The sequence below is a fragment of the Camelus bactrianus genome, chromosome 11, assembly GCF_048773025.1.
Source record: "Camelus bactrianus isolate YW-2024 breed Bactrian camel chromosome 11, ASM4877302v1, whole genome shotgun sequence".
NCBI classification, from domain to species: Eukaryota; Metazoa; Chordata; class Mammalia; order Artiodactyla; family Camelidae; genus Camelus; species Camelus bactrianus.
The window spans coordinates 76452507-76740864 of NC_133549.1; the positions used below are offsets into that span (position 1 = coordinate 76452507).

Below are 288358 nucleotides of genomic sequence, written 5' to 3' on the forward strand. Positions count from 1 at the left end.
GAGTGTTTGAGAAGACTCCAGCCCCTGGACAGCACAATCAGGGGACAAAGGGGAAGTGGAGGCTTCAGTCGGGGGCCATGAGAGCACCAAAAATTATCGGATATTTTGAGTTTCTCCTGAGGGCAACGGAGAGCCAGAGCTCATAGGTGAGCAGCAGAGAACACAGGAAAGGCCATTAGGAGGGGATGGAATGAGCTGGAACTAAGGCAGGACAGCGGGTGAGGCACAGTGGGGAAGGAGTTAACGGGTTTCTGAACAGCAGCGGACTGGCCTTGTGACTCAGTAGCAGGGTGCGCTGCGGGGGCAAGTCCACGATGAACGTTCCGGTGCTGTGTGGGACTCCTACCAGGAAACCTCTTGCAGGGTGGACCCCTCACCTACCAGCAATACGAGAGCCAGCCGTTCCAGATCCATGTCCCTCACCTGTCTCCTCTCCTCTCTGCCACCGCCACCCCGCCCAAGAGAAGGTAAACACACACAAAACTAAACAGGTGTACGGAGCGTCAACCAGGGGAAATGATTCAAAGGCCACGTGTCCGGCCCCTGAACTGAGCCCCACCTTGTGCTCAGGAATGCACAAGCCCCAGGAGCCTCGGCTTCTCTGAGGGTGCGGTAAGGACATCATTTAAGGTACACAGATCAAAGGAAGACAGCCATGCCCCGGGGGAAAGGAGGCTGCCCCTGAGGGGCAGGGATGCATTCTCGCAGCTCTAAGCCACTGGCCTGAGGGAGACGGTGCCAGAAAGAGACCCGCCTCCCGCCAGATGGGCAGTGACCCAAAGGGGCCTTCCCGATATACCAGCTCTCAGAGCAGCCCTGGCCAAAGGTGGAGGGCACAGAAGGGAGCTGAGGATGCTGCCCCTGCCCGCCCACCCTGCCCCACCTATTCTTCCTCTGAGGAGGGTGGGAAAGCCTGAGATCGGTTCCCAAGCAAACAGAAGTGCCCTAGGCAGAGCTGGACACTGGCCCAATGCCAGACACTCTCCTCCCTGCTCCACCAGGAGGGTGCCACCTCCAGAACTTGTGACATGGGACTCTAAACTTGATGGAAGAACTTCGCCTTCAAAGGGTACTGAGTCGACAGGGAAAAATCCTATAAATAAGGCTATTCAAGGCTATGGGGGACCCTAAGAGGACACAAAGAAAACCCAAACATCTGGGAACAACTTTACATTATAAAACTGGAATTCTTCTGTTGCCTTGACTGACTCCTTGAAGAATCTAAATACAAGGGCAGGTTATAGCAGTGTCATTAGAGAAGGTGTGTGGTCTCCATGGCAACCAAAGGGGCCCACACTCCTGACCCCTGGTGCAGCTGATGGAGCACAGCTGTCCCAGACAGACCTGGGCTCAAATAATGGCTCTGTAGTGTGCCCACTGTGTGACATCAGGGAGGTCAGATGACCTCGCAGAGCCTCAGCTTCCCCATCGGGAAAATGAGGCTGTGACTGCCTATCACAGAGGGCTGTCGGGGAGAGAGAGTGAGGACATGAGAAATGCCTGGCTCTAAAAGAGAAACCCAGTGGTCATCACAGATTCACTTCCACCAAACTAAACAGATCCAGGCCTCTCCCCTTCCCCACCTCTGTTCAAGACAAGGTCCTCTGGGACCAATTTCATCCCCAGACATCATAGAACTTCCTGTTGGGTACCACACGCACTTTACAGTCCTGCGCGCCCCCCACTCTGCTGATGCATCTCCAAGCTTATCTCTGGGCAGACTGTCCAGGGTAGAACACTTTCTGGAGCCCTGCAGAGGCCACGTCATGGCTGGTTAATGTTCAGGCAGGACTCCACACGTGACTCGCCCAGGGGAATCCATCCGCAGCCACTTGCCCTGCTGTGAAAGCATCATAAAACTTTTAATATCTGGGTGTGTCCAGGTATCTAGCCTGGTGTCCCAAGTGTTGGCTGGACCTTGCCTGTTTACAAGCAGCCTGGTAACATGTGGCCAGTTCCCGAGGCAGCTGGCAGGCTTGTTATCAGCAGCTCCATCTCTGGAAGAGGTCTTTGGCTCATCTGCTGTTTAATCCATCAGACTGCCTTGCCCCTCAGAACTTGCAAAGTATGAACCAGAGGGTGGGAGGTGTCAAATTACAAGTGTCAGAACTGAAAAGGTCCTTTTTGCATATAAAAAGGCAACCCTTTTGCTTGTTCAACTCAGTGTTTAAATACTTGGTGGATATGAGGCTCAAACGTATGAAGCAGTCCCCACCACTCCCTATTGCCTGTTCCTCAGCGGTTTCACACATTTCCACGGCTTGTCTGGCTCAGCAGGCATTTCGGTGTGCACCCCTTGGCTACTCCAGTCTACCAGCTTCTGGATGGTTGGAGCAGAAGGGAGCATGTCAAAGGCCCGCAGAGGGTCCGTAGTTGACTAGCACCAGCAACCAAGATTTATGACCTTGTCAGGTGCCTCTTCATTCATTCATTTATTCAGTCATTTATTCAGCCCCAGTCAACAACTGCCCATTGAGAACTGACTCCGGGACAGGTCCCGTGAGGATACTGAACAACCTATGTACAAAACATGGTCTCTCCCCTTAATGGTTCACGGCACTCTGGGGAAAACACCAAAGCAGACAGATTACAGCACTCAGTTCTTTTGAGAGCCCTGTCAAGGTCCCAGTGAGGGATCACTTTTGTCTAGTGGCAGAAGCATGCCGGAAAAAAAAAAAAAACAACTTTCTAGAGGAGAAGACATTCTGTGGAACGCACCTGCTCCAGGCCCAGCTACGTGGCCGGCTGAGAAAGCAAAGGAGACGGCTAGACGGGGCAAACAGGCCGCATCAGAGCTGGGGCTTCTGCCCACTTGTGTGATGCCGCCAAGACCAAGAGCCAGCAGTGCAACACAGGAGTCCCAGCCAGTGGGCACCGGTTCCAGCTAGACGGGGACTGGGGGAAGAGGTGGCAGCCCCAGACTCCTGCAGAGTCTCTCCGTTAGGGGAACAGGTCAGGCCTTAGACAGATAAAAGGAGGAATCCCATCTCCATGTCAGAGGAAACTGAGGCAGCCACCCTGTACTTGGCTTGGACACAGCGAGGGGAGGTCACATTTCAGAATAGATTGTGTCCAGGGCTCCCAGCCCCGCAGAGCCCATAGCTGAGCTGCTAACCCCAGACCATACTGCTGTGGGGAGGGACCCCCAAATTCCAGCCAGGGGGGTACACCTGGCCTAGACCTGCAGAGGACAGTCCTCAGGACCTCACCTGGGCTGGGATAGGTGAGGCCTCACAGTCATGTCCAGAGAGGGTACAGACCCTGACCCTCCACCTTCATGCTCAGTACCAAATCCCACCCATCGCTTACCTGTCATGAGCAGTCATTTTGTTGGAACTTGGCAACTGGACAGGACATCTCAGGATGCCAGGTACCAGAGCAGATGTTAGTCGGCCAGAAAGTCTCATCCCAGACAGCTGGGGCTGAAGCAGGGTGCTGGAGACCTTCCCTTTCTCCCTCCTAGGTCAGTGTCATTAGGAAGATGAGCCGGAAAGCAGGCCCCTGCTGCTCACCACATCCTCAGCACCAGAAGGAGCCTGGAGAGCTCCTTGCCCAACCTCTCCTGGTGCAGGTGTGCGTGCATGTCCTGGGCATGCGTGTTTACATGAGGACATGCGAGTGATCCACTGGTGTATGGGTGTGCACGCATGTGTATACAAGCAGGTTTGCCAATGGGACTAACTCATGTGTGTTCGGGCAGCTGTGTCAATGTTTGTGTGTGCGCGCGCAAGGCACTGTGGGTTAGCACACTCAGGTAGATCAGATATGAGCAAAGAAGTCATAAAAGCTTGGGCTGGCATGCTGGCAGATGGAGCTAGAACACACATGCGTGCCCAGGCTGGCAGCTGACACTCGAATTCCCACTTACTAACGGCTGGACCAGCTGTTGTACATCCACCTGAGGAAGAGCTGTCAGACCCTGACCTTGAGATGAGATGACCCGACCTGGTGTTTCACAGCAGCTGCCATGGCGAGGAGGCCCAGGGGAGATGCAGCTCATCACCCTGCAGGGGTGACAGGCACACGGAGGACAAGATCACAGGTGCACCCGAGACTGCCCAGGGTCCTTGGGTGAGGGCCAAGCCCCAGGTATCAGGGCAGGTGGGACCCTCCTTCCCAGCTATGACAAACCAAGCCTTCCAGGCAGCTTCCAGACCTTCAGTAACACAAGGTCAAGATCAGGGTCCACCGTGAGAACCTTCATGAAGAGCTGCTGTTTCCCTAGGTTCTCAGCTACTTTGAGGACAGGGGCCAGTCGACGGGGGCCAACTCATTCCCGCTCACCCCAAACCTGACTGGTTTTAGCACTGAAATTCCCATATCCCTGGAAATCCCCCCAGTCCCAGGCAAACCAGGCCACTAGTCACTATAGCAGATTGACGGGGGACTCTTTAAGAAAAATAATACAAACTATGAATACAAAATAAGGGCTATGGAAAGATGTGTTGAGTCAGGGGCTCGGGAGCTGAAGCTTCCAGAGTTTTATGGTCATCTTCCTCCGCCACAGAAAGAGTTTCAACTGTTTTTGCAGCCAGGCCAAACTGGGCATGAATCCGGCTCTGTCCCTCACTGGCTGTGTGAGCCTGGGCAAGTGACTTACCCTCTCTGGGCTTTAACATCTTCCTTTTAAAGCAGGACAATCACACACAGGGTACATGGGGTACTCCTTCTCTATCCCTCTCCAGGACAAGTCTGTCAAATGAGTAAACTGAGGATAAAAAAGGCAAAGGATGAGGAGCTGCGCAGACAGGACACAGGGAGAGCTGGCTTTTCTCAGCACACTGACACTTGCCCCAGGAAAGCCTGGCTCTGCCTCCAGCTCACTAAGTGATCTACAGCAAGCCTCAGTCGCCTCATCTCTATACAGCACTTGTGGAATGCTTGCCCTGGCTTTGTCTCTGCATTTCGTGACACAAAAGATGCAGAAATATCTGTGTAATTTAAAGTACATCTTTCCAGCAGACACACATATAGACAGAAAAAACTAGTGGTAACCAGAGGGGAGAGGGAAGGTGGGAGGGGCAATATAGGGGTGGGGGAGAAATAGGTACAAGCTATTAGGTAGAAAATAAGCTTCAAGGATGTACTGTACAACATGGGAAATACAGCCAATATTTTATAATAACTCTAAACGGAGTATAATCTTTAAAATTGTGAATCACTGTATCATATACCTGCGACTTATGTAATATGTACATCAACTACACTTCAATAAATGAAATAAAAAATAAAAATAACTGTTACAACTTTTCAATAAATGAATAAAGTGCATCTTTCTAGCCAAAGGGCCAAGCCTGCGGGGGTTCAACAAGACAGGTTTTGGCTAACTGGGCCTGAAAATTGCCAAACACTCTGGAACTGCTGGTTCATCTTCTCCTTGGCCTAAAACCCTAACTCTTGCCAACAGCAGATGGAGGAGGGCCGGCTGGGGGGATGGGGGTGCTCTGATTCTGTGAAGGCCCTGAGGGAGGAAATATTGGGACGCTAGCCAGGGAGGTCTCTCCAGGGAGCACACAAAGGGGTCTTCTCTGCCTGTGGACACACCCTCCCAAGGGCTTTAAGGGGAGTGACCAAGCTTGGGCCTCAAGTGTCCGCCTTGTGAATATCAGGGGGACGGGCTGCTGCTTCCACCAGGACCAGAGCAGGAAAATGACGGTCCAGCTGAGGGAAACTTGCACAACCAGGAAGGCTCCTGAGCTTAGGTTCTTCCAGTTGTCAGCACTCAGGGCCCCCATAGCAGTGCCTGGCTTTGCTTAAGCATCCTCCAGGGATGGGGAGCTCACCCCTCTTAGGACAGTCCACACCTGTGCTGGCCAGCTCTGTTAGCAAGTCTGTCCCAGCATGGGGCTTGAATTCGCCTTCAAATCATTCCTTGCAAGGCTTGAGTGGGTCTGCTGCTTCTCCAGGGTCACAACGGGGCACTGGGATGGGGAGGGAGCCCAGCCTGCTGCATGGTAATTTCTGCCTCCCTCCTTAGTAGAGACTTGAAGGCTCTCTCTGCTGCCCATCACATATGTGGTGCCCCACTAGTGATCAGACTTGGAATTGGACCCTCTGGGAGAGCTGGCCTGGCAAGAGGGGAGGAGAGGGGTACAGGAATGGATTGACATCCCAAAGAGGTGATCGTGGTAACCCCTCACCATCTGCCACTTTCCCTACCACAACCCTCCTCTTTGTCTTTTGATCTCACTTCCAAATCCTTCCGGGACACTCTCCCTGGAAACTATTTTTAAGACCATACCCTCCCCAAAGCCAATCCACCCCGTTTCCTCCCTGCCCTCATTTCTCTTAGAGACTGAAGGGAGGGATCTTTCTCTGCTGAGGCTGGGCTGTTTCCCTGCTGCTGTTTTACAGTCAGCCGGGCTCAGAGAGAGAGTGTGGTACACTCCCTGAAAGTCACCGGGAAAGTTCATAAAAAGGGAAAGAAAACACCAGCGAAGCCTAGTTCTGCCAGGACGTGGGGGCCCGGAGAAGCCCCAGTTTTCCAGTGCCCTGTGGACCTGCACCCCAGACCTGCTCCATGGGGCAGGGGGCGCGGTAGCAGAGAGGAGTGTCCTCGTCCCCTCCTCCCGCCACCCACCCCCAGCCCCCACCCCCGCCCACTGCGGGGAGCCGGTCCCCTCAGCTCCGCATCCACTAATTGTTCTCATCAGGCGGCGGGCGGGAGCGCTCCAGAGGCGCGGATCAGAGCCTTGTCATCCGCTTAGCGCCCTCGCACCACCCAGCGCTCGCGCCCCGCGCCCCCTCCCGCCGCCGCCGCCGCCGCCCCCGCTGTCAGCTCTGCACCCGTCGCCGGCCTGGGGCAGGCTTGGCGCTCCGGCGCCCGGCCTCGGCGGCGGCGAGCGACGCTACCTGCCCGCGGAGACATGAGGCGCGGCCCGCGCGCCGTCCTGGCCCTGGGGCTGCTGTTCTTCCGCTTGGGTGAGTGGCCACTCGGCCCCGCGGGCCCCGATGGGGACAAGCAGTGGGCACCGGCGCCACCTGGGTGGACCCAGAGACCGTTTTAGGCCGCTTACTTTCTGAGTGGAGCTCAGGAAGGGGACGGGGACTGCGGCGGGCGTGGGGCGGGCTCCGGGAGCGGGGAGGGAGGCGATTCTTCGAGCCGCCTGTCTCGGCCGGGAGAGGGGCGCCTCCGGAGGACTTGCCCAGGGGCGGTTACTCTGGAGACCCGAGACTGGGGGCCAGGACCCTCGCTGCCTTCTGCTGCTTCAGAAGCTGGGTGGGCAGTTTGGGGGTTGCTCTGATGGCCGTGTGAGGGTGTCTCCACTTCCCCTGTGACCTTGGCCTGAGCACTGGCCCTCTTTGGGCGTGGTTTCCCAGGCTGTCCATCGATGGGGCTGAGATTGGCCCCTGCCCTGGGTTCCAAACACCCCAGATGGTGTGTGTCCCTGACAAGTCCAGCCGGAGCCCACAGGAGGTGGTGGCCGAGGGACCTGATCGGCACTCTGGGGTCGGGGAGGGGAGTGCTTCAGGTGGGGTCAGATGCATGACCTCGCTGGTGCAAAGCTGTCCCTCAGTGTTTCCTGGTGTCCTCTGTCCTGTGTTCTCTTCCTAGCCCAGGCCAATTTCGCCCCCCACTTCTTTGACAACGGGGTGGGCAGCACCAACGGAAACATGGCCCTGTTCAGCCTCCCAGAAGACACCCCTGTAGGTGAGTAGCCCTGGCACCTGCCTGGCACCGGCCTCCCAGAGGGGCATCCCACGTTCCCTGGACACAGGGACCAAATCCGTGACTCCTCCAAGCCTACCAAGACGCTGAACTGCAGGCTGCGGGTGCTCCTGAGGTGCCCTGTTTGCGCTCTGAATTCCCCTGGGCAATTGCAGAAAAGGAGGGCACAGCCCCTGGTGGTGAAGACCTAAACCCCTAAACCGGGCTGGTCCTGAACGCCAAGCCCCGAGTTCCAAGACAGGGCGGCCCCAGGAGGCAGGCGACAGTCCCCATCACATGCCCCTTACCCACCCGAGTGACCTTAAGCAGCTGTACTTACCTCCCAGAGCCTCAGGGCTCTAGGCTTTAAAATGGCCCAAGAACAATCGACTGGCTGGGATATGCAGAGACAGGGGAAGGAGGAGAAGAGAGATTTGAGCTTCCTCACCCTCACCTGGTCTGGGAGCCCTGAGCCAAAGGATTTGCAGTGTAAAAGCACCTGCTCAGAATTCCCTGAAGAACTAATCCAGGCCTGGGCAACAGTGCTGCATGTGGATCACCCCCTCACCTTAATGACTCCTCCCTTTTCCCGCATCCCCCATCCCCAAGGAGCCCCCTGTCTTGGCTCCTGGGACAGGAGTCATTATCAGGCAGAGACCCTAGAGTTAGGCCCGGCAGACTTGAAGCCCTCTGTAATCTGTATTTATAGATTACAGTCTGTAAAGTGACAGATACTAACATCTGACCAATAGTCGAGAAGGATACAGAAAAAGAGTGGGAAGCAGCCAGCTGGGGCGAGGCCAGCAGCGGGTGCTCAACTCAGAGCCGGAGCTTTGATACCAATTGAATATTGACTGTATAAGGAGTTGAATCCTTGGTCTTGAGCAGCTGCCACTTTTAGGAACAGTTGGATCCTAGATTCTAAGTCTCTCCTCTGTCTCCTTCCAGGCTCTCATGTGTACACCCTGAATGGGACAGACCCTGAGGGAGACCCTGTCTCCTACCACATCAGCTTTGACCCCAGCGCTAGAAATATCTTTTCCGTTGACCCCAATTTTGGAAGCATCACCCTGGTTGAAGAGCTGGACAGAGAGGTATGGCCACATGCGAGTAGCATCATGCCAGGTGTGCAGACAAACCTCTGTGGGCTGCAAGGGCCCCAGAGAGCATCCTTGGAGAGGTCCTCTATGTCACAGACAACTCAGCCAGCAGATCAGGCCTGGAAAGACTGGTTTAGTTTGGGAAAACTGCCCCCTACCCTCTGTGCCCTCTGAACAGGCAGGTGACAAGGGTGTGGTCTATGTTTCCCTTGTGAGAGTCCACACCAGGCTGGTGGGCCCTGTTCCCAGACCTCAGCCTGTGGGGCTGCTGCCAGTTCTGGTCCGATAGCAGACCCCACCCAACACCCTTCCTCACTGAGGTCCCACCGTGTCCTGGGAAGGGCTTGAGACACTGCAGAGCCGGACCTCTGCAGAGCCATAGAATACAGAGAGGCTTGGGAGAGATAAGGGGGAGAAAAAGGAAAATTAAAAAAAAAAAACAGAGATCCCTCTTCCTGGGTCCTCCGGCACATGTGTTAGCATCTCTCCTCTTCCTAGCAGGGCCTCATTTTCTGTTGGCACCTCAACCCTCTAGGTTTATGAGAACCCCTGCCGGGCCAAGCCCCAAAGCTAAGTCTCAAGCTTGGCTAGAGGCTGCTTTGGGCCCCCCTGCCCTGCTGCAGGGCTCCCTGGAAATGCCCAGGCCTCCTCTGACATGCTCAGGGGGCTACAGAGAGCTCGCCCCCAGCCTCAGGGGTCGACTGCTGGACACTCACTCCGTCCTTGTGCTTCACAGAGGGAAGATGAGATTGAAGCCATTATCAGCATTTCCGACGGCCTGAATCTGGTGAGCACACACTCCAGCCAGCCCTGGGCAGCACACAGCTCCCGGGGCCTGAGCAGAGTTCCCTGCTCCAGGAGGGTTGGGGGTGGGGGACTCCCTGGCAAACCCAAGCAGAGGCCCAGCAAGATCTGCTCCAACATGCCCCCAGGAGAGAGGGGAAGGAAGGGAGGGAGAAGGAACAGAGAGCAAGACCTGTGGGCTGCACTTGGACGGAGCACACCCGCATTCCCCAAGCAGCGTCTCCTCCAGCCTGCTTGCCCATCCCTCTCTGACCTGGCTTTCGGCTCTGCCCCATTACCAGAGCAGAACAGCAGAACATCTGAGTACCTAGACCCCTCCTCACTTGCTTCCTCCCCCACAGCCCCCACATTGGCCCAGCCCTCATCAGTGCCTCCCGAATAATCACGGGGCTCCCCTCCCTCCAAGGCTCCCCAAATCCGACACATGTCAGAAGCCATCACTGTGGAACATAGACCTGGCCACACCCGGCTCAAAACATGCTAACAGCTGGCCCCACTGCCCCGAGGATGGACTGATATTCAGGACTTCCCCGGCAGGCACCACCGGCCTTGCCCGCCTTTTCTCCCGCATTCACCCTACCAGCCATCTAGCCCCAAATCTGCTCGTGTTCTCTGCAGTCACCACGCATTTCACTCTTCTGTGCCTTTGCACACGTCGCTCCTTTTCTCCTGACACTCCTTCCCCCTCTCACCTACAAACTACCGCAGACCTTACCCCTCAGGCCTCCCTGCAGGCTGGATCTGATGCCTCTGCTCCGGGCCTCTGGATGCAGCCACCTAAACGGATGCTTTTACCTAGGCCAGGGGCGCACGTGGGGCCCCTGGAGTCGTGGGGTCAGGTCCCTGCCCTCTGTGCACAGCACATCGCTGCTGTCGCCCTGAATGAGATCACCACCATTCTCTTCTGTGCTGATCTTTGCCCAACATTCCATCCTGCAAAACTCACACCATCAGACTGGAGGATGGAACACAGTGCTTGGCATTAAGCAGTTAATAATATGGGTTGTATGAATGAATAAAAGAGGAAAGGAAGGAGGGAAGGAAGGATGGAGAGAGGGACAGAGGGAGAGAGGGAGGGAGGGAAAGAGAGAGAGGGAAGGAGGGAGGGAGCGGAAGGCGGGGGAGGAAGGGGGCAGAGACATACACCTGGAGTGTTAGAGGACATTGTCCCTTTACCACCTAGAAGATCTCATTGCCCCCGTTACTATCCCTTTTGCCCCTTTGCAGGTGGCAGAAAAAGTCACAATCCTGGTGACTGATGCCAATGATGAGGCTCCCAGATTCATCCAGGAGCCCTACGTTGTCCAAGTTCCCGAGGTCAGCAAGGGGCCCCCGGGGCAGGGCCAATGCACTCCCACCCCAGGCCAGAGGACTGCCCTCTGGGCTGCCCTGTGACCGCACCAAGGGGACCGGGCACTGGAGCGGAGGCCCCCCTCCATCACTCACCACCCTCTGGAGGGCCCTCCCCTCCATGTCCTCCCCCCACCTCCATTGCCATCCCCTCCCACATTCCTTTTTATTCCAAAGGGATGTTCATTTACCATTTCCCATTATAACCATAACGTACTCTTCTTGTGGAAATACAAAGAAAATAGGAAAGTGGGGGTGGGGGGAGAGAGTCAAAAATTACCCTCAATCCTTCCAGCTTGAGACAACATTGTTCAATGTTCGCCTATTTCTTTCTAGTCATTTTCCTTATTACAGGTTCTTGTTTCCTGTGTGTTTTATAGAGTTGTGACTACAGTAAACATATGCTTTCTGTATACTATTTTTCACTGAATTAATGACATAAGCATTTTCCTCAACAGTTATAAAGTTTGAGTAACTAACATTTTGATAGCTTTTCTTGAGTGCATATTCCAGCATTTCCTGAGCTGATCCTTTAAATTTAAAGACACTTTAAATCTGTACTGTCATAAGAAACATCAAACTCTGAACATTAAAGTTCCTTTTCTCTAATTGAAATGGTTTCCTTAAGAGACAGTCCCAGATTTGAAGTGACTGGGTCAAACGTGGGTGCCTGTGAAGTGCTGCCAAATTGATTTCCCCAAACGGCACCTCTTGCCCTTCTCCTAGGATGTGGGAGAGGGTTTGACTTCCAGCTCCTGGCTAACACAGGAAGTTCTCAGAGTTTTACCTGTTTGCTAATTCGGGAGGAGAAAGATACTCATCCTGTCTCGAAACGGCACACGTGGGATCCCCGGTGATGCTGAATGCATCTGTGTTTATTAATGGCTTATAGTGGTTTCATATTTAAATCCTTTGTCTATTTGGAGTCTCAGATTCTTCTTGGCTCTCTCCCTAAAGCTATTTTCAGGAGGAGGATGTCTGTTCCTCCTTCCCTCTGCCCTTTCCTGCCCTTGCTCTGACTCCAGAGTGTCTCCTTGGTCGAGGCCCCCTCTTTCTGTTGGATGCTTGCTGGGTCAATCACCACCTTCTCGCCTCTTTTTAGCTCCTCACTCCCCTGGCCCCACCTCTCCATGCTCCCACACCCCAGCCCCCTGAGAATTCTGTCACTGCCCCTGGGACTGACTTTTCATGGCTGTGACCCTTCAGGACACACCTGCCGGGAGCAGTATCACCAAGGTCCGTGCAGTGGACAGGGACACGGGTTCTGGAGGGAGTGTCACCTACTTTCTGAAGGTAAGAAGGGGAACACAGGGCATAATCAGAGGCCTGGGCTAGAGGGGACACCTGGACAGCCTCCATCTCCATCACCAAGGCCCTTAGGCCAGTGCCTCCACTAGTCCCAAAGTTTATCAGAGATGGTGCATCAGACCCCGGTAAAGTCCCAGTAAATGCAGGTGTGGGACGGACAGGTGGGGACATGAGACAGGCCTGAGCAGAAGCCATCGTCCCCTGACTGGCCCATCCTGGCTCCCTCCAAGCTGGCCTGCCTCCCTCTCCCCAGATCTCAGGACCCTCAGCTCTCCACCCACCAACCCCTTCCCCAAGAGAAGGCCTGGGCGTTTGCACCCCCTTGGGCAGAGAACTGGGGGAAGAAACCTGTCTGGGCCTAGTATTGTCAATAGGAAAAAAGGCAGAAGGGGCAACTCGCAGAAGGAACAGAGCTATGACACCCCTGCCCGCCCCTGCCCATCCATCCCACCCCGTCGAAGGCAGAGACCCCTCCCCGCACCTCCTGCCTCTCCCCTGGCTCCTCTGCAACCTGCTGCCCTCCTTCCCACGGCTGCTGTGTCCACAGCATCTCCTCTTCTCTCCACATTTGATCACCTGCTCTCGCAGTTTTCAAGGCAGTGCAGCTCAGTGGCTCAAATCACAGGCTCTGGAGAAACCCCCTGGGTACCACGGGTTCTGGACAGATCCCAGCACTTCCCACTCGTGGGGCCTTAAATCGTTATGTCACTTTCCCAGCTGTTTCCTCCTGGGTAACATGGGAAAGAAGGAAGCACATCCTCATTGGACGGTTACGAGGATTAAATACATGTAAAGTCCCAACAACGGCTCCTGACACACGGTGACCCTTCTTCAGATGGAGGATAGTCTCCTGTCCCCACCCGACCTCCCCCCACCCAGATGCTGCCTGGGACTGGCCCGCAGTCCCCTTCTTGGTGGGGCTGGACGATCCTGAAGTTTCTCTCTGTCACTCTGGCTTTTCAGCCCAGACCTCCTCTAAGTTAGAGCATTCAGCTAACATTTCTACCTGCTGGAAATGCCAGGCCAGAGCGCCGCCCAGAGCTGGGCCCAGCGGTTTTCCAGCTGAGCAGAGAGAAGAGCTGAGGCCCTCCTGGAAGGGAACTTCTTGGTTGGACTGAGGGAAGGGGAGGGGAAGCCCAGAGCCCCAGGAAAGGGGAACCCTGGGAGCCAGAAAGGCTGAGTGCCCTGAAGTTTGAACTGAAGCCTGGAGTTCCTAGGATGAAGGATGATGGAGACCCCCTTTCAGTAAGCAGAGTGGGCATTCCTGGGGCCGGCCTGAGTCCCTCCCTGAGGCCCAGCCTGCTGCTCACTCTTACAGAATCCACATGCCTCCAAATTTGCCGTGGACCGCCACAGCGGTGTGCTGCGCCTCCAGGCTGGGGCTACCCTGGACTACGAGAAGGCCCGGGCCCATTTCATCACCGTGGTCGCCAAGGTAACAGAGAGGAAGAGGCAGGAGCAGCCAGTCTCTCCTCAGCCTCTGTCCGGGGAAGCTGCCCTTGGGCTGGAACAGTTAGGTTCCAGGATGGAGTGGAGGCAGTTTGGGGGCAGAAGGTATGATGGGGCAGGGGTGGGGTATAGCTGCTCAGAATGTCTGATGAGGGGACCCTGCCCTGACAGGGACATACTCTCCAGGGAGGCTGCTGTCTGTGGGCCGGAGAGGACATACTCCTTCCTGGGAAAGGGCGTATGCACCCCAAGACTGACAGGCCAGACGCCCATGCCTGCAGACTCCCACCCCTCACATCCCACACAAACTGGCCTTTGAGCGCCTCCCTTTCCCTGCCTGGGCCTGCCCACCCTCCTCTTCCTCTCTGTGTGACCAGTTACCCTCTCTGAGCCTCCATTTCCTCAACTGCCCATCCTGAGGCTTAAATCAATTCCTCATATTTCTAACGTGCATGGTGGGGTATCGGGAACTCAGCAGGTGCTCAGACAAAGTGGCTGCTCTTCCTCCTGAGGGCAGGAAACCCCGGCCGTCCCTCTAGGCCCCCTGCATTTGCTTTTCCAGGAAGGCCTTCGCTGGTCAGATGTTGGCTACAGGGCCTCCCCTCGGCCTGCACCAGGGGGCTCAAGCCAGCCCTGCCTGCCGGTTACCCCGTGAGGGCGGGGCTTGCTGGGCGCACACTTCTGTTACACACGCTCTTAGTAGGCCCTTCCTGGGGAGTGTTGGAGGCTTGGTTCCTGGCTGGGGGGGTGGATTTGGCCCTGGTCCCCTCCTGCTCTGCCACTCATCAGACCTGACTTCCCTGGAGGGAGAACCAACCTTCTTTTCAAAGGAATGCTTTTGAGCGCCTACTGCATACCAGGCACTAACTGAAGACCTTCACGCATCATCTCATTTAATTTTCCTCACATTCTTATGAGAGGAACGTTATCTCCAGGTGACACAGACGCAAACAGAAGTCAGGGAGGGCAGCTGGCCTCGAGGCCAGTGAGTGGCAGGAGCCAGATGCCACCAGCGTCTGCTCGATTTCACAGCCCGTCCTCTCTTCCCTGTCTGATTCTTCCCCAGGATGGCGGAGGGAGGCTGCGAGGGGCAGACGTGGTGTTCTCGGCCACCACCACGGTCACGGTCAATGTGGAGGACGTGCAGGACATGGCCCCTGTCTTCGTGGGCACGCCCTACTACGGCTACGTGTACGAGGACACCCTTCCGGTGGGTGGCTGCGCCCCTCAGCCCAGGTCACCAACAGACGCCTCCTGCCCCATCCTTTGGGTCCTGCTGCTGGAGACGGCTGGGCTCAGCCCGGGGTGACCCCTTCGCAGGGAGGCCGGCTCTGGACTACTCAGGCTCAGGCCACAAACAGGTCATTTTGCATCAGGAAGTATAAAGGGGAAGAAGCAGGTGCTTGTGTGAGGAGCAAGCCTTACCCCAGCCCAGCTGCAAATGTCAGCCCTTCAGAAGGGCTTTAGTGCAGTCTCTGCCCGCCGTGTTTTGGCCCCTCAGGGAACCTTCCACTCCTGGGCCTGGCATCTGAGGACAACCTCCCCTCCACCTGTGAGCCCGCACCATCCTCTCCTCAGCCTGGCCCGTCTCACCACTCAGTCTGGCCCGTGCCCAGCGGCCTCACGCCCTGGCCCTGCTCGGTTCAGCCCAGGCTCCACTTTCCCCGACATTTCTGTGTGATGTCCACCCCCATGCTACACAGGTCCCTCTGTGAGCGTGCCCCTGCATGGGGTGCAGCCTTGTATTTGGAGGCCCCCCTCAGACAGACCCAGTGGCCAGAGCCAGACCTCACACGGCCACAGCTCCAGAACTCTCTGAGGAACTGAATTGCCTTCTCAATTTCCACTTCCCCACTTTCCAGAAGCTGGCAGTCAACCAGTGGAGAACAGCACAGAGCAAGGGAGAGAGGAAGGCTGGGCTGCCCCCGTGGGGGCTGCAGGGCAGGGCAGGGGGAGGCCCAGACTGTCTTGCTGAGGAGCTAAGGGGTGGACGGAGGTGCTGGGGGGAGAGGAGGCAGCACTCGGTCAGTCAGGAAGTGGCCATGAGGATGGATGGGCCTCCGGGGAGAAGGCCTGAGTAGGGAGGTCAGGAGAGGGCAGCAGGCCATGGTCAAGCAGGGCTTGTCAGGTTGTGGCAGCCTCCCAAGCCCGTTGAATGTCCCCCCAGGGCCACGGGATAAAATTCTAGTTCCTGGACTTGGTTTTGGGCCCCTCTGCTGGCCCCTCTGCCACCTCTCCCCTCCAGCACCTCTGAAGCTCAAAGATGGATGAGGCAGCAGGGGTGATGCTGGAGGACGGGGACAGGGAGGTGACAGCTGAGAGTGATATGCAGCGGGGGAGGCAGGGTAGGATGTGTGAGGAGGAGGCCCATGCAGGAGGCCTGAGTGTCCCTGGACAGCCCACGTGCCAACCCACCGGAGGGGACAAAGAGCTGGGCTCCGGCTGTCCCTCCAGCCCTGCGAGGCCCAGCGGCTACGAGCTCTCTGTAACAGTAGGGATGGGGCCACAGAGAGGCCTGGCCCTTTTTTTGAGTGGGGGCAGCACCTCCCCTCGGTGATGGGGGCAGTGTCTGGGGAGGGGTGAGCCCCAGCCTCACCCACCTGCCTCAGGCAGCTGCTCCTGTTCCCCCAAGGGCTCAGAGGTTCTGACGGTGGTCGCCATGGATGGAGATCGGGGCAAACCCAACCGCATTCTCTACAGCCTTGTGAATGGTGAGTCTGGGGCTCATTGCTGGGTGACCAGAGTGAGATTCTCCAACCTCTCTGAGTCCCAGATTCCTCATCTGTGAGGCTGGAAATACAAGATGCATGGAGAGGAGAGGCTGGGTCCCTCCAGGAAGCAGCACGTCTCCTTGGGCATCTGCTTTGGCCCCTGTTTGTCATCAGGTCCAGTAACAGGGAGAGACGTTGGGCGGGGTGGGGGGGGCAGTACTGAGAGCAGCACAGAGGTGGTGCCAATTCATGGTTCCCTACGCTCATGGGCTCCTTGATGGGGAGAGGTGGCAAGATTTCTTATAATCTTTATATTGCTGTGGGTTTTTTTTCTCATTCTTTTAAATGCTTTGGCCTAGAGCATCCAGTTAAATTAAATGAATTAAATGCAGTGGTGATTCGGCATGTCCCTAGTACCAACCCTGTATACAGATGAGAAAACTGAGGCTCAGAGAAGCTGAAACATCCCAAGTTCCCATTGGGTTTGAACCTGTCTCCTGGCTCCGAGTCTGCTCTTTCCATAACTGAGCAGGAGGAGCAGCCCTGGGGAGGGCTCTGCAGCGCTCAATAGCTGGTCCCCATGGGCCAGGCCCCCCCGGGGGGCCATCATGCCTGGTGCCTGGTCCCAGACATGCACATGTTTCTAAGCTCTCACTCAGACACCGTCACCTCCTCCAACCCTGTCCCTGGGATGTGCCTGGTGCACACGCCCCTTCCAGCAGCTCACGCACGCACAGATGTGCCCACCATCACACACAGACCTCTCCCCAGACACGCAGACCCCTGACTGCCTTCCCTCCCCTCCAACACTGTGGTCCTTTACACAGCCACCAAGAACCCAGCCCATCCCTTCTCTCCGGTCTTACCTCTCCCTCTCCTCCTGCTCCAGTCTTTTCTCTTTCCCTCTCTCCTTTCTTCTTTCCCTCCTTTTCTCTCCTTCTTTCTTTCCCCTTCCTTATTTCCCTCCCTCTATATTTCTTTCTTTCTCCCTTTCTCTTTGCAGCGCGCACACACACACACACACACACAAAACGCATGAGAGAAGAAAAATATTATAGAATCTGGGAGCCAGAAAGTAATGCGTTTAAGTTCCAGCTCTGCACTCACTGTGTAACCTTAGACAAGGCACATAACCCCTCTGGGACTCAGTTTCCTCATTGGCAAGACATAGATGACAGAATTGCATCCTGCAGAGGAGACTTGAATGAGATAACACATGAGGAGCGCAAGGCACCCTGCCTGGCACGACTCCTCTGCGCCACCGTGTGGCCCTGTTCTGAACTGCAGGGCACATCTCTCCTCTGTGACAGGGAGTGATGAGGCCTTTGAAATTAATGAGACGTCTGGAGCCATCTCCGTCATGCAGAGCCCTGCCCAGCTCCGGAGAGAAGTGTATGAGCTGCACGTACAGGTACCCTGCCTCGAGCTTGGCCACCCCCACCCTCTGGCCGTGGAAGGTTCCAAGGGTGATGAGACCCAGGCCACCCCCCCCACCACCACCAGGGCTCACAGTCTGGGAAAGGATCTAGATGGTGCTGCAGGAAGTGCCTGCAAGAGGCAGCCCCTGGCAAGGGGAGACACGAATTTACAAGCAGAGAGCTGTAACGTGGCAGGAAGAGGTGACTGAAGCAGCGATGCCTTGAACATGGGTAGGACCCAGCAGGTGGAGACTGGGGGAGTGGCGGCACTGCAAACTAGGAAAACCCACTGAGCCGAGGCTGGAGGTGATAGCACATGATGTACCACGGGGACAACAGGAGTCAAGTGGGACTGGAGCCAGATGTCCACAGGCAGCATGTACAGCAGAAATGCTTGGGCCCCAGGTGGGGGCCAGAGGAGCAGAGGCTCTGAACACAGGGTATGGGTTTTCCCTGCAACGGGGCCAGCTTTGTGGGCATGCGACCCATGCAGTTACACGGGGACTGCGATTAGAGGGGTCCCACGCTGGGCTTAATGCTCTGCTCTTGCTATCTTGAAAATCTTAGAAACTTTTTAACAAGGGGCCCCATATTTTCATGTTTCACCGAGCCTGCAAACTATGTAACTAGTCCCAACCAAGAGCAGTGAAGGGCCATGGAAAGGCTTTGAGCAAGATTAGTGTCTTGTGAAAAGCTCACTCTGACTGCTCAGTAGATCAAATTCAGAGAGCTTAGCAAACGAAGATTTCTAGGATCCACTCTTGAGGGTGGGAATTTAGTGTGTCTAGAGGAAACCCAGGACTCTGCATGCTTTGAGCTTCCAGGTGATTCTGGCCCCAATCCCAGCCCAGCCCAGCATATTGAGAACACTGGTCCCAACTCGGGTTTGGAGAGCACTGGATGAGAGGCAGGGAGGCAGATCCATCAGCCCAGGGGGTAGATGAAGAGGGTCCAAAGGGACGAGGTGGGGGCAAATGGTCAAAACAGACAGATTGCAAACTATGAAGTGGGCAGACTCCACAGAACGTGACTGTGAGGGGTAGGGGAATGGAGAGGGAGGAATGGAGCCCAGGGTGGTACCACGCCATCAGAAACACAGGAGAGGAGGCAAGCTGAGTAGGACCGGCATGATGAGTTTTGATGCCTTGGGGACATTCAAGTTGAAACATCCAAACTTGAGCATTGGATGTCAGGGGAGACAGTATCAACATACAGGTAGCTGTGAAAGGATGAGAGGGGATAAGACACCCAGAGGAGGGCTGTGGGGAGAGAGGAGCCACTAGCCAAGACCACCTGTGAGAGCATCCCAGGCTGAGTGAGGAAGAGGGGAGGAGCCGGTGAAGGAGAGATGGGGGGGTCAAGGCCAACCTGTGAAGCGGAGTCACATTAGCTGACAGGACAGAGCCCTCGGGAAGGTGAGGGACAGTGTGTGAAGCGTCTGAGTTGGGGGCGGGCTGAGAATTGAGTGGGAGGTAGGAAAAGAAGACAGAGGGTGTAAGCGTCTGAGAAAGGAGGGCTAGGAGGCAGCTAGTGTGTGACAGAGTGGGGGCCAGGAGGGTAATTTTGGGGGAGCTAAGATCACAGCATGCCTACAGAAAAGGGCAAGGAAGCCCTCGCAGGGCCTCATGTGATACTTGCCACCCGGTTCCTTGGTGCCCGTGGGCGCTTGGCCGTGGCTTTGCAGCCTGCATGAATCATTTACTGCTGCATCTCCACACCTGCCCTCCCTGCAGCCTCCCCCTGGCCAAATGGACACGGGGCAGGACGCGGTAAATCCAGGGTCTGAACCCACGACTGGCTGCACGGAGAGGGCAGTGCAGCGAGGTGGGGAGACCACTGCCTAAGATCAGACCCACCTGACTTCCCTGTTCCAGCTCTGCCACTCATGAGCTGTGTGACCTGGGCGACTGCCTCCCCTCACCGCCTCATTTGTGAAATAGGACTAGTGATAGTGCTTTTTTCATTTCCTGTGACTATTGTAACATAGTGCCACAAACTTAGTGTCTTCAAGAAACACACATTTATATCTTGCAGTTTCTGTGGGTCAGGAGCCCAGGGTCAGCTTAGGTGAGCTTCCAAGGTGAGCTCCAAGGTGAGCTTCCAGGGTGAGCTGCCGAGCTTATATGGTTACTGGCAGAATTTAGTTCCTTGTGGGCTGTTGGACTCAGAGCCTCAGTTCCTTGCCAGCTGTTGGCTAGAGATCGCCATTAGTTCCCTGAAACACAGGTCTCTCCAAGCCAGCAAAAGAGAGTCTGCTAGAAGGCAGAAGTCATGATTTCTTGTGATCTAATCACAAAATGATAGCTCATAATCTCTGCCATATTCTGTCAGTTTGAAGTGGGTCACTAGACCAGGCCACACTTAAAAAGGTGAGGTTACCAGGAGGTAGGATCATTGGGGCCACCTTGGAGTCAGCCTGTAACACCGCCGTAGCCACCTGTCCCCACCCCAGGTGACTGAGGTCAGCTCTGCGGGGACCCCAGCTGCCCAGGCCATGGTCCCAGTCATCATCAGGATCGTGGACCTGAACAACCACCCACCGACGTTCTATGGGGAAAGCGGACCCCAGAACAGATTTGAGCTGTCCATGTACGAGCACCCGCCCCAGGGGGAGATCCTGCGTGGCCTCAAGATCACCGTCAATGACTCAGACCAGGTGTGTGGTCCTGCCCTCCACCCTGTCTGCCTGCAGACCACTCACGACCAAGTCCCAGAGCTGAGTCAGCATCAGCCTTTCCTGCTGATGTCACAGGGGCCTGGCGGGTCACAGAATGAATGAAACAAGAGTAGATAACCAAGAGAGAGGAAGGAAGGTAGATAATCAAAGATTAGCTGCTTGGCCTGAAGACATTCACAGTCATTTAAAAAGAAAAAGCCAGTCAAATAAAAGCACCCTTGCGTCTGACCCTCCAGAAATTGTGAATGTGTCCTGCTGGCTCCTGTGCCCAGCCCAGGGCTAGGCCTTCTGTGTTTCTTTCATTTCTTAGCCCTCATAGTCTGCTCAGTCTTTCTGATTCTTCATCACCTCCCGTATAGAAAGAAGTAATAACACTCACCTCCCAGGGTCCAGGGCATGTGAAGCCTCCTTGCATAGCACAACAGTACAATGAGTTTCTATTCTCAGTCATCTTCCCTGTTTCCTCTCTCCAAACACTTTGCCCAGGGAGCCAACGCCAAATTCAACCTGCGGCTGGTGGGACCTGGGGGCATCTTCCGAGTGGTCCCGCAGACCGTCCTGAATGAAGCCCAAGTCACGATCATTGTAGAGAACTCAGCTGCCATTGACTTTGAAAAGTTCAAAGTGTTAACCTTCAAGGTAGGTGATGCTTTGCACAGCCCAGAATGGGAGGGTCACAACAGCACCTGGATTCATTCCTGTGGGGTCCCTTGGCTTCCCCAGCAACTCCTGGCCCTTTTCTTTTCCTCTTGGTTTCTCTGCCCTTCCTGCTGATTTGGGGAGCAAGTGGGAGGGAAGAAGAAAATAGTGGTATGAGAACCTGTTCCTACTGCTCAACCAGCCTCTCTGAGCTCCCGCTTCTAAACTGCTACCATCCCCAGGAGTGCAAGGAGGGGTCCAAGGAAAAACTACCATCATGATGTGGCATGTTAATAGACTGAGAGAAAAAGAAACTATTTGATTTTGGGGAGAGACGTTTTCTCATATGCATTTGACATCTGTCATCTATTCGGTTAAAAACTTTAGCAGAAGATTGAAAAAAAATACTCCTTTGTGTTTGTAATTATTTAAAGTGATAAACATTTATAAATAATTCATAGTATACATAAATACATAAATAATTTATATTAATAAAAAAGAAAAACAATCTGTTGATATTATTTTAATTGTTATAATTATACATACATACACACCAATAGGCAGCGTCATGCTTAAAAGTGAAATTCTAAAAGCTTTCTATGAAGTCAGGAACAAAATGTGGATACCTGCTCTCACCACTGTTCTCTCACTATTTCTGGAATAATGTCATTCCTGGATAAAGAAGGAAAACATAAAAGGTACAGACATTAGAAAGGAAGAGAGAAAATTATCATTATTTACAGATGGTGTGATTGCTTGCTTAGAAAAGTAATAAAAAATCAAAATACTGTTAGACACAGCAAAGTTGCTAACATGAATGATTACAAAGTTAATATGCAAAATCCAATAGTATTCTATGTACAAAAAATAGAAATGAGAATTATGGAATAAGAGATTCACTTTTATAATAACAGCTAATGGATAAAATTCCTAGGAACTGCCATAACAATAAATATGCAGCCTCTAAATGACAAAAAAAAAATGCACAAATGTAATAAAAAGATATAAAGGAGACAAGAAATATAAAGACACACCCTGTATAAAAATGCAAATTCTTATGGAGTTAATAAAGAATCCAGTGCCACCTCAATTAACTCTTACCTAGAATTTCCTTAAGGGAGGAGGTAGGGAGCTTAATATAATTACACTAGTTTTTATTTGGAGAAATAAACCTATAAGAATAATGCAGGAAAAAAGAATATGAGGCAGGAACTTACTCTAACAGGTATTAAATTATGTTATGAAACAAAATAAAGTTTTAAATTGGAAGTAAAAAAAAAAGGGAATATGCAGATCCGTGGAGCAAAAGCAATTGGCCTCAGTACAAAAGGAAACTATAAATGGACATTGCAGTCAGTGGGGGAAATGATTGCCTTCCAGGGGCCAGTGCAGGTGGAGGCGGGAACAGCTGTCTGGCAGCTGAGACTGAGAACCCGAGACAAGGCGGGTGGGTGCGGGGATGGTACTGAGACAGGATGTGGCACGCTGTCTGCAGGGCGCCCGCCACCCAGACAAGTCCTTCCTCGTTTTCTTTCCTTCCCCAGCTCCTGGCCATTGAAGTGAACACCCCAGAGAAGTTCAGCTCCACAGCGGATGTCGTGATCCAGCTCCTGGACACCAACGACAATGTCCCCAAGTTCACCTCCCACTACTACATTGCCAGGATCCCCGAGAATGCCCCAGGGGGCTCCAACGTGGTGGCTGTCACAGTGGGTTGGGGACTAGCCCCGGGGACTGGGGGTAGGGTGGGGGGGCCTTCTGAAGTCAGACAAATCTGGGCTCTAGTTTGAATCTCAAAGCCCACACTCCTTAGCTGTGTCCTTGGACAAGCTACCCGCCCTCTCTGAGCCTCAGTTTCTTCTGTACAGTGGGCATAACAGCACCGCACAGGACTCTGATGAGCTCATGTAATGAAAAATACACTTCTGGTTCCTCCAACACTTGAGACCTCCTGGGGGGGTCTGAGACTCCAGAGCAGGCTTCCAGATCAGTTTTCCACATCTGGGCAACCCCCGACCAAAGCCTTGTTTTTTGCCATTGAAAGCAAGAGCTGCCACTGTGCCCTGACAAAGGGGCAGGGGCCACTGGGAGCTTTCTCTCTTCCAGGCTGTGGATCCAGACACAGGTCCTTGGGGTGAAGTCAAATACTCCATCTATGGGTCCGGGGCAGATCTGTGAGTAGATCCAGAATCCCAGATAGGGCCTCAGGGAAGGGATTTGGGAGGGGCTGAAGGTCTGTGCCAAAGGTGGGAGGAGCCTGGAAAGAACAGGACCTGGGCAGGGGAGGCGAGCATGGGGGCAAGGAGTGGAGGGTAGGGGTGCAGAGCCCCAGTCAGGGGTGTGGAGACACACACAGGTGACATAAGTCTGAGAGAGGGGTCATCGTCACACCCTGGAGCTGGGGCTCATGGCCTTGGGGGCCAGGTAAGTGGTGCTAGGCTGGAGGGGTGGGAGGCCAGGGGAGGGGAGGGAAGGGCTATGACTCAGGTTAAGTTCAACACTGATAGACGGGCAAGGAGTTGGGTGGTCCTGCCTCCCATCCTGAGTCAGACGGCAAGGATGGAGAGGAGCAGATGGAAGCTTGGAGCTTCTTGGAGAAGCTGCCTGATGCATTACTGCTCCTTCCTGGGGGCAGCTCATTACTGCAGGCACACGTGCACTTCTGTGTGTGTGGGGGTGCGTACATACCTGTGTGTGCTTGTGTGCACACACCTGTGCTCTCCCCGCCCGGCAGCTTCCAGATCCACCCATCCTCTGGGATCATCTGCACCCAGCCCTGGGCCAGCCTGGATGCCGAGGCCACTGCCAGGTACCACTTCTATGTGAAGGCAGAAGACATGGAGGGCAGGTACAGCCTGGCCGAGGTGTTCGTCACGCTGCTGGATGTTAACGACCACTACCCCCAGTTTGGAAAGAGCGTCCAGGAGACGACAATGGTGCTGGGGACCCCGGTGAAAATTGAGGTGGGCTTCAAAGGTAGCTGAGCTCCCCTGAAAGCCTTGTTCCAGCATCTGCCAGCAGCACATGGCATATATTTTTAAAATAAAAAATATTGGATTCCTGCAGTAGGCAAGGGTTGTTAAAGTACTTTGTATACATACCCCCATCCCCACCTCAACCCAGAAATAACCTCCAAGAAAGAAGATATTATTGCTACACATAAAAAAATGGAAGCTCTGGCGGGTTGCAGGTGTGGCTTGCCTGAGTTCACACAGCCGGTCGGCCTGCTCTAACAGCAATGCCTTTCCCCCTGCACTGTCTTCCCAATACAGAAAAAGCATGAGCCCTGAAACCCAACAGACTTGACTCTGAATCCCAGCTCCCCTCCTCCACCTCTCTATCCTTAGACAAGTCACTCAGCCTCCAAGCTTTTGGTTTTTTTAATCACACTGACTCCCTACGCTCGTTCTGATTATGGATGGATACAACATATGTAGAGGGTCAAGCACAGACCCACCCTGGCTCCTTCAGTTCCTCTCCCAGGTCCAGTCCACTCAAAATAGGATTAGGACCATTTTGCATCAACCCAGCAAACCCATATGACGTGTTGGTTTAGCCAAGATACATAAGTGTTACCCTCGAAGCCCAGCTCTGTCTGTCCCTCCCTGTTCACAGGCCACAGACCAGGATGCAGAGGAGCCCAACAACCTGGTGGACTATTCCATCACCCACGCAGAGCCGGCCAACGTGTTTGACATCGATGTGCACACGGGGGAGATCCGGCTCAAGAACTCCATCCGCTCCCTGGGTGCCCTGCACAACATCACACGTAGCGGGGACCACATGTGGTCCCTAGAGGTGCAGGCCAAGGACCGCGGCTCCCCATCCTTCAGCACCACGGCCTTACTCAAGATTGACATTGTAGACACTGAGGTGGGTACGAAGCTCGGGTCAGGGGGAGGGTCAGAGGGCCAGCTCAGGCCTCACTGCAACATGGCCGGAGGGAGGGAGACCATCTTTCCGCAGAGATACCCAAAGCTCACGAAGGCTGCCGGTGCCATCAAACACCCAGGCTTTGAAATCTGGTCGAAATCCTGATTTCAACGATGTGACTTTGGACTTTGCAAAGCCTCCACTTCCTTTCCTGTAAAATGGGACTAATGATGCCTCCTTCCCCTGGGTGTTGAAAGGCAGAAGTGAAATCATCATATGTAGTTCTCAGCTCAGTGTCGGCAGAAAGTCAGCACTTACGGGGTCCCTGATACACTTGGGCAGATGCGACCCTTGTAATCAAAGGAAAGCAGTACCAGCTAACACAGGCGTCCTTCATCCGAAAGAGGCACGGGCATCACGCTTGCTCTCTGTGCGTTTTCCTGGAGAGCCGCAAGCATCATGTTTTCTCTGTGTGCATTTTTTTCTGGAATGAAGCCCTGAGTGGTCATCAGATTCTCTAGGGATGCCTGACCCCAGAAAGTTTTAAAACCATCAGGCTTAAGGGTGTTCACAGCCCCTGCTTTGTTCTCCCGGGACCAGGCAGGAGCAGCTGAATGCATCTCTCTTCCAGATGCTGTCCCGAAGCCCCATGGCCGCCTTCCTGATGCAGACCAAAGACAACCCCATGAAGGCCGTGGGTGTGCTGGCCGGCATCATGGCCATCATTGTGGCCATAACCGTCCTCATCTCCACCGCCACCTTCTGGCGCAACAAGAAGTCCAACAAGGTCCTGCCGGTGCGGCGCGTGCTCCGTAAGCGGCCCAGCCCAGCACCCCGCGCCATCCGCATCGAGTGGCTCAAGTTCCGGAGGACCAAGGCCGCTGACAAGTTTGTGCTCAGAGAGGACCCTCCCAATGAGAACTGCAACAACAACAGCCTGGGGAGCGCGCTGCCCCCCAAAGCCCCCGCTCCCCCTCCGCCGCCCAGCGTGGCGCCCAGCGTGGGCGCGGCCCCCTGGACGGTGCCCACGGTCTCCGGCTCCCTCGCCCGCCGGCACCCCGAACGGTCACCGAAACCCAAGGCCGTTGGAAGCCCCGTCCAGTCAGCTCTGGTCTCCGAGCTCAGGCAAAAGTTTGAGAAGAATGTGCATAACAAGGCTTACTTCTAGAGTGTGTCCTGTGACCCATCTTCCCCACCTCAGTTGCCCTGCTGCTTGGACCATGTTTCCCAATTCTGCCCCTTAGGGTCACCCCTGTTTTGTACAACGGTGGAACCCCCATATCCAGGGCTCTGAACAGTGCCTCAGGCAAGAGGTTTCTCTGGTTATATGGATGCAATTGTCGAAGACTTCCTCGTCACCCAGCTCCTTGGCACTTCTGCAGAGGCTGGGAGTCGACAAGGAGCCAGCTCTACATGTCTCCTACTCCCCAGCCCCAGACCTCACAGTGTCCCTTGGGTCCTGCTGGGACTTCCGCTTCCTTAATAAGGAGCAGAGTCCTGGTCCCATGTGACAAGGCCGCCTGGAACCTGGATCCCGAGGCTCCCAGCTAAGAGTAAGAGCAGAAGGACACTCAGTGCTGACTAAGGTGGAGGGTCAGCCAACCCTCTAAGGCAAGAGAGCAAATGCAGCCGGGGAGGGCAAAGATGCACCGGAAACTCACGATCACTGTGGGACTGTGTCTAAAAACCGATGGGAAGGTGGAGGATGGTGTCCGGGCAGAGATTGTGGGGCCAAGCTATGCCCACACAGGACCAGGGACACAGAGATGTAAGATGCGTCTTGCTGGAGTGAGGGCAGGCGCCCCAGCCAGGGCTGCCCTGGGCCCAGTAATGTCCATGCTAGAGCCACGCTGTAACCCTAGACGCATCCGAAAGAGCCTCCCGGCCCCTTAGGAGCTGCCCTACCAGAAGTCCTTCAAGAAACATTGCAAGGCTGCGATCTGGAGAGACTTCTGTTTTTAACTAGCTCTGTTGCTCACGTCGTATAATCTTGGGGGAAGCTGTTTAAACTCCCTGCCCATCCTCTTCCTCATCTGGAAAATGAAGAAAGTGAGTCTGCCTCATTCACAGGTCCAGGGTGAGGATGGAAATAAATCATAGCAACAAGGAGTGCAAAGCCGCACAAATGCGAGGTGCTCCCCAGGCCAGCTCTCTGGGGCGCAGCTCTTCCACAAAGTATTAGAAGCCTCTCCACTGTTCTGCCAGGCACCCCCAGGAGGCGCTGTGCTGGGCTAGGGTGCTGCTGCCACTGGTTCAAGGCAGCCCGAGCTGGGTGATGGCGCTGCTCCCCTTGCATGTCTCCCCTCCGACCCCCATCCCCTCTGTACAATCCCCCATGCAGCCCTGGCCAGCCATCGTCAGAGGACCAGAGCCGGCAGTACATCCAGCCAAGCCTCCATTCTGCCAGGATGACCAAGATGAGCTCCTAAGAGAGGCGTGATTGCCAAAGCCACACAGCAGTTCGGTGGCAGGGACCTGGTCTGAGGGCTTCTCCTGCCTCAGTGTTTTCCTCTAGCTGGGGCACACCTCGTCAGCTCATGACCACCTCCCCCAGCAGAGACGACCTGCAAGCCCCTATGGTTAAAGCAAAGAAGTTCCGCCTGACTTCAAGAACAGAAATGGAACAGTTCTTTGCATTTCACCCCACTCACTATTAAGCCCTCTAGAATACATCCATGATTTTATTTAAACAGATTGTAGGCACATGTGGATTTCTTGACTTCTAAGTCTGTGTTTGGAGGTGTTACTCAGATGTGCCGGGGTGCAGGCTCCTTGCCGGGGTTTCTGCAGTCCACATCCCAGGGTATTAAGAGCTGGGCTTTAACAAGCCAGGAGCCCAGACTGAACCAAAAGGTACTTTGCAGCCCGTGTTTCAGGACGGGGCTGTGCTGGATCACGTTTGCCCTCCACAGGGAGTACAGCATCTGTACATTTTGCATGCAATCAACCTCTTTTGTAAATGGTAAATAAAATCTGTTAACCAAAAGCCAAGCTGACCTCTGGCTCCCTGCTTAATGCTTGTGTTGGCTGACTCACAGAGACCAGTCTTCCTGACAGCCAAACTCAGTCGGCCTCCTGACTCCTTCAGCAGGTGGATCCATCCCCCTACCCCCAGACCTGGCTCTGCGGGAGGCTGCAAAATATTGTCCAAATTGCCATGCGTGCATCTCCAACAGCAGCACGTCCGTGGGGCTTCTCTACCTGAATGTGGCCTGTCATGGCCTGGGGAGGGCTTTTCTTCTGAGCAGAACAAGTCCTGGCAGGGCTGCTTGGGGTGGGGAGTGGGCTCTGGAGCTAGAGCTAACTATCCCCCAACCCAGCCCAGTGCGGTAGGAATTGGGGGGCCTGGTGTGGGCACGAAAGCCTGGGAAGCATGTTGTCTTTGGGGCAGGGGCCCGTGGGCTGGAAGCTCAGGCCAGCATCAGGGCATAGGGACAGGGGCTTCAAGTTTCCAGGAAAAGCCCAGGGACTTGGACCAAGGCAGAGGCCATCTTGGAAAGCAGGCATGTGGGCAACTCTAGTACTGGGAAGTATGGGGCCAGTGCCTAGCTGTGAGTGTGGGCCATGCTGAGAAGGAGAAAGACAGTACAGACAACCCGAAGGGACCAGCCACTGTGGTGGCATTGGAGGGGATCCCCAGCCACGAGGGTGAGGCCAGGCCAAGGGCCACTGCATTAGGGAACAGTGGGGGCCAAGGGGCTGCCTGCACAGTCACACTGGGACAGGCACGTTAGGCTTCAAGGTAATGAGCTGGGAGACAGGGGTGACACGCCAGGCAGGCTCTCCCACTTGTGGACCCTCAGGATGGATAGGCAGCCAACAGCTGTGACTCCAAGAAGCTTGCAGAACAGTTTGTGTGTGTTTTTTTTTCCTGTGGTTGAGCTCAGATTTTCTAATTATGTGAAATAACATCCTACTTTACAATCTGACAGCTCTGAGCCTGAATCCCACTTCTGCCACCTAAGTGTGACTTAGAACAAGACACCAAGCCTCTCTAGGCCTCACTTCCCTCATTAATACGTGGTACAGAAAATCACTGCTATGAGGGTGACACGAGCTAATCTGCGTAAGCACCTGCCGCCAGCTTTGTTTCTGCTGATGCAGGATCAGAGGACAGGTGCTATTCTTGGCCATGCAAGAGGGCATTTGAGGACAGCTCCTCAAAGGAGAAGAGGATTCCAGCTCATCGTTAGCTCCAGGATGTTTCCACCCTCCGATAGGCCTGGGAGCCTTTCCTTTTTATTAGACGAAGAGAGGAGGGTGGACCAGGAGGGAGGTGGGGAGGGCAGGGCAGAGGCCAGAGCGACTGTGAGCCGTGCTGCCCTGCAGCCCACATTCAAGCATCGACGCTCCCAGGGAGTTAGGAACTGATGCGGCTGCCCCTGGAAGAACCTGTGGGAGTCTGTACTGAGCAGCTGTTCCCCAGACTCCAGCTGGCCAAGTCTGGGGAGGAGCCAGGGTCTCCTGCTCCTCTGAGGGCTTCAGGAATTCCGTTACTCTGAGGACTGGAGGCTTTGAGAAAATCCAGGGTCAGCTCACCTTGCGTGAATGTGGCATCTGTTCACAGGCAGTAACGCTTCCCTGACAGATGACAGCCTTCAAGGGTCCTGGCCACGCGAGGATGGGCAGGGAGAATGGGGAGGATGCCACATGAGGACCAAGGCTGCTGAGGACTGGCCTGTGGACGTAGGGAGGACCCCTTAGGAGATTCACAGAAATAGCTGGGTAGGGGCCGGCAGTGCTCAGAAGGGCTTAGTTTCCTGAATGAGGTGGTGATGGTTTAAACAACTGTAATTTGATCAATAGCATAAGTGGCCTTATTTTGTAGCAACAGGCTGGTGATGCTGGGCACGTTATAAAATTATACAAATATACCTATTTGTCTGAGTGAGGTCCAGCCCTTCATTTATTGATAATTTACTCAGTCATTCTTTTAATAACACAGTATCTGGGTGTATCATCTGTGCCAGGCTCTCCTCTAGGTGTTGGGTTACAGGCTCTAACAGGGAAGAAGAAAAGAGAAAAAGAACAATGTATTTCTCTCAAGTTGCTAATAGCAGAGGCCCAGGACTAGCAATTGCTTCATTCTTCTCTTTTTATGGTATGAAATCTTTATTAGAAAAATGAAGGTATCACCAAATACGTATGCTTTCATCATAATACGTATTCCTAGATGGAAGTATCGATAAGAATAGCTTCTAGTTCTAAAGCCTTTATGACGTATTTTATAACATCTGCTCTAACACCCTCTCCTGCAAAGTTAGGATTTTTTTTTTCATTCTTCAGTTTTATTAGGTAGAATTGTTACAGTTTGACTGCACATATACAATATATTACATGTAAATACATATGCAAAATACACTGCACATATTTTTCAAATTAACATATGTGTACTGCTCATTGTTTCTAAGAACATTTAGAGCTTTAGCTTTTTAAACTTACATAGTTATCAAAGGAATAAAGCCAACCACAAAATAAGAATTAATTCAAAATGATACATACACCTGGCTATTAACAGCAACATTATAATTGCCAAGATACGGAGGCTTCCTAAGGGAACATCAGTAGATGAAGGGATAAAGAAGATGCAGCATATAGACATATAATGGAATACAACTCACCCCTAAGAAAGAAGGGTGTTTTGCCATTTGTGGCTCTTCATTCACTTTTTTTTTTCACTTCAAACCCCAGAATTTTATAAAGCAATGGCTTCATTCTTAAAGCAAGTAACCCTGCTTAATAATGTCTCCTGAATCAAAGGCACTTGCCTTAAAATGACATGGTCTAAGCCCTAAACAGATAAGATTCCCAAGAGCCTGACTGAATCTAAAACTAATCTAAAACTGTAGCACCTTGTAAACATTCTTTATGCAGAATATTAAGTAAGCATTAATTAAACAGAATGTGAAGGATGTTAGCAAAGATATAATGTCATTACATGTATACACATATGTAATCGTAGTAAGATCTGATGCTCCAAATGACCAGTCTGTATGCTAAGTTACATTTTTAAAAAACACACAAAGGGACACAGATGCCTTAAATGGTGATAACATTGATTGAGGGCCTGCTATGTGCCAAGTATTGTTCTGAGAGCTTTACATGCAAAAACGTGTGTAATCATCAGGACAGCCCTACGAGGTGGGTGCTATTATTGTCCCCATTTTACACATGAGGAAATTAAGGCAGAGGGAAATAGAGTCACAAAGCCAGTAAGAAGCAAAGCCAAAGTTTAAGCCCAGGAAACTGCACTCCAGAGTCTACACTCATACTCCTACTGTCATATTACCTAATCTATCTGAGTAATGTGTGTCTTTACTCTGGGATTTAGTCTAAAGGTCTTAAATACCAGATTGCCAGAGATCCTCTCTAGATTGTGTTCCCTCTTCTTAAATTTACGTGTTCACAGACGCAGCTGAATGCTGCCCCCGCTATGATGTGTTCCCGAGCCTGCCTGCTACGCTACACTTCTCTTCCACAACCCCTTCCCAGCTCCTGTCCCTCTGTCCATGCCCGCCACCAAGCTTACTTTGCCAGAAGTGGAGTCCAGAACATCCCCTCCTGCCTCCACGGTAGCCGCAGTCACTTCATGAAGGCTGCACCCTCCAAGACCCAGGCACCGCCTTTGATCCTGTGGAGGGAGGTACACAGAGCCCTATGCTCTGACCATGTTTCTTCAAAATTTATCCTGGGACATTTCTCAGAAACAAATTCTCTGCTACATTATATATATATGTGTGTGTTGTTTATACACATATGCATATATAACTATATCTGTGTACATATAATTTTAAAATATATGTGCTTCAGTGTGACAATGGCATTGTGGTTGTGTCTTTTTGAAACTTCTTTAGCTGTTAGGGATAAAAGTAACATATTCACAGGTAAGCCGTGAAGCTTTGTGTTTGCTGTAAACACTCCAGTTAGAAAAAAAAAAATGGTGGGGTGGGGAGGATACAGATCAGTGGTACAGTGTGTGCTTAGCATGCATGAGGTACTGGGTTCAATCTGCAGTACTTCCATTTTTTAAAAAAATCACCTGATCAAAAGATATTCTTTTACCCAGTGTACCTCCTCCTAATTTGCTAATAATTTATTTTTTCATTTGTTGAAATAACAATCGTTAAATTAAAAAAAAGACTCACCTGAATGAACTTAAAAACTTTTTTTTAAATTGTGTCTCCGTGATCACTGTGTCAAGCTCAGTGCCTGAAACCAACTAGGTGCACAATATTGTTGATTACATGGGTCAGGCCAAGTTGAGCTGTCACAGAAAATCGATTCCCCTCCCTGGCCCAAGGCTGTTCAGCCACTATCGCCCTCTCCATCTTTCTCCTTGTCCCCCACCCCCTCAGCATCTCTATACCCCAGGCCGTCCTCACTGACAGCTGTGTGGTCTCTATAGGAGCCATCCCTGTGCTGCGGGACGGCACGGGGGCACCTGGGGGCTTTCGTGTGATGAGGACAGCAGCACAGGCCCCACTCCCTGCAGCTGCAGGGGGCCTGAGCTGCCCAGACGTAGGCGCCCACGGGCACTGCGAGCAGCACAGCGCACAGGACCACCGTGGTGTGCAGGAGGCGCTCCCGCCCCTCCAGCCCACCATGGTCTCTGCCAGTCACAAACACCACACACCGGCCTTGGCGTGGGGGCTGGCCCCCCAGACTAAGACATGCCTCGTATTTTGTGCCAGGGAGGAGGTCATCCACAGCGTAGGTGTTGATTCCTGGGCCGACATGGACCACCTCCTTCCTAAGGGCTTCATCTGATGCAATGTAGAGGGTGAACCACTTCTCAGGGGTGTCGGCTGCTGCAAACCACTCCAGCAGGATCCCACGTACTGTCTGCTTGACCACACGCAGGTCAACATAGGCATTGCCCTCCGAGGGGGAGAAAAGAGAATGAGGTGCCTGGGCGGGCTGGACGTGGAGGGCAATGACAAGGGTGCTCCTGCCGATGGAGCTGGAGGCCACACAGGTGTAATTGCCCCTGTCTACCAGGTGGGCAGCAGGTATGACCAGCTCTGACACAGCAGCATCTTCTGCAGTGGACGAAGTCAACACTGGGTGGAGAGAGAGCAAAACAGCTTGGGTAGACATTTCTCTCTTAGACAGACTGCTGGAGAGTGTCCAGCAATGCCAGTTTTTTGTTAAAAGGTGATGGTGACCCTTCATTAAGCATGTACTTGGTACCAACTGTTTGCCTCTCAGCAACCCTGTAAGGTACAAACCTGATTTTTACATACGGGAAGTTGAGGATTAGAGCAATTAAGCAACTTGCCCAAAATGGGAATTCTTCCAAGGCAGTGATTGATCTGGAACCTTGTTTTCCTGTCTATGAAGAACACACTCTTTTAACTTCACTAGCTGCTCCCACCAAAGTACCTTAGCCTTGCTGAGCTGACACACTGTCTCCAAGAGATCTCTTACAATAGCGTGAGTTCACAATACTGTGAGTTTCAAGAAGTGCCCTTTTACCTCCCACAGGTGGGGTGGCCCAGAGCCTGAAGCCAAATGCCTGGATTCTATCCCTTTGCTAAGTATATGGTCTTGGATGATTAGTTTAGATTCTCCTGGTCTCAATTTCCTCATTAATAAAATGAGATGATAATAGTACTCAATGAATAAGTTTGATAATAAGTGCTCAGTAAGTGTTAGCTGTTAACATTACTGAGAGAATGGATTTAACATGTGCCAAAGAGACTGGCTATAGAGCACCCCAGAAGACAACATCTGAATGCATCTCCCCATTCTCAAAGAAGTCACAACAAACCCTGTATTTCTCCTTCACTGGTATTTAACCTCAAGCCAATGAGGTGTAATCAAAATGATCGGGGAAAAAAGTCAAAATTTCAGCTAATAAGGTATTTTTTAATCATCCAGAGATTTGTGACCATGTATAACCAGTATCTGGGGGACTGATTGTATTTCTCAAGTTTTACTTAGATATTGCTAACTGTCTTCCAAATAGCTTCCAGATATTTCTAGAGAGGCCATTCTGGTTTTATGATGTGCCCCAACCCTGCAGAGTGGCATTAAAGGGGATTCCAGCTGCAGTATGAAAGCAGAGCACAGAGATCCAGGAAACAAGAGACAGGTTTGAATCCCAGCTGTGGGGCCCACAGAGGTCCTTCCCTCTCCTGGGGTCCCAGTTTTACAACTTTAACCCAGTGAGGCCTGATCAAGACAGTTGTGGGAAGCATAAAATTCAATCAATATCTGGGACTTCCCAATCTTGCCTGGTGATAAGAGTTAGCTGGGGGGTAAGGGATGGGAGAGGGAAGAAGCACTTGTTAAAATACATTCTTTCAAGCCCTCCTCTGGACTAACTAAATCAAATCTTCAGGAAGAAGCCTGGAAATCTTATTTCAAACAAGCACCCCAGGTGAGTCTGTTCAGACAAGTTTAAGAGATAACAGATAGTTTCTAGAGTCAATTCTTGTCAGAAAGTCTATGATTTAAAAATATACAGTACAGTGTTATGCATATAAAAAGCTTTCAAAAAATAGACTTGTTCATATACAATTCTATAATATTTATACAATATGTTAAGTCAATTTTCACATATATATGCATACACACACACACACACACACACACATACACACACATATTTACATCTATATGTCATATAGAGATCTGTATGCAGCCATTCAATATAATTCCAATAGTGGAACACTATCTTGGAATTTTTCCTGTTGTGGTAAATAGAATTCAGTTGTATCCCAATCTTACCTGCACTCTTCCTACATGATTGACCCAATTTAGAACTTCTATATTGAGGCTAAGGTTACTACAGACCTTCCCCCCACCCACCCCCCCCCCCAGATATTTTGAGAGGGCGCATGTAGCTTACCATCAAATTTTCTCCACATGCTCAGGGGATAAGTCCATGCAATAGCTGGTAAGGGGTTAGCTTGTGCCAAGCATTGCAGGGTCACATTCTGTCCCACCTGGATGCTGACATTGGCACTGGGAGTTGACATCTGAGGCTTCAGGCAAGTACTGAGCTCTGTTTCCTGAAAAATCTGCCCTGCCTTGGAGAGAGGACCTCGGCACATCAGGTAGGGATTCACCAGGATGAGTGGAAGGCTGATGGACTTTACAAACTGGACAAGTCCCCTTAGGCGACAGTCACATAGCCAGGGGTTGTCATGCAGCGCCAGCACCATGCTGGAGAGAATCTCAGCCCCACAGCCAGGCTGCCGGTGTTTCTGGTAGGCTGGCCAGTTCAGGAAGACACTCTTGGATACAACTGTAAGCCTATTGGAGGATAGGTCAAGGTAGGTCAGGTTGCCCAAGAACTGAAGAGCTAGTTCAGGGAGGACATCAATCCAGTTGTGTTTGAGATCTAAGACCCTTAGGAGTGGGGTGGCGTGGAACGCTGTCCATGGTACTGAACGGAGTTTGTTCCCTTCCAGTCTCAGTTCTTTCAGTTCTGACAGGTGCTCCAGGGCTCCCACGTGGATCACAGTGACATTGTTAAAATTGAGCCAAAGGTACTCCAAGGTGCTCATGTTGATGAAGGACCCTCGAGGCAGTTCAAATAAGGGTGAATTTTCAATTCTCACTTGCTTGAACTCTTCAGGAAGGTTCCTTGGAATTTTTCCCAAAGAGAACGACATGCACTGCAGAGTCCTGTACAAAAAAACAAGAACAGCTTGAGACAAACATCAGGAAGCTGGGAAGTGGGGTCAGGCTTATCCTGGCATTAGAGACATGAATTAGAAGGAAAAAAAATACTATTCACTTGAAATAGAAGAGTTAGAAACATTTTGGTAAAAGTGCACAGTTTACTCAAGTTCAGCATCAACTACAATGGGTCTCACAGAAATTTCCTGCCAAACCTTGGCCTTCTCCACTCCACATCATCCCCAAATAAAGCCCATCCCCTACAACCTTCTGGGATCTTGCGAGCACAGCACACCTGCCAAAACTCTCCTCTGAGCAGGTACATCCTGGCAGACAGGATGGCTGAGCGGCAAGTGAATCCAGAAAGACCAGAACTAGCAGGAAACAGTGAGAAACTGAAGCCATGTTCTTCTGTAAGAAACTACCTTACAAGTTTTTGAGCTAGTACAGTCCACGCTTCAGAGTGGCAAATCCTATTATTGGTAATCCATCATGATGTAGGCCAGCACTGAAGCAGTAAAGCCCTTGGATGCTCTGAGGTCTGTTATGGCACAGACCGCAAGCTCAGTAAGCATCCAGGACAGGGAGATATGTCTCTCAACTGAGGTCAGAATATTCACCCTTTTTTTCTAGTTCTTGAGTCCGGAAAGCAAACTGTAAGCCAGATGTCCAATTCAGTCCTGGTACTGCCTCCCCTCAACCTCGTACATAAAGATCTGAGACACAAGCAGGTAATGCTATTCTGATCACCATGGTTCGGGTGATTTGGCCAGAATCTGCCTAATACTTCACCAGTCACTACTGGCTCCTGAAATCTAAACTTTTCAACCATTCTCTAAAGGTGAATGCAGAAAATGGTTAACAAAGTAATTCTGCAACCGCTCCCATCAGTGGTGATTTCCCCAACCCTTCGTGTGGTGGATTCATTTTTCCACTGTTAAGACAGCTGCATCTGCTGCTTGGATGACCAGAATCAGAGAAGCATCACGGTGCAGAGGTTAAATCACAGGATTGTTTCCTGATTAAATCAAAATATGTGTTTTGTGTGCTTCTCACAACTTTCCCTGAATGCTGTGTATTTCACATGTTAAAAATGAAAGCCTACATTTTAAAGTGAGATAATATGTGATTTTTGGATAGTTGCCCGGCCACCCTTCATTCATTCAACAAATATATATTGGTCATCTGCTCTAAGCCACATCCTTTCTAGATGCAAGAATGGCCATGATGGGCAAGACTGTTATAGATCCTGTCCCGTGGGGTCTTCTCTCTGGCTTATGTTTTCTAGCCCTGAGATCTTTGGAAAGTCAGATTCTCTTGTGCAAAGTAAGGAAATTAGTAACTACTTTACGGTGCTTCTGGGATATATTAAGATTGTACAAAATTAAGTATGTAACATACAGTGGGTGCCCAGTAAAACTTAATATACCTCCCACACCAACAGACTCTTGAAGAGTAACAAGGTCTACTTTCCATTACTTGGGGTACTTTTTTTTTTTTTTTTTTTTGGAGATGGAGGTAGTTATGTTTATCTGTTTGTTTATTTTTAATAGAGGTACTGGAGGTTGAACCCAGGACCTCACACATGCTAACTAAGCACACACTCTACCACTGAGCTACACACTCCCCTCAGGGTATGTTCTGATGCCTGTTGAAAATCCATGGGTTCCCCTATGATTCATGATATACATTATACCCTATAAAAGGCCTCAGGGAAGAAAATCCGCTTAGTAGCTAACCAGTGAGGCAGGAAATGGGTCAGCAGCTAAGCTGATTACACACCAAGCCTTCCATCCAAGTCAGATGTATTTGCTGGAGTTCCCAGACAGTTGAACTCTACGATCTGGCTAGAACTCTGGAGTTCCTTTCCAGGTAAAAACCAAAACATGGAGAGTGCTATGGATACAAAGCCATGACAGACATGGAAATGTGCTGCCTTGGATGCCCTTTGAGGAATGAGTTGATGCTCAGCTCTAAGGAGTGCTTGCACTAGGTCATGCCTTCCCCAAGGCAGCCCCGTACAGAGAATGAGGATGGTGAGGGCACAAGGCCCTGGCCAGTTTGGCCTGATGAGGGACAACTCTGATTCTCACTGCAGAGTCCAATATCATGTTGGCCAAGATTTTGTCAGGCTTGCTTTGTGAGAAAATGTGATTCAATCCATGGGTGTCACAAACGTCTAGTGAATTCTTTTCTCATCTCAAAATATAAAAGCCTAAAGAGCTCCTCATCCCCCACAATTTCTTCTCTGTTATCCCATCTAACCTTCTCAAATGAATCCAGCTCAACCCATCTGTCCAGTGGTTTTTCTAGAAGCTTGAGAAGAACACCCACTGGCATGTCATCTCTGGAGTCACCAGGTGACTTCCACACTGCTCCCTCTCCTCTCCCCACTCCCTCGTCCTTGTTTGGCATTTGGGCATAAGGAGTAGCCGCGTTCTCGGTTAAAACAGGAGACTAGGACGATTAAAAGCTTGGGTCGTGTCGTTTACCTTAAATAACTAGTGCTTAAGTGGTGACCCTAAACTCAAGAGATTTAACAACAAAAGGAAGGCATCCGAGAATACTGCACCCCCATCTCCCTTCTGGTGGGATGCTTTTGGAAACTTGGCTCTTAGAAGGGGGAGGTATATCTTAAGTGGTTGAGCACACGCTTAGCGTGTGTGAGGTCCCGGGTCCGACCTCCAGTATCTCCTTTAAAAATAATAAATAAACCTAATTACCTCCCCCCACCAAAAAAAAAAATACTTGGCTCTTAGAGTTATTAGTAGAGACAAAGTCACAGGAGAGGAGTTACTCTGTGGTTTGTGATATAATTAGATTAAAAAATGGCTTCTGGGTGGAAGCTCCCTAGCTTGTCTTAGATTTCCTATCTATTCAATTGGAAAATGTCACCCCAATATCGTCGGAACTCTGGGATAGCTCAGAGAACTAGGCCACCCATCAGGAAGCAGACATGCTGTCCTTCTTCCTTCTCAAGCTGGGGCTCTTCCTTCACTCCTCCACCTGCTGTCAACCACGTCTGAAATGGTCCTTTTGGCTCCCCATGCTCTGTGGCAAGCCTGTGATAAACACACAGAAGACTACATCCCCAACCTGCCTTGAAATAGGTGGGCTGCATGACCAAAATTCGGGCTAATGAAACATTGGGAGGAAATAATGTTTTTAAAGCCCCTGTGTGATTCTCCAGGTCTTCTTTTCCCTTGTTGCAAGAATTGTTGACATTCCAGGCAGTGGAGCCTTCACCAGCCTGGACCCCTGAGCAAGTAAGAGAACAGAGCCTTCCTTCCATCCACGTTTCCCGTGCACTCAAGTAGACTCTGTGACAGCAGGAATAAATATTTCTATGTTAAGCGACTGAAATCTGGGAATTGTTAGCACAGCATAAGCCTAACCTATCCTGACTGCAACACCCCTGCAATCAAATGAAATATGCTCAAGTGCTTGTAAATTGATTTTTGTCTCTCCTGGATTATGTGATGGTTAAAACAAAAATTTCCAGCTTTATCCTCTAAACGCACTGCTCACTGAGTCCCTTGATTTTAACACCCACATCTACTTTCCAGGATAAAATTTCTGTCGTTTGCCTTTTGGTACTCTGCAAGTTTGCATGTCTACATTAAGTGGCATCAGGCATACCCTCTGCCTAAGTCAGGAGGAATATAACCACGCTGTAGCAAAAAAAAAAAAAAAAAAAAAAAAGATATGATGGAGATGTTATGATTCCAATCAACCTCCAAACAAGGCTTCCAATGACTGCATGCTGTGGGATCACCATAGTGCAGACTGGTCTTCAGCATTTGGGAAACTAGAAATCCTTCCCCCAGGACTCTAAGAAGACTTTAGGTTTTCAGGGACTGACTCATACTAACTAGACTCATATACCAAAATACCAGATATCATTTTATTTCTTACAAACCAGATATCGCTTTATTTTTTACAGTGTGAATTTTTCCAGTGATTTGAATGTTCATGAGCACAGTTTTTCCAGTGATCTGAATGTTCATGAGCACAATCCAGGATAACTCTTCTCTACAAGAGCAAACAAGGGAAGACAGAACACACAAAGAAAGGCTGACAGATGGGTATTTGGATGCTGACCATCTTGGGAGCCATTGCATCCATACCACCAAGGTACATCTTCATGAATCATTGGAAAGCTGAAACTTCTCTCTCTTTTTCTGTCTGTCTGTCTGTCTGTCTCTCTCTCTCTTTCACACACACACACACTACTAGAAAAATACTAACACATTCTTGCTTTCAAGTTCCTGATTATTCTTTAAACAAGGTTCAATAAAACTGAATGCATGTTAGTTGGGCCAATAATTATTCAATCTCGATTGGCTCAGCCAATCATTTAAAGAAAACATCGTTTATCATTTCAACAGATGGCTGCTTTCATCCACTGTACTTATGTTTATTCTGATTTGGGGAGTGCCCGTCAACCTCGTATCAATTAATCAGAGTTGAGTCTTGAGTCTCACAAGACAAAGCAGAAGTGCCTTTACACATCTAGATCAAGGGTTGGAAAACTACAGCCTGGGAGCCAAATCCAGCCTGCCACCTGTTTTGTAAATAACATTTCACTGGAACACATCCACGCCCATTAACTTACATACTATCTCTGACTGCTTTCACACTATATCAGAGGAGTTGAGTAGTAGCAACAGAGCCTAAAATATCTCCTATCTGTCCTATCTGGCTTTCTTTACAGAAAAAAGTTTGCTAACCTATGAAGTAGACCATGGCTTTGTCATCTCCCAACCAAATAATATCTCTTACCAGCAGCAATGGCCCCCAAGTTATAGACAGGTGTATCCTCCAGGTGATGGGCAGGAAGTCTCCATGTATAGAAATCCCATGTTCATGTGCACTGGTGCTCTCATGGTTCTGATTTCAGGTTACAGCAGCTCAAAAAAAAAAAATCCATTTCCATAGTAAACCTGTGTGGGTCTCACTGCAAAGATCAACACTGAATAAAGACCCTCATCCTGGCCAGAACATTACCAAAGACATGAATCCTCCAAGAAAATCCATCACTACCCTCTACAAATTATTCAGCTCTTTGGGCTTCGATTTTCTTGTCTGTAAAATCAAGTTAGCCTAGCCTCCGTAACAGAATATTGTGAAGATCAAATGAGAGCAAACAAGAAAATACGTTGTAAGGTCATCTGTTGCAAGGTCTTTTGTAAATATGAGAGGGAAATACGGTAACTTTAGAAATCACTGCATCACACTAGTTTTTACATTTAGCAAATATTCAAGACAATGTGGAGTCTCTTAGGTGATACCAGCAAAAAAAGATTCCTTGCCATCACTTGCCATCCCCAGATATCCTCAGTTGTTGCCCTTGGCACCAAACACCCTGGATATTCCCTTCATTAGGGCTCAGTCTTACAGACAAGAGAGAGCATCCACCCTTCTGCTGGGAACGCTCACCTTCTCCTGTGCAGCAGAGACAACATCTCAGATGTTTCCCAGCTTTAAGCAAACTGAACAGGAATCCTCCTTCGAAGTGGTTTACTGAGTGATCCAGAAGCCTCCGAGACACCCTCAGAAACCTAGGTAAGTTTCCGTTAGAGTCACAAAGGCTGCTCCACGGGGACAGAGATGAGCCGTGTGCCAGACATGACAGCATTGTGTGTACTGTGCCACCCGCCACAGAGGGTCTCTCAGATCCCTCCAGCCTGATGCTCTGGGAGTAAATGAGCAGTAGTCTCTTGGGCATCATCCAAACCTCTAGAATTTACTGAAAATCAGATTATTATCTCTAGGCATAATGGCACTCAGAGAAAAAAAATGTTAGAATCCGTGAGTGTACACAGTGAGGGCATGATGTGGGTCTCTCTGTGTGTATGTATGTGACTATACAATTGTGGCGAATGCATAGATTGTGTGTGAGTGCCCAAGAGTTAGGATAAATGTAATCAAGATGCAGTATAGGGAAATGGTAAGGACTATTCATCCTGGAACCAAGTGTGCTCCAAATTTTAGAGTTGCCACTAGCAATGTACTTGTGGGCAATGTAGATTAGATCACAGCTCAGCAGAATATGTCCCGCTCCACCGTCACCTACATGGGAGAACAGTCTTTTCTTGCCCTATTAAAGTTTAGTTTTGGCCATGAGACTTGCTTTGGCAGGTAGAATATGGGCAGAAATGGCAGTGTTAAGAGCTTAAGAGAAATGTTTTTGCTCATTTCTCTGATATCACCTGACATCTCCAAGAAAGAAGCCTGCCCTAGGTAGCCACTGACTGTCCATCTTGGGCCTCAAATAGGTCATATGGTAGAGAGCCATGCCAGTTAACCCACCGACCTGGGGGTTTTGTGAAAATAAGTGCTTGTTGCTGTATACTACTGCAACTTTAGCTTTATTTGTTATGCAGCAAAAACTGACTGATACAGGCAAGTTACTTACTCTCCCTATTTCTTCTCCAGGTAAATGGGGAGAACAGTGGTGCCTGCTGCAAAGGGTTGTCATAAGAATTAAATGAGCTGATGTATTTAAAGCACTTAGAACACTTCCTGGCACATAGTAAGTGCTTATGTAAGTGTTAGCTGCTGTTGTTGGTGTAAATGTATCAGTAAGCAGGTACCCAAGTGGGTAAGAGTGGGTGAGCATGGACTCAGGTGTGAGGCTGTGGAAGAAGAGGGAGAGCGAACGGGAGCAGGTGTGTAGGCATCTCTGTGCGCGGCGGGAACACGGCCCTCAGCAGAAGTACTCGTTGATCCGTCGGCCCGCCCTGGTCCCCAGAGCCTGAGAGTCCAGGCTGGAACGGGCGGAGAGGAGCCTGTCGGCCTCGCTGAGGCTCTGCTGGGACAGCTCCTCCGAGCCGTCCTCGCTGTGGCCCAGCCTCTCCAGGGTGACGTAGGCTCCTGTGGCCTCGGCGGCGCCCCCGGTGCGGCACTTGCGCCAGCGCCTCCGGAGCGCGCCGCAGCAGACGAGCAGCGTGAGGGGCAGGGCGATGACGGCGGCCACGCTGATCACCACCACGTTGATGAGCCGCTGGGTGCCCTCGGCGTCCGCCACCTCGTCGGTGGAGAAGATGACGCACTGCTCCTTCCGGGGCACCAGGCCCCGCACGCAGACGCACGCCACGTACTTGAGCTTGGGTACCAGCCCGCGGAGGGTGACGCTGGTCTTCCCAGGCTGCACGACCACCCGCCGCATGTCACGCTGCCCGAAGACCGCGTACAGGACACTGAAGGCAGTTGTGTTCCCAGCCTGGGGGGCCTTCCACACCAAGGTCACGCTCTGGTAAGTGTCTCCCACCACCTTGAGAGCGCTCACCCTCTGGGCCTCCTGGGGTCCTGCCTGCACATCCAAGTGCTCTCCTGGGGCCCCCATCTGGAAGTGCTGGAGGGTCAGTTGCTCCTTCATGTTGGGCACAGGGGGCCCAGTGGCCGGGGCAGCAGGCTCGGGGATGTGGGGGACGTGCCTGGCCACCATCTTATTGTAGGCAGCAGCTTCTGCCCCTCCACCTGTCCTTGCCCAGAGTGCCCCTGGGCTCCCGCTGTGTTCCGTGGACGTCTGGGGCTCAGTGACGACCAGGGAGATGAGAGTCTCAGAGGCTCCCAGGAAGTTCTTGGCCTGGCAGATGTAGTCTCCAGAGTCAAGGTGGGACACGGCAGGCAGGCCCAGCAGAGTCCAGCTCGTGCCGTCACCGGAGACTTCCTGGTGCACTGCGGGGAAAGAGGCATGTGTGGGAGAATGAACGGGCCCACCTGCCCCCAGTTTCCTCCCAGGGCCAAGTTCACAGCCCCAGGATTGTGCACATTCTGCCGAAGACCCTATTATCCTGAGAAAAGACTGGGTGTCATTGAACTTTTCTGAGATTAGCCAAGGGGATGGAGATCACCTGGGCTCAAATTTGGAGCCATCCAGTCTGAGGCAGAGTCGAAGAATGATCACCTCCTAAATCTGAGATGTCCCAGCTGTGCCTTTCAGGGCCCCGGAGTTCTGCAGGGCTGACCCCTCAGGAGCAGGGGGCTGGTGCTCTGGGGGTAGGGTGGGCTGGGTGAACCTGAGGCAGAGGCAGAGCTGGAGGTGCCCTGCTCACCCCTGCCCAGACCCGCTGCCACTTCAATCACAGCATCTTCAACCCTCTGGAGCTCCTCACACAATTTTGTTTGTACATTGATTTCAAACCCATGGTCCTAGAGCTACACTTGCCAACCTAACTGAGGGAGACACAGAAGAAAGTTGGGAGGTGTGGGAGGTTTCCTGGTCAGGTGCCAAGAAATTATTTCCCCTCCACCCTCTTCCTTCACGTAGGGGGGCCCATGACTCCTGCAAACCCCACTACCCAGTGCCAGGGATGAACTATCTCTATCTACACAGCAGAAAGGGCACTGACCGAGGAGTCGCCAGATTGGATGACTCCCAGCTCCTCCTTGTATGAGCTGTGCGATGTCGACCAAGCACACAGCCTCTCGGAGCCTCAGTTTACTTACACACAGAATAAGGAGGATGGTCAGGTTGTTCTTTCAAGTTCAATGACATTATGCACACAATACATTTAAGACATGAAGAGCTCAAAAGATGTTAACTCAGACCACTAACTACTCCTAGTGATACTGGCTTTTCATATTTGCAAATTGGAAACTTAACTGTAAATATTAAATATACTAAGAGAGTATCTTCTACCAGAAAGCCCACATTTTGTTCCCCTCGGAGTGGGCCCGAGTCTCTGATAGAGTGGCTGGTGGAATATGTAGGGTTGAGAGCCACTGTCACCTGAAGCCGTTGTCCCCATGCCCTGCCTCTGGGCAGAGACGGGCCAAGTCCACTCAGACAGGATGAGAGTAAAGAGCCTTGCTCAGCCTAACTCCCTCTCCCTGGCTAAGCTGACACCACCCGCCCCATTTGGGATGCTGAGTGCTCTGCCCCAGTCCGGGATCTCAGCACAGCAGTCCCTGTAGTTCACATACCTGTACCGTTGAGTGGGTGCCCGTTGGCCCTGCTCCAGCTCATCTCGGGCCCAGGGACCCCGGTGGCCCCACAACGTAGCAATACTGCGCTGCCCAAAGGGGACCTGATGCTGGCCGCCCCCGGACGGAGCTCCGGACTCTGGCACTTCCTCAGTTCCAGCTGGCTGAAGGCCACTCCGGCCAGGCTGCGCGGACTGGCACACCTCAGTCTGGCCTCTATGAAGGCCAGGTTTGGGGCCCAGCCCTCCAGGAAATGGACCAGGTCATAGAGTCGGCAGTCACACACCCAGGGGTTGTCCTGCAGCCCTGCAGGGGTGAGAGGGGAGGTGAGAAGTGAGCCCTAGACAGTCAGAACCCCAGACCCGGCTCCCCTCCCTGCTCAGGGAGCACAAGGCACACCCAGAGCTCAGAGTCAGCAGAACTGGCCGCCAGACCCAGCTCCTTGCCTCACTAGCTGCGCAACCAGAAGCCTGGTTCTTCATGCAGAATGACAGCATTACTTCCCTTTCAGGGTGGCTATAAGCATAAATAACGGTACATCACATTAAGCACTGGGTGAGCCATACAGCATGCTGACAAAATTGACAACCACTGCTGACACGCTCGGACTGAGCCTTTCAGACTCCCGGCCAGGCAGTGGGTATTTTTGCAATAAGTGCAGTATGCCCAAATCCATTCCTACAAGTGCTCCATGAGCCCTGACCCTTGACCCCTGTCTTCCCAGTGTAAGTGGCACTTTCAGCGTCACCCCAGCAAAGAGGGTGGCTGTTCGGAGCCATGGTCCCTTGGACACAGGCTCAAAAGGACAGGAGTGAAGAGGCCAGGAAATCAAATCCAATGTTATATTCCAGCCCTCTTTACTTTAAACTTGAGCATCTTTGCAGAGCTGAAAGCAGGTCACTGCACCGACCGTGTCAATGAACCTTCAACAGGTTAGGTATCGTGTGTCCTCAATTCTAAGACACAATTCCTTTTCACATGTTTGCATTTCTAAAAGACAAAATGAGTGCATGTAATGTGAAGTCCTTTCTATCCCCCACAGATGGTTATTAACTTTGATGGTGTCTAATCAGTAGCATATTATGTTACATACATGTATTTGATGTATTTGGAAGGGGAAATGTCAAGGGGAGGTGGATTCAGATCTGCTTGTATCTGTGACTCTCGGGTCCTTTCGAGCACTAGCTGGGAAGGTGCCAGTTCCTCTTCCACCCCCGCTCGCTACCCCATCCCGCTGACTGCTACCCTGTGTGACTGGTTAGATGCATTTAGTGATACATCTGCACCCCGAGAGTCATCACTGCCCAGCTCTGGTGGTGAGCTACCTGGCTTTTACCCGTTACAACAGAGTCCCCAAAGAATTAATGCAAATAGCCAAATTAAAGGACGGTGAAACTGTTACCAGTCAGACTGGCAAAAGTTAAACGTTCTGACTACTTTAATTGTTAGCTTCATGAGAGAAGAGACTTTCATCCATCTTGTTCACTGCTGTATCCACAGCACCTAGAATTGAGCCCACACATTGGCTGGCACTCAAATAAGCTTGCAGAGTGAACACATGCATGGGTGGCTTCACACACCACTGGTGGCGGGTGGCCCAGACCCTTTAAAGACTATGATTAATTTTAAAACGTCTAAGGTGCACACTCCAAGACCTAACACTTCTCAGTTCCTATCCTAGACAAACATTTGTCTGTGTGCACCAAGATGCATTGTCAAGAATGTTCCCTGTGGCTTCACAGGTGTTAAGATAATGGAAACAATCTAAAGGTCCATAAAAGGGGGAGTGGCTAAATAAACTGTAGTATAACTTATGATGGAATATCACAGCATAGTTTTAAAAAATGAAGTTGATCCATATGTAGTAACTTACAGAGATCTCCAAGACGTACTGCTGGGTGGAAAAGTTAGTGTTGGTTATTATATACAATCTGATGACATTTTATGTAAAACACGCAGCTAAAATTTCTGTGTACAAGTATGTATATGCACACGTACATAAATGTATTGCACAAGATAGGGGACATGCAAACAAACATAGAAGTGACTACCTTTTAGGAGGGGGAGAAGGAATTGGATACGGAAGACGGCATAAACAGGTCTTTAGCCTTCTCTGCAATATTTTAAATGTTTACCTATATTCATGTATGAGTTGTGTAATTAAAATTAAAATTACTTTTCCAGAATGAGTCTATGCCCCCACCTATCACCCTCAGAGACAAGCAGGTACCTTGGGTGGAAAAAGAGATTTGGCCCCCCTGGGAAGCCATTGGGTTATTAGGAACAGGGAAGAATCAAAGAAAAAAGGATCATTTGGTATAACCCATTCAACTCCGCTTTGGGAAACTGAGTCTCAGGGGGCCACCTCCTGGCTGCATGAACTGGAAGATCGCGTATACCTTATTTTCCTTATTTGTAACACTAGGTCAACATCCCTTGCCTGGGTTGCTCGACGTGGTGGTTGGAATATATAAATTTGATTTTCAAATAAGTAACCTTTTTTTTTTTTTCCATAAAAGTACTACTCTATTCAGTGCCCTTTATCAGGTGAGAATGTCTGTAGGGTGGATGGAGCTGGAATGGGGCTTGCTGTTCCCTGCCCTGCTCCCAAGAAGTGAGGCTTCTAAATATTCCCTCCTTAAGAGACTCTCCAGGGCCTCAGGGCAGGAGTTTTTCCCAAACCACTCTAAGAGTGCTCCAGAGTGAACACATGCATGGGTGGTTGCACACACCACTGGTGCGGGGGTGAGAACTGGCCCAGCCCCTTTAAAGACTATGATTAATATTAAAACGTCTAATGTGCACACTCCAAGGGGTCCCGGGGGGGCCATTTGGTCTCCTGACGGACCCCACATGAGCCACGGCATTCTCCAAGGACATTTGCCAGGACGCCTCTCTTCTTACACTACCCATTCACCCCCCACCCCCCACCCTCCACCAGTACCCCACCATGGTACCCATCCCCTCATGGGACTGGGACAGAGAACCAGCCTGTAGGACATGAGCTTTAGGCTCAGACCCACCACTTACTAACCCCCAGGTTGTGTTTGTTCATCTATGTTACAAAGGACACTGTACTTGTACCATCTACCCCTGGGATGTGGTGAGGGTCAAGTTCTCCAAGGGGGTGAGAAGGAGTTTAGTGCCACATTAATGCAGATGGCCAGGTGGGACTGACCAATTAACAAAGAGCAGGGATAACCTTCCTTCCATGGATGTGTACCTGGTGCTAAGAGGAGACTCAAGGGGGAGCGGGATTCATGTGATCTGAAGGTTGTTGAAAGCTGGGTTCCCTGAAGCAGGCTCTGAGATGAAGATTATCACGCAGGGAGACATGGAGCTGTGATGCAGGCCTGGTGTACCCCTCTGGAGCTGAAACAGCCCATCAGAACTGCCCCAAGTGGCTGGGCCTTCAGAATCCTATCTGACAGGGCTTGGTGGGGACTGTGCCCGACAGGATGTGCAGCCTTGGATGAGGCTGCTCGCATCTGAGGCTGTACCTGACAGGGCTGACAGCTGCAGGCTGCTGCCAACAGTGCCCCCAGAAACTGGGCAGCCAGGCCCACCTGGATGGGGATCTGGGTGGCACAATGGGTGTCTGCCATGTGTACCTACTGTGTGCTAAGCTCTGTCTTCTTACCCACAACTCCAACCCTTTAAGCTAGATTCATTTACCATCGTCTTTTTTTATAGAAGAGAACCAAGCACAGAGAAGCTATGTAATTTGTCCTGGGACACACAGCTAGTAAGAGGCAGAGCTGGGATTTGAACTGCAACAGTCTGGCTGGGAACTTGAGCTCTGAAGTCTACCAGTGTGTGCCTCTCACTCAGTCTTCACTCAAACCCAGAAGGCAGGTGTGATTTCTATTTTCCAGGTAAAGAATCAATCCTCAGAGAGGCTTAGTAAACTTGCCTAAGGCCCCAAGGCTCACCAAGGCGGTTCCAAGTGAAGGATGCCATCTCTTACCTAGGACCAGCCTGGCGTGGTGGCCGGGAAGGAAGGGTCCGGCCTGCAGGCGAGCCCAGGTGGCGAGCAGCTCCTGCGGGAGCCTCAGCAGCTGGTTGCTGGAGAGGTCGAGGAAGGTGAGGTTCCCCAGGAAGCGCGCAGCCTCCGGCGGCACAGCCGACAGGCAGTTGGCCTGCAGGTCCAGCAGCCGCAGCTGGGGAGCGTCCCTGAGCGCCGCCCAGGGGAAGGCGGCCAGGCGGTTCCCGGGCATGCGCAGCTCGCGCAGGCGGCGGAGGCCCCTCAGCATCAGGGCGCTGAGCTCGCTGAGGGCGTTGTAGGGCAGCCACAGCTGCTCCAGGCGGCCCAGCGGCTTGAAGGCATCCCCGGGCACCCTGCGAATGGCCGTTCGCTCCAGGCGCAGTCTGGAGGTGTCCGGAGGGACAGACGCGGGAGGCAGGGTCATGTCAGGGTCGTTGCACACCACCGTCCTGGTCACAGAAATGGGGGTATTTGAGCAAAGGTCCTGTCCGGTCGCAGATTCCCCCTTCCCCGACCTCCTTTTCAGGAGTTTGCACGGGAAAACAGGACACCAAACCCAGGCTGTGGCGATCCCTGGAGATGGGCTGGGAACAAGCAGCCTCCTGTTTTCTCTTTGGGGATTTCCTGCTTTCAGAGCGTTTCCCAGGGGTCCCGGGGGGGCCATTGGCCATTTGGTCTCTTTCACTGGTCTGACGGACCTCAAACTTGAACTGCTATGTCCCGTCACAGCCCACACCACCTACAGGGCACTAATAATGAGTAGTATTCATAAATCCTGGGACCATCTTGTGCATTATCGCATTGCATCCGTGTGTTAAAAGCGATCTTTTGTTAAATTATACCTGTCTTTGTAACCGCTTCGGCTTTTCTTTAAAAAAACAAAACAAAACATAGCAAGGGCATCAGAAAACACAGGAAGCCTCAAGCCTCTCCTGATTCTGAGGGACCATGAAATGATCAAGGCATTTAGAAGCCAGGACTTTGCAGTCCCACAGCCGGATTCACCTCTGGGCTCTTTGCTTGCTGGCTGTATATCCTTGAGTGTACTATGTATAGCTGGGGGACGTCCTAGGAAGGGGAGGAGAAGAGGATGAAACTGCTCTCAGGGCTCAGATGGGGGGATGGGGAAAGTCAAAGAAGAGGCTGAAGATGGAGGAGGACTTGCTTGCGATGGAATGGGCACTCCTGGCCTTTCTGAGAACCCATAGAAAGGGGTCGAGGCTGAGGCTCCTGGGGGTAGGGCCAGAGGAAACCCAAAGTGGGAAGAGCATGAGGAGGCAGGTGCTCCCATCACAGGCAGGGTGGTAAGAAATACCTGGGATGTGGTTGGGTACCCCTGGGAGGTGAGGCAAGAGGATGGAAGAGGCCTGGGAAAGAAGGGGCTCGGGAGATAGAGAATGGTGGAGGGCGGGGGCAGGAAGGAAGGAGAGGAAAAGAAAGAAGTAAAGGGGAGACTTTCTGTGCCCTTAAGGAGAGTACCTCTCACAGCATCCTGGAGGAGGGCTCAGAAGGATTTCCTGGAGCTGGCACATCCATGCCCAACCCCACCCCATGTATGTAGATACCTGGTTCCCCTACAGAGCCACGGCCTGCTGACTGGAGGAAAATGCATCTCAGACCAGCCCCCTAAGATCCTTGGGCCTTGAGGTCCAGGGAGATGGAGGTCTCATCTGGCCACCACCTGAAGGCCCTGCATCCAACCCATCCCAGCCCAGCTGGGCTACCCACCCCACACACCTGGTGCCATACCTGGCTTTGCTGCCATCGCCCAGGACGTGGAGGCTGCAGCTGCACTGAGAGGGGCAGGCGTCCCGGGCCAGGGGGAGCCCTCCAAGGGCCAGGAGCCAGAGCATACCCACTGCCACCCTCATGGCCCCTGGCTCCTCCATAGCCCGGGCAGGGGCCTGTCCCTGACTGCTCTGTCCTGCCGGCCCAGCGAGCCCAGCAGCTGCGCACTGGCTCATCGGCTGCCCACACCCCCACCTGAAGCCACCGGATAAACACAGACAGGCTGGGGATTAGGGAGGGGATCCCCGGCCACAGTGCTCAGCTGCTTACTGCTTCCTGGAATCACCCAGTCCTGAAGATGGGAGTGGGAGGTCCTGTTGCATAGCAACAGCCCCAAACGCAGAGAACCCAGGGTACCGCAAGGTGGGGCAGTGGGCAGCTGCCCCAGGGCAAGCAGCTGCTAGACTAGCCAGCTGCAAAGCCACCCCATGCTGGCCAGGCTGCGGCTGCATGACCCCTTGGGTGCTTGGGCTCAAAGGAGATGGAGACAGAACCTTGGTCTCTAATAAGGGCCACGGTAAATTCTCTCCAGGGACACTATCTCATAGGGAAAAATCAATGAGATGAAGGCAGTGAAGGCATTAGAAAGAGCCCAAGTTCCAGGCCAGGCCAGCTGGGTTCAAATCCTAGCTCTTCCACTTACAGGCTGTTACCTTGGGTAAGCCACATGGTCTCTCTCAGCCTCTATGTTCTCATCTGTCAAGGGGAAGTAATGGTACTCTCTCAGGATGTTTATGAAAATTAAACCACCCAAGTTTCCCAGACCTTGACAGTCTGTGGGAACATAAGCTTTCTGGGGAGTAGTAAGAATCCAGTTTTGCTGGTGCTTCCAATTACCTGGTCACAGAGAAGTTCGGAATATTCAGAAATTTGGGGGTGACCTCATGGGCTCGTGAACTCTACCAGCCTGCTGCCCAAACAGTTGCTCCCTGAACACCCTGTGGACCTCGAGTCTCAGATCACTGCCATCTGAGCTGAGCCCTTCTGGGCATTACCGCCAGTGCCAAAGGCATTGCTACCAACCCGAGTTCTTGAACCCTTGTATCAATAGAAATTGATTAGAGGCCAGGGGAGAAATTCAGTCTTTACTGGAACTCGTGCTGCAGCACAGAGGAGGAAAAACAAGTAACAGGTTCCCTTGGTCCTTTCCCGAGTCGGAGAGAGCTGGTCCCTTAAATGGGGTGAGGGTAGGGGCGGGTTGATGGGTCGGGCAGGAGGGCTGGCTTAGGTAGTCTGCCCACCCCCTGGTGGTGCTGTGTGCAGGGATCATGCCCAGTACCCTGCTTTTGCTCCAGACACCTCAAAAGTGACAGTTGGGTTTTGATCTTTTTGTATCTTGTTGTTCACAATTTGCCCCAACTGCAAATGTATGTGGTTGTTTTTAGTCTCGTATAGTTTCTTTATATTTTGTTGCTTGAGGAGATGTTTGTCCAGGTGCAAGCATTGCAGCAAAGGCACCCAGGTCCCAGGTCCCAGCCTGTGTCAGCATGAGGCGTCTCAGCCTGAGGGCAGAGTGCCCCTCTCCTCAAGCTGTCTCACTCCAAGGAGGGCCCCAGGGCAAGACCTCCCAGAGCTTTTAAAAAAGGCACGTCACTTTTCACCGATTGCCCCCATCCCCAACCTCATCCCACCATAGACAACCCGCATTCATTTTTCACATTTGACCCCAAGGCTTTGCCCGCCGGCCCAGCAGACCCTGCCTGGCTTCTTTGGCTTTTCTAGTAGGTTCCTCAGTCCCTCATGACCAAGGGCCGAGGCAAGCCTACACCGTGAGGTATGACCACAGCGGGTACCTGGGGCCCCATTGTACTCATCAAATGCCTGTTTCAGGCCTGTTTCGACAATACTGGCTTCTAGGAAATACGGGTTCCCGTTCCTCCCTCTCTTCCTACTCAGCCAATATGATTTTCCCAGTGCTTTCCTCCTGCACCTCCTCCTCCCCAAACCAAAAGGCCAGCTGCATCTCTGGCTCTTCCTCCTTCTGTTGGGCATGCCTCCGCATCTCTCACCTAGCTAAACTCTCCCTTTCATTCCCCGCCCTGTCCTGCTTTCTCTTCTCCCTTGAAGTCTTTTGTGATCTTGCAGGCATGAACAAAACCTGCCACATGTTTCCAGTTATGGTAATGCAAGATAGAAACTGGGAAGGGCAGGGAAGACTGTGGTAACTGGGTTATCACAGAAGGCTTCCAGGAGAACTGCTGGCAGTCAGGTCAGCCCTGAGGGGTGGTTAGGCTTGGACAGCAGTGGGGACCAACAAGAGGAAGGGCGCAGTAAATGGATATTTAACAGAATAAAATGAGCTGCTTGACCAGGAGTCCCCAGGGGTAGGAGATTGGGTTTCTGTTCCAGCTCTATCCAGGAATCACTGCATGACCTCTGGTCAATTGTTAACTGCTTTGACCCTCGGTTTCCTCCTGTGAAATGAAAAAGATGATGGTATCAGTTCATGGAGTTGTTGTAAGAACCATCATGAGACCATTCAGCACAGTGCCTGCCCCTTAGCAAGCACTTAGCTAGATTGCTAATGTGCTCTGGGCCTTGGTTTCTTTATCTGAAAAATCTGGGAACTAGTTACATTGTTCTGGTCTTTCTTTCTCTCTCTTTCTCTCTTTCTTTTGGTTGGTGTTTCATGATGTAAATTTCACCATGAGCCAGTGGGTAACTTGGACCAAGACCTCATCTGTAGAAGCCAAAGGTCTTAGTGGGTCATGGGCCACTTAAAAAAAAGACAGCAGCCCCTCTGTCCCAAGTCAGGGCTTTGGGAGACGTTAATGCTTGTGTAGCTTAAGTGCTTGATGAAAGACAAGAAACGCAGCCCCAAAGGCTATATCCAGGTTGTATTTTTCTGACCGAGGCTTATACAGACCAGGGGAAAGGATGCTTACATTGAGAAGGAGGCAACTGAAATGACCCCAGGGGTCCCACCCCAGGGATGTAGCTGCAGAATCAGAACCAGTCTCTAGTCCCAGATGGAGTTCTTCCATGACAACAAGTGACTCCCCAACCATCATTCTTTCCCCACCATGTGAGCACGTGAACCGACCTACACACGTGCACACACAGGCACACACGTGGTCAGCTTGCCAGTACTTATGAACATGGAAGGGCCAGGCTCCTGACCCGTTCTCAGGCACAGCTGCAGCTCAAATCCCTCATTTTGCTCCCAACCCCTCCCTTGGTTATGCAATTCTTTTCTAATTCAGCTTTCCCCTGTACACCATTTGGATTCCGGGTCGTTAATCCGATGGGGCTGAAATGAATGAGGCGGGACTCCGCGCAGGCTTCACAAAGGCTGCACTGTCTGACTGGTGAATGGATTCCTTTAGCCTGGGCCAAGAGAACAATTGGGGGGATGGGGGTGCAGCAAAAAAGGAGCTCAAGGTCTAGTCTAGCATAATAACTTGCATGTGCCAGCACGTGGAATGGCCCTTTATAATGGAGGGGCCTGGCTTTGGGGAGCCAGAGAAGAGCTGGGTCAGCTGGGAGAAAGGCAGGAATGGCAGAGTCCAGGGCCCTGCCCACCGGTTTCGGGGAGCTGGAGGTGCTGGCTGTGGGGACGGTGCTGCTGGTGGAAGGTGAGCCAAGCAGGAGCCGGGGTGGAGCAGAAACTCCGCGGGCTCCCAGAACCCAGGCCACAGCTGCGGAGTTGACAAGGAGAGGTCCCCAAGCTCTACTCCTCTGTGCCTGATCCATGGGGTCTTCTGATGGATGTACCTGTGGGATGCAGCACACAGGCTCAGAGCCAAGAGGCAGAAAGCAGGCAAGGGTCAGGGAGGCAGAGACATTGAGAGGGTGATATCTCCCCAGGACATGACCAAGAAGCAAGCCTTTTCACATCCCTCCAGCTGGAGAAAGTTAAGCCCACTCCCTGGAAGTCCTGCTAAGTGTCTCGTATAGCATCAGCCCCCTGGTAGGCTCTGGAGACATACGGCTCTGCCACCTGCTGGCTATGTGACTGTAACCAAGTCACTTGAGCTCTCTGATCCTCTGAGCCCTGACATACCAGGTGGGTGGTGGTGAAGGTTAGACGGGACCAGGATAGACAGACACCAGGGGATTTAATTTCATTCATTCCTTTCCTCTCTAGCCCCACCTGTGACCTCCACCATCTCCATCCCCTCGGCCATAAGCACTTCCACTCTAGGGGCGACCTGGGTCCATGAGGTGCGAGCTTCTACCCAGAATCCCTAAGATGCTCACTGAGGCCAGAGCTGGGATGGTAGACCCTGGAGTGGAGTGGGCCCAAGACTAGGTTGATAGGGAACATCAATCTTGTTCAAAGCAGATCTGGAGAAATAATCAACACATTTCCTCACCCAACGAGAACTGACAGTGGAGAGGGAGTGGCAGCCACTAGGCTGGCCTGGAGGGCTTTGTGATGGTGTTGGCCTGGACACCACTGTCTGGTGACCCCAGCCCCTTTTCCTCTCCATGGGCAGCCCTACCATCTAGCGTCCCTCTAGGTCCTCAACCACACCTTGAAAGTTTACAACTTTATGTTTTTGCACATGCTGTTCCCTCTTTTGAGAATGCTCTTCCACACACTGTCCTCCTAGTAAACGCTTACATTTGGAAAGCAGGGTCCTTCCCCATTCCTCCCTTTAGCTGAGAGAAGCCAAGGCTCAGAGAGCATAAGGGGCAGCAAGTGAGTGATGAAGCTGAAATTCAAGGTCGAGTCTGTCTGCCACCGGAGACAGCCTTCAAGTTCACCTCGCTGCCTCCTTGTCCTGGGAAGCTCCCAGCTCTGCACTGGCTCCTCCTCTTCAAGGCTCTCCCTGATGTTGTCCCATAGCCCCTGGAGAAGGCATTCTGGAACTTGAAAGACCTGAGTTCAAGTCCCAGCTCCACCACTTACTAGCTGTATACTCAGCGTTAGGGATCTAGCATCTCTGAGCCACAGTGTCTCAGCTGTAAATGCGGAGGAAAGCGTCCAGATGAAGACTGACTGAGAGGATTTGGCACGGGGCAAGCGCTCAGCGGCTGCCCATGTTATGACTGTTCTGCTGCACTTTGTTGGTTTTCTTCCTTGTCTGTCCTCCCATCAGACTGTGAGTTGGTGGAGCACAGGGTGTACATCTCACGGCTTGTAGTATCAGAGGGCCAGCTCGCCTCATGGTTGCTTGACGAGCTGCAGTGATGGATGCTGAGTGTGAAGGGGGAGGGTACCGAGGTTCCATCCACCCCGTGGCTCCTCATTCTGGCCCCAGGTGCGCCTCTCCAGCCCCGATGCCAGCTCTACCCTTCCTTTCAGCTCTCTCCGGTCTCAGCCTCAATAGCCTGACCATCCTCTCTTTCTGCAAGACCCCGGAGCTGCGGACTCCCAGCCACCTGCTGGTGCTGAGCTTGGCCCTGGCGGACAGCGGGATCAGCCTGAACGCCCTCATTGCAGCCACATCCAGCCTCCTCCGGTACCAGCCCCCTCCCCAGTCCCTGGGCTCTGGGACCTGACCTGGGCACTGGGTGGCAGGCCAGAGGCCGCTATAGAAAACTGTAGGGGAGAGAGTGGGCAGGCTGAACTAGGTTAAATCTGAATTCCAGACTATTCCTGTAGAACCACAGCCGATTTCTAGAACACAGGAGATGCTCGGACCTGGGCAACAGAGCTGGCTGACGGTGGGGATTAAGAACATGAGCTCTGCCACCAGACTGCCTAGCGTGGGATCCTGACTTTGTTATTTCTACCTCTCAGCTTCTTCATAAATTGGATATTATGACCTAATTCCTCCGGTGGTTAGAAGCATTGATTTATCATTTGTAAATAAAACAATGCTCGGCCCCTAAGAAGCTTTAAGTAAGTGTTTGTGAAAGCAGTCAAGATTTGGAGAAGTGTCTGAGATCTCCTTCTGTGCAAGCCAGGACCTCCCAACGTGGGTTTATGGAATTGTCTTCCTAAGCACAGGACGTTCCTGTGGAGGCCGGAGTCCACCTGGGTGTGAATGCTCAGGGCTGAGCAGCCTGGAGGGTCTGAACCAGGGAGGGCTTCTTGCCCTGGTGGCCTCCTGCTCCTGCCCAGGGTGGGGGAGGCCCCAGTTTCCTCTTTGCAAAGCCCTTTTCTGAGGATCTGAAGGTGTCTTCCAAGCTGCAGGCGTGGAGGAGGGCAGGGACGGGGTGGGGAGGGTCACTGGGGCCCCGTGTCGCCCACAGGCGCTGGCCCTACGGCTCAGAGGGCTGCCAGGCTCACGGCTTCCAGGGCTTTGTGACGGCGTTGGCCAGCATCTGCAGCAGCGCAGCCATCGCCTGGGGGCGCTATCACCACTACTGCACCCGTGAGTCTTTGGGTTCCCACCGTGGAGGGACATCCACGTACTGAGGGTCTGCTCAGTGTTTCCCAGTTCAGGGGAGTGTGTATGGGGGTAAGTGTGCATGAGTGTGGGGTGTGGATGCTCAGGAAGGGAGGGAGAGGGGGACAGTGCAAGAGAGGTGTTGAGACACGTGCTGGGAAGGCTGCCTGTGCGACTGCTGCTGCCTCAGGCAAGTCAGGGGTCCTCTCTGAACCTTAGTCTCGTCCTCTGGGAGATGATTTTTGTAACCAAACTCACAGTTTTATTTTGAAAATCAAATGAGATCATGGATACAGAAAATACCCTTGAAGACAGTCACTGTTGGGAGGCAGAGGTATGTGTGTGGGTGTGTGAGTGTGTGTGTATAACTGGGCACGTGCCTTTGCACCTCACACTTCCACAGAGCCTTTGCCATGCAAGGGTTTAATGAAAATGAGTTTGGCTCTAGATTTTCCAAGCTGTATTGTCAAATTCCATCTTCATAATTAGCTATATCAGTGTACCACCTGCGCTGTTATTTATCTGACTTTTTTTAAAAGTGACTCATTTTTAAAAATTTAAATACCTTGCTTTAGTCTTATTCTAAAAAAAATTGGGGAAATCACAACTTTAATGTCCCTATAATTTTAATGCACATTAAAATAAAAAACATGTTTACCTGTAGACCACCTAGAATCCCACTCACCACAGAGATGTGTAAACCTGCTCTGGGGGCCCGTGGCTCAGTCACCACTCACAGCAAACGCTCAGTCTGCAGACTGGGAAGAAGAGGCTCAGAGAAGTTAAGTAGCTTGTCCCAGGTCACACAGCTATAGGGGTAGGGCTGGGATTGGGCATGGCCTGGGTGCCTCCACAGGGAGTCTCTCCTTTTGTCTCCTGGGCTCTGAGTCCTGAACTGTGGACCTACCTAGCACGGAGGCGACTCTGGGGTCCAGGGCTAGCATGGCCTCAAGCCCTGAGCATCACTCCTTTGGAATCACAGATCTGTCCTTGCCACAGACACACACAGCCCCCTGCCCTCAACGAAGTCACATACTTCCTTCCAGGGCAAAAAAAAAAATGCCTTCATTCTTATCCTAACTCCTATCGGGCAGGTTAGCCCCTCCCACCCCTGGGACCTGACCTTGGACCTCCTCTCCCACCCCTGCCCCAGCCCTGTCCCCAAATCTCCCTCGCACCATCACACACGCACGTGCACGCGCACACACACACTCTCACATGTGCACACACGAATGCACACCTCCTTAGAAAACAGAAGGCTCTTTGCTTTAGTATAGAGCAGTTAATCCCTGTCCCGGGGCCTCTAGATCAAAGCCCTTCTGGGCTGGAGGGCACAGAGGGGCAGCAGGAAAAGAGGGAAAGGGGAACAGGGTGTGAGCTCATGTCCATTCGTGGGTGACCTTGGGCATGCCACCTTAGTCATCTGTTTCCAAAGCTGCAAAGACAACACATTGGTCAAGGTGGATATTCACTATTTTGCCCACAGCTGGGGGAGCAGGGGGTTGCTGTCTGCTCAGGCTGCAGAAACAAAATACCCTAGCCTGGGCAGTGTACACGACAGAAATGGGTCTCTCCAGATCTCTCACGGTGCTGGAGGCTGGAAGCCTGAGATCAGGGTGCCCGCACGGCTGGGCTCTGAGGAGGGCTCTCTTCCTGGCTTGCGTATGTGTGCTCACGTGGAGGAGAGCGAGATCATCTCTCTGTGTCTCTTCTTATAAGGGCACTAATCCCACCGTGGCGACTCCACCCTCATGACCTAATTACCTCCCCAAAGCCCCACCCCCGAATACCATGACTCCGGGATTAGGACTTCAACATATAAACGGGGGTGGGGGGGACATAAACATTCAGTCATAGCAGGGGGACACATCCAAGCAAATTCCATCTGCCCTGGGGTCTTGTCTACAAAAGAGCAGGACCAGAAAACCCCTAGACAGAGGAGGCACCTGGGAAAGGCACTGTGAAGCACTGGATGAGAAGAGCTGGATGAGGCTGTGAAGGGCATAGGTGGAAAGATCATGGAGGAGGTCGGGTCAGTGGGACTGGTCACACCAAAAGATGCTGTCGGGACCCAGCTTCTGCCGTTGGCACTGAGATGGGGCCCCAACCCCGAAGTCGAGTTCTCAGAGGGTATCTTGGAAGCAGAGACAGTGACCAGTCCCAAATTCTGCCGCCATCCCCCATTATGAGTGTTCTGAACACTCATCACCTGGACCACTGTCTACATTTCTTCCCCAATTTGGCTTTGAGAAGCACACCTGTCTCTTCTAGACGTGGTATAGAGCGTCTCTAGGAGACCTTCACCATCCATCATCTCTTTTTTTCTTCATCGCAATTGTCTGAGGCAGGGATTATCATTTCCATTTTGTGAAGGAGAACATTGAGGCTCAGAGAAATTCCTAACTTGCCTGAGGCACTGCGGTATTAAGCATCAGAGCTGGGATTTAGGGACATTCTGTGTGACCAGGGAGTCCATTTTTTTCCCTACTCTGCCAAGCTACCCCCTCCTCTCAATCAGCCTCCTCCTGTGTCCCATGCAGGCAGCCGACTGGACTGGAACACAGCCGTCTCCCTGGTGTTCTTTGTGTGGCTGTCTTCCACCTGCTGGGCAGCCCTGCCCCTCCTGGGCTGGGGCCACTATGACTATGAGCCGCTGGGGACGTGCTGCACCCTGGACTATTCCAGGGGAGACAGGTGAGGTGGGGAGAGCAGCTTTGAGGCTCCCTTCTGACAGGAATCTTGGCTTTGAGCCTGTAGGACAACAATGTCAGCTGAAAATCCAAATGGGGACATGTCCACATTTGCCAGTCTCAACTCCTTAGTCATGGTGCCCACATACAAGCTGACAGTGGGACTGAGGACAGCCTATTCTGAAGACTAGCCAAGTGATGGGAATGTTATGTAAACTGGGGTGCAGAGTTGGGCCCAAGAAGGGGTACTATTCAGGGAGCCACTGGCCTGTGTCAGTTATAACAGTGGCTGAGCCCCATGACCCTCTGTCATCTTCGGCACAGTCGGCTGTCCCATCTCTGACTCATCACCTTCTACAGGGTGCCATATCCTTGGCTGGATAGATTCAGAGAACGTTAAGGTCTTTGCATTGGGTGGGCCCTCCTTAGTGTAGAGTTCGGTCCTCTGAACTCCCTGAGTGTCTACTATGATCCAGTCCCTGGACCAAACCCTGGAGAGACCGGAGTAAATGCATGATGGCCCCGCCCAGCGTGGAGCACGTGTCCGGCTCCGAGGGGAGTTCAGCTGGGACCCGGGAGCACCCACATTCTGAACACTCATCTGATGGGGCCAGTTCCCCGAATCTGACTGTCTAGAGCTAAGTCTGATGGGCTTTCTGGGGCAGCTGATCACCTCTGAGAGGCCATCTTTCCTCGTCTCTCCCGTCTGTCCGCAGAAATTTCACCAGCTTCCTCTTCACCATGGCTTTTTTCAACTTCCTCCTGCCCGTCTTCATCACGGTCATATCCTATCGGCTCATGGAACAGAAACTCGGGAAGGCTGGCCGTCCCCCGGTAAGGACCGACTCCTAGAGCAGGAGAAATCTCTCTGTCCCTCTCAGGGACACGAGGGAACGTGAATGATGTGACAGCAATCAGGGGTTTTCTGTGTTTTCAATGATGAGAAAAAATGCAGCTTTCATAACGTGGAGACGGGGTGTTAGGGCAGGAACACTCCCTCCCGTTGCTGGGGATCACCCAGATCTCGGAGGAATGATCAGAACCGCTCAGACTTAAAATAATTAGAAATAGCAGAGTTGGATCAAACCCAGGTCTGGGACTCCAACCACCCACGTGGGCAATCATAGTGCATAAAAGAAATACTCTCTCTGCTGAGACACCTAATCTGCCACATTTTTTCCAATGAATTGGAAAAGTGCTGTGCAAATCGATTTTAGCTGGAGGCCCAGGTTCCCTTCAGTCACAGAACGAGGGAGGGGACTGTGCTGGGACTAGAATCTCATCTCGCGTCCCCCGGGTTCCGGCTCGGTGCTTCGGCAGCTCATCAGCACTGCCTTGTCGGTGGTGCTCCGCGCTGGGCCCGCCCCAAGCGCTGCCTGGGTGTTCAGAGTCGCCACATCTATTGGAGGTTCAAGCGACCAAGACACAAGGCTGGCGCACGGATTTTCTCATTTTTCCGGGTTGACTTTAAACCATCCGTTCCAGTAGCATCAGCAGAGGTCGCCACGCATTGTCGCAGGGACTTCAGCTGCGAGCTTAAGTCATCGTCTTTGTTACAGGGCGACATGGTCAATAAGGAAATAGTCACTGATTTTTAGCGTCAGAATTTTAACATCTGAGTGTGTGTGGGGAGCGGGAACCTAGCTAGCAATTTCCATCCTGAAATTAGAGCGCAAGCCCTGCGCCCTCCTGTGGCCACAGGTGGTACCACATCACCTGCTGCCTGCTTATATCTCACAAGGTGGGAAGTGGCCCCTTGGAACACAGGACAGGTTGACAGGCCAGTGGCTGCAGCTGCTGATGGCAAGCTGGTTCTGGGACGGAGCTGTGAGGACAGCTCAGCCTGGGGACACACTCAGACACACTTACAGAGCCCCAGAGCTCAGACCCGGAAGGAAGCTCATTATCCCCCCCAGTCCCTGCCTCCAGGCAAGTCAGGCATTAACAGACCACTTTACAGGCAAGGCAACTGAGGTCAAGTCAGCTAGAACGAGAGGCCTAGAGTCACACATTTTAAACAGAAGAGAGACTCATCTGGCCCCAGGTTCCTCAGCATCTTCCCACAGCCCCGCCGTGTGCCGACTTGGTCCCCAGGCCTCGTGGGGCTGCCAGCCACCGGAGCTCATTGACACCTCCCTCCTGCACCCGTGTTTCCCCAGGTGAACACCATCCTGCCGGCCAGGACGCTGCTGCTCTGCTGGGGCCCCTACGCCCTCCTGTACCTGTACGCAGCCATCGCGGACGTGACCTCCATCCCCCTCAAGCTGCAGATGGTACCCAAAGCTGAGTCTGCTCCACCTTTGTGTCTCCGTTTTGCTCATCCTTTTTTCCTGGCTTTATGGCCTCCCCGGTAGCTTCTCTCTTTCTCTTGTCTTTTGAATGCTCATAACGCACTGGGTATTTGCTTGCTCCTCTGGCCACACAGCGCCACTGTCTAGGCCTCATGTGAGATGGCAAGGACAGCCAGCCAGATGGTGACACGTACACTCTGGGGCCAGGGGCTGAGACTGGTGCCTGGGGAGGAGTGTGTCTCCACATGTCACTTGCCAGCTAGTCAGAGAAGGCTTAGAGGCTGCGGAATCAAGCCAAGGACAGATGCTTGGCGGCTGGGGGGATGTCAGGGTGGGGTTCGGGGGCTGTGACACCAGTTGGGACCAGAGAGAGGAGAGGAGGCTCTGAACTTCTCTCCTGGACTCTTCTGTCACAACAGGTGCCTGCTCTCATCGCCAAAACAGTGCCCACGATCAACGCAATCAACTACGCCCTGGGCAGTGAGATGGTGCACAGGGGAATCTGGCAGTGCCTCTCGCCGCAGAGGAGACAGCGGGACCGAGAGCAGTGAGCCTCTCCGGGGGGCTGCTCAGACCCAGGCCCACCCCGGCCACCCTGGGCTGAGCCCCACGCGTGACGCTGCCCCCAGGATCCTGCCAGCCAGGCTCCAGACACTCATCCACTATCCCGGATGGCTCGTTGAGCCTGGCCCCGGGCCGGACACAAGGGATTCAGAGAGAAACCAGGCTGCGTGGAAGGAGCTGGGGCTTTGGAGCCAGACAGTGCTGTGTGCTGGTCACAGCCCTCCACACAGAGGCTGAGAGATCTTGGGAAAGCCACGCTGTCTGAACTGAGCTTCCTGACCCCTAACATAAGGATAGTAACACAGACCTCAGGTCTGCTGTGAGGCTTGAACATGCTAACGTGTACGCACCACACACATAGACGTTGCTCATTAAAAACAGCTGTTAGGACCCAGAATCTTACATAGAAAGGGCTGAAAGGCCCGGCTTTACTTGTGGAGGCTCAGCCTAGGGGGACGGTGTTCAGACAGCCACTTATTAAATCATGGTCTCTTGCAAGCGACTTACTCTTCCTGGGTGTTGTTTGCCTACCGGTGAGGTGTGATGGCAGTAACGGTGACCTGACCATGCAGAAAGGACCAGAATGTTACCCGGTGCACGTGAAGCGCTCCCCGAGAGCTGCCACCAGCACTCTCTGGTCAAACACAGCTAGCCACTCATTGCTTAGCTGCCAACATTGAAAAATCAGGACAATCTATTTAAAACTCCAGACACCTGAAGATGAGGCCCCATCCCCACCACACGGAGGAGGTTCCAGGATTGGCTCAGGGTGGCTCTGCCCTCTGCCCGGGGCATGTGCTCTCCCGTCAGCAGCGGCTCATGCATTCCACCCAAAGCCTGTGGGCATCTGAGTTTGAGACACCAACACTGGGGTTCCCATCTCTGGACGTCCATCTGCATCTCCAGAGTCAGCGCTTCAGGGACAAGGTGTGGCAGGTGCACAGATGTGGGTGGGCCTGTTTCCTTAGCTAAAGGGAAGTGGAGATGGTTGCAGGGTGATCGAGGGCGCTACAGAAGGTCTGAGGATGAACGTGGACAGCTGCTCCCAGTACCGCGGAGGCAGGGAGCCTGAAAGCCAATCCCTTAGAGCTGAGGGGAGGAGGCGCCAAGCCCTGCGGGCTGGGGAGGGTGTTGGGAGGAGGGTGACCATGAAAACAGCATCTGGGTCCCTGCAGACCAGGACCTGGCTCTCAGCCTTGCAATGCAGGGAATCAGACCACATAAACATAGCTCACAAGGAGTCCACACAGTCAGAGGCCGGGCAGTCATTTCGCAAAACCAGGTGGGGTGGGGAGGGGAGGGGAGGCAGCCTTCGCACAACGCTGTTTCCTAGACCACGATGCCAGGTGCCTTGGAGACCAGACGCCACTTGGCCTCACTCCAGCACCCGCACAAGGTCCTTGGCTTAGGCCCTGGAGTGGGGGCCTTGAGGGGAAATCCAGGGCCTGAGCCAGGCTCACACGCAGACTGAGTGGGTGGCCAGGAAGGCGAGGGGGACCAGGGCCCAGAGATGCTGACTCTGCCCCCATGGCCCAGGGATCTTTAAATTGTCTTCATTGGGGACCCGCCTTTCACATCACCGTCAGAGACACTAAGTCCCTAAGGAGGGACGAGGCAACACAATGGGAAGAGAGGGGAGACGACCCCCAGACTCCAAGAGAGAGAAGGGCTGGAAGGTGAGAGGAGGCTGAAGACACCCAGCCAGTGTCCCCAAACAGATCACGCCCCTGGCCTGCGCTCAGAGGAGAGGAGGGGAGGCAGGGCGTGGAGGAGGACGGCGTTAAGACAAGCCCTGCATCCCCAGGTCTGCCTGGAGCAGGGAGGTTCTGCTCCAGGCTGGGCTAGGTCAGCAGGAGATGAGGGGGGCTGACAGCCCCCACCACCCCGGGGGAACGACCAGCGCCCCGCCTGAAGCTGTTTGCTCAGAAGCCCCAAGTCTACCCACACTCTCGAATCTCACTCATGGAACGGGTTTAGGGAGCCTTGTCACCTTTAGGTTTTTCTGCCTTTCAGGACCTTGAGTCCCCTGTGGACACTGTGCAGGGCCCCTCCCCTCCCTCTTTCCAAACAACCCTCCAGCACGCCATCCCGCCCTTCCAGGGAGCAGCTCAGCCTCTTCCCTGAGATCCCCACTGGGACGGTTTTCCTGGGAAGAGGAGGGGCTGTGTGCCTGTTTGATTAGCAAAAAAGAAAATATTAAATTAATAACGAGTTCATACTGTACAGCACAGGGAACTATATTCAATACCTTGTAATAACGTATGGTGAAAAAGAATATGAAAATGAATCTATGTATGTTCACGTATGGCTGAAGCATTATGCTGTACACCAGAAGGTGACACAACATTGTAAACTGACTATACTTCAATAAAAATGTATATATTTAAAAAAAGAAAATATAAATTAATTATGACCTAAAATGTCTATATTTTCTCTCAAAAATAAGGGGATTTTTCGAATTTTCCAGATTGAGAAATAAATTCAACAACGAAGCAGTATGCCTCGTTTATTTCTATCTTTCCCCTTACCACGAAATTGGAAGAATTTCTGCCATTTTCCCTGTTAAAGACACTCCTAGTTCAATTTACTCAAATACAAGTTTACTCTCCCTCCCACCAAACTGCCTCTTGTATTATTTTTCCCATTCCAGTAAATATCATTACTATCTGTACTGTCGTATAAGCTAAATGAAGAGAAAAAGAGGCGGGGAAGCAGCAATGATCTGATGTGAGCATAAATCCTTACCTGGCAGATAAGGATGGCGCAGTGCCTAGCTTCTACCACAAGGTGGCAGTGCTAACTCAATGATTCATTTATCCTGCGCGTCCAGCCCTGGGGCGGAGTCGAGGGGGCGTCGCTTTCTGAAGAGCCTGGGGGTTCCCCGACAGATCCCTGCAGGATCCTCAACAAGCTTTCTTTTCTACTGTTGCTACAGTAGCCTGACGTCTAGTTGTTTTCTACTTCACATCAGGATGTGATTTCCACATCTCTCCCCCGGAATGGAACAGAATTGCACGCCCCTTGTCCTGAAGACTCCCCGATGGCCCTGTAGGGCCCCCCTTTTCTCTGCCGACAGAACAGTCATTGAAAGTCCAGCCAGATGTAAACCTCCAAAGTCTTCCCATGCATAGGATTTGGTTAGAAATTCTGGTCTGGCTTTTGCCTCTGACTAATCGTGAGAAGTTGGGGCAGTCCCTGAATTTTTCTCACTTGGATTGTTCATCTGCACAGTGGAGGTGCCAGCACCTCATGCTGATCTGACCCATGGAAACACACTGTAAACTGTGCCGTGCAGGACAGGAGGGCATTTCGAGTTCCATGGCCGGAGAAGCAGCCTGAGCCTCTGCAGAGGTGCAGTAAATGGCATTTGGAGATGGTAACATTTCTAAGGGAAGGAGTCCGGGAAAAGCCCTGGGTGAAGGCAAAAATCACAGCCCTTCAATCTTCCCTCTCCTCTCGGTTGAGGTAACTTGTTGATCCCTTCTTAAGCTGTTCCCTGGCCCTGACCCCCCACACCTGTTCCTCCCTCCCTCTGTCTATCCGTGCAGCTGCTCCTACAATAGCCTCCATTGTCTCCCTGCAAGGCGTCCTCCGCCCAGCTGCCCTTCCCTCTGCAGCTACCAAAACACATGCAAGTCCTTGGCTTGTCTAGGTGAGAGGCAGCGTGGCAGCTTGGAAGGCACTTAGGTGTGAGTATTGGAAAGACCTGGGCGTGAGTCCAGGATTGGCCTTTTATTCAATGTGTGACCAAGTTTGAGCAAGTTTATTACCTCTGAATTTGTGCCACTCCCACCAAAATTGCCTCATTGGGGTGGCATATTTTAAAGCACAGAGTACATGATGGGTGTTCAATAAATATTAGATTTGCTCCATGGGAACCTCATAGACTATTCCTTGCTGTCCCCTGATTTTTATTATCACTCACTCAAGAAAGGGGTGTACAGGAGAATTATGATGATTGAGTGACAAATACATGCAATATGTGTCACATCTGTGACCTCGTTTAATTCTACACAACATCCTCAAAGGCATATTCTCAAACTTGTCTGCACCTTTGAATTATTTTGTGGTCTGATGAATCAAAGTGGTCCCTCGATCAGAAGCATCTGGGTGCTTGTTAGAAATGCAGAGCCCCAGGCCCCACCCCAGAGCTCTTGAATCCAAATGTGCTTTTTAAATGGCCCTCCGCCAAGGCCAGTTGTGTGCATCTCAAAGCTTGAGAAGCACAGTGAAGCTTTATGGATTACGATGTCTGGGTCCCTCCCAGAGACTCTGATGTGATTGGTCTGAAGGGCTGCCTGGGCTTGGGGCTTTTAAAAGCTCTTAGATGATTCCATTCTGAGGCCAGGAATAAGAACCATAGATTGGGGGTAAGGGCTGGGGGTTACGGACACTCATTCCATTGTTACAGCAATGTTATAGCACCCGGATCCCATCAAGAAACCAAGCGACACTCGGAGGGCTGGAGAACTCAGGTTTATTGTGCTGGCGGGCCCAGAGGAGTTAACACTCCAAGCTCTGGATCCCATCTGTAGGTTTACACAGGATTTTATAGAGTTTTAGGTTTCAATTAAGTTTGCACCATATGCAAATGAGGTGTTAGAAATGGACCAATCAGGAGTGAGCTTTGGTGAACCAGTGGAATTTTAGGGGTAAGTTTCATTTCCCTAGAAGCAGACCCTTTTACAGAAGCACAAAAGTGAGATAATGCCACCTGGCCAGGGAACCAGATGGCGCTGGCGGGAAAGTAGTGGCTCAGCCTGGGGGTCCTGCTGGTCTTTCCATGGGGCTTTCCACCTCATTATGAAGAGTGATTTAGCTGAGATTTACTCTGAGTCATCTCTGAGACCATTCTTTGCTGAATATATTATACATGAGAATATATTATACGTGGACACATTATACACACAAATATATGCATATATATATCTCTCTAGAAGTCTATTTCTTTGTTACAAACACCTACCTTGTCCTATGGCTTGCTCTCATCCATGTCTTACTAGTTGCCCCAAAATCCCAAAGACCAGAGACCCAACCATAGAGTCTCAGCGTAAGGCTTTCTGTTTTATCACCGTGATATCCTCAACAAGATAATAGGGTCAGGTCTTGTAACTGATGGAGAGACAAAGGCATAAAGATGCTGAAGATTCTCCTTAAGGCCACACAGTGCTGGGGAAGCCTGGCTCCTGACACCCCACCCAGAGATTTTCAGGCTTCAGTGATGGCAGTGCAGACGCAGATGGTGAGAGGGGTCTTCTCAAACCCTAAGGGGCACACGAATCACCTGGGATCTTGTTAAGTGCATGCTGTGATTCAGTAAGTCTGAGGTGGCACCGAGATTCTGCATTTCTAACAAGCTTCCAAGTGAAGCCCTCTGATCCCTGGTCGCAGCTAGCTGGCTTTCCCTTCCCAGCAGCTGACAGGGGTGTTCCTTGTCTCTCAACCGCCAGACGATTCAGACCTCCGTGCTGTGCCTCATCCCACCACGAGGTGGCGCTCTAGGAATAGTTCCCTACTGGATTTTCTGTGGCTAAGCTGCTCTTGGGTGTTCGTTCAGTCAACAAATAGTCAGCCTAATTATATCAGGACACAGTTTAAACAAGACATCTAGTCAAGGTCCTCACTGGCAGTTTACATTCTAAGACAATAAGCAAGTGTATGAAATAGATCATTACAAATTGTGCTGAGTAAGGAGATAAATAAGAGATAAGATAGGAAGTGACAGGGAGAGGTGGTCAGAAAAGACAGGTCTGAGGTGATGATATTTGAGCTGTGACTTAAAGGATGAGAATAAGGCAGACAGGTTGAGAGCAGGGAAAAGCATTCTAGGCAGAGGGAACAGCAGGTGGGAAAAGGAAATAAAGGTTCATGATGCTGGAGCAGATGAAGTCAAGGAGCAGCAATAGGAAATGCAGGAGCCACATCCAATAGGGCTCCAGCTTTTAGGTTTTATTTTAAGAGCTAATGAAAACCTTTGAAAGGTTTTAATCAGGAAAGTAACCAGATCTGATTTCCATTTTTAACTGATTGCTCTGGCTGCTGTGTGGAGACTACAGAAGAGGGGCCAACCGTGGAAGTAGACAAGTGAAACAGGGTTGTTACAATAGTCCAGGCTAGAGGTGCTATTGCCTAGGCCTGGGATGGTGGTGATGGTGGTGGTGATGGTGAGAAGTAAACAAATGTGGTATGTGGTTTTGGAAGCAGATGCGACAGGATTTGCTAGTAGTTTGAATAAGTTTATCACTTTGGATGCTTTTGAGTTCAGGAAACAGAAAATACAATGTTATTCGACTGTTTTCAGAATATAAGGGCAACTTACAGACTTACACAATTGAAAATTGCGACAGAGGCAGGTTTCAGGGGAGGTTTGATCAAGGCTCTAGCCTTGTTTTTCTATAATTCTTGGTCCTGCCCCATCTCTCCCCCACCCTTTATGTGTCCATTTATCTGTATGCTGACTTCAGGAGGACTTCAAGAGCAAATACATATGTGTTTGCAAGATGACTCCATTTACATGGAGGAGGAACAAGCATTATTTCCAGCAATCATAAATCAAAAATCTTGATCTTGGGATTGATTGAGCCATCTTTGAACCAACCCCTGTTGCCAGGAGAATGGATCAGATAGTTGGCTTAAAACCCCCATTATATCTCTACTGCCAATGGACTGATTAGCTTAGATGGGAGTTACTGGAAATAATCACAATGGGTAAGAGGATGAGATTACCTTAGTTGGCTTGGACCAATGAAGGTGTGGGTGCGGTCAGTCTTGACCAAATGGCATAGGTGCTACACAGTGAGGGAGAACAGTATAGATGTTGAGGAGAAAATTACAATTTCCACCATGGGAACTATGTAAGGTTTGAAGGTATCGGAGAACTCAAGGATGATGCCTAGGTTTTTGGAGGTGTCGTGTGCTAAGATGAGAAAGGCAAAGAGGTTTGAGGGAAATAAATATAGATGCTTCTTAAATACTCAGGTATCTGAATCCAGTGAGCATTTGGAAATATGAGCAGGAGCGAAAAGAAGTTGTCCTGGATGGAGTCACCCACATCACAAGGCATCATCTAGATGTGGGGACAGAGTGGCAAACTCCCAGCCTTGGCACAGTCTCTCTTGACAGCCCAGGAATCAGCACGAGGGGAAGAGTGCCCTGGGATTCTGATGAGAGGTTTAAGCCAGTGAGTCTGCAAACCAAATAAAACCATAAGCATCAGGATTCTGCTACTAGGGGAATAATACATGGAGCATCTTCATGAACATGAGGATTGGGAAAAAGTAGAATTAAAAACCGTTTTCAGGTCTTTTATTTCTGTGATCCTTAGAACAAACAAAAGAGGGAAGCAGAAAAGGGATTTGGAGCCTCTTTTTTTTTTTTTTTTTTTAATGAAAAACTGAGATTCCCACAGGATAACTGATGACACCAGCACCTGCATTTGAACCCCACCCTCTTGATTCTAAATCATGCCTCTAAACCCTGCAGATCCAAGTACCTATGGTCAGATAAACTCTTCTTGGACACGACATAGGTACATGACTCAAGGCCGCACGTGCTCAGATGTCTTTCCAGGTGCTTTGGGAGGTGACTTAACAGGGTGGTCGCAGGTAAGGTGGAAAAGAACCCTGTACTCCCAGTCGGAACAACACCTACGTTGGAGTTCCAGCTTTGCTATTTCCTTCCCGTCTGACCTTGGGTGGGTCACCGAATTGTTCTGGTCTGCATTCTCATTTAATAAGGGGTTTGGATTACATCAGTTGCTTTCAAAGTTTAAAAAAGCCCAAGATGGTTGATTTGGAGGTTTTTTGTTTGTTTGTATGTTTGTTTGTTTGTTTGAGGGGGTGGTTGTTTGGAGAAAAACTATACCAGAGAGGATATGCAAATTAGAGAGATCCCAGCATAAATTGTCCCCAGTCTTCCTGCCCTGGACCATCATCCTGAAAGGACTGAGGACCCCTCTGCTTTGCTTTCTAGGAGTCTGTAGGTTGCTTCCCTTTCTAGGTAAGTCCTGGGGTTGCCCCCTTCCCCCACCTTTAGAGCCTCCTGTGCCCCCAGGAAAGCTGCCCTCACCGTCTCTCCGCACCTGGCCAGCCCCACAAGGAGGCAGGTGTTCTCTGTTCATAGTCCTGCCAGGACATGAGTCCCACAGATGGAGCACCGTGGTTGTTCTGCCTGCCTGCATTTCAGACAATACCTTGGTAGAAGCTCAGGCATCAGAGCACTAAAGATACTATTATTCATCAGTTGCTGTTGGCAGGTGCATTTGCCAAACCCTTGCTTAAGTTAAACAGGAAATGATTAAAGGGCTCCCTGGAGTTAGGAAAGGCAGGAAGAATAAACACTTATAATTATGAGCAGCATTGTTTGACACCGCGCTCTGGGCTTTACCTGCGTCATCTCATGTAATCCTCTGAGCCACACTAGGATCACAATATTGTGATCTTAAGTATTATTATCTACTTGGCATACTGAGATTCTAAACAATTATTAAAAACTGACTTAGAACACTATTAATAAGTGACACAATTGGGGTGAAAACCCCCAGAACTATTGAGATACAAATGCAAGAATAGTTTTTCTAAAATTCTCTAGGATTAAGAAATCAAGTCGCAGCGTCACAAGAGAACACAAACTTGGCATCAGGGGTTCCCTTCTTTGGAGTTCACTTGCTCATTCCTTCAAAAACAGCCTGTTATTTATCAAGCACCTGGCTTTGTCCTGGAGGTGAAAGCAAGAAGGTGAATAAGACACAATCCTTTCCCTCTAGGAGTCCACAGCCTAGCAAGAAAATAAAGCAAGTCATACCTTATCATTTGTTACAAGTGCTATGATAAAAGTTGATTCAAAATGCGATAGGATGTCAGCAGAAACAATGGAATAATATATATCTCACCATATAGCTCAGTTTTATGGTGTGGAAATTGAAAGTGCGGCAGAGGAAAGCTAAGAGCTACAGGAGGATCCAGGAGGGCTTCCCTGAGGAGGTGATATAAGTTCTCCTCTTCCTAGCTCTCAAGTCTCTGGAATATGCTTGACTCACAGTCCTTCTCCAAAGCAATGCCTCACCAGAGCTGCAAGGTCCCACTTCACACACCGATATTCCTTCCTAGTGCCTTCCTTTCCTCTACACAGCTTTACTTCACACACAAAATCCTCCAGCCCCTGTTTGTCTGCCCTCCCTTCAGTGGAAGTTTCTCCTACAACTGAATACATTGTTTCACAGTTATTTTAAAATCAAAATCTAAGAGACAGCTTGCATGAGAATTTTCACATCTTCCCCGTGTTTGAGGCTGGATCAGGGTGGGAGAGAGTCTGCCCATGGGGATGGGGGGAGGGGGTGTGCTAGGGGCTGAATGTCAGGGTGTGAGGGGCATTATCCTGTGCCTTGTAGCGTGGCTTTGCCAAACACTGTGCTTGCACCATGGCTGTGTGCCATAAAAGCAATGCCGATGAGGACACCATGGCCCAATGCCAGGATCCATTAGGCTGTGCATTGATCTGAATGGGCACAGAGTACAGAACAACAAACAGTGCTGGAAGCATCCAAGGAGCACCACGGATGGAGGATAGATCTGGAGATGGGTTGGGAGGAGCAGAGTCCTAACATAGGTCCTGGAGGAAGGAGTGTTCATCTTTACAACAGGAATAGTCCTCACCCCTCACTGACTCTCTGAAACTTAGTATTGCTGAGGCTTGGGAAAGTCACACACTTTTAGTTGGCAGTGTTTGTGAGATGAGAAAGAAGGCATTGCTCTAAGGCCATTGGGGTTTAAGTAACAAATGAAAGGGAAGGAATGATATAAACTGAGGTTGGACAGGAGGCACTGGCCAGACCACATAGGTCAGTTAAAAGATTTTGCATTGAGTGTAGCTCAGTGGTAGAGTGCATGCTTAGCATGCCTGAGGTCCTGGGTTCAATCCCTCATACCTCCACTAAACACAACAACAACAAAAGCTAAAAAAAAAAAATTAAACTTTCGGGTGGAGGTTATAGCTCAGTTGTAGAGCACATGCTTGGCATGCATGAGGTCCTAGGTTCCACCCCTAGTGCCTCTGTTAAGAAGAGGGAAAGATTTTGAACTTTAAATGCAATTGGAAAGCATCGAAGGGAGTTAAGCATGGGCTAATATGATCTAATTTATATTTTGACATTCTGGCACAGGGTCTTAATTAGGAAGAGTGGATGCAGAGGACCAGTTAAAGGCTATTTATGGACATCCAGGGAAAATATGGTGGTAACTTGGACCATGATGGTGGCAGTGGAAATGGAGGGGAGAACTGGAAGGTGGCCGGGTTTATGGGGGAAGATTATGAGTTCAGCCTGGGATTGTTGTGGGTGAAATGCTTGTGTGATAGCCAAGTGGCGATGAAGAGAGGGTGATTGAATATAAGGGTTTGGAACTCAGAGGAGATGGGGGACGGAGATGTGCAGTCTTTCCTACAGAGTTGATAACTAAAGCTGTGGTCCTAGACGAGATTTCCCAGGGAAGGGTTATACGTGGAGAAGAGAAAAGAGTCTCAACAGAGACTTCAGAAAATCCAGTATGTTTAATGGCCTGATGGGGGAAGAAAAGTCCTGAAAGGAGACAGAATGAGTATTCAGAGTAATGGGGAAAAAACCTGGAGTGGGGGTATCCAGAAGTACAGGGAAGTGAGTATTTCAAGAAAGAAAGAATGGTTAAGTAAAGCAAGGATGGAGAGATGTATATGGGATTTGGTGGCTTGGTGGCCATTGTTGACCTGAGCAAGAACTGTTTCAGTGAAGGGAAGAGAACGGAAGCCAGATTGGAAATACAGGAGATTATTGTAGGAATTTTAACTGTGAGTAAAAAAGAGAAATAAGGTAATGTGGGAGAGAGAGGGGAGTTCTGTGTACTCTTGTTTAAGAAGGATGAGGCTTGGGCAAACGTAAGCATTAATGGGAAAGCTCTATTGAGATGGAAAAGCTGGATGCAGAGGAGAGAGAAGTAATAACTGACAGTGTAGGATTCTGAGAAGAGGAAGAAGGTAGGACCCGTGCAGGAGGAGAGAAGGTGTGCAGGGAGGGAGATCTGGATATGTCTGCGGGTATCTTGGCAGAAATTTAAGGACGTTCCCGTTCGATGACTTTAGTTTTCTTTGTGAAGGAGGAAATCTGAGATTAGCAGGGGAGGAAGTGGGAAGGTCAGAAGATTAAAAAGAATGATGAGACTAAAGAGGCTTTCAAATAAAAGTTGAATTTCACTGAAGAGGGTTACAAATAAGCACATGAGAAGATGTTCAACCTCATTAGGCATCAGGAAAATGCAAATTTAAACCACAATGAGAGAATTTCTGCTTTCAGGAAATTGGAATAGACAGACTATTCTTTGTTCTTCCTGCCAAGTGTAACTAAAAACCCAAGACATTATATATAAAATAAACATAAGAAAACAGCTAAAAGCTGGAGAGAAGGAAGACTGCCTGGAGACCTCAGGACCAAGAAATAACAGCAGTTTGTTCCCTTGGTTTGCTTTGCCTCATATATTATAGATTTGAAGCTAAAGAAGCCAGCAGCCCAGGCTCGACAATTAGTGAAGGAAAAACACAGAGCCCCAATAAAAACCTGCTCTCCCTAGCCAAATTAACAGGAAAAGTGCAGCTTAGCAAGACAGAGAACATTTAGACAGTGACTAGCTCACTTTAATTAAATACCATGGAAAAACAATTGTGGTCCCTTTCTCCACCTTCACCAGGAGAAACCATGTGGGGAGCCCAGACTCTTATGAGGCTATAACAATGCCCCCCAAAGCCTCTGAAAGTCAAGTAGGGAGCTAGAACTTTCATCCTCAACTAAATCAACCCCTAGTAATGAACCCCACCCCCAGAGTGTCAGTGGACACCATGCTGGGAACCTGCACTCTCACCTCTACTTGGCAATGACGTGTCCTTTCTTCTCTCTGCTGCAGTGGTGACAAAGAAGGCAAAGTGGAGAGTCATGACTTTCACTAGAGCCTACATGTTATGAGACCATCCCCACTATGGCCACTATGGCATCGTTGGACTTCACGCTGAGAACCTGGACATTCTCCTCCACCTGACAGCAATGTGGGGGCTTCTCCCCACTCTGGTCGTCAGCAGAGGCTGGATGGAGAACTTGACCTTCTACCTCTACCCGTAAGTAATGAGGAGGTGCCACTCCTCCCTTGCCAGAGGAAGCCAGATTAAATAGATTTAAGAAAGGTCCAGAGACACATAACAGAGTATGAAAATGTCCAGGTTTCAGTTGAAAACCATTTACAAAGGACCAGGAAGATCTCAGACTAAATGAAAAAAGGACAATCAATACATGCCAACACCAAGATGAGAAAGAGGATAGAATTATCAGGCAAGGATTTTAAATTAGCCATGATGAAAATATTTCAATAAGCAATTAGAAACATGCTTGAAACAAATGAAAATAATTGGAAAACCTCATTAAAGAAATAGAATATATTAAGGAAAAAATGGAAATTTCTGAACTCAAAAATATATAATTAAAAAAGTCAGTGGATGGGCTCAACAGAAGAATACAGGGGATGGAGGAAAAATTAATCAAAGGAAACAGGAGTGGCTCTATTAAGGTCAGATAAAGTAGATTTCAGAGCAAAGAAAATTATCAGAGAAGAATTTTATACAATGATAAAAGTGTAAATCCCCTCAAAAGACACAGCAATCCTAATGTGTATGCACCAAACAACAGAGCTTCAAATATGTGAAGTAAACATTAATAGACCTGGGGGGAGGAGATAGCTCAAGTGGTAGAGCGCATGCCTAACATGCATGAGTTCCTGGGTTCAATCCCCACTATGTCCTCTAAGAATAAATAAATACTAAGTAAACCTAATTATCTCTCCCCACCAAAAAATAAATAAAAACAATAAATAAACTTAAAAAATATTGATAGAACTGACAGGACTAGGAAAATACAGAATTGTGTTTGGAAACTTCAATACCTCATTTCAATAATTAGAGCACAGCTAGACAGAAAAGTATCCAGGATGATGAGGAACTCAACACTGTCAAAACAACGTATCTAATCAACATTTATAGAACGTCCTACCCACCAGTAGTGGAATACATTTTCTTTCTTTTCAAGTGGTCACAGAACATTTACCAAGATAGATCATACTTGGGCCATAAAACAAGATTCAACAAGTTTAAAATAATTAAAATCATACAGAGTATGTTCTCTGACCACAGTGGAATCAAATTAGAAATTGACAGCAGAAAGATAACATGAAAATCTCCAAACACTTGGAAACTAAGCGGAACACTTCTAAATAATCCATGAGTCAAAAGGGAAATCTTAAGGGAAATTTTTTAAATGCATTTAACTAAATGAAAATAAAAATACAGCATATGAAAATACATGACACACAGCTAAAACGGTCCTGAGAGGGAAATTGATAACATAAAATGCATTCATTAGAAAAGAAGAAGCGTGGAAAACAGCATGCAGTTAATAGAACTATCTGTCATATGATTGAGCAATTCCACTTCTGGGTATTTATTTGAAGGAAATAAAACATTAGTTAGAAAAGATATCTGCACCCTCATTTTCACTGCAGCATTAATTACAACAGCCAAGACATGGAAACAACTTAAGTGTCCATCTATGGATGAATAAATAAAGAAAATGTGGTATATACATATATATGGAATACAAGGGAATATTATTCAACCACATATAAAGAAGAAAATTCTGCCATTTGCTACAATGTGGATGGACTTGGAGGGCATAATGCTAAGTGAAATAAGTCAAACAAAGAAAGACAAATACTATATGATCTCACTTACATTTGGAATCTAAAACAAACAAACAAAAGGCAAAGTCATGGATACAGAGAACAGATTGGTGGTTGCCAGAGGTGGGGGTTGGAGAGTGGGAAGAATGGTTGAAGGTAGTTAAAAGGTACAGATTTCCAGTTATAAAATAAATAAGTCATGGGGATGTAACATACAGCATGGAGACTCTAGTTAATAATACTGCATTGTGTATTTGGGAGTTGTTAAGAGGGTAGATCTTAAAAGTTCTCATCACACACACAAAAACTGTAACTATGTGTGGTGATTGATGTTGACTAGACTTATTGGGGTGATCATTTTGCAATATATAGGTGTGTTAAATCATTATGTTGTAGATTTGAAATAAATTTAATATTATATGTCAATTACAATCTCAATTTTAAAAGCTCACTTATCTAAGCTCTCACCTGAAGAATCTACAGATGTGGGCAGGAGGGTATAGCTCAGTGGTAGAGTGAATGCCTAACATGCTTGAGGTCCTGGGTTTAATCCCCAGTATCTCCATTAAAAAATAAATAAATAAACAAACAAACAAACCTAATTACCCCCTCCTCACCAAAAAAACCCCAAAACCCAAACAATGACAAAAAAGAATCTACAAATGGAAGAGCAAAATAAACTGAAAAAAGCAGAAGGAAGGAAATTATAAAGATAAAAAGCAGAAATCAATGAAATTGAAGACAGAAAAATAACACAAAACATCCATAAAACAAAGAGTTTCTTTAAGGTCAGTAAAATTGACAAAAAGCTAATCAGAATGACAAAGAGTAAAAGAAAGAAGATGCAAATGACCAATATCAGGAATGAAACAAGAATGTCACTCCAGACTCTGCAGAGAGCAAAAGTGTAATACGGGAACACTATACACAACTCTACACACATGAGTTTCACAACTTGAATTTTACCAGTTCCAGAAAGCACAAACTGCTACAATGCATCCAATATGAAACACATCATTTGGCTAGGCCTACAACTATTAAGGAGATTGAATTTATAATTGAAGAATTCCCAGAAAAGAAATCTCCAGACCCAGAAGATTCTACCAAATGTTTAAAGAAGAACTGACACCAATTCTATGCAATCTCTTCTATGCAATAGAAAAGGAGGGAAGACTTCTCAATTTATTTTATAAAGCTATCAGTATCTTGACACCAAAACCAGACAAAGGCAAGACAAGAAAACTACAGACCAATATATCTCATGAATACAGATGCAAAAGCTCTTAACAGAATATCAGCGAATAGAAATCAACAATACTTAAAAACAATTATACACAAAAACATCATCAAGAGTTTACTCCCAGGGATACAAGGCTGGTTAATACAGGAAACTCCATCAATGTAATTGCAGACAAAGAATGTCACCTGCCACGTCAGCAAACAGAGAAAGTTGCCTGCTATTCCAGTAAACAACAAATGTTGTCCGCCATCAAGCCATCAGCCACTGCAGCTGCCACCTCCCCTTGGGGCACCCTGAGGGCAATTCAGGGTGAAGAAAAACATTATCCTGGCTCTAAATTGTTAAGATGCATATCCAAGGAATAATTTCAAAGAGCCCAGGCTCTTGCATCTTCCCGTACATAGAAAAGCAATAAAATTGTTAACTGGAGATGTCTGGTTTTTGTGAATAGCAGTAATCTTTTGACGTTCAACTATATGTTTTTGTTTTGTTTTATTCTGTTTCCAGCAAAACTCGTATATATCCTGGCTCCTCCCTTACCTCTTCGGAGCAGTTCCTCAGAACTATCTGAGAGGCTGTCTCCCAGGCTATAGACCTTGGTGAGGTCCCTGAATAAAACATAACTTGGAACTTGTAGGTTGTCCGTATTTCCTCAGTCAATATAATCCACAGTCTGGGCAGACTAAAGAATAAAAATCACATGATCATAGCAATCGATGTAGAAAAAGCGTTTGATAAAGCCCAACACACATTTGTAATATAAAAATTCTCAGAAAAACAGGAATAGAGGGGAACTTAGTTAACTTGACAAAGAGCATCCACAAAAACTTATAGCTAAGATTATACTTAAAGGTAATAAACTGAATGGTTTCTCCCTAAACCCAGGAGCAAAGTGAGGATGTCCACTTTCACACATCTTATTCAATACAGTGGTAGAAGTTCTAGCCAGTAAAATCAAGGCAAGAAAAGGAAATAAACAGCGTAGAGATTGGAAAGAAAGAAGTAAAACCACCTCAATTTGGAAATGACAAGATTGTCTACGTAGAAAATCCCAGCAAATATACAAATAAACTCCTAGAACCAATAAGTGAGTTCAGCAAGGTTGTAGAATAAAAGGAAAGCATGTAAAGTCAACTGTAGTTCTATATACTAGCAACTAACGTGTGGAAACAAATTAAAATACAATACCATTTACAGCTGCTAAAAGACAATAAAATACTTAGATGCGAATCTAACAAGGCATATAGGACTTGTGTGCTGAAAACTCTGCAGTGCTAATGAAAGAAATCAAAGGTCAAAATAAATGGAGAGACACTCCATGTTCATGAATTGGAAGACTCAACACAGGTAAAGATGGTAATTCTCCCCAAATTGATATGCAAGTATAATGTAATTCCTATTAAAATCCTAGCAACAATTTTTGTAGGTATAGGTTTTTCAAATTTTTATAGAAAAAGGCAAAGAAACTTAAATAGCCTAAAATTTATGAAAAGGAAGAATAAACCAGGAGGAATCCATCGATGCAATTTTGAGACTTACCATAAAGCGACAACAACCAAGACTGTGTAGTATTAGCAGAAGTTGAGTCACATAGATCAGTGGAACAGAATGGAGAACCCAGAAAAAGACCCACGCCGATATGCCCAACTGGTTTTTGAAAAGGGTGCAGGAGGAATTCAATGGAGAAAAGATGAGCTTTTCAACAAATGGTGCGATGGAAGTCCACAGGCACAAATAAACAAACAAATAAACAAACAAAAATGAACTTGACCTTAGTCTCACACTTTAATGCAAAAATTAATGCATCATGGATCATGGGCATACATAGAAAATGTAAAACTATGAAACTTTTAGAAAAAAATTTAGGAAGAAATCTACAGGCAAAGAGCCAGCTAAAGTGTGACACTAAAAAGAACGATTCATAACAGGCAAATACGATAAATTAGGCTTCATCAAAAGTAAAACTTGCTCCTCAAGAGGGCCCACTTAAGAGGCATTTTGACAAAAACACATTTAACCATTTCTAAAAGGAAGAAAGGAAAGCTCACTTCAGGTCAACAGAGATTGTCCCTTGGGACCCTTTCATAACAACCAACAACGACTCCCTCTGTGGTCTTGCCATCCAGCCCCCATGCCTCACTTCTGTCTTCATGGTAATTAGGAGGTATTCATCCGGTGCCTTGCTGAAGGCCAGCTACCGCTGTCTAAGGCACTTCTTTGATCCGCCTGTCTAGTGATCCCACCGCAAATGGCTCCGTTGAGTCTGGCATGTCCCGTGCTTGGTGTGATTGTCTCCACAGTACGCTCACTGAGGGGGACAGGACGAGTGAGCTGATTACTAAGGACAGCTGCATTCAAAGCATTTTGTCCCAGATCCGGTCATCTCCATTGGAAGGAAAATACGTTTTCTATTTGAGAATCTTTAGATTTAAGTCTTCAATTTGGAGGTTGGAGAGAATAAAAAAGGGAATTTGTGGCCGAATTTGTGGCCAAATTTGTGGCTACTTGGTCCAAATTTTTTTTGGGGGGGGGGGTCCAAATCTTTTTCGGTGGTGAAGGTTTATGAACTACTTGTTGTCTGGTGCTCTTCATGCTGAAGTGAAAAGCAGTCTGTGATGTCAAGGCGACAACATCTTCCTACCTCAGAACTCACGTGTGCCATTTATGTTATCAAGGAATCAAGTGCTAATAGTCATGAATACTTTGTTATAGAAACTGCTTTCACCTCTCCTGACTTTTTTTTTTTTTTTTTTTTTTTTTTTTGCACACTGCTCTAAAAATGTTTCAAAGACAACTGCCTTGGGAGTGGTCATGAAATCTTCTCCTTCAACCTGCTTATTAACCTACCAAGCGACAGCTTCAGGGTTATGCAGCTGTGATCAGGCCAGATGTGACAGCAGCATTATTTAGCCTGGTCTCCTCGGAGACGGAGAAACTCTGCATTGCACATCAGTTTCATTTTTTTTCCTTACTCTCTGCCCAGAGAGCCAGCCCCACCCCATGAAAAGGCTGTCTATTCAGTCAGAGAGACACAAAGTTGGCTTGTGCAAACCAGGCATGAAAGACACAAGAGCAATTTTTTCTGGTTAATAAGCTGGGAGAAAACATGTAGAGGCCAATTGTATGTGGGCACAAGAGGGATTTCTTGTCTGGCAAGTGGATAATGTTGTGGGCGACACTGTTACTTGTTTGCCTACCCAATAGCCAACCCCCTACACCTTCTTTATTGCTTAGTAAGAAATTGTTTGCTACAGATATCAGGCAGGTGGCCACTGGGATTTAGGAAAGAATGATTTGCTACCAGCCTTGATGGATGAACATATTACAATTTCTCTATACAAGTGTTGGGAGGCAGCCTTCAAGATCCTCAGATGAGTCTCACCTCCTGGTACTCACGCCCCGCCCCTGTGTCTGTCTCCTCCATTGAATAGGGCTGATGCGTGACCAACAGGATGTTGTGGAAATGGCAGGGAACACTGCCTAGCAGAGCTGAGGACCCCTAGGAACAAAAAGTCTCTGAAAACAAAGTGAAACAACACCTGAATCGGCCGGCCGAGGCCTTCTGGCCTGAGATGAGCTGCCTTTGGACCCACATACACTTTTAGCAAGGAGGGAGAAAAGAGAGTATCGATAGAATGTGTGCTCTGGGTTTATCACTGGGCTAAAGGAATTCGCGGGAGGTCACCTAACTAATCAGCGGAGGGGAAAGAATTTAATTCCAGGTCTCTCTTAGTCCGAAGCCCCAGCTCCCCACATTCTGGATGCTGGGTGCTTATTTCCAAGAAGTCAACATCACAGCAGACCCTTGGCCCATCTAAGAACTTAAGAGCATTTGGATTAGATAATGCATGTTGCTGATTACTTACTATCGGAGTTCTCTGCTCCCTCCATACCCCCTTCTCAGCCTCCAGGGCAGCTCCTCTAGGTGCTGGAAAGAGCCTGCAAATGGCTTTGCTCCTACTCAATGGGAGTAAGTGAGGCCAGCCCTGAAAACTCAGCAACGCCCTGGGACAGTGACTCAAGCCAAAGGGTGCCAATGCTTGACAGCAACCCAGGGATTTCCTGGCCTGTGGTTAGGTCCCTGTGAACAGAAGGTGCATCTGTTCACACACACCTAAGACCAGGAGCCCATCTTGAAGCTGTGCCTGAGATGTGGTCAGTTCAGCAAATGCCACACTTTGGGATAAACTTTTTATGGCAAGATAATAGCATGGTGATTAAGCACCAACTCAGGTTGTCTGTGCTCACATTAGGTTTCCACTAGCTGTGTAATTTGTGGGTGTTTACTTAACCCTGTAAGCCTCAGTTTTCCCATCTATAAAATGGGGATAATAAAGTTGATTGTATGCAATTATATATATATATATATATATATATATATAACATGCTTTGCCTACAGAAAGTGTTCAATAAACTTGAGCTATTTTTTAATTATCATTACTGTGCAGTGATGCAGGTCATGGAAGGAAAAGTGGCAGATTTTCAACAATAAAAGGGAAACACCCCTTAGCATGTCTCCGTATTCCTTGAAGCCGAACTGGAAAGATAGGCTGGACTTTGCCTCACTGCCCCAGGCCCTTCCTGTTGGAGTGTGACATTCCTCTGCAGGAGCACCCCACCCATGTCCTGAACCATCCCAGCCAGGACAGGAGGACATCACAGCCTCAACCCAGCAGCTGTACCAGAGTTGAGATGCTTCTTAGGTGACCATGGAATCCCAGGCCACCCCTTCTCTTGTTCTTGTCCATCTGACCTGGTTTCCGACTGGTTTTCTCTGCTGGACACTTGTCTGGGACTGTATCCCCACGTGGATCTTGTGGTCTCCTGCCCAGAGGTTGGGGGAAAGAGGACCCCACTCCCTAAGATGACAGCTGAGCTCAGTCCTCTGTGAACGCCGACTATCAGAAGAATGAAGGCACTATGTTTACTGTGCCAGCTGTCACTGTGACTCCCTCACCCAGATGAGCACTTGTCCCACCCTCGTGGATCACCAGCTGCTTTGTAGAGACGTTCTCCAGTCCTGTGATGATCTAATCTGGCTTCTCAGTTTTCCCCACAATGTGGTATTGCTGAGGTCCCTGTGGGTCTTGCAGATAAACTCACAAAAGACATCCTATACACAAAAGAAGCTGCTTGTCATTAAACAGTCCTGTCTTCGGTTCCTAGACCTACTTCACAACAGATTGGCAGCCAGCTGTCTGGTTTACCCGCTTAGGTCAAAGGGCTTCAGAAGCTTTCCCACCAATCAGAGCTACTACCTTCCATTCGGTACCACATGCCTTAGTGGATGCACTAAGACACAGTCTCTCCCCGCCCCCTGCTTGCTATACTCCAGGCAAGCCCAGGGCGTGTTCTTGATTTCAGTATTTCTGCTTGTTGTAGGCACATGGGAAATGGAAGCCACATGAGAAACTGAGTTTGATTCTGGAATATTATAAAACCCTTATAATAACTGGTCTTGGGCTTGGGGTTTGTATTGCTAAAGAGAAAATATTCAATAAATAGTTGTTAAAATGGCAAGACAGCGTTTACTCAAGACACCTGCCACAGGGGAGAGACCGTTTTCTCCTGCAACAGGAGAAAATGACTACACTCAACTCTGAGACAAGTGGGGGTTTATAGCCAGTGCAGGGTGAAGGAGAGGATAGAAATTTACTAAGAGGAACTTGGTTAGGGATCAAGGGCTGGGAAGAGGAGGAACTTGACCAGCCCTTGATAAAACATGGAGGAAGAGGAGCTTGATTGGAAATCAAAGGGTGGGGAGCGGGGAACTCTTCACAGGATGGCTTAGCAGGATTCTTTGGTGAAAGGAGGTTCATCAGGTCAAGGATGAGACCTAGTCAAGAAGGTCAAGGAAGGGGTCTTTGTCAGTATCAGAATTCTTCAGAGAGACAGAAACAACAGGCTATATGTACTTGGGAAGGAGTGGGAGGGAGCGAGGGAAGGAAAGAAGAAAGAAAGAGATTTATTTTAAGGAATTGACTCACGTCATTGTGGAGGCTGGCCAGTTTCAAATCCATAAAGCAGGTCAGCCAACTGGAAATTCAGACTAAATTTTGATGTTCCAGCCTTGAGGCAGAATGTCTTCTCTGGGAAAACTCAGTTTTTCGCTCTTAATGCCTTTAAGGGATAGGATGAGGCCCATCCGTATTATGGAAGGTAATCTGCTTTTCTTAAATTCAATTGATTGTAAATGTTAATCACATCTAGAAAATACTTTCACAGCAACATCTAGACGAGCATTTGACCAGACAACTGGCACCATAGTTTAGGTCACACTGACATGAAATTATCCCTCCCAACATTCATTGAATGTACATGGAAGGCCAGCTGGGCGTGTCCAGCCCCCTTTGATTTCTGACGATCCCGTTTTTTCAGAGAAGATGATACAGAGGACCCCTCCCCCCTGCAATGCTTCTCTTTATCGCCTAGAGATTAAAATGAGGCAGGAAATATTTGTGCCTCTACCTCAAGTGGACATCCTATACCCACTGGATCTGGGAACATCTGTCCCCCTCTGACTGAGCAAGGGGGTTTTGAGGTACTTCATCCAGGTGTATTGCCAAGGAGAGCGAACAAACTGTCACTTAACCCTGAAAGTGGGGTCTCAGTCCTAGAGAAGCTGAAGTTTGGCAAAAATGCCAAGAACGCCGATAAAGGCACTCCGATGTTACTTGGTGGTCAGAGCAAGGCTTAGGTCACAGACCTCGTATTCAGGGGTGACTGAAGTGAAACATCCCACTGCCCGTATGTGCCACTGCCTCCTGACTCTCAGATATGAGCTTTTAGACTTGGCAAAGTAGAGGAAAAAACACCCAGATAGGAACTGCCACCATCCTCCCCCTACAAATAAGAAATTGTCCCAGAGCATCTTACTGCTCTGCTGAATCTTCGTAGCAGTGGTCCATGGAGTGAAAGCTGAGCCACTCAGAACCAAGTTCATGCTGCCGGGGGCTGCTGCTGCTTCACTGAGCCCCTCGCTCAGCTCCACTGGGACGGCGTGGCCTTGGTTTCACCGGGAGTCCCTCCTGCCAAAGGCTGTGGGTGGGCTCCAAAGAAGCAGGGAAATGAATACAGCTTCCGTACTTTCTACAATGCATTTTCTTGGTGTGGTTATAAAGCAGGGTGTTTGTTTGTCTGTAGAAGGACAGCTCCCTCAGTTTTACTTACACATCCTGTTCCCCCAGAACGTGGACATGAAAGGCTGGGCTGAGACGAAGCTGAGAGACGCCAGGTCTGGCCTCCTTCCTGATAACCGAGTTCATGATTGGATCAGGTTTATCCTAAGGGAATTCATCCAGTCGCATTCAGTCTGGAGTGCATTTTAAAAATGTACTTTGGGTGCCTGTCACCCGTCATCAGGCACTGCTCTGGGTGCTGGGGATTCAGCAGGAACCACACAGCCTCCACCAGCCTGGGGTGCTTCCTGCAAGGAGACCTCTGATCCTATCACCCCAGGGATCGGATGTGTCCAGACAGGCCTGCTTCTAGTTCAGACTCAGGATGGGCTCTCTAACCCCTGCTGCTATATATTTAAAAAAAAATATTTTTAGTGAGTGGGGATGTAGCTCAGTGGTACAGCACACGCTTGGCACACATGAGGTCCTGGGTTTAATCCCCTGTACCTCCATTAAAAAATAATAATCATAACGTTTTTTTAAAAACTTTAAAAATTCTAGGTCTAAATAGAAAACAGACTTATCAAAAATACATTAAAACATTTGTTAAACAGCACTTTGTGGTAGATATGATACTTTAAAATAGGAAAATGCAGAAAAGTACAAAAAAGAAAAGTAAGCACTTCCACGCCCACACCCAGAGAGAACACCTGCTAACCTATTGTTATATTTTCTCCTGGTTTTTTACCCTCAGTTTATATAAAATTGTAAATATACTACACATTCTCGTAGTAGGAGGAATTGACCATTATCTCCCTTTCCTCCAGAAGGACTTGGGGGATCAAAAGCCCGTGGCTGGGAACAAAGTGACGGCATTGTTTAGAAGGGTCATTTCACACCCCTCTGGCCAAGGGAGCCTCCGATGAAGCACCACGTGGCACCTTTACTTTCCAGGCCGGCCCCAAGGAGAGGCAGGAAATAAACCAAACACGACACAGTCTAACAATGCAGCGTCCTGACTCCCAGGAAATAGGGAGGTGCCTCATAATTAAGGAGCTGTTCAGGGAAGAACACCTTCCTCATTGTGGGTTTGGACACTGTCCCTGACTAGTAGCATCGCTGTTTATCCTTGGGACACATGGGTGTTGATCTTGGATTTAACAGGTGCACAATTTGAGGAATCAGAAGAGCCCAAGGTCATGCTGGTAGGAATGTGGCAAAGGAAAGCTCCCATTCACAAGGTCCACCTGGACCATCAGTATCTGAGGGCCAAAGCCCCTCCCAATCCAGGCTATTCAGGGGACTAGGTTATGGGGTAGGAGATCCCCATCATCCTTCCAAAGCCTGGTGGAGAGGGAGGGGGTGCTGCCTGGGATGAAAGACTCAGACTTGGGAAAAGGTACTGGGGCCGTATAAAGGGGAGGGTGTGGGGAGCGAGATCCTGTTCCTCAGATAAGGGCTGTGTTACTCAAAAGTTAGACGGAGGCATCACCACCGTGGGCAGGTGCAAATTAGGACCTGGGTCATGCCCTGAGAGGCCTCCTCTGCGAGGAGCTCATCTCTTTGGTATGTTTCTCTGGATTCTGCAAAGAAATGCTAATTACCACCTTCGATGGGACAAATCCTCTTCCTCCACTACCCTAGTCAAAGCTCCTGAATGTCACCAGGGCAGCAGGCTCACATCAGAGTAGGCAGACAGATGTCACTGGGAGGAGGCTCTGTCTCCTGGGAAAAAGAAAAGGCAACTCCATACCTGATACAACGGAGGCCCTGTCTTCGCGGTTATTGTTTAACAGAAGAAAATAAAGAAGATTAGACTTCAGGAAAGAAAGACACAAAGAAAGGAAATGTACTCATGATGCACTCCCCAGCTTGACAAAGAACATTGTCAGCACAGACAAAGTAAGGTAGCCTCTGTTTATTGATTTGACCAAATTAGTAATAGAGCTATATTGGGAGCATGGAAGGAGGGGAAGGTGACGTCAGAGAGATTCATGATCTATAGGAAGGAAAGAGAGAATGTCTAAAATGAATAAATTATGATTAAAACTGCACATTGAAGAGGGGAAGGTACAGAAGGTTCGATCTCCAGGACCCCCTCTAAAAATAAATAAACTTAATTACCTCCCCCATCAAAATAAAAGTAATAAATAAGTAAATAACATATTTTTTTCAAAGTGCTCGTGGAGGAAGAGCTGGGGTGTGGTCAGAGGCGGTACAAGGTATTGCTCGCCCCTCCTCCTCCTCTGCTCCCCCCTCCGCTTCGTACTCTTAGCCATGTTTGTGCATAACTTTTACCAAAAAATTTATTTCACTTTTTGTCATTTTTGACAGGAGCTTTAATTAAGTCTACCACTTAAACATGTGTCTACTGGTCATCGTTTGTTTGAACGAGTCCATTAATTTACATTACTTTATATTTTATTTATGTAATGGTTGCTGCATTTACTAAAGAATCTACAACCTGCATGCAAGTTCTGAAGCTTGAGGATTAACCTCATACTCCTGACCTCCTTGCCCTCCCCCCAGTTTCAGAACTAGAAGCTTCAGCGTTCCTCCCTGACCCCATCCCTTCTCTCCTCGAAGGCGGCCACTCCCTGGACTTTGTCTTTCCCTTTCTTTTACTTTTTTTTTAAATCTTTTTTTTGGGGGAGGGAGGGTAATTAGATTTATTTATTTATTTTTAATGGAGGTACTGGGGATTGAACCCAGGACCTCGTGCACCCACTCACCACTGAGCTACACCCTCCCGCTCCTTTTCTTTTAAACAGCGATTTTTACCACAGGCATTGGTGCCCCTACACAATGCACTGTGTGGCTTTGCTTGGTTCTGAGTGTCATAAAGATGGTTTTTTTCTGGTGCAGAATCACCAGTGGCTCATCTTTCACACTCAGCATTATTTCTAAGATTTATCCACGTGTTTGAATTTAGCTGCAGTTCATTCATTCCATTCCCACTGCTGGATCAGGTGGACATACATGATGTATTTAATTCCAACACTTTGTCTACAGTCCGTTTTGGTTTCCTGGGTGGATAGTCAGATCATCTGTGAGTAAAGGTGAGTCTTGTCTCCTTGTCTTGCTGCACTGGCTCGGCCCTCCAGCACACTGATAAATAGGAATGATAAAGGTGGTCACCCTGTTTTGGATTTAAAGAGAGTTTTGTCAGTGTTTCATCATAAAGAATAATGTTTTCTGTACCTTTTCGGTAGATGCACTTCACCAGATTAAGGAAGTTACAAAAGTTTTTAAATCTACGAAATTATTTGGGAAATGGAAGTGTGCCTGTTTATATGGCTGGCGTAGGGAGAGAGGGTCTTGGGGACTACAAGAGGGTGGTAGAGGAGAGGGGCTTCCTGCATGACATCACCATGTCTGTGTTGTCTTAGAGGATGAGCAGCAACCAGCCATCTAGTAGGTGGTTTCTAGAGAACAGCTCTAGGGATGAGGATGCTCTGCAAGGACCCCTCCTGAGAGATACAGGTTGGACCTTCCCTCTACCTGTGTAAGTGAGAGGAAGCTGGCTTTGAATGGGGAAGTCAGGGTAGACAGTGATGTTTCACATAGCTCTGTATCTTGCTTTTTTCACTTCTCTTATGGGGATTTTTTTTTTCATGCAATATATATATATGTCCTTTGGAAATTTGGTTGAAATGGTATCTAGTCTCATTGCGTGACTATACCAAGTTAGTGGCAAATCCGAAAACAACACTGCTGGTTATGAGTGCAGGTGTACCGGTCCCATCTTCTGGGCTAGAATCCTGACTCTGCCACTCTCCAGCTGTGTGACCTTGGGGACACACAGCTTCAGTTTCCAGCTCTGTAAAATGACCTACTTCACAGGGTAGTTGTGAGATTTAAACAAATGAGCACATGCACAGTGCTGAGAATAGCGTCTGTTACATTAGGAAGCACTCAATAAATTGTAGCCAGTACTCCTTTGCATGTCTGTATTATTCTTTATTAGCACCCATTGCCAATACAACCAGGATTTTATTATTCAAATTGTGTGTATGTGGTAGAGTAAAAAGTTGGCACAGTCTACTCAGGTGCAAAAGAATATAGCTTTCAAAGTTCTCTGTAACTATCACACGGTAGTCTCTATTGTGTAGGGTAATAACGAAAACTTAGACCTGCCATTTACAAGTTTTGATATCTCGTCTGGGTTGTGTCACTTACTAGAGATAAGTTGTCTGTCCTACTTCTGAAATCTGTAGCTGGGTTGACTGGAGCACAGTGCAAGGGGATGTGAGGGGACAGGTCCCGGGGCAGAACTTCGAGCTGTCCTCTGGTCCTGAAGTCTAGCATGAAGTCTCCGGGAGCCCCACTTTGCCAACTGAGCTCCTGACCCCCGACTCCTGCAAATGCTCTGAGTCTAGACACTTTCCATCAGTCTCCTGGCCAGGCTGTCTTCACCAGTGCTTTTCAAACTTTAGCGCACAGAGCAATCACCTGGAGAGCCTGTCAAAACAGATTCCTGGGCACCACACCCAGAGATTCTGGTTAGTAGGTCTGAAGTAGGGCTGAGAGTTTGCATGTCTAGCGAGATCCCAGGTAAGGCAGGTTCAAAGACTAGACTTTGCACAGCTCTGGTCCACATCTCCACCACAGCCTCTGCTTTGGGGTCACTTTGCTCTCACTGAGGTGGTCCAATGGCGGCTCACTGGTTCTCAACTCAGCTGCCTACACCACATGTTACTGGGAATTTATGAGGATTTCTGAATTCCTTTCATTTCACGAGAGAAACTGGGGTGGAGTGTGAGGAAGTGTTTCCTCCAGCTCTCCCTTGGATGAAAATTCCATGCCGCCACCTCTCCCCTAAAATGATGTGGGAGCCCCCTGAAAGAGGCATCCTTCCAAAGTACCAAAAGGGAAGAGAAACCCAAGCTCCCTTTGCTTTAGGTTTTCCATCTGAAGGGGCAATTTTTCTCTATCACCTTCCCCCATTTTAACACTAAGGCCAAATGTGGGGAGGGGTAAACACAAGGACACTGGCATCCGACATCATTTGTATCTCTCTCTCCTCTCCTTTCCTCCCAGAACCAAAAAGGCTTTAAAATTTACTTCCCCACCTTGTCTGAAAATCACTTCTCCATCGTTAATGCCTCCTTCTTCCTGTGGTGGACATTTGGCTGCCTTCCCTGGGGCCATAATGGCAGTAGCTTCTGGGGAACATGATTTAGAGAATCTTTAAAAATACATAGTTCAGTGTTTTCAAAAGATTGTTCCCTGATACATGCAGTAATTGTGTTATCTTTCTCCTTTATTACATTTGCTAGACATTTGTCTATTTGTTTATGCTTCTTTATTTGGTTTGATTTATTAATTCTCCTGTTTTCCTATTTTCAGATGCAATAATTTTACCTTTATGACATTCTTCATTCTTAAATTTTTTTCTTTATTTTTCTTTAACATCTTGAACAGAAAGCTTGGTTTATTTGGGTCCATCCTCTTGAAAGTTAAAAATATATTTCACACACACACACACTGTAAATAGGTAATTTTACATAAATGGTGTCATGTCACCTGTGGACCCTTCCTCTGTGTCATCCCTTCACATCAGCACCACCCCTTGCCTTTCCCTTCTTCTCTGACAGAACATTTGAGGCTAGAAGTTTCTCTCTTGAAATGGTTTGGCTATATCCTGTTAGTTTAACCAGTGGCATTCTCATTGTCTTTAATTTCTATAGACATTAACATTCTGCTATAGTCTGCCCCAGAAATAATGTGAATTAGGACATAATGCAAATTTAGATCTATTGAGATCAGTGATTTGCTCCTTGACTCCACTCTGCCCTCTTCTTCCTTTTCAAATGGGGCCAGCTAAAATTTTTCATCTTCCTTAGAGGAAGGGAGATATTAGAAAACGTGAGCTCAGGCAGTAAAATGAAGACAATATGGCCACCAACTTCCTGACGTTCTCCTGGCCCATTGGCCGCAGGTTAATTGGAAAACAATCAGCTAAGAGATCCGGTCTTGGATATTTGCAACAGCCATGGAACCGAGAATCGCCCTCATGAGTATTTGATTGGGGCAGCCACCTACTAGCAGATAGCACAAGTCTCAGTTACCAAGACTTGCCCCTCCTCTTGTCATCTCATTAAACTCACAGTCGCCTAACCCTGGACATTTTACAAAATGGAATATTTTGGATCCTTCTGAGTGGATTATGGTGGGGTTTTACTGTGGGACGTGTGGACAAAGAAGAACAAAGGGCATCACTCACCACCCAGCTCTACAAGGGTTAAGTCGAAACCCACGGAGGGACTGCGGTTGCCCACCGGCAGTGCAGCCTGAGAAGAGGTCAGGATGAAAACCAGGATGAGGTCCTCTGGGCTTCGAATAAACGGGCCCCTAGACAGTTGGATGCATATCTCAGGAAGGATTTCAGTGACCCCAGATTCTTGCATCTTCCCATATACCCCCCAAAAAAACAAAAAAAACAACAACAAAAAAATTAAAATCATTAACTTGAGATGTCTGTTCTTTGTGACTAGCAGAATCTTTCACTGTGACGTATGCTTGTCTGTACTTATTTCCAAGCCAGAAAAGTCATGTATTAACTGGCTCCTCCCCTGCTTCTTGGGAGCAATTCCTCGGAGCTAACCGAGCAGCTGTTTCTTGGGTTATAGTCCTCAGTAAGACTATAATAAAATAAGTAAGACTGTAATAAGTAAGACTGAATAAAACTTAAACTCACAATGCTTCTGTTGTGTGTTTTCCCTGAAGTCGACAGACAGAATACACTTGAGTCTGCTCCATCCCCCTGCACCGTGAATACTCAGCCCCAGAGAACGGCTCCCCAATATTCCTTCACCCATTGTTCTCACTGTGGTCATGGTCCTGGCTTTTCTGCACTTCATACCCTTGGCTCCTAATCCTGTCTGCCATTTCCTCCCTCCAGCCTTCTTGTGCCAACCAATGGTTCTGCTACTTTCCTTTTTAGTTGTGTTTTCAAATTCTTCTTATTATTATCTAATTTGTATGTTTCCCCCTATCTTGAATAGATATTTTCTGCGTATGGAACAGCACTGAAAAGCCACGCCAGGGTATACAGTTAAAATAAAGTCTCCTTTCATCCCGCATCTCTTAAAGGAATCCCCTTTGCGAAAGCAGCCACTGTTAGCAGCTGCTTGAGTATCTGCTGAGAGTTGGCCTTGGAAATTACTTGGAAATATTTGTGTATGTACACCCATTTCTTTTTCCCTACACAATTCTAGCCTACCACTCTAGCATACCACATACTACTCTGCACCTGGCTTTTTCCTCTGGACATCGTGAATTAAAGGGAGCTGGATTTCAGCACACAGAGGGCTCCTGCCATTGCTGTTAATGCCACTACATTTCTTTGGCTTTGGTTTTTGGAAAATAGTCTTGGGTCATTCTGGGAACCTCCTCAAAGTTGCCCTCCAAACTGCAGCTTCCAGTAAGAGGTACCCCGCGCAGTCTGCCCCACCCTCAGGGACAGGCACCATCCCTGCCGCTCGCCCTCCCTGGCTTTCCTGCCAGTGATGGAGAGGAGAGAGGCAGTTTTAGCTACAGCATTTTATTTCTCCCACAGAACAGCTGAGCTGAAAAGGGAAATGGCTCTTTCTGGAAGGGAGTCTGTGGACCTTCAACAATGACATGCTGATGCCTGGCAAGAAGCCCAGAGTCACAAAACCTCCCCAGCCATAGCGGACAAACGGCGTTTACACGGGGAGGGCAAGGCTCAAAATTATCAAATCAGCAGCCCTTTCTGCTTCATCTGCGCGTTTATCCTGTAAGATAAACAAGAGGTCACTTTCCACAAGGAACAGTCAGCGTGCCTCTCAGGGCCCAGGGCCGCAGGGCATCTCAGTTTCTTTACTCCTCGATCATGCAGGTTACAGTATGATCACTTCCTAAAATGTTAGCCTTCTTCTCTCCAATTCAACAAATATTTTTGAATGCTTACTACATTATAGGCACCAAGAATATAACCATACAGGGAGGCATGGTCCCCTTTCTCAGTCCAGTTTTGTTTTGTTTTGTTTTGTTTTTTAATTCTCTAATCTTCCCTCATATATGCTCTAAAACCTGTTAGCCACTTCTTGTATAATGTTTTCATTGGAGAATTATTTCATGGGAAGGATAGAAAACTTTGCTCAATTTTCCTGCTTGCTTTCTCTTCCCATTCCTTCCCCCAAAGGTGTCCACGCATCAGGTGTGTCAAATAGAGCCTCCTGGCTTCCCTGCCTTGGTGTTCAGGATAATGTATAGGAGAAAACTGAAGAGAGAAGGAATCAGACACGGTCCTGAAGTCGTCTGTGGCAGGAACTGTCTCTTAAGACACATTTTCCTTTTCTTCATAGGCATAGATTTTATAGCTGGGCACAGAACTGTAGAGAGGAAAGAACACTTTTGTCAGCCTACCTCCAACTAGATGTGGCCATGAACTACATTTTGGCTGAGGAAGTGTAAGAGGAAGTGTCCTGGGGCCACTTTTGGAAACCTTCCTTTAGAGAGAGCTGGAGGTATGCCTTTTGCTCTTTCTTCATTCCTTTCTTCATCCTGATGCCTAGAACACAGTTGCTGACTTAGACCTTGAAGAGGAGAGCCACACCCTAGGAGTGACAGAGGAGCTTCAAGGGGAACTGAGGGAGCCAAGCCCCCATCCTGACCCTGGACTACCTACACCCTGACTTTTCCCTGAAGGAAAAAGAAATTTTGGTCAAGCTGAAACCTCTGCCAGGTTGAATTTTGCTGATTTTTTTTCCCCATCCCAACCTTATCCTAAGTAATAAACTACTATCCACTCAAAATTCTCAAGAGATATAATGTTTATTTTAAAATCTCTGCTGTTAGTAATGGCAATGGTTAATTTATAGGTGTTGATTCAAAAGCTATCGGCCATTCTCAGCCCCTGCCTTTCCAATCTATACAATAAATGCTTCAGCTGGAAACCTCAGCCCTAGTCAGTGGGTGAGCCTAAGAGGAAGATATGGAGTGTGTATGTGGAGCAGGGCAGGGGAGGACTGAGGAGTTTGGAATTGTTCTTTCAGGAGGTTGAATTCCAATATGCCCAAGTTACCCAGGTGAGATTCCGGACACTTAGTGTTCAGCCCAATATCTGCCTGACCCTTAGTGTCTTGCTTCTCCATCATGACCAGGTCACTTACTCCTCAAGGATGTACATCCTCTTTTTATGTCTGTTGGAAGAACTATCTACTGGTCAGTGGTCTGGGATGGGGATCCTCTCCATGATTGGTCCCAAGTGCCAGGGAAATTGGAAGCAGAATTGGTATAGGAGCCAGCTGGGAAGAAGGGGAAAAGGCCACAGGTCACTAAGCAGATGGTTTCCTATCACTGGTACCACTGTTGGCCGGGGGTGCATGGGCACATTTACCCAGCTTAAAGGTTGAGGGCAATTTGTGTAGTGTCTGAGAGAAGCCTCTCTGGGTTGCTGGTGGCTGGCCCCTGCACTCCATCCATCTCTAAACCAGATGGGTCACTTGGAAGTGCTCAGCTGCTGCCAAATGCATTAGAGTGTCTGTATTGCTGGGAGAACCTGCTTCTGGTCTCCATTCACTGTATCAGATTGAGGTGGATGCCAGCTTGTAAGGTAACTCATATTTGCTACGTGCCCTGCATGATGATTTGGAATCCCTGCCCCCTATATTGGAAGTCCTCTCTACAATGTCCTCAGTGACCTGAGCCTTGGGATCACCCATCATCCCTTCCCTTCCTGGCCCATTGTTGAGCCAACAGCCCAGGATCACAGACAGATTTCAGAGGCTCTGTTGTGTTTGCCAGAGCTGAGGCGAGGCCGAGTCATCCAGAGAGAGCTACTGAGCCCTGAACAAGCCAAGGGAACGATATCTTCTGCTACCTTACCTGGAGTCTTCTGCCTCAAAGTTTAAGTGAGGGACACTGCTCCAGTGACCAGAGAAAGCAGGAGACATCATGCCTGAGGACCCACACTCTTCCCCAGCACCGACAGGTTTTCACTGAAAGCTATAGCCCTCCCTCCAGGTACTCAGACACCTTCTTGGAGAGAGATGCAGCCATTGAGATATTGGGCCTTTTTACCAAGAAATAATCAAAGACTTCTTAAAAGATATTCTTTAAAATCAGCTATGTCCAAGTTTTAAATAGGTTAATATTTCAGTAATTTTTTTCCTTTAAGAAACTGCTGATAAGGACTCAGGGGAAAAGTCAGATCAGTTATAGTCAAATAAAGGAATTTAAATTTCTCTGCTGTTATGGGCTAAATTTGTGTCCCCCTAAAATTCATATGCTGAAGTCCTTATCCCCAGTATTAAGTGCATTTAGAGATAGAAGTAGTTATGGTAAAATGAAGTCATTAGGGTGGGCCCTAATCCAACATGATGGTGTCCTTATAAGAAGAGGAGATTAGGACTTAGACACAGAGAAGACCATGTAAAGAAACATGGAGGAGATGACCATCTAAAGGCCAAGCTGACAGGCCTTAGAAGAAACGAATCCTGCCAGCACCTTGATCTTGAACTTCCAGCCTCCGGAATGGTGAGAAAATACATATCTGTTGTTTAAGACACACAGTTTTGTACTTTGTTGTGGCAGCCCTAGCAAACTAATATATTTGCATATCCGACTAATAGTGTAAGTAAATTTACCTCTCCCTTACAACTTTGTTTTACATGATTTGAAGCATGTTATAATAATATCTAATTATTTAGTACTTCCTATGTGTGAGGCATTGTTCTAAGGTCTTACATATGCTAACTCATTTTATTTTTTTAACAGCCTCATTTAATCTCCATTTACAGGTATAAACACTGAGGGATTGAGAAAGCAACTTGCCCAAAGCCTCACAAAACATGAGTGGCACGTGGCAGAACCAGGATTCAGAGCCAGAAAGTCAGGCTCTGGAGCTGCACACTCCACCAGCACAGGGAAACTTGATTCCTCACGGAAACAAAATGCTTCCTGGTAGTTTTCCATGTCAGTACACGTACACCTACCGCATTTGTTTTAAGCGCCACGGGAATTAATGTGTTTTATTCCAGGTTATAAAAATTAAACCTGCATTCATATCTTTGCTGCTTTAGCAAATAAGCTTTCTGTCCATCTTTAGGAATAGTGACTCATCCAGAAAGAATTAAGGCGTTTCCGTAGGAGCAGAGTGGCCATTGTGTTTATACGGATTGGTGGGCCCTCCTTAACTTAGTAGAGCTCCTTTTTGAGAAGCTTTGCCTGACAGGAATTTAAGCCATTGTATGACAGAAGGTTTGTAGGAGAGGTACTAGATGGATTTGGAGCGGGCATCCTAAGAAATTCTTGGGAGCAGGGCACAGGAAGAAGTCATTTGTGTCCTGGGGTTCAGTTCTAGCCTAATGCTTGAGTGGTCTCATCTGTGTATGTAGTCTGGAAAGGGTCAGGTCTAGTGTGAATTGGGGAGAGGAGGGTCTGTTGGATTGGGCAGGGTGGATGTCAGATCAGAGAAGGACTGTCCTGCACCAGAAGTAACTAGCCAGGGCAGGATGCACAGTGGGGAGAGGAAACTGCAGGAGTGGGTACTTCCCTTGGCTGGGCGCTGAGACGCTGCCTGCCCAGCTCCCTGGGAGAGTCTATGAAACTCGCCCACAGTGAATCATGTCAGTGAGGGGCTTCCTCTTAATATCCTTGGAATTTGGCACACCTTCATAAGATCCCATTAAATTATTTAATTTCCTATTCTCCATCTCTTTTTCTGTTTTTGTCAATTTCTGGGAGATTTCCTCAATTTTATTTTCCATCCTGTCTATTGAGGTTTTTTCATTGTTGCTTCATCTTTTTCATTTCCAAAGTCTCTTCTGTGTTTTTAGAACATTTCTTTTTTTATGACATCTATTCTTGTTTCATGGAAGCAAGAATATTTCTTATATCTTTCTTATTTCCTTGAACAGATTATTTGTACTGTTTTTTGTGAGGTGAGCAAATGGGGATAGTTTTTTCCTTCCTGCAGAGTTTCTGGTTCCTTTCAGGTCTTTCTGTTTGGGTCTCTGTCTTCTGTGTAGGAGTTGTCCTCTTGGTCTTGTAGTTTTGGGTTTCTGTTCATTGTTAAGCAAGAACAGGGAACTAATAGATCCTATAAAACTATATTGAATTCTGTACATATAGAAAAGAAAATATTCTTTTTTCTTTTGAATGCACTTCATGAAATTCATGAAAAATATCCAAATATTAGGTCATGAAGAAAATCTCAAGAAATTCCAAAGAATAGAAATATACAAAAAAATTCTCTGAACATAACATAATAAAACTTTTAGAAATTAATAACAAAATTTCTTAAAAATTGAAAATTTCCTTTTTCCTGGTAATTTAAAAACACCATTAAACAACTATTGGATCAAAGGAAAAATAAAAAATAAAATTGCAGAATTTCTTTAAAATAATAATAATAATGAAAACATGACATAGAATCTCTGTGATACCACTAAAGCAGTCATTACAGGAAGACTTATAGCTTTAAGTATCTGGTGCAATAAAAATGAAAACATCAATATAAATAAATTTAATATCCAAAATGGAAAGCTAGGAAAAAAGAAAACTAAAAGAAAGAAGAAAGGAATTAGTAAAGAAAATTATAAATGTTAATATATAATCAGAAAAGAGTAGAACTAATGAGTCCAAAAGCTGGTTGTTTGAAAAACACAACAAAATACACAAACCACTAGCTAACTTCAGCTTTAAAAAAAAAAAGGGAGAACTCAAAAATATAGGTAGGAAATAGCATAAAAAGGGATAAATCATTATCTAACTTCTGCTTTAAAAAGGGAGAAATCACACTAAAAAGGCTAAATAGCATAAAAACAGGAAATTTTTAAGAAGAAAATATTTTATACAACTCTATGCAAATAAATGTGAAAACCTAGAAGAAATAGGTATGTTTCCAGGTAAACACAAGTTGTCAAAATTGATCCTAATAGAGACAGAAAGTCAAACAAACTAATTATTATAAGATAAATGAAAAGGCTAAAGAATTATGTCACAAAAATTAATACACAAAGAATCACTAAGCCAAACAATTTCACAAAGGAATTCTACATAATCTTTAAAGATCAGATAATTTCATTGCTACTTAAACTATTTCAGGTCATTTCCTTTTAGGAAGCACATATAATATCAATCTCCGAACCTGATAAAGATTGCCAGGTTTTTATTCCAACACATTTCAACTTTATTTGGAGTAAATTCTAATGATTTTTATTCCAATAAAAGGAAACCGCATAATATTCTCATTTAAGAATTTCAACCCAAGGAACTTAAAATAGAATCTAATAGCAAATGTAAGAGATACATTGTGATCAAGTGGGGTTTATTTCAAGAACCCCCAAAAAATGCAGTATTAGAAAATCCATTAATATTTAATCATCTCCACAGATGTAGAAAAACCATTTGACAGGGTTCAACATCTACTTGTTTTTTTTTTAAATCAAAAAACTCAACAAACTAGAAATTGATTTAAAAAATGTCCTTAACATGATCATACATATATATATATATATACTGTAGCTCAAAATCAGCATCTTACTAGCTTGTCTGCTAAAGAAGTGAACAAAACAACGATGCTGTCTGTCATGCCTTCTACTGAGTAATATAGAGTTGGAGGCATTAACCAGAGCTATTTACAGAGAACAAATTCTATATCTAGAAAATCTCAAAGAATTAATGGGAACTCTGGTGCAAACAAGCAAATTTAGTAAAGTAACAAGATTTTTAAAAAATCAAATTAAAACATGAAACTTAAAGACCTTTATACGCAAACAAGAAACAGAAGACATTAATGGAAAAGAAGTCCCCATTTGTTTCAGTACACAAAATACTAAGGCATAAATACAATGTCCAAAAAAGGAAACTGTAAAATAATTCTGAAATCACAAAATTGAATTTGAAAAAAAATGGAAAGACATATCAAGTTGCTGGATAGGAAGATTCAAACTCATAGAGATGTCAGTTCTCTCTAAATTAATTTATAAATTCAGAGCAATTCCAATAAAAATACTATCTGATTTTTTTTATACCAGATAAATTGATTATAAAATTTATTTGAAAGAACAGAGGAGCAAAAAAACCCCTAAGAAAAAGAGAGTAACAGAGAAGCTCAAAGCAAACCTTACCAGACATTAGAATATATTATACAGCTTCCATATTTAAAATATTTTGGTAATGGCCCATCAATGTTCAGAAAGATCAATGGAACAGAACTTAAAAATCCAGAAATAGAACTGATTGCATCTGAAAGATAACATCAAATCGGTGAGGAAATAATGGACTTTAAAAAATACTTTTTAAAATTAGAGGTATAATTATATAAAATGCATAGCTTTTATTCATATAGTCAATGATTTTTGACAAATTTACCAATAAAGCCACAATACCAATCAAAACATATAATATTTCCAGAAACCCAGAAAGTTTTCTTCTGCCACTTTCCATTCAGCATCACTCCACCCGCTCAACCCTCAAGGCAGCCACTGTTGTTTTGATGCCCAGTTCTGGCATATATAAGTGAAACCACACAGCATGTGCTCTTTTGTGTCTGGTTTCTTTTGCACGTATCAGTAGTTCATTCCTTTTTAATGCTGACCTAGTATTCCATTTATAAATACACCACAATTTGTTTATCCATTTACCTGTTCATAAATATGTGATTATTTCCAGTTTTGGGCCTTTTATAACATTCTTGCTGAAGTCGTTTTGTGGCTATGTTTTCATTTCTCTGGAGTAAATACCTAAAAGGGAAGTTGCTTGGTTATAGGGCAGGGGTATGTTTAACTTTATGAGAAAATGACAGATGAACTTCAAAATAGTAATATCATTTTAAATTCTCACCAGCAGTGTATGAGAGTTCCAGCTGCTCTATATTCTTTCCCTGCATTTGGGGTTGTCAGTCTTTGACAACTTTTAGCCATTATAGTGGGTGTGAAGTGATATCTCATTGGATTTTAATTTTCACTTCCTTGGTGACTAATGATGTTAAAGCACCTTTTCATGTGCTCATTAACATACATTCTGTGGAGTCTACTCAAGACTGTTGCCCATTTTTAATTTTGAGTCATTTATCTTCCCATTATTGATTTAAGTGAGTTCTTTAAGCATTCTCAATACAAGTTATTTTCAGATTCACAGATTCTTCAGATTCACAATTTTCTTGTGAATACTGTGAATACTATCTCCCACTCTGGTTTGCCTATTCAGTTTCTTAATTACGTCTTTTGATGAACAGAGATTCTTGATTTTGCTGAAGTCTAATTTACTAATTTATTTCTTTATGTCTACTGTTTTCTGGATTCTGCCTGAGAGATACTTGCTTATCCCAAAATTGCAAACATCATCTGTGTTTTCTTCTACAATAAGCTTTGACATTTTAATTTTTACATTGAATTCTTGTGTAGCTGTCAAGGTTGATTTTTCAGTCCATGTGAATATTCTGTTGTTCCAGTACCATTTGCTGAAAAAGATGTACATTTTAACAAATGGTGTTGAGATAACTGGACAGCCATATGAAAAAAGAAAATCGCATTTATTCCTTACTCTGAGCAACAGGAGATTTAATCTGGGGTGACCCATTTCAGGCTTCTGCCCTTCAGAATTTTAAGATAATAATAAATTTTTATTCCCCTCCCCAGCTTTAAAGAGATATAATTGATACATAACATTGCATATGTTTAAGGTATACAATGTGATGATCTGATACACTTACATACATATTGCTAAGTGGTTACCAGAGTAAGGTTAGTTAATATATCGTTTACATAATTACCATTTTGTTGTTGTTTTTATGGTGAGAACACTAAAATATTACTCTCAAAACAATTTTCAGATATATAATACATTGTTGTTAACTATAGTCATCATGCTGTATATTGGATCCTCAGAACGTAAGTGAAGTTTGAACCCTTTGACCATATCCCCCGCCTCTAGGCCCCTGGCAACCACCATTTACTCTCTGTTTCAATTTCTGTGAGTTTAGCTGTTTTAGATTCCACGTGTAAGTGAGATCATATAGTATTTGTCTTTCTCTGTCTGATTTACTTTATTTAGCATAATACCCTCAAGCTCCATCCATGTTGTCATAAATGACAGAATTTCTTTCTTTTTTATGGCTGAATAATATTCACATCTTTCTTATCCATTCATCTGTCGTGGACACTTAGGTTGTTCCATGTCTTGGTTATTGTGAATTATACTGCAATTAACATCGAGGTTCAGATATAGCTTCGATATATTGCTTTATTTCCTTCAAATATACACCCAGAAGTGGGTTTGCTGGGTCATATGGTAGATCCGTTTTTAATTTTTTGAGGCCTTCTGTAGTGTTTTCCATACTGGCTGTGCCAATTTACATTCCCACCAATAGTGCATGAGTGTTCTCTTTTCTTCACATCTTTGCCAGCACTTTTTTCTCTCTTGTCTTTTTGACAATAGCCTTTCTAAGAAGTGTGAGGTGATATCTCTTTGTGGTTTTGATTTGCATTTCACTGATGATTAGTGATGTCGAGCATGTTTTCAAAGATAATAAATATGTGTTATTTAAGCAATAAATAAATAAATGCAGAAAGTCCCTAGAAATATTAACTCCAAACAAGTAAAACATGTTAGGGATGTCTATAAAATAAAGAAAATACACTGAAATATTATTGTGATTGTAGTAAGTGTGCTTGTTTGAGAATTATGAGAAAAGTCTTTTCCTTGTTTTTCTATTATGATTCTATTGTGTATATTTTTAAAAATCTAATAAAAAAAACGCATAGTGCAAGTGTGTAAACATTCTTTCTGAATCTTCTCTAGACTCAAACCCATATAAACATCTGTAAGTCAGACAACTTACCCCCCAGGCATTCTGTGCTATCATACTGTATTTCTTAATAAGCAAGTTCCAGGATGCGATCCCCAAAACATCATCTGATTCCCAGTTTCTGTGCCCTGACACCACTAGGCCCAACCAAAAAACACAGGGAAGTTTTGTCAAACCAATATTCCCACCACAGCATATTATACATCTGCCCTTGACTCTTCATCTTCTGTTCTATGCCCCCAGCTCATGGTGCTGGGGTCATGCCCTGGCCTTCTCAGCTGTTCTCTGCTGCCTAGCCCGTGCTGAAGGCTGCCACAGTTGTGATATTTATCCACATGATAATACATAACACTTAGACCTCTGTCTCCCATCAGTTATTCAAGGGTTCCTGGGAGATGGTCATCTACCTGATTAGGATGATTGTAGCATAGATTGTTGAAGAGGTAAGTTTAGTGCAATGCTCTAAAGGTGAGGTCCCTGGGCATTATTCCCTGGAGAACTTATTAGAAGTACAGATTCTTGGGTACCACCCTAGGCCTCCTGACTCAGAAACTCTAGGGGTGATGCCCAGCAATCTGCGCTTTGCTAAGGTCCCCGGGTGATTCTGTTACATGCTTAAATTTGTGAATAACTGCTCATCTTGATCTGCCTTTTTACCCTTAACCTCACTGATGAGAAGACTTCTAAGGATATATATATATTATATATATATATAATATATATATAAAATATATATATAAATATATAAACATATTATTTTAGTTATATTTAATATATATATTTATATTTAATATTAAAAGCTTTTTTTATATAGCTTGACAAGCTTGAAAGAATTAATATGACATGATAATGACCAGAGAAATGAGGAAATTGGGACAAAGACTAAATAGCAATAAGGAAAATTAGAGGAAGCTGGGAACTATTCACACAAAGCAAGCACCTAGTAACCTTTGTAGAGGAGGAAAGGAATGGTGACAGTACTCAAGAGCTGCCAAAGAAAAGAGAAAACTTGACCACATTAAGTCTTCAGGGAATCACAAGATAGCAGCCTAGCAGTTTGGAGAAGCATAGCTCTCTCTGGTTTTGGGACCCGAGAGATGTTCCTTGCCCAGATCCTCATATGCAGGCTGTCAAACATGTAGCATCTTCCCCAATTCCCCTATACAAACTGTAAGGAGACATTTCTTGTACCACCTCGTAATTTAGCTGATGGCATAAACTCCAAAGTACAGTTAGTAACTGCATTTCTTGAGGGATGTTCTTGAGAGATATGTTCAAGTGTTCAGTCTGGTATTTGCCTTTCTAATGACCTGACTTAATCCAAAGATAAATTGTAGTGTCTGGATCTAGTCTTTCTCAATACTTTAAATAAAAACTTTACTATCCAAGAAATTCAGTCTTTAATTTTAGGAGTTGATATAAAGAACGACTCTTTATTTTCCAAATATAAAGTATATTATTAAGAGAAATGTGGTTCTACAAATCAGGCATGTCCCCTCTTGTCAGTCTGGTAATTTTCACTTTTTTTCCCCTCGGATTATCAATGATCTGGAGACATGGAGGAAATGGATATCTTTCAAGAAATTCTCCCTTAATATAGTTTACTGCAGTGGAGCTGTTGATAAGTGTGGCCCACAAGGATTTCAGATAACAGCTAGTATATTGCCACATTAAGAGCTGCTCCAGCCAGACCCAAGAGGCCTCCAAGGTAAGGGCATTCAACAGGCCCAGCCTTCGGGGAAAAGTAGGCCTGTGGGTGATGGATGCCCCAAAGGGAAGGAGGACCTGGTTCCCGGCCAAAGAAACCCAGATTGATGGTGTCACACAGTTGTTCTCATTCTCAGAACTCGAGGGGTGCCCCTTCCTTCCCCTCAGTCTCAGCAAGATCCCGTGTTTTGGTGTGGTAGGCAGGGTAAGTGGTTTAGGCATGCCCCAGAACAAGCATGGGAGGGCAGGGAACAGGGATGGATTGCAAACACAGAATGTTGGAGGTGTCCACTTTACCGAAAGGTGGGAGGGGAGCTCATGTCACTCCCAAAGCTCAGACTACAACTAACTTTTCGGGGTCGGGTTGGGAGGCGATGACAGGTTTGACCGCTGTCAAGCGACAAATGTTGGTTCAGGAGGCCGACTAAAGGTGGGTAAGCCACCAAGGCTGGCGTCACAGGTTGGGCTGAGCAAAAAGCCTGAGTCAGGGGGCAGAGAGGCAAGGTCAGTGGAGGGGGGGGCGTGTCCCGAAGTGGGGGCGGAGCCTGGGAAAGGCTGGCGAGAGAGCGGGGGCGGCGCCAGAGGTGGGCTGAGGCCGGAATCAGACGGCAGGGGCGGGCCCGAAGGCGGGGCCTAGCTCTGAGAGGCTCGCGCCTGCGCATGGGAGCCCCGGGGGGCGGGGCTGCGCGCGCGCAGTGCGCCAGCCCTGGAGGGCGGAGTCCCAGTCGCCGGCCGAGGGAGGGGGCGCGGTGGCTCTGGAGTCCGGCGCTCCCTCAGGCCGTGGACCCGATGCTCGCTGCTGCGGATCTGGCGGCGGGGCCGGCGGGGATGTGATGGACGGCCCCTCGCCTCACCTGCCGTCCTTGGGCCTGTAGGTCTCTGGGCGACCCGCAGCCGGGCCGCGGCCAAGGAGACAGCGCGACCTCCGCACGGTGAGAGCTGGGGTCCGGGCGGGAGCAGGGGCCGGAGTCCGGGCGGGGCGAGCGCCAGCTGCAGCCCCAGGCGGGGGGCGCGGTCCGGGGCCCAGGCCCAGGTTCCTGGGATAAGGCCGTGACGCCCTCCGGCCTCCTGCCCCCCGGGGCGACCCTCTCGGGCCCCCGGGAGCCGCCTGAGGCAGGGCAACCGTGGAGCCTGGAGGCTGGACGCCCCCCGCCCCAGGGGCTGTGACAGGCGCAAGGGGGCCTTGGGCCGCTGGGGCTGCGGCCCTTCTCTAGGGAGAAATCAGGGCGAGGCAGAGATACCCCGTGATTTCAAAGCCAGGATGCTTGTGAGGGTTGGTAAGGGAAAGTACCTGGGTGCCCCGAATGACTGTTTTTTTTTTTTTTTTTTAATTTTTAAATTACTGGGCCCAAACAAAGACACACCCTAAGACACATCCTGAGAGAAAACTTTGGTGGACCACACCGTTGCTGTAGGTTCAAATGCTTCTCTCTCCTTTTTAGACGTCTGCTGTTTTTATACATATATATATGTATATATACATATATATATATGTATTTTTTATTATTATTATTATTTTAATGCATCTACTTTTTTGTCGGGTAAAAAGAGAATGACTTCTTTGAGAGAGCGTTTGACAGCTAAGCTTGAGTTTGGATTTCAATAATTGCAAATTCATCTTCGTAGGCTACCCAGCCAATTAGGCTTGCTGTGCCTAGTCTAGGCCTGAACAGTGTGGAAATTACTGATGCAGGGACTCTTGGTAATCCCGGATCGCAGTGTGAACGTTTCACTCCCTTGGTGGGGTAAATGGAGCTTAGGTTTTTCAAAATAGCTCTTTGAAAGGCATTCCTTTTCTCCTTTTTTTCTTGAGCATTAAAATATTAATGGAACCTATTAATTTTGCCCGGTTTTTATTTTCTTTTTAAAGCATCGTCTGTTAGTTTAAAGAGAATTTGGTGGTGGTACCTCTTCTTTAACCAGAAGGAATTTGAGATACTCGCCTTCTAATGATAGTCACAAAACCCATGTCTTATCTGTAATCGATGCATTATAAGGATTTAAACATTCCTGAATGTTTTGCTTGAAATCAGTCTTCTCAGATGTTGTTTCTATTTACCTCTCTTCGTTTATTACTTAGCATTTTCTTATTTTTTTGTTTTTCTTAGTGTTCTCAACAACACTCATGTCAAATAATTTTTAGGTAAACACACACTTTCTTGACCCCTTTAGCTGTAATTCATACTGTTTTAACTTAAGCGTAGTATTATTATGCCATAGTAAGAAACTGCTACATGCCATCCTGAACAGCAAGAACTCTTCATTGTAAAAAAACACAGCAAAAAATTTATTCTGCCTCTCCACATCCAGACCTGCATTTTGTTTGCTGTCTTGACTGAACTTCTTTGGTGGAAGAAGGGGACTTTGATTCCGTGTTTAAAAGTCCATCAGTGACTCTTCATAATCTGTATTTGATAGAAGTCAAAGTCCTTCACAATTTCTGGTACTTATCTGTCTGTCTGTCTGTCTGTTTTCTTTCTTTTTTTAACAGAGGTACTGGGGATTGAACCCAGGACCTCGTGCATGCTAACCACACACTCTACCACTGAGCTATAGCCTTCCCCCGTCCGTTTCTAATTTTATCTTCTGCCATTTTTTTGCCTGTCCTCTCCATACAAAGACTACTTAGATTTCTCTGAAGATGACATCTTCCTTTGTGGTTTTACACTATTGCCTCTTTAGAGAATTCTTCTCTAGTAAACAACTTGCCCTTCAGAACCTGACCAAAATATCACCTCTGATTCTTTTCCAGGCATCTTAACCTCCTTGTCTCCACTGATCCATTAGTACCTTGTACATTCTGCAGTTAGCATTTGTCAATTGGTAGTTAATGATTTGTTAATATGTCTGTCTCCACCAGACTTTTGGGCTTCTTAAGGGAAGGGACCTTTGCAACTCTAACACATGCTATTGTACAGCACAGGTGCTCACAAACTGTTTATTGACTACATTTTTGAGGAATGCTCCTAATCTTGAATAGAGCTTTAAGATAGAGTACTACCTCTTTCCATGTTAGAAAACTTAGAAGAGAAAATTGCACAAGGTACTTTAAAATTTCCAAGAATGAAGTCAAAATTGTTGCTGATTAGGGATGAAACCCCACTTACGGCAGGAAAAAACAATGTTTTATGACACCAGAATAAAAAGGGTATGACCAGTAAGGATTGCTGCTTCTTTAGTCTTAGGATTTTTTTGAGACAAAGAAATTTGGCCAGGGTTGTGTAGGTAGAAAGGGACAGAGCTAGGATACAGTCCGGGTCTTTTGCTATCTGTGCCCTTGCCCCCAGTTTCCTGAGTCTTGTTTTACAGTCTGAATGGGGGATTTTTGAGAGAGTTGGACCTACCATTGGTTAAAGTGGTCTACAAATAGGATACTGAACTTGAAAGAATTAACAGATTATTTGGTGCAACTTCAAAAATTTTACCCATCAAACGACTAAAGCCTCAAAGGGCGAGTAACTTGCTTGAGGTTGCTTTGAGTCACCTGGATCCCACATCTCCTACGTCATGCTTGGGTATTTTTCATTATTCTGTGGTGCTTTGGGGGAAAATGAAGAGGTTGCCAATTTTCAGAGGGAGAGGATCAGCTTCCACTTCGAACCTCCTTGACTGCTTTGCTGCCTGCCACTCCAGGATCTTAGAGCCCTGGAGTGGCTAAGAAACATGATGATTCATTTGGGGATACAGGAGAAACCCGAGCTTCACTATCCCACTTGTCAGGAGAGCTTTTGACAGTGCTTGGGGCACGCTGTCCAGATGTCCCATAATAAGTGGCTTCTGCTCACCATATGGAGACCCCACATACAGTTACATTTTGATGGTAAAATGAGATTTTTTTTTTAATAAAATAAGGTTACAGCTAGCTAATAGCATGGCTGAAATTACATGTATGGCTAGTCTGTATGTGAGAAGAACCTATCTGATTTCTCCTATGTGATAGATTTTGGGGGAAAGAAAAATTGTGGTTTTATGCCTCTGAAAAGTTAGTTTTGAAATGTGTACTTACTGTGGTAGGCCAGGTCAGTTCCAGCAGGCAACTTAATGGTCAAAGAAATAAGAAAAAAAAATCAAAATAAAATTTTTTTTATTTATTTCTTGTCATAGATACCTGATTTTGTAATGCAATCAAAGCATAAATAAAATGTTTAATATTTGCTTTCATATTTAATGTTTTCTTATTGCTATAGTTTTTATACATTTAAATTATTATACAGTGTTACAGTGAGTTGATTTACTTATTTTTAATAATTGGACATCCAAACTGCTTCCCATTTTTCAGAGGATGCAGTTAACATGTAGATGTCCTTGGTTTTGCTCCCTTCATTTAGGCTAAAGTCCCAGAAGGGGGATTAGAAGATCAAAACTTATGAAAATTTTTGTCACTTCTGAAAAATATTGTCAGATTATTTCTGAAAGGTAGTATTGATTTACATTTGCTTCCAGCACTTTGGTTGACCAGTTTTATTTTTTACTTTTACAGGCTTTTCCTATTAAGTGTCCCCTCCACCCCCAAATGGATATAAGGGTACCTGCTATCTAAGATTGCTATTCACAATAGAAAAGGAAATGCAGTATTTTTCTAATTTTATTTTCTCCTTTGTATAACTTGTTTGTCCTTTGCCCATAAATTTACTGAAATCTTACCAGTTTTTGTTAGCACCTAACACCAGAAATACATTCATCTCTTGAAATATGTTTGTGATCTGTTTTATTTTTATTTTTATTGTTGTAGACTTTACAGTTTAAATTTTTTTTAAATCTCTGACTTAAAAATTTTTTTCTGATTTCATTTTTTGATTGTGAGGTCCAAGAACAAACGTTACTCCACCATCTGATGCGTATTTTTATTTTTTTAAGCTTCTAGAGCTCGTTTTGTTATTTGTATATATCTTTAACAAATAACATATAATTGAGATTGGGTTTAATTTATGTGTATTTTATACTATAGAGACACATTCTTATGAATATCTAAGTGAGTTTCAGTTGTTAAACTGCTTCCTCTTTTCTTCCTGAACTTGAATAGAAAACAAAACAAAATGAAACTAACCTGGTAATTTTTTTTTTTTTATAAACGGGCACTTGTCTTTTAAATAAATTATAGTAAATTTAGACAAACGAAAAAGTTTCATGAAATCAATATGTTGGCTAATTGAAGTTTTTGTTGGTTCAGGATTAACTAGACGATCATTTCTGATTTAACTTACTGTTAACTATTCTAAAATATGTGAAAACAAACCCTTCGTTATCTGCTTCCTTTGGGGAGTGAGGCATTCTAGATAGATGAGACAGTCCCCGGGGGTAATAGTGAATATTGATTGAATGTTGGGTGTTTTGCTGGTACTTGGATGGAATTTCTAACTTAATCCTCATAACAGCCCTAGGAGTAGGTTCTTTGCATGTCCTCATTCTGCAAATAAGAGAAACCTTAGAGAGGTAAAGCGACCCGCTGAAGGTAACACAGCTAGTAGCACCGGAGCTAGAACTCAGTCTGCCTGCTTTTAAAGGGCTCTATTTGAAAAGAATATTATATTATCATATTTTCCCTGCCAAGGATTTGAACTTTATCTCTTAGGTACTAGAAAAATATTAGATGTTTCAAAGCAGAGGGATGATAGAGTATCTTATATCTTTTAGGCAGATGGCTGATGTGGCATTGTGGAAATATATTGCACTGTGTTTCTGATGAGAGGTGGTTGAAATAAGTCTAATGAGAAACAAAGCCTGAACTGCAAAGTGAAAGTGGAGATCAGAGGGTATTATGAAAAGATACAGGGCTTAGGAACTGGTAGGAGAGTGGGAAGCTGGACTGTTGACTTGGAAGTTATAGAAAGGAGTAATGACAGGTGAATATGCGCTCACAGCACTTCATAGCACTGACTGTGATTTATTGTACCTAATTCAGTGACACATCTACCTCCCCCACTGGATTATGTGCTTGCCAAGGACAGGGGCTTAGTAGAAGGCATGAGCTAATACGGGAAGATGGCAAGAGACTGAACTGGGGGTGGGAAACACCAAATCACCAAAATCAGAGTGGCTGGAGGAGGAGCAGCTCTAGAGACTGTCAGCTGGCAAGGAGAAGGGTGATCCATCAGTGCAGGATTTGAGGAGTGTTAAGGAGAGGGAAGCATTAGCACAAAAGTAAACAGAGAACGCCACTTCAGGCTACAGTTTTGGTTGGTGTGCCCCAGTGTGATTTGCTGATGGCCAGTGGCTGTATAGAGTTAAATAGCCTTTCATTTTTACTGACACCCGTTCCTCCCCACACCAGTACCTTTCTCAAAGTATCCTGTGGCCTCTTTTAGCTTCCAACACCTGCTTGCTACAGGTGCTGATGCTGGGGTGTGACTCAGCCCATTGAGAGCAACCAATCAGAATGCTTCTTTCTTTTTTAAGTGAACTGACCAATCAAGAGCATGATAGGTGTAATCTCTGAGTTTTCAGCTTTTCTCTGCTGAGTTCATTGCTCTTGAATACTCCTCTGCTGTGGGAGTTACTTCTCTGACTTTCAAGACTTCTAATTGGTTATTTTGAGATTTGGACTCATTGGGAAGCCAGAGGATTCTTAAAGGCTGCTTCCCTGAAAGCTGAAGTTTTTCACCTTTTCCAGGTTGATCTGTAAGTTAGTTTGAAAATATTTGGATCATGTTTAAGGATTGTTGATCTTAAAATAACCCCAGGACCATCATTCCAAATAATTTAGAATGTCTGTTCTCTTTGTATAATTCCATAGTTATCTAAGGTGTGGAGACTTGTTTTAAATTTCCTTGGTCAGTTCCTGACTCACTTCATATGTCTGTTTTTCAAAGAGTCACTTAGGAAGCTTGTGCTTGATTTCTTCTGCTATCATTTGCTTCAGCACATCCTTATCCTTCACTGTCTGTCTTCTCTTTCCTAGTATGCATGTGCCCTGTTTCTGTGCTTGGTAAGTAGAGTGGGAAGAGAAAAAAGAGAAAAAACATGGGTAATTATTCCCCTCTTCCCCTCCTTTCCACGGTTGTTACCACTGTCCTCTCCCCCATTACTGCGCCCAGCTGTCTACTTCGGCATGGTCTCCTGCCCTGCATCTTCAATTCTGTGTGTGGTAATGGGAGATGCAAGACAGCTCTTTAGCTGAGGATTGCTGGATATCTCAGGGTTTGGTCCTTCTGCAGTCTCTATTCTGGTGTCATGTTGAAGAGCCCAGGTGACCTCTGGTATCTTAACAGATGCTTTCTATTCCCTGGCAATCTACCTCCTCTTTAAAATGAAAGGAAAAAAAAATCCAGGTCCTATTTCTTTGAATATTCTCTCTCTCTCTCTCTCTCTCTCTCTCTCTCTCTCTCTCTCCCCCCCCCCCTCTCTCTCACACACACACACACGCACACACGCACATACCCCCCATACAAAGATACCATAATCGTTGATGACTAAGCCCCTAGTGAATGCACTAGAGTTAATGGAGATAGGCGGATACCAGAAGGTACTTTGAATTATTGTCATCATATTAATGATATTTGGTTGCAGCCTGAGTGCTTTGGGGAAATTTGAGAGCTTTCTCTGACCATTATGTCTTGGCAGCCAGTGTTAGGGTTGGGAGTTACAATGTTCTCAGAAGACCATTGCTTAGAAAAGCAGGGATTATTCATAATAGCTATTTAAATGTGTAGAATGGGTCTAGTGATATTTTGGTCTGACTTGGTAGGCCAGCTTACAGGAAACATATCCAGGTGATACTTATTTACAAGTAATAGGGAAGCAGGGATGGCCATTTTTTCTTCTTTCCTTTGTTTAATTTTTTTTTCTCAAGCTTATTTTATTTATTTTAGGATAGTCTGGACTTGTCATCAGCTAGAGTTGTAGACTTGGCCATTGTTGTGGCCACTTTTGCAGTTGACATTTTTTTAAGACTTGAGAATTTCTCCCCTGTAAGTTTCTTCAACCTAGGCTTTGAGACCAGATCCTGAGCCTGGATTTTCCTCATTCATGCCATCTATCCATTCAACACATACCTGCTGAGCACTTGCTAGTAATGATGCAGCAAAGAAAACAAATTTTCTGACCTTGTGGAACTTACATTCTAATAAGATACAGAAAATAAATAAGTATATATGTAATATGTCACCTGTTACAGTGCCGTGGGAAAAAAGCAGAGTGAGGTGGAAAGAACATGCAAGGGGGATGCTGCTGCTTTATACAGGACGGCTAGAGAGGACTGAGTGATGAGTGGTATTTGAGCAGAGATGTGGAAGAAATGAGACTGTGGTCTAATTTACGCAGATATTAGGGAAGAGAGCATTTGAGGAAGATGGAACAAGAGTGCAGATGACTTTTGTCTGAAGCATTCTTGTCCTGTTTGAGGAGTAGTAAGTAGGTCAGTGGAGGCATTGAGGGGAGTGGTTGGTGGAAGATGAGATCAGAGAGGTGAGGGAGGGGATAGGGGGTTGGCGGAGAGTGCATAATAGATCATATATGGCTTTGTAGGCTAATAGAACTTTGGCTTTTCCAAAGGTGGGAAGCCATCGAAGGATTTTGACTTGTTTTAAATAGACCTCTCAACTGTTATGTAGAGAATGTCAGAGGTGGGGCATAATGAGATAATTCAGCAGGTTCCAGCAATAATCTGAGGTAGGAGATGATGGTGATTTTAGGCAGGGTTGGGAGAAGTGCTCACATTCTGTATACATTTTGAAGGCACAGCCAGCGGAATTTGATGGTCGATTGTACGTGGGCTTTTGGCCTGAACAACTGAAAGAATGGATATGCCATTTACCGAGATGAGGAAGACTGGGGAAGAAGCAGGTTTTAGGCGGAAGGAATGAGTTCAGTTTTGGCCATGTTAAGTTAGCAGTCCAAGTGAAGATACTGCCCAAACATCTGGCTATACATGAGTCTGCAAGTCAGGTCAGAGGTGGGGCTGGAGATACAAATTTCCAGTCATTGACATAGAGATAGTATTTAATACCGTTGGAGCTGACTAAGATACTCTAGGGAGTGAGTGCGACTGGAGAAGAAGTTCAGATACTTTGCTTGGGGTTCTGTAATGCTAGCACACAGAGAGAGACTGGAAGATGGAGAGTTAGAGCTCGAGCTAGTAAAGGAGGGTAAGACGCGCCCTCCGAAGGAGGAGAATTAAGAGTAAGTCCTATCCCTGAAGTCAAGTGAAATATTTTAAGGAGGAAGTCAGCTGCTGTTAGATCGAGGACTAAGATGTGACTTAGATTTAACAGTATGAAAATCATTGGTGACCTTAACTTATTCATGGTGGACTAATGGAGATGACAACTTCTTTGGAGAAGGTTTTAAGAGAGGACTGTAGGAGACGCATCGGAGACAGCCGATTCTTTTAAGGAGTTTACTATAAAATGAAACTGAGAAAAACAGGGTGATAGCTAGAGGGGATGTGGAGTCAAGGAATTTTTATTTTTTTAAAGATGGGTCTTTTCCAGTACATTTGTATAAATAAAAAGTATTTGTAGCTGATAGAATGATCCAGTAGAGAGAGGAGAAAAATATTATAAGACGTTTCTTTGAAAAATAAATGAAATTAACTTTATCTTAATCTGTGACCCCAGGGACTAACATTATTATTGTTATGTCAATGTGTATTGACCTATTCTTTCAAAAGAGGACAGTGGCTAGTGGAGAGAGGTGTTAAAGAACATCCCCTCTCCCCAACTTGGTGAATTTTCATCAGTTTAAAATGGTAGTTTTTATATGTGGGTAACAAAATCTGTTTATGAATTACTAGGAATCTGTTAAATGGTCTTTTGTTTGTTGTTGTTGTTGTTAACCTATTTTTCTCTGGTAACTTTTCCCTGATTATCGTTCTCAGCAGTAGCCATGTGATAGGTTCAGAATTTTGATTCGATAGTCTCTGCCCGCTATATTATGAAGTACTTTTTTAAAAAAGAAAAAAAAAATAGGAAAAAACCTTTTACGTTAAATGGAATAAATGGAATACTTCTAAGGGGAAAACTCGATGGCCTCTCTTTTTCCCATTCTTTTTTCTAATGTCCCTGACTGCACTTTTACTGTAATTGCTTCTAATTATTGAGTTGTTATCTGAGATGAGTTCAGAAACTGATGTTGAAAGCCCATATTACAGTTTTTATAGCACTTTATGTGCTTCTTTCTGTGGTTCACTTACGTTTGAGTAAGTATTTGTCAATATTGAGTGCTGGAGCATTATTGCAGTCACTTCTTAATCTTCATTGGTTTTCCTCTAGATTTTCTTCCCTTAGTCACTCATCCATGCTACTGACTACTGGATACTTGAAACAGATTCTGTTATTATTTTAAAACCTTCTGTGGCTCCTTGTCGACGGAAGTTAGTTCCCCCTCTTCTTTTCCGCCTCCTGTCTGCACTTGCACTCTCGCTTTAGGGGATCCCTAGGGGATTCTAATGCACATCTGATGTTTCTGAGCACAGGACTACAGGATAAGGGTCAGATTTCTTATCAGTGCACAGAAAGTCCCCCATGAGCTGTGGCCCTCATCTTCTGTCATGGTTCCACGAAGATGAGCCCCTCTTTGACGTCTCCGTGCCTTTGTACATGCTATTTGTTTCTTTCAGAAAACCATTCAACTTCTTAGCTATCTTGTTAAAAACACTTCATCTTTTTAAAAAGCTCAGCATAGATGTCTCCTCTTCCAGGACAGCTTCTAGGTGTATTTTCATCATCTAACCATTCTCCATTTTATCTCTGTTCTCTGTTACCTGTCTTCCTTTACATTTTGCAGTTATTTTGTTGTAGTATGTGCTGTATTTTACTTTATTTGCTTTGTATTTGGTCCTCCTTGCTCCAAATCAAACTGATAGTCACTCAATAAATTGTTGAATGAATGATCAAGTAAAGCAAATAATTATTCAGTATTGACTCAGTTTTGATTGACCTATTTGGTTGGGCTTTTACATCAATTTAACTTATACAGAATATGCAAATAAGCAATTCAGATAGCATTCGCAAAGACAGAGTTATACCCCTAAAATGTCTTAGGAAATTGGTATTTTATTAAGTGTTTGTTCTTAGGAGTCAATAATAAGATTTGTTGATGATTTCATTATCTCAAATTTCTCTTTGTCTGAATATCTGAATGCACTTTACCTTTGAGCAACACAAGTTTGAATTGCGTGGGTCAACTTATGCATGGATTTTTTTTTTTCAGTAGTAGATACTATAGTACTGCATGATTGTGATTGGTAAAATTGGTGGATACAGAGGGACTAAGTACAGGGAGGACTGACTATAACTTATACTCTGATTTTTGGCTGCATGGACGGTCAGTGCCTCTAATCCCTGCATTTTTTTTCTCTAATGGTTTCATTTTTTCTCTTTGATATTTCTATTTGGATATTGTCCTTAGACACACCCCCCTCAACCCTAAAAATATCTTAAACTCATTCCCTACACTCCATCTTGACTTCTCCATTAGAGTTTTCTATATCACCATCTTATAAGTCACTAAGGTTTTTCTGCCATAACTAAATTTAAGTGTCACTTCTGTATCATTACTGAGTTCTATTGTAAGTCAATGAAAAAATTTTTGGCCACTTCCTGTGTTCCTGTTTGTTAGTACTAGTGATGAGAGGCCGAATGAGAGAAGATCTCAGTCCATGAATGATTATAATGCAATGTGATGAGTAGAATAATATAGTAATAGTAGAATATCTAGGGCACCCTGGGATTAGAGAATCTCTCTTTCATGTTCCTTGTAATTCTTACTTTGTCTACTGCCAGCCTCTTTCAGGCCCTCATTACTATGTTTAAATAATTATAAGAGTGCTTAACAGCTTGTTCTGCCGTAACTCTCTTGTCATTCTGGTTCTTCATGGATGCTGTCACTTAGAGTAGTTGTCTCAAAAAGGAAAAAAAAAAAAAAAAAGGTTACTGGGCTTAACTTCTTTCTCACAGAATGAAATCTAAACTAGAACAAAAATCTGGAATGCGAAGCCTTTGGCCCAGACTTTGTTTCTTGCCTTCTGCTACGTGAACCTTCCATTCCAGCAAAACTCTTTTACGTTCTGTTCCAAATATACTTCACACTCGTCCTTTTTTTGTTTCCCCTGGCCCAAGACGGTGTTTTTACTCTTGCTTCCTCTGCTTACTGAAATTGTATCTGTCCTTGGACATAGTTCCTAATTGTTAAATCCTGCGTGTGAACCGTTCAGATGATCGTGCACATGTTCCTGACGCCCTCTTTTCCTTCGCTTTCCATGGTAACACTCTCTCGTCTTTCTCATTCTTACCTCTTCTTTCTCACCTGTCATAACTAATGTTCATATTTCCTGGGGTTTCAGCTTGCTCTCTTTTTTCTTCATTCTGTTATGCTTTCTTGAACACATGTTACTTTTCATGATCTCATCTCTGTGTTCATGTTTGCAGCCCAGTTTCTTTCTTGAGCATTCCAGTCCTTAAGTTTGCTATTTAGAACGCCCATATGATCGTTTAGTGAAAAACCTGAAACTTAAAACATCAAAAATTAAGTACATGGTCTTCTCCAGATTAATGCATTCACTTCATTTCCTGTCTTGGTTAGTGATGCTGTCAGTCACTCAGTTACCAAAATTATAAACCTGGAAATTATCTTTCTATCCTCCTATCCCTCATTTCCTTCAGCGGTCAAATTTTGCTGATAGAGCTGTTTGTTCCCTCTCCTTTCCCTTTACTGTTTCCTTGGGCCAGGCTCTAATATCCTGAGTGGACCATTGTAAAAAGCCCCTTTGAAAGTAAGTCTTCTGCTTGGTCCTGGATATTCTGTAGGAAATGCATGTTGGTTGTGTCTTATAGGAATGCCAAAGGTAAAATAGTTTTGGGTCTGCCACCCTAGAATAGTGCTTGAACCATAGACTAAACCTTGTGTATCCATTAAAGGTCAGTTTGCTAAATATCTCTGTTAGGCAGCCTTATTAGGAAATTTACGCTTTTTACAAGACGTTTGCTTAAGGGTCAGAAATATGATTTGTAAGGAGTAGTGAGGAAAGCAAGAAAAGATAAGTGCAAGAAATAATCTTGTAGGACATTTCCTTAATGAGCTAGGAAAGAGATGAAAAGTTTGACAGCAACACTTGAATGCTTTGTGTCCAAAAGCCAGTTAAGGAGCAGTTAAGTATAGGAAGATCTTGAAACAGAACAGATGACAATGGGAGCTTTAGTGTGGGGAATTGTAAGCTGATATATTTGAGTAGTACTTTGAAGAGATACTGTTTAACTGTCAATTGATACCCAGGAGAGGCTCCTGATACCATTGTTACATGTTCCCGGAAGATGCCAGCTTAATATGCTGATGCTGCAGATGTGGTAACGTAATCACTTTACCTCTACGTCCTCTAGTATGTTTCATAAGCACAGGTCATTAAGTATTGAATCATTATTTTTCTGAACCCAAATATAGTCACAGAAGAACTCTTTAGTTTCTTGGATTTCTTTTCTTGGTTTGCTCACAGATTTTAAAATTTGTCTTGCTTGTAACATTTAAAGAAGTCCAAATTTGCAGAAAAAAGCACTTTAAAACGTGAGCCCCTGGTATTCTGGATGATTTAGCACATATTTCAGAATATTGAGTTTTACATGTTGTGAATATTTTGCAGGAGTGTCAAGTGTATTTTTGTTAGTGTTTGTTGTTGCTGCATTGTTGATCTTTACCTACATTCTGATAAGTTTAGGGTTTATGAGGCTGGCACTAGATTCTCACTTGGAAATTACCTTGGAAAATCTATATGAGCATTCTGTATTGTAGCCTTTTGAAGTTTAGAGAGGGGTGTGTGTATCATTTTGGCTTATATTGTCCTGCCTAGGGAGCTCTTTTGTGGAGGAGGTAAGAAAGAAAGAAAAAAGTCTTCAGAGGGTGTTCTCAGGGTAGACCAACGTGGTGAGTGGGCATTTTGAGCAGAGAGCTGTCATGTAGCAGCCTTCAGGACATAGGGCATAGAACATTCCAGAGAGCAGAAATATAGATATACTTCATGGGAGATTGCAAATTGCAAGAAGCTTGTTGTCAGAGTCCTCACCTCTTGTTACACCATCTCTTTGTAGAGCTGATGTGTTTGATTGTCTCCCTGGTGGGGACACTGCTCTGAGTGATGGAAAAGACAAGATGGCTGCTTGGGGGAAAATATATATAAGATGGGTTGAAAAGAATTGAAATTATCTAGCACGAATAAAAGAAATCTAGGACTGATGGCTTAAAAATTTTTTTTAATAGGAAATAATTTCATATTCAGAAAAATGGCAAGAGTAAGAATAGTACAAAGAATATCTAAATAATCTTTATCCAGATTCACCTAAGCTTATCATTTGCTCTCTCGCACATGTACATATATATGTATATGTGTACATAATTGTCTGTATGTACATATGTTCTTGCATATGCGCACACACACGTGCCAAGCATTGGAGAGTAAGTTGTATACACTGTGAAGCTTTACCCCTAAATACTGTGACGTGTATTTTCTAAGAATAGGGATGGGGGGGTGCGTTTTTTTCTTTTAAATTGAAGTATAGTCAGTTTACAATGTTGTGTCAATTTCTGGTGTGCAGCATAATGTTTCAGTGATACATATACATACATGTATTCATTTTCATTATAGGTTACTACAAGGTATTGTATAGTTCCCTGTGCTGTACAGTATAAACTTGTTATTTATCTATTTTATATATAGTAGTTAGTATCTGCAAATTTCGAACTCCCTGGTTATCCCTTCCCGTTTAACCCATCAAGTGCTGTAGCTCCTGTCTCCCCCATTCATCTTGAACTCTTCTACTCCTTTCTGTCCATCGACTTCAGCCTACCTGTCCATCATCATATCTCATCTGGATTCCTTTCTGCCTAGATTCTTAACTGATTCCCCTGCTTCCTTGGTTTCTCCCTTTCAATTCATTCTCACATAACAGCCAGAGTGATCTTTTAGGAACGAAATCACATCATGTCACTCTCCTACTTGTAACCTTCAGTGGCTTTTCATTGCTCCAGAGTACTCTTTGCATAGCTAGCTCCTGTTCCTTAAGGTTTTGATTTATAAGTGGAGTGAAAATAAACAAGAGGATTTTTTTTCTCTGAAATAGTAACTGGGGAAGAATTCTGAGACGACAGAAAGAGAGATGGATAAATACTTTGTTTTTATGTTTGTGTGTAAGATTGTGCTGTCCATTATGGTAGCATCTAGCCACGTGTAGCTATTTGAAGTTAAATGAGTTAAAATTAAATAAAAATTCAGTTCCTTAGTCACCATAGTCACATTCTAAGGCTCAAGAGCTAGTGGCTACTGTACTGGACAGGGCAGATGTCAAACACTTTCATTACTGCAGAAAATTCTACAGTTAGTGCTAGAGTAAGCGATTGTATGGGGTGGGATTACTCATGAGAGTGAAGACAGACAAACTGGTGACTTGTGTGCGCACATTCCTTTTCAGGGTGAAGAGGCTAAATCTTGAATGTGAGGTGAGGGAGAGGATGTGAGTGAACGGGGCCCCAAGATATACAGTTCTGTATACTGGCCATCAGGTGACCGTGTCTACTCAGGTCAGCTGGTTATGGGGGAGAAGCACTGGGGGAAGGGGAAGAATTAGGGGAGCAGCCCTCTGGATGAGTGGCAGTCAGGGTATAAGGTTTTCTGTAAATACGAAAGTGTGTTGGTAAGGTCTTTACATTTTAAGGAAAACCTGTGCAGGAAAAGTTCTTAGACATTGCAATAAAATGTTTTATCCTTGGGTATTTTAAAACTTACAACGTTCAGAATGTTTTACATGCTGCACACACATACACATGACTGAAACAAAAGGGTCACGAAATACCTTCACTATGTGTAACGCCTTCTGATGTTTTCTGTTCTGTTCTGGGTAGCAAGGGTATTGATGCATTGTTAAGTAGGAAACAACTTCTTTACGATATTACTACAATAAATCTAATTTCCAAAGTATACTATACAGTGACTCTGTGAAATGTTGCAAAATTAATTTTAAAAATCCAACTGAACATTATAAAAACTGCTAAACCTGTACCCATCTTAGGTTCTACAGTGGTTTTCCTTGTATGAGACACTTACAAAACCAGAAATGTTTACATAAAATAGTTATGTTTTGTAGTACCATTTCAGGTTTTAAAAAATATTGCAGACAATTTTCTTAACTCTGTCCCTAAGTCCACTGAATGTGATTCGCTTTGTTCCTTTGATCTGACGAGACCATTACTACACGCAGATGAAATCACTCCACATGAAGAGACTGAGTGTGTCACTGTTTTACAATCTTTAAGCTACCTTAATCGTTCATCGACAGTTTGATTATAGAATTCAGACAAAGCCTTTTGAGGTTATCTGCAACTTTTATCCTCTTTTGCTGGCGTTCTTCCTTATGGTGGTCCATTCCAGTATTATTTTGTAATTTACCCCAAATCACATCACTCTTTTTCACCTGTAGACAGTTTGGGTTTTGATTTCTCAGTTACATCAATCAGAATTTCCACTTGGTATTTTTCCTTTTCGGATAGTCAATGCCCACATGTATTTCCAACATCTCTGCTTTCTATTTGTTCTATAGTAAGTTTTAGATTTCCCTGAACTTCACCTCCTACCTCTACAAAAATACCAGTCTTCCTTCATCTGTCCTCTTGTCTCATTGAAAATTTCCCAGCTGTCATTTTATAGTTTCATTTTTCCTTATTTGTTCCTTAACTTCCTTTTGATGATGAAACTGACTGGCTTCCAGTTCAGTATCTCCCTTTGCACTTAAGATTTCTTCCCCAAACTGCTTTTCAAAACTTCTCTCTGCGTCATCTGAATCAGATAGTTCTACTTGCAGTACTGTTATGTCATCTTCTTGTTTAGAGCTTGCTCTTCACTTTCCTCTGTTGATTTCTTATCCACTTCTAATTTCTTTAGGTGGTGAGAAGTAGCTTCGTTGACTTACGTTCTTTTTTGGTTGTAGTAGTTGTCTCATTCACATTCAGTGTCCCATTTTCTTGGCCTTAGCTATGTTTGCATAGAGGGTTATTTTAAGATACAGTTCCTATCCATATTATAATTCATTGTTAAAGAGTGAATTTTTTTTCTTACTGTGATATTCTTGAGAAAAGCTGCAATTTGTATATTTATTCTCGGTTCTTCAGAAGGCTCTGGTAATTGTCTTCTTCCCCTCTGGCTACATTTTTATCTCTTATTAGAGTTAAATTGAGCATCTTTTTCAGCTTTCTGTTTTCACCCCCCCAATCCTTTCCCTCACGTTCTTGTAAAAGTTTTCCTGAAGTATTAATTTCTTCAAAAAATAGATTATTCCTTGGGTTTTTCATTGAAATTGACTTTACTGTTACTTTGAATAATTCTTAGACATTTTTCTCTCATCTATTCTACACAACTTTTTACACTTACAGAAGAAGAAACAGATTTTGTGATTTGTGCTCCATGAATAAGTAAGTTTTTGCATATTTTTCTCTTCGAACCTGTTCACTGTCCTTGTTTAATTAATAACAATTTCCTGACTGTGCTGTACTGATTCTGTGCTTTTGTTTATGCTCTTTACTTAGGCTGTATTGCTTCTCACATGCAGCTTCTTTATTGTTATTTGCCATTCATCATTTGAGACCCAGCTCAAGCACTGCCTCCTCTATGAAGCTATTTATGAAACCCCCTTTTCCCAATTAAGCCATTGTTATTTGTGCCCACATGTGCTACCCCATACTTTTCTATAGCAACTACAGTACTTCACTGTCCTCTCCTTGTCTCTGTGTCTTTTCCTCTGTATTGGAGTGTCTGTTGTATCCACAGCCTCTAGCACAGAGCCTGATTTGTAATAAATCTTTTAATAGATGTCTTCAAAAAGGCTTTCAATAAATATTTGATGACTGAATTAATGTATTCTAAGTCATTACCACAATGAAAACATGACTACTTTTGCCAGATCATAAACTTCTCCTAGCAGGCATTGTATCTTACCTTGTTTTATTTTAGGATCTTGTCTCATAGATGCCTAGTAAAAAGGTGTAGTAATCTGAGGTAGAGGTGTGCAGTGAATTAGGTGGGGCTTCCCTCAGAGGAACAAGTTGGATTGTGTTAGTCCTAAGAACAGTAAGATTGCTCTTATATTAAATTGTCCTCATGCCTTACATCATGATCAATTTACAGATGCAAACATTGTATCTAACTTTAATCACTTTGATTTTTGTCAAATCAAGGAGATTCTCAGTGTCAGTACCTCTTAGGATTGATTGAATACCATTAACTAGTTTGAGGATTTTTTTGCTTTTTAAAAATGTTGAAGTACGGGTGTCCTAGTTCCGTTAAAAGTTGCAGAGTAATTATCTAAAATACTTTGTAATTAAATCACACAAAGAGCCAGCATTTAAAGAGCACAATCAGGCAGACTCATTGTGTTATGTCCTATTTCTTTTGTAATTTAGTTTTATGCCAAAAGTTTTAGTTCCTTAAAAAAAAACAACTGAAGAGTTAGGTGTCATGGATGTGGCATTGAGATTCCAAATTAGAATAAATTTTTAAGCAAGAAGGAAGCCATCAGGAAAGAGATTGGCTCCTTCATTGGGCTTACCCAGTGTGGTTTGTGGAAGGCTGGGAAAAAATCGTCATAAACTTGGGTACCTTTCTACCTAGGAAAATAGGAGCTCATAAACAGAAGCTTATAAGCCAGTTCTGTAGGACCTCAGATACTAGTTAAAATATACTGCCTATTTTGTGCCTGGCCGTGTTAATGCTTTATATGTATAAATGTTTATATTGTAGATTTGAGGTAAAACTAACAAAATTCTCAGAAAGTCACTGTTAAGGGATATGCTGTTCTTGCTTTCAACCTACATTCGTAAAATGCCAATTATGTGCCAGCCCATGTCCAGTGAGGAAACAGGTGAGTGAAAGACATAGTTTGTATTCTCAAAGAACTTAGTCTCCAGTGAAGGGAGCATATAAATCTGGAGTGGTCTGAGGAGCACTTTCTGGCGTGTTGACAAGAAATAGGAGTCCCCATTCATTTGAGAGCCCTATGGAGTTATTGAGTTTTACCTGAATTAAATAATAAAATTTGGAGAGAGAGCGTTTATGGTTTGACAGGGGAGCTTCTGGTTCCTCTTTACCTGCTAGTACTGTCCTTGTCCCTCAAAATTTCAGAAAGTAATATACATTCAATCTATGGTTAATAATATCATTTAATGTTCTTAAACCCCAAAGTGATTATGAGCCCATCTTTCACAAGTTACTTTGGTCCCTGTCTGCATGAGTGGCTAGAGGACAAAAAAGGTCAGCTTGATCCAATAATAGGGTTTGTGTTGAGCTTGGTGTGCACTCTAAAACCATGAAGAATCTGGAATGAAGTTGTATTGTTTTAAAGTTTTACTTTTATTTATGTTTGGTTTTGGTTTGGGGGAGGTAATTAGGTTTATTTATTTACCTATTTATTTTAATGGAGGTACTGTAGACTGAATCCAGGACCTCATGCATGCATGCACTCTACCACTGAGCTATATACCCTTTCCCCTAAATCTTTACTTTTGAAGGTGTCATTTTGCTTATTTAATTGCTATAATCAAGCCTTTGAATCAGCTTGACACAGATGACAGCCAGAAAAAACATGGGAGAAGGGGATATGGGAGAAGTGCTTGAGTAACATAAAGTAAAAAAAAAAAAAAAAAAAAAAAGATGTAGTTATCTTTACAAATGACTGATAGGGGCATGTAGTCATCAGCATTGTTGTTCAGTTCATTGCTCTTGGACTCTGGTGAATTTATGCCTATGTAAAAATCCCTAAAATGCATGCAATTCATATTTTCTAAAAAGCTATTTGAAAAACTAAAAAAAGAATGTAAGTGGGTGGTTGCTCAGATGATAAAGTAATGAATATGAAAGGAGGTTGAAAAAGTGAAAGTTTTTACTTGTTCCTCTGCAAAAACTTCTTTAATCAATACCTAGATTCTTCAGTCTTCTTTTCGAACCTTAGCTATCCAGTTCCTTCCTTCACTCTTGTCCCTAGCTATCAGTAAACCTCTCAGAATATTTCATTACTTTGTCAGGAGGACAGTCTTCATGGATCCCAAAATGAGGTAGACTTGAACCTGAATTCTCTTCAATAGTTTATGAACTTGTGACATTATTGGCAGATAGCAAGACCCTTAAATTAGGAGGCCCACCAAAGTGTGGGTCCTTGCCTGCCAGCTGGAAAGAATTCACAGCTGAGGCAGAGGGACAGAGTGAAAACTGCTTTTATTTCTCAAAGGAGGAAAAGGAAGGAAAGTACTCTAGCAGGGAGAAGGAAGTAAAGTTCTCAAGTGAGGAAAAGGCACTTGTGTGGGGAGCCGCAGCCAAGATGGCCAGTAAGGGCAGCTACGACCTGTGGATCTTTATGGGAGGCTTTTGCCATCATGTCCTCCTACCTGGTGTGACAGAGCCAGTCAGTCCTCCTTTGAGCTTTTCAGTCCTTGTACAGGCTTTTCCGGTTATTGTCCTGGCATTCGTCAGCTGTCATGGTACTGGTGGGTGTGTCATTTAGCATGTTAATACATTACATTGAGTGTATGATGAAGCCTGAGATCCGCTGGAAGTCAAATACTCCACCATCTTGGGCTCCATAGGTTCTAACCAGTCTTGTTTCTGTCTGTAGCTGCCCCCTGAGACTTAGATAAGAGTAATTGGTTTCTATTTGAGGGAGGGGCAAGGGTATGATCCTGGGGGCAACAGATTTGGTAACAAAAAGGAAAATTGCTTTTAATCAAAATGCCTGCAGTCTGGTAGACCCAGCATCTCCCCCACCCCCACCATAAACTATCTCCAAAGATTCTGTTCAGCCATGACTGTTTTAAAGGGAAATGAAGGAATTATCTCAGTTAATCTCTGAGATAGGTAGTCAGAGTCCTTGCCATGCCCCGGTGCCTGCAGGCTTGTCCTAATCAACGGCTTGAGCCTGCTCTTCTGTGACTCAGGGAGGCCTGGGAGACTTCAGCTTTTCTATAAACAAGAGGCAAGGATGGGGTTGGGGGTGGGTGGCGCCAACAGGGTCCTGCTCGGTATCGACATTGAACAAGTATTTTAGCCCTTCTGAATCCTGGTTTATCTGTTTAAAGTGGGATGAAATCTACCACCTTATAATGTTAGGAAGATTAAACAATTAACAAGGATAAAGTGGTAAGCATGGTACCAGTCATGTAAGTGCCTACTAATATTTGCGCCTTTTCCTTTCTTATCCAATTGTAGATTCCTTTTCAGACAAAACATTTTGATTTACAATTTTTTAAAAAAGGCATTTGTAAGTAGTTTTGAAAATTCTTTCAAAAGTGAACCACCATACTTTAAATGTGCTTTATTTAAAAAAAATTATTCTTACAGAAGGTAACTTAGAAAATCTCAGGCATTTCTAAGCCCTGTACCAGGTATTATTCTTAGTTCAGCGTTAAATTAAAGCTCACAGACAATGTTGAAGTATTTCAGAGATTATATCATTAGATGATGTAGCCAACATCTACTTTTTCAAGTTGTTATGACTGCATTTTTTAATTGCTTAACCGAGTGCATATCAGGTAAAGTGCATCAAAGACAGCGTAACTACTAAAATGAAGCAGACTCACAATGTCTGTTTCATTTCATTTCAAAGCAATAAGCAAATGTAGGAGAACATTTTCATGAATATTTAAAGACAAAAGGCAGCTCATCAACAAATGAAGTAACAATATTCATCATATAAGCAGATTTGGAAACTTTGCAGTTGAGCTGTCAGAATAGCTTAGTCTTAAGGCCACAGTCCAACATGATAGATATCATTTATGTTGCAATTATTTGTGCATTTAGAAATCAATAAATATTCTTGATAGGAAATAGTGCATTCATATTCTAATTTTTTTTCCCCCAAGTGATAGAACCCCAAACACTTGGTAGTAACACTGTCTTTCTTCTGGGCATATCTTGTGCCTCTGAGTTATTAATACTTAAGATGTTCTTGGGAGATAACATATATTACTCTCATTTTAGACAGTCAGGTAGAAGTACAAAGAAGTGAAAGAACAGAATGTTCCGTTTTACTTGTGGCTGGCAGGAAAATGTTAAAGCCCTTCTGACTCACAGACTGACTCACCAGAGGGCAGAATCTTCGATACGTGTTATTTAGTGATTTGCAGAATGACCCTTACATCTAATATCATTACCAGCTTTCTTAGGGTCATCCTGAAAGTATTTGTAGGTGTGGAGTTTTGCGGTAAAGGTCATTATCAGAAAATGGGGGTGGCAGTCATCTGGCGTGGATAAGCTGTTGTGGCAGGTATTGCTGTTTGGTCGTGGTTCTTTTCTGCAGAGTCTAGATTGCACCTCAGAATCCTTCCCAACATATTGCTCAAGGCAGCTACTAACAATTAATCACAGGCCAGAATGCAATTACTTTTCAGGCTTGACTTACTATTTACTAAATTAATTTGCACTAAGAGATTATGAATTTACTTGAAAGTTGAGAGTCTATCATATTCGTGGTCCTATCAGGCCCCAAAGTATATGGGCTTCAGTTTATGCTCTCATACTTTCTTATGGGTCAAATAGACATGCACACGATTGTAAGACAGATTACCTGTATTATTGGTATGAAGGGAATAGAGAAGGATGCAAGATTAATTTTAGCTGGGAAGATTTGTGAGTGTAGTGATTTTGGATTTTGAGGGTAGGACCTTCAAGGTAGTCCTTACAGCTTTAGCAAAAGCATAGGAAGTAGAAACTACAGGATGGATTTTGGGGAATGACAGTGTATCTTGGCTTGAATGTATAGTAACTCTGCAGTGATAGGGTAGAAACGAATAGAGAAGCTTGATCTCTGTGCAGTGGATTTTGGGTTTTATTTTATTGTTCGTAGGCTACGCATGGTTTTTAATTGTAGAATGACATGATCAGATCTGTGCTTTGAGAGTGGCTGTTGACAGTTTGACTAGAAGTGGGGTCAGAATCTTGATAACATAGCAAGCCTTTGTAGTAATGCAGAAAGAGATGGTGAGGGTAAGAACTAGAATTATGGAATGGAAATGGTGAATTTAATAAAATTTTAACAATAAAATTGATAAGTGAAACATTAAATTGAGATTGAAGTCGAGAAATTTAAATGGTAATTTATGAAAAAATAATGTCTATTGACTAAAAAAAATCCTTTTTTCCCCAAACATCCATTTTTATGTTTTTTAAGTATATTTTATATAATATTTAACAGAATTTTAAATAATTTTTTGGCTAGATTGAGCCTTTGTTAAGAGTCTTGTTTGATACTGAATAAATTTTTTTTAAATGCAGTTTTTTCGTTAAAACTTTTTAAACAGCAATTGTATGAGCATATTTAAAATATTTAAACAGTAATTATTTAAAGGTGAAAAGAAGTCTTCCCTTCACCTAATTCTCACTTCCCTAATGGTAATCACCATTAACAGTTTGTTAAATATACAGGTGCACACACATCTCTGTGTAATCTTTTTCTTTCTTTCTCTCTTTCTTTCTCTTTTCTTTCTTTCTTTCTCTCTTTCTTTCTCTCTTTCTTTCTCTCTTTCTCTCTTTCTTTCTTTCTTTCTCTTTTTTTCTCTTTCTTTCTCTTTTCTTTCTTTCTTTCTTTCTTTTCTTTCTTTCTTTCTTTCTCTTTCTTTCTTTCTTTTTCTCTGTCTCTCTTTCTTTTTCTCTGTCTCTCTTTCTCTCTTTCTTTCTCTCTTTCTTTCTTTCTACCTACCTACCTACCATGTTACTTGTATAAAAATGGGATCCAGTGTACAAGATCTTGAAGTAGCAAAAATGAACATGTTCATTTACTTGTCCTGAAGGTTGTCTTTCTGTAGTATACAATAACAAAAAGCAAAAGCATATAAACTTGAAACTTTGCATAGTAATCAAAATTTTAGTATTCTATCTTACTTAGGAATGATCTAGCAAGCCAATGATTATCTGTTAATTAATTCAGTTTAATATTAGTCTAAGGTTTTCAATTGCCTTAAAGTTCTTTGAAGTTATCTGTAAGCTGGTATACTATATAAAGCATAATTACTGTTGAAATAAAAAATTTGTCAGAATAATCATTCAGTTTGAATACAGTTTTACATTTTCATAATCTGAAACATGGTGTATGAGTAATATTGGCTTATTTGATCAATAAGCCTATATACATTTTACAAAGTTACTCTAGTGGAATTGAAATGTATGCTTATTCTTAACTGGTAAAAGAAGCAAAAGATAAACATATTTTATTAACTAGTTTTGTTCGCCATTTACCGTATTAATTTTATGAACTTGGCTCTTAAAACCTTTCTGAGTTAATTTCTATAAGAATAATTTTAAAAAGTATAACACATGTAAAATATTAGAATATCAGTTTCATTGTTTTCTCAGAATTTTGGTAATGTTCAGTTTATATAAATAGTGCATTTTTATCTCTATAAGCCAGTCAGAACGGAGCTGCTTTTAGAGATGTATAATCCAATTTATTAATACCCTTTCTGAGTAGGAAAGCATTATGTACTCACAATGAGAGGTAAAGACCTTTTTAAATTAATAGACATATAGCCTTATAGACACTGAGAGAGCTTATCTTTTCTAATACTACAATTTCACCCTGGCTGCAGAGTCAATTCAGAAACCCGAACTTTGATCTTTCCAGACACCAAAGAGCTATTCTCCTTCCTAGTTGGCGTGAAATTCTCAATTGATTTGAGCTCAAGATAGGTAAACAAGAGAGCTAAATGAACAAATAACTAATGAAACAGATTCTCCTTTTTCTCTCACCCAACACAGAGTAGATATGTGTATACCATTAATTTGTTTACAGATCACTGAATGGCAGTCCATAAAATCAAATTCTCTATCATTATTGTCACCAATGGGGAATAACTTATTTACTGCAAATAAACTGAAACAAAAACAAAACAAAATTTACAAAGTGGAAAGTTAAAGTAGGAAGCAAAATTAGCAAAGTTCTATTGCTCTTAATTCACTTCTGGGAGACAAGAAAAAATATACCCATGAGGTGTGCTGTTCTGGCAAAGAAATTACCTAGCTGTGTCAGGTGAGTATCTTGGTGCAACTTCCAAAACTATTAAGGAATAAGCTTTAGAAGAGAATTAAATCATAACCCCCATTTCATTATAAAATGAACACATATTGAAGATTTTATTTATCTTATTATTAATGAGGGAGTCAGAGGTATGTTATAGCTGGTTCAAAGGAGAATGTAAAGAACAGGTACATTTACTGATCAGGAATATTGAAGTGAATTTGCAAATGGATGCAAAACTGACTTCTTCCGCCATGGTGGAAGCCAACTGAAATGGGCAGAATTGATTTGTATTGTCTGTAGACAAGAATTGTTTGCTTTCCCATTAGTTTTCTACATGTTAACCTCCATCTTTACAGAATTGTAAAATAGCCCAATGACAATTCCTATAGGTTTTAATTATCTCTAGAGGCTGCAGCATTTCATTGGAAGGATCTTTTTTGTTTATTCAAAAGTCTTAACATTTTCTTTACAAAGTAAATTTTTTTCAGTCTGTATTCCTGAAGAATTATTTCTTTATCCTTGATATTTTATTAGTTTAATTTGGATATGTATTTGGACCTATGGTTTAGTGTATTTTTCTTTCCCTTCTGTAGATTTTTTTTTTTCCACCTTTCTTTTAGGGATATTTTCTATTATGTCTGCCTGCTTTTTCTCTTCTGTTTGCTTAGTTATTCTGCTTCAGGAATACTAATTATCTTTCAGTCTCTGTCCTACATATTTTATCTAATTGCCTTGGTATCTTTGTCCTTTTTTCTCCTCAATACTTAGGTTGTCTTAGATTTTCCCCTTTGCCATTTATTTGTTTTCAGTCTTTGGTTCTTTTTCTTGCTTTTTTTCAGATTCATTGTTCTTCCTGATTGATTTCCTTAGCTCCATAACTTTTCTTTTCGATGTACCTGTTTTGTCTTTTAATCTTTGAGCTTTTGATTTTAAATGTATGTTTTTACTAGGTTGTTCTGTTACAGAGAATTCACTGGGGATTCCCTTATTTTCTTGTGTTACGTTTTCTTTCAGACAAGGTTCTTCTTCTGTGTGCTGTAGTCATTATTTGTCTCTCTCCTTTCACCCTCTTGACTTGGATGGCGAAGTCAAGACTCTGTATCTGCCCTAACGTGGGTGAATTCTCCTTGACACCTTTCCCAGCTTAGCCGTGACTTTGTCTCCTCCTTTGACTGCACCCCCTCAATACACCCTTTGGGCGGTGTGTGTTATTCTCTGTCTGCTTCTCTGTAGTTGAAGGGTATAAGGTGGCATTGGCAGGAGAGCTCTCCTGGGGCCCCAGGCTCTCCCGTCTCCTTAGATTTTGTTAAGTGTCCTGTACTGGCCCTATTCCATCCTGCGGAGGGTGTAACATTTCTAGAGGTTTCAGACCCTTCCCTCAACTCAGAAGAGTACCTTGGAAGTCGACAGACTCTGGTGGCCACACTGCCTCAGCTGACGTTTCAAAGCTTCTGGGCTAAAGGTATTCTGGGCTTTTCTAGGGCATGCCACATCGGGTATTTCTTTCCAAACTGGAAAATATTTATTAAGTTTTTCACCTTTTATTAACTCACCAAATTTTTCTCATTACTGCTTCTAGGCAGTATAATCAGACTAGGAGCCAGACCACACTGTACAGAATCTTTTTCTGGCCACTACTTTGTAAAATTTAGAGGTTCTTAGTTTAAGCATCTTCTTGTTTGACGGAAAAATTTTTAGGCTGAAAAATTACACACTCACACACACAAGTGTGTGTATATTCTGTCCTTTTTATTAGTTATTGGGGTAGGAAGTTCTGTAATTCTGTTTCACTCCACTGTCTTTACTTGAAAGTCTGTATGGTTTTCTGAATGTTTACGTCAGACATAATTAATAATGTATGCATTCTAGAAAGCCTCTAATTCTTAAGATCAGGGACGACTTGAAATCGATTTTTTTAAATTAAAAAAACAAAACCAACAAATTAAAGACGATGTTTTAAGATCTCTCTATATATATATCTAAAAAAATCAACGACCCCAAGGCATGCGTTTTTCTTTTATTTGAATTTTGCTCTTGTGTGTGGTCTTACAAAATTTTTGTATAACTGCAGTGAGCGTGTAGTGACCGTATTATATTCCTGTTAATACTAGGACATTTTAATGTTTTTATCTCATCTTTGTAATCTCATCATGTGATATAATTTATTAAGTAGTTACTCAAACAGAAGACATTGGTTTCTAGTTTTATGCTCTCGTTTGTTTGTTGAATCTTTTTGTGTTTGTTGTTTTTTATTGTCTCTAAAATAAAATTGAGAGGTTAGATTAATGGACTAATCAATGTTTATTAACTCACTGTACTTCTTACCCTGGCACTAACTGTAGTGCATGTTTATATTGCTGGGTAGAAATTCTTTTGAGGTAGTTGCTTAAAATGACAGCTGATAATGTCAGCTCTTAATACCAAAAGACTCTTTTTGGTGCTGTTCTGTTCTTTACCTACATCCTTCTCATAAATTTAAAAATGAAAGTTTTAAAATGTATCCCAGTTTTTATAAGCTCATGTGTGCTTTAAAAACAACAACAACAACAACAAATCAAAAGCTTTTATTTTTAAAGGAGATAATATTACCCAAAGTGAAAAAATAATTTGGATTGGAAATTGGAAGATGTGCTATAGAAGTTTTTTTAATACAGATTTGGTAGTCTAATTTTATTATTTCTTGATTTTGCTATCATCATTCATAGCCCAAGGTTATAAAAGTGCTTACAAAAATGTTCTTTGTTTTCTTCTAACATAAAGTTGTTAATTCGTGCATTCAGTATTTATTGAGTTCTATAGGAATCATGAGTAGCTTATGGGCTTTGGTGCATTTAATTATGTAAGAATATGCATTCATATTGTGCAATAATCCATGTAATTATCCTTATTTAGGAATGTTTAATCTACTTTTTTGTCTCCTCAGATTCTGTCAAATTTTAAGAACAAATGCACCTTATAGCTCATGGAAGAAAAAACACAAATCAAGACTTTTTTGGGTTCCAAGTTGCCAAAGTATGGAGCAAAATCTGTGAGAAGTACACTGCAGCCAATGCCAAATGGGAAACCTGTTAATTTATTGGGAACTTCCAAGAGTAGCAACGCCAAAAGTTACATCAAAAGTAATGGCACTGATTGTTCGTCATCCCATTCATTTAATTGGAGAACGGCAAATAAATACCAGTTCAGTGCGCAAAGTCCCGAAGAGCCTAGCAGTACTCAGAGTTCACATGATAGCGTAACTGATCCTGAGAAACATGCACCTGCTCAAGGAATGTTTGATAGAAATGGGATAAAGGGAGGTCTGAAAAGTATTTCTTTACTCACATCAAAGTTAGTAAAGCCACCCACTATGTTTGTGTCATCTACAGAGGAGTTAAACCAGAAGTCTTTGTCTGGACCATCTAATTTGGGTAAATTCACCAAAGGCACATTATTAGGAAGGACTTCATATGCTTCGGTCAGTGCTCCAAAGTCACAGTTGAATGGCTTTTATGGAAACCGGTCAGCTGGTAGCATCCAAAGGCCTAGAGCAAACTCCTGTGCCACCCGCAACAGTTCTGGAGAAAGCTTAGCACAATCCCTAGACAATATTAAATCTCTTGCTTGTGAAAAAATGGTAAGGTCACAAAGTTTTTCACATTCCATTCAGAATTCATTCCTTCCACCTTCATCTATAACCAGATCACATTCCTTCAATAGAGCTGCAGATCTTACAAAGCCTTATCAGAGCCAACAACTACCCATTAGAGTGCCTCTGAGGTCAAGTATGCTAACCAGAAATTCCCGGCCGTCAGAAGTACTCAATGGGAACGAACATTTAGGGTATGGGATTAATAGGCCTTATGCTGCTGGTGGAAAGAAGCTGGCTTTACCGAATGGTCCGGGTGTAACTTCCACTTTGGGTTATAGAATGATTCATCCCTCTCTACTGAAATCAAGCCGACCTCCATTTTCTGGGACTATCACAGTTGATGGCAATAAAAATTCACCTGCTGACGTGTGTATAGAGGAAGATGCTGCCCTTGTGGCTAATGACAGAGCTACTGAAAAAAACCAAGAACGAATTGAAAATGCTAATTATAGAACAGAAAATGACCAGACCATGAAGCACGATGCTAAAATTAGATACTTGAGTGATGATGTGGATGACATTTCCTTGTCTTCTCTGTCATCTTCTGATAAAAATGATTTAAGTGAAGACTTTAGTGATGATTTTATAGACATAGAAGACTCCAACAGAACTAGAATAACTCCAGAAGAAATTTCTCTCAAAGAAGAAAAGCATGAAACTGTACCACCAAAGGACATATTTGATACCCCCAAGGAAAATGAAAAATCCTTCAGTAAAACTGATGAATGGATTGATATAAGTGTCTCTGGTAAATATTAATGTCCTAAATTCTTTTTTTTTTTTTTTTTTTTTTTTTTTTTTTTTTTTTTTTTTGCTCTCCTCCGAGATAATATAACTGAATTTACACTTAGGATTCTCTTTTGATTGATTCCAAGATACTAACAGTTTCCTGGAGGGATGGATCTAGATAAAATTGGAATGGGGCAATGTTTGCCTTCCTTGTGACTTTCGTTCCTGTTTTTCACTCTAAAACAATATCTATAAAAACAGTCTTCCCTAAAGTATCTTACTTTTGTTCTTCTTTGACTATCATACACATCCTACCTGCTTCAAAATTGTTTTTTTCTGCTTCCTCCAGTCAATAGCAAGCCATTTTAAAGCATCTCCTCCCTTCACTGCTATTTGTTAAGAATAAAGCTGTACCAAAGGGTAAATGAACTTTTATGTCCAATCTAATTAATTTTTTTAATCTTAGGCAATGCTCATTTTATTTGAAGGAAGACATAGATTTTTTGCTTAGCAAACTTACTAGTTATACGTTCAGAGGAGCTTTAGTTATTTTTTTATTTGAGGAAAGTGATATAACACCTGCTACACATTTCCTCTTATACTTGGTTATCCTGGTGCTAAATGCTGGGAAAAAATGTGTGTGCATATCTAGCCTGAGAAAAGAACAAACTGAGGGATTGACTGTGGGCAAGTAGTCTGGTCAAAGGACTAGGCAGGCCCTCCCCAAAGACATGCATGAACTCTTTACTGTGGGAAAGTCTTCTAGTTAGGAGTGACTGCTGGAGCAAGTTATTTCCTTATAAGGAGGCAACAGTTAAATGATAATACACAGAGTGAGGAGTTTCCTGAGCAGTCCTTAAAAATAAATATCTTAGGAAATATTAAAAGAATATGAGGCTTACATTTCTAGAAATATGATAGAAGTGAAAGATGGCTCTGAATTTTCTTTATGTCTATTGGGAAACAGGTTATTTTTAAGATTTTGTGTCTTGACTTTTTTTGTCTCGATTTAGAAAATACTAGTTACGTAGGCTTTTTTTGGCCTACTTTTTGCTCTATGTAACATAACAGATTATTAGAGCTTGTATTTTCTGAACCTGAGAAATAATTATATTTTTGTGAATTAATAACCTTTTTTTTTTTTTCTGTCTCTTAAAAAATCAGTTGAAGACAGGAGTGAATGTTCAAAACATACATCTGGGAATAACTTGGTTTCACCAGATACAGATTACAGAGCTGGTTCTTCGTTTGAACTCTCTCCATCTGATAGCTCTGATGGGACGTACATGTGGGATGAAGAGGGCTTGGAGCCCATTGGAAATATCCACCCAGTTGGGAGCTATGAGTCCTCCGAGATGAACAGCATAGTATGTATGGATTTATATACCCTTTTGGAACGTTTTGTTTGCCTTCCTATTGAGAGACTTGGGATGTTGATTGGAATTTTTAAGTTTATGAATTAACTCCTAGTTTGAGAAAATGGGAGTTCATATCTGTTAAGGGCTTATGAAACATTTGGTCTTAATATTGAATAAAGCATATTTTCATATACACATATTTCTAATATAGTTGACCCTTGAACAACATGGGTTTGAACTGCGTGGATCCACTCATGTGAATTTTTTTCAGTAAATACTGCAGCACTACACGATCCGTGGTTGGTTGAATGTGTGGATGCAGAGCTGTGGATACAGAGGGACTGCAGGTGTGGAGGGCTGACTGTAAGTTACATGCAGATTTTCTGCTCTGGGTGGGGTCAGTACCCTAACTCTCTCTGTTGTTCAAGGATCAACTGTACATAGATAAATGCGCACACATACACACACGCACACGCACCCACACCCACACCCACACAGACGCACTATACCATTCAGATTTAGCTAGGCTAGTGGTTCTCAAAGTAGGGGAAGGCAATGCCTGGAGACATTTTTGGTTGTCACACTGAGGGGTGCTGCTGGCAACTAATGAGTAGACACTGGGGTTGCTACCTGTGTCCTGTAATGCACAAGACAGCACCTACAACAAAGAATCACTCAGCCCAAGATGTCAGTAGTGCTGCTGTTGAGAATCCCTGGTCGAGGCTGTGCTGATGTCGCATTCTCAGTGCCAGCTCTTAGTGGCTTAACACAATAAAAGCTTATTTTTTACTCTTGAAAAGTCTGTGGTGGAGCTGGACAACTCTCTAGGGCAACAGCCTTCAGCGTTCTAAGCTGCTTTGATGCTGGGGCCTTCACCAACTCCTTTTGAGGCCCCTTGTCCCTGGTAGTGAGTGGTGGAGGATCTCACACCTACAGTTACTGGCTTTGGCCTGTAGGTGGCATATGGCACTTTTATTCACAACATATTGACCCAAACTGATCTTACGTACTGAATGGGCAGGAAGTGTAATTTTACTGTGTGCCTGGAAGATGAGGCAACCAGATATGGATGAGACTTACCACATATTTATACATGCATATATTAAGAAACATTGCAAGTAATGTGGACTGTATGCCATATGAGTGACGTGTAGTCGATGTGATTAAAGTTACTTCCTGTTATTGCTCAGTATATAAAATACGATTTTACAGTAGTAGTATGGGAAGTTTGGTAGTCTTTGTGGGTATATTAAATTACAAATGGATATCAGAAGATGTAATTTTCTGCACTCATAAACCTGTGACTTGGAAAATACAAATATTGTTACCCGAGGCTTGTTAAGTTGCACAAACATGGAGAGGATACACACTTAATTCAGAGTCAGCATTTCTGTCTCATTAGATAAAGGAAGTTCATAAAAGACTGCATTTTAGGGCCTTACATGCTTTCTTCCTAGGACTTTTTAAGTGAGTATGATTGAAGTGGAAATGAGCATTGTGTCCAGCAGATGGCAGCAGTAAGCCACTCAGTACCTGATATTTTTTGGATAGTTCGCTGTTCCTGTAACTTAAATGATGAAATAACTTCTAAAAGATTTCAGTACACACCTGGATTGACCATTAGTCTCTAAGAGACATGAAGTTCCTCCATGACCATTTGGCTTGTGTTTTTTGAATGCGAAGCAACAAAAGTTCTTTCTGTGCTTTGGAACAAAACAGTGTCATTCTGTTCAGATCTAAGAGGAAAATTGAGAAAGGATGGAGAATTGATGGCAAAAGTTGAAAAGAGTGTGTTGAGACATACTATGATAATGGATTTACCATTTTTGCTCTAAAATGCTATCATTTTCTGCTTTTTATATTTTAAGTTAATGTTGTTAGATATGTAGCTATTCAGAATTGTTTCCTTGGTGAATTGGACTTTTAGTCACTGTTTATCCTCTCTAACCCTCATTAGGGTTTTTGTCTTAAGGCCTCTTTTTTTTCAGAATTTTACCAGTTTTTTAAATATATTTTCCAACCTGTTACTATCAACCTTACCAATATATAACTAATAGATTATTATTTTAAAACAGTACAATCTGTCTTTGTCTTTTTCTTTTAATCAGTGAGTTCAATTCTTTGTTTGCATTTATTGATATACTTGGAATTCACTCTGTCATCTTATATTTTTATTTAAATTGTCTTTTTCTGTTTCTTCTTTCTCTCTTTTTTTTCTAAAATAGTTTATCTGACTTAACACCAAAAGAACTTTAGCACATTCTCATTTTTCTTTGTCTCTTCATTGCCTCTCACCAGAGTCATTTCCTGATCTCATGTCCTCCCCCTACCAGCGCCACCATGGCTGTTCCTTGCATCAGTGCTCATTCCAGTCCAGGTCCAGATAAGGAGCTTTCACTAGAGTGTTAGTAAACCAGGTCTACTGCTAAAACACAGTGTAGTTCAAACCCATTATTTAGTTCAGCTGACTTTCTCTTTGAAGAAAGCGGTGTCTTGATACACAGTCTGATACAAGCTCCTTATCTTGTCACGGACCCTAACAAATAGTTTGCATAGCACTTGTCTAGAATCAAGACTATTTTTTGTTTTGTTTTGTTTAAATACTATCAGTGGTTTGTTGAGGTATCATTTAAATGTAATACAGTGCACAAGTCTTTAGTATACAGCTAGGGAATTTTGAAAATGTTTAACAATCAGCCACATTTAGGATATAGAGTATTTTCATCTCACCCCAATATTTCCTGTGCTCTTTGGTCATTCTCTTACCCAGCCCCAACCCTGCCCCAGGTGCAACTACTGTTCTGATTTCTGTCGTTATAGATTAGTTTTGCCTATTCTTGAATTCAATATAAGTAGAGTTATAGACACGTGCTGTTTATGTCTGGCTTCTTCCAATCAATGTTACGTGCATATTTATTAGTTGTAGTTTGCTCATTCTTTTTGTTACATAATATTCCATTGTGTGAATATACTACAATTTGTTTTGTCGTACTGTTGATAGACATTTAGGTTGTGTCTGGTTTTTGGCTATTGCTCCTACTCTGAAGATTTTGCATTATGTTTTTTGGTGAACATTTATGCATTTCTGTTTGTAAAATATGTGGGAGAGGAATCCCTGGATTACAGGTTATACTTATGTCCGTATCTCTAGATGCTTTTAGTTTTCCAAAGTGGTTGTAACCAGTTTACACTCCCGCTAGCAGTAAGTGAGCCTTCCAGAAATTCCACTTCCTAGTCTATACCTGGTGTTGTCTGTCTTTTTGTAGTTTTGCTCTTCTGGTGGGGTATAGTAGTATTGCATTGAGATTTTTGTCTTGTGTTTTGTAATAACTGCTTGACTATTTGCCATTAGGATACCCTCTTTTGTGAAGTGCCTTCTGTTGGTCTGTATGTATTTTTTAATTGACTTGTAAAAATCCTTCTTATATTTGGATATCAATTTTTTTATGTACATACGTATACCCATGTATGTGTATACAGTTTATATATGTGGATTGCTTTTACATCTCTTAACAGTACCTTATGAAGAATAGAAGTTAACCATTTACCATTTTTTCCTTTATTATTAATACTTTTTTGAACTGTAAGAATTTTTTGTCTACCCTAAGGTCATGAAGATGTATTCCAATGTTTATTTTTAAAAGCTTTGTCTTTTAACCTTTCATGTTTAGATTTACAAGCTATCTGGGAGTCATTTTTGTGCATGGTGTGCACAGGCAGAGGTCAAGATTAATTTTTTTTCTTTTTGGAAACATCTTTTCCCCACTCTATTGCAGGGTTATCTTTGTTATAATTCAGTAACTGTGTGTGTGTGTGTATATATATATATATACATATAGGCTCACTTTTAGTACGTTGGTCTCTTTGTTTAAGCAGTGTAGCACTGACACAAGATAATTATTGTAGTTTTAAAATAAGTATTGACAGCTCGTAGTGTAAATCTTACAACTTTGTTCTTTTCCAGGGTTTCTCTAGTTGGCTTTTTGTAATCTATTTAAATGTTAGAAGGAATTTGTCAATTTCTACAAAGAACCTGCAGGGATTTTGAATGGGATTGCATTGGATTTATAGATCAATTTGGGGGAGAAATGACATTTACTATAGTGAGTCTTTCATTTTATGAATTAGGTCTGTTTCTCCATTTATTTGGAACTTTGAGAAGTATTTATTGCTAATGTTTATACTTTTCTGTAAAATTTTATACATATTTGCCTTATTTATAGGTATTTTATTTTGTTGCTATAAATGGTACTTTAAAAGTTTTATTTTCTAAGTTTTTGTTTTATATGTAAGTATACTTGATTTTGTATTTTGAACCAGTTTTTCAGAAACCTTGGTAAATTCACTTATTTGTTTTAATAATTTGCCTGTGGATGCTTTTGGAATTTCTACATATACTATATAATGATTCCATTTGCAAAGACTCTGTCCCCCATCGCTATCCTTTTTGTTCTGGTTAGGACCTCCAACAAACGTAATGTTGAATTGAAATGGTGATTCAGGAAATGGATGGAGAATGTAGAATTTCGGTAAAGTTTTAATAGTTCACCATTAAAATTTCTGTGTGTGTGTGTGTTGAGGGCAAGATTGTAGATGTCTTTCATCAGATTAAGGAAGTTCCCCTTTACTTTACTTGCTGAATTTTTGCTTTGAGTGAATGTTAAATTTTACCAAATATTTTCTCTACATCTATTGAAATGGTCAAATTATTATTAATTTTTCTGTCAGTGTGGTAGATTGAATTTCTTGATTTTCAAATATTAAACCACCTTTCCATTTCTGGAACAAATTCACTTGGCATTTGGTTGTGATGTATTATCCTTTTAAATGCTGTCAGTTTGATCTCCTAATAATTTATTTAGGTTTTTTGCATTTATGTTCATAAGCATGATTGCTGTATAATTTTCCTCTTTTTGGGGGAGGGGTAGTATTGTCATTTTTTGGTATCAGGATTATATTGGCTTTATAAATGAGCTGAAAAATGTTACCTTTTTGAACATTTTGAAAGAGTTTATTTTTTATACAATTGACGTGACTTCTTCCTTAAATATTTAAAAGAATTCACCAATGAAACCTTTTGAACCTGGAGATTTCTTTGTGAAAAGGGTTTTAATAACATTTAGTTTTTAAAATAGATATTGGTCCATTAAAACTTATGTCTATTTCTTTTTTTGTTGGTTTTTGAGAATTTGTCCATTTCATTTAAGGTGTCATTTGTTGGTGAAAGTTGGTGAAAGTTGTTCAGGATTATCCTATTTTTTTAAATCCTCATGGTCTTATAGTGCTAACTCACCTTTTTATTCCTGATATTGGTAATTGCTGTTGCCTCTTTTTCTTCATTTCAAAGAACCAAATTTGGGATTTGCTGATTTTTCTCTATTGTTTACTTTTTTCTGTTTTATTGATTTTTGGCTTATATCTGTATTTCCTCCCTTCCACTTTCTTTTAGTTTAATTTCGTTTTTCTTTTCCAAAATTCTTGACATGGAAAACTAGAGCATTGATTTTCAGTCCTTTCTTTCCCATAATATATACATGGGTTCTCTTAAAGAGAAGGCTTTATTAATGTAATAGATAATTCATTTATTAGCATCTCAGTAGTAAATAAAACAGTGAGTTTCTTCTAAACTGCCTTACTTTAAAACAATGAGTTCTAAGCCATGTTGAGAGGCAAAATATAGCACAATGATTAAGAGGCAGGGCTCTGGGAAAAGCTAGATTACAACTCCCTTTTCTGTCATGTACTAGCTGTGTATCTTTGGATTCTCTGTTTCTTTCTTTTTCTTTTTTAAAAATAAAATGGAGATAGTAACAGTACCTACCTCCAAGGCTGGTATTGGAAAATACATGCCTGAATGTTGTAACAGCCGTATGATAATGGTTGCTGAGTATTTTGAGTATCATCTCAGATTACCCCATGGGATTGTTGTGAGCATTAAATAAGGTCATACATGTAAAATGCTTAATGCCAGGGGTATAGCAAGAGCTCATTGTTTTCATTTTTTGTTTTTTTACATTTAAGACTTTAGTCCATCTGAAGTTTCCTCTTTATTCATCATTTTTTTTATTTTTGTAATAATCCTTTAAAGTAGCTATGGACTAGTTACTAGCTCCTATTTCAGATCTGGGTGAATTTCACATGAGTTGAGTTAGTTGATATTGATAGATTGGGAACTAGTTTACTGTTACACTCTTAGTCTGGTATTCTTGATTTTCAGCCTTATATCTACTGAGGATAACCGAGCATTTAAAAATAGTCTGTTTATTTTTTACTTATTTATTTATTAAAAAATATTTTTTTTAGGGGAGGAGGTAATTAGATTTATTTATTTACTTATTTTTTAAGTGGAGGTACTGGGGGTTGAACCCAGGACCTTGTGCATGCTAGGCAGTCACTCTACCACTGAACTATCCCCTCCCCTGAACTTTTTAAAACTCAGTAAACTTTTAATTGGTATTTAACTTTTTTGAAGATGAAATACAGCATTTTTTGGCTGGCAAATATTGTCAGAATCATATTTTATGGGCACAATTTTAGGCAAAAACATTTCCCACTGTCATAAACAGTGAACAATACTCAGAATCTTCTTTGGTACAATGCTGTGACGAGTATAAGGCTTCTCATTGTAGAAGAGTTGAGTTACGGTGTCATGATGACTGATTTCCTAACACTAAAATATTTAGGGACTGATAATTTTAAGTCATCGCATGGAGTGCTCTTATTTTGGGGAAGGATTTTTATAGAAAGCGAAAGAAGCAAAGTTGAACAGGGTAATCCCTGTGTCTAGCTTTATTTTCCTGTTTTATGAGCCTTGACTTACCTTCACGTAGTAAGCAGGTTTAGCCTCTTTATCATTTAAATAGAATCTTTTTCACTTTAAATATAGCTTGAAGCTCAAGCAATGCCCCTCAGAGGGAGAAAGGGGCAGGATTCAGAGTACAGGTAAAGGAAAACACGACAGTTGATGCTAAAGTTAAATATCCTCAGAATTGTCTTCATTCAGTCACTGACAGAGGCAGTGGAGAAGGAACAATTAAGTTAATGACGCTCCCGGATTCTGGGGTCTTCTACTTTTAGAAGAAACATCTACCCTAGGCTACCTATTATCACATTCTAAAGAAGTTACTGTTTTTGCTGAGCCTCTGAAGAAATTGCCATTCCAATGAGAATTTCCATTCTCCCCATTCTGCCTCTCTTTCCACCTCTAACCCTCAGTGTTTTAACTATATGCAGTTTTACAAGATTTTATATCCAGTTATTAATTGTGCTGGACTTTACCACAATGAACTTTCTAGTAGAAACTTTTCAGCTACCCAAGGTCAACTGGAAGACAGTCTCGTTAAGGAAAATGAATAATGGCAATTAATAAGGATAATGGCAGCTTCTCCTTACTGAGTACCATTTTATGTCAGGCAAAGTGTATCTACTTGATACTTCCCTTTACCCTGTCTGAAAATTGAGTACCAGTGCCTGTTTGATCACTAGGCAATTTTTTAAGTGCAAAGGCTTGTTTCTAAACTGTTTTTAAATTAGATTATAACGTGAGGTTGAAAAACCAAAACACCAAAAACCTCTCCTTTGAGTGCTTTTCACATACCAGTAGGTGGTTATGCCCATGATGCTAACACATTTTATTACACATTTCTTTACCTGTGTTTTATTAAGGAACAACTGGCTAGATTTGGGTTTCTGCCTTGGTGACTGACGCTGGTAGACTTTTTTGAGAATTAAGTGTATGTTGAATGTTGCAGTATTCTGGGCAGTAATTTATATGGGAATAGAAGTCCCCTAGGTTTTTTTGCACTGACTTTTGGAATTTCCTATAGTCCAAACATGTAGCAGAGGAATATCAGAATATCAAATTTGGTTTGTATTTGTCATATTTGGTTGTATGTTGAATTTTAGAGGCGATCCGATGAAGTTTTAATTATTCTCTAGTTTTGTATCCGTGATCTTACTGTCATGTAATTTAGCTTGGGTTATTTTGCTTTAAGGGAGAGACTGGGCATGCTTTAATCTTTTTGAAGTGTATTCACATATATTATCTCCTGTTTTCCACCCCATTCAACAGCCTTTCATACCACTGTCAAAACCATTTTTGTTAAACTCTGGTGAGATCATGCTGCTATTGCTTTAAATCTTTGTGTTCAGGGACCCTTTATCGTTCTGCTTCGGCCTTACCTGCATCTCCACGTAAAGATTATTTATCATGATTTTATTTCTCCAAATGCACCCATGCTGTGCCTTTGCCTGTGCTGTACTTTAGAGCCTAGCATGCTCTCTTCCATGATTCCTCTGCCTGTCATGTTTATTCATCCTCTAAGGCTATATTCAGACTGTTGCTCTCTCCCCTCCTGCTAAGGGTTAACTGTTCAATGATGAGACCTCAGAGAACTTGTAAGGCACACCCTGGTTTTCTGCTTGTCTTCTTCCTGCTAGATATTGAAAACTGCTGCTTTTCATCTTTTTTTTTTTTTTTTTTTGCACTAATACTGACTTAGTAAGTAGTCAGTGAATCGTTCTTTTGAGTTACGATCACTCCCTCCTCTCTGTTTCCAATCATACTGCTTCCTCCTGGTTTTAGCACTTTGTTTTGCCTTGTGGTGTACCACTTTGTATTGGCCTCTCCACCTACGCTGGGATACTTTTGAAGGCAAGAACTTCTGTGTCTTACTCATCTTTCTACCTGTCCCAGGGTAGAACCTGCTTACAATTTGAAGTGAAATTAGGAACCTGGATAAGTAAAGGACCACTGATGTGAATTATATTTAAAATTTTTCACTTACTTTGTAAAATTCTCATTTTATGATGTTTAATGTCACCCTTCCCTCAGGTTTTACCATATATCTTGAATCAGTATTAAGTTCCTTGTTATTTATGTTTAAATTCTATTATTTCATTTTAGAGAAAAGTCTCAAATTTTGGTCTGTGGTCCATAAGGCTACTTTCACGGCTGAACTTCTGACTGTCATGGTATCACACTATTTGTGTTCACGTAACTTGTTTTACTTAATGATGGCCCCAGGGCCCACGAGGAGTGATGTTGGCAGTTTGGAAATGCCAAAGAGAAGCTGAAAAGTGCTTTCTTACATGAAATGGTGAACGTTCTTGACGTAATAAGGAAAGGAAAAATATTGTATGCCGAGGATGCTACAATCTAGGTAACGATGAATCTTCTGTCTGTGAAATTGTGAAGAAAGAAAAAGAAATGTGTGCTAGTTTTGTTCTCATACCTCAAACTGGCCAAAAGTTAGGGCCGCAATGGGTAATAAGTACTTAGTTAATATGGAAAAGGCATTAAATTTATACAATAAGTTACTTTGGGAGAGAGAGAGACTATATTCACATAACTTTTATTATAGTATGTTGTTATAATTGTTCTATGTTACTATTAGTTATTGTTGTTAATCTCTTACTGAGCCTAATTTATAAATTACTTTATCATAGGTGTGTATGTACAGGAAAAAATAGCATATATAGGGTTTGATGCTATCTGTGGTTTCAGGTATGCACTGAGAATCTTGGAAAACATACTCCTCGGATAAGGGTGGACCACTGTCTCTGTTTCCTTTGTCCTCTGGTTTTCTGTTTGTTATCAGATGTCAGCCTTTGGGGAAATGGTTCATATGCAGTCTTACTGAAGAATATCTATTTTTGAAAATCAAAACAAAACACTCAGATCATCTGCTTCCTCTCTTATTCATCTCTACGCTGAACTGTAGTAGACTGGGGGAAAGATAGGGAAAAGGGCTAAGTATATAGCCTCTATATATTTCTTCTTTTTGATTCATTTATTTGTTCAGCATATATTTTTTAATTTCCGCGTGTGCTACTGCTAGTTACTGAGAAATACATATGAAGAAAGAGACTGTTGGCTACCTTGGCAGAAACCCATGATCCAGATTAAGAGAGGAGACACACTTGTGACCATTAAAGGAAGGTGCCATGTGTGTTACTGAATAACAGTATATACCAACCCATTTTGAGTTCAGAGTTTGGGGAAGTTTGTATGGTATTTCAAGAAAAGCTTCTTTATGAGTTTAAAATGATGATTTTTTTTTTTTGGCTTTGTTTGATTTCTGTCTCCTGTTTCCTTGGGATATATTAACAGGGGCCAGCAAGATACAACTTTAAGGCTGCCTACCTACTTTTGTAAATAAATTTTTGTATCTGTAAAGTTTAACTTGTAGTCTGTGGCTGCTTTCATGCTACTGTGGCAATACTGGGTAGTTTCAACAGAGACTGTATATTGCACATAAACCTAAAATATTTACTACTTGGCCTTTAAGAAGTTTGCTGACCCCTACATCAGAACACTGCAGAAAATTTTAAAGATTCAGTAATTAACTTTTTAAACCAAGTCTGTGGAAACTCTGTAGACATTCAGTTTTCTCTCTGTTATCATTATGATGCCATTCTTCGTCTGGCCCCCAGTGGAAGGCATCCATCAATTCACTGAACATATTTAAGTGAACATTATGTGCAAAGTACTGAGGATTACAGTGATCAAGACAGCTCCAGGCTGTTTTAGTGTTTATATTCTATTGAGGCACATGTAGTTGAAATATTTAGCTAACTCATTAACTGTCTTCTATTGATAAGTGGGGAGAGTGCTGCAAAGGAGAATTACAAACTGAAAGTAAATTATTGAAAAACCTGGTTTGGTATGGATGTTAGGTAAGGCTTTTTCAGGAAATGATGTTTAGGCTAAGTTGGCCCAGGGATACAGTAGGTAAAAAGGGTGTATGTAAATTGGAAGAACATTAGGTGTTTTTGGTAAATGGCCTGTGGAAATGCCTTGAGGTAGGACGGGATCGTGGAGTGTTTGAGGAACTACGAGAAGGCTAGGCCGCTACAGCCTGAGCACTGACAGAGAGGGGAGGAGTGACAGGAGCGAGGAGGCTATTCAAGTACAGCTTTTATGGGGTTCAAAGGGTGTGGCTCTTTCTCCTAAAAACTGAAGGGAAGCTGTTGGAGGATTTTAAGCTGGAAAGGGACATAGTTCAATTTATATTTTTAAAAAATTCTCTGTATAAAGATTGAATTAAAAGGAGGTCGACAGTATGCTAAGCTGTCATTAAAGTGAGGGATAGTAGCTGCTTGGGCTGAAGTGGTGGCAGAGTGGAGAGGTAGAGGGGTCATCAATTTGGAAAACAGGTTTCAAGGGTACAACTGATGAAGTTCCCTATTGACTGTAGGGGAGAAAAGTGTCACCGCCTCACTTTTAGAAGTTATGATTAGTACTGGTGCTCTCATTCATTCTGCCAAAATCTTCCTAAATTGCCAGTTGGATTGTTTATTTTCTTATTGGTTTTTCCATTCTTTATAATGTCAAATCTAAACTCCTTGACCTGCTCTCCATGGTCTGTTCTCACTTTATACAGATCTATCTAGTTGCTTTTAATCTCCAGTTCCTACTATGTGTCTTGAATTTAGTTGATATTTCATATTCTCTCATCACTCTTTTAGGTTTCTGGCACTAAATAAGGACTTAATGTATACTTGTTGAAATGGGTGCCATGATGACATGCCATTTAATTCAAGATAAGTAGAAGCACTTAAACTAAGTATAATGGTCAATATTCAATATTTTTTCCATACACATTGTGACATAATTTACTAAGTAAGTTTCTAAGGTACCACGTGTCATAATAGCAAGCTGCAGGTAACTAAAAATGTGACGGTAGCATACATGTGATAGTGGAGTGACAGCTTATGGAAAGTTGAGACCGTCCTAATAATAGGTAAATGAAAATCTCAAACTGATGTTAATACTTTCAGTATGCTCTGATACAGAATACAGAACTAGAAGGCATAGAAGGGATCTAACCAAGCTCATTTATTTTATAGTTCAGGGAACAGAATGAGAAGAGGAAACTAAATTTTTCTTAATTTCACTTTTTTTGGCCAGACTAGTGAATCTTCCATGTGTATTTAATTATTAGCATAGCTTCTTTTTGGCCAGTTAATGGAACTTTTGGGTTTGAAAAAAGTTTAAATTTGTCATATGTATTTGTTGTGACCCTTCAAACATACTATTTTTCTTCACTCTATGTTGTTTCATGTAGATCAAATCTATTTAATATGACGTTCAATTCAGTACTTACTTTTTTAAGCTTTTGCTACATCTCAGGCTTACTGTTAAGTGCTGAAGTTACTGAATATACGTAAGGCTGTCTTTGTCCTTAATGAATTCAAAATGTAGTATGATAGGTGAATATAAATAGATAATCATGGTATAGTTTTATGAGTGATACCATGTGTGCTGTGTCAGCGTATGCTTGGTATGCTAAGAGGAAGTAACATCGAAGTTGAGTTTTGAAGAATGAATACAAAGTTGACCAATTGGTCTAGGAAAGGAGAGAATACGCATTTTAGGCATATGAAGTAGTGTGTACAGTGACATGGAGGGATGACAAAATCATGAGGTACAAGGGGAATATCAGCATTGCAAAGAGTATAAAGTATGAAGTAGAGAGTGGTTAGAGACAAAGCTGTGGAATTCAGAAGGTGAAATGAAAGAAGAATCTTGTATCTCAAATCAAGAAGACAAATGGTTTTTATAAATCAGATTCTAGAATAGTATAAGACGAATATAAATATTTTATCAGTATCTATATTCCATATCTTTATGCATCCTTCCTGTCTATGTGTTGGGACCATGAGCAAAGTGTTCTGAGCATTTTTTCTTTTTCATTTTTTTTTAATAAAAATGGAATTATTGGATTATCTAAACTCCTTCTGGGTCAAAGCCTGTGTTTCAGAGAAAAAGTGACTTTAAAAGTAGTTTGTTTGAAAAAAAAGTAATTTGGTCACTATCAAGACCCTTTCACCTAGCATACTTGGCATAGAGTTGATGCATAATTAGTAATATTTATGAAGAAAATACTGAATTCTGTGAGCCGATTCAGATAGCATTATAAACTAGTTATGGTTAGTGAGGACACTGAGGCTGAGGAGTTAAATGCTTTTTACTAATTGGATGAATTTCAGGAGTTATTGAAGTTGCTGTTCTATCCTGAATGAGTAAATATATTTCAACTCAGGCAATTTTGTTTTATTGTCCTGTGGTAGCTAGAACAAAAGCCAGAATGTACTGCCTTTAGGCTCTTCAATTTTTCGTGACATTTAGGTGATATTCCTCCAATCTTTTTTTATCCCTTTCCCAGTTTTAAGAGTCAGGAAGCCTATATTTGCAGAGGCTGCTAACTTGATAGTTCAAGTTGAGTTGCGTGGAAGCACAGATGGAAAGTTAGTCTGTGGGATCTACCTTTTAGTATATGGTGAAGTAGAAAACAGCACGAGAACATTAGACCAACCATCAGGAAGACCTAGCTATAAAATCAGTGTTTCATGCGGCATAATTTACCGGTGTTCGTCATCGTAAGAGTTGCGTCAAGTGATATGAGACTTTTCCCTTTTGAAAGCCTAATTTTTTTTCTCCCATCTGGCATTTCTTGCCCCTTTTCTTACTTGTAGTGCTGGAAGAAATGGGAATATTTATTTTGAAAATTCTCTCTGCTGGAAAATTTTTAATTTCCTAAATATACCTATTTGTTTTGAGATTTCTTTATTAGTAGTTAAAGGACTTCCTGGCTAATTTGAAGGTGACCAATAGGAATGTTTTACCTTCCCACAGGTGGGATATATGATATAACTTGATTTTTATAGAGAAATTTTTTATAATATAAGAAGTTCCTGTGTACCCTTTCTTTATCATCGCCTTATGTTAATGTATTATGTAACCGTAGTTCAATCGTGAAAATCAGGAAATTAAGTTTAATACAGTATTAACTACCCTGCAGATCTTACTTGAAATTTGCCAGTTTTTCCACTAATGTCTTTTTTGTCTGATCTAGAATTTAATGCAGGATCCCACCTTGAGTTCCGTTGTCCAGTCTCTTTAGGCTCCTCCATTTTGACAGTCCTCTGTTTTTCTTGCTTTCATAATATCGATAGTTTTGAAGAATACTGACCATTTGGAAAATAACCTTTAGTCTGGGGTTGTTTTCTTATTATTAGATTGTGATTAGGCATTTTTCATAAGAATGCCACAAAAGTGATGTACACTTCTTTTTAGTGCATCATATCAGGGAGTACATGATTTCAATATATGTTATTACTGATGATGTTTAATTTTTTTATTGAGTTATAGTCAGTTTACAATGTTGTGTCAATTTCTGGTGTATAGCACAGTGTTTTAGTCATACATGAATATACGTATATTCATTTTCATACTGTTTTCACCATGAGCTACTATAAGATCTTGAATATATTTCCCTGTGCTATACAGTATAAACTTGTTTATCTATTCTATATATACCTGTCAGTATCTATAAATCTCAAACTCCCAGTCTGTCCCTACCTACCCACCTCCCCCCGGCAACCACAAGTTTGCACTCTATGTCTGTGAGTCTGTTTCTGTTTTATATTTAAGTTCATTTGTCTTCTTTTTTCTTTTTTTAGATTCCACATATGAGTGATACCATATGGTATTTTTCTTTCTCTTTCTGGCTAACTTCACTTAGAATGACATTCTCCAGGGACATTCATGTTGCTACAAATGGCATTATGTTGTCATTTTTATGGCTGAACGGTATTCCATTGTATAAATACACCACAACTTCTTTATCCAGTCATCTGTCAATGGACATTTAGGTTGTTTCCATGTCTTGGCTGTTGTAAACAGTGCTGCTATGAACATTGGGGTGCAGGTGTTCTTTTTGAGTTGGGGTTCCTTCTGGATATATGCCCAGGAGTGGGATTGCTGGGTCATATGATAAGACTATTTTTAGTTTTTTGAGGAATCTCCGTACTGTTTTCCACAATGGCTGCACCAAACTGCATTCCCACTAACTGTAGGAGGGTTCTCTTTTCTCCATGATGATGTTTATGATTTTGATCACTTGACTAAGGTGCTATCTGCCAGGTTTCTCTACCGCAAAGTTACTATATTTCCCTTTATAATTAATAAGTGTCTTGTGGACAGATACTTTATGCAAACATCCTATTTTTAAAACAGTTTTGCCCATTAATTTTTATATCTGTCGATTCCTTATTAATTGGAATTCTATAAGGGAGAGCTGTCTGTTTTCTGTATTTATTTGTTGGTTTATTTAAAATGATTTATATCAGTGTGGGCTCATGGATATTTATTTTACTGTACATGTATAATCCATTATTGTCATTATTTTGTTCAAAGTGTTCCAAATTTGACCATTGGGAGCCCCTTCAGGTTGATTCCTGAGTCCTGGTATGCCATTATTTTTTGTGCATTTCTTATTTTCTGGCAGTATAAGATTTCCAGGCTCATCTTGTATTTTCCCTCTTCCAGCCTGGGAATCAGCATTTCTCCAAGGAGGAATTTTATTGAACATGGTATTTTGAAATCAAGATCTAGGGGCTAGGTATGCTAGTTGCTAGTGGTGTATAATAGTTTTTAGGCATTGAAACAGAGCTAGGAATTATATGTATATACACACCTATATTTATTTCTGTATCCATCTATTAATATATTAAAGAACAAGAGTTCATACTGATACCTTTGCTTCCAACCATAGAATTCAGTCTGCCCTTTTCCCTTTCCTTATTTTTAGCACTTTTCTGGGAAAGTGAGAAATTTGGGTCTTATTAATAATATATTTACTTAATTACTTAATCCTAGTATATGTATGTATATGTATAAATATTATATCTATTAATCTATATATATATAAAACATATATATATATATAACTTATATCTATATATCTATAACACACAGTTTCAGAATTGCTAACCCATACCCCATGAAAAATAAATTTACTGACTTGCAATATTTATGTACCATTTTTTTTTTTAATTGAAGTAGTTGATTTACAATGTGTTAGTTTCTGGTGCACAGCACAGTGATTCAGATATATATTTATATCTATCTATCTATCCCATTCTGTTTTAACTTTAGCCTTATAGTAGGGTCAAAATACTGTTCTCCAAGTTTACTTAGGTTAGTTCTTTTAGTTCTTCTTCCCTTCAGTGTGGTTGTGTTACTTATTTGTAATCTTGTTAGGTTCATTTGTTGCTGTTTGTATTTGGGAAAATACCAAAGAGTGCAGTTGCTCGATGACGTGGTAAGACTGTTGAGCTGTGTAAGAAACTGCCAAACTATTGTGCAAAGTATCTGTACCATTTGGCATTCCCACTGGCAGTAAGAGAGAGTTCCAGTTGTTCTGCGTTCACACCAGCAATTGGTATTGCCAGTGTTTTGGATTTTAGACATTCTAATAGGGGTACAGTGATATCTCATTATTGTTTTAAACTTGTAATTCCTAATGACAGTTGATGTTGAGCATCTTTTCATATGCTTGTCATCTGTATATCTTAAATGTCAGTTTAGATCTGTTTTCCCCTTTTAATTGATTTCTTACTGTTGAGTTTTCAGAGTTCTTTGTGTATTTTGGATATAAGTCTTTTATTGGATATGTGTTTTGCAAGTATTTTTCCCAGTTTGTTCGTTGTCTTTTCATTCTCTTAAAAGTGTCTTTCACAAAGCAAATGTTATAATAAATTTCAACTTAACAATTTTTTTCTGTCACAGATCATGCTGTAGGTAGTGTGAGTTAATTTGTGTGTAACACCTATTATTTTGGGTTAATTTTTTTGCATTTACTTTTGTCTAAGAGTTGCAGCACTATTTGTTGAGGAGACTATCTTTTCTGTGTTAAATTGTCTTTCCTTTTTTGTCAGAATCAGTTGAGTATACATGTGTGGGTGTACTTTTGAGCTCTCTGTTCTATTTTGTTGATCTATGTGTATGTTCTTTTCCCAGTAGCATTCTGTCTTGCTTATTGTCCTGTTATGTCTTAGAGTAAGTCTTGTGTTGTATAATAGAGAATTCAGTGGGCTTTTGTTCCCGGTTCCTGCGTGGGAGCCTCTACATCTTTGGAATTTCCCACATGTTAGGAATTTCCCTAATGGTTTATGCTAACAAGGTGGCTCATGGTAGGAGTAGGCCATGCAAGAAAAACCAAACATGTCATTAGAAGGTTGGGGTGTTGAGCCCTGTGTTACTAGTCTAACCTCTGGGGAGCCAGAGAAGTAGGTTGGAGGTTGGGTTTAGTCATGTGTCCAGTGATTTAATCATGCATGCCTTTGTAATGAAACTTCAATAGAAACTCTGGACATTGCATCTCAGGTGAGCATCCCTGGTTAACCATACTCTCTGCATATTACTCATCAGTGTGCTGAGGAGGTGACCTGTTTTGACTCCATGGGGAGAGAACACAGAAACTTCATGTTTGGGGCCATCCCAGATTTTGCCCTGTGTGTCTCTTCTTTTGGCTGGTCATGTACCTCTTCTTTTTGCTATATTAAAACTGTAATCGTAAAGTTTAGTGCTTTCCTGAATTCCGTGAGTTGTTCTAGTGAATTAACCTGAGGAAGAAGCAGGAATCTCTAAATTCGTAGGCAGTTAGCCAGACGTACGGGGCCTGGGAACCCCTGAGCTTTTTGGCCAGTCATGTCTGAATTAATGTCACTCTTGTGGAAGAAAAAGTGGAATATGCTAAATCAACCTTGACTCACTGAAACATGTGATTTGGGAAGAGAAAGGATGAAAGGACTGGGGATGAAGAATTTTTGATTCTTAGGTGGCCGTCTAGTCACTCATGATACAGAACTGCAGCTGTGCTATGATCCATTACTAAAGGCCAAAGTTATGGAACAGAATTTAGAAATGGTGGGAGACACAACCCCCAGTGAGATGGCCCACTGGATACAGAAGGAAGTGCAGAATAGTAAGAAACAATGTACCATCCGTTGGTTACTGTTACTTGTAGTAGCTAAAATGAAAGTAATACAGAGTCCTGGGGCTGATCCTGGTGCTGGGCCAAGCTAAGATTTCAGTCAGTCTGATCTGTGATCAATAGCCTTAAAGCTACTCCTAATGGGATTATTCTAGGACTACCAGAAAGATAGTCCAGTTAGGGAGAGGACAAAACCAAGAAACTACTGAAACCAGGGGTTATAGTGCCAAGTCTTATTGTGCGGATCTGTGTCATCAGCTTCCTGAAGAGTGTTTACTAAAATGAATTGCGAGAATGACTTATTTAGGGGCAGTATCTTTGGTTTTGAATGCTACAGAGTGGAAGAGAATGTTTGGATTGGTAGAGGACCCACAGCTCACTGTAGAACAATCACAGATGGCTGTCCATAGCAGGGTACCTGAGGGAGCAGGTAGCCTGATGGACTGCATGAAATGTGATGTAAAGTCTGTTTACCTGAGAAGAGAGACTGTCTTTCTCCTGTAAATGCCAAACGGAACACCATGGATGAAGAGGTTGTATGTTTTATGGCAAGCCATGCTGATTGACGTTATGATGATTGGGTTATTCATCTACTGAATATGCCTCATAAACAGATGATGATAACTGTTGTTACTAAGGGGCCTCGATACATGGACACTATATCATATAACTATACTGTTGTAAAACCAAGCAGCTGTGTGAGAAACCTTATCGGATTTGCTGTCTCAGCTTCCCTTCTCCGTATTAGAGATACTAAAAAAAAAGGAAAGAAAGAAAAGAAAAAGAGTCATTAACAAGAAAAGAGGGGAAAACAGAAGAGGAGAGCCAAGGGATTTGCCCCATCACAGGTAGATGTTTTTTAAGGAATGAGATGAATGCATTGGACTTAATGAAGTTGAAACAAAGGTGTTAATGCAGCCCTGTTGAAGACTCAGTGTACCAATGGGAGCCAGCACTGGTTCTGCAATTTTAAAGGGGCCTTGACAACACCACTCTGTTTATCCCAGTTTGGAGAAGTTTTAAAAGCTGAAAAGCAAAGATGAAAATGAGAAAACTGACCTCGAATCACCTGGGTCAGTGGTTTGGTAGTTTACTCTAAGATTGACAGAAGAGACAGGGTCCGTTGGCTCTTACCTCTTCTCCTCTGGGGACCTAAGGGCTTATGTATATGAGTGAGTAAGAGGGTCGCCAGGTGTAGAAGAGAACTTTCTGGGACTCCTTGACATAAGAATAGCATATTACAGAGGCTAAGCTGAGGAAGGAGTATGAAAATAGAGATATTTGTTTAATATTTTAAAGTTAATTTTTATTGCTCCATTTTTTAAGAAAAAGCAAATATGTATGTATTTACCACCCTCAGCTTCTAAGCACATACATTGTGCTTTTGCTATTACAAATAATTTTTTAATAAAGAGCTTTGTCTTTGTATATTACGAGAATAGATATATAGACTTGTGATATTGGATCTAAGGTTAAATGTACAAGTAATTTTCTTAGGTATTTGAGCAACATTTTTTAATTTTCAAAAGCTTTTTTTTTATTCTTGGGTAAAATTAATCTAAGATAAAATTAATCATTTTAAGGTGAACATTTCAGTGACACTATATTTGCAATATTATATAACCATTACCTCTGTCTAGTTCGAAAACATTTCATAACCGCTAAATAAACCTAGTATCCATTAATTAAGTAGTTCCTCCCCAACCTCTGGAAACCATCAGTCTGCTTTCTGCCCATATGAATTTACCTATTTTGGGTTTTTCATACATGGAATCATACAATATGTAACTTTTTGTTTCTGGATTTTTGACTTACCATAATATTTTTAAGGTTCATCTGCATTTTTATAGCATATATCGGAAGCCCATTCCTTTTTAAAGCTGAATAATATTCTATCATGTGTACATTCCATTCATCCATTGATGGACGTAGGACAGTATGGGCTGTCTGTACCTTTTGGCTGTTACGAATAGTACTGCTATGAACAGGCATACACATGTATTGTTTAAATACCTGCTTTAAATTTTCGAGGGGGTATATGTCTTGGGGTGAAATTGCTGGGTTATGTAATAATTCTGTATTTAACTTTTGAGGAGCTGCTAAACTTTTTTTTTAACAGTAGCTGCATCATTTTACATTCCTCCCTGCAATGTATAAGTCTTCTCATTTATTCTACATACTTCATGACACTTGTTTTCTGGTTTTTGTTTTTCTTTTTTAATTATAGTTAACCTACTGAATATAAGTTGTATTTTATTCTATTTTTTTGATTTACATTTCCCAAATGAGTAATGATGTTGAGCATCTTTTCATGTGCTTCTTAGATATTTGTGTATCTTTTTCAGATAAAGTCTATTCAAGTCCTTTGTTCATTTAAAAAATTGGATTGTTTGTGTTTTTATATATCCTGGATACTAGACTCTTATCAGATATGATTTGCAAGTATTTTCTCTGACTCCTGTTGTCTTTTCACTGTATTGATAATTTGTACCAAAGTTTTTAATTTTGATGAATCCAGTGTAATTTTTCCTTCATTTCTTCTGCCCCGACGTCATCTAAGAGTTCATTGCCAAATGCAAAGTCATGAAGATTTAGCCCTGTATTTCTTCTAAAATATCTATGGTTTTAGTTTTGTATTTAGGTCATTGATTCATTTTGTGTTGGCTATTGTATATGTTGTAAAGTAATGGTCCAACTTGGTTCTTTTGCGTGTAGATATCCAATTCTCTCAGCACCATTTGAAGAAGAGATGATTCTTTATTGAATACTCCTGGCATCCTTGTCAAAAATCGGTTGGACGTTGATGTATATATATTTCTGTTCTCTCAGTACTGTTCCACTGATTGATATGTCTTCTGCCAGTAGCACACTGTTTTGATTACTATAATAATCTGTAATCATGTAGTTTTGATTGCTTGACAATAAAGGTAAGTTTTGAAATCAAGAAGTGAGCCCTCTAGTTATTTATGAAGAACAAAGAAATGTTTATTTTTGTTTCTTTGTTCCCAATTAATGTAGGTAAATCTTCAAATGCATTAAAATAATGGTAAAGAAATTTTTTTAAAAAAATGAGCCCTTCTCTAAATTTGTTGTTTTTCCTCAAAACTGTTTTTGGTATTTGGTGCCCCTTACACGTCCATGTGGATTTTAGGATTTACTCTTCCATTTCTGCAATAAGAGCCATTTGACTTTTGAAAGATATTGCATTGAAAATATAGTCCACTTTATGTAGTAACCATCTTAACAATATTAATTCTTTCAATTCATGAACACAAAATGTCTTTCAATTTACTTAGGTCTTTAGCCTTTCAGCAGTGTTTTGTAGTTTTCAGTGTACAAGTCTTACCTCCTTACTTAAAATTTATTGTAGGTATTCTTTTGGATGCAATTGTAAATGGAAATTTTCTTTTTGGATTGTTCCTTTTGGTGTATAGAAAACAATCCTGATTTTTTTAAAAATTGTTTTGTAACTGACTTAAAGTATTACATTAGTTTCAGGTGTATAGTGTAGTGACTTGATGTTTTTGTACATTACAAAATGCTTACCACGGTAAGTCTAGTTACCATCTTCACCATACAGAGTTATTACTATATTACTGACTGTATTCCCTATGCTGTACATTATGTCCCATGGTTTGTTTATTTTGTAATTAGAAGCTTATACCTCTTAACCTTCCCTACCTGTTTCACTCAACCCTCCCACCCACCAAGTCCTTTTTCCCTCTGGCACCCACCAGTTTGTTCTGTTTGGTTGTTAGTTCATTTGTTTTCTTTTTTAGATTCCACATATAAGGGAAATCATAAAGGTATATGTCTATCTCTGACTTATTCCAACCACATTATCACAAATGACAAGATGTCATTCATTTTTATGGCTAGTATTTTAACACACACACACACACACACACACACACACACACACCACACACACACACACCCCTTCTTAAAACATTCCTCTATATGAATAGGTACTTAGGTTGCCTCCCTGTCTTGGCTATTGTGAATAACGCTGCAGTGAACAAAGGTGTGATTTTGTTGTCTTTGGAAAAATACCCCAAAATGGAATTTCTGGATTGTGTGGTAGTTGTATTTAAATTTTTGAGGAGCTTCCATACTATTGCCCATAGTGTCTGTACCAGTTTACATTCCTATCAACAGTGCATGAGGGTTACTTTTCCTACACATTCTTGCCAACACTTGTTATCTGTTGACTTTTTGATAATAACCATTTTGACAAGTGTGAAATTTGATTTGCATTTCCATGATGACTAGTGATGTTAAGTATCTTGTCATTCATCTGTTGGCCATCACATGTATGTCTTCTTTGGGAAAATGTTCAGATCCTCAGCCCATTTTTTAACTGGGTTTTTTTTGGATGTTGAATTATATGAGTTCTTTTTGTGTTTTAGATATTAACCTGTTATCAGATGTATCATTTGCATATATTTTCTTCAATTCAGTAGGCTGACTTTTTGTTTTATTGATAGTTTTCCTCTATGTGCAAAAGCTTTTTAGTTTGATGTAGTCCTGTTTGTTTATTTTTGCTAATGTTTACCTTGCCTGAGGAGACGTATCTAAAAAAATATTGCTAAGACTAATGTGAAACAGAGCACTGTCTACGTTTTCTTCTTCTATGGTTTCAGGTCTTTCATTTATCTCTGGTGATTAATGGTGATTAATACAAACTAGTGATGGTATCATTCATTGTCAAAAACATTTAGGCTTTCTCCAGTTTATTAGTGGAGAAACTTGTTGAAGGAAGCACTAGTCCACCATCTCATAGTTCACCCTTTTTGAATGGAAAAGCATTCTCAGAGGCCAAGGAAGTTCTGTGGCACTTCTGCTAATGTGCTCAGTCAGGGTTTTAATTCCAGAGAGGCTTGTGGGAAGCCTCTGGAAGCCAGAGAGCATACAAATTTAGGTTTTCACACTCATACTCCCAGGTAGTGGTTTTGCTAGATGGTCTCCCAACTAAAACAGGTGTATGTGGATGTTGGCTCCCAAGGAATGCGGGCTTGCCAGTGAGAGAAAGAGCCTGCCATCACAAACATGGAACAGCAACTCTTTCCCATGTTAGGCAATCTCCATGCTTACATGGCTTCCTTTCTTCCTATAATAATGCATTTCTTAGTCTGTGCAGATGACAGATTTGTAAACTGGTGAAGAAAAATTATAATAGATTAATTTTTTCTTATCTCTTTGCCTGAAACGTTACTGAAAGATCTAATAATGTATCTGATACAACTCTTAAAGTCTAATGTTGGAGAAATAGAGACCTCCTATAAAAATGAATGCTGTCTCAGACAGATACTAGAATCTAGTCTTCTCACTCAGCACTGCCTCTCTTGTCAAACCGGGGGCATGTGCTTTTATTGTTAGGGTCCATAGCTGAAGTGCTTTGAGGCTCCTGAGCTAAGACCTTATTGGTCAACTCAAACCAAAAAGTGCAGGGTTTTGGTAAGCTCCGCAGGGGTCCTATCTAACGTTGCACAAGGGGAAGGCCCTGGGAGGCAGGGGAGAGACTTGCTCACAAGACCTGCTGGAGAAGTCATATTAGGAACTTGGATTTGCTTGCTGTTGTCCAGGGCATTTGCTTGTGGGAGGGGCTAGTTTCAGTTCAAGGCTCCTGCTGACTGCTTGGCCACACAAAATGGATGCCAGGGCAACCATATCATGAAGTAGTTCAGCTGAACTCTCAAGAAAGATCAGGATTGTCTTTTTACATGGCTATAGCTCGTGTCCAGAATTGTGCCTCGCATATATTGGTCTTTGTTTGTGTTGAATTTTTGAAAGTGTGTCTTACGGTTGCCACACAGAAGGGCAGGATCGATTCCTCTCCCCCCAAATTTGTTCAGGTGTCCAGAAAGATGGTGCCACACATGTACCAAGAGAATGTGAAAAGATTTATTACTCATGTAATGAGACTCTCTGGGAATACCAGGACAGGCACCCAAACTGGTGCAGAATGGCTGGAGTGAAGAGGGAAGGGGTAGGCAGCTCTGGTTATCATTGTGGTTAGGGGATGGGCTGGATTGAGGATTCCCACATGCAGGCTAAGTTTGTGCAGTTTGAATGTCCCTGCTGTTGCCAAGGGAGGTAGACTTTTTTCAGCATGAAGCTTTAATTACTATTAAAGCGGTGCGTCCTTATTATAAAATAAAAAAGAAGTGTAAAAAATCAAAATAAAAAAGAATACAAAGAGCCTAAGCACATTATCTCACACAATGGGAAATAATAATTCTTTGTTTTATCATCATCAGATACTTAAATATATTTTACAGCATTAAAGATGGAATCATACTGTGCATATATAATTGGTTCCTCCCCACCATTTTGCAGAGCATCCTTTCATGTGTCTAGATAAATTTCTGAAACATCGTATATAATGATTTATTGATGAGCATTAACTTGGAGCATAAATATGGATGGTTTTCCCTCCCTGTAACTATTGCTAACTCTGTTCCCCTTCCTTTTCCTCTGAGCTTTCTTAGTAACTTCTCAAAATGACATCATAATTTTTTCCACTCCTTTTGCATTCATTAGAATAGGCTCATTTCTGTTCTCTAAGACTATGCTTTTAAATCTTTCATTATAAAATGAAACCTGCAGAAAACCACACAAAACAAATGTAGAGTTTAGTTATTTAAAAAGTTGAGCACCTTTTTGGAAGTCATGGCAATACTTCTTTTGCTGACTCGTACTTCTCAGGAAGCCCTACTTTGGATTTAGAAAATGAGGTTCTATTGCCTTTGATTCTTTACTGTGTCTTTAGTTGTTGGATTTGGCCTGGGGTACCCAGCATCACCTTGTTTCACACATACGTACAAATAGCTGAATGTTTTTATAGAGGATATAATTTTGCGGGGTAAATTATATAAATCATAATGCTTATTGCAGAAAATGAAAAAATACAAATACTCAAATAAAAAAGACAGGAAAAACCATAGTCCTAAAATAGTTAACCTATGTTTTGATTTTCTTCCAAGTTTTTTTATGTGTATTATGCAGTTTTTCCCATAAAATGGGTAATTCTGTACATGCTATTTTAGAGTCTTGATTTTTTTTTTCCAGTTAACATCTAGGCCTTCTCAGTGGAAGAAATGTATTTTTTCTTTTAAGATGAAAAAATCTTGTGTTCATACTGATATTTCCCATTTACATTCAAGAACATAGCACAGAATTATTTAATTTCATTGTTTTTTACATCTTTATTTTCTTTTTCTTAAGATGAGAATCCATTTTTTTTTGGCAAACAGCAGTATAACTCATTTATACCCATGTATATACAACAACCTCAGAATATTCTCCATTTTACCATCTGTAGTATAATTACTGCAAATGGTTTGAGGAATTTTTTTTCCCACTTGAAATAGTCTGACTGTTATGCCATCAACTTGATATGTAGATTTATTTCAATTTGATGTTGATATATAGGGATTCACTGGAACATTATTTAAAGAGCAAAAGATTAGAAACAAACTAGTTTGTGTTTTTCCCCAATTAACATCTTTCCATGTCTAATAATATTTTTATTATCTTTTTAAGGACTGCATAATATTCTGTTGTATGACTATATTTCCTGTTTAACTATTTTTCTGTTGTTGGGCATTTAGCCTATTTCTAGTTTTTGCCATTCTGTACAATGCTATGATAACCATGCGTATACATAATATTTTTTGCATTCATCTGTTTCTAAGGGATACATTCTTAGGAGGGAAGAATTTGCCTTTTAAGAAAAGGTTTTAGCTAAATTTTAGCCAGTTGGCCTCCAGAAGGTTTGTATAAATCTAATCCTATCTGGAGTATAGATGAGTTTTAGATTCCTCTAAATCATGATAGCGTCACATTTGTGTGTTAACAGTCTTTCCTACATCATATTTATTGGTTGTTTATTTTATATTTATTTTGTGAATTGTTCATTATGGCCTTTGCCAGTTTTTTTTTTTTTTTTTTTCATACTCATTTTTTTCCCTTGATTTTTTAAGGAAGACTATATTAAGGACAGCAAATATTTCTTGATGGAAAGAAGTTCTGCAAAATACTTTTTTCTTATGCCGTAGTTAAATAATTACGCAGTTATTAGCTTGTTTTAAATAATAACAATTATTCCAATTACTCTTAGTTCTCAGTGGATCCTGGAGGGAAGGCCCAACAACACAAAATTGGAAAGATTTGTATGGAATATCCAGTATAGGAGCACTTCTAATTTTATTCACATTGTCTGTAATAAAGTATATATTCCCCTTCTTTAAGAGTTTTTCAAGACTGTAATCTCTCAGTCCCACTTAAAGGTTTGTGGATTTGTGATCTTTCTACTTACATACACTAAGGCAAGGTCTTGCAGTACTGGATCAGTTCTTAGATTGGAGAGATTCACTAGTGGGCTATAGGTTAAACTGAGTACATTACCTTAAACTTAGTTTTTTGTTCATTTAATTATTTAGACTTCAGAATAAGAGTCTTCAAAAGCAAAACACTACCTTTCTAAGGATGGGTGATAACTAGCAAGATTGCAAATAGAACCCAGGAGGGACTCCTTATAACCAATTTGAGTAGTTCAGTTCTACTGTAAAAAAGAACAAATTAAGGTAAACCAAGGAAGTAGTAGTGGTGCTGAGAGAAACAGTAGGCATGTTTGGCTCAGGAAAGTAAATGAAGTAATCACATTGTTAAAGACTTACTTCATTATTTTACGTAAGTGGTCCAATCCCTAGAGATAATAAAACACCACCTTCCACAACACATACGAATAAACTTTGGGAGATTGTTTATTATTTTTGATTATTCATGTTACCAGGGAAATTGTTAAAGCACAGGCTTAGGAGACCTCCTGTGTTCACATCCTGTTCTGGCCAGGGATTAGATTTTCTCTGTATTAGTTTATCTATAATATGGAGATTGCACTAGTCACTAAATCATAGGGAAGTCTGAAGAAATCAATTAATACCTGTAAAGTGCTTAGAACAATATCTTGCAGATAGTGAGCAATGTGTAAGTTTTTAAAAATAAAAAGTAAAATCTACTGGTGGGGAAGAAGACCCAGAAAAGGATGCTATTTAAATAGCTTAACCAGGTAAACCAGTTGAACCTGGTTTTTTTTTTTCTCATTAAAAAATTCTTATCTTTAAAATCTGTACTTAACCACACAAACATTGAGTAAAATCAGATTCTCAAGTAGTGATGTTCAAATCTAATGATAACATTGAGTTAGGTTACAGCATTTTTTTTCCTGCTTTTGTTCACAGGATATTCTGAATAATCTTGAATCATGTGACCTTGAGGATGATGACCTTATGCTTGATGTGGATCTGCCTGAGGATGCACCTCTCGAAAATGGTTAGTGGGAACAGTATTGAACTTCTGAAAGTATATAGCTGAGCTACTTGACTGTATCCTATTTGATATTTGTTATTTACAGACTTCCTAATGTCCATGGAGGTAGCCTCTTCAGACTGAGAATCAATATTAAGTGATGTTAAATAAGTTCATTTGTAAACTCATTTAAATGTAAAAAACCTGACTTTATAGGTCTTAGATAGAATTCTATATGACCCAATATTATATACCTATATCATACAGTAAGTGGTAGATAGGATTTATCCTTTTTCTTCTTTTGTGTATGTCTAATTTTTCCTCCTTTTGTCTCATTTTGATTTTAAGAAAAAATACATTTAGAGAAACAGAGATATCATTTGACTTATGAAAGAGCAGTGGGAATCATTAAGTTAATAAATATTAAAAAAAATCAGTTCTGGGAAATGATAACCTGAATGAATCATTATGTCCTTTTTATTCCCAAACCAAGTCTGTTTTCCTCTCTCGATCCCAGTAACTGCTGGAGTGGGGCTTTAGGTAATCCATGTGCAAGGGGGTCCTGGGTGCTCTTGCCCCCACTGCCACAGCATGTCTGTAGGATTTTCTGTCTTAAAGGCTGATCAGGAACCAGCGACCAGCCTAGAAAGCCCCTGGGGCAAGGGTTGAAATGGGGATCTCCCTGGGAAGAAGCGTCTCAGAGAGCTGTGGATCCCGTCAGTCAACATTTGCTGGATTTCCATGGGCCAGGGGTAAAGTGAAGAGAGTGGTGAAGTCCTTTTTACAGATGATGCTAGAAAAATGCAAAAGATATTTCAGAGAGGCTGGTTGGTTGTTGTAGTGCTTCACTGAGGTTTTAGGAGCCTGCTTACTGCTCACATTGTCATGTTAGTCAGGTTTTTTTTTCCCCCCATTTTTTCCCGTTGCCAGGATGCTATGTAATAGTCACTCTCAAAATCTCAGTAGCTTTCAGAATAATACATTTTTTTTTCTCATTTACGGATCTTTGAATTAGCTGGGACAGCTCAGACTGTGGGACTGACTTTAAGTCTATTCCATGCTCATGGCAGATGGCAGAAGGACAACAGGGTGAGCAGAAACATGCTTATGATATCTCTTGACATCTTCACTTAGAACCAGCACACTGTTACTTCTCCCACATTCTCTTGGCCAAAGCAAGTTATAGGCCAAGCCTGTCACCATTGGGACTGGGAAGTATACTCTATTCACTGTAAGAAGCTCTGCGGCTAAAGACATTGGATATATAATTGTATTGAAGGACAGAGTGTAGAGCTGAGAACAATGTCTGTTCTACCGCAGGGATAGAGACCATTGCACCTTCTTGTGGTTCTGCTGTCACTTGGGATACTTTAGCAAATCAGTGCTGAGTTCTAGTCAACTGAGAAAGAAAAATCACAGCCAATACCTAGGAAAAGAGCAGAACTCTCAGGACCAGAGGGATTAGAATAGCCCAAAGAGGTAATATTGAGAGCACTTAGATTCAGTTGCAGCACAGTGCTTTGTGGAGCTTATTATAAAAGAAGATTTCCCAACAGAACAGTTCAATAGATGACAGGAAACATAGCTGCTGTTGAAATCTGAATTAGTGGCCTGGAAGATCAAATGGAAAAATATTACAGACCACAGAGGAAAAACATAAACCATTAATGATTATAGGGGAAAAATAATGAGACTTGATGATCCAGGAGATTTAATGTGAAGTTTTAAGGGCTGGTAATGAGGAATGAGGGATTTACCTCTTTGGAGTAAATTACATCCTAGATAATGCATTTCACTTTGACATAGCTATAACAAATTCTCTTTGGAAACCTTATACTCTTCCTGAGCTAAAACAGGAAGCAGAGAGACGGAATTGGTCTTCGAGCCCTGCCTCATCTTTAGAGCACACACACAAAAAAAGTTACCTATGTATTAGGTAAAAGAATCAAAAGGAAATTGAAAGTTTTTGAGGTCTTGGGGACTTGTAAAATGTAGGCGGGAACTCCTGAGGTAGAACATCTGATATATATTAGAGATTTTCCTAGGAGAAAGCAAACAATTACTGACTATTGTGAGCTAATGGAACACTGAAGAAAGCAGAACCTGCATCTGAAATAGGTAGCCTTCAGAGGCACCAAAGATAAAATGGTATTTAGATTTGGTCCTAATGGGAAGGAGGGAGTGAATCTTCTCTATAGATCTGAGGTCCTGAATGACTATGCCCACTTCTGCTGAGTTTTTTGATTGAGAGGATAAGAATGTCAGAAAGACTGGTGCAAGGCTGAAGGTGTCTTCTAATATACTTGGACTGTTGGTTTTGGTTCCCTTCAGCATCTGATTTTTGAGGCTATTATGCAAGTTTGGGTAGAGTTTTGGAGGGATCACTCTGGATTTGGTGGGTTCAACACCACTAATTCTGCCAATATCAGTAGAATTTTTGTTAACAAAAAGATTGGCACTTTGTAGAGATCTTCAGTTTGGGTTTGATTTGGACACAAGTTTGCTGTGACTTCATTATGAATAGGAGAGGGGGATTTCAAGGAAGAGGCAATGAGGAGAATATTTATCTGGCAGTTGCATTTGTGTAGTCAGTCATTACTTATTAAGGTAGCATATGTGGTAGCACAGATGAGGAAAGAATGTTGGTCAAATGTTTCTTGGGCAGTTTTGGGCTAGGATTTGGAAACTGTCTGAGTTATTGGAGATAATCTACAATCCAATAACTCCAACTGGGTTATTGGTGATACTGAGGGGAAGGTTATGTAATAATCACAGGGTTTAAAGTTGATATTTTAATGCCTATATCAATAATATATTACAATGCTGAGAAAAAATTATCTTTGAGTTTAAGGGTAAAACCAGAAATTAGGTGCTTGATTTCCCCCGAAGAACACTTTGATTAACCACCCACTTTATGTTTTCTCTTTTATTTCTTAGGCAATGTAAGATACTTATTTTTTCAATGCCCCACCATTTATAGTAACTGTAAGAGAATATTAAGAGACTCCTTCCTCCAGTCTTTAATTTACCAGGATCGAGGCATCTACTTGTTATATGTGAAGGACATCATTTTATTCTGAGTCTTATTCTTCCTTTTTCTAAGACTCTTTCCAAGCACTGGAAGTCTGGCAATGAGGCTGTTTACCCAATTTCTGCCTTAAAATCTTTCACAGAAAGTGAGGAGAGTGATGAGGTCACATCTCTTTCAGAGTCTATTCCTTAATGCTATCTAAAGGTGTTAGTCTATCCTGGAAGTCTGTAGTGGATTTATTCTTTCTTTGCTTACAGAACTGAGTGAGAGCCAATCTGAATTCACAGAAAAGACTTTGTTGATAGCCTCTGAAAGGCCTTTCTAACTTCTGATTTCCTTTGCTGCTGAAGGAGTTTGAGAAAATGGCAGAAGCAGGAGAGTCGCGCTTGACTTCCTCCTCTTCTCACCCATCTTCCCTGAAACAGGTCATAAAACCTTCATGTGAGAGGTGCCTTCCTCATACTAGAGGAAAGGAGCATCCTTATTTCTGAAGACAAAGTGAGATCAAGAAGATCCTAACAGACCTTGCTAAGTTTCCCCTAGTTTACCACACTCTTCTCATACTCCTTAACCTGTCACGTTCCTCCTCGACTGTCCACTCTTTATCAAACCTAGTGTAAAAATACACAGGTCTACCTGTTTCTTTGGGTCTTTATTTCCTCATGAAGTCTCCCATGTCACATACTAGATTAAATAAATTTGTATACTTTTCTGCCATTAATCTGTTGCCAGTTTTATTTTTAGACTCTAAGAAAATTGAGAAAAACTTTCTTCCTCTACACAATCAGTCATGGGTTCTTAAGTCAACTTTAGGTTTTATACACTGTGCTTTTTCCATTCTGTTTTTCTGCACCTAGAGTTTCCTCTAATGTATGAACTAATTGGTATAGATCTGGGGGCCTGGATCATCAAAACTACTCTAAATTCCTCTGCATAACTTCCTAAAACTATTCTAAATTCCTCTGCAAAACTTCCTAAAACTATTCTAAATTCCTCTGCAAATTTCTCCCAGTCTTGTTTAGACCTTAGAAAGTATGTAGCTATGGATCTCATCTCAGAATGAGACCAGATCTGAAAATCAACCTTCAGGGGTTTTTCCTTCTTCTGAAGGAAAGTTAACTTTAAGAAGTATAGAGCTTTTAAAGTTTCTGGCCAGTTTGAGGGGTAGGGGAGGAGGTCAAAGGGAGAGTGGGGACAGAGGGAAATGGAGCATAGAATGAGGGAAGAGGAATAAAAGGAGAAAGTACTTTAGATTTGAATTGTGATTTGGGAGAATCTAAAAAGAGAGATCATTTTCTTTTTTATTTTTCTTTTACCTTGGTCAAGGAATCTCTTAAGGATACAATTGTGGAATCTGGATTTCTTTTTAGCAGACCAGTGGGTATTTGAGATTTGCTCCCTTCTTGTCCTAAAATGTCTCTCGAATAAACAGTTTTGTTGTATCAAAGGCATAGCTGTATTGCTTTATTGTCTTGCTCAAGAGCTTCTAATGGTCACTCATTGCCTATAGTTTAAAGTCTAGCATTTGACACATTCATAGTGTCACCATCAGGGTTTATGAAAATTCCATAGTGTGTGTTTTCTTAGATGTGCTCTTTCATCTGCTTGTTCTGTTTTAAACTTTTCTCTGCTGAGAAAGATGTCTTTGTAATTACTTCCTGAATCCTACTCCACCCAGTTATGCTGCTTATTATATTGCACTTATTTCATATTATATTTCCTAAGCCCATATTTTTGCTAAATATTTTATTGGGATATAGTCATGTGAGGTCAGTAGTATTGTCCTTGACCACTTTTCTGGTTACTGTATTTTCTTCCGGAAATTTATCTTTCTTTCTCAGTACTAATTGTGATTATTAGTAACAAGTTCCTGATTTTTTTTTTTTTAACATGAGCTTTTCTTCTTTCAAGTCAAATTTCATTTAAAAGCTTTCCTGTTCAGATTGTAACTCCTGCAGGGCTCATTTTTTTCCAGACTTTTGTGATGTATAATTTCTAACTGCTATCTTCATAGCCAATTGTTAGTAATAGACAGAAATACTTACCTGTGTCATCCATTAAAGTTCTTCTTAGGACTTCAAGTTATCCCGGAAAGAATCTAGGTTACCTTTGACATAATAGTTTGCTCCTTCATTAAATCAGAAGAAATGGGTATGACGTGTATTAAGACATAGGTATCTCCATGTCTCACAGCCTTCAATAAGCTTAGATTCTCTCTCCTTCTCCAGAAGGTAGAAGTCCTGATACTATCTATCTACTACTCATAGTAAAAGAATTACTAAAATCCTCTGCCTTTTACTTTTGGAGCTAGAAACCTTCTTCAGCAGGCCTTTATTTATTCTCCATTCCTAAACTCACAGTTAAAGTCAGATCTAGTATATGATAGTTTTGATCAGCATGTTGGGTTAAAACTTTTTTTGAACTGGAATGCTTTTAGCTTTGCCCCATCCTTTCCTATGGTATTACACATTCAAAAGGATTTATTTCCTTTCTTAGTCTTGTTTGTCCTGTTCCTTCGTTGGGTCTGAAAACTGGTTTTAAATTAACTCCATCTTATAATTTTATTTGCTTTCCATTTTATTTTCCATATTGTTTCTTTCATTCTGCCAGAGAGTCCTTAACCTTTTCTAAGAAACCACCACTAATGTTATTTTGCATTCTCTTCTTAGTAACCTTTTAAAGTATATCAAACACGATTGGTGGGTGCTTCAGGTAGTAGTACTAGCAGGACTCTTCCTTCCTTTAGAGTCTTGGAGCAGTCATTCCTCTCAGAGTTTAAGCCCCTTCTATCCTAATTCTAACAATAGTCTCTTGTGGTCATGGAAAATGTTTGCTTCCAGTGCTTATTTGCCATGATGCCCATGGTTCACGTTTCAGTAAAGTTGCTTTAATTTGGAGCCTGTGTGTAGTACCAACAATCTTTAGTAAATATAAAAGCAACACATGAATTTCTGCGTTGTAATTTCCTGCAGTATTTAACCCCATCTCCTGGCTTGTTTTCCTGGTTAGTTTATTTCTTATTACTCTGCGTGCATGGTGTTGATGGTATCCTCATTTTATCAGGTTCTTACTACAGAATTTCTTCTTTGGGGAGTGAGTGTAATCTTGCCTGCATGAATTAAAAAGAAATAGGAATTCAGATTTAAAAGTAGTTATAGATTATCTTTCAGCTATATAGAGTTGCTTGAACTAAAGTAACCTTTTAATGCCATGTAGAAATACTTTAGGAACTTAACTGTCTATGAGTGAAATGCATATGTGAACTAAAAGCAGTTTTAAGCCTTCCTCGAATTATTTTTCAATTTATTTTTCTTCTACAATCTTTTTTCTACTCCTGATTTTTTTCAGTATAGTGATCACCATGCTTTTATTTATCTAACAGTCAGGTTTTCTATAATTGAACATATATATATATACACACACACACACATATGTATAACTGAGTCACCTTTATACCTAAAACTAACACAACATTGTAAATCAACTACACTTTAATAAAAAAGTATATATCTTAATTTATCCCAATAAGATGACAAGAAATTGTTTGAAATAATTTCAGGATATGTCTTCTATAAAATTTTTCTCTTTAAAAACTTTTAAACTATAAAACCTATAGTTTTTCCCCCAAAATTGATTTCTCTCATGGAAATTTTCTAATAAATAAAATTTTAATGTCTCTTAAAACCTTTACTTAAATTATTACCATCTTCAAGTAATATGTTAGTGACTTCAGTGTATATGAAAATTGAATGTCTATACTTTAACTGCATCAGCCTTTTCTTTTGAGTGGAGAAGTTTGTTTTTAATCTGTTATACTGTAATGAAACAGTTTCATATATCAAATTCAGGTTTCGGTTAAGTGAAAACAATCAATTAAATAATGAGTTTCTCAAACTATAGTTACCAGAGGGAAAGGTGTCGGGGAAGGGATAGATTAAGAGTTTGGGATTAATAGATACACATTATTATATATAAAGTAGATAAACAAGGACCTATGGTATAGCACAGGGAACTGTAATTTCTTGTAATAGGCTGTAATGGAAAAGAATCTGAAAAAAAATATATGTATGTATATATATAACTGAATCGCATTGCTGTACACATGACATTGTAAGCTGACTACACTTCAATAAAAAAATAAGAATTTTTTTTAAATGAGTTTTTTTTTTTAATTGAGGAGGATTACATTGATTTCTAAAGCTTTCTTTTCACACGGAATTCTGAATGTGCAGGATTTGAACTTTCTCATGCAATAATTTTCAGACTAGAGAAACCTTTCCTGTTCCTGGCTTGGGTTAGTGTTTAGTTGTATTTTTAGTAACAGTCCTAACTCAGTAGCTATGTAAGCACTGAGCGAAGATGGAGTCACAGGGTAAACTGGGCTCGCTTCCCACAGGGAGGGCTGGGAGTTGAGCAGGAAGGAAGGCCTTTTTGTCAGTGCCTTGTATGCAACTATGTCTGAGTAGGCAGCAGGCAACAATGTCTCCCTTGTACAAAGTGACTCTCTTGGTGAGCGCTCAGATATGTGAGGAAGAAGTGTTTGGGTAAGTGCAGGAGAAGCTTGGGGAGTTTCAAAGAGATTCTTCTCATGTTTTGTGGCATTTAGATTTCAGGGAGTGCACTATTTGTGGCTGCAAAGTACTGGCTTTGTTTTCAGTCGCATTTTAGACTTTTTGAACAAGCTCTACTACTGGCAGATTGAAGCGTTTTACTTTCTAAAACTGCGAGCTTCGTTTAAAAAAAATACAATTTGTTTGTGATGAGAAGTTAATTTGTGCTTCTTGAAATCAGTGACAATTAACTATGACACTCATTTTTACAAATGAGTTCTCTGCGAGACTTAAAAATCTACTTTTTCTTGGCATTTTCATTCTGGAGTCGGAGCCAACTAGTGATAATGATGAAAACCACTTAAAACTGATTATGGGTGTTTAAAATGTATAATGTTGGTTCAAGGATAATTTGCTTGTTTTAAAACAGTGAGACTGTTGCTACCTAAGTGACTGTGATGTGAAAGTTTTATAATTTACTTCAGTTTGAATAATATAAAGTTCAGTTTTCAACAAAAGAACTAGTTATTTTTCTTCTGGAAATCTTGATTTTTGTGCTTAGCTAACATAAATGGCTGGTATTTTTAAAATATTAACTTTTATATTTTCAGCAGCATTTAATTATCAAGCTATAAGTAGTTAACTTTTATAGAGTGTGTGTATGTGTTTATAGTGTTTCGCTTTTGAATTTGTCCAGTGGAGTGTGACAATATGAACCGCTTTGACCGATCAGACAGAAATGTTCGGCAGTCTCAGGAAGGATTTTGGAAAAGGCCACCCCAGAGGTGGAGTGGACAGGAGCATTACCACCTCAGCCATCCTGACCACTATCATCACCATGGAAAAAGTGACTTGAGCAGGTGAGTCTAATTTAAATTATATTTTCTGTCTTCTAATTAGTTTTGAATCATTTTTCCCCTCGATCCCCAAAACTGTTTTTTTGTCTGGTTTTTAGAGGCACCAAAAGCTATTTCAAGTTATATGTGGTACTAATTAGAATAGTATGTCTAATTCGTTTCTTTTTGCCCAAGTCTTTTTTCATTAGCTTTGTCATGAATATAAATGTTTATGTCTGCTGTTTGGATTTTAAATTTTGGTGTTTTCCAGTTCATCAAATGTTGACTTTGTTAAAGTTTATTATTTTTAATATATTAATATATAAAATTAGTGCCAAGTGATTTTTCTTCTTTTGCTTATACAATAAATTAAAATTTTAATGCTCTGCTAGAATTCTTTTTTGTTTTGAAGCATCGCGTAGTCTTTAGTTTGATCAGGCCTTATATGTAATGTGGTTATGTAGTCCTGCAAATTTGGGATCAAACCCTGACCCTATACAATTTGGCTTTGTGAGCTCACATACTTTTTTAACCCCTCTCTACTTCTGTTCACCATCTGTAAAGCATAGTTAATTATACCTTTGTCTCAGTGCTCAAGGATCAGGAATAAAAGTGCCTGGAGCAGTGTCTAGCTTACTGTAGCACTCAAAGGCAGTTGTTATTATTGATCTTTTTTCCTTTTTTACTCTCTCATCTCATTCGCCTAGGGATTTGAGATCATTTTGGAGCACATTTACAATACAAATAATAAAATTGGGATATAGAAATAATGGAAGGCAGGAAACTTAAAGCACTGTGTAGTTCTTGAAGTAAGAAAAAAGATGGCTCTGAGATTCTTTGTAGCAAGATTTACAACATACGTAAGATAAAGGATATGTTTCTCTTCAGTTGATAAAAGCAACTGATTTGGTTTTGTGAGACAGAAACCTGTAAGAGGTTGCATGAGTTCTTAAAAGGAGAATACTTCATGATATAGTGGGCAGGTCTCAGGCAGCTTCTCAAAGTAAAAATAGTGATAAATTCTTTGTTTCTTATTTGTGTTCTTTAATTCATGCTACAAAGAACTCTAGTCCAAGTGAGAAAAGGCAATTCTACAGTGGATTGTGAAACAATAAGGTCCAATAACAATCTTTCTGCTGGTAAAATTTGATGCAGGAATAAAATTTAGAAGATCTGGAAGAATGTGTGGAGTACATATCCTCCCAGGCATTATTTTAGCTGTTCTGTTTCTCACATCTGGACTTTTGATAAGGAATGGACATTAGAGTGTTGGTATTATCAGGCAAGAATCTGATGTAAAGGTAGTCTTCTTTGCTAATAAGGGAGATTATGCTTCCTACATCTCTGACGGTTGGTTCGTAAGAAGGTAAATTTAAAGCCAACTTAGGAAAATTTAGAAGCCTAACGAAGAACCTTTGCTTATAAGATTTATTCAACCATTTAACATGTACTCATTGAGAATCTGTATTTGAGCTTTGTTCTAAATTCTCGAGCTGAGATAAGTTTGGAGATGGTGTGAGAGGTGAAAACTATAGATTGGTAATGGTGTCTTGGTGCATTGTTTTGAGGACCATAAATAGGATTTTGCAATGCTTGAGCTCTGTTAGAATCATTGCAGTTATCAGGTAGGTAGAAGATTCTTGGGCTGTTTCCATCCTGTACAAAGTTGTGAAAGATGTAAATACTCTTGCTGCCAGGGTGTTGAGCTTGTAGGAGAGACAGGTATGTAGATAGTTAAGATGCATTGTTAGCACGGTGAATGATAGGTGCCCTGATGAAGTGTACGTAGGACTCCAGGAGCATGCAGGTTTCTGTCTAGGACAGTGGTGTATGAGGAAAGTTACTATTGAACTGATAGGTATGATTGTAGCAATTGCAGAGGATCAGTTTCCATAGAAGGGTAAGTATTCAGATGGAAAAAACAGCATGTATAAAACCATGTATGAAACAGTATGACATTTTCAGAAAACTACTCTGAGATTCATAGCTGGATTGGTGGGTCATTTGGAGGAATAAATAAATGGGATCTCACTGGACAGCAAAACTATCTATGCGTTTTAAATTTCAGCTTTGTGAGACTATTGGTCAGAATGTCCAAAATGGAATGAATTACATGGAGGTAGCAATCTCTGTCCCTGGAATGATTAAGCTGAGGTTGATTAGTTATCTATCAGAATAGCTAAGCAACATTTTCCAAAAACTATATTCTGGGATGTCAATAGGTATAGAAGAGAGGGACTCTGATCAGATGAGTATAGGAAGAACAAGTTAAATGAAGTTAAATTTTTTTCTAAATAGTAGACTCCACAGTGGCTTTAATAAATATAATTATAGTACTGTGATATTGCGAAATGTGGTAAAAGATAAAATATGTAATATCACGTGACCACAAATCCCTTCTACATAGTGTACTTGAGGGGCTAGTGGTTTGCAGGTCATCCGCACTTGTGATTCTCAGCGAGCAGAGAGAAATGCACAGCATTCTTGGGGGTTGCTAATCTGACTCTCAGCACAGAACTTCCCAACGGGTGGACTGACACACATTGGTTTGCTGTGACTAGTTATGGGTTAGCCAGTTTATTGATCCTCTCGGGGTTTTGGGTGGCTGTGAGGGGTCTTGGACTCCTAGATTTCTCAGAGCCAGTTATGGGGATGGGTGATAGAGAGAGAAACCTCATCCAAGATAAGCCTCACTCCAGCAAACCTTAAAACTATTATTTTGTTTCTATGCCTTGATTTTTAAAAAAGATTTGGATGCACTAACCCCAGGGCCTTTTAATATTACATGTATGAAAGTTCCTCTTCCATTGTATGACTTCTTAAGTTCCCCTTCCTGTCTGTCCTTCAGTTCCCATCATTGTCGTAATTAATTATAGGATTATGTCTTCTCTATAACTCAGGGGGTTGGGGGTTCAGAACCACTGATCTACTTTTTCTGTATTTTTGTCAGTGCTGCTCTCTCTTTTCACCTGGCCTAACCTTTCACTCTGCTTTTCTCCCCAGACCTCCCCCTTTCCCTACCCCTTCCACTAAGCAATATGAAATTCTTTCATGCCTTAATAAACCCATATTCTCGATCTCTTTACCTACATTCTCCTGATTGTAATTTTTCCCTAAATGTACTAATTCCCCAGAAGCTTTCTTACATGAAGGATTCTTATTTTCTAGTCACTCTGGTACTTTATTGTTTAGAGGTAGGGTCTTTGTCTTGACTCCTCATTGTTACTTCTAAGTGAAGTATTCTTAAGCTTCTTTCCTTGGAGATTTAGGGCATTTTACTGTATCAATCCCTCCTTAATGGTCCCTCTCCCTAGCTCTTAAAAATCTTGGCCCTTGGTTCACTTTCCCTCTTCATGGTGAGCTTTGCTAGAACCTTGATTGTAGCCTCCAGTGTTCATGTACATGATTCATTTAACCTCCTGGCTCCCTATTTCCTTAGGATTCTCTTTGATACAAGATCTGTCATCTGAGAATAATTTTACTTTTTTCTTTCCAATCTGGATACTTTTCTTTTTTTCCTGTGTAATTGCTATGGCAAGAACCTCCAGTACAATGTTGAATAGGAGTGATGAGAGCAGACATCTGTGGCTTGTTTTTGATAGTAGGAGCAGTGTTCAGTCTTTCACCGTTAAGTATGATCTTAGCTGTGGGTTTTTCAGATAGTCTTTATCAAGTTGAGGAAGTTCCCTTCTATTCATATTTTATCATGAAACAGTATTAGATTTTGTCAAATGTTACTGCTTTGTCTCTTGAGATAAACACTTTTCCTTTCATTCTCTTAATGTGATATATGACACTGCCTGATTTTCCAATGTTGAACCAACCTTGCATTTCTCAAGTAAATCCCACTTGGTCATGGTATATAATCGTTTTATGTGTTGTTATATTCATTTGCTAGTATACTGAGGATTTTTCTGTATACAGTTACAATAAATATTGCTCTGTAGTTTTCTTGAGATGTCTTTGTGGTTTTAATATTTTACACAATTGAATTGGGAAGTGTTCCTCTCACTTCTATTTTTGGAATAGTTTTGAGAGATTTTTGTTAATTCTTCATTGAACGTTTTGTAGAATTCACCGTTGAAGTTATTTGGGCCTTGGCTTTTCTTTGTGGCAAGCTTTTTGATTAGTAATTTAGTCTAATCTCTTAAATGTTCTGTGGATGTCTGTTAGATTTTATTAGTTTGTAGCATTCTTCAAGTCTTCTATTTCTTTGCTGACCTTCTTCCTAGTTATATCCATTGATGAAAGGATGTATTGAAGCCTCCAGCTTCAGTATATGTTGTGGAGAAGGTCTGATAACAACAGATTCTCTCAGTTTGTGTTTATCTGGGAATGTTTTAGTTTCTCTTTAATTTTAAAGGTTAGTTTTGCTGGTTATAGAATTTTTCGTTTACAGTCTTTCTTTTAACATTTTTGAGCCTGTGCTTTCTGATGAATCAGCTGTTAATCTTACTGAGCATGTCTTCTACATGATAAATTACTTTTTTCTTCCTGCGTTCAGGATTCTCACTTTTTCTTTGGCTTTTGACAGTTTAACCATAATGTGTCTCTCTTTCAGTTTATCATATTTTGGAGTTTGTTGAGCTAATGAAGCGACTTCCTTAAATGCCTTGAACAAATATGTTTCGCAGTCTTTGCCAAGGGGTGTGTATGTTCAGGGATGCCTGATAAACCTGATAAACAGTTTGCAGTGCTGTTTTAGCCTTCATTTACTGCTTGCTCAGAAGCTCAAGGTCAGCCAAAGGTGAGAGATTAAGGCCTTCTCAGGTATTTCCTTGCCTTGCACACAGCCCTACACATGTGTATGGCCTTCTCTATGCCCAGCAGTATGTTGGAGCTTTCCAAAGCCTCCTATGAACATCTCATTCCTTTTTTCTGTTTAAGTTTTTTGGTCACCTTCTTATTTGCCCCAACTGGTATTGCCATTTCTGGCAGCTGAAATTTGATTTGATTTGATTTATAATGGAAGAATAGTTGATATGCAGTTTTGTGTTAGTTTCTGGTATACAGCATAGTGATTCAGTTATACATATATACTTTTTCATATTTTTTTCATTGTAGGTTATTACAAGCTATTGAATACACAGTTCCCTGTGCTGTGCAGTAGGACCTTGTTGTTTAACTATTCTGTATATAGTAGTCTGTATCTGCTAATCCCAAACTCCTGAACTTATTCTCTTTTCGCCCTTTTTCCTTTGGTAACCATAAGTTTGTTTTCTATGTTCTGTGGGTCTGTTTCTGTTTTGTAAATAAATTCATTTGTGTCATTTTTTTAGATTCCACATATAAGTGATATATATTTGTCTTTCTCTGTCTGACTTACTTCACTTAGTATGATAATCTCTAGGTCCCTCCACGTAGCTCCCAATGACATTATTTCATTCTTTTTTATGGCTGAGTAGAATTCCATTATATATATGCCATACCTTCTTTATCCAGTCATCTGTTAATGGACAGTAAAGTTGCTTCTATGTCTTGGCTATTGTAAATAGTGCTGCTTTGAACAATGGGGTGCATGTATCTTTTTAAATTACATTTTTCTCTGGATATATGCCCAGGAGTGGGACTGCTGGATCATATGGTAACTCTGTTTTTATTTTTTTAAGGAATCTCTGAGATTCCTGAGATTTTAAACAATTGCCACTGATTTTTTTTTTTTTTTTTTTTAAAGCAAATGTACTAGAGATAAGGGTGTTTCTACTGAGGGAGCTCTGAATCAGGTCAAGTTAAACAACAGCTGAGAATGGGCCTTTTCTAGGGAGGTGCCATTTAGGTCAAATAGTAATAGTTCTCTGGAAATGGTGCTTTTTGGAGAGTTCCAAACCCAGTTTACGTCCCATCCCACCCCCTAGAGACTACTGAATTTCACAGCTACCAAGTTTGTAAAGCTCTTGTTTTTCAAGCTACCACAGAACTAGGAACATAGGGAGGGAAATAGAATAAATTAAAATGCCATAGAGCTTGTTCTTCTCATGAGATTTAGTAGGTTTGTTTTTTTTTTTCCCCAGGAAGTGCTCTTCAGTTGTTGCAAGCATTTGGTTGATTTCAGAGTTTTGAAAAAGTTGACTTTGACGAGTTTGCCAGTGTTCTCAGAGCTTTTATAGAGGAGTAGATTTTTGGAGATCTTTTATTCTGCCATTTTGTATTTCCTTCTTCTGTCATGACTTTCTTTGTTTTTTTTGTTTTGTTTTGTTTTTAATTAATAGCCTTTTTTTTTTTTTTTTTTTAGAACAGCTTTGGGTTTACAGAAATTTTGAGCAGAAAGTACCAAGCTCATATTGAATATTTGAGAATTTAGAGATTTGGTCATATTTTTTAAAGCTAGAAAATTTAATAGAAGCTGTATTTCTGCTTTCTTAATATAGTTGAAATTTAATGGATCTATCAATTTAACTTTAATCTTCATATGTTCACATAGCTATTATACTGGAGAGAATACTTTTTCAGTTTGTTATTTTAAATATTGAGATTTCACATATCTAACAAATTCTTATCTTAAAAACCAGCTGGAATTATATGTAATGTGAATGCAGTAATTTTTAATTACTGTAGCTATGACTTCTACTTAAAACATTGTGCTTCTTATGTCCATGAAACAGATAATCACTAGTTGGTTTTTTTTCCCCCCATTTATTCAGCCTGTGTGTTATTGTATAAAACTAAAGGGAAGTTTAAATTTTTTTAGGGTAGATTTTTTTAAGGTAGTTTAAGATTAGGAAACATGGTGTATATAAGACTTTTATAAAATCTTGTTTAATCTTTATTGGAAAAGATGGTTTATCAACAATGTAAAAACAAAAGAAGAGTAACAGTGTACCTGTCTTAACTGTCTGCCTGGACTTTCAAGAAATAGGAGTCCAGAGGTGTGTTCAAACTGGCAATTAAAGAGGGCAGCATAGTTACACGACTAAAAAAGATGTCAAGTAAGAGGGTAGTTAAAATTAAAAGCTAAAGACCAGACAATCAGTGCAGAAAAGGAACATAAGTATAATTTTTTTCAGGCAAGACCTTTCCCCAGAGGTTTTTGTTTGTGCTCTAGTTCTTAAGGAATAAGATTTATTTACCCAATGTGTAAAATACTCAAAAGGCAGGGAGTACAGATGATAACTGTATTAATGACAACTCGAGTTGATTGGACTTTTCAGTGGAAGCAAGTTCAGTGTCTGAGGTGAGTGAAAGTCAAAGGTTTTGTGATAATGACAAACGATTTGTAATAATCATTGTAATAATTTCATTACCTTTAGTTCTTTCTGAAATTATATTGTGTGTATTTTCCCTCCAACTTCTTCCCCTGCCCTTCCAGAGGCTCTCCCTATAGAGAATCTCCTTTGGGTCATTTTGAAAGCTATGGAGGCACCCCCTTTTTCCAGGCTCAGAAGATGTTTGTAGATGTCCCAGAAAATACAGTGGTACTGGATGAGATGACCCTCCGGCACATGGTTCAGGATTGCACTGCTGTCAAAACTCAGTTACTCAAACTGAAACGTCTGCTGCATCAGGTGAGTATGTAGTGAACGTTTTCAGCTCTGATACATTGCTTGCAAAGTGGATTGACTTTACTTTTTTTTTTCCTCCAAGTTGAGTTTTTAATATCTATTTAGATTTGTGGAGAAATAATGGTTGTGAATAGTACATAATAGAAACTTCTCTGAGAGGAAAAAAAACATGGGATTTTGCATTGTGGTCTCAGTACAGTCCCCAGAATTTATGAGCTGTGTGATATTTGGTAAGCCAATCTCTCTGCTTCTTTTTCGCCATGTTTATAGTACCTACATTATTACGTTGTTGAGAGAGTTGAATCTCATACCTGAAACATAGTAGGCATTCAGTCATCAGTGGTTGCTACTGTAATTTCAGCTAAGTGGGAAATAAACAGCAGTTTACATAATCATAGTCATGTAATTTCGCTTTTGTTTGAAACCTTCAAGTTTAATCTTCCTTAATCTTTTTTTTTTTTTTTTTTTCCCTAAGAAAATCTAGCCTCAGCACTTATGTGATTTGTCCAAAGGCTAATGGTAGAATCTGGCTTCTGATTCAATAGTACTTTCTTTGTTTGACCATTTAGCATATGCAGACAAGGTCCAATGCAAAGCAAAAAGCTAAGGAATAAAGTACCAATTTTAAATAGTGAATATCTTTTGTTTAGTTTTAAATCTGTATTTGTCTTTTGTAGACTAGCTGAGTTGAACTTAAAATTATGGTTGAGAAAGAATAGTCTGGAGTCTCTGCTCAACTTGTTTTCTGAATTACCTTCCTTAGGATTGTATGTTCTAGCTTCTTATGAGCAGGGACCAAGTCTTAGAATTTCTGGTGGCCATCAAAACCAAACTCAGGATATATGCTCAATAAAGGCTAATTGAAGTAAAATGTGACACCTGTGTTAGTAACTACGAATAGTGTAAATATCCTTAGTCATGTACATTATTTTGTATTACTTGATTATAGATTCTCTGGACTACTCCATTCTTGTAGATATTTGACTGCCTTTTGAAAGGACGCTTTTCTGTGCTAAGACTGGGAGCAAGATAGTAGAGGATCCTTTTTGGATCTGAGATTCTTGGACTCCTCTAGAGACAGACAGAGATTCCATGCTTGAAGTATCCAGGCATAGAACTTACAACTTAGTTTAACTGTAATTAGGAGATACTACATTCTTACTACATTTTTGCCTTATGCTGACTTGCAATTAATTACTGTATTTTTAACTCTAATGAGTCATATACTTAGCTTTCTCTATATCTAGCATTTTGACCCGCTGGAGTTTTGCAGGGCAGATCGGTTCTCCTTCTGTTCATATTCCTCAAGAACACCTACTGTAGTTGTGTCTTCCTCCAGTCTGCTCAATTACTTGCTAAAGCTTCTGTCTGCTGTGTCACCTCTCCAGTTCTCCTTATCATTATAGTTTGTGTTTTAAAATTTTCTTTATTCTCATTTTAGTATCAGTTTAAAAGAAAAGTAAAAATATTTCTAATCAAAAGCCCTTTACTTTTTAAAGATACAGAAAAGTATTTAAACAGTACTTGAGTTGTGTGACCGCTTCCTTATGAAACTTCAGTGTGTCACAGCTCCAATTTGATTTAACCCTGGCATATTGTTGTTGTTTGCTGGATTTGCCAGTAGAGAGGTGGGGTTTTGCATTCATTTGCAAACATAAGAACTTAAATAAACACTGGCAACCGCTGTTTGCTCCGGACATCTCATGAGAGATTGCTATTATAGGGAGGAGTCACCCTTAATTTCAGTAAACATGAAGCCCTTCAAGATTTAATTGAATACTAGCTCAGAAAGAAGAATGTCCACTTAGAAAGAGATAATTGTATAATCTCTTTTGTTCTCTTACTTTGGTGTTCTGTAAGTGGTTTACCCTAAGGCAATGTTCCTTAAACTCCCATGGAATTCTTTTCCTTGATTATTTTTAGCCAAGTTTAATTGGCTATTTCCCTTATAAGGTTGAATTAAATTTATATACGAATACTAAAGAAAATGATTAATGAAAATAAAAATAGAATAAAAATGATTTCTTTAACCTGATTCTTATTGGAAACAATAGAATTTTATAGTGCTTCTGAGAACTTTACATATAAATATATGAAATTTTTATTACTTAGGACTCGTTAAATGTATGTTAGATTGATTTTAATCAAATAATTTTGCATGTACCTTACTTGCCTTAGTTACTGGTTTTCCATCAATCCAGTGGACTCTCATTTCTGTCTTTGTTTTCCTGACCTCCAGGACCTGATCAAGAGGCCCTGCTTGACAAATGAGTAACCACCTGTGCATTTTGTAGACTTCCCCTTAGTGTCCAGTACCAGTTTGGAGGAATTGCCTTTGTATTAGTATGGGTTCTCCAGAGAAAAAAGAATCAATTTTTATCTGTCTACACACACACACACACACACACACACACATACATATATATATATATACTTATGAAGAGATTTATTGTAAGGAATTGGCTCACATGATTACAGAGGCTGAGAAATTCCAAGATCTGCAGTTGGTAATCTGGAAACTCAGGAGGGCTGATAGAGTTTCTAGTCTGATTCTGAAGGCCCACTAACCAGGAGAGCCAATGATGTAAGTTCAGAGTCCAAAAGCAGAAGACCAATGTGCTAAATCAAAGACAGACAGAGAGAATGTGAATTCTCCCTTACTCCACCTTTTCTTCTATTCAAGCCTTCAGCAGATTGGATAAGACACACCCACACTGGAGAGGCATTCTCTAAGTCCCCATGGATGATAGTTTTGGCAGAAGCTTTGTGAGCAGGGAAGCAAATCATATCCAGAGTAAATGTCTGTTCCAGTAAGGATAAAACACTAGCTGGCCGATCACTCAGAGAATGGTGCCATATCAGGGACTCAGTGTTGATCTCTGCTGCTGGCAGGTAAGGCACTAAGCAGTGGCTGTAGCCAGGATGGCCATGTTGCTGAGTCCATGTATAACCTCCATCCCTGCCACCATGGCCATTTTATTCACAAGCCTATCAGGTGATAATAGGGGTGGCTGGGAAAGAGGCTGACTGGTGTCTACACAATGGGTCATCCTATCTACTTGATTATTAAAATCCTCATTCACACAAGACAAATATCTTCATATTATTTGCCCATTCAGAGAGGTCTGTCCACATACATCTTCCCCAAATTTCCTTGTCACCAATTTTTCACTCAGGTTCCTTCCCACTCCCTGACCATCGAGGCAAATCATTGGTCACAGCCTATGAATTGGTATATAATTGCACCATTTTTCCGTCTAAGCAAAGTGAACAACTGTATGTACCACTTGAAGTTACCCACGGGGAGGATTTGTCTTTGCCACTGTCCCTCTGGGATGTCCCAGAAAGGGACTGTAGTGCTGCAGCTGGCCACTTTCAGGTGTTGTCTAGAACCATCTGTAAACCAGACCAGAGTCTTCTCTTCCTCTGTCAGCTGATTATAGGGAGTTCCTCAGAGGCCGTAATGCAGGCTGAGAGGGAAAAGGCCTTGGAGCAGGAGTGGGGACTCTGGGCATTTGGGCCACTTCTTCATGTAACTTACGTGTATTGTCAGGGTCTGCTTGGGCCCGATCACATATATACCACTTCCATTTGATGATGGAATGTTGTTATGTACACCCAACTTTATGGCTCCGTGTGTCACGTAACATCAGTTCATGATGGGCAGTTCAGGTAGCAAGGTAACTTGGTGTCTCAAGGTTAAACATTTAGTCACTACTGAGAACCAGAGCAGAACAAGAGCTGTTTTCCAAAAAGAGAGTAGTTATTTGCAGAGGCGGCTGGACATTTTGCTTCTGAGGTCATTATTCTGTAGATTGTAGTAAGCTGGATGGGTGACATGGCCAGGTTGGCCAAATCAGTATTTTTAAAATATTGCTTGAAGGGCTCTGTGGGAAATGAATAGCAGAGGGAATGACTTAAGTCATAAAATTTAGGAGGCTGTTAAAGACAGCCACATTTTAGTCTAAAGTTAAAAATTGTTCTCTTTCATGCATATGTCTTACAGAGTTGTGTATGTAAAACTTTTAGATAGTGGTCATACATTTCAAGTGGGCATTCTAGGTTCTGTAATACACATTATCTCTAGTTCTTGGAAGGTGGGTGATTTGGCTTCATCTCCTGATTAAAGAAGTTGAGGCTCAGAGAGCTTAGTTAGTGGTAAGACCAGGACTTTTTACCCCAGTCTGTATGGACTTCCAGACGTGCTGTACACAGTGTCAAATCAGGAGGTACCCTGGGTACAACACAAAGAGGAGAGAGTGAAGCAGTGCTTTCGTGAACCTAATTTTTCTTTATCTCAGTAACACTGTGGGATGGGGAGGACAAGAGTGATTCTATTTTAATGGTCAAAAAACTGAGACTCCCAGATTTAGTTGTGTTTCTTGAAGTTACCTGGTTGCATACTAATGCAGAAGGTATTTAAAACCCAAACCTTTTGAAATATTTTGGCGTAATACTTCTTATATTTTATTACTAATTTAGAGGAGGATTTTAAATTAGAATTTTTGATCCTGATCTGAAGAGATGTGCACATACAGAAGATAAAATTGTTTAGTGGTGTCTTGTCTCCTCACTTTAATTTTGTACTTCCTGTTTCAAACACTTGAAGCATAATATGCATATAGAGAAGGGTGCAATTTATAAATGTCTATCTCAGTCAGTTTTCACAAACTGAAAATACCCCTGGGACCACCACCCAGCAAGAAAAGGAACAATACCAGGACCCCAGAATGGAAACTCTTTCCAGTCACTACCCACATTTCTAGTGGTGACTACCAGATTTCTGAAAACATAGATGAGTTTGCCTGTGTTTGAACTTTACATAAATGAAGGGAATATATTATATTCCTTTTTTTGTATCTGGTTTCTTTTGCTCAACGTTATATTTGCAAATCATTCATTTTTTTGCATTTGTTTTTATTGCTGTGGAGTATTACATGATGTGAATATACCACAACTTATTTCATTTGTTCCACAGTTGATAGGCACTTAAGCAGTTTTCCAGTTTTTGATTATTATGAATAGTGCTGCTACAGTATTTTGGTATATGTCTTTTGGCGAACATATGTGTGCATTTTTTGTTGGGTACATACCGATAGCGGACTCAGCTTTAGTACATACTGTAAAATGGTTTTCCAAAGTGGTTATGCTCATCCATTTTTTTTCCCTCTTGTTTCGTTATTTTCCGTTTGCTTTTGTCATGTTATCACATTCCGCATCTGTTTTGACCTCGGAGTAAGAAATGAAAAATGTAAGGTGGAGTAATGAGAAGAACATGATATCTCTTTCTGACATTTTTCTTTGGGATTGCAGAATCCCAGTGATTCGTTCTCTGTCTACCTGTATGGTGGGATAAAAATAAAGAAGTATGTAATAGTGTTTTATGAACTGTCAAGTTCGGTATACAAATATTTTGTTATTTCCTCTCACCTTCAGTGTTGAGAATAAAACCAATAATTTTTCCTTCACATAATTCTCCTTCCTGTTCCTGTCTCTATGTCTTTCTGTGTGCGTGTGTGTATGTGTGTGTGTGTGTGTGAAGGGATTGATGGTGCAGGGGTGCAGTGGTAGGTGGATGGAGTATTTACAGCAGCAGCATCCTGGGGGAATGATTACCACTTGATGGCAGAGAACCACAGAAAAGTTAGGGAACTCATGCTTCTCTATCCCCAGACTTTTCTCATCATTTCAGGGGAAAAAATTTTATGAAATATACATAAAAAGAGCATATACAATATATGGGTACACATTAAGGAACAATGTGAAACAGGTTTGCGCTCACCACCCAGGTTAAGAAATGAGACATTAAGAAGCTCTGTGTGTGATCCTTCCTGACTGCAGTCCCTTCCCTTTCCAGAATCTAGTATTTCCCTTGTTTTTCTGTTAATTTTTAATCATCTATGTTTATATCCTATGAATACTAGTTTTGCCTCTTTTAGAACTTTATATAAATGAAATTATTCTGTGTTCCTCTGTGACTTGTTTTCAGCATTTTCTTTAAGGTTCTTTTTGTATTTATGTTTATTTCTGTTCTTAATTTTCATTTTTATACTATCCTATTCCATGAACAGTTTCTTTGTCCATTTTACTCTTAGTGTCCATTCTGTTTCTTTCCACTTTTTTTTTTTCTATGACAAACAATATTGATAAGAAGTCTTCCTGGTATACATGTGTGAAAATTCTTCTGGAGTAACTAACTAGGAGTGGAATTCTGAATCATGACACATAGAAATACTCTACTCTGGAAACACCTAATTATTTTCCAAAACTGTTCAATCTGTTTCACTCCCTTCAAGTAGTAGATGGTTTTTGCCCCCCCCCCCCCCATTCTTCTACATCTGTGCAACACTTGATATTCCCCATCTTAATTTGTCATGTGGTGGGAATCTAGTGATATTTAATTGTGGCTTTATTCTGCATTTCAAGATCAGAAAATCAACATTGATACATTACTATCATTTAATCCTCAGAGCCTGTTCAGGTTTTGCCTGTTGTCCTGACAATGTCCTTTACAGCAGAAAGATCCAGTGCAGAATCACGCATTGCTTTTAATTGTCATGTTTCTTTAGATTTCTTCGAACTAAAGTACTTTCTCAGTTTTCTCTTAACTTTGACGACTTTAATATATTTATTCTTTTGACCAGTTCTCCTGACTGCAAATAGATTCTCACCACCACTGTCACCCCCTGTCATGTGCACTTGCCCTCTTCACCCCACTGAGATTCTGAACCCCATGCCTGGCTGCCCTTCCTCACCCTGCTCGGGCTCTGACACCCCGCACCATCTCTGTGAATGCGTCCTCACTCTGCTTGGGCTTGACACCACTTGTCAGTTGATGCCTACACGTGGGCGCCCTCCTATCCCTACTTGGGTCTGACACCTGGCACCAGGCCTTTTTCCTGCATAGATGTCCTCTTCATGCTGCTTGAGCTCTGGTAGCCTCTGCAGGCCATCCCATGTAAGAATGCCCACCTCACTCTGCTTAGACTCTTGACAGCCCACACCAGCTGCACCTGTGCACGTGCCCTCCTCATTCTATTCAGGCTTGACTCTCGTACCAAAATGGTCTCCTATGCCCTCTGTGGATCCCTTTTTCACTCCTTTGGGCCCTGACATGCCTTGGTAAGCTGTACCCTGCAGGGACATGTTTCTTAACCTACTTAGACTCTGAAACCCTATGCTAGGTTGTCCTTTTGGGTGCAGACCGGTCTTTTTCTGTCTCAACTAATGGCTCAGGAAAGGAAAGGAAAATGAGGAGGAAGAAGAAGCAAACTTTAAAAAATGTTACTGACTTTATCAAGGTAGCATTTCCATTCGAAGAAAGTGTACCCATTTTAAGTATGTAGTTTGAGTTTTGACGAATATATACAGTTGTGTAACCACCACCAGCACCACAATCAAGGTATGGAACATTTCTGTTGCTGCTAGAATTCTCTCACGTCTCTCTGCAGTCAGTCTTCTCTCAAACCTGGCCCAGGCAGCCCCTTCTCTGCTGTTACTAAATTTTGTATTTTCTAGAATTTCATCCAAAAGTTTTGTCTCTTTGTAGATCATCCAATGTCTGTTCTTTTTGTTTCCAGTTTTTTTCACTCACTGTAATGGCCTTGATACTCATCTGTGCTTTGTGAGTTTCAGTGCATTCCTTCTTATTGTTGAATAACATACCATTGTACATGTATGTACCACAATTTTATTTTTATCTGTTAACCTGTTGATAGACATTTGAGTTGTTTTTAGTTGTGGGATGACTGGGATAATGTTGAACCTCTAGATTAATGATGAAAGTTAATAAGTATAGATGTATTCAATAAATTGACATTTGAGTATAGGCCAATTCTTCCACTTGTTTATTTTGTGATCTTGGGTAAATTACTTGAACTTCCTAGGCCTAGATTTCCTCATAAAAGAAACACAGATTATAATAGCTCTTATCTCAGGACTTTTGTAAAGAAAGCATGAGGAAACTCAGATAAAGTGCTAAGTATTGTGTCTGACGCATAGAAAGCAATTAAAATGTTAGCTGTTGTATTACGGACAATAATAGCAACATCAACAATGATAAAAATGTGAAGGTCAAGGGTTTTCAATTGCTTACATTGCTTATAATTTTATGTAGCTGCCCAAAGAGCTAATTCCGTTTACTTTAATGTTCACTTAATTGTTATTTCATCCTTCAGTATACTTTATTAAGCACTTGTTGGGTATCAAAGATTGTGGTTAGGAAACATAATTCTTGTTCTGTACCTAGTGCATCATTCTAAAAACAACACATTACAACTGGTGGGTTTTGAAATGAAGTTTGTCCATCATAACTAAGCTTTTCCTTGTAAAGTAGAATAGTTTAGAAACTATCAGGGGGCGTCGCATGTAATAAGGACAGGTATTATTTCGTGAAACTTGTTTTTAGTGTGAGATCTGTATCTCTGTCCATCTACCATCCACGCATCATCCTTTTTAGAAATATGCAAGTGTGTGCGTGCGCACACACACGCACACATAGTCAAGTATATGTGTACATGGTTGTGATGTAAAATGTATTCCTTGTGGGACATGGCCAAAAAAAAAACCCTTTATTCTAGTAGATAAATAGTGTAATACTCAAGGCTCCAAAGATTGTAAAGAAATACTTAAATTGGAAATAATGAAATAACCACCACATCAATCAAACATTAAACCATCAATAAATATACTAAAAGATGTTTGTGATGTTTTATAAAGAATCCTGCAAAACTTTATATAAAAAGTTTAAAGAAAATACTTATGTTCTATAGGAATGCTAAATATTATAAAAATTATCTTAATTCATGGATACTAATGTAGTAACCAAGACAACTACCTTATGTCCTAGGAGGACATACAAGTATTACATAACTGTAAGAATGATGTGTTGGCATGTCACACTGACTTGACATCTAGGCTCCCCAGGATCAGTCCCCAGATCCAAGCTGTGTAGGAATGGACCAGGCCACAGGTGGGAACTTCTCGGGGACACATTGTACTGTTAGGATCCATTCAGCTCTTAAACAGAGTTGCTGATTCCCCTGAAACCAGATCTCATGGAAATGCCTTAGCATTTCCTTCCAAGGCATTGCCAGAGAGTTCAGTACATGAGAGGCACGGGGGAGACCTGTCTCCCACAGTGGGGGTGTGGGGTGTGTGGGTGGGAAGGATGTTGTGTTTAAAAGGGCAAAGATAAAATACAATCTGAGTGTATGATTGGAACCTGTTGTTCTTCCCAGTACTATTTATAGAAACACAATTTCAACTGTAATCACAACAGTTTTGTTTTGGGGATTCATCAAACTGATTCCAAAATTGTTAACACTTAAGTGCAGGATTCGTGTAAACTAAGAAAGACAAAAAGAGGAGAGAAAACCCCTTAGAGTAAGATATAATTCCAATACAAATAGAAACACAGAGCAGTGGAAGAGAATGGAAAACCCAGAAATATGTGCTGAAGTATCTACTAAAATCAGTTGGACACTGAAAGGTTTCGAAATAAATGCTGAGAAAAACTCGGTAGCATAGAAGCAGTTATTTAGTTTCTTATTTTATATTAAACTCAGGTGGTTTGAAGAGTTAAATATTTTTTAATGCAGAAAATTCAGAAGAAATTTACAAGTAATATTTAAGTAACAAAAGAAACCTTTAGAAAAGGATCTCCTGACTCAGATACGTACAAATTAAACACTTAGGTTTAATTAAAAAGTCTAAACAAAAGAAATTTGTAAATAATGTTTGCTTAGCATATTATAAACTACTGATATATAACAATGTTCTAGTCAATTTGAATGCAAGGTAGATTTTTCTGTTTTGAAAATGTCTTTGACCCAGCCATCTGTGAGGGTCAACTCGTTCCTGAAACACTTTGAAAATCAGACTCTATAACTTTATGTTTTTAAAATCCTTCATAGCTTGACTCATTAGATTTTAAATCCCATAGGTAAATTACAGTATTACTTAAACATTATTCTCAGTGCACATTCAGGTTTGTGTGATGTGATGCTCATCCATATTCTTCTGCTTTTAAAGAGAAAGTGACTTTTGAAAAGAAAATGAACAAAATCTCTCCTTCCTCTACTCCCTTTCCTAGGATGCCTCTTGTGATTGTGTTGTAGCGTATCTGAAACACAAGGCAGCTTTGTTGACATCACTGATGATGCTTGTCAACAGAGATTGGTCAACGCTGCCAGACTTTTTGGTTAGTCATTTCAAGTATCCATGTCCATTGCAACTGCTCTGGAACTCATAGGAAGATCCCAGTTTTTACAAACTCATGGAAGAACCACCTGGGTAAGATGGAGTTTATTATAGGGTTTCCCAACAAGTTAATACGTGAAGAGTTTTAATATTTGAACAAAAGTTTACCTTTATGTTTTGTCAAAGAAGAAAAGTGGAAGATGGTTTGCTGGCAATAGTTCCCTAATGCTCTTAGAACAGAGGAAGGTTTACCTATCTTTTTTAATCTTTAATAAAATGCTAACGACACAAGAGTTAATCAGTTTAAGGTTAATTGCGTTCAGAGTTCAAAAAATCCTAACTAGAACCCATAGAAACTGCTAAGACACTTCACTTTTTAAAGCAGCTAGAATACTTGGACAGTCAGCCAGCTGTGAATTGCTTACTTTGGCGCAGTGGTGTTTTATAGTTTTTATGTGTTATTTTTGCATCTATGCATTTATTAAATATGTTTTTGTAGAATGTTTAGAGCAGTGCCCAGCACTGGTTAATAAATGTTGGCCCCTTGGTATGTGTAGTGTGAAGCATGAGCATTGCCAATGCATGGCTGTTAGTCAGTGTTTTTAAAAAGAGAATTTTTTATCTATGTTCTATGATTTTCTCCCCTCTAATGCTTAAAGCTTTTCTGAAAATGGTTCCTAGTTTTGGCCTGAACACTTTTCATCTTAGTCAAGGTTTAATTGAGAGAAGTACCATTATTTAGTGTCAAAGTTGTTTGGAGGGTAGTTGGTTTTATTGATTCAGTTGGAGATTGTATTCATGATCTTTAAGCTCTTGTGCTTTGATGGAAATAACAGCTTTTTCCTTCTTTGATCTCATGAATCTAGGCTACTAGACTGTTAAAAAAATTGAAAGGCTTTTTTCTTTCCCTTTGAGGCATAGGGATAACTTAAACATTAATGATTCCTAATTGTCTTGGGCTATACTATAAATTTATTTTATTTAGAATAATTTTTTTTCGATTTTCAGAAGTGCTGGTTTGGTATATGAGACTTTTCATTTTTAAATTGATTTCTATTCTTAGTATACATTAATAATAAAGAATAATGTCTATGTGATATAAATTCTTTGGAATGTATTGATAATTCCTTTGTGTCCTAAAGCAGGTGTTGGAAAACTTTTTTTTTTGCCACATAGTTAATATTTTAGCCTTTTCAGGCAAGAGGCAAAATTGAGGTTATTGTGTAGATGTTAATAAAATCATTTAAAATGTAACCATTTAAAAATGTAGAAACCACGGTTAGCTCATGGATTGTAATAAAAATAGGCAATTGACTGGATTTGTCCTGTGGACTACAGTTTGTTAACAGCTGGCTTAGAGCATGGCCAGTTTTTGTGACTGTTATGTTTGTTTGAAGGTTATATATTCTCTATATTTTAGGTAGCAGTTTATCTATTATATTAGTCTTATAGTATCTTTAGGATATTTTATTAGGTATATAAATCTCTATGATTGGCAAATCTTGGATTTTCCCCGCTATCACTAATTAAAGCTTTTCTTTATCCTCATTAATACTTTTCATCTTTAATTATACCTTAATTACAACGTCTTGTGTTATAATAACATTGCTATGTCAGCTTTATTTTCCTTGTGATTGTTGAGATTTGTCTGGTGTTTCTCTCTTTTTGTTTGCTTTTAATTGTTTTGCTAGTCAGGTCTTGTATTAGTTTTCTAGGGCTGCCATCACAAAGTACCACAAACTGGGCAGCAAATGACAACAGAAGTTTACTCTCTCGAAGTTCTGGGGGCTAGACATCTGAAGTCAAGGTGTCATCAGGGCCATGTGTTCTCTGAAGGCTCTAAGAGAGGAACCATCCTTCCCTCTCTAGCTTCTGGGGTTGCTGGCAGTCCTGGGCATTCCTTTGTTTATAGACGGATCGCTCCATTCTGCTCCCAGCTTCACATGACCCGAGTGTCCAAATTTCTGTCGTCTTATAAGGACACCAGTCATGTTAGATTTAGATCCACCCTAACCCAGTGTGACCTCAACCTGATTACATCTGCAAAGACCCTATTTCCAAATGAAGTCATAGTCACAAGTTCCAGGTTAGCATGAATTTCTAGGGGGACACTATTTAACCTAGTACAATTCTATTGAGGTATAAAATACATTTAGTAAAATTCACCTTTTTTGTCATATAGTTTTGTGAGCTTTGACAGATGCATGAGGTTGTGCAGCTATTATGATTGCATCCCAAAATTTCTTCTTGTTTTCCTTTAAAATCACTCCCTGTGTCTGCTGCTGGCACCTGGCAACCACAACATCTATTTTATTATGTCTCTGTAGTTTTGCCTTTTCAAGACTGTCACATACATGGAATCCTATATTTCATCTTTGAAGTCTAGCTTTTTTCACTTACTGTAATGCATTTCAAATTCATTCCTGCTATTTATTACATGTATCAGTAGTTCCTGTTTATTACTGAGTAGTATTACACTGTATGCATATTACCATAGTCTGTTTATCCATTTACCAATTGAAGGATATTTGTGTCTATTTCCAGTTTTTGGCAATTATGAATAAAGCCACTGTAAACAGTAATGCACACATTTTCATGTGTGCATGTTTTCTTTTCTCTTGGGTAAATACCTGGGGATGAAATTACTGGTTGTATGGTATTTTCTTTTTAAGAAATTGCTAACTATTTTCCAAAGTGGTTATATGGTTTTGTATTCCCACCAGCAATTAATGAAAGTTCCGATTGTTCTGCATCCTTGTCTGAACTTGGTACTGTCAGTATTTTTCAAATGCCCTTCCCATAGGTGTATGTCACTGTGGTTTTAATTTGCATTTGCCTAGTGACTAATGACATTGAGCATCTTTTCATGTGCTTATTTGCCATTTGTATATCTTCTTTGGTCAAGTGTCTGTTCTTTTGCCTATTAACAAAAATGTGTTTTATTATTGATTTTTCATAGTTCTTTATATTCAAGTCCTTTATCAGGTATGTAAATGATGAGACAGATGAATATTGAAAAAATGGAATTAGCTTTTTGGGCAACTGTTTACAATTGTGAGTTAATGAACTCAGTTCAAAACCCTAGGCTTTCACATTATCATTATTTTTGTTGTTGTTATTGTTAAAAAATAGCCAATTTGTAAATGCTCTCTAGGAGTTAGGCACCACGCTCAGTATTTTATCTGAATTGTTGCAGAATATTTTCTCCTAATCCATGGCATCTCTTTTCATTCTGTTAATAGTTTTTTAAGAAACAGAATTTTTACTCTTGAAGTCAAATTTATTATTTTTTTAATGAATCATGTTTTTGGTGTTATGTCTAAGAAATCCTTGCTCAACCCAAAGTCACAAAGATTTTCTCTGTTTATTTGGAGAATTTTGATAGTTTTAAGTTTAACATTTAGGTCTACAGTCTGTTTTGAGCATTTTTGTACATGGTGTGATGTATGGACAAAGTTAATTTTATTGCGTATGGATATTCTAGGACCATTTGTTGAAAAGTCTATCCTTTCTCTATTGAATTATCTTTGTACTTTTGTCAGAAATGCCTTTGAACATATATGCTTCATTCTCTCTCAGGTCAAATATTTAGTGTCCATATGGCATCACCAATAAAAATGTGATTTATCTCTGCTAGAAATTTGACAAATGTTTATATTTCACTGTCAATCACTATTACCTTTTCATCTTTTAAAAATACTCATTTCTAGGTCCCATCCCTAGAGATTCTGATTTTGTAGGCATACAGTACAGTAAATAAAGAAGAAAATGGTCTACATACTTATGTCTCCTATTTTAGCACTCTGGTTTCAATGCAGGACATGTCCATGGTCTGGGAGATTTCCTTCAGGACAGCTAGGTCTGAGGAAGGTTGCTATGGTAGTGCTTCTGGAGGGTTATAGATTCACTGCGTGTCCTAGGGCAGCTAGGTACCGCCTGAACGAATAAGGTATTGAACCACAGTTGTACTTCCTTGGTCAGGGACTCAGTCAGCATTATCCCAGGCATATTCTTTACTGGTTCATCTTTCTTGAGATTGTTTGTGAATTGTTGAACATGCCATTTTTAGCTGGTTATTTCTAAACCATTTCAGCAATGGGTGGGACTTAATAACTATCCTGTCATTTTATTTTGGTTGGGTTTAAAGGCAAAGAAATTAATTTTTTCAACTTTTTTTAATCGAGGTATAGCATACATCCAGTAAAGTGCTTAATTAAGGTGTAAAGCTTACTTGTGTAAAGCTTGTACTTTTCATTTGTATGTATCCATGTAACTGCCATATAGACAAGACATAGCATGTTTCCAGTATCCTAATATGTTCCCTGATGCTTCTTCCTATCAGTAGCCCCTTTCCCCTGAATCAACCACTGTTCTGATTTTTAGCATCATAAGTTAGTTTTGCCTGTTCTCAAACTTTATATAGTCATTCACTATATATACTCATATGTTTGGTATCTTTAATCAAATAATTTTTGTCATCAAGCTTTTTCAAGCTATTTAATATTATTGTTTCTGACTCCTTTATACTCAAAACACCACATCTAAAAGCAGATTTAATTTGACTTTTATTTTGCATTTTTCACAGGTGAAATAATCTTACAATTCTTCAGGAAATTTCCCGTATTCCTTTTCTCACTCTAAAACTTTCAGTGGCTTTCTGCGTCATCCATTTATGTGGTATACGTTACTTATTTCCACAAAGTATTCTTTCCTGTGTTCTCTGGTTTCCTTTCCCACTTTGCTTCTACCAGTGCATAGAGATGAAAAGGAGATTTCTAAAATCTTATTTCCTGTTTGATTTTTGCCACTCTAGCAGTTGGTCTGGAGTGAATTCAGGTTGAACTGCCTGTCTGCAGTTAGTTGTATTAATCTTGTGTTTTCCTTTTCTTCTGACAGCATGATGGAAGTGGTTCATTGCATGATGTTCAACTCTCATTGCCATCCAGTCCGGAACCAGAAGATGGTGATCAAATATACAAGGTATGATGACTAGGGAGTCATGCTGAAGTTTTCAAAAAAATTTTTATTAGAAAAATTATAAAGCAATAGCAAGGAAAACATTTAATAATAAATGTATTAAAACCTGCAGTTTTGCTCTCAGGTTTTAATCAGATTTGCTTTAACTTTTACCACTTTATTAAGTTAAAGTGATATCCCTGTGGTACGTTGATTTGAATTTGTTGTATCAGTTGAATAATCATCTGTCCTTGTATTAGTAATGGTGCAGGATTCTTTTTAAAAAATCATTGTATCATTAAATTCTTTTTTCATAATTATGAATAACAGTTTTTAAAATATGACCACCAATAAAAATTAAAGTGGTTAGTACGTACTTCTCACATACAATCACCACATTGAAGAAATATACTAAAAATGAAATTAACTTTTTTACTCTTTTCATGTTTAAAGATATAATTATAGAATGCAGATGCATTTTCGTGTTTGAAGGTGGTTTTTGTTGTTTTTTTAATATATAGTTCTCATTTTTTGGTCTAGTTTTAGTTAAAGCTCTTTTTGTTTTTTGCAGCTGCCTGAATCACATATTTATTTCTTATGCACATACAAGTATTCTTGATGTCTTTCATATTTTCAAGTAAAATTATTGTTTCCTTTCACATTCTGTTTTCAAGGTATGTTAGTCAGTGTGTGCTATTCATCTCTAGTAAATGGTGGCTTACAACAACAAAAGTTTATTTTTCACTTGTTGTTTCTCAGTATGTTGCATATTGGTTATAGATCAGTGGGACTTCATGTGTCCTTCATTCTGGGATCCAGGCTGAAGGATCAGCCCTTATCCTGGGACTTGTTATTTTTTGTACCTGAATAGCATTGGCAGAATAACGTGGATTCTGCTTGGATGTAACATATGTCGCTTCCAAAACAGGTCACGTGGCCAAGCTTGGTATTAGGGGGTCACAGAAGCATAATTTTCTTATAGGATGTAGAGTGACTTACTGGGAACAGAATTATGTGTAAAACACAAAATCAAAAGAATGTAGGATAGGAGTCATGTCTGGTTATCTAATCTTGGCTTTTCAGCATGTTACCTACCTGTCCTTGTGCAAATTTCTTCCCATCTCTGGACTTCCATCCTATTGTGAGTTTAATAATTGGTCTGCAGCAGGACATCTCTTTTTAAAAAAAACTTTTAGATGTATACCCAATTGAGAACCATTGACTTAGAAGACTTCTGATTATCTCTCAAAGTTTTTTTAAGTTTTGTGACTGATATTTTAAAAGTAAAGTTGACTTTTTTCCTGAATTTCTTTGGAAAAGTTTTTCACGTGTAAAGAAAAAAAATTTTTTAAAGAAAAGTTAACTCTTAACTTTTTTTTTTTACAGAACTACAGAGTTTTCATTTTTTCCATGTTCCTTTATAGTTTACCTATAAATTTAATGTTATATGCTGGCCTTATTGGTACACATTATTTGTTTCTTGTCCCTACTGGCTTTCCTCCCAGGCAGATTATTTCTAGCCTTTCTTCCTTCTTTCCACAGGGAGATGCAATAGTTCATACTGTCTCTCTCCAGTACTCTAGACTGTCCTTCACTTTCATCAGCAAATCCTTCTCATGCAAGATGGTTTCGCAGTTCTGTTCAAATGATACAAGTATGGTGACTTATGCCATTACAAATTTAGGGTCTGAAATCTCCACTGGACCTGCACGTCTCCATTGTGTCCTTTACATCAGGACAGTTCCCTCTCCCATTCCCCTGATCTGTTTCAGACATTGTCCACTCTCCTCAGACCCCTTTCTCTTCCACTCTTCTGCTGCCTGCCTTCCTGCTTTCTGACTTATCTGTATCTGTGTCACTCTGATCCACTTTGTTCCAGTCACAGGGGAAGAGTGGCCACTGTGCTGTGGATGACCACCTTTTCTTCTCATGTTCTCAGCTCTATTTTCTGCTGCTGTTAAAGACCTAACTACATCCTCCTCCTCTCTCATCTCTCTCCAGTGGCTTTCTGTACTTTCTCTTCACCTTGTTTATAAATTTCTATATCTTACCTACTTTAAACTTAGTAAATCAAATAAGCCTTTCCTTGACTCTGCTTGAGCTACTCTTACCAGTTAATGTGGAAACCTGGAAAAACGAAAATAGCTACTGTTTAATGCTGTAGGCATCTGGCATGGCCTTTGTCTTAAAAGCTTTATCCCTTGGTTTTTATGTCACTTCTCTCTGAATTCCCTCCATATCCCTTAACATTTCTCCCCCATTTTCTTTGTAGGTTTCGTTTCTTCTTTAGAATGTAGATTTATATCTTTAGTCCGGTCCTCATTGAACTTTCTACTGTCATGATATCATGTATAATATATGTTGGTGACATATAAAGTCTTTCTCTCTCATATTTGGTAATCCTGTTGTCTACTGGACATTTCCACTGTATGTTCCACCCATAGGTACTTCTAACAATATATTTAAAACTCACGAGTATTGCTCTTTGGACATGTTTCTCCTTTATTCTCTGTTTCTATTCACTCTATCATTCAAGCTGAAAATAGAGACGTCACTCTTGACTGCTCCTCTGTCCTCTTCTCTCACATGCAGTGAATCACCAAACAGCATTTAAAAAAACTCTTTTCTTCCCCACTGTGATGCTTGTTTGATATGTTAAAGCCTCCACAAAATGTCTGTTTCTGATCTCTTGTTAATGAGACTGCATTTCCCACTGCCCCCAGTGTATCTGAAGAAGATGGTGTACTTCACTCATTAACAACACATTATAATTATTTGCTTACTTATTTTTATCCATGGAAAAGTATATCATTCTATAGTCGACTCTTGAACTACACAGGTTGAACTGCATGGGTCCACATACATGTGGATTTTTTTCAATAATAAATACAGTACTATACCGAACTGCAGGTGGTTGAATCCAAGGATGTGAAATTCATGGATATGGAGAAACTGTGGATATGGAGGGCCAACTAAAAGTTAGACCCAGATTTGTTACTTCAGAGAGGGTCCGCACCCCAACCCCTGCGTTGTTCAAGGGCCAACTGTAATTTTCTTGCTTGCACTATTTCATCAGTGTGTATTTCTGGATAATTGAATAGCGGTAAACAAAATGGGCTAACTGCAGGGTAACGATACCTTATACTTGGCAATGTAACCGAATTCCTGCTTACCTTAACAATAGGTTTCCATTAACACTATTAGGAATTTTTTTACAGACTAAGTTCATAGGATATCTTTTCTTTGATTGAGGCAGTTCTCATGAAAGTAGCTCATGGGAAAAGAATCTTCCTTGTTCCCCTCAGGCATACTTATCTTTCTGCTGCTTTCTGAACCATCCACGAAATGACTCTGTGCCTTTAGTTATGCCAGTTTCTTCTGCTTGTTGTGCCCTTCATCTCCTCTGACAGGCAACTCTTAGATATATTCCTTGAAATCTAGCAGAAGTTACTGTTTTGCATGTAATTTATTTTACTATGTGGCCTAGATCCTAGTTTTCTTGTCTGTAAAATGGAGATAATAGTACCTACCTTAGGGTCACAGTCAGAATCAACTGCTTAGATACCTAGAAGTACTCAGCTCTTGGCACTGAGATGAGTATTCAATGAATGGTAGCTGTTGCTGCTGTTAGTGTTCATTGTTTACATGTCAGACTCTTTTAGATTTGAGTTCTTAGAAGAGCAAAGTTTTTTTTTTTTTTTTAATGGGCTAATAGGTGGTGTATTTAAGAATTTTCCCCTTAAATAAACAGTTAATTACTCAGTCTTCATCATTGATTTAATGCTTCTTGTTAGTGTTTTTAAAATACAGTTAAATACTTACATTAATCTTTTAAAAATATTTCAGAACGAAGATTTGTTAAATGAAATAAAACAACTTAAGGAAGAAATAAAGAAGAAAGATGAAAAAATCCAACTATTAGAACATCAGCTTGTAAGTAGTATGTAAAGTGGAGGCTTTTCAAACTGGGCAAAGTATGTATATTTTTAATAAAACTTGAGCCAGAATTGAAATTTTATTTTGTTTTTGGCTTTTAAAATTGCACTGTTGTATTATTTTTAGATTATATGCACTCTGAAAGTATGTGATTCAGTTTTCAGTCTAAATAATAAGTTTTCAAGGTAAAAAACTCAAATAGTCCATTTTCAGTGCCTCGGTTTGGGGGATTTGAAATTTACCAATTTATATTCATGTTATTGATGAATGAACCTGGGTATTCAGTCTTAGGAATCTGTGTGGCTGTCTGATAGAGTGAAGGTTATTCTAAAAAAAGTTTCTTTTTTTCCATGGACGATGTTGAGTAGGATCTCACAGAGCCATGTTTGAATCTTTATAATTTTACAGCTGTTACAACATCACATGTTAGTTTCATATGAAAACTATATGTGCTGTCTCTTGAATTTAGTTATAATTTAGTTTATAAGTTAAAAAGCCAGGATAGCAAGAACATAATGGCATAACAATCACAACAGACCAAAGAAAATTTTTGTTGGAAGTCAAAAGCATGTTTAGGCATAGCAAAGCAATTCAGCAATGTAAAACAGTAATCTCACTCAGGATAGAAAGGATATAATATATTGAACTCTGAGCCACTGGGTCAGATCAGAGATCCAGCTTACAAATAAATAGTAAGGACAGGTGGATCAGATGTTATGATTAAGGGTATCAGAAACCTTAAGAATCTGAAAAAAGAATATTGCAAGTTGAGGGCCTACCAAAAATAAAATTAAAAAAGAAAAGATTAAGACCTAATGTTTGTATTTCAGAGCTAAAGATAAAACCCAACCAAACTAGTAGCCAATTTTGGGGGAGAAGAAAAGTCACCTTTAGGAAATTAAGCTTCCTATTTTGCAAAAATGTATTACAGAGCACAAGAAAGTTGTTGTGTCTAGTACACTTCAGAAAAAAAGGTTATGATCCTCATTTTTAGAGCTAAACACATTTTTATTTCTAGATAAAGGTACATTCTAGACCTTTAATGTATTGAAAAATATGCCACCCAGTTATCTTTGTAAAATTATTTAATAATGCATTCCAAATATTTGAGAGAGAAATTTTAAAATAACTCAAGAATAAGGAAGTAATGGTTAAAACGAATGAATCATGAAATGAAAACCATTGTTAGAGAGACTAGGTAGGCTAAACTTCCCAGCTAGTAATGGGAGAAAACTTGATGCTCATTATTTAATCATATGTAATTGTATATCATTTGAATTAAAAAATTTTTTTTCAATTAAAAATTTTTGAAATTAAAGATGATTTTAATTTAAAAATTTAAAATTGTTATTAATTTTTATAAATATTTGGATTAAATAAAATATATTTGAGGAAAGAGATAAGGAGTATGCTAAAGAAGTCAGAATTACTGAATCATTTATCTGCAAATGGGTATCTAAAATTTTTCTTTTTTATATGCCTAGGTAAATTTAAATGTTTGTGAAATGCTTTACGAGGTTAGTATAACATATCTTGTGAAAGATAAAGTAAAAAAAAAAGGAATATAAAGTAGAAAAATACCAAGGATATCTAAAAATAGCAGAACTAAGGTGACAGGAATTAGATCAAAGGTAATAAATATAATAGTACAAATGGCTTTATCTCATGGAGAGAACTTTAGTGAGGATTTAAAGCAAAATCCATTAATTCCTTTGTATAAAGGAAATTTAGGTCAAGTAAAACAGCACAGTAATGCTAAATATAAAAGGTTGAGTGAGACAGAATAAAGTTATTCTCACCTGAAAAACTGGAGTTGCAATATTAAAACTAGAAAAATAAATCTAATACTAAAAGAATTATGAAGAGATCATTTTATATTGATATGTAATTAATAAATAAAGATACAGCTTTTTATGGTGAGAAGTTTTAATAGTGTTCTTTTAACTTCAGTATGCTTCTTTAGAAAATAAGAAATGTTCTCTTCCTAGCTGAGATAATTATTACCTTTAACCAATTAATAGTAATTTTTAAATATCTTCTAATATCTAGTCCATATCCAGACTTCCCCAGTTCCCAAACTATCCTGTACATTTGTACATTACATCTAGTTATTATCTCTTAAGTCTCTTTTACTTTAGAATCATTTTTTTTTCATTATACTGACTTATTGAAGAGGCTGGTCTAATTGTCCTGATTAGTATGTCACCTTACAGGTATCTTTTAGAAGGCTTCAGAAATAACTAAGAGAATCCTAAAGAAAGAAAGGAAAATGAAGAAAGGTGAAAACATTACTCTTTAGCATTATGTACTTTGAAATTCTCTGTATTGGATATATTAAATTGTGAAATCATATTTATTTTAGAAAGGCCCATCACCTATCTTTAGTACAGTTGTGGAACTCTAAAAAGTCTCTTATTCAGCTCAAGACAATGTAAAAAGATATAAAAGGTAACAGCAGTTTTCAGATTGCCAAAATTAAAATTGCCTCTTTACAGTTTTTTTTTCTTCCCTTACATGCCTAAACTGCTTTTCTTATAACAGCAAAATGTCATTAGAGGAGCCATAGACTAGGAATTAGAGGACTGACCTTGTCCTCAGTATTAATTAGCTGAATGACATTGGCTGTTGCCATCACTCTGGTGCTTTCTTTATCAAAAACATGAAAAATTTTCTAGGTGATTTCAAAGTCCCTTTCTGTTTCTAGCTTTCTGTGCTTTTTATCTTTTATATGTACTCAACTCTAACCTATGTTTGCATGCAAACTGTAAGAAAAATAAAGTGACAATATAATGTGTTAAGTTCATATTTTATGTGAAATGTGCAGATACAAAATTAGATTTCAGTACTCCAAGAATTTAGCTGAAAGATATAGAGGCATGACTATTTAAACCTTATTCCAAAATGCTAAGAATGCCCGTTTATTTTCACCTTAGTATACTAGTTAAATAATACTAATCTGCCTTTCTAAAAGTTACCTGTAAGATGAGATACTAATTATACTAGTTAAGTTATGTACATTTGCTCATTGAATCCTCTTAATAATCTTATGAAATTACTAGTGTACAGTTTTCTTTATGGGGGTATAGAAGGTGGAATTCAGCTTAAGTAGACTAGTAATGTAATATATTTGAGAAGCCATGAGCAGCTTGAAGCTGCATGGACCTGGGTTCAGATCCTGGCTCTGAACCTTAGTAGCCATATTCTCTTAGGGAAGTTACCTAATTTCTCTTTAACCTCTTCTATATGTGGGGCTAATAAAAATAATACTGACTAGAAAGGGCTGTGATAGCTAAATGAACTATGTATGTAAACTCCCTAATGCTACACTTGGCCCATGGGTGCATGAGACGTAATAACTGTTATTTGACGATTTGCTTCAAATTACCCAGCTAGTAAATCAGTGCACACCTAATGATGTCTTAAGTTTCAAGTAAAAGTCCCTAGCTGAAAGTGACTTAAAAATAAGAACATTTATAAACCCAAATAACAAAGTGTATTGGTCCCATCCTTTTCCATGGTTTCTTAATTGGTCATTTGGGTAATGGTAAAGTTCTAGGGTAGCTTTTCTGGAATCCTCTTGGCTGTCCCTTCGTGGACACAAGATGTCTGCTATAGCTCTGTGTGTCACATACTTGCACAGTAGTCCCCAAAGATGGGAAAAGGGCCTGTTTTCTATAGCATACTTTTTTTTTTTTTTTAAATTAAGAATACTTCCTTACAAATAACCCAGACTCATCTCATGTTTTATTGGCTAGATTTGGGTTCTTTGTTCCTTAACTGTTGAGGAATGGGATTAATCAGGTTGGTTCAGACTAATCAAAATCTGTCATTGGGTCAAGAGATAGGATACACACTTCCCTGAATATGGGACCACAGAGAAGGTGAGCATCTGAACAGAATCTGTCAGCAATAAAGAATGCACATGGAGAGTGAATGATTTGGGTAGTTGTTTTCTATCTATTGAAATGTCACTAAAAACCAGATTTTCTGAATTATGGAAAATTCAAATATTTGCTGATTATTTTCTTCAAATGTTAGCACATAGCCATAGAAAGGAAATTATTTCTGGAATTGGTAGCAGTCAGGATAGAATAATTAATGTGCTTACATTAAGATAAATGTTCTATATTATCTTTTTTCTTTACATACCTCCCATATATGTTAAAAGTTAAGTCCTATTATATTGAATTCCAAGAGACTAAGTTGATCTGGTTATATGTTGAATTTTGTTTCAATAACTGTCCCATTTTTTGGAATGGGAAATATGCGTGTACTACAAGGAGTGGAAACGTGTGTACAATAGATTTTTGGTTTTGATTAGATTTTATTTCGATTATGGAAATTGGGATGATTTGATTGCAATTAGGAAAAAAATTTGAATATTGGTAAGTATTGTAAAAATAGAAACTTATAATTTTAACTTGATGCAATAGTCAAGAATTTGCTATGTAGGTTTTCCTACAAGAACATATATTTACCTACAGTGGGGTTATTTGACAAATAACATGGTTAAATTCCAGCTTCAGACTAAGGAGGAATTCTCATTATCTAGCTTTTCATTTTTTAAAAAAAATTGGTATTTATTTGAGAGATCGTAATTTACACAATAGGTACATTACTTTGTGTTGTGTAAATGACTAAGTGAGTGTGCTCTGAGTGAAGTCATGTGAAGAGGATTTATTTATGAACTGAGATGGTCAGACAGACCTTGTCCAAGGGCAGAGATCCTTCAGAATATTCCAGTTCAGTAAAGTCCGCACATCACGAAAGGGGCTTTTAAAAGCATTTCATGGATGAAGAGGCAGCCTTACTTGTGCGCTGGTGGTATTTAATATCTAATAGAGTCCCATCAAAAATAAATTTAAGAAACTGTGCTGCAGTGGTTGTAGTAACATAATAGTTTAGGGAAATATTTGAGGTTTTGCAGTTATATTATTTACTACATACTGCTGTATATAGTCTACATCTGTATACACATATCTTTAGATATATATACACACACATATACATCTATATCTGTATCTATATCTTTATCTATATCTGTCATGGGTTGTGTATTTTATGGGCAGTATAAGAGATCGCCAAGGGTAATTTTGACCATTTAAAATTTTAGCCTTACAGAGTGGCTCTAAAACCTAATCTGTGAATGAGATGGAGCCTACTTAATAGACATAGATGTTTGCTGTTTTTTTTCAGCTCTCTAAGAGAGACCCTGATTACTTTGTTTGTATGTATATGTGTATATGTAGGATTACACCAGTGTTGAAATTTGTGTTCTTGTGCAGGCAACTCGGTGTAATTGCCACCAAAAATCTAAAGAAGAAAAATGCACATATGCTGATAAATATACCCAAACACCCTGGAGAAGAATTCCTGTAAGTAACACACGTTCTTACCCTCTTTTCTTGTCACTTACTATTTTGATGTTTTTGTTCTACTCTTTTTTACTCTAGTAATTTTGAATCTGCCATGGCTGTTAATTTTTTTTTTTTTAGATAATTTGTTTTTTCTTGTCTCTTAGGTGTTTGTGTGCTTTCTAAAGCTTCTCTTCTGTGTCTTATATAAATGAATGTGCATTTAATAGCTTTTCCATTCTGCACACTGTAGGTCCTTTTATTTGAGTGTCTAGTCTCCCTCTCATTGCATGTATTTTTGAGAGTAGTATTTCCCCATGCCCTAAAAGAAAAGGAAGTTCAGGATGCAGTCTTCCCTCTTTAGCAACATATGGCTCTGAAAATATATGATGTAGCATATTCTTTTTACTTGTTGAGACTCTTCAAATATATTTTATAGTTACTCAAGTAAATGCTGAGATACAGGCTGTAAAGGTTATATTTTAGGTGTAGTTAGGATAAGGAACAGTGTCTCCTAAACAATAGAAAATAATCGTGCATTCTGTGCTTCTTTGTTGTTTTTCAAAAATACTACATCTCAAAACATATTTAGTGCTAAAAATACACTTTCTGAACTCAGTTCAGGATGTACCTGAGCCAGAGAATCACCATGGCCTTCAGTCATCATTATCCTATGGTGCCAAGTAATAGCTATTTCTTGGTAAGAGAATGCCTCATAAGCCAGCCTTGACTCTTCTTTTGCTTTATTTTAAGCAGTGGAATCCTAGTAATACAAATGAACAGGGAATTACAATGGTTAATGCAATATCAACAATCCGATTTTTAAAACTTAGCAATGGGTCTTTGAAGTTTATAAAATACTTCTTTTAATGTAATAAGTAGTTATTTTTTGTGTGCTCTGTATAAAGTGTGATGCCAATAATTAATTTATTCAACCAAAGTTTAGTGAACCTCTCCCCTCTCATCAGTTATTAGACTCTTGAAGTAGAAGTGAGAAATTGAGAAAGAAAATACACGGACGAATAAGGATTCCTCCATTAGCAAGTGCTTATTAAAGGAGCTGGTGATGTGATATAAAGTGCAGAAAGTTCTGTAAGTTTGAAAGGGTTGGGAAAGCCTGGGTGGAAGAATCGAGCTTGGTGAAGAAGGTGAAGGTAGTAGTTGAATCACAGAAAGCAAGAGATGTCCATAGACAGAGATGAGTTCCAGTTCTCTTCATCGGCACTCTTTCCATAGAATTTTCTGTGCTGTCCAGTGCAGTAGCCACTAGCTACACCTGACTATTGAATACTTGAAAATGTGGTTAGTGTGACCACAGAAGAGAGTTTTAAATAATATTAATTGTAATGAATTTAAATGTAAATAGCTACTAAATAGCTACATATGACTAGTGGATACCGTATTAGACAAAGCATCTCTAGAGTTAATGATGAAGTCGGCTTAGATGGATATAGGAAAGCTGCCTGGAGCAGTAAGTAAAGGGGAAGTCAGTGAAGGCAAGTTTTGGAAGAAATGAAGGAAAATAAAAAAAGATGGAGTTGATATTTAGGTAGTGGAATGAGTTGTAGGAAAAGATGGTCCCTTCAGAGGAGAGTGGATAAGTCTGTCTCTGACCAAATATTCTCATCTGAGGGACAGAACACCCAGATAAAATGGTGCATTTCACCATAACGTGAAAAGAAGAATAACAGCGTGGAAGGTGTCTAGTCATTCACACAAAAATAGTTGAAGAGCCTGGGAGTATGCAGGAAGATGGTGACTGTGTGAGAGATAAGGATTCACTTCAAACATATAAACTTATAAAACTTTATTTTAAAGATAATGTGGCATTATTGACCCAAGCATGTTCTTATAAGTAGCAATATTTTGGATTGAATTTTAAATTTTTAATGTATTTTCAATATTGTTTTAAAAGCATTTAACATCAGTATTTGAAGATTTGAATAATTATCTTGCACATTAAGTAAATTCTAAATTTTCATGATGTATACTTTTACAGAGCATTTGTTTGAACCTTGAATTAACTAGAGAAGCCAAAATACCAGAAAACATTTCTAGACTCACATCATCAAAACTTATTTATGCCCTTGAATCTCAAAGGAGAGATTGCAAGATGGACCCAAAGCATTCACATAATGACACAAGCCAGCCTTAACCCCAGCCCCTCCTGAGTTTTCCTTGGCTGCTGGCCTCTCGTCTTCCCCCATGAGACAAAAACTGAGTAAGGAATAAACACAGTTTTATCGGTATCAGTCGGAAAGCTGCCTGTCAGGTAAAATTCAGATTGTGCACAATTTGATCTTATGCCAATTTTCTTTCATATTTTAAGAACTAACATAAATATATATGTATTTATATATATATATATATGTATGTATATATATGTATATGTATATATATGTATATATGTGTATGTATGTATATATATGTATGTGTATATATATGTATGTGTGTATACATATATATATAGCAAATGAGTGTAGAAAGATGATTTTACATAAATTTTAAATTCTCTGTTGGAATTAGCTTCTAGTACTGAATTAGAGATTAATTCACATAGCATATTTAATAGGAATAAAATTTATATAAATTCAAGAATTGGAATATGGTCAGCATTATTTGCAATTCTTTGTGCTTAGAATTAGGTTCTCATGCCTCAGATTTATTGGATCATGCATGTATTTCAAAATATCATAGTCAACTGTGTTCTTGTTGTAACTATTTATAAAATAGAAAATAGTGAATCAGAAAAATTTACTGTAGACATATCACAAAAAACATATCAACTGTTTATAAGTTGCAGAGGAAAAGGAATTTACCTAGTCCTAGCAGTCATGATATATGTGCTAGCAAAGAATTCTGCTCCTTTTTTTTGTCCTTGCCTGGAAATTGAGATGAAATGTTAAATGAAAGGAACAGTATAACCGAAGGATTTGTCTCAGGTCCTCTCTCCTAAGTCCTTTTTCTCTCAGACCACATGCCCTTCTGATTTGGAAGCAGGCAGCATCATTGCTTAATTTTTATGGGAGATTAATGTCCTGACTTTGATGTGCTGTGTCTCCCAATTGGAGAGAGATTACATATTTATATATATTTCCAAAGGGAATTAAAGGATTTATTTCTTTGCAAAGATCTTTTATTTGTTTATATTCACTGTTACTTATATTTAAAATATGCCACTATAAGTATTCTAAGTGTAAAATATATATACACACGCTTTGGTGTATGAATACATGATATTTATGACACTGTCATGCAGTTATTTTTAAATCGTTTAATCTATGTTAGACATTGACCACTGAATGCGGCCTGTGTTTCAGTGAGCTAAATGCTGATAGGAGCCATCTTTGTGCTGAGACATCACAATCTAGTATGCATGTGTGTATGACAACACACCAAGAATTCTCTTATGTGTGTTTTTACCCTGGATTTTACAAACAATAGCAACTGAAACCAGTAACTGAAAAATTGAATTGGTTTTCAAGGCTAGGAACAAATTAAGCGTGGATATTAGAGCAGTTGAACGATTTATGTGGTCATAAATTTAAGGGTATCTAAATATGTGTCCTCTAATACCAATACCAGCACTAAAGTAGGCGTTTTTGGAACTTAGTTTAAAATATCCACTGAAAGAAGCCAAGTTTGTTTGCTCAGCAGTTAGAAAACAAAAGACTGTACATTGAGGGTGTAGGCAGGACGAAAAGGGATTTTACTCTTAGAATTTAATGTTAGCCAGTGAGAACTGAATGATCCTGTTAGCTTTCCAAAAAGCAGCAGGATCAAATCAGTCTTTCAGAAGAAATTAACCATGTTTCATTAGGGTAATAAAAGAAGAAATAAAAGTTGCTCCTCTTTTCGTCTGTGCTAGCAGTAATAATCTATTAGGCCTTTATTTGCTAGAACATTGTAACTTTTCTTTTCCTTAGGTAATTACAGAAACAGTTTTACAGATGTTTTAGAAAATTACCATTTTTAAAATGTCAAATGTAACTAAGTTTTTTTTCCTAGAGAATCTCTTTAGTATTATGCTCCGAGAGTTCCTTCAAAAAGTTACATTGACATTCCTGATATAGCAGAAAATAATACCATTTCTCTTACCTAGTCCTAAAATTTCCAAACAAATAGCTGTCCTGATCATTCATTCATTCATTCAGAGCGGTGAAGTGTCAGTTACCTTCAGCCACAGCCCACCAGGAATATACCCGTGAAGCAAGGTGGGTGGATTACTTGTTGCAGCAGGAAGAACACACATCAGGAGGAATGATCTCAAGTGTGTGTCAGAAAGAAGCTTTTATAGGATTTGAGCTTTTCTTGGGTGATTTGAGGGAGGGTCTGAGGCAGCAGGGGTTTGCTCAGATTAGATACTATCAGAAAATAGGAAAGTCTAGGATATGTTGTGGATGGCACAGTGTGACCTTGCTTTTGTCTGTACTTAAAATCGTGAAGTGATCTTGTTTTGTTTCATGTTACCATGGTCTTGGAGTAACCTTGGTATTCTGTGAGATTGCTTATGAGATCACTGGGCACTGGGGGCTGCTTGTTATATTTCTCAGAAGGAATATCTGGGCATGGATTAAATAAACATTTACCAAGTAGATGAAATCTCTTTTGCTATTAAAACTAACATTTGGATTACCTCTGTGTTGTTTTAAATCACTTACTATACTTTGCCATGTTTTAGTGTAGCTGCTGGTGGTGGTGGTGGTAGTAATGGTTATATGAGAATATTATGAGAAAAGAGAGAAGTTGGAGAGTTACACTTGGATTACATTATGAAGGGACCTAGATGTTAGACTGAGAACTGTCAACTTAATTCTGTAGCCAGAAGGTTCGAGCAGGCGCCAAGCTTAACTATATTTTGCTACAAGAAAAGTAACGTGAGAGGAGAAACTGTCTTGAGGCAGGGGCTGTCTCATTCCTTCGTGTGTTCTTAGTCACCTAGCACAGAGCTTGGCAGGAATGAATCAGTCCCAGTGAGGACAGACTGGAGGTAGGGAAAACTACTTTGATCGTTATAATAGCCCAGGCAAGAGGAGATGAGGGCTGACCTATGATTTTTGATCTTTCATGGTGACGGAGAGATCACTGAGGCAGAATCTGTTGTCTTGATAAAGTGCATAGATGAAAAAGATGTGATGAATGGAAAAAAGATGAATATAAGTTATCAAATGTGGATGACTGGGAAGGTGACATGTCAGTTACGAAAACAGAAGAACCCAGACAAAAGATTTTACTAGGGAAGAAAACTGCTCAAGATTTTAGATGTATATTTTGATCCCTTGAATTTAAGATTCTGGCAGGATAAAAGGGTAGAAGAGTTTGAATATGTAGGATGGGAACTTGAAAGGTTTAGGAGAAGTTAGATACAGATGTAGATTCAAAATGGGGATGGTCTGGGGGCTTGAGTGTATGGAAGACAGAAATCTTTAGTAATAGAGTTTCATCCACCAAGAAAGTTCAGTGCTACAGTGCCAAGTGCCACAGACCCCTTTGGGAGCAAGACCGTTCCAGGGGGCTTTCTAAGCTCTCCCAGAAGAGGAAGACACAAGCAAACTCATCTTCATGAATCAGGAAACGTTTCATCTCTTCAGTGCTAAGATAAAAATTCTCCATCCTCTAACTTCAGGTGGTAACTCACATCTGTTCTCATATCTGCTTTAAGAAAAAGCAGCTGCTGGGGGAAGAGCTGCAAGTATTCTGGAGGTCTTGGCTCACAGTTCTTTATTTTCACCCCTGCTGGGTTAGCGTTCACGGAAAAGTGTTTTTATGTGAAGACTCTGCCTCTGTAGGCTTTATCTTGAGAGAAATGTAATTTCCTCTAAAACCCTGAGTCCAGATGCTCCTGTTTTTTTATGTTTTCTTGTTCCTTTTTGTTTGTTTGTGTGTGTGTGTGTGTGTGTGTGTGTGTGTGTGTGTGTGTGTTTTGTCCCACCAAGTTTAAGCGTAACTAGAATATTATTACAGTTAAGTTATATATCAGATACTCTGTTTTCCTACAAGTAGATTTTTTCCCCTTGTATGTGATGTTTTCACATGTATGCCTACTACCTTCTTCTTTTTTTTAATATATACAGCCACTGTGGTTTCTCTAGCAGAAAGCATCTCCTATCTACCATTTCATCTTAAAAGTCATCAGAAGATTTAAAGTAGACTCAAATGAGCAAAAGATCCTTTCCTGGGCAGAGCTTAAGGGATCTTCATGGCATTAACTAAGAAAGAAGTATGCACTCTCCTGCCCTCTAGTGCTCCAGTATGAATATAATGTGAGCTACATAGATAGTATAAATACTTTAGTACCCAAATTAAAGTAAGAAGATACACGCAAAATTAATTTTAATAAAATGTTTTATTTAACCCAGTAGTGCCATTTGATATGTATAAAGATGATATTGACATATATTACATTCCAATTTTTTGTTTGTTTTTGGTGCTAAGTCTGACATCTTGGGTGTATTTTACATTTATGGTACATTTCAGTTCAGGCTTTCCGTATAACTCCATGTAGCTGCTAGTAACCATATTGGACAGTGCAGCTCTGTATGGAGGTCATTGGGTTTGGCTTAAAACCCAAACTAAGTAGTAGGAATTAACAACAATAAAAATTCCTTCAGCTTTTAAACCATAGGTCATTTATTCATTCATTCAGTGAACGTTGACTAGTTTTTTCCTGTATTTCCATCCCAGTGCTATGAGGGCTTTGGATACTAAATCAAAAGTGTTGCTTGATTCTTAGTTTATGATACTCATGGACAGATAGCAAAGTGTAAGTCAGATGATAGGACAGTGAGGCCTTTTTTCTGGACCAGAGGATGGTGGGTTTGTCTTCTAGACGTGGGGACTAGACCTTCTGGCTCTCAAATCTGTCTTCAGACTGCCATGACTTCCAGCAGTCTTCAGTCCAACACTAGTGTATTCCAGCGCTCACTGCTGGAACAGATGTATCCAACTGGGAATGTTTTCATTCTTTGCTAATGCTGTCTTTTTGCTCAAAATCACGTTTCCTACCCTCTCCTTACATCTTATAAATCATACGTCTTCTGAGTTTCTAAACTAGGGTCTTCCAAGTTCTCTTTTTGTAGAAACACTTCCAGTAGACACGGAGCCCTGGGGAGCCAGCACATGCTGTTTCTTAGTGCTAGTGTTGCTCAGATGTCTGCTGTCTCTCAACTTGCCTGGTCTCAAGGTTAATTAGACATGTTTTATAGCTATTTCAGTTGTGTTCCCCCCCCCCCCCGCCCCACTATTGAAAGGAATACATAATCTTTTTATTACCAGGGAAATTACCTTTAGTTTTATAGGGATGAGAAGGGCCTTAAACATGTTTTCCTTCTTTCCCCAAGAAAATATGATCCTACCAATATAATTAATATTTCAAACAATTTTCCACTATATTACCCTAATGTGTATTACATTTTTATTCCTCTATTTTTTTTTACTTTTTATTTTAAATTCTTACAGATGCTAGGAAGTTGCAAAAATAGTACAGAAAGATCCTTTGTGTCCTTCATCCAGTATCCCACGATGGTTAGTTACATTTTGTATGACTATAGTACATTATCAAAACTAGGAAACTGACATCAGAGTATGTATAGTTCTGTGCCATTTTATCACTTCCTGCAACCACAACGATATTTAAGATACAGAATCATTGCATCACTACAAAGTTCCCCTTGTGTGCTGCCTTTTAATAGTCACAGCCACTTCTTCACCTACCATTCCTAGCCCCTGGCAACCACTAATCTGTTTTCCATATCTATAATTTTGTTGTTTCAATAATATTTTGTAAATGGTGTTATGCAGTGTATAAGCTTTAGAGATTGGCTTATTTCACCCTGTATAACTCACTGGAGATCCATCCAAGTAGTTGTATCTATTAGTAATTTGTTCCTTTTTATTGCTGAGTAGTAGTCCTTAATATGGATGTTCCACAGTTTGTTTAACCACTCATCTATTGATAGACCTTTTGGTAGTTTCCAGTTTGGGGCTATTACAGATAAAGCTGCTAGGAATATTTGTATAGATGTAAATTTTCATTTCTGTGGGATAAATGCCCAGTAGTGTGATTTCTGGGTCACATGGTAGCTGTATGTTTAGTTTTGAAAGAACCTGGGAAACTGTTTACCAGTGCAGCTGTGCCATTTTAGATTCTCATCAGTGTTGTATGAGTGATTCAGTTTCTCTGCATCCTCACCAGCATTTAGTGTTGTGATTTTTTTTTTTTTAATTTTAACGTTCTGGTAGGTATGTAGAGATACCTCATTGTTTTAAGATTCTTAGGTGCTTGCAGTATATGTCCAGGCCTGGCAGATGTTGTATCTGCATCTCTAGATAAACACAACAACTTGTTTTAATTCAGTTTGAATCAGTAAACAGACTCTGCTGTGTGCTGGGGACTGTTATGCAGAGAATATGGGGGCGTTTAACATCTTTTAAGCACTTGTCAGATTCTAGATATTCTTACAGATACTTCCCCTTAAGTTATTTTAAAAAGCTAGTGATTTATCAGGGAGACAATTTAATACAAAGTTGGTTGTTTTAAATGCTGTATAAGCAGAGTTATACAGTTACAGGATAACAATGACTCTGGAGTGGGGATAAGAACAGACGTGTGAGCGACTGAATTATAACAAACAAGAGTGCAACTTTTCTTAGAGATGAACCATTCTGTCTTAGTTTATTCAGGCAGCTATAACAGAATAGCATAGACAAATTGGCTATAAACAACAGAAATTTGTTTCTCATGGTTCTGGAGGCTAGGAATTCCGAGATCAAGGTGCCGGCAGATTCAGTGTCTGATGAGGGCCTGCTTCCTGGTTCATAGACAGCCATCTTCTCCCTGTGTCCTCACCTGTTGGAAGGGGTGAGGGGGCTCTCTGGGATTTCTTTTACAGGGCACTAATTCTATTCATGAGGTTCCACCCTCATGATCTAATCACTTCCCAAAGGCCCTACTGCCAGACCATCACACTGGGGCAGTAGGTTTCAACACACAAAATTTGGGGGGACATAACTCCATCTATAGCACATTCCAATCCTGCATCTTACAGATGAAGAGACTGAGATTCAGAGAAGATCAGGGGCTTTCTCAAGTTTACAAGGCTTGTAGAAGATCAAGGAAAAACACAGTTCCCCTGGCTCCCAGTGTGTACTATTTCCATAAACCTCCAGAGAGAACTTATTTCTTTGAGAAGGAACTCTGACTACTGGTTTAGCCTATGTGCAAAATATCCCTATCTGAAAATTTCTTTATCCAGTGCAGTGAGGTAGAAACTGACCCTGGTGAAAACTCAGAGGGAGGGAAATACACGCCCTTCTTGATTGAGGACTTGCTTTGTGTAAAGGTATTGAACTAAAACCTCTCTGAAACAGCAGAATGGAGTTGTATCACGTAACACCTGTGGAGAGCACCTCAGGTCATCACCCTATTAAATATTTTCTAATGTCTTTTCATAAACATCCATAGCTAAATAAGAGAATAAAGTACAATAATTTCAAAAGACAGCATCTCTGTTTACTAGGATGCTCTAAAGATTATTAATTTTATTTAGTTTCTTGTAGCTATTTGTTCCCTTCATCAGCATAGAAAATGGATTTTTTTTTTCTTTTGGCTTTTATTTTATACTGAGCAATGTAGGATTGCTCTTATAGTTAAAGAAGTGTCTGATTATACTGAAACTGAGACAGACAATGTTGATACAGGGGTAGAAAAAAGTTTTTTATTTGGACCAACATTCCTGAACTCTCTAAACACCAACAAAATATGTTTGTAATCTTCTAATACATCATTTCTATGTCCGATTAATTGGTCTGAAAAATTGTGCATACTTTATTTTGCAGACTGAACTGAGTAGGATGGTGATTTACAGGCTCGTTTTTCCTGATTCTCATGAACGTTTCTATAGTTTTATGTGTGGGTAGGTCTCGTCAGCGAGGAGGCTAGGAACAGAAAGACAGGAGACCCAATCTTACTGTATTTGTGTACCACCGAACAAATTCTTACTTGAAGACTCAGTTTTACCTGGAAAGTGGGGAAATTGAAGTAAATGATATATCAGTTGTATTCCATTTCTGATAATCTGATTAAAATAAGTAAAGCTAAGAAGCCACAAGTTATTAGAATTAAAAAGCTTGCATGTGTGACCTGTGGCCTGTATGTCACATTCTTGATAAAGTACTCACTCTCGCAGCATCCTAAGTCTTTTGAATGCTCTGTTGGTTCTGCTGTTTCAGCTAATGTTCTTTATTTTACCTGCTAATTCTCTGAAAACCTATGATTTAAAAAAGAAATAAAATTTTTTTGTATGATAATTTTTTACTACCTGGTTTATTATATTTCTGGTTAACACCTACAGTCTTTTAAATGCTTTCACTTTTTTTTCAAAACACTGGAATCTGCTACTTTAAAGAGATAACGTGATGATAAATGTATGTCAGAAAAAAATATATTATTTCTTATTAACTACAAATATTAGAGAAAAATAATTTGTTTTCTTAAAGTATATGAAAAAACTAGGTTTGGATTATGATGTATTTTTAGTAATTTGGTCTGCTTATATTTTAAAAAATGAAGTGTGTCTTCTCATTAACACTATTGCTATGTTATTTTTTTAAAGTGTGACTGTGGTTTCTCTATTTTTCGGTTCCCTTTTTTATTATACTTCCCTACCCCCATCTCTCTCTGCACAGGGTGGGTATTCTGCTCCCTCCTTCTCTCCTTGGCAGGGCTCCTTCCAAGGGACCCCACGGACTGTTCCGCCGCACCGCAGACAGAGTGAGTCTGTGTCTCTCACTCCTATCCTGCTCTGGCTCCCCGTTCATGGTGTTCCCCTTCTGCATGACCTGTCTCTCCCCAGCGCCTCCTCTCCTGTCCAGAGTGACCTGCAGGCACATGCTAAACCAGCAAGCACTCCCTGGGCTCTCCTCTCTTAATTAACACTTCCTTTGACTGCATGTAAATGAACTTCTACTTAGAGCCTTAGGAAAGCTATCTGAAGTTAATTTCATCCTAATGCTATTTAAACCTATTGCCAGTGACCCTGGACCTACTGCCATGCATCTGTCTTTAATACATTTTCGTTTTTCATGACCTTGAGATACATGAATAAAAATTATTATTTTTATCTAGTCATGTTAAAAATGTATACACTGTCTGCAGTAGTATAATGGACAGATGCATACTGGTTAGGGAGCAGGCTTACTAGACCATTGCACATTTCTTTAAATATTTCCTAAGCAAGAGGCTTTGACTGCATTTCACTTTCATCTAATAGAAAAATCTTTTAAATCATTTTTCAAGGGTTTTTTTTTTTTAACAACTAATGTGTCTTTGTAATTTATCAGCTGCTTTACAGTACAGAAGAAATGACTTTTGAATATGCATGGTTTACTAACATTTCTAATGATTTAGTAATTGTTTGACTTAAAAAAATTTTTTTGTTTGCATTAAATCTGCTTTCCAATGTTTATTATTTTGTGTTGTGTACTTAAGTATACCTGGTAAGTTGATTATATTTTATCTTTTTTGAAAAGTCACCCCAAAAAAGCTAATATTAATGAAAAAGAGATAGAAATATTACCACTTTTCTGCCTTCTCCATGGATTTGTCCTGATTGTGATTCATACCAGGTTTTTCATAAACTATCCTTATCCAAATAAGGTGCAGTATCAGAGGTGCAAAAGGGGGAAATTTTAAGCAGTTAAAAATTTTAAATGTGGTTTATTCAAGTAAAAATTTATTTCTTGAATTAGTCAATTATGAGGTATCAACATGCATTTGAGACAAGGTTTGAAGTTTATTTTTTGGCCATTGTATCTTCCCTTCCCTTTTGTACTGTTTTAAAGAACAGTGGAATGGAGCGTTTGCATAGATTTTTATATCAAGTTTTATATATTTAGCAGCAAGTTAATTTGTTGAGTGGAAGCAGTCCTCCCCTTTCCTCCTTTTCCACCTCCTGCTACCTTTGTAAATTGTCCTTTTTACTTCTCTTATTTCAATTAAGTTGCTTTCTTTTCTCCTCTGTTTAAAGATGGCTAGCACATAAAGAGTTATACTAAATTGCTAGTGAAATAATCTGAATTTCAAAGGGCAATTATAACAAATGTATTCTTAGGTTTGTAGCCAGTACCCAGCATGGTTGACATTTTTACCTCGGATTGACGCACGTGCCTTCAGTTTTCTGAAGTGACCAGAGCCAGTCACTTTTAGTCCCTGTTCTTTTTCCTCACCATTCCTCTCCTTTGTCCCTCCCCTCAGCTAGCTGTAATATGGAATTGAAATGTAAAGTTAATTATTCAGTATTACAAATAGTTTTAGACTTATTTTTAAAACATGTTTGCCAGAAACACCTGTTTCACCAGTTTATTTGTATAGCTTTAAAATTTTGTTCCTCACGTGAGTTACTGGCCCTCTGTTTTCAAATACTTCTTTTCTCCTTTGGGTTCAGAGCTTTTTCTTCTTCTTTTTTTTTTTTTTTAATTTCCAAATATGAAGCAGCACTGTGTGTCCTTTAACACTACTGTCAAGACCTGTCTTTCTAGCTTTTCCAGATCAAACCTTCTTTCTCTGCAACTCCAAGTTAGCACAAAGAAAGTTTTGGTTCTCCCGAGTCTGGATGTGTTGGCCACCTAGGAGACGATATATACATGGGAGTGTTTCCCTGGGTAAGTTCTCATGGCTTATGCAGCTAAGAGAACTGGCCCCGAGGCTTGATCCTTGAGGCTTACAGGACTCTGTGCAGAGTGAAACTGGGGGACTTGTTCACAGCTTTTTGACAGCTCTTATTGAGCTTCGAAGATTCCTTTAGAGGAGAAATATGTTTAAACTACTATACTATTTTGAATTTACCCTGAAAACACCTGAAGGAGTTTACTAGTACTACTGTTAATAATAATAATTATTGTTATTATAGTGATAAAATATAGAGAAGGAGGAGGTATGAAATGATAACAGTAAATCCAGTAGTTTTGTCAGAGGATTTTGGAATAGGTTTCCCCTTTTCCTACTCTAAACTTTTACATATTCACTGAAATAATGTATGTCTCCACGTTTAGTCAATATGTGATTTTTAGTGCTGATTTTAGAGAAGTTAATTCTGTAAGTGATGGTAGGTAGTTGAGAGTTCTCCTACATTACCGTGTTTCAATAATAAGTTCTTTCTGATGCCCTCAGGAGCATCAACTGAAGTGAGCCGTTTTTTTGTTTTGTTTTGTTTTTTTGTAAATGCAGAATCGAGGTAAGCTTGGCTGTTAGTCTTCAGTAAGGCAGTCTATTTTTGGTTTTGTTTTTAAAAATGTATGAGAGTAGCAGACCTAAAACAGGCCTAAAAAGATACCCTGTTGTAGACATTGTAGAGAGTGAAATAACTAATGTTTATGGAGACTGTTTGGCCCTGGTCACTCCAGAAAGCTGCAGTGGCCAAGGATGTTCTTGGTGAATTTAAGAATAACTCTTAAAAAAAAAAAATGGAGTTAAAAGAAAAATGTTGGTCTTTAAGTATAATTTTTTCTTTCTCAGAAAATTTTGACTTACACTTCTTCCCTCAGGCATTGCTAGTCTCAACTTGATGCTTGTCTTCTGGTTTCAAATTAAAATTTTCTCTAGGTTAGCAGGAAATATCCATATTTAGACATACAGGGGTCTCCCTTTTGTCAGGAGGCACTTCAACTTTTGTTCAAATTGATTTAACTGACATTTTGTTTAATCTTTCTAATTTCCAGCTGTGTAAAATTAGGAATTGTAAATACAACCTACCTCACAGTAGAAAAAAATTAATAAAAATAATTACTTTTGGCAAGTTAAAGCCTTAGTGGTAATCTCAAATGACATTTCTTGCCAGAGCATATGCAAGTATCTAGGAATACTTAACTTTTCAAAAAGTATATTTTGAAATAACACCTATTTCTTATCATGCCTAAAGAGATTTTTAAATTTGCTCTTAAACGTCTTGCTTGAATCTTACTTACCTTTACCTTTCATGTGCAGTAATTTAAATCGCAAGAAAAAAGTGTTTTATAATAGCCCAGCAGTTTCTTGATGCAGTGTTGCCTGATTCCCAAATTTATATTATAATAATAACTAATTGTATTCACCAGAATTATATTAAGAATGACAATTATGTTGTCTTATATTTTTCCTCCTCATCTTATAATCTTCAGGGATTGTTTCACAAACCTTTTTTGACAAATGACACAAATTCATTTTACATCATAACCCAGTATGTATTTACTGAATGAAACTATGTATTTACAACCCAACACACATGTGTGTATATATTTAAAATTCAGATAAAAGATTCACAAAATAGTACTTTCTCTTAGGACATATGATACTCTCATACTTTCTTCTCAGTTTTTTTGTTTTGCTTTTGCTTTTTTTTCACGTAGCATCATTCTGTGAGCATTTTTCATATAGTAAATATTTTTGGAAAGATTTTAATAGCTGTGTGATAATACATCATCATGTGGATATGATATGATTTATTTCATCTTTTCCTGTTGATTGACGTTGATATTGTTTCCATTTTCCCCTATTAAATAGAGATACTGTTGCAGTGCAGTTTATTCTTGTGTACAAATCATTGTCAGCACTGGAAGGATGGTACTTAATTAAAGGGTGTGTGCTTTCTAGAGACTCTTGATGTGTATTATTGAGCTGTCAAACATGCTCATAAGGTATACAGTAACATGGCCCAATCTGATTGGCTTCACCATGTGTCTGTAATTAGTTTTATATGTAAGAGTAGCATCAGCTTCAGTGCTTTAATGAGAAATTAGCTCTGGGGGTGACTTTTCATAAAAATAAAATATTTTTCAGTGAAACAGAAAAGGGTAACTCACTAAAAACTGAAGAATTCGATTTTACAGTAAGTTTTTTTTAGTGTGGTTGATAGAGAATATAGTACTGTGTCTGTTTTTGTAGCTAATTCACGTGCAGATTAGTCATTGGTTAATTGACTAGAAATGTGCATCAAACTCATGGTCCAGGAGGCTGTCCCATAAATGTAGGCATGGGTTAGTTTCTCTCCCATAATTTTAAAGTGTTGAGAAACACAGTGATTGCTGTTAACTGTATAAGCCTTTTATAACAATCTGCTCTGCAGATTGTAGGATTGTTTTGTTAGCTGTATTTGTTGCTACATCATAGTGCCTGCAGTTGCCTACTCTGGATAAATACACCATGCATATGGGTCACACCAGTGGAATTGTACTATTACAGTGTTACTTAGTGTTTTCTTCCCCCTAAACTATTCTCCACCCCAGAGGTAAATGCTGATGGGTTCCATGTCTTAGAGATAAAGACTCATGAAGATTAAGCGTCTCACACTGGTTAGGCCGGTGTAGTAAATGCTTACTTAAGTCACTGTTATATGATACTTTTTAAAAGCAGTTAACTGATAGCTTAGAAAAGCCATTGAACTTCTTTTTTAAGAAATTATTTATAATTTATATTTATCAGTCTGGTGTCTTCCCTAAGTTCTCTGAGATCTAGGGTATAAGAGAATTCCTGGTCCCCAAGAATCCTTGGAAGCTTGATTGGGTTCATGTGAATTATAGAGCAGAATTCTTTGAATCTAGTTATACTAGGGACCCAGCATGTCTTCCGTCTCTATAGTGATGTATGGAGCCTTGCTTATAATGTAGAACATCATGTTTAAGACATACATGAAGTTCAGATTATCCTTTTGAATGCAGCAGCAGTAATAAAAGTAAACTAACATTGAGTTGTGCTTATTGATAATATGCAAGACTCTGAAATTGTTAAAAATAACTTTTACTTCCTTTGTAAGGGATTGCATGCAGCTAAACCTTTTTAGATCTTTGGAGTATGAATATTAATTGTGTCAACATTCTTTTCAATATTTCATTTGGTAAGATTCTTCAAGTGACTGATTCCTTTTAAGGGTAAGAAGTTTTATTTACACTGTTCTGTGGGTATGAATATTTGTATTAACTTGCAAACCACTTCAGCAAGAAAATATAAATCTATTAAAAATATGTTTTCATTTTATAGAAATATATTAAATAGAATAATAATGCCTCGAAAAATATAACAAGCAAAGCAAATACTGTTGGCTGCTACCCAGTCGTGACAATTCCTTGGTGTTGTATGTGGTCTCTGACACCATTGTCCTGTCTTTTTCTTGTCTCTGCTCTCCCATTATGCCATTGGCAAGGAGTTGAGAAGTTAGTCCATTACTTCTCTGACAAAGCGTGGTACAGTACAATTTCAGATTTTTTTCCTACCACCTTCTTCATCATCAGTTTTTTTCTCCCCAGTTTGCATGATGCATGTCAGAGCCTGCATGAAATTACAGGCATGTTACAGACGGCTCCATTTCCATCTTCCTTGTAACCTTCAAAATGTATTTAATAATAATGATAAATTTGTATGTACCAAGAAAATAACATTAGGTAATTCCAATGTCCATTATGCAGTAGCATTATTATGCTTTAGAACATTTTCTACTTTCTACCTTACACACTTTGACATCTTTTTATCCCATCAGGACTTGGTATTTCTCGCTACCATCTTAACTGTTGGTGACTTTAAAACAAGAATGTTTAAAAAAACTAATATGAGTATTTTTTCTTACGTTAATTCTAGAAACCTTTGAAGTGGTATGAAACAATGAAGGTGAAGTTTTTCTTAGTGATGAGTGCTAATTTGCCTCTCCTGTTTTCAGTATATTTCTTCCAGTGGGTCACTTGGAACCACGTTTCCCCAGAAATACTGTTCTACAATGTAGCCTGAGTCTGGTGTCTGAGTGTTACACTGTGTAGGACAGATCAGCTAAGCTGGAGATAGGGCATCATCTAGGAAGGTGAACACCTGAGTATTGGCATGGACTCTTCTGAGTTTTAAAAATAATCCTCCGGCTGTATTGCATATTCTGAAAGTCTGTGAACTAATTGGAATTAACCCAAATATCACCGAATAAAGTTTTAGTGCTGCATTTTAAAGTCTATCAGTTCAAATTCTATCTTTGCCATTTGCTAAAGTGTGTGAATTTGGACATACTTACCTAAGTTCATTTAACCTCAGTTTACTCTTCAAAAAAAAAAAGGACAATACCTTTCACTTAGGGTCTTGGATAATTAGAGATCATGCATGCAAAGCTGGAGTTTATCTATCTACCTTTGGAAAGAAGGGGAACCGTGTTCTTTTACAGTCCCGAGTATAACATTTGTCATGTATTTGCAGTGTGTCAGGCATTACACTAAGCATTTTGTGAGCATGTTGTCACTTATGATTCACAGCAGTTCAATGAGGTGTCGGTGCTATTATTATCCTCATTTTACAAGTGATGAAATTCCATCTCACAGTAGTAAGATAATTTACCCAGTATCTCACTGACGGTGATAGAGCCAGAACTCAGACCCAGGTCAAAAGCTAACTGATTCAGTACTGTGTTGCACAGACTTCTTCATGTAGCCACATGTCAGTTCTCTCTAAACATTAAAATGCCTTGCTTGTGCTAGCTCTGGTTTATGTTTCCAGGAGGGCACTTGAGGAACTTTGGCTTCTGTGTCATATCAGACGTTCCTGCTGTGGATTTAAAACATTTAGATGACTTGACATTATTGAAATATGTATTTAGAGCCTAGAAACCTTGTACTCTGTAGCAATTAGTTTATTATAATAGTATTACAGAACTTTCTTTTTTTCTCTCTCTCTTCCAAGATCCAGTCACAAAAGGGCCATGGCTTGAATTCATCATTGTCACACCTTTTAATAATCATAAAGGATATTTATTGAGCAATCTTGATGTGCTCTAGGAGGTCCTAAGTGTTTTCACATGTTATAATCATTTTTAATTATTAGAATTAGAAATGGAAAATAGTTGAATGCTTGTCAAGGCAGTTTCCTTAACTCATTTCGCTCAGAAATGTCTAGTTTCCAACTAAAAACCATCTCTGGCATAGCTGGTAGGTCATCATGGGAGGTGCAGGTCACAAGGGGGGTGCTGCGTTCAAGTTAACATAAAGTGAATCCCTCATGCTGCCTCTAAACATGAATCTTTAAGCTGAGCCCAAACGTACTTGGAGAACACATTTTTTTTAACTTTTTTTTCTCTGTGTAATAGTTTTTATTATTGAGTTATAGTAGGTTTATAATGTTAATTTCTGGTGTACAGCATAGTGATTCAGTTTTATATATATATTCCTTTTCATAGTCTCTTTCATTAGAGGCTATTACAAGATACTGAGGACAGCTCCCTGTGCTATACAGTAGAAACTTGTTGTTCATCTATTTTGCATATAGTAGTTGCAAATCCCGAACTCCCAATTTATCCCTACCTGCCCCGCAACCTGGTAACCATAAGTTCATTTTCTCTGTCTGTGAGTCTGTTTCTGTTTTGCAAATAAGTTCATTTCTGTCCTTTTTTCCGTCGGCGTTTTTTAAAACTTGTTTTTATTTGATTATTAGTGCTGCATCATTGACCCAGTAGGGAAGTATTATTTTGATAGTTTATTTTAATCCCTACTAAGTGCCAAATACTGAGAATACCAACTACAACAACAAAAAAATGAATAAAGCACGGTACATGCCTTAAGGAGCTCACAGTCTCTGGTTGTCTCTGTAAGCAGCCCAGAATAGACATTTAAGATCATCACTGAAGAAGCCTGTCAACCTCTTGCATAATTAGCCAGTAGTGTCTGTTGCTGGCACTCTGACATCTGTAAGCATTGCATCGAGAATTCTCAGGATAGTGTGCTGAAGTATATGTATCTAAGACTTGAAATTGCTCAGTCCAGTTAGCCACACTTAGCTCTTTAAGTCTAGGTCCACATTTTGCAGCTTTAGTGACCAACCTTTTTGCAAGTTGCAAGGGTGAAGTGCTAAAGCTCTACTTATTTGTGACAACAGGGAGTTTCCTGAAGTCCCCTCAGTAGTGGGGGAATTCCTTCTGCCTTCCGAGTCCTGTGGGCTGCTGAGGCTGTGGAATGAATAGGCTTGTGGGCAACTTCCCCACAGGTCTTTTTTGATACAGGGCAGCATCTCATCTTGCATCTTCAAAGCCAGAAACCCAGAACTCATCTTAAATTTCTCCCAAACAGCCACCTTCCTGTCTCACCTTCAAAATCTCTTTCAGTCCTTTCCAGGCCTCCCCCTACCCCCTGATATCCTAGTTTTAAACCTTTGTAATTTGTCACTCAGGCTGTTAGCAGTGGTGTATACTACCTAGCTGTTCTGCTTAACAAACTCATCACCCCCCCATTATGTTTCTCAATGATTGCACCAGAGTGACATTCCAAAATATGTGTAGGATCTTATGATTCCTCTGCTTAAAATTCAACAGCGCCTTTCCTCATCTACTGTGCAGAGTCAGAACTAAGCAGCCTGACCTGAGTTCTTTCTTTATGAGCTGGCCCTTGCCTACACTTTCCCACCAGCGTGTGCTTCCCAATTCAGTCTAACAATTTGAAGTTACTACGTTCATACCATGTTCTTTTCTGCCTTTGTGTTTAGCATGTACTCGGCCTCTACCCTGAATGTTCTTCCCTTCTTGTCTACTTTGCAAACTCCTACTCATCTTAAAACTTAATTCAGATGTTTGCAATTCTTGGATGCCTTCTGTGACCTCTCTAAGCAGGCATATGTTTAATTTTTGTTTCCACGTGTTATGCTTTAGACATGGTCTCATTATTTGTTTACCTGGCTATCTTCTTCATGAGGCCTCTCAATTACAGGACCAGCATTGTGTTCAGCTTCGTATTTTCTTATACCTGCTACACTGCATGATGTCAGACATTTTTTAAATGAATGAATGGTGGGGGAGGGTATAGCTCAGTGGTAGACTGCGGGCCTAACATGCATGAGGGCCTGGGTTCAATCCCCTGCACCGCCATTAAAAATAAATAAACAAACAAACAAACAAACAAACCTAATTCCCCCCCACCAAAATTAAAAATTAAAAAAAAAAGAATGATTTTTTTAAAAAAATTCCTTTCTATTGATCTTAGTATCCATAAGAACATGGGATTTTTCTTTTTAGATTTAGAATTCATTCTAAACGAATGTAGTAGTGTAGTAGTGAATGTGGGCAAGATGAATTGTTAATATCCTGTTTTGTATGAACACTGTTGAGTGTTTAGAATTTGGGGAATTGTACTGCAAGCAACAGGCATGAGAACACATCTCTGCTTTGCTTACTGGATGTTAAGAGCCAGTTTGTTCAGCTTGCCAGCAAGTAATTAATGACAGTCCAGTCTTTAGTGGGTAACCGGTTCTACACCGTCTTCCACATGTCAGGAGTAAGCCATTTCCTTGATCCTCACTAGAGTCATTTCTTGACCTCCTTCGAGAGACTTTTTTCTTTACAGTAGCAGAATTGATTTTCAAACTAGTTTTCAAATAAATAACAAAACAAGACATTAATTTTGGGATAGGGAAATTAATACCACTAAAATAAACTTTTAACAAAAATATATGCTCTAAATTATTTATTCAGCATTTAGAAACAACTGATTTATTTAATGTAATTAAATGATAGTATAGACTTTTTTTGTACAATTGTTCAGTCTAACTCCTCTCAGACTCAAATTTTTATTATTATTAAAAAACCTGATCATTTTCTAGTTCTTTAATACTTGATATTGAGCTTTCCTGCATTTAATACAAGCAGAACGTCTTTCTGACACTGTTGAATTTCCATTTAGTTCTCTGATAATCAGTAGTCAGTTGGGTAATATAATTAATCAGAACAGTGCAAATGGGTAATTTATCTACCGTTCATGGTGCCCCCTTTCTGGAGGGTTGATTATCTTAATCAGTTTAGTACTTTGTCTTAATTAGAAAATTATACCTTTTTATGCTTTGAGCCGGTAGCACAAGTTTATACCTTTTTTTTCCTCATGGGCAATACACAATAGCATCATTTTAAAAATTGTCACTGATATTTTCACAGGTCTTAAATTGCTCTAAGATTTTAAACTCAAGACTAGCATCTTGTTCTTAAAGGTGAAAAGAGGTGAAAAGGGAAAACAAGTCCCCACTTAATCAACCAGTTGCTGTTGTACTTTCTTCCTCCTTGGTTGCTTTTCTTTTTCCCTTAGGTAGATTCTGGTTTGCTTGATAGGGTCCTGCTTTATGTTTTTACTAATCTTTCTGAGGCGTATATTGCTTTGACATGATCAGTTTTTTCTAGGGAACCCCAAGGAGACGCTGTTGAATTAATTCCTCGGTGATTTTAGTACCTCTGAGTCATCTGTGGTGATACATTGTGAGAGTGCCCAGTGACTTTATCTAGGACATTTATCTTGAATCAAAAACTGAGGTGACTTTTTTTAAATGTATATTCTAAAATAAGAGTTTAGAGTAACATATTCTGTATGGATTAATTTTTGAGGACTCATTTTCTTGATTTATTATTTTTTAAATAGCAAGTCAGCCCCATACCATCATGACAACCATCAGTCCACGTAGTCAGTAAACTTTGTTCTCAGTCACTTGTAACCCCTCCAGAACCTAATCCCTGACTGCTGACTCTGGCAGGGCTGGTCAAGGAGGTGAAAAAAGTAGCGAAGCATAAATGATGCAGTATAAATAGATTCACCTTTCCTGTTGGAGGAATTAGAGATACTGTGTAGATTTGTTTGTAGATTAGCATAGTAAAAATATTATTAGTAAAACGTGGTCTCTAAAAAACGTTCACATTCAAAGCCCTTTCTCAAACTTTTTGACATTTTCAGCCCACATTATTTAAGAGGAAAGTATGTGTGAGTGTGTGTGTGTGTAAATGTGTAGCATCCGTCCCTGTATCACAGTATGACCACCAGTGGGCTCTTCCACATACCCTTTAACTATCTGGACCATTGAAAGATAACCTTAAGGTTCATTTTTCTTTACTGAATGCCCAAAAGTAATGGAAGTTATATGTTTCCTCTGATTTGTATAAAATATAATCACACAGTGAGTTCCAGAGGCGTGTGCAAGCATGTTGGCCTTAAGAGCTTTGATATTGTGGGCTTCTGAGCTTTAGTTCAAGTTACAGGCAATTGTAAATGTGTTTTACTCTAGACAGCATTCAAAAGGCTGGTTAATTTTAATTTTATTAATGGACGTTCACTCTCAGGGAGGGTAAATCTATTTTCCACATATCGGCCATATCAGAATCTTAGCTGATCCTTCAAATAGCAGTGAGACAGAGCAGATAAGCTGTGAAAACATTTTATTCTGAAACTTTTCAACAAGAATGTTAAAGATAGGACATTTAGCTGAAGGTGTTGACCTAGTTTTGTTTGGGTAATGAGACTTTCACAACCAAGAATATAATCTTCATTCTAAATTGTATTTTTCTGCTGATAATTTTGTCAGTTAGAGGTACAGCACCTGATACTTTAAAATTAATGCTTCCTCTAGTAAAGTGTATTGAAGTGGTATATAGCTTTCCTTTTTAAAAAAAATTTTTTTTAATGGGTAATATTCTGAAGGTCATAGTTACTATCTGAATGTTTTATGGAGATTTAAAGTGCTGTAGAAATCATTCTGCCAAGCTCTCTTATATATAAAGTTTTAAATAATCAGTTAAGGTAGGAATCTTTTTTCTACAATAAATCCGTACTTGAAGATTTTTCTTTTCTCCTGTTTGCTTTTGGATCTTGTTCAGTGTTAATGCCTGTACCATTTTGTTGTTTGCATTATCACTCTTTGTGTCTCATGAGTTACTTGAACATTGCAATTTCCTTTTTAATGTAAAAAAACCCCCACATACTTGTCATATGAAAACATAGTAAGTACCAGCGCAGCCCAGTTGGAACTTATATTATGACTTCTGGGTGGTAGTTCTAAGATGAATTGTTGCTGATGTTGTGTTTAATTTTAATAGCCTCAAGTACTACAGCCTTCCAGCAGCCTGCCCAGACCCACAGACCCCGCCCAGGGAAAACTAGCAAAGCCGCAGCACATCGAGGCCCTCAGTGAGCGCACAGCCCAGGATGCGCATCAGGGTGTTGCACATCCGGATGGAAACTTCACACGTGGCTTGCAGCAAGAAAGCAACAATCGTCTGGAAGGCCAGCCTTTTTCATCAAGCCCGCAGTTCACTAAGGATGTGACGAAGAGTACACCCTCCGCAGCAAACTTGAACATGACCATGAATACTGAAGAGCCTTATCATTCGGCAAGTCATCAAATTAGTGCCATGCAGTTTGTACCCACTTCTCTTCAGACGCCTCCCCAGTCAAGTACAGTAGACCAGGCTAAGGGAGTTGGAAGAAATCAGCCTTCACCGGAGGGCTACACATCTCAGCCCAAATCCTTGCAGCTTCTTAAGCCATCCGTTTTGAATTCTTTGGTACCTCCACCGGTTCCTGAAACATCTCCAAGTAGGACTCACACTTGTAAGAAGTCACCAATGATCACACCATGTAATTCAGCAAAACCGCAGCCAACATCTAGTCAAACAACTCTTGCAAGTAATCCAAATCTAAAAGCATCTAAGCTCCGCCCCCCTTCTGGCTCTTTCAAACAAAAACAAACAAGCAGCCCCCGACTAGAGCCTCCAAACCTCCAGGCCAAGACAAGCATCCCAAGGCCACTGATGAGAAGAAAGGAGATCGTGCAGAACCCTAATGACAGTTTGAATTCTGGGGATTGTTTGGCCTCTAATCAATATTCTCGTCTTCCTAAACCAAAGATACATTAAGTAAATAGCCATCACCACCAGTTTGCTTTTTTTTTAAAAAAAAAAAAAAGAAAAAGGTTTGTTCTGTAATAAACTTTATGTGCAGTTTGCTACCGTGATGGAGGTTCCATTAAAAGCTTGCAAATCGTAAAATTAAAATGTGAAAGCTTCTACTCATTTGGCTCTTCCATTTTATATCCTGGTTGAAGTACATAGCGTTTGAGCATATTTGTCTCAGGTAAACACAAAAGTTTGCTTACCCATCGGAGGTCTACAGAAGGCTCTAATGATGTTATTCCATCCCTCTGCACATCAGAAAATTCCTAGCGTTCCACTTAGCAGGCAACACATGTGCTTTGCTGATTGCATCCTTCTAAGGTCTGTATTGTTCTCAGAGCCTCACCCCTTTTCACGTGTTCCTCCTGTGAATATGGTTACTATTTTAACTAAAGATTTGGTGATAATGGAAGATAGTAAGCAGAATTCTGGCCAGTGATTTGTATATTTATAAGGTCTATGCAAAAGCTCTGTGACGAATAAAGGCGATCAGGCTTTGAATGGGAATTTTATGTTAAGTCTTATTTTTCCTTGCTGTGGTCTCAGTATTTATTTACCAGACAAACTCCCCAGGCTAAAAATGTTTCATACTATATATGTAAACCAATTATGCGTTGCTTTAGCATCTTGTTTCTTTCTCTCTCTCTCTCTCTCTCTCTCTCTCTCTCTCTCTCTCTCTCTCTCTCTCTCTGTCTCACACACACACACACACACACACACACATACCCCATTTGTGTTTGTTTTTGTTACTGCATACATTTTGGAAAGCTTGAGTGAGATACATCTTGAAACCTGACCTCAAGGTGTATTCATCTGTAACATATGTTGGTGCTAGCATTTCTGCTGGTAATTCCATTTTGAACCCTATAGGTTTATGGATCCATGATAGCTGTTTTAAGTTTCCACAGCATATATTTTAAATTAAGTCTTTATTGTAATATTTATATTTATTGACTTTCTGCTAATATCCGAAGACTGGAATAATGAACTTGAAATGTTTGCACAAAACTTTGAGGGGGTGTAAATAAATATCCCACACATAGGGATTTAAAACTATTTTCTATAGAAAAATGAGTTGAAATATTTTGAGTATAATTATAAATTTAAGTAGGACTATCTTGAGGAAGCTGGAATCGTAATAGTTTTGTTTTTCTGAGTTTTCCAGGTTTCCATTTTATGTTGGTGTGTGTTTGAATGACATTTCTTGAAAAGTAGATTTGAGAAGAAAAATAAAATTAGAAAGGGGAAATTGTGTTTTATTAAAAGGCATTTAAAGATATTTCAACGGCAACATGCTTATTTATGTTAACGTGCTAGGAAGGTGGCTGTGGAACTGCCGAGGGACCATACGTGTTAACCTAATCATGCTGCGGGCCAGTTGTCAGATGGTTCAGTAAATTTGCCTTCCTGTTCTCCCAAATCATGTCCTCTCTAGGCTGTTCAGCTGTTGCTACTTTCATTAGCATCAACATCTCTCAGACAGCCTTTTACAAACTCAATTTTTGTTGTGATCAGCTGACCAAAAATTTATCAAAAGAGATCATGGCCAAAAAATTAGTCACTGAAATTTCTAGGGATTCCTTTTAAAAATGTACGTTGCCCCCTTTCAGACGTACAACACAGCAGGTGCTTTGAGAGAAATTTGGAAAGAGGCGTTTACTACCATTTCGACTAGTCTCCCCTTACCTATCAGGGAACCGTTTGAGTGAATCTGCCATTCACTGGAAACCGACCACTCTTGGACTTGGTACCAGGCGAGCAACACGAATCTAGGATCATACTCTCACTTGGCAGCACTTCTGCCAGAGAAGCACTGAAGTTTAGAAAGTTTTTCACATAGTCTGAATGTTGTTAGTGCGCTAAGTGATCAGACATAGCAGGAAAGCTCTTTTTCCTTCACAGGGATGAACAGTCATAGCGAAGCTAGAAGTGGGTACATGTCTTTCCTTTTGAAGGAAAAAGAAAACTGATCTATATTGCAAAGGGCATGTTTCCCTAAAGTGAAACATGCTGATTAGTTGGTTTTGGTTTATTTAGAAGTTGGTAATGGACTCTTAACGAAACATTATTTACAAGCAGACCTTTACCTTTAGGGGAAAGTTTAACATTTTTATTTTTAACCTCCTAGTCTGAGGGAAATGTCTTTGTTATATAAAAATGTTGACTCCTATAATCTGTTTTTTTCTCATCCTTTTTCCTGTTTTATTTTTTTCTCCCTGATGAATTTACAGAAATATTAATTCATTTCACTTCCTCTGTACCTTTGCTGAGCCTTAATCTTGGCAGAGGCTCAGCAATGTAATTATGAAGCATAATATATTTAAGAGCAAAAAATCTAGGATGCTTGCAAAAAACAGCAAAGTATTTGCCTTCAGTTTCTTTAAAAACTGCAAAAATATTATGCTCGTTTGCTCCTTAGTAAATGTTAAGTCAGAAATGAGGTGAGGATGTAGCTTACCTGAACAATCAGAGGTCACTCTCAGATTTGGCCTGATGTCTGTTGAGTGCTTTTGTAAGTCAGCTCTGTGCCAAATCCTTCTCCACAGGAACCCAGACCACTTTTTTTCTTGGTTCTTGTGATTTTGGGGAAGGTGGTTGCAGTGTATGAATTCAGGATCCCAAAGAAGAAGTTTTATGGGAGTTAGTTAAGTTTCATATTTGTGAAAGAGAATATATAGAGTATGTAGAATTGTACATTTGGCTGTTAATGGGCTGCGTATCAAATTCTTTCAAGACAGCTTGGCCTAAGGAGTTCATTAGTACAAATGCAGATGATTTTAAGGCATTAAAGGATTATATGGTTTTATCATTTAGAGTGTTTCTAATAACTGAGACTTTCTAGGATTTTTCTTTTGGAGTCTCAATTTAATTTGTGCAATATTTTCAGGCATATAGACTACTGTTCATTGTATTTATATAGGTATTAGGGAACTTAACTAAGTATTTTAAGAAGTAAAAAATCTGCATATGAAAGAAAATATCAGATTTGCACTTTAAATGAGCTTAATTGCTTGGAGTTGTGCCTGAAATATCGAAATGCCTCCTGTTGGGTGTGGCTTTCTTTGTTGAAATGAATTTCTTTATAATTGTTGCTGTTCCAAGTACAGCCTTTTACAGTTGTATCCTGAGCATGTCACTTTTCCCATTAAAGCACTAAGTTCTTTGAATGTTTCATTGTCCCCTTCAGTATTTTACTCAGATGTATCAAAGAACGTGATCCCCCTACAGCTGTCACTTCTAAATCTTCCTGTAGCATCTGTAGGGTAACGGCCACAGAGATGCACTCTTCACTTCTGAGCAGAGTTGTCACGATAGTTTCCTGGTCTGCAGGGCACTGAGGATGTAATTTGGAATCACCAAATAGGCTTGCAATGAAGAGCAATAAGACTGCAGCATAGTTTCAGTTTCCTCTCCATCTTACATCATGGTTTTCGTGTTTATGACTTAGTTGGGTGGTTATGTCTGCATGCCTATGTGCACATTTGAACATTAATTATAGCTGTAATACAGAAACCTGATGTTTTTCCTTGGGGGTGATGACCTTGCTGTTTTTCTTGATTCTGATGCCTGAATTCTATTTTAAAATTTTCTTTCCACACCTCCCTTCAGTTTTTCTGCTGCAGCAATTTGAAAGAGTATATTTGGGTAAATGATTGTAATGGTGGGCACCAGTCTACAACTGTGCTGTTAATTAAAGATATATCATGTGATTGAAAAGCTTGTTGGGGAAAAGCTACCCACTCTCTCCTTGGTAAAGCATCACCACAACAAAAGAATACTGACTAAGAATTTAAAGTCTCTTAAGTCATTACTGACTAAAAACAAAAACACCACCATCTCTTAATATCTGCAGTATTGTTTTTTCCATTAATTAAAAAAAAACAGTTCAGAGTAAATACTGTATATTAGAAGTTGCTTGTAAAATGAATTATAAAAGCTGGATGTAAAGTCTCTTTCCTGAAAATGTTGGCATAGTAAATAAAAATAAAGTTCATAATTATAAAAATTTTCTTGTCCTCCACATTGACGTCCACAGTGTACTTTTTCTCATACCTTTTTCCCACAAAGATCTAAAAAAAAACCTGTTCATTTGGTTGACTTTTTTTTTTCAACTCTTACTTCACACACTACCTTCTACACACACACACCACACTCCAAGCCCCCACTGATAAAGGGAATTTATTTTATTTTGCAATTTAGCTCTATGTGTTAGTCATTATATAATAGGATATTAAAAGTTGATGTGGTGATACATCCTATTATTAACCCAGAATGGCTACATAAATGCCAGAAAAAGAGTGAAGGGCATTTTATTAGTAATACATTTGATGGTGGCATTTACCACGTCTTAAGACACCTGTATCAGTTTTAAGGCTCTCTGAGTCGTTAGCAAGTATTCTCTTAGCTTAACTGAAAAATGTCCTGTTTAGTCTGTCATCAAGTGCAGTCATTTCAGTTCCCTAGTACGTCCATTCTGAAAATCTTGCCCCCCGCCTCCACCCCGCAAAAAAGACAAGTAGAAGTTAGCTCTGCCTTCTTCTGTTGACGGGGTTTAAGTAATCTGGTGGGATACTGACGTATGTCATCACTGTGTCAGCTGCTCCGTGTGCGGAGATGAGGACCCCATGGTGCTTCACGGGGCTCAAGGACCCACAGGCGGTTTTTAACTCCATCCCATCCAGCTCACCATCTTGTTCTGGACATAACAGTAAAACTCCCTTCCTCCTCCTCTCACTTCATTCTGAGCTTTAATTCCCTTGCGCTCTTCTCATCTTTGCTTCTGTATTATGTTCTTGGCTACCTGCCTTCATTTCCCTCTGAAAACCTGGCCTTTTGTAATAACCTGAATTTATTCAAGAATTCCGTTTTCAGCCATATCGGATATGCTTCAGTACTCTGCCTCCTCTTCCTTAGCTGATTAGTCAAGACTGAATTTTGAAGTTTCTCAACTATCTTAAGCGACCTTCCCTTTTTGACTTCAGCCCATAAGATCTCACTTTCTGAAGTCTTTCTTTAACAATCAGTTTAAGTCCAGGCTTTGTTTTCCTTCCATTGCTTTCTCTTGTAGAGACATAAAATCTAGTATGTCTGGTAGATATCTTTGGTTACCTGCCATTTTCTGCCATGTGGTCCTTGAGAAATTTAGGTCATCCAGAAGCATCTTCACCTCGTTCACGAATTTCCCTCAAACCTCAAATTAACATCCAGCCTGTGGAAAAAACAAAAGGGGCAGAAAGAAAACAGTTCTCCACAGGCTTTTCTCTGCTTTTTCAGCCATAAAAATGGTGTTGCTATTTTCCAGATTTCAAAACATGACCTATTATTAATCCACACGAATTCATTCACACATCCATTTGGAATATGAATGCTTCTTAGGTAATATTCTAGGTGATTTGCAGTTTTCTGCAAAAGGACATCTCAAATGTTAATCTGCTAAAGTGAAAGGTATCTCTTTTCATTCTTTGCAATAATATTATTGAAACACCTGACGTGTGCCAGTCCCTGGGTTCCATCTTGTGGCAGAGGATGAGTGATTCAGTCCCTGCCTTGGAAGAGATCAAATCCCAGCAGGACAGACAAGCTCTCCAAAGAACCTTAAGAGGGCTAAGTATACACGTAAAGAGATGTTTGTAATCACATGTGAACTTACCTCCAGAGCCATTCTTCCTCAGCTAGTGTGCCTTTGTGTTAGAATTTTTTAAGATTACAGCTAAACAAAAATTAGATCATTATCACATAATCTCTAGTAGGTAGTGTTACATTCAACCCTCCTGGGACGTTTTTAAGCACATGACCAGTTTAAAAATACTTCTGTGTCATAGGGGAGTTTTCTTGACAAACTTTAGTTGAGATTTTGCACTTATGTAATATAAATTAAAGGTAGTTCAAGTGCAAATATGAATAAAAATGGAAAGCAGAAGTAATAGGACCTGTGATCAATTACTAATGCATGTGTTTCTTAAACTGCGTGGCAGACTGGTGCTGAGATGCAAAACTCCTTGCCACCTCAGTCAGGTTCAAAGATCCAGGGCTCGACAGAGCTTGGAGGAGGTGCTCAGGAAAGAGTCTGGGTCCAACCTGGCAGCTCATCTCTGCCCCAACCCCCCAACCCTGAGCCTTGGTCTGACTGCTCTTATTCTAAAAGGACATTGGGACTGAGCCAAGGGAAAGGGAGCGGAGCACGGTGATCTCCTGCCTTTCAGAACTCCCCAGGAATTTAAGGGAGAAGCAGAGGAGACCAGATTTAAAATCACTTGTGAATATTGCAAAAAGCATTACTTAAGTCACAGAATGGACCAACCACAGAAGTGCAAAAGGACGATGGGAAAAATCAAAGGGCAGCTCCCTCACATACCTTTATCTGCAAAGAGCTGTTTAAAATAAAGGAAAATTCGAAATAACTGTTTGACTGCAGAAGAGTTAAATTATTTCATCCATATGAGAGAATAATTCTATAGTCAATGCTCTTGAAGAATATTTACTCAGAATATTCATATTATAATGATCTTTACTCAAAATAGTCTCATAACTGGGGACAAAAGCAAAATAATGAAACTATTAATGCAGTACAATTCAAAATAAATGTGCTTGTAAACACCTATAAAAACGTTTTAAAAATGGTGATAAAATTATGGGTGGTTATATTTTTTAATCTTCATTTTACACATTTAAAAAAAAATTATGAGACCGTGCTTTGAGGATCAGAGAGAAGTTGTTCTTGTTTTAAATAACAGGGTCGTTTCTATCGCCTAGGCAACAGTTGTTAAGCACCTGGCACACAGGCATTCAATAACTGATCACCCCGAACCCCACCTCCACCCCCCAACACACTAATTTGAGCCTAGGGAAAAAGTCTTATGAGAAGGGAGAGTTGGGTCTCCTTGTCCTGAGGGATTTCTAACTTTAATCATAGCTAGCACCACAATTCTATAGTCCTCATTTAAGTTTCGGACCCAGAGCCTTCCCTGAGCCCAGCTGACACACGCTATGACGGTAAAATTAAGAGGAACAAATTGTAAAGCCACAGGCAACTTCCGTGCCGCCAGGCTTCCTCTCAGCCCTTGGACCTGCCTGGTCCGCCTTGAACTCTTACTCATCCTTCAAGATTCAGTCTTCTGTCTGGCCGTCTCTGATCCCTCTGTGTCTGCACAGCATCTGGAAGCAGTTGCCTGAGTGGGAGCCCTCACGGCCCTGGAGGGAGCTCATCCTCCCTAGCAGACTGAACTCCTCCAGGACTGACGCTCAGCCTCTCTGGTCACAGGCACACGTGTTACACAAGTGGGCAAACAGAAGGTCAGAACAGGACCTGCAAAAAGCGCGACACTGCATTTGAAAATCCTCCCTTTCTCCAGCCATTTGAGCTGAAGGTGGGAAGGGTGGGGGCTGGAGTGGGACATTTTAATTCCCTGAAGTCTCCCTTATTCACTCACAACTATGCATGAACACCCTGAAACGGAGGATATGGAGAACAAGCTATGTAAGAACATGGTACTGAGGGGACGATACAGCTCAAGTGGTAGAGCACATGCTTAGCATACGCAGGGTCCTGGGTTCAATCCCCAGAACCTCCTCTAAAAATAAAACTAAATAAATAAACTCAATTACCTCCCCCCCACCAAAAAAGAGCATGGTGTAACAGGCTGTGAAATGTCAGTAGTATGCCACAACTGGGTTAAACTGGCCTCAGCAAAATGTTCCTCTTCCCTCCTGTGCCCCGCCAGACCCCTAAGGACCACCACACACACTCACTGCACTCCGTCAAGAAAAGGAGCGGAAAAGGAATTCCAAGCAAGCAACCTATGAAATTCCCAGCATGGATTCACTCAGTTTGCCCAGAGAACTTCCCACAACTCTTGTTCTCAATATTTACTTCTCTGTAGCTGGTGGCCAAACCTCACACTCACTTTTCTAATAACTTCTAAATGTAAATGAAGTTCTTTGACCGATGATTATTTTTCTCCACCTAGGAAAATGGTCACCCCCCCCCCTTTTTTTTTTCTGAATAAGCCCCTTCATGCTTAACCATTTTATCCTTCTGCCACTCAGCACTTGTAAATCAAATGTGCAAGCTCAGAAAGTCACAGACAAGAGCCTTTGGACCGTGTGCACTCAGTGTCTGACTCCCTGCTGGGCCTGCGAGGAGAGAAGAGACTTGTGCAGAGACAGATGAGCTGAGCCCGTCAGGGCACAGGCAGGCGGGCCTCTGTGATTAGGGTTTGTAGCTGAGGGAGATGGGAGCTCGGAGCTGCTCTGTCCCCTGGTCGGCCTGAAGTAGGTGAGGAGATGCACTCTCTTTTCAGCTCCTTTTAATCCAGGTGGTCTGTACTTTCTTACTCCAGCTTCTGAGTATTGCCAGCAAGCAAAAGGATTTTGCCCGGCTTCTCTCAGTTCTTTGTATTACATGTTTTAGATGTATGCTACCGAAACACGGCACAGACCCTCATGTCCGATACACATACATTTAGCACAGGAAGAGACGGAGATGAGGGGTTGGGGATGGGGTAGGACAGTACTATTCATGGGAACCAAGAAACTTCAGGAAAGGTTAAGGCACCATCAGTGGGGTGAACTGTAATACCTGGTGGGTTTATACTTGTATATAGACTATTCAATTCTACAATCTGAAGTTTGTTTTCCAAATCTGAACTTCTTTTGCTGCAACATAAACCAAAAAATTAAATCCAACAAAATCACTTTTAAAAAACAAAATTGAGGTATAGTTGACGTACAATATTATGTAAGTTTCAGGTGTGCAACATAGTGATTCACAATTTTTGAAAATTATACTCCATTTATAGTTATTATAAAATATTGGTTATATTCCCTGTGCCATATACTTGTAGCTTATTAATTTTATACAAAATCATCATTGTTATTGAAAACTGCAGAAGGTACAGTGAGTCTCAAAGGAAATGCAGAGTTTGGGTTTTTCTTTTTCTTTTCTTTTTTTTTTTTTTCAGTTCCGCAGGGATAGACTATGCTGGAGAAATACCATTATTAAGGCCCCCAGGAATGAAGGATGAGGAATGAGGAAGCTTGGTCACAACACCAGAATGTTTGTTGAGGGCTTCTATTTGCCCCAAAACAGAGTTAAAGTCTTTATAAATGCAACTATTATACATGAAGGACCCATTTTGTTTAGTGTTGATGCCGAGTGCAATGGAAAACACAAATCATAGTCCAGCAGCCAAAAGTAAGTTCACAATACTGTAAATTTTTTACTTGCCTTGTTAAATGGAATCCAAATATATAGTCTGCACAGTGACATTCGTAAAGAGGTCTGCTCACCTGTCCAGCCCACTCCCCACAAGCCTTCCCAATGGCCTGAGCTGGTCCAAGAACATCTTTCTCTGCTTACCCCACCGCTTCCCTCCAAGTCCCTTGTCCTCAGGGCAGCAGGGCCTGGAGTTAATCCTACAGCCTCACACAAAGAAGAGCCTGGGGGCCAAACGGAAGCCCCATTTCAAACATCTTGCATACTCACAGGCGTAGGTAGTAGTACCAACTTTAGTTTATAATTGAGCACTGTGCCAAGTACTCTGATGGGGGCTTTATGTGTTAATTACAGCGATCATAGCCATTAACCCTTAATGTCCTGTGTGTGACAGTCTTCATTCTAAGCCCTGTATACTACCCTTTAATTCTCACAACAATCCTATGAAGTAGACATTAGTGTCTCCGTTTTACAGAGAGGCAGGTAAGGCTTAGAGAAGTTAAATAAGCTGCCTGAGATCTCACAGCCATTAAATAGCACAATAGAATTTGAAACCAGGCCATCTGGTTCAGAGTCCATGCAATTAATCCCAAGGCTATTACCCCTACTTAAGGTATATTTCATCTCAGTTGAATTTCACAACAGTGCTTCCTTTCTCACGTGATAAAACTGAGACTCGGGGTGTTAAAAGTCACTTGCCCAAAGTCACACAGCTATTAAATAGCAGAATTGGCTCCGGTGGGGGGTGGGGGGGGTGGGTTGAAGCCAATACATTTTATTGAACTACGCTGCCATCTAGTGGTAAAATTTGGAAACTTCCTTACACAGACATACCTTGCCCATTTCCAAAAGACGCCAAAGTTTCTTCATATTTTAGAAGACAGAAATCCTGCAAAACCCCCGAAGTATTGAAATAAGAGCAAAGAGACAACAACTAGATGATAATGGAGGTATGGCTGAGACAATATCTTTTAACTATGAGCAGACTTGGTTCTGAGTTTCCTGGCAGCCAAGGCAAAGAGGGAAACTTCTGTGTTCCATTTTTCTTATTGCCAAAAAAACAAAACAAAACAAAAACAAAATGCAGTATATCAATAAATCATAAGAGTTTTCCTGGTCTTGTATTTCATTAGTAATTCAACAACAGCACTAAAAATGCTAGAGGTGCCCTCTGTGGAAATTTATTTACCTGGAAAAGCCAACCTAGAGTCTCAATGGACCAGGTGTGCCTGTTTACATAGGAGCCCGCCTCCTCTCCCCAGGTGGTCCCTCCTGGGATGGGAATGCCCTGTGAAGCCTTCAGCAAACTATCCACTAGGTCTTTCAGGCCCAGGTGCCCACATTTATGGTACTTTTGGCCCAGTTATGCTTCAGAAGCAGCACTGAGGACCTGACACTCTGGTTTGGACTCTGGAAGATGACAGTGATAGTACTTAGTTGGTCGTGAGCTCCCAGAGATGGAATCTACACCTGAGCAGTCCAATAAGGCAGCCATGGTCCACACGTGGCTGCTGAGCACTTGAAACATGGCTAGTCTGAACTGAGATGTCCTGTAGGTGTAAAATCCACACCAGGTTTCATATGAAAAAGTAAAATATCTCATTAATAATTTCTACACTCATTACATTTTGTAATAAATTATTTCATATTAGGTTAAATAAAACATGTTTTATAAAATTAATTTCACTTATTTCTTTTTAAATTTTTAAATATTTTCTAAAAAATTTAAAATCACCTGTGTGGCTAGCATTGTATTTCTGTTAGGGTTGGTGCAGACCATTTCCCCCCCTTTTCCAGCACATACCAAAGAGCAGTTGGACCCTGAACTGTGGTTGCCATGTGCAATGCCCAGGATCCCTAAGGATCTTCTGTGCCGTTGAGAGAAGAAACCTTCTCCTTGTCTTCCAAACACAGGCTGGCTCCAGAGGGAATTTTCAAGACCCTGACACAAAACATACCAAAGCTGGGTTAGAGTTGTAGAATTTGACTAAAATGTTCAGTAATCCCCAACAACTCTGCTCTGCCCGTCAGGACATCTGGTTCTCTCGATGTGTGTAAACAGTACTAGGACAAGGAAGGTATTACCAACAGTGGGAGAGGAGGAAGCAGAAAGCAGGTTTGTTTTTCTGGAGTCCAGAATGAACAACCCCATGTATCCGAGTGGGTTTCGCTTTTGTAAAATGTTCTCCAATCTCCGGGTGTACATTGCTCTGTCCTCTGCAGGGTTTCGGTCTCCACCCCCTGAGGCACTCTCTGATTTGCTTTTGCATTGGTTGTAGCTTTTAGAGGCCAATCTCTGCCAAATTTCCTCTGGACTTTGAAAAGGTTGGAGGCAGGGAAATCAGAGCATAAGGCTTTTGTAAATTATCAACATCTCAAGTTGCACAGAGTTTCATCCACGCAGGAACCACAAGTCCCCAATCACATAACTGAGCTCATCACTGCTGTGATTCCATTTTTTTTTCTGCATCATGTGTTACAATATTAAGAGGCAATTTCCCAGAAGTTTTAGCTGCTTTTCTCTGACTGTGCCAATTATATCAAAAACAAACTCTCACTGTCACAACAAGTGAATGTCAGCAAATCCCAGCGCGCCATGCTCTGCGTAATTACTCAATGAAGCAAAATTTCTTTAGCGAGTTGTTGGAGGACAACAGGAATCTTAGGCAAAATCCAAAAGATGGCATCAGGCCCTTCTATGTACCCTGGACAGAGGGTGGGGAGCCAGACGTGCATGAGCCTTTTCCTGGGGCTCAGAGCTGGGCAGGGGAACGATGAGAAGCCCCCTGCTGATGTGCACAGGATTCACTGTGGGGCTTGGTCCTTTGGTACAACTGAATTTTGGGGGGTAGATTTGAAAGCCGCTCGTAGCCTGTAGAGGACGCAGCTTTGGAGCGGCTAAGTGACTGTCTCCTGGTGGGCACTCCATACGTCCTGCTGAGTGAAAGGATGGACGAAGCTGAGTGAGTGTGCTAGTCTTCCTGCCTGTTACTCTGGGCCATTTCTTTTGAGCTCCCCAAAATTTCAAGGAGGCCCTAGAGGGGCCATGCACCCAGCTCAGGCTAAAGCTCTCAGGGGAGGGCCAGGTCCCTGGGCCAAGAGTTGCTTTTTGAGCCCCCAGGCCAAAAAGGAACCTTGAGGGTAAAACAGTGGGGGCTGTGCCACACGGCACCCTTGCCCCCGAGGGGAGAGGCTGCTCCTCTGCAAGTGGCTATTGTAGAATATCCGGTTCTGTCAAGTGCCTTTCAATTTGAGTAAGGCCCGGTAAGGGGCTGCAGGAGCCTCCCTCCTCTTCCTCCTCCGGCCGCCAGGTGGCGCTTCCTTCCCAAGGGCCTTTCCCTGCCAGTTCTGAGCCTGGGGTGGACCGCTTCCAGGACCTGCATTCCCAGAAATGGCCACATGGGGGCGCGCGGCGCCCGCTCCGGAGCAGCTTCTGGGTCGGGAGACGAACTAGAAACGCAGGCAGGACGACGATCCAGGACTCCTGTTAGGATCGCAGGACCCCCGGGCCCCCTCCTCGGACGCCTGTCTGAGGGCGGGATCTCCCCTGAGCGTCTGAGAGGCGACGCCCCTGTGCCTGGAGGTCTCCTCCGACTTCATGTCCAAGAACGCCGCCCCGACGGCAGCGCCCTCCAGGCAGGGCTGTTCAGACATGGAAGATGCCTCTAGTTAACAGGGAACGCTTAGTCCTTCTCAAGTGCAGAGGAGACTGAAGAGGGTCTGTTCCAGTACAGAAGGTACTGGGGGTTCCTCCTGGCGGCGGGGTGGGCAGCAGAGTAGGAGACAGGGCGCCAGCGGAGGCCTGGTAACAACAGGCAGGCAGGGGGCTGGCTCAGGGACCTTCTGCGGTCCCAGCGCCCCCCCCTCCCCCCAGCTCCGGGAGTCGGGAGTGGATGTCTGTGGTTCGCAGGACCGCAGCTGGGGAACTTTACTGGTGAGAGAGATGGGCTGACCACAAAGTTGACAACTGAAGTAGGAGTTCTTGACCTTCAGTCCCGTCCTGAGTGATACAGGGAACCAGCTTCCAGACTCTCACAGGAGAGGCTGGGGCAACCGGGCCCTGCCCAGGTCAGGACCAGGTGACACAGGAGCTGGAGTCTGCGCAGTAACAGCGCCAGCACCGGGCGCTCACTGCGGGCGGGCGCTCCCCACCCGTCGTGGTGCCTCAATCCCACCACCACTCAGGTGCTTAGGTCCCGGGTTACAGGTGAGAAAACAAAAGCACAGTCAGCTCAACTGTAGGGGGTACAGGGCTGTGGGTCTGACCTTAACCACTGCAGTTCTGTGGCCTCAGTACCTGGACTCACCCGCTTGTCTTAGGTTTCCTGTCTGAGCTCAGCATCCCTGTCTCACACCGCCTAGACATTCCAGCGTTGCGGGGGTGAAATGAGTTTCTTGTAAGACACTAGTGTTACAGTAAAGAACACATCTGACTCCATACTAGCTCTATTCCTTTGGCTTTAACCCTGTGCCCTGTTTTCTAGAAGTAGTCTTGCTAGTTCTGTACCTTTTGTACAAGAATGTTGCCTTTAGCCTGAAATATACAGGAGAGCCTATTCTCAAGGCTCTGGCCTTTAAGGATATTAACACATTTGCACTTATAAAGATAACAAGTTGCAGAATAGAAAATAACGTTTATTTTGTTAGAGGTTTTACAGGGGCACCATGACCTGACCCACTTGGACAGGTGCAAGTACAAAGGATTCCAAGAACAAAGAATTCTTACCCCAAGAAGTTTGCAACAACCAACTACACCCCCTCCCCTTTTTAGTACAAAAGGAGCTTGAATTCTGACTTGGGGAAGATGGTTCTACAAGACATCAGTCTGCCATCTTTTTGGTCTGCCGGCTTTCCGAATAAAGTCGCCATTCCTTGCCCCAACACCTAGTCTCCCGATGTGGTGAGCAGAACAAGTTTGGACTTGGTAACACTAGGGTGGTCCAGGCCCAGAGTGGGGGTTCAGGAAATAGCTTTCCTAGTAAGGCAGGGTTTGGAATTCCAATGGTGAAGGACAGGGGTGGAGGGTGGTCTCACAACTCCCTGGGGGAATTCTTCTGTATTTCCTAAGTGAAAGTCTGGAGTTCGTTTATTCAAAAGATATTAATCAAGTGCTTGCTCTGTGTCAGCCCCAGTTCTAGGTGTCAGGGAGTCACCAGAGTGGGGAAAAAGACAAATCCTTACCTTCCTGAAACTTACATTCTGGTAGGAAAGACAGAAAAGCAGTAAGATAAATAGACCTTTAAATGATGCTATGGGCTATAAAAAACAGAGCAGGACAGGAGAGGAGGAGCCTGTGTGAGAGTGTGTGTGTGTGTGTGTGTGTGTGTGTGTGTGTGATTCTGTGTACGAGCAGGAGGCCGGGGCTGGCCTCACTGAGAAGGTACCATTCCACTTGATCCCCGAGGGACGTGCAGTGAGCCAGGGGACCCACCCGCCAACCTGAGGCTGCAGGGCCTGGAGAAGCAAGTTTACAAGTCCTGGTGCATCTTGCAGGCCCTTCAGAGTCCTTAGTGCTGGCATCTGTAGAAAAATGATGGGTTGTGTCCTCAAAGGCTGCGGGACAACAATTTCTGTAAAACCAAGGCGGGGCATGTGGAGACAAGAAACGCTACAAGAAGGTGCCTGTCCTTGAGATGAGTAGCTGGTTACAGTTGTAATACATTTGATTATGTAAATAATTTAAAACTTTGGATGGCAACAGGCAGAAATGCTGAACTTGATCTTCACAAAGTGTTTTACTTAAAATCATGAGAAGTTCTGCCAGCTAAGGCACTGAGGAGGCAGCTGCTCCTAGAAACGTGTGTGTGTCCCCCAAGGTCCTGCTTCAGGAGGTCATTACGGCTCCTGTGCGCGGGCCCACGAGAGGCCAGCCCGTGGCGGCCTTGGAAGTCAGGGCTCCTGGCCAGCACAGTTCTCCTTGTCTGCCTGGCAGGCGGATGCCCCTGCCCTATGTACAGGAGTGCCTGCCTCTGTGTGATTAGATTCCAGGGCCCAGGTCCCGGCACAGCCGTCTGCTGACTGCCCAGAGGCTGACCAGCTTGTCCTGATTTGGCCTGGCTCTAGGACTTAAAGTCTCACCGCCAGGGAGGTCCCCTCAGTCCTGGGAAAGCCTGGGAGGTTGGTCATCAGTTGGAGGATGAGCCACCCTCCCCGGGGCCTCTGCCTGCCTCCCCATCCGTTGTCTGTGGACGAGCTCTGAGGACTTGCTGATTGATGCTGCATGTGGTCTGACTGTGCACATGCAGCCGTGAGGGCCTCCAACCAGCTGGGAATGGGTGGGGCTGCCTCTAATGGGGAGGAAGGGAGCCCCCTTTCCCCTGTGCTCTTTGTCTCGTGTTGGGCACTCTGCAGACGTCACCCCCACCCCCAGGCTCTCTCAGGCCACCAGCTCTCAACCTGGACTGGCTTCAGCAAAGCAGGGGGCCTGTTGGCTCCCACAGGCAGAATGGGAACTGGCCTTGGGGTTATGGGCTCCAGGGACCAGAACCCGCAGGGCGCTCCTGTCTCCTCCCTGGCTCAGCATGCTGGCTTTGCTCCCCGGCAGAGGGCTCTTCTAGTGTGGGGCTAAGCCCGGACTTCCCCCTGCCCCCCCCAGGTGAGGTGTGGAAAGGGAAGAGGGCTTCCCCAGCCTCAGTGTGGGAGTCCCCACGGAGGTCTCTGATTGGGCCTCCCCGGAGCTGCTGCCGGTGACCAGCCAGGGGAGGGCTGCTTCTAGAAGGCATGCGAGGGCCTGTCACAGAGCCACTTGTGTGGCAGAGACCGTATCTAAAGACTGATGTTTATCATCCCCATTTTACAGAGGAGGAAACAAGCTCAGGGAGGAAAAAATACCTAATCCACATCACATGGCTGGAAGCTGTGAGCTGAGATTTGAACTCAGGTCCGCGTGACCCCAAAGTGCTTTCCCCTCCATACTCCGATCCTCTCCTACGGGGAGCCTGGGGGAGGGCCGGTGGGCTCCTGACTATCCCCTTAAGGCAAAGGGCAGCCCCTCCCTTCTGTGCCCTCGGCTTCCGGGCCTGGCTTCGCAGGTGTCAGTTCCCGTCTGGGCCTCTAGGTGTCGCCCGCCTCCAAAATCCTTGGCTGAGCCGCGCTGACCCCTGGGTTGGCCGGAGAAACCTACAAACTCTGTTCTTCACCCCGCTGAGGTGGAAGGGCTGGGCCTCCCTCCCACAGGCCCCGGAGGCCGTCAGCACCCCAGGAGGCTGCGCACCTGGGCGGGCAGAGAGGGTGGGGGGAATGGGCGGGGGCTGGGCCCCGCGTGACCCCAGCCCCTCCTCCGCGCGGGAAGGCCCCCGCCCCGCGCCCGCAGGCCTCTTCACGTCCCACGCGCCCTCAGGTAGCTTCCTGATGGAGCCGCTCCGGGGATGAGCAAATCCCCAGTTCTGCTTATGCTGGGGCTGTGGTTTCTCCTCTTTGCAGACCCGTCAGCTCGTCTGCCGACTCCGCAGCTGCTGCCCGCCAGGCCGGAAGACCCAGCACTTTCGGGTCTCCTCCCGCAGGTCCCCTTTCCTGGGAGGGCCCCGGCCTCCCTCTGTGCGGCTACTCGTCAGCCTGGGCACACCTGTCGGCTCTCCGGCTTGCACGGCACGCGGCAGACGTGAATTTGACCCTCCTGGCCTTGGGTGTATCAGAAATGTCCTGTGACTTCTCTACAACACGGTTCCGCCCGGCTCACCGGCGCCGTTTCCACCAGAGAGGCGACAGTAGAAGGTAAGTCAGTGGCTTTTCCCGTAAATGCAGTCGCTTCGCGGGAACGCTTCTGTCGGTTGGCTGGGGATGCTGTTCCCGTTCGTCCTTTCCCTCCCGCGTCGGGGTGACTTTGGTGGGGGAAGCGTTTGTCCTCCGCGGCCTCAACAGGGAGAGCACTGGGGTCCAGCCAGGATAAGGCGGCCTGTGCCCGCAGCGCTCCTGGGTCCCGCCGTCGTCTCTGCGTCACTTCATCCCAACCACGGGGCCTCCTCCGGGGCCTCGTTCCCCAGGACGCGTACACGGGTGCTCTGGAGGGGTGTCCCCCGGGGGGCGTGGGGCTGGTTCTAAACAAGAAATCCTTTCTCCTCCACTGCTGGACGTTTCAACTAGTAAAAACCCAGACTGCTAGCCGTCCTCTCTCACCCAGCGAACCCAAACTAACAACCACACGGGTGGCATGAAATTACCTCTCTGGTGTCCCATCTACATGCCCCGTCGTGCCGAATTCTCAGCAGCTCAGCGACGCGGGGACTATGAGTGTTGTTGCCGGTGTCACATGCCGAGCAGGTTATGGTCAAGCGCAGGCCCTCCTGACTCCAAGCCCAGGCTTTCCACACAATCCCCAAGGGCTTGGCGGAGGAAGGCAGAGATGAGGGAACGCCAGCAAGAAACTGCGCCTGTTACAAGGAGGCCGAGCTCGGAGGGAGCCCTCAGCGGCACCCCCGGCCTCCCGGCCACAGTCCCAGCCCATCCCAGACTCGGGGAGAACAGGACGGTGTAGAAGAAAGTTGGAAGATGAGCAAAAAGTAGGGGAAGAAGTGAACGAGCTGAACGATGACCATCCTTCTGGGAGGGGTCCAGCCATGCTTTTTGGGGGAGGGCAGGGGGCTTTACACAGGGTGCTATAACAGAATAAGCTTACAAACAACAGGAATTTCTCGCAGTTCTGGAGGCTGGCAGTCTGACATCAGGGTGCCTGCTCGGTGGGGTTCTGGTGAGGGTTCTGCCTCGTTGAATGCTCTTCTCACTGTAACCTTCCTCCGCAGAAGGGGTGAGGGAGCTCTCTGGGGTCTCTGTTTTAAGGGCATTAATCCCATTCACAAGAGCTCCACCTACCCGGTTTAATCACCTCCCAGAGGCCGCATCTCCAAATACCATCACACTGGGGATTAGGATTTCAATGTATGAAATTTTGAGGAGATGCTAACAGTTCAGTGGGAAGCAATAACAGAGCTGGGATTCATCCCCTGTCCATCTGTGACGGGGTTCCTGGGGTGTCGTCTTTCCCTGAGCTCCTGGCTTATGTCTGTCCCTGGGGGTTTAAGGTGCACCTTTGAGCAGTGTTTGCAGTCAGCTTGGATGGATCAGGCCGGCCCAGATTAACCCCTTAACTCCTTCCCCCACCTCTGCTTGACCCAATGGGTATTTCCATGCCTCCCAGTGTAGACTCAGCTCTGCCCCTCTCCCCACCACACACAGACACTCACATATCGACAACTGACTAGTGGGTCAGCTAGACACAGTTGGGTCCTTCCTTTTAGGCTGAGCAAGGGGGTGGGGATGTGATGTGTGCAGGAGTGTCTGTTGTCTCCTGCATCTTTATTTACAATCTGTGCTGTCCATGCCACTCCCGACCCCCATGGCCATCACCCATTGTGATAAGGTTTCCTGGGTCTGAGTTCTTGAGCCCAAGTCCCCCAATAGGTACCCTAATTTAAAGACTTGATATCCTCTTTTGCCCTCAATTTTAAAGTCCTGTGTCGTTGTGAAAGAACCTAGTTGCCTAGTTGCTTAGAAATCTGAGGATCTCACCCATAAAAACCTTGAGAAGGCTCCCTGGGCGGATGGGAGTACTGGTGGTAGGATCCCACATCTGCCCTCACCATGGCCTCTTGCCGGGTGTTTCCTGGCCCCTGACTTTGACCTTGGCCGTGTGACTTTGGCCAGTGGAATGCTAGCAGATTTGAGGTTAGCAGGGGCTTTGTGACGTGCTTGACAGATTGGCTTTGCCCTCCTGGCCTCTGGGAACCGAACACGAGACCAGCTGCCCTGTAACTGCTGCCCTTTCACCCTGGGCCCCCCGGGTGAGCACATGTGGGACAGGCCTGACCCACAGTGGGGCGATCACAGCTGAGCCCAGACCTGACCAGCGGTCCTCAGGGGCCACACTCACAGGCATGAGGGTGAGTGCTGATTGTCACACACTGCTGAGAGTTTGTGCTACAGGTGGTCCAGCAAAGCTGAACGATCAGTGCCCCTTTTTTGGGTCAGATCTGAGTAAGTTACAGCCCAGGTCCATGATACAAAGGACATCATGGAGACGCTCTTACTTTGAAGATTGTGCAAGCCAGACTGCTGTTTGCTTTCCTGGGAGAGGAGTTTTGTGTGTGTGTATGGTGTGTATGATGTGTGTATATGTATGGCATGTATGATGTGTGTGTCTGTCTGGGGAGGACAGGACACAACCTCCAGGAAGGGCTCAGGCTAACAGCCTGCACACCAGGCCAAGGTGAGGGGCTGGGTCCCCCCCCCCACCCAGCGTCACCCCAGATGGAATTCCTCATAGACGCGCAGATGAGCTCAGCCTGGTGTAGCAACCTCGTTATTCATTGTCCCCCAGTTCTGTAAGCCTTCAGCTTGTGGAACAGTTGATGCCTGTAGGTAGATTCTGATGTTTCTTTCCTCTGTTGGTGGTGCGGGGTGGGTGGGGGGGGGTGGTTGTCCTGTCTCTGTTCTGAAGCCATGGCAGGTCCTGCTGCCAGTTAGATCAGTATTTCCGGGCATCACAGACTTCCTGGTCCTCCTGTATGTATCACATCGTGTTCTAAAGATCCTGATTTGCCCTGAGTTTACACACCAGATGAGTGTTTTCCTTCCCCAGAGCACTGTGGATGGGGACCTGCGAGGCCAGCACAGGTGTCCCACAGTGGTCAACCACCAGCCGGAAAAGCCACTGAGTGGTGGGCCGAGGGGGGCGGGCAGGCTGCACCCCATGCAGATTCACCATCAGAACTTGGAGAAAGAGGAGGCAAGGAGGATGCACAAGGCTCTGCCCTCTGGTATGAAGGGTAGGTGGACGCCTTCAGAGGCTTCCTTTGGGGTGTTAACAGCTGGGCTTTGGCCATCTCTGCGGGCTCCCCCACCTCCCTCACTGCCCACTTGCCCATGGTGGGTGACTGTGGGAATTTCTGGCCAGCTCTGGACCCCTCCCTTTCCCTTACCCCGTCCGCATTCCCCACCACCACATACCTTCCCTGGGCATTGCTTTGTGCAAAGACTGGAAATACTAGGGAGTTGTCAGAAAATGCAGGGGTCTGGTAGGATCCACTGTGTTCGACGTCCGAGCTTCTTTTCTGAAATGTTGCTTCTAAAACTCAAAAACGGGAACAGATTTTCAGCAGCCACTCCAGCTCCTCTCGGTATGATGAAATAATGAGAAGCAACTGTCCCGTGATGTCTGACACAGAACGTTTCTGTTTCCAGTTTACCCAAATAACAAGATAGTTTCATCTATAATGAGATAAAGGGAGAGGATGCTCAGTAAGGCTCGGTGTCATTATAGAGCTATTTCTATGTTAATGGCGCTGAGAAGGGAGTGCGGAAATGGCTGTCACAGATGGAAAGGGGTGATGTTAAATACGCCTGCGACAAGGCAGCCAAGGTGGAAGGCCCCGTTTCAATAAGGAGGGTGAACAAACAGCGTATGACTTGTGTGTTTCCTGGAGAAGGGGTGTTTGCGCCCCCTCCCCAGAGTCCTTCCGGCAGTCGCTGAGTTTTCTCATATTGAGCATTTGGCCCTTTAGGCCTAGGGCAAGGGTTCCCCGGGATGACCCAGGCAGGTTCCTGAGGGAGATGCAAACCTCAGATCATTGGCCTGGGCACCAGCAGGCGAGGGAAGAGACAGACCACGGTCTAAGGGGCCAAGCAAGGGACCCGACTTTGAAGACAGGGAAACCGACTCCAAGCTGGGCCAGGGATGAAGCCATGAGATTGTGTTGCCCCTTCTGTGCCGCTGACCCCAGGTTCTCCAGGGCATTTGTCTGTCTGTGTTCCTGCTGTCTGTGCTGACTTTGTCTTTATCGGTTTTAACAGCTGCCTCCTTGTCTCATGTCCCCAGGAGCCTGGAAGTTCCTTAAGGACAGTACTATAAAGTAGTCTTGTAAATTTTTTATTACTGAAACATTTCAAGCATTGGAAAAACCACAGAAAATAACAAATATGTATTCACAACCCAGATTTAATAGATAACAACAGCTTGCCACATTTGTTTTAGCTATCTCTTTGAAGAAATAAATATTAAAAAAATACCACTGAAGCCCCAATTCCCCACTCCCTTTCGCTCCGCTCCCAGGCTCCTGAAGTTGGATGGAATCTCTATTCAGCATTACCCTCTTGAGAATTATCCATGTTGATTTGCGTAAATATGTTTTGCTCATTTGTACCACAATGGAGGGCTTTTGATTTTAAAAATAAACTGTAGTTTACTTATCCCTTCTCCTCCCATCGAATGGCTTTGTTTTTGTTTTTTCAATCTTATAAACATACTGCAGGAAATGTTTTTGTTTGTGTCTCCTGGGTTCACAGGCAGGAAGGTGTGGGCAGATAACCCGGTGGTGGAATTGTTGGCTTGTAAGTATGCAGGGTCCATGCATCCTCACCTGTGATGAACTGGGACTGAGTCCTCGCCAGGGTGTGCCTGCTTCCATGACCCTGATGGATTTCAGTTCGGGGCGGCCCTCTAACCTCACCAACACTGACTGTTACAAGGCTTTTCAATGTTTGTCTCTCTGACTAGAAGAAAACGAAGTTTTGTTTCCTTTGCCTTCCCCCATGACGGATGAGGCTGGCTCTCTTTTCATATGTATGTTGGGCATTCAGGTTTTCTCTTCTGTGAGTTCCAGGTTTTTCTAGTGGCTTGTTGGTTGCTCCGTCCTGTCCGTCAGTGCACCCCTGCATCCCCCTCAGTGCCAGACCCAGGCTGCCCTTAGCCAGCGTTTGCCACAAGAGCATGGAGGAGGTGAACCACAGGAAGCAGAGAAGCTGGCCGGACTCTGTGAGCAGGTGACCCTCCTGAGCACGGGGCCTGTTTAGGAGAAGGCTCTGCCTGGAAATGAGGTGCTGGGGGCTGGAATCAGAGTGAATAGAAAGGAGGCAATGGCCAGACAGGGCAGGAAGGTGGAAGTTGAGGCCCTGAGAAAGGATTTGCACTAAGGGTCCGAGGCTGTGCTTTAAAGAAAGCCTCTGTTTAGGGGTGGGGTGGGAGAGAGAGTCCAGGAAGGGGCTTAGCAGAAGCAGCTGCCCCCTGCCCTTCCTCTACATCCTGTGACGAGTGAGGAGATTGCGGCCTCCCGGAGGCCAGGACAAGGGGACGAGGAGGCTGCCGAGTCCAGTGACCCTTCTCAGCTCCACCCTCTGCAAAGCGAACAGTGTACAGGTCCTGACTGTGTTGATCACAGTTCCTCCCGAGGCCTCCCTAAGCTCTTTGGGGGGCAGTGGGATGCATGCCACGGCAGGCCCAGCTCTCAATCTCCTTCCTAAGGTGAACCCATTGGCAACAACCCTCAAGACTCATATCGAGACATTTAATTTCCAATTTATTCCTATCTTGCTCCTGTTCTGAGTCATTAAGCAGGCTCCCGGGCTCTCTCCATGTGGACACGCACTCAAGGGAGGGCAGCCCATGGGTGCTCTGCGGGGACAGTCAGCGACGGCCCTGTCTCCCAGCACCCGCCCTTGGACAGGTGGGGAGTGAAGGCTGAGTCCTAACCATGTCTTCATTAGCAAAGACCCACTTGGAGCCTCTCTCTGGCCACGGTTCAACTCTCATCTATGTGTGGATGAGTCTTTAAATAGATAAAATACAAAATAAGCTTTGAGAAGGCAGGGATCATAGCTAACGCCGCTCATGTCTCAGCACCTGTAACACACCCGGCACACAGGAGGCCTCACTAATGATTTTTTTCAATAAATGAATGAAAAGACCAGAGCACCAAACACCCCAAAGATGGCAGACTTTGTCTACACCTAGAATTCCAGTTCAACTAAAATATCATCAGGGTCTTATTTTATTTTTTAAACACTGAATCAAATTATTCTTAAAGTTCATCTAAAATCATAAACACGAAATAGCCAAGAAAATCCCGAGATGAAAAATTTCCACAAATTAAACTTCTTCATATAATAAAACCTATCATAAAGGGACAGTAACTGAAAGAATATGGTACTGGTCCAGAAATGGATATATTAATGGACAATATTAAAATGTAGAAATATATTCAAGTAATGTCAGAATTTGGGGCATAATAAAAATGGCATATCAAAACAGTGGAAAGATGAGTATCTAATTGATGGTGTTGCAACCCTTGCCAGAATATTTGGAAAACCAGAACAGTGAAATCTTGGCCTCACCTAAGCACAAAAATAAGTCCCAGGTCCTGGGGAGAGTCTTTTCTAGAGTGCATTTTCAGTTCCCATTGGGCCAGGCTGCACTCTTCCTCACCTCCAGCCCCTCTCAGTAGGGGGAGGTCTTGGGCCCATCCCCACTTCCTTGGCCTCTTATGAAAGGCCACTGCTCCAGTTGGATATGGGTCCACACCTGCCCTTTCTGCCCAGGAGATTGCAGTCCTGTTGGGGTGTGAGGGTTTTGGGGACTGATTAAGGAAAAAGGATCACAAGAGGCAGGAAAACAAATGAGCTTTGCTGGGTGATGCTTGGACAGGGTTGCATGTGCGGGGAAAGAAGTCCCTTGTAGCAGGAGCCTGGCCAGAGGCTATGGCAGCTCAGGGTTGTTATTCAGAGGGGAGGAGGGCAAGGGAACTCCCCGGGAGAAAGGGGAATTGAGAGGGGGCCTCATCTGTCTGGTGAGTTCTCAGCAGCAGGGCGGGGGATCTGAGCTCTGCGGGGCCTTCGCAGCTTGGGGCCTTATAACTGCAAAGCCCCATTTTATCAGTAGGTAACAGCTGTTAGGTGAGCCGGTATGCAAAGCAGACAGTCTCTAGTTGGCTAAAAATGTGCTCATTTGGACCATTTTTAAAACAGGTGAATGTGTAAAAGTTTGAGTTTAGCACTGGCAGGCTTTTGCGCCAAGGGGTCTCAGCCTGCAGTGAAGAAAGGAACAATGTGGAGGCCAATACACAGAGGCCATCTTTGGCTCATTTGTATGACAAGTCCCCATCAGCAACTTCAGTGGCTGTGGCTGGTGGGGCATCCCCTCCCCTGCCAGAGGAGCAGCGTATGAGCAGACCTTGTGAGTAGTGCCCAGAACTGGGATTTTTTTCCCCCAAAGCTTCGCAGGTGATTCTAATGTTTCAGGCTGTACTGGAAATCACAGATGTAGGTCAGTGGTCCTCAGACCTAGCTGCGTATTAGACTGTTTGGGTGGAGGTGAGAGTGGTGACAGCTTTCTGAACATATTAAAATCTGGACCCTGCTCCCTGAAATTGTGATTTGGTTTTGAGGTCAGGTAGGGCAGGTAGTTCTTTGCTCCCAGGTGAGTGTCACATGCAGCCAAGACTGAGAACCACCCGTGGGCCTGGGGAAGGGGAGCTGGTGCAGGTGTCTACCAGGAGGGCCGTGCTGCCCACAAGGACAGGGAGTGAGAGCGTGCGGTTACTGGCTGCCTACACACCACACGCACCAGGCTTTGTGTGGTTTGCATGATCTCATGAGTCCTTCCATCATTTCAGACAGGAAACCACCCCACACAGCCTTCCACTCTCTCCTATTCCCTTCTCCATGTCACTCAGGCTTTCCAGGCGTTCTCCTTGACTGGCAGTCACGCTGCACAGAACTGGGATTACCTGCTCTGGTCATGTCTGCTTACCTCCCACCCCTTCCACGGTGTTTGAAAGAGCAGAGCTGAGATAGAAGGGTGGGTTTCCAGCTGAGAGGCACCTAATTGATAACTGACACATGTTCCCATAGCCAAGATTGAGGCCTTGTCTCTCATACCTCAGGGCATGCCCCTTACCCGCCTCCTCTCACAGGCCTGGTGGGCTCCTGGCCGCTCTGCAGAGCCCCTCAGGTTCCCAATTGTAAGCTTCCCTCGGGTGCAGGTGGCCCAGAGCCAAGGTCCCTCTCCAAGGTCCTGAACTGAGAAATGTGCATAGTATGTCCCTGCACGCAGGGCCTGAGACTCACATTGTACGCATCCCCACTCCTGGCTGCTTGAGAGTCCATGTTCTCCTGAGTCCTGGGCAGTTAGCAAGCTCCTTCCCAGAGACGTTCATGCTGGGTGGGGAGGGAGGAAGCTGAGTCCATGCCGGGCTCCTTCCTGTCACGTGTGTTTGTCCAAGCGTGGCACCTGCACCTTGAGTGGAGCTTGACCTTTACAGAAAGGGATAATTTGATTTCCCAGAGAAAGTGGTGAGCATCAGACAGACTCTAGCAATATCAAAGCAGCGTATCAATTAAATATCTCCCTAAGAGTCCTCTTTGGGTTTCCATATTTTAAAAGGCTCGCAATAAAATTAACTCCAAAGTTACTGAACTGAGAAATGTCCAATTACTGTCTTGTTGGTACAATAAAATAGAAAGGATTGTTTAGGCATTTAATTGGCATCCAGCAACAGGCGATGGTATGTTAATTAGACATTAATTACGGCAGAGCACTAATTGACATTTGATAAGCATTCTGACTGATAACCAGTGTTTGCTCTGCCAAATTAAATGGCTCGGTGGGCTGTGTTTGATAGCTGGGAGGGGGCTTACAGAAGGGCTGCAAGTGCCTGGCGGCCTCCAGGGGGCAACAGCTGTCTCTAGAACATCCTTCCACTTACTGAGAAACAATTCCATGAGACAGGCGAAGGCTTTCTGGACCTGAGTTTTCTTCAAACGTTGCCTCTGGGAAAAGAGGTGGTCCTCCTGATGGAACCAGGCTTTGCCGGCCTCACATGCAGATCAGCTTCCAATTTTCTTTCTTTCCTTCTCAGCCCTCTCGGCTCCAAATCTGAACCCGATTTCTGTGCGCTTTACGGTCAGACCTATTTGAATGCTAAGCCTGGCTCCACCACTTCAAAACTGCGGGCCCTGAGCAATTTGGCCGACTTCCCTGAATCTCAGTTTCCTGCTTGGTGTAACAGGGACATTGTCTCAGTGTCAAGACCGTTGGGAGGAAAGTGTCGGCCAAGTTCTTAGCACAGAGGAGGAGCTCAGTACATTTTAGTTCCTCTTCTCTCTCCTCTCTTTCCCTCCTGGTCTCCTGTTCCTGCTCCTGGGCTGTGGCTTTGTTCATTCTGTTGGATTGTGGCCCTGATGCCGTCTTTCCCAACACTCCTTCCTGGCTGAGACCAAGCTTTAACAACTACCAGAGAAGCAGTGTGGCTTGGTCTTGGGATTTAAATGCTGTGTGATCTTGGCCACTCATTAGCTGTGTTATCTTGAGCCAGTTACTTCATGTCTCTGTTCTGTTTTCTCGCCTGTGTTGGGATAATTGGCAATACTTATCTTCTAGAGCTGATGGAAGGACTTAAGATGATGCCTGTGCTTTTAAGTTCTCAATATATATTGGCTTTTCTTAATCATCACACCCAGCCGTATAGGGTGAAACCACTGAACCTGAGTCTCTTTTTCAGTAACCAACTCTTGGGTATATGCTGGCTTCTGCCCCTTGTTTCGGGGTGGCAGCATGCCAAGTGGCCTCATTCCATCTTCTTTACCTTCTTTCTCTTGAGGGCTGCTGGATTTGTTCAGATAGACTCTGGCTGCTGTATGTAGCAACAGAATGCTTTGTTGAAAGATTATATTTGTGTGTGTGTGTGTGTGTGTGTACACTCTCATATCAGCATGCACACTAAGAGCCCCTGTTCTCTTACAGTGCAAGAAAAATGTGACTCTTTGCTACCAGTTGGCATTTTGTTCTAAAATATCACTTGGGAACTTAGATTGCTGATGGAACTGGGTCAATTCGATGGGAGCTAATTTGTTGAATGGCTCATTTGCCAAAAGCCAATTCACCAAAAGTTAATTTGCTGAAAATAAATTTGCTGAATCATTAAATCACTGAATGGCTAGTTCACTGAAAACCGTCAAACCTTCAACCCTGTTTAGGAACAGTGGCTGTAGATGTTTTGCTGTTGGAGCAAGAAGTGCATGCAAAGAAGACTCAGAAGCAAAGGCGAGGGTTAGGCAAAGGCCCTTAAACATAAAGAAGGTAGGAACCTGAATTTAAGTGAAAGTCCAGCTGTTTAGAGTTAAATATCTTCCACTTAAGAAGTGCAGTGGAACATACAAAGATTTCATGTACAGCTGACCTGGGCAGGCTGCTCTGTGGTTAAATGGCTGCAAGAAAGCTCTGATGCAACTAAAACAAAAATTAATTCTCAAAAATTTATGAGTCATTCACCTACAAATTGGCTTTGGCAAACTGATTTTCAGTGAATCAGTCTATTTTCTCCCCCAGTATGATCTTAGCTCTCAGGTATGCTGAGACTGAACTGAGAATGACCAATTGGGAGAGACTAGCCGTCCGTCCAAGGAAAGCAGGAGGCTGCAGGTGGTGTCTGGTCTGCACCCTGCATCCTGCATTCGGGCTGGGAGCAGAGTCAAGCAGCCTGTGCCTCTGGGTGGTGGCAGGATTGATAACTAAGCCAATAGTGATTCTCTGTTCTGAGGGCATGCTTAAAGGGATCCCCGATACTGCCAAGACTGGGACATGCAGAAGCTCAGGGGGGTTGACCTGGGCCCAAGGCGATAGGCAGGGTACTGGGGAGGGACATTCTTCAGCCTCAGGCCTTTTTCTATTAGGAGCAGAACAGAACCGTCAGGGGTCTGGGGACAGCCCCAGCACACCAGGCTAAGCTGGGGACTCCAGGCTCCTTGAATGAAGGCTCACTTATTGAGTTAAAAAAAAAATCCACTGTGTACCCATAATGGTAAAAAGAATATTAGCTGAATATACTGAGCATTTACTATGTCCAAGGACCATGCTAAGCACTTGTGTGCATTATCTCAGCCACGTGAACAACTCTACAAAGGAGTTGCCATTTAAATTTCCATTTCACAAAGAACTGAGGTTCAAAGATATTAAGAAATTTGCACAAGATCACACAGCTAACAAGAGTCAGAGATTGTCTTCACATCTAGCTCTGTCTGCTTCCAGATCTATATGCTCTTGACTCAGACCTCACCTTGCCTTCTCACCATGAAATCAAGCATTGCACCGAGTTCTGGGAACAGTCGAAGCATATCCGTTTTCTGCTTCACAAACCTGGTGTGCGGTCACATGCAGTCGCCAGAGCTCGTCTTCTGCTAGTGATTCCTTCCAGGTATTTGAAGGCCTTGAACAAAAGGGACTGGGTTCTGGGACGTACTGGGCATGCAGTGGGCAGGTGTCAGCAGCAGGTAGAGCTGATCTCCCACATCCTACCTCACACTTCCCCAACACTGAGGACTGATTTCCAGCAAGCATCCTCCTAGCACTGCTGAGTCCTGCTAGACAGAGTTAGGCTGGGCTGGGAGATACCCAAGCAAAGAACCATGATCAGCTAAAGGCCTGGCTGAAGGCCAGGGGATTATATGATGGGTAGTGGAAACAGAATTTTAATCCCTAAATATGGCCTCATATTTAGTTGCAAAAATAAAGATTCGTACATATTCTTCCTAACCTTGATATGTATATATTTTTATGTAGTAATCAAATTTTCCTTTCTTCTCTCCATACTAGTTTATGTGTGTTAGATAGATATTAACCTTATAATATAGTTTTAGGTTACTCTGGAGAGCAAAAGGGAATTGTGACTAAATGATGTAAAGGAAAAACGTCACCCAAATGTTGGCATAGTAACTGATGGGCTTTGGGTCATCCCTTTTTGGGGAGAAGGTTAGCACACCGTTGCACTGTGTTAGGTCTAAGCATGTTAGTGTTTGGAAGTTCAAATATGAGTATTTTGCCTTTGCAATGTTGTAGACACAATGGTACATTTTAACTAATTACATTCTTTATCTGCCTTCCTTTTTCTGTAATTTTATGTAGGGCATATTCTGATGTTGGGCTCTGCTGTTTAGTCCATCACTCACAGAATATCAGTGCCTGATTATCACAGAACTAGAGGAAAGATTGACATGATTCAGCACTCCTGAAAAACAGTGTATTTAGGTGAAATATCTAATAAGGCTTCGGATTGTCTCTGTTTTCGGGAAAATCATGAATACATTTCCTGGGGTAAATAGTTTCATTATTTTAGGTGGGACTTATTGTTGAGATTTGGGAGACTAAATACGGAAGAAAGTCATCTGTGGATGTTGGACAATTAAAGGGTGAACGTCCCTGCACACTTGTCGTTTTCTTTGGCCGCCCAGAAGCGCTGAACACATCTGTCATGTTTGAGGAGTTTCCCACTTTATGCATCTTGGAGGGAGGCAGAGACCATTTCCCCTTGGTAAATTTCCCAGTCTCTCTTGAAGCCAAGACTCAGGCATTCGACTCTGGCTTTGCCAGTCCAGACTTTGTATCAGAAGCTAGTGACAGAAAGATGTACTGCAGCATTCTGGCATGGTCTGAGGCAGCTACACAAAGTTTGCAGGGGTAGGTTTTTCTGGATGTGACCTGGAAATGCCCGACTTCCGTGACGGTGCTCGCGGCAGTGTCTGGGCCTGGTCCAGGTGGCCGTGGTGGCTCTGTTGCTCCAGCTCTACAAAGTAATTTAACTCTGACTAAAAGCCAAGCCTGAATCTCTGGCCCCCTCAGAATTTCCAAATCTTTTCATACATTTCTTTTCAGTTTAAACTAGCCCAGGCTGGTTGTTTACGTTAGGAATTCTGACTGCTACAAGGGAGAAAACCAAAGAACAGTCTAAAAACCTTTGTAAAATTGTCTTGTACCCAGCCACTGTATCCCATTCACTTATTCATCATAATATATTTTTAAAATAAAGTTTCTGTGATTATCATGGGACATTGTTATGTTGTATATAAAGTAAGATAATTTTGTTTCTTTTTTTCCAAGTAATACAATGAAAGTATAGATGGTAGATTAATTCACCGTCACCATCCTTGGTCTGTTGAACAGGCTGCAAATGTTGGGCTCCTGTATACGTTGGCTCAAGGCTCAGTTAGATGTATATTAAAAGTTTTCACACTAAAATTGTGGATGTATTTCATTTTTTTCCTTGTAGGTTTGTCAATTCCTAAATTATATATTTTAAATCTATGCCATTACATGCATACAACTGAGCAGACTAGGGATGCTGTGTTCTAGGAAAAAAGCAAGTTCTTGCCTAGACATCCTCAGTACCAGTAAGTACTCCCTTGTAGCTGTTGCACAGAGTTGGCCTGGCAGTGGCCAAGGGCACTAGGGTTGTGAATTGGGTTTTAAAAGGTAGAGAATGGTTATCTTCGCAAGTCAGCTGAAAGTAGAAGAAACCGAAGTCTTTAGAAATAATAAAGGGCAGAAAACCCCCAACCAACTAGACATTCTTGAAATAATGAGTTAGCTGGAAGCGGAGATAAAGCTAAGAACTCAGAAATCAGGAAGCACTGAGATGAATCAGGAATAAGGTTAAGTTCAAAATGAGGGGAGTTCTAGGCAGTGGGCAGTGGTGGCTCTGGAATTCCTTTGAATCATTTTTATTATCTTTCGGTAGAATAATGTATGAATTATTTGGTCAAATCATAGGTGTCCAGCGCTTACTAGGGTGAACCCTCCCTCCTTCTGTAAGACTAGACTCCTGCTATGACTCTCCACCCTGCAGCAAGTAATTTTGGTAAATTTTCTATGTTCACTTGCAAATAATGTTATATGTTGCAGTTTGGGATACAGTGTTTTATGTACGTCAGTTAGCTAGTAAATACTCTCTTTTTCTGAATTTTTGTCTACTTACTCTTTCAGTTATAAAGAGATGTATATTAAAAGTTTTCACACTAAAATTGTGGATGTATTCAATTTTTTCCCTCTTAGGTTAGTCAGTTCCTGAATTGTGTCTTTTGAATCTATGCCATTATGTGCATACAACTTTAGACTTTCTCCAATTTTACTGATTGCTGGCTCTTTTATCATGAACTATCCCACATTACCACTTATAATGTGTTTATTTTGTCTGTTAGTACTGTAGCTATCAGCTTTATTTTAGTTAGTGTTTGTATGGTACATTTTCTTTTCTTTCTTTTACTTTCATCTTTTCTATCTCTGTATTTTGGGGACGTGCCTCTTGTAAGAAGCATATAATAATTGATATTCAATCTCTGTGATAACCTGAACCTTTTAATTGGAATATTTAACTTACTTATTTTTAATATAATTATTGATATATTTGGGTTTAAATCTATCACCCTAATGGCTTTTTTCTATTGGTTCCAGCATTCTATGTTCGTTTCCCTTTGTTTTCTTGCTTTCTTATAAATTCATCAAGTAGTTTTTATTTATTCACTTCTGTATTAGTTTGATGGCTTGATATTCTTTTACTGCTTTTTAAATGGTTACCTTAGATACTACAGTCGGTGTCCTTACTTTTTTAAACTCTAAGAAATTATCACTCACATCTCAGTAATTCAAAGGCTTTGGGATACTTGAACTTAATGTACTTCTTGCCTTTTGTACTATTTTCCTCATGCATCTTAATTGCATGTACATGTTTAAACCCCACACTCTGTCATTGTTATTGTTGCTTCATTCCGTCAGTATTTACTTTGTGCCTGTCTGTCTGTATGTTTATCTTTTCTAATTCTCTTTGTTTTTTTCTGGAAACCCATGCTTCCACTTAGAATAATTTTTCTTCTGCCTGAAGAACTTTCTTTTATGTTTCATCTAATGCAGATCTGTTTAGTTTTTGAGTATCTGAAAAAAGTCTGTGTTTTACCTTTATTTTGAGCATTCTTGGTTGTCAGTTAGCACTTTGCATGTCTCATTCCCTTGTCTCAGACATTCTTCTCCTTGTCTCTATTGGGTAGAACAGTAATCCTGTTGATAATCAGAATCACATAACCCAACTGTACAATGAGTCCCTGTTATTGCTTGATAATGACATGAGGGCTCAAAATTGGCATGTGAGAACCTCAACTTCCAATGTCTCTGCTGAAATAATTTCTCCCTTAGTGATTATGAGCTTGAAACCAGCAGAGCTCCACCTCGTGCCATATTTAGACTCACACCCCTGGATTATGCTGAGATATGATCCCAGTAATGAGTCTTCAGGCAAGAAGGAGTGGTGGGGGTGGTGGTGGGGGTGGTGGGGTCTTAAGGAGGATGAGACTCCTCTTGCAGTTAGTCCTCCTGACCCCATGTAAGGTCAGGGCTCTTGAAGCAAGGCAGAACTGTGCACTCATCACTGAGGAGAGAGGGCAGGCTTTTCTTGGCAGAGGATGACTCTGAAGGATTTGGGAATTCCAGGTGTTCAGTTTTATCCAGATCTGCCCAAATGATCTGATTCTCAGGGTCCAACTGAATTATTACCCTAAATTTACCATGAGAGATCTGGTGAGTGTATGATTCTGGTTCTTCAAGCTGCTTATGCTTTGAATCAGGAAAGTGCAGGAGATTCTTGCTTGCCTCACAATCATTACACAGCCTTGAGGTGAGTGAAACAAAACAATGTCAAAAAGACAAATGGCAGGGTTAAAGAATGTATGCAACATTTATGCTGATAATGGGCAAATATTCTTTTTAAAAAAGTACTTCTATACATTGTTAAGCATGGTAGGCAGAATCATGGTCCACAAAGATACCTGCAGCCTAATCCTCTGAACCTGTGAACAGGTTGCTTTATGTGGAAAAAGGCTTTGTACATGCGAGTAATGGACCTTGAGATGGAAAGCTATGCCTGAATCATCCAGGGCTCAATCTAATGCTCTCTAAAAACAGAGAACCTTTCCTGGCTGCAGAGGACCAGGGAGACATCAGTGGGAGAAGGACTTGGATGGTTATTGTTGGTTTTGAAGATGGAGGAAGGGGCCATCCAAGACATGTAGGTTGCCTCTAGAAGCTGGAGAAGAAAAGACTTCTCTCCTAGAACTTCCAGATAGAAAAGTAATCTGGCCAACAACTTGATGTTAGTCTAGTGAGACCCATTTCTCACTTCTGACCTTCGTAACTGTAAGATAAGTTTGTATTGTTTAAGCTACCAAGTTTGTGGTCATTTGTTGTGGCAGCAATAGAAAACTAATACAGTAAGAACAAGTCAAATAACCCAACAGAAAAACAAGTGAAGGATATGAACAGACAGTTCACAGAATTAGCCAATTAACATTTGAAGAGATGCTTAATCTTACTAATGAAGCAGGTAAATGCGAATGAAAACGAGATACCATTCTTCATTCATTGCATTGGCAAATGTTAAAGCAATTGATAACACACCCTAATAGTGAGAGATGAGCACTTTTAAACATTGCTGGTGGGAATGTAAATTTCTGTAACTTTTGGGACAATGATATGTTGATATCTAACAATATAAACAGCATACAAATCCTTTGATTTAGTAAATTCAGTTTTGGCTATCTTTTTTTAAAAATAGAAATAGTAGGGCTATTTTTTTTTCTATAAATGTACAAGAAAATTTAGTGTCAAAAACTGGAATTAATCTGAAGTTTCATCTAGGGGAATGGTTAAATAAATTTTGATAAATCCATGATATGAAATACTATATGTAAGGCAAAGTTAACTGGATCTGTATGCAGACGTCTAGGAGGTGGTCCATTGAATACTGTCACCTAAAAAAGCAGGTTGCAAGATAATGTCCATTGATATGAATCCATTGAGATTAAAAATAACACAAGAAAGCATAAAATAAAGTTTGCCTACATATGCTTATACACATTTTTGTTTGTGTTGTGAAAGACATGGAAAGATACACCAAGCAGTTAACATTGATGACCTCCAGGGATGGCACTGAGGGTGAAGAGGCATGTGGGAGAGGAGAGAGTTAACGTTTTCTTTATACAACTCTGTTGTTCAAATTCTTACAGTGAGCACATGCAACTTTTAAACTCAAGTCCTTAACATTTCTAGTACAGTATTTTATTAAGAGTATTATTAAGTATAATATTAAGAAAGGGATGAAACCGTGCGTTTTGGAACCTACACATTTGCTCACCAGCTGATAAATGATTCTTTCGGCGGTGCCTGGGGCACTGCCCACTGGCCGACAGTCCAGTTTTGGCCGCAGCCCACCTTTGTCTGCACAGCACTGTACCTTGATGCAGCTACATCAGCGCTTTGTCCCTCTCTTATAAAAATGAGGGGAAAATGGGAAAAAATGAAAGTGCAGATAAGAAGTGTAGGTTTCATCAATTTCAAACAGTAGAATCAAAGATGGAAATCATTAGGTGTGCCAAAAGTCATAAATCTCTTACTGGGATCAGATACTCACTGGACTTGAACCAGCTGACTGAGTTTGGTGGTGAAGGAAAAGAACAAAATTAAGGGAAAGAGGCAAAGATCTTATATTTTTTGAGATAAGTAGCTGGGGGTTACAGCATATATTTATTTTTCCTCTCTGAGATGGGGCCACCTCTAAAGATAACTAAAAATATGGAGATCTATTGCAGGTTTTTCTCACATTACATGTGTTTGGTGTGTACAATGATAATTTATGCTCTTACTGCTTTCCCGTGCCATTTCTTTATCCACATTTCCTGACCTTCGCCTCTGGTCACTCAAGATCTTCATGTGGTCTTCAGGATGAGTAAGAGAAATAGAAATAAAAAGCAAGTTAGTCAGATTTTCACTATTTGTTTCCCAAAGCAAGCTTTCAAGATTCAAAAGGGCAAACCCAAGTGAGGCAAGGTACAGAACTCATGTCACAATGATAAGACTGGAGAGCAAATAAAGGGAAGAGGAGGCTGCCCCCCTCACGCCCCCTGGGAGCAGAGAGGAGGCTGGCGGAGCCCGGAGAGGAGGGGACCAGCAAGAGATCTTTCATGGGGGCCTGTATGTGACCAGGCGGGGAGCTATGACAGCCTTCATTCTTTGCCTTGAGCAAGAATGAGTATACACTTTTTAAAAAAACAAAGCAAAACAAACAAAACAGTTTTGTTTATTGGTCAAGAGGCAACACTAAGGTGCTCAGTAACATTATGTATTCTTTAGTATTCTTTGGATTTTTTTCACTTCACCCCATCATAAGCATTAATGATCTGGTGACTCCTTGGCCTGCCTGTCACCCACCTGCTCCCATCTGCTGATGGGCTGGTGGGCAGTGTCATCTACACCCCTGCCTATAGCTGATTGAGTCTGTGGTGGCCGCAAAGACCCAGATTTGTTCAACAGCAAATTTACAACAGGATTCGGAGACTCTGCTTCCATGGTGTTGAGTGTTGGGAGGAGGCTTCGTGAAGGGCTGGGATGGACACGTGCGTACAGAGAAAGCTGGGGAGAAAGAAGGCTTAGGTAGGGCTGCCGGGAGATACAGGGCTGAGAGAGGACCGAGACCCGCCATGTAGTGGGAGTCTCGTTCCAGACTTTTCCATTTCTAGTTCCCTCCTGAGCCTTGACTGTATCTATTAACTTTTTGCTGTGAAAAGAGAGGATACTAGGATCCACTTATACTTTCTTTAACTTCTTGTCTCCTCCCCACTGTTTTTATTAGTTCAGTTTTTTTAATTTTATTTCAAACGTTTTATTTTGAAATAATTTTAGATTTACCAAAGAGTTGGAAGGGTGCACGGAGTATTCTTGTATATCCTTCCCCAGCTTCCCCCAGTGTTACCATTTCAGAACCATGACATGCTAGTCAAAACTGAGAAATGACCCTGGCACAGTAGTATTACTAAGGAAACCAACTGTTGACTGAAATAAATGCGCAGCCTAAAAGTTGAGAATTGTTTCATTTGGCGGAAGGACGGCCTCTCAGATGGCTCTGAGGGACTGCTCCGAAGAGGTAGGGGAAAAGGTAGGATGAATAGGAGCTTTACAACAAAGACCAGGTAGTTGGAACAATAAAAGATTGCTTGTTATCTAAAGAAAACCTGGCATCTCAAGTTAAAGAATTTAGTGCTTTTCTATGTATGAGAAAATGGGCTCATTGAATTCATCCCTTTGACAAGCACCTGGCTATGTAGGGCCAGTATCCTGTCCTTTTTTATTCTGAGTCCCTCTTTTTCATTCTGAGTCCCTCTTTTTTTTATTCTGAGTCCCCTCAGGGTGCACCATTGTGAGTGGCTGCAGAGGCTGGGCTGCAGGCTTGTCTTCCCTGGGGGGTGGCCTCTTGGTTTCAGCATTCTTTGTTTACTGATATGGTTTGCAGTATTTTTCGTTCACACAACTCATCCAGGTTTTTTTTTTTTTTTTTTTTCTGAGACTTTCCTGGGTTTAGCATGGAAAGCCTCCTGCACCAGGAAGCCCCGAGTTCCAGACAAACCAGGGGCATCCTAATTTTTAAAACTGAAAATCTCATGCCAAAGGAGGCCCTTCAGTTCTGGCAAACCAGGATGGTTGGTCACCCTATCACCTAAAGCTCAGACGACATTTGGATTTGCCCAGTTTTCCCACCAATCTCCTTTTCCTGTTCCAGGATCCATACAGGAAATCACTTTGCATTTAGTTGTCATATCTCCTTAGTCTCCTCTGATTTGTGACTATCTTCAGTCTTTCCTTGATTTACATGACCTTGGCACTTTTGAAGAGTAACGGTCAAGTATTCAGGTTTGTCTGGTATTTTCTCAGGAATAGTCTGGGGATGTGAATACAAGAGAGTGAAGGATGCAGTGCCCTTCTTATCATATCATATCAGGGGTCCATGACATCAACATGCCTTATTACTGGAAATTTAACCTCGACTCCTTGGATAAGGTGGTGCCTGCCAGTTTTCTCCACTGTAAAATTACTATTTTTGCCTTTCTGTGGTCTGTTCTTTGGGAGTGAGTCACTAAGTCCAGCCCACACTCAAGAGGGAGCAGCACCAAAGAATTTCTGGACATATGTTAAAACCACCCTCACAATGTTTCAGTGGAGATACTTAGAGCCTACACAGGTATCCCTGTTTCTCCTGAAAGTTTGCCCACTAATTTTTAGCATGCATCACTGGGCCTTGCCTGTAAGCAATTTATTACGGTGATGTTCCAGCAGTAATTTTCTATCCTTTCATTAATTTAATTGTCAGAGTTTATAATATTGATGATCTGTCCAGGGTGCACCTTCTGTCCTTTGACTCCATGAACTTCATTTGATTTTTCACATAGATTCTCCATTTTGCTAGGGTTAGCTCAAACGGATTGTTTTCTTTTGAGGGACGCAGAGGGAGGTAATTGGGTTTATTTATTTATTTAGTTTTAGAGGAGGTACTGGGGATTGAACCCAGGACCTCATGCATAGTCAGCATGTGCTCTACCACTTGAGCTATTACACCTCACCTCCCCAGACTGTTTGCTTTAGGAGCAAATGATGCCTTCAAGAGTGAGTACCTAGGACAGAAAACGTGCTCAGTAGATGATTATTTTCTATTGCCTTTCTCCCCAGGGCTGCTAGGGATCTATGCAGAAAAGTAACATCCCATCGGGGGCCCTGGTGGCTGAAGATTCTGAAAGAAGAGGGCTTGGGACCCTGGATGCTACTTCCCAGAACTTCTCTTCCGTCTTGATAGAGGACCCACCCTCACATGAAAACACTTTCCTTCTGTTCTTCCCCTTCCTTCTACTAACTTCTCCCCCTTAGACCTTCCACGTGGCAGCCAGAGTTCCAAGCTATCTTCCTCAAACACAACATTGATCATGGTTCCCCGTTGAGGGCCATTCATTGCAAACAGACTTATATTCTGACTTTTCATGAGACCCTCCATATGCTGGCCTCTACTTTCCTCTCCATCCTCATCTGTCACCATCCTTCTCTTTGGTACACTGTACCTTTTTACTTTTCCTAAAACACTCCTGCTGTTGCATGCCTCTGTGACTTGCATAGGGTACCCTCCCAGCTGGAATGTCCTTCCACCTCTTTCTTCCCCTGAAATCTTCCCTGACTTTCCCAAGATCTAGTCTCTATGTCCCCATAGCGTCTTTCACTTGTACACCTCTGTCATGGATCATATTGTTTTACAATTTATCTGTGTCCATTTCTGTCTTTTCTACTGGAGTGAGAACTCTTTAAAAGCAGGCCATCTTGTTTATTTGTGCATTTTCATCACAGCCTGGCACCTAATAATATCAACTGATATTTTTCAGGTGCCCACTTTTTACCAGACAAAACAAGTTACTTCATTGATTCCACTTAAGAACACTATAAGGGATGTATTTTTTAACAGTTCAATGGGGGAGCAAATAGTCTTTCCAACAAATATTTCTGGAAGAACTGCATGTCCATATGCAGAAGAATGAAGTTGAATCCCCTACCTCATACCACGTACATATTAAATTGGACCATAGACCTAAATGTAAGAGAAATTGCAAAACTCTTAGATTAAAACATAGGAGTAAATCTTCATGAACTTGGGTCAGGCAATGGTTTATTAGGTATATCACCAAAAGCACAAGCAACGAAAGAAATCTAGATATCTTCACACTTGAGAATATGAGGTGGAGGTAACCTGTGTTTGAGTATGTCAAAAAATAATTGAAACTAATTTATTAGTTACTAACAAGTGTCTCCTAATTTAAAAAAAATTGAGGGTTTGTGTTATATCAATGCTATGTTTCTGAGAGTTTAAGCAAATAATATGTATTTTGAGAATGTTTCCTCGTTCAAGGGCTTAAGTAGTTTGAGAGGTGAAACACTTCTTTTCCTACAAGTGGGAATTCTGAGACTCTATGGACAAGATGAAAATGAAATCTTAGAGATGAAGTGAAATAAACCCAGACACTTGAGTGAAATGCTGGAGCCACGAGGGAAGTATACTTGGGGAAGAGAAGCCCGAGGAGCCCCTTAGGACCCATCCAGTCAAAGCGCTGCATCTGCAACGGTTGGGAAGCTGGAACGAGCAGAGAAGGGCAACGAGGGGAATACGCGTTTCAAAGAAATACTGAACACTGGGGTGCATGTATCTTTTCTCATTAGAGATCCTCTGGATATACACCCATAAGTGGGATTGCTAGATCATATGGTAAGTTTATTTTTAGCTTTTTGAGAAGTCTCCATACTGTTTTCCATAGTGGCTGCACCAAACTACATTCAGCACTGTATGCAATAGCCAAGACATGGAACAAACCTAAATGTCCATCAACAGATGACTGGATAAAGAAGTTGTGGTATGTTTATACAGTGGAATTCTACTCAGCCATAAAACAGAATAAAATAATGCCATTTTGCAGCAACATGGATGGACCTGGAGATCGTCATTCTAAGTGAAGTGAGCCAGAAAGAGAAAGAAAAATACCATATGAGATCACTCATATGCGGAATCTTAAAAAAAAAAAGGCACTGTGAACTCATCTACAAAACAGAAACAGACTCACAGACATAGTAAACAATCTATGGTTACCAGGCAAAGGGATGGGAGAGGATAAATTTGGGAGTTTGAGATTTACAAATGTTAGCTACTATATATAAAAATAGATTTTAAACAGTTTCTTTTGTATAGCACAAGGAACTGTGTTCAATATCTTGTAATAACTTTTAATGGAAAGAAATGTGAAAATGAATATATGTATGTATATGCATGACTGAGACATTGTGCTGTACGCCAAGGATTGACACATTGTAATTGACTATACTTAAATTTTAAAAAATGGTAAAAAAAAACTACTGAGATCTGTTGGAACTGTTGAAGTTACATGAGGTGCATCTAGTCGAGTAATGAAAGGTCTGGAAAGAAAGGTGTTCAATGACTGTTGGTTACTCCCTCCCCTCCGTGTGCACTTCCCCCTTTTGATTTCCTACAGTTAATGTTTTGTGCCCTTTAAGTTGTCCAGGCAACAGAAGACACTTTAAGCCATTGTCCAGGAGCTTGTTCTCCAGTGACAATGACCAGAGCACTCTCCTTGGCTTCAGTTGGGGAAGAAATTAATGGAAAGCCAAGGGCAGTGTGGCTGTGTGAGCAGCAATGGCTGGTGGTTTCTGAAGACTCGGTGAGCTGGACTTCTGTGCGTGTTCTTGTTTCCTTTCAGGCACACTCAAAACGGTTGTACCTCTTAAAGTTTTGGCAGCTGCAGGGTTGGCCCTTCCCTCCTGTCTTGCAGGACCACCCACCTGGGCGGCAGTGCAGCCGCCATTCACCCCTGGAGGGGGCAGAGCCTGGAAAATCATCTTGTCCTGGTCCTCCTCTCCCTTTCCCTCACCCGCTCCTCCTCCTGATGGACTTTTGGGCAGTGCAAACTGTGGGGAAGCGTGAGACCTTGACAGGCGTCTCCACCACTCAGGGACTCCGTACAGGGGTCCGTCAGTATTACATCTCTTGCTTCCTGGCCAGTCCCCAGAAGGCCTGCCAAGTTGTTAAGGAGAAGGGGTGTCAAATCATTTAAAACTGAGCCAAATGAAAGAGCTGTAAGAGAAGGCCCTCACACTGGTGCCCCCTGGCTGGGGAAGAGAGCATCCAAAGCTGGAGTGTGAGGACACAGCACTGAGGGCGGTGCAGTGATTGGGCTGAAATGGAAGACGCACAGGTCTGCCGTGGGGTGGCGACAGGACCTGCAGCTGCAGCCAAGACGGGTGAGGTCCACTCGATGGCCATGAGCCCAGGGCCGCCCAGGAGGAGTGGGGTGGATGGGGACAGTGAAGACAGGAGTGTGACACCCGCCCACCCAGGAGCACTGTGGGATGCTGGGCACCGACACGCAGGGTCTTGTCTGATGGAGCTTATGAAGGTGTCACACCTGGGGCTGAAGTCAGAGACCCTTGTAAGCGGGACCCACATTTCGTGATTTTGGTTTTCTGGTCTCACCTGTGGGAATGGATGCTGTTTCTGGCCTGTTGGGTGCTGATCCCTCTAATCCTTAAGGTGCCTCCCACCTAAGCCTTGAGTGGTTATACACACACACACACAACTCTGCTAAGTACCCGGGGGATGACTGCACATCTCCGGGGTTCCCTCCCCGTGCCGGTCTGTCCTCATCGCACTCTGTCCTGTGAACTCCAGCTGCCTTGGTCACCTTGGGCTCTTGCTGCTGTCCCCTCACTCGGAGAGCCTGGGGCCCTCTTTCCTCCCTGGAGGCTCACCATGTCAGTTTCCCATCTCTCACCGGTCACTGTGCTTCATGGCCAGTTATCCAATATCTTGAAAACCATCATTTCATACATTTTATCTATTTTTTTTTTTTGTCATTGTTGTTTCAAGGCAGGAGGGTACATCCAGTCCCTGTTACTCCATCTTTTCCAGAAGCAGGAGAGGCCATGTTTGAACTTGAACCAAGTCTACCCCGTGCAAGCCTCACTCACACCATGCCTCAAGCACCAGGCGTACACAGACTCTTTTTTAGCCAGCGAATATCTGCCCAGCAAATCTCAGTTGACAGGCCACCTCCCCGGGCCCTTCCTGGCCTCCTGGATTTGAGTTTGGCCTCCTCCCGCTGTGCCCCTAGAGCTCCCCGTGGGGCCCTGGGGTGCTAGCTGGCTCTTGCCAGCATCTCCCCCTACCTGAGCTCCCAGGCTCACCATCTCCCCTCTCGCTTAGCAAAGACTGGTCCAGTGGATAAATGAGTGAATGAAGTCCAGCTCCGTGGCAGCTAAGCCCCGTGCAGACTGGGCCGGAGGCAGTCTGGGGAAGGAAATCAGCTGTTTTTAAGTCTGGCCTAGTAGTTCTGGAAGAAATTCCCTTGGGGACCCACAGTTTCTAGGCTGGCTGACCAAGTGTGGGGAGGTGAACCTGTGAAAACTGAGTGGCGTTTTAGGGAGAAGACACTTGGCCTTCTTCTTGGCTGACATGTTTTCAAGTGATAAAGGTGCCATCCAGTGAGGTCAGAGTGTAGCTCAGGAGAAGACCGTCTTCATGGCCACCTTCCCGCGGGGGCGAGGAAGTGGGCTCAGAGTCGGGGATGCTGGGCACGATTCCTGGCATCCAGGAGAATATCAGGAGATGCATCGCTGAAGATGCAAAGCCAGGCTCTGGGGGAAAGGATGGGAGTGGGGCGGGGAGGAGGGCGGTGGAGAGGAAGGGATGAGAGCCTGGGCAGAGTGGTTTGACGCGGGGGAAATAAAGAAGAGGAAGACGAGCACGGTTTGTTTTCAGGCAGGGGTGGTGTCATCTCACCGTGTCTGTGACATAGAGGGGAGAGTGTGACTTTTGTGTCGGACGCACCAGGGTGTACATTTAAGATCACTTGGGCCATTGCTTCACTTCCTGGGGGCTCAGTGTTGCTCTCTGTTGAATGGGCTGCCTGGATAAGGGAGACAATGTATATGGGAAACGCTCAGCTCAGGATGTGACTTCTCATCTTCTTCTCACCTCTTTCCATCTCCCGCTCTTTCACAGAAGATGGGAAAAGGAAGGCCAGGTGTATATGGTTTCAGTTCCTTAAGGGAATGATGGCATGAGAGCACAGTCCCTCTACCAGCCCAGCGGGAGCTGCAGGGAGCCGATGGCCTGAGCTGGTGCCTCCCCGTGCCTGGCTGGTTGAGGATGCTCAGCCCAGAAGGGTGTGAGCACGAGCAGTTTTATTTCCCCTCGGCCATTTCTTTCATCCAGGCCCTGTTGAATCTCTTTCCCATCCTTAACAGCATCTTGGTAAGATTCTGTAACTTTCAGGTCTCTTTTGGATATTAAAATTTAATCCAAATTTATACTTTCAATCTCAGCCTTGATTTAAATCTCACCTGCTTGGAGTATAGCAGGTGTTTTTAGTGGGGGCCCTCACCACTAATTCTCAGGCAGTGGGGAGCCTGTCACTCAGCAGTAGGTTTCTCTCCTTTATGATGGAAAGGTGGGGAGGGGCTCCTGCGGGGTACATAGAGGGACTGCACTTTTCCTGTCACCTTCGGCTGCTGGCGGCTGCCCAGGAGTGAGGAACGGGCCTTGTGGGGTGTGGTTGTGCATGGTATGGAATAATGTTTTCTCATCCCCAGATATGTGCTGTCCATCTGGGGATTTGGGAACATCACCTAAGAGCTATTGAAATCATGTCTGCCCCCGAGTTCTAGCTAGACAGTCCAGTTGTCTCTCTTCCTGGGCCACACCTTCTGCTGAGCCATCAGAAATGTACCTCTCAGGTAGAGGGGTATCTGGTTCACAGCCCCACCTCCCTTTTTTCTGTCTGCTGGTGAGTGGGGCATCTGATGAGGGGGCCTGGGAGGCCACCGGACCTCTTTCCTCCTACTTCCAGGTACCCACACTCCTTCCTGAATCAAGGCCACCCATCCTGGCTACAGGGGACTCCTGTCATTGTCCCGTGGTCTGGCCCCAAACCCATTCCTTTCCTCCGTCACTCCTGAGATGGTGTCCCCTTGTCTGACCACCTCTCCAGGCAGGCTGGGCCCTGGGTCAGGAGAGGGAACAGCAGTGGTGTGGTGCAGGGTGCTGTGGAGGGCGGCCCAAGGGCACAGTGCCAAAGGCACCATCATCCAAGGGCAAGGAAGAGAGTGCGATTCTGGGTAACAGGGAAGACTCCAGCAGTGTTGGAAAAGACAAGAACGCTCGAGAAAAGAGAAAGGTGTTATTCTGGCTTCGTGCCCCCAGCTGTCTCTAAGACAAATGGTACGGCTGGCTTCCTCTAGCTTCCAGGGGAGACTGTTTCCTATCAGCGGCAGGCAAGGGGCTGCCTTCTGCTCCCGTGGGAGGGCTTCAGGCCTGTGGGCCAGTCCCTGGCCACGACTGAGTTCCTGTTTCCCCCTGGACCCGCACCTGGCCACCTGCTGTGCCTAGACTCGCAGCGACTTCTTCCTAGATCACTGCCTGGGGGCTCTTCACATTTAATTTTAATCTCACTGCTTATACCAGACATAAACCAATTTCGTTGTTTGTATAACTGAACATGCTCAGGAGACCCCATTTCCTTTGAAGTCAGGACCACCGCTCTCACCACCTACCAACCAGCTTTCATCTTGGCAATGCGGTTTCTCCTAAGGTCTTAGACATTGTAGATTTGGTTACGTACTCAGCCAAATTCAGAACTGACCCTTTTCTCCTCCTGTCCTCCCCTCTGGGGAGAAGTAAGTTCTCAGGGTATGTTTCTGTGCTGTCCCGGCGTTGGAGGAGGGCTGCAAGACTGGGCTTAGGCAGGTGCTGAGGAAGCAGGGTGCCGCAAGACACCACCACGGAGCTGTCTCTTCAGGGACACAGACAGCTGACGGCTGCGTCCTGTTTGTCTTGGCCAGGGGCATTGCTGCCCTCAGACTGCTGGACTTCATCCCCCCTCTGCCACCGCGGTAACCAGCTACCTGGCCCTGAGCCCCTGCGCCGCTCAGGAGCTGAGACCTGGTGGTAGCACCCGATCGGCTATGCTCAGGTCCCATGTCTACCCTGCAGGCTGGGAGGGAGGGAGAGGGAGGGCTGCTTCCTTACTGTCTTAGGATTCCCCCAAATATGAAGGATGTTTGAGTTTTTGCGGAGCCAAAATGAAAAATATTTTCTGGAGCCAAAGAGGGCCTGAGCCAGCCTCTGCCCACCCACCCCAGCCGCTCTCATCTCTCTCGGAGCCTAGAGAAAATCCATGATAATTTCTGCCCTGCTTGGCTAGGGGTGCGGATGTTGGCTGGAGATTCTGAGATGGTGTATCTGCCAGAGGTTACTGTGGGATGAGGCAGCCCTACCAGCGAGTAAGGAGTGGGCTGGGGACAAAAGTGGGCATGGCTGAGTCCCAGAGGGTCAGCAGTGCAGGAATGATGGTGACATCTGCAGAAGGACACGGGCCAGCTTCGTGCAGCCAGCAGAGAGCCGGAGTTGCACCCGCTACAGACGCTCAGCCGTGGCATCTGCAAGGGCAGAGGCCAGAGATCTCCCCGCTGACCGCTCACCTGAGGCCTTCAAGCCCCATGTCCCTTCTGCCCATTCTGTGGCTACTTTGGTACCCTGCCAATAAATGTCCTTTTTGATTATTTAGCCAGAACTGGTTTCTTTGTTTTAAACCAAGAATTCTGATAAATACGTTACCTAAATGTGCTGTGCCACCAACTCTGATCTCCAGGGGTCCCATGTTGCTGTAAAGCATCCAGGTGATAACATTCCAGAATTTCAGCAGGAAGTGGGGCAGCCTCCCGCCCTCTGCTTTCAGGCTCCCCCTCCACATAAACTCAGCTCTCTCAGTCCCTTCAGAGGGACTCAGGTTGTGTCCCGTTCTTGGTGTCACCACTTCCACATCCTGCTAATGACCCCAGCCCCATCTCAGCAGGGAGATGGTTCTTCACCTCCTCCACTCTGGGGCGTCCTCTCCAGGCTGCCTTCTCAGAGCTCTGGTTCTAGACCATCCAAGTCAATTACATGCTTTGAAATTCACAGGAAATCCAGTTCCCTTTTAATTCCACCCAGCTCTTGGAACTGAGCTCAAAGGTGAGAATTTAACTCTGTTCTGATCTGAATCTCGCCTCCCCCCTCCCCTGAGGGCAGTGCTGGGAAAAAGCCAAGTTCCCAGAAAGGTGGGGAAAGGATCCCAGGACAGGACGCCAGAGAATAGACTTTTAATTATCTGAAGATATTGTACCACTACATTTTACTTCTTAAGTTAGGTCACATTTTTATTAATCATCTCTGGAGGGCTTATTAAATTTTGAAGATTATGGTATGAAATTATTAAAGATGACTGTATAAATGGTAATGCATTTTCAAGTCCAGATATTAAACTGAGTCAAAGACACTCACTCCCAGATGGAGATGCGTTTGCAGGGAAGTCAGCTGCAGACCCTACTTGCCTCCGGGGAGCAAATGTGCAGGAGTCTCGTGCTCCCACTGCCCCAGCTCCCTGCCTGCAGCCCCAAGCCAGGGAGCCCAGCAGCTGATGCTGTCCTGATCGGCACCCCTGCTCACTCAGTGTCCTTCTCCCCACCCCCCGGTAAGTCTCTGGTTTGCAGAAGTGGATTCAACCTACCAGCCACAGCGACACCACAGAGAGGCAGAGCGGAGCCCCTGCAGGGGGAGACGGAGGGCTGGGGCTGGGCAGCGGTGCTGATCGACCTGAGGACCCGGTAGCAAGTTTTCCACCTGGCTCCTGTGTCCTCAAGCCACAAACAGCTGAGACCAGAATGACTCTCCGGGGTAGAAGCAAGAAGCTTTTGGTGGTGTCCTTTAGCTCTGTTGAGGAGTGATATTTATGTGGATCTAAGTGTGGTCAGGAGCATTGTGTCCTAGACCACGTGAGCTTGCTGGGGCCTCGGTGACATGGGACGGCATGGCCACGGGAGGCCCTGGAGCTGGGGCTGGAGGGAGCAGGCCTGGGCAGTGAGCTGGGGCTGGCAGTAGGAGGGAGTCCTGATCCAGGAGGTGGGAGGGCCGAGCTTCCTAATGGCCGTGCCCGAAGAGAAGAGCAGTTCTCGCTGTGGGTGGTTCGGGCCTGACTTGGGTGCTGCTCTCCTCCCAGCCCTGGAGGGAGGGCTGTGCCCAGGCCGTGATCTCCGTGGAGTCTGTGCCAGTGCAGTAGACAGAGGGCACTGTGGTGAGTGGCTTGACTCATGAGGAGCAAAGTCAAACTAGACAGGGAGGACTGGGCAGGTGGTAAGGTGGGCAGGGTGTCAGGCTCCGTCCAGCACCTGGCGCCTGGGATAGGCCCTGCCCTGCAGGGAATAGGGTGCAGGAGGTGGAAAGAGGCTCATGGGTCAAGGTGCAGCCAACCCTAGAGGGCCAGGTCCCCTGATTTTCCTACTCACCTGAGAAGGGGCGTGGCAGCAGGCCAGCCCAGAGGCCCTCCTTTCCGTGTTTAGGGGCCCCTCTGCCTGGGGGTCACTGGACAGGTGGAATCAAAAGTCCAGCCACTCCCTCCGCCCCCTCCTGGTGTTTTCAGAAGGCTGGGGCCCCCAAGGACTGTCCTTGGAAATATCCAAACAGGAGCTTCTTGTCCAGTCTGGTGCTCATTAAGAATCATTACAAGTAAAAGAAAAATGACTCAAGACCATTTAAATGAAAAAGAGGGAAATATTTTTTAAATGCCTCCTCTGGTGACTTCCCTTAGGATAAAGCAATTTTTCTCTCTGCATCAAATCTGACTCTAGGGCTGGGTGATGAGACTCAGAGGTCCCGGATGTAGGAAATGTGGGTTCCGGGAACAAGGATGCCCATCACAGGCGAGAGGAGAATAAGATGCAGGGATGTTGCGTTCCCCTGTGGTGAGTAGGATGGAGGCTGTGGGGAAAATCCTGCCTGGGGCCTGAGTAACACAGCACCGCCTGCTCTCCTTGGCCTCATGAGAGGTGGCCAGGATGGTGGGCTGAGAAGAGAGGACCCCAAGGCTGCTGAAGGGCAGCCAGAAGTACAGAGGCCTTGCACCTTCAGTACAATTAACATTCTGGAACCAGGTGGCCTGGGCTGGCTGTGGCAGAGGGACAGAATGGTGGCATGGGGTACTTAGGCAGAGAAAGAGCTTGAAACGCCTGTGCAGATGTGTGGGAGGCCCCGAGGGTCTGCCTTCCAGCATCAGGAATGCCAAATGTAGCCAACAGGCAATAGGCCCGGAGCCCTGAGAATGCCAGGGGGCTGGGCATTCAGCACCTCACAGAGGATGCCAGTGAGGACCTGGAGGACAGGCGCACACCTGAGGCCTCCCCTGGGGGCCACAGGGGGCTGTCAACACAGGTGACCTTGGCTAGGAGAAGAGGGAGGGAGGTATTCTGCAATTCTAAACATTCACTGATAAGATTTAACCTGAAAGAGGCTGTTTTATCTCAAAAGGGATCAGCTTACTTTTGACTGGCAAGTGTAACCCCCCTACCCCCCCAAACCCACACCTGTGCAGGTGTGGTGATCCAGGGAGAGCTGCTTCCTTAGCAGGATGGGAGATTTCAAGGAAGATGAGGATAGGGATGGAGATGAGAATGCTTTTTGTTTTCAAACCCGAGTTGTAGGGCATCAGTTTTGACCCTTGATACATAAGCAAAGGGAAATCGTTGTTTTTAAATAAAGATGAAATGTTGTTTCATGGACTCAAAGGGCAGAAATGCAGCTGGCAATAAAAAATGTTAAAAAAAATTGTAAAATGATTATAAATCAATAAAAAGTGTTAAAAAAAAAAAAAAAAGAAATGCAGCTGGGCTTAGGAAAGGATGGGACCCATGAGCTGAAAAGCCCATGAAGGAGCCTCGCCCGTCTGCCTTCTGTCCGTCAGTTTTTTTCTTCCTCTGCAATTGGCCTTTGTTTGCATTCCTGGCCCACAGGGTGTCAGATACTGGTTAACCATGGGGCCAGTTACTTCTTCTCCATTGAGAGGCCAGTCTCTCGTTCTCCTAATTCTGAATTTTCAGAGACAGAATCTCATCCGCTCAGCTTAACTTCAGGGTCCACACCAGATGCGACCAGCTGTGGTTCCATTGCATTGTTCTGTTGGTGAGCGCACTGGGCAGGTGGGTCCCAGTGTTCATGGCTGTGGTCTGTCCTGATTGACTGGTCCCATGTCATACTAGTGGTTAAATATTTCAACTTCCATCCCAGTGTGTCCCTGTGTGTGTGTGTGTGTGTGTGTGTGTGTGTGTGTGTGTTAGTCTGCACACACATAGCTAGCCAACTTGCACTGCTGTGGGAGAGGGGGCAGTTTGTGGGATTATGGCCATCTCAGCCTTGAGGGTTTTTGAACGTTGATGCTGTGGTCACAAGACCCAGGGAGACTCTGGCCAACCTGGGAGTCTGGCTGAGCTACAGAGGCTACAGTATGGGCGCAGAGCCACTCAGTCACATTGCCCTGGCAGCCAGTCTCAACATGGGCTCCTCACGCTGTGTGTGGGTCCCTGCCCCTGCACCCTGTCCCATAAAGCCCCCACTCAGGTGACTCTGTGTCTGATGAGAACTTGGCACTTGGGAGTGGCCCCAGGAGGCCCTGTTATAGTCGTCTGCACTGTGCCCAGACCTCCTCCCTGCTCCCACCCTTGTCTCCAGACAGGTGGGCCACAGACATGCCTTCTTTCTGGATCCCACCAAGCTGGAGGACAGAACGGAGTCTGTAGCTCCAAAGGCCTGGGTTGTAACTGTGACTCTGAGACTTACAGACGTGTGGTCTGGAGACGGTCACCAGGACTCCTTAAGCCACAGTCTTTCAATCTGTACAAAACGCTCACCAGTATTCCCATCCCATTATTGTGAGAATCAAAGGAGATGGCAGGTTACCTGTCTGGAGCACGACACCTGTCACTTGCTGATCCTTTGAAAAATGCCAGCTTCCCCTTCCCCCCGCCCCATGCTAGGAAGAGACACCTTTGTCATTCAGAATAAGAATCAGAAGAATATCATTGTGCGCCCACTCTTGAGGGAGAAGAATGTATTTTTTCATGAATGTCTTACAATGCCGACTTCTTATCAATAATAATGAGGTTTGCTTATGGCTCATTCGGATTCAGGATGAGTGCCGTGGATCTTGGCCTTGTGGGGGCACCCCACTTTCTCCTGCTCTGCTCTGCAAGTCAGGCTGGCACAACCAAGGCCCCCTGGGTCAGCTGCTGCCGGTGTGACCTGGAGCACAGATGGGCAGAGGGCATTACTGAAGGAAAAGCTGAAATCCAGGCCTCGGGATGAGAAGGCTCAAATGGGATTGTTCTGAAAGCACCCAGGTCTAGTTGGGATTCAGATGCCTGAAAGGAAGCCCATAGAATCAGAAAGGGAGGCTGCTTTGTCTTCCCCTGAGCTGCTTCCAGCTGAGAGAGGCGCTCAGTTCTGCATTAGCAGCCGCGCGAAACACCAAACCCCCTGAAACCAGTTTTACTGCATCAGAAAATGATTTATTCTCTAAAGCTAATGATCTGGAACAATAGATTGGCCTTGGTCAAAAGTCAGTTTTTATTATTTGGAGAAGGGGCTGGAAAAAGTCTCCTTTTCATTAGCGGGCCCACAGATGACAATCCTAAATTACGATTGTTCAAGGACAAAGCTTCATCGGGGCTGTGGTTTGGGCACATTCACAATTTTTTCCTTTCATTAACTCTTAAAGCTTAAATCCATACTTGGCAATAACTTGTGTAACTCTCACTTAAAATAAACCAGCTGGATTTGGTTTCTACCCACGGAAGAGAAGCGGGGCACTCGTGGATGCTTCATAAGCGGGTTGTTTGTTTGCTGGAGGCTGCCGGGACGCACTGGGTTGGCTCCGGGAGCTCACAGCATGTGCTGCTCTAGCCCTGGTAGGGCACCTGGAACTAATCTCAGGACTCTAACGACCACAGCTCACTGGGTCCTTATATCTGGCGTGAGGACAGGGAGAGGCTTCCTCCTGTTGCTTACCGGAGGGAGGGAAGGAGCCCAGGGGAAGGTGACGGACTGGCCTGAGGCTGCCGAAATGAGCCTTCTCATTCCTGATGTTTGGCTTCCCCTCTAACACCTCCCTTTGACTGAAGAACCTTATTCATCCTCTTTTTCCCCCAGAGCCAGGAGTCCCACTGGCATTTCTGATCCTTTTTCTGCCTTCTCAGGGCTCAAAGACCCGCGAGGTCTGGCTCCCACCTTCCCTTCCCACCCTAGCCTGCTCACCCTGAAGACCTTCCACGGACACCGCTCAGGGGCTGGGATGCTCCTGTCCCCCTCCCTGGACTGGCCCTGCTCCTCGGCTTTCAGCTTGGAGTAATCTTCACCTTGGGAAGGTTTTATGCCTCTCTCCCGCCTGAGTGGCATGAATGTCCCCTCCTGTGCCCCCATGGCCGCCTTACAGACCTGCACCAGAGAGACTGTCACCAGGCCACGACCAGCTCTCCCTCCAAGGCTCTGAGCCTCTCCAGGACAGCCCGACTTCTCTCTGTGTCTCCAGGGCTCGGAGCAATGCCTGGCACACTCCTGGGAGGTGCTCTGTAGGTGTTCAGGGAAAGAACAAACAGTTTTTTTTTTCTTTTTTTCTGAGATGCCTCCCTGGAGCTCTCAGCACACCCTGACCTTAAACTTCTATGAATTTAAAATTTCTTGTTTGTGTCATTCATTCTGCCTTAGATCGCAGGCTTTTGTGTGTGGTTGGAGCTGGTCTCCCTGGTCAAATTTAAATGCTGTCCTTCCTACAAGGAGCTGTGTCCTAAGTGCCTAAGACGTTGTCTCTTTTGTTTGAATCTCCCTGGAGAGGTGCTCATGCCGTATGTGTGTGTGATTTGAATGCTTGGGGACCGGCAGCATTAAGTACAAAAAGATAACGTCAGTATTACCAGTCTGAATGCTGGTGGCTGACTCCTCCCACAGCAGAGGCAGGATCTCTGCTTCCCAATTGTGCCTAGAGATCTTGGGGCCCCTGGGGACTGTCAGATGTCATTACAGCCTGTCCCCTCGTTTTCTTCTGCTCTGGTCTGCTTGTTGGGTCCTTCCCGGCAGGCGCTTAAGAGAGGCTGCTCACCAGCGCCTCTCCTGCCCGGCCTTTGTCAGAGGCCCGCTTTTCTGACTGGCTGCTGCCTCTGGGTGCCCTTCCAGTGGGGCTCCACAGCGCTGCATACACCTCACCCTTCCTGAGTCAAAGCGGGCCACGTGTCAGGAAGGAAAAGGAGCCCACGCCCTGTGCCACCTTTTCTCCGGGGCCCCGGGCAGTCCAGCCTGGGTCTGGACCCTCACTTGTGCTCATTAAAGGAACTCTCGGCTTTTACTTGTGGTCACGTTCTCCCTGCAGGGTAGATTAGAAAAAGGCATTAATCTAGCCTTCATTTCTTCATGTCTACTTTTCTCTTTTGCCTAAAGACCTAGGTGTCAATTCATGCAAATAGGTCCTAGGGCTGGGGAGGGGCTTCTGCCGAGGGAGGAGGGAGCTGGCTGGACTGAGAGACCCCGCTTTTGTGGGCCAGGACCCTTGCTCTGTGTGGATGGGGCACTCCTGGAGCTTTTTTGATCCTCAGACTCCGATGCCTTGGATCTTTTGAATTTGTTTATCTAAGCCTTTTTAAAAACAGGTTGCCTGGGATCCGTGGATAAGATTACTAGGCACAAAGAGGTTGTGCCAGTTGGAGTCTGCAAGTGGCACAGGGAGGTTGGGTCACACTGGAGAGACTGAGCCGGCTGGGAGCTGAACTGCGTGGGGTGGGGACCAGGGGGGCCAGGTGTGAAGTGAGGAGCAGGTGTGTGGAGACAGCAGGTCGGGAGTGAGCAGTGGCCTTGTAGTCCCCGTGTGGACACCATCTCACAGTGGCCACCCCATCTCCTGAGACCTCGTGTAACCTACTTTGTGGGTCCACTAAGATCTCCTGTAGTCCCTACTTGACGACATCCCCAGAGCTCTCTTTCTCTGTCACCCTGGACATTGCACCTGTCCCTTGAATGCTATCTCTGAGCTCCCTTGATTCCTCTGGGTCCTCCTCTTTACCACCACTGGGTTCCTGTGTTCTTTGCTGGCCTCCATTTCTAGTGGGGAGGAATCTTGCCTACCTGGGGCACTTTTTCTTTGTCTCGACCTCTATTTATTTATTTATTAAAAATTTTTTTGAAGTATAATTGATTTACAATGTGTTAATTTCTGGTATAGCATAGTGATTCAGTTATATACACACATATATATATTCCTTTTGATATTCTTTTTCATTATAGACTATCACAAGGTGTTGAGTGTAGTTTCCTGTGCTATACAGTAGGACCTTGTTGTTTATCTATTTTATATACAGTAGTTAGTATCTGAAAATCCCAAACTCCCATATTATTCCTGCCCACCCCCTTTCCCCTTTGGTAGCTGTAAGTTTGTTTTCTGTGTCTGTGTACTTGTCTCTGTTTTGTAAATAAATTCACTTGTGTCCTTTTCTTGTTTTTTTTTTTTTTTTTTTAGATTCCCCATGTAAGTGATATCATATGGTATTTTTCTTTCTCTTTCTGTCTTACTTCACTTAGTATGATGATCTCCAGGGGACCTCTTTTTAATATTTACACAAATTATCCCGTGCGCCATGAAAACTCTATTGAAGGGGCCAACAGAGAGGAAATAAGCTGCCCAGGAACACAGCTGGTGAGAGGCAGAGTGAAGACACAGGTGAGCCGGAGAGCAAAGGCCGTGCACCACCACCTGCTCCTCCTCCGCCTGCTTCTGACCAGTGATCATCCATCACTTTTACTTAGCAAATCATAGGTCCACTTCCAGTTGTAGAGCTTCTAGATTGGGGGATACTGACAGGAGACGAGTCAGGCAGCCAGTCAGCAGTTGGTTTTTGTTATGAAATGGTCGCGTGTTTAGAAGGACACATGCAGTGGGGGTTGGGAAGGAGATGTTGGGAGATGCTAATCAAAAAAGAAATGTAAGTAAGAAAATTAAGTAAGAAATGTTTAGGTTAGGTAATATGATTGGGAAATTTATCTTAGATGTTTGTGTTTAGAAATAGTTTGTGTATTATGCTTTTTTAAGGAGTAAAATTAGGCTTTACTGATTCAGCTGAATCAGACAGATCTATTTAGGTCAACAGTACAAGAAGTGAGACAGGCATGAAAAAGTGGAAAAAACTACCTTTTTTTTAAACTTTTAATTTTGAACACAATTTAATAATTACACAAAAATGGAGTAGAGAAACTCATATTCTCTGTGTATTCACCACTTAGCTTTTCTAATTATCAACCATGGCCAACCTTGTTTTGTCTATTTCTGAATTCTTTTGAAGCAAATCCCTGACAAGTGATACGGACTTTAGAAAATAACCCCAATATAGTATTATATCTAAGAATTTAAAAGCATAACTCCTTCAACATCAATATCCAGTCAATGTTTAAACTTCCCTGAATGTTCATTAAATGTGATTTTTAAATACTTTATTTGAATCAGGATCCAAATAAGATCTGCATTTTGAGCTTAACTGATGTCTCTTAAGCCTCTCTTTTTCATTCATCGCATTTTGTTGTTGTTGTCTCTCCCCTAGAGTTTCCCACAGTCAGTTTGGTTGACAGCCTCCTCAAGATTGATTACGTGTTCCTTGTCTCTCCTGTTGCCCGTAAATGGATCGAGAGGTGTGACCAGACGTGGGGAGATTTGTTGGCAAGGCTACTTCCTAGGTGGTGTTGTGACCTCCATTACGAGTCATGGAGTGTCTGGTTGTTCATTTTCACAGTTAGCAGCCGTGATGATTACAGCGTAGGACCATTTGTTCATTAGGAGTTGCAACATCCTGTCATTCTATTTTTTACCATTTTCCTTTCATTTATAAGCTGGAGGACATCTACAAAGAAAAACTTCACTTCATTGGCTATTAGATTACCCAGAAATCTAATTGTATAGGAAAGAGAATTATGCTTAATTCTTCCCCTTTACTTATAAGATTTCAAGTAGTGAGCTGATTCTAGAACATTCTCCAAAGGTGACCAATGTAGTTTTTTTCTTCTGTTGAGCATCATCATGGAACTCGTAGGCTAAAACATATCAAATATGTATCAATTCATTGTAGCTATTATCCCTGTTGACGCTCAGGTCGTCCCTTCTTTACCTGGAAGTCTGTTCAGGTTGGCGCTGAGCCCTCTTGACATGACTTCTTACTTTCCAGTTTAACAAGATGTAACAGACTTACTTTGTTCATGTCCTAATCTGGGATCCACCCTTCTCCTTGGAGCTCTGGGGATTTGGAGACCACCGTCTGACTGCTGGGAATGCTCATTGCTATTGGACTGGTTATTGTTTGCAGACCTTTTCAGTAAACATAGCTAGGAAATGCATATTTTAAGTAAAATGCATTGTGGATTCATATTGCTACTTCCAATTCTAGTTCAGGATTGTTGAGTTTTCACTTAACCGTATCGATTTGATATCTGTGTCTCCTTTCTCTTATGCTGAAAATCTTGGGGCTCATTGATATCAACACAATCTTTTGCATTTTCCCACAATACACACAACAGCAGAGGCTGGGTTTTTAATTTTCTGGCCATCACAAGAGTGCGAGGAACTGGTTTGCAGTTTGAGAGGAGCCTGTGGAGAATGTAGCAACTCCATATGAATGTGGACGTGTTTGATTTGAGGATAAAGGAGGAGGATTTCAGTGGGCCTGAGACGCTGAAAACCCTCGGTCACTTCCTGTCTGGAATTTATCCTGCTGGGTGGGTCATAGGTCACTGAGTTTTTCTGAATCTACCTGTCCTGCCTATCGGCTCCACTACACAAGGAACCTCTGTCCTGGGCAGCAGAGTTCATGCTGCTGGTAACTCTAGTGAGTGTGGGTTACTCATCACGGCAGTGGGTTGGCGGCATCAATTTATCTCTTGCCCCTTGTTTCCACCAAAGGGGGGTGAAGTTGTTCCTCCCTCAGGGGTAGGATAAACATGATGAACCCCTGTAAAGACACACTGTCTGCTTCACGTTGCCAGTTTGTTCCTGCCAAAACCATCCCCTTGCTGCCTCTCTGGGGGTCCTTCCCATTTACACACATGCCATGTGTCATTGGGTCCTTTTTTCATGCTATTGAAATGCTGAGTATCAAAGTGGGGTTGGCACCCTCCCAGGTGCCAAGCCTGTCTCTTCGCTCACAACTTAACTTAGGTTTTTTTTGAAGAGGAAGAAGAAAGACATCGATTTTGCCTCTTTTATTAGGGGGCAGGGTCCTCATTCACTGACTGCAGTTACACATGGAGTGGGAAAATCCCCTTTGGTATTTTCAGATTATACTCTATAAACTCACTCACTGTTGCTGGAAAATGCTAATCAGAGCTCCATGTGGTGACCAGACAATGGTAAGTTAACAAGATTTGTTTTGTGACATGGAATAGAATTGAAAGACTGTCTTGGGCTCAACCTTAAGCCAAATGTTAGAAGTAGATTTATTAGATTTATTAGATAAAACTCTGTGGGTTCTTGGTGCTGTCCCTGCCAATGAGAAAGAGACATTTTGGTTCCTGTTTTTTATTGTCATCATCTGGATCATCAGGACCCTTGACCTTGGGCAAGATTTGCACTTCTGTTTCCTGAACATGGTATCACTTAATAGTTTCAAAACAGCATTCTTACTTCTAATATAAAAATCTTCAAGGTTTGAGTCTTAAAGGAGTCTGCTTTATGGGTTAGGACATAATAGCTGCGGAGGAGGCACTGGTTTGTCAGTGTGGTAGTTTGGAGTGGAATAGGATGAAGTTGGAGTCTGACACTGCCACTTACTAGGGGGTGACCTTGGATCAATCAGCTGGCCTCATCAAGTCTCACTTCCTTATCTTATCTTATAAACAGGAACGCTGGTACTTAACTTCATAAGCGCCTGAGAATTCAGTGAGTCAGTGACACAGTACAGTGAGTACACACAGCAGATGTACGTGTCTTCTTGATCTCAGTCACCACCTGAATTATTGAATTATGGAATAAAATTAATACATTTATTGAATAAAAGAGTTCCCATCTGTGAGCCCACCAAAGCATACTAACCTTGCTCAGGAAGAGTCAGATAAAGGCATCATTAATCTTGCCCCTCCATCCCTCAATGTGCCTGACAGTTCTGACAGATGAGTTCTTCCTCGTCTTTTCCTTGCTTTGAAGCCATCGTCTCCTCTGTCCCTTCCCTCCTCATCCATCTCTTCTCTCAGCCTCCTGTCTGACTCAGTTATCTTCCCCCCCAACCCCCGTTTCCCCTCCTCTCCCTGCACTGAAGTTGAATAGAACCATATGACATACAATGATATGCCTCTTGATATATTTTTCATTAAAGCAATGATGCTACAAGCCCTGGGGTTGCCCGGCTCCAGGGGCATTGTGGAATTTCCAAGACGAAATCTGATAAGTTTCTCTGCTACCTTTCCTTGTTAGACTCAGTCTTTTTGTTGTTGTTGTTGTTGTTGAATCTATTTGTATATTTATTTTCCATTTTGTTAATTTTTGCTCTTGTCTTCTTTTTATTGAAGTATAGTCCGTTTACAATGTTGTGTTAATTTCTGGTGTAGAGCATAGTGATTCAGTTATATATATATATATATATATATATATATATATATATATATATATATACACACACACACATATACATATATATATACATATATATATATTCCTTTTCATATTCTTTTTCATTATAGACTATTACAAAGTATTGAATGTAGTTCCCTGTGTTATACAATAGGACCCTGTTTTTTGTGTATTTTGTATATTGCTCTTGTCTTTATTACTAACTTTTCCCACTTTCTTATGTGTATTTTGCTGTTATTTTTCTGATTTCTTTTTATTTTTAACATTTTTATTGATTTATAATCATTTTACAATGTTTTGTCAAATTCCAGTGTTCAGCACAATTTTTCAGTTATTCATGGACATATACACACTCATTGTCACCTTTTTTTCTCTGTGAGTTATCATAACATTTTGTGTATATTTCCCTGTGCTATACAGTGTAGTCTATTCTACAATTTTGAAATCCCAGTCTATCCCTTCCCACCCTCCACCCCCCTGGTAACCACAAGTCTGTATTCTCTGTCTGTGAGTCTATTTCTGTCCTTTATTTATGCTTTGTTTTTGTTTGTTTGTTTGTTTTTGTTTTTGTTTTTTAGATTCCACATATGAGCGATCTCATATGGTATTTTTCTTTCTCTTTCTGGCTTACTTCACTTAGAATGGCATTCTCCAGGAGCATCCATGTTGCTGCAAATGGCATTATGTTGTAGACTCAGTCTTAACAGCATCATGGTGTGGACTGTGCAGAAAGACCACATTCCACCACAAGTCCACTTAGCTTGTGGCTTATGTTGTGGGTTCCCTTACTCTGGGTGCAGGGACAGTAGCTGAAGGCCTGCCAGTGTTAGAAGTATGAAAGCAAAGACAGAAGGTGGGACCGAGGCAGGCCCTCAGGTGGGTGGCCTGAGCCAGCGAGGCTTGGAGGGGGAGTTAGGAGGAGCAAGTTCTGACTCAGCAACCCCTGCTCCTGGGGTCCTGATGAGTAGGGAGCTTGGGTTTGTGGGGGCTGGACTCTGCAGGCAGTGGCATTGATGGCCCCATCTTGGAAGAGTGGAGAATATAAAGGAAATGAGATGCGCTGACCCCTCTCAGAGTTTATGGAAGATTCCAGGATGCAGGGAATCATGCTTACACCATCCCAGTGGGAATTTTCACTCTGCTTCCATTGGCTGGTCCCTTTGAAGTGGTTCTTGGCTTGGGTCTTAGACCAAGAACAAGAAACTTAGCATCATTCTAGAGAGAAGTCGTGGACTGTTGCCAGAGGCTCTGGCCAAGGCCATCCAGTCCTCATGTTGACTCCCTGGTCTTCAGTCCGAGACTGTCGCAGAAGCCCAGCACTGGGTCTACCTTCTCTCTCCTCTTGGGCACAGAGGAGCCATTTCAAGGACTTCTTGACCAGAGTAGATGTCACACATGCTCTGGTACTACTTTCCCTTGATCCTCTACTCAGTCTTGCCAAGTTGGGTTCAAGATCAGAGCTTTCCTACTTGGGGAAAAGCTTCCTTTGGGGAAGGACCAGGGCATCAGATGGCAAGAAATGCACTTTCTGGTTTCACCTCCTGCCTGAGCAGTCTTCTCGTCTCCTTCCTCCCCTTGGGCCCGCAGATCTCCCTGAGGCACAGGGTATACTTACCCCAACCCTCCACCCAGCTCCCCCCAGTCATCTGGAGGTCAGTCTGTCATCCATCTGATGTGTGGATTCCAGACCTGGGCATGCACTCAGCTCATGAATGGTCAAGGACCATAAATGCATCATTTTGAAAGAGGATGTATAGGCTTTCATGAAGGTAGGAACATATGCTGAGGTTTAAGAGCATTAACAAGAAGGATTAGCAATAAACAAAGTTGGCAGTGGAGCCAGGGGAGCAGACATTTTTATTTCTGCCCTGGTCTGATAATCTGCGCTTCAGAGAAGCTTCTAATGACCGATGACCCCGGGTCTGCTCAGGGGCTCTTCTCTCCCTCCTCTCCCTTTCCTCATCTTCTTCCTCCCTCCCTCCCTTCCTCCTCCTCTTCCTCCTTCTTCCTCTCTGTCTCTCTCTCTGATGATTGCTTTAGAAGTCTTTTGTTATTTCCGGGACTTTTTGACCAACCCCAGAAATACATTAAATTTATACACCTTGGGGTCCCAGAAACAGATTCGTAGGCTTACTGGTGAGGTTGAAAATTAAGGATATCCTAGAAGGAGTTAAGTCTCCTGGGGCGGATTTCACCAAGGCCCTCTTCTGCTGCCATCTTGTTTCGGTGGGGGAGAACTGGGCCCCTGAGAACGGTGACTGGCTGGTCACAGCTTTGCCCTTTGCCCAGCTGTTCCTTGTTCCCAGACAAGAATTTCTCTGATACACTGTTTTACTTACTCTGCCCCCTCAAATCAGCAAAAGAGGTGTTTTTAAAGCCTCTTCCCCCTAACTTTTTATCATGCCAAGCTTTAAATCTTAGAGAGTTTAAGAGCCGAGTATAGTGAACACCTACCTAGCTCTCATCTAGGTCCAGCCGTTGTTAATGTTCTGCCGAATTTGCTGCTTGCTCTTTTTCTCTCCTCTGAACCATCTCACAGGAAATTGCAGGCATCATAAAACTTCACCTCTAAATACTTCAGCATGTATCTCCCCAAGATAAGAAGTGTCTCCCACACAGCTACTCTACTAATTTCACACCTGAGAAAATTAATCATACCCCCAAATCATTTAAAACCCAGTCTATACTCAGATATCCCCAATTTTTTCCAAAATGTCTTTTTTGGCCTCTTTTTTTTTTAAATCAAGATACAGTCAAGTTTCATGCATTGAAGGATGTGGAAACCAAGGCCTCCCCACTCCCCTGGCAGTGAATAAGCTAACAATCAGTGGGCAGTGAACCTGGGGTTCCAGCCGTGCCTGTAGGAGTACAAGTCCACGTGCTCTCTTGTATCAGAAGTCCCCGAATGTGGTTTCTTGGATCAGTTCCATTTCCAAAAAGAATTTTAGATACCACCCTAACCTTTTATTTCACCAAACATAAACATTAAAAAAAAATCTGTTATCCTCATTACTTAACAGAAGGAGTAACATTTTAATGCCAAAAATAGGGACACAATTTCAGAATATAGGATAGGCTTGCGGGAGTCCAGTTACCACGTTGGCTGTGGAATCACCCAGCTGAGAGGGTGAGAACTGCCTCCAGTAGCCAGCTGACCTTGCAGGGAGGGCTTCTGAGGACCAGGAGCTGATTGGTTGGTGGTGGGGGCGGTGGAGCAGGGCCTGAGGACTCAGGGGTTTTCATACGAACTACTGTCACCCTATATCCCCCTGTCCTCTGGAGGTGCAAATGTTCCCCCCGCCGCCCCGCTGTTCCATTATAACAATTTTCTAAAATATGGCAACGATGAAATGCTTTCTCAGTGAACGTTTCTGTTCTCACCACCTCTGTTCTCCCACTGCCGTTTTATCAAATGTTTTTAGCCTGAGCCCATCCTTTTCTGTCTCCTAGGTCAGTTCCCTGGAATTAGCTCCTCAGTGGTGGGGGGGAGGGTTTTAAACCCTGATTGTCTCCGTGGTGGGGTGGCCCGGCCACTGGGGTTTTCACCACCTCATCTGAGAGGGGCGGTGTGATTACTCACTGGCCCTGTTCCTGCTCAGAACCTGCTTGCCAGCTCCTGTTTCACTCACACGCTCTCCTCAGTGTGTTGGGTGAAGGCATATGTGGTTTGCAGGACAGAAACTGGGTGAAGGCTGGCTCTCCATGACGGGGACACCCATGGTGGCTTCCTTCCTGCACTGGTCCTCAGCCCGCGGCTCCATTTTACCACAGACCTGGCTCAGGGCAGACACTGGTGGTCCCTGCTTTGATTGATTGATCATTGAATTTTGTCCACGTTGGATGGAATTTGGGAGAGGGAAAGATTTTAGGTAGAGCAGAAGCCATGATTTTCTGTCCTGCCAGTGCGTCCTAACTCCATGATTGGGGCAGGTCATCCACCGGGAAGGCAGCTGTGCCCAGCCTTGCTTTCCCTCTGAGGACCTTGACCTCTTACCTTTCCGTCAGGCTCAATGAGGTGATGCTGCCTGGAAGACAGTCCTGTATTCCCACCGGCCGTTCTTTCACCCAGGGGGACGGGGCTTCTGCTTGTTTCGGTCTGGCAGCAGGTGCTAAGCGCACGGCTGGATGTGCCACTGTGATGGACGCTGCCTCTCTCCATCCGTGCGCGGGCTCATCTCTCACAGCCGCTGCCGCAAGGGAGGGGCTCCGGGGGGCGCGTGGGGGGGAAGGCAGACCCGGAGACTGGGCTGGGGACACCCGTGGGGACAGGGAGAACAGAACCAGTAAGTGCAAAGCGGGCTGCTCGTAACCGGAGCCTGAGAGGCCGGGACACAGGTGTCTGTCCACAGACCCCATCCCCGGTGGAGTGGAAGTGGCCCTGCCCTTGGGAGATGCCCGGGTCCCCTGGGAGGGTTCTGTGTGGAAACCTGATGCAAGAGAACGGAGACGTCTCCTCCAGGGCAGCACGCACCCCTCAGTGAGTTCCAGGAGGGCTTGGTGCGTACTTGGGTCTCCGGGCTGCCCGCTGTCCTCTGAGTCCAGCCTCGTTCAAGGTCTCTGCCTAGGAGCGATGCCCCCCCAGACAGGGTGCCCACCATGCGCTGGCCAGGCGCTTCCAGAACACCGGCTACAAGGGGCTGCTTGTTCCCGGGAGCAGACGGGGATGCGGGGCCGCACAACTTCTCCATGGGCAGCCTGATGGGTTATTGGCCCCATTGCTTCCCAGAGTAGAGAGCACACGGCTAGGGGTGGGGAACTACACACACACACCGTACACACCACACTGCACACTACATACACACACTCCACACACACACCCCCTAGCTACACATACACGCGAGCACACTCCACACACACACACCACACTCCACACACACACGACAATACACACCACACACACATCACATACTATACACACACTACACACATACACACCACATATTGCACATGCTGCACACACCACACAGTACACACACTGTGTACACACACTGCATACACACCACATACTGCTCTCACACACACACTCCACACACACATGACATACACATCACACATATCACATACTATACACACTACACACCACATACTGCACATACTACACACATTACACACTACATACACACACCACACAGTACACACACTACACACACTGCATACACACCACACACACTACTCACACACCATACTACATACACACCACATTACATACACACACGAATACACACCATACACATATCTCATACTACACACACACTACACAATATACCATACGCACACTACACACATACACACCATATACTGCACACATACTACATACAAATATGCCATATGCTACATACACATACCACACTACACACACACATACCCCCCAGAATATTTCTCTCTCCTCCTTGATCTCCTCCAGGGCTGACCTGTCTCTGGTGTAAATTTTGTGACATGCACACGTGTTACCTGAAGGGAGCCGCCGCAGAGCACACCTCTCCCCCTGAGACCGGGGAGCAGGCGGCTGCCTGGGGCTGGCAGTCAGCAGCAGCTGAAATCCTGAGACCCAGGAATGCATGATTACCAGGAAGAAGGCAGTTATTTTTCCCTCTAATTTTTAAATTCAAGAAGGTATCTGGTTGAGAAAATTGCACACCTCACAAACAAATAAGCATCCAGGGAGAGAACAAGGACTACAGGTAACAGGGAAGATTCTGCTGAGGTAAAGGCCGGAGAAAAACAACTTTTAAATACATCTTGTACCAGATTTTGTAACTGTTTCCTTGTAAGTTATCTTCTTCTCCTGTGAGTGTAACTTATGCTTTCCAGAAAGGTGCAGAAAAATTGAGAACTGAGAGACAATCCCAAATTTGTTAAAATGTTATGTAATGTTCTGCATATAAAAGTAACAACTTCAGAACAGAAAGAAGCATACCGTTTGTCTTAACGGAAATTGTGTTTTGCTTTCTTCTTCCATGTTGGATATATTAAAAAAAAAATTGGTTTGAAGAGGCTCTGTGGGATTGGCCCACCTGGGGTTTACATCCTCTGGGGCCCTGGGGAGGCTGGCCTCATTGTCACCTGCTCAACTTCTCCCTCAGCCTGGCTCTCTGGGCCGACTGCCCCTCCCAGGCTTTGTGTTCCTGGGTGAGAGGTGCTGTCGCTCCCTGGGTCACAGGGAGAGGCCTGGTCCCCCTGTGGTGTCCCGAGGAGGAAGGCAGGGAGACACAAGAGACTCCGAGGAGGTGGGGAGCGACCTCAGCGCCTTGGCCTCCCTCTCCCTGGCAGGCCGGCCGGCCGGCCGGCCCCCCAGGTGCAGGTCTCCAGGTGTGTGTTGGGGGGGATGTGCAGTGGGCCAGGGAGAGGCGGTGACACCTGGGGAGCCGAGGAGCTGCAGTACATCTTCCTGGAACCCCCTGAGCTTCTAGAAGGAGGCAATTATCTGTGCTGACAACTTGGCGTTTGAGAGGAAGCTGGGCTCCCAGCAGGCAACTTTCCTTGAGTCCATCTCAAGGCCCAGCCACAGTCCCCAGCATCTCTTCCTTGGGTGGTTGTGGCTGACCCCACAGAGGCAACCATTTGGCTGCCTCTGGAAAAGCTGGACATGGTATTGACCGTGCATACTCACTCCTGGTGTGGCATTCCTCACTGGAGGTGTCTGAAGGGCAAAGAGACTGAAGACTCTTGGCTGCTTGGAGTGGAAAAAGAAATAATGTTATAAAAGTTGGAATGACGAGGGATCTGGTACGTACTAAATGCTCAATAAACATTCAGGGAAGGCACAGAGGAGACCGGCTTTGTCAGAGGTGATCAAAAGAACCTGCCTGTTTGCAGCTGACGGCCACCCTGAGGGCCTTTGCACCCCACCACGGAGGACAGAAGATGGACAGTCTGATGGGTCACAGAGGCCGCCTTTGTGGAACCGGTAGCAGCCCCTCTGCTATCTTGGCAGCTCTGTGGGCCCCTCTAGTGCCTTCATGTCTGCTCTGAGCTTTGGGGCTGCTTCTGTAAAATGGGTTCAGGGCATTCATTAGTAAGGGGCTTGGGGGCCCAGGCAGGGAGGGAATTTCTGTGCAAACCAAAAGAATTGGCTCACCTGAAACCAGAGAGGGGAGAAAGTAAGTTTTCTCTTCCATTCCACAAGAATGGAAGCAAGACTTTTCATTGTAGGGAGAAAGGACATTTGTGCTTAAATATTTCCTGAAT

General features: G+C 43.0%; 5 protein-coding genes across 11 annotated transcripts; 3 read left to right on the top strand and 2 right to left on the bottom strand.

Annotated features, from left to right (window-relative positions):
• Positions 1-6657: 6657 nt before the first annotated feature.
• Positions 6658-27968, top strand: CDHR1 (cadherin related family member 1). The gene is made up of 17 exons (XM_074374320.1): positions 6658-6921; positions 7556-7651; positions 8597-8742; positions 9485-9535; positions 10780-10869; positions 12109-12195; positions 13529-13645; positions 14726-14869; positions 16292-16370; positions 17681-17781; positions 20241-20444; positions 20952-21104; positions 22649-22813; positions 23211-23278; positions 23839-24067; positions 24720-24977; positions 25609-27968. The coding sequence occupies exons 1-17, from the start codon at positions 6867-6869 to the stop codon at positions 26143-26145; spliced, it is 2580 nt and encodes an 859-aa protein (XP_074230421.1). The 5' UTR covers positions 6658-6866; the 3' UTR covers positions 26146-27968.
• A 4314-nt stretch (positions 27969-32282) lies between these two features.
• LRIT2 (leucine rich repeat, Ig-like and transmembrane domains 2) lies at positions 32283-36011 on the bottom strand. The gene is made up of 4 exons (XM_010963224.2): positions 35902-36011; positions 34831-35612; positions 33161-33190; positions 32283-33037 (listed from the first exon to the last, which is right to left on the bottom strand). The coding sequence occupies exons 1-4, from the start codon at positions 36009-36011 to the stop codon at positions 32283-32285; spliced, it is 1677 nt and encodes a 558-aa protein (XP_010961526.2).
• A 6243-nt stretch (positions 36012-42254) lies between these two features.
• Positions 42255-50393, bottom strand: LRIT1 (leucine rich repeat, Ig-like and transmembrane domains 1). Its single transcript, XM_045522796.2, has 4 exons — positions 50272-50393; positions 48505-48971; positions 44538-44843; positions 42255-43289 (listed from the first exon to the last, which is right to left on the bottom strand). Exons 1-4 carry the CDS (start codon positions 50391-50393, stop codon positions 42316-42318), a joined length of 1869 nt encoding a protein of 622 aa, XP_045378752.2. The 3' UTR covers positions 42255-42315.
• A 3186-nt stretch (positions 50394-53579) lies between these two features.
• RGR (retinal G protein coupled receptor) lies at positions 53580-62156 on the top strand. Of its 3 annotated transcripts, none has more exons than XM_010963085.3 (7): positions 53580-53885; positions 55562-55718; positions 56455-56576; positions 59132-59285; positions 59998-60115; positions 61441-61554; positions 61992-62156. In XM_010963085.3, exons 1-7 carry the CDS (start codon positions 53807-53809, stop codon positions 62121-62123), a joined length of 876 nt encoding a protein of 291 aa, XP_010961387.1. In that variant the 5' UTR covers positions 53580-53806; the 3' UTR covers positions 62124-62156. The 3 variants fall into 3 exon arrangements, with proteins under 3 accessions (XP_010961387.1, XP_010961388.1, XP_010961389.1); XM_010963086.3 differs by having other exon boundaries at positions 55562-55715; positions 56440-56576; XM_010963087.3 differs by lacking the exon at positions 61441-61554.
• Positions 62157-103415: 41259 nt separating this feature from the next.
• CCSER2 (coiled-coil serine rich protein 2) lies at positions 103416-225063 on the top strand. 5 transcript variants are annotated; one of them, XM_074374322.1, is made up of 12 exons: positions 103416-103658; positions 130621-132076; positions 133222-133424; positions 160444-160534; positions 168789-168951; positions 176234-176429; positions 191523-191606; positions 195429-195515; positions 200804-200893; positions 211559-211643; positions 213410-213532; positions 223702-223932. In XM_074374322.1, the coding sequence occupies exons 2-12, from the start codon at positions 130660-130662 to the stop codon at positions 223794-223796; spliced, it is 2634 nt and encodes an 877-aa protein (XP_074230423.1). In that variant the 5' UTR covers positions 103416-103658; positions 130621-130659; the 3' UTR covers positions 223797-223932. The 5 variants fall into 5 exon arrangements, with proteins under 5 accessions (XP_074230423.1, XP_074230424.1, XP_074230422.1 ...); XM_074374323.1 differs by lacking the exon at positions 213410-213532 and having other exon boundaries at positions 103418-103658; XM_074374321.1 differs by lacking the exons at positions 211559-211643; positions 213410-213532 and having other exon boundaries at positions 103423-103658; positions 223702-225063.
• Positions 225064-288358: the final 63295 nt, after the last annotated feature.

Coding starts and splice junctions, on each gene's coding strand:
- CDHR1 (XM_074374320.1), top strand. CDS start 6,867: ATGAGGCGCGGCCCGCGCGCCGTCCTGGCCCTGGGGCTGCTGTTCTTC. Junction 8,743..9,484: donor TTGAAGAGCTGGACAGAGAG/GTATGGCCACAT, acceptor TGTGCTTCACAG/AGGGAAGATGAGATTGAAGC. Junction 12,196..13,528: donor GTGTCACCTACTTTCTGAAG/GTAAGAAGGGGA, acceptor TCACTCTTACAG/AATCCACATGCCTCCAAATT.
- LRIT2 (XM_010963224.2), bottom strand. CDS start 36,011: ATGGCTTCAGTTTCTCACTGTTTCCTGCTAGTTCTGGTCTTTCTGGAT. Junction 35,613..35,901: donor TCAGAGGAGAGTTTTGGCAG/GTGTGCTGTGCT, acceptor TTTTTTGTACAG/GACTCTGCAGTGCATGTCGT. Junction 33,038..33,160: donor AGGCAAACAGTTGGTACCAA/GTACATGCTTAA, acceptor CTCTCCACCCAG/TGTTGACTTCGTCCACTGCA.
- LRIT1 (XM_045522796.2), bottom strand. CDS start 50,393: ATGAGGGTGGCAGTGGGTATGCTCTGGCTCCTGGCCCTTGGAGGGCTC. Junction 48,972..50,271: donor GGCGATGGCAGCAAAGCCAG/GTATGGCACCAG, acceptor TTCTGTGACCAG/GACGGTGGTGTGCAACGACC. Junction 44,844..48,504: donor CCACGCCAGGCTGGTCCTAG/GTAAGAGATGGC, acceptor TCACCCCTGCAG/GGCTGCAGGACAACCCCTGG.
- RGR (XM_010963086.3), top strand. CDS start 53,807: ATGGCAGAGTCCAGGGCCCTGCCCACCGGTTTCGGGGAGCTGGAGGTG. Junction 53,886..55,561: donor GACGGTGCTGCTGGTGGAAG/GTGAGCCAAGCA, acceptor CCTTCCTTTCAG/CTCTCTCCGGTCTCAGCCTC. Junction 59,286..59,997: donor GACTATTCCAGGGGAGACAG/GTGAGGTGGGGA, acceptor GTCTGTCCGCAG/AAATTTCACCAGCTTCCTCT.
- CCSER2 (XM_074374321.1), top strand. CDS start 130,660: ATGGAAGAAAAAACACAAATCAAGACTTTTTTGGGTTCCAAGTTGCCA. Junction 132,077..133,221: donor GATTGATATAAGTGTCTCTG/GTAAATATTAAT, acceptor TTAAAAAATCAG/TTGAAGACAGGAGTGAATGT. Junction 133,425..160,443: donor CCTCCGAGATGAACAGCATA/GTATGTATGGAT, acceptor TTTTGTTCACAG/GATATTCTGAATAATCTTGA.